The sequence below is a fragment of the Boleophthalmus pectinirostris genome, unplaced genomic scaffold, assembly GCF_026225935.1.
Source record: "Boleophthalmus pectinirostris isolate CB_2022bp ecotype Guang Dong unplaced genomic scaffold, ASM2622593v1 HiC_scaffold_18, whole genome shotgun sequence".
In the NCBI taxonomy this organism is placed as follows: Eukaryota; Metazoa; Chordata; class Actinopteri; order Gobiiformes; family Gobiidae; genus Boleophthalmus; species Boleophthalmus pectinirostris.
The window spans coordinates 14646284-14890203 of NW_026571133.1; the positions used below are offsets into that span (position 1 = coordinate 14646284).

General features: G+C 37.3%; 9 protein-coding genes across 13 annotated transcripts; 3 read left to right on the forward strand and 6 right to left on the reverse strand.

Moving 5' to 3' along the window:
• Nucleotides 1-10497: 10497 nt before the first annotated feature.
• Nucleotides 10498-79282, reverse strand: ano2b (anoctamin 2b). The gene is made up of 27 exons (XM_055153458.1): nt 78832-79282; nt 66499-66695; nt 64317-64358; nt 61894-62268; nt 47553-47651; nt 47004-47152; nt 46759-46813; nt 46610-46661; nt 44656-44711; nt 44515-44562; nt 43072-43136; nt 42781-42915; nt 39769-39929; nt 38223-38305; nt 37888-37971; nt 35944-36027; nt 29139-29213; nt 28464-28665; nt 27031-27142; nt 26887-26944; nt 26296-26396; nt 23691-23830; nt 21418-21570; nt 20663-20715; nt 19651-19829; nt 13496-13601; nt 10498-11204 (listed from the first exon to the last, which is right to left on the reverse strand). The coding sequence occupies exons 2-27, from the start codon at nt 66571-66573 to the stop codon at nt 10827-10829; spliced, it is 3120 nt and encodes a 1039-aa protein (XP_055009433.1). The 5' UTR covers nt 66574-66695; nt 78832-79282; the 3' UTR covers nt 10498-10826.
• Nucleotides 79283-80279: 997 nt separating this feature from the next.
• pik3cg (phosphatidylinositol-4,5-bisphosphate 3-kinase, catalytic subunit gamma) lies at nt 80280-94167 on the reverse strand. Of its 3 annotated transcripts, none has more exons than XM_055153609.1 (24): nt 94004-94167; nt 93044-93167; nt 92121-92292; nt 91432-91694; nt 90999-91085; nt 90829-90929; nt 90592-90761; nt 89995-90182; nt 89602-89709; nt 89444-89531; nt 88628-89066; nt 87961-88059; nt 87715-87850; nt 86984-87049; nt 86755-86898; nt 86210-86291; nt 85991-86094; nt 85424-85570; nt 84987-85077; nt 84313-84443; nt 83202-83313; nt 82963-83120; nt 82008-82089; nt 80280-81168 (listed from the first exon to the last, which is right to left on the reverse strand). In XM_055153609.1, the coding sequence occupies exons 2-24, from the start codon at nt 93158-93160 to the stop codon at nt 80969-80971; spliced, it is 3285 nt and encodes a 1094-aa protein (XP_055009584.1). In that variant the 5' UTR covers nt 93161-93167; nt 94004-94167; the 3' UTR covers nt 80280-80968. The 3 variants fall into 3 exon arrangements, with proteins under 3 accessions (XP_055009584.1, XP_055009582.1, XP_055009583.1); XM_055153607.1 differs by having other exon boundaries at nt 92948-93167; XM_055153608.1 differs by having other exon boundaries at nt 92948-93173.
• A 1809-nt stretch (nt 94168-95976) lies between these two features.
• Nucleotides 95977-144187, reverse strand: zgc:162331 (uncharacterized protein LOC793007 homolog). Its single transcript, XM_020926159.2, has 10 exons — nt 143663-144187; nt 142696-142941; nt 137871-137917; nt 131412-131545; nt 129606-129837; nt 117531-117937; nt 99400-99591; nt 97223-97376; nt 96560-96739; nt 95977-96328 (listed from the first exon to the last, which is right to left on the reverse strand). The coding sequence occupies exons 6-10, from the start codon at nt 117829-117831 to the stop codon at nt 95977-95979; spliced, it is 1179 nt and encodes a 392-aa protein (XP_020781818.2). The 5' UTR covers nt 117832-117937; nt 129606-129837; nt 131412-131545; nt 137871-137917; nt 142696-142941; nt 143663-144187.
• slc13a4 (solute carrier family 13 member 4) lies at nt 129689-148821 on the forward strand. Its single transcript, XM_055153835.1, has 16 exons — nt 129689-129811; nt 136728-136856; nt 139748-139884; nt 141012-141196; nt 141944-141998; nt 142071-142109; nt 142185-142266; nt 142719-142903; nt 144535-144654; nt 145581-145682; nt 145834-145935; nt 146026-146138; nt 146690-146805; nt 147511-147672; nt 148139-148276; nt 148566-148821. Exons 1-16 carry the CDS (start codon nt 129689-129691, stop codon nt 148701-148703), a joined length of 1926 nt encoding a protein of 641 aa, XP_055009810.1. The 3' UTR covers nt 148704-148821.
• A 1028-nt stretch (nt 148822-149849) lies between these two features.
• LOC110161879 (cytochrome c oxidase assembly factor 6 homolog) lies at nt 149850-151873 on the reverse strand. Its single transcript, XM_020926717.2, has 3 exons — nt 151700-151873; nt 151104-151297; nt 149850-150637 (listed from the first exon to the last, which is right to left on the reverse strand). The coding sequence occupies exons 2-3, from the start codon at nt 151245-151247 to the stop codon at nt 150539-150541; spliced, it is 243 nt and encodes an 80-aa protein (XP_020782376.2). The 5' UTR covers nt 151248-151297; nt 151700-151873; the 3' UTR covers nt 149850-150538.
• A 35-nt stretch (nt 151874-151908) lies between these two features.
• LOC110161424 (uncharacterized) lies at nt 151909-154168 on the forward strand. Its single transcript, XM_020926162.2, has 5 exons — nt 151909-152103; nt 152216-152400; nt 152964-153074; nt 153346-153517; nt 153689-154168. The coding sequence occupies exons 1-5, from the start codon at nt 151992-151994 to the stop codon at nt 154078-154080; spliced, it is 972 nt and encodes a 323-aa protein (XP_020781821.2). The 5' UTR covers nt 151909-151991; the 3' UTR covers nt 154081-154168.
• Nucleotides 154169-159452: 5284 nt separating this feature from the next.
• On the forward strand, nt 159453-218621 carry ptprz1b (protein tyrosine phosphatase receptor type Z1b). The gene is made up of 31 exons (XM_055153992.1): nt 159453-159519; nt 195399-195578; nt 197497-197648; nt 197738-197833; nt 198166-198232; nt 198935-199092; nt 201241-201391; nt 201825-202009; nt 202356-202482; nt 202867-202919; nt 203829-204242; nt 204845-204983; nt 206455-206580; nt 209881-210022; nt 211226-211317; nt 211800-211885; nt 212737-212757; nt 213471-213567; nt 213643-213722; nt 213860-213994; nt 214071-214199; nt 214422-214579; nt 214920-215055; nt 215174-215320; nt 215475-215568; nt 216030-216103; nt 216175-216303; nt 216608-216760; nt 216860-217002; nt 217254-217389; nt 218058-218621. The coding sequence occupies exons 1-31, from the start codon at nt 159453-159455 to the stop codon at nt 218199-218201; spliced, it is 4011 nt and encodes a 1336-aa protein (XP_055009967.1). The 3' UTR covers nt 218202-218621.
• Nucleotides 218622-219568: 947 nt separating this feature from the next.
• On the reverse strand, nt 219569-227165 carry LOC110161790 (HMG box-containing protein 1-like). 2 transcript variants are annotated; one of them, XM_020926622.2, is made up of 13 exons: nt 227038-227165; nt 225854-225936; nt 225488-225595; nt 224888-225062; nt 224282-224396; nt 224091-224202; nt 223612-223712; nt 223358-223514; nt 222826-222970; nt 222630-222748; nt 222030-222213; nt 221557-221698; nt 219569-221072 (listed from the first exon to the last, which is right to left on the reverse strand). In XM_020926622.2, the coding sequence occupies exons 2-13, from the start codon at nt 225927-225929 to the stop codon at nt 221055-221057; spliced, it is 1452 nt and encodes a 483-aa protein (XP_020782281.2). In that variant the 5' UTR covers nt 225930-225936; nt 227038-227165; the 3' UTR covers nt 219569-221054. The 2 variants fall into 2 exon arrangements, with proteins under 2 accessions (XP_020782281.2, XP_055009831.1); XM_055153856.1 differs by lacking the exon at nt 227038-227165 and adding an exon at nt 226768-227018.
• Nucleotides 227166-231746: 4581 nt separating this feature from the next.
• Nucleotides 231747-242753, reverse strand: LOC110161634 (basic helix-loop-helix ARNT-like protein 1). Of its 2 annotated transcripts, none has more exons than XM_055154050.1 (16): nt 242639-242753; nt 241414-241452; nt 241301-241342; nt 241034-241191; nt 240266-240348; nt 239972-240064; nt 239596-239713; nt 239356-239496; nt 237742-237973; nt 237018-237124; nt 236657-236807; nt 236525-236583; nt 235413-235521; nt 234616-234706; nt 234450-234531; nt 231747-233791 (listed from the first exon to the last, which is right to left on the reverse strand). In XM_055154050.1, exons 2-16 carry the CDS (start codon nt 241431-241433, stop codon nt 233637-233639), a joined length of 1641 nt encoding a protein of 546 aa, XP_055010025.1. In that variant the 5' UTR covers nt 241434-241452; nt 242639-242753; the 3' UTR covers nt 231747-233636. The 2 variants fall into 2 exon arrangements, with proteins under 2 accessions (XP_055010025.1, XP_055010024.1); XM_055154049.1 differs by having other exon boundaries at nt 234616-234709.
• Nucleotides 242754-243920: the final 1167 nt, after the last annotated feature.

The window sequence follows — 243920 nt, forward strand, 5'->3', positions numbered from 1 at the left end:
AAACTGATGCAAGCTGCAAACAATGATCTTATGAGAGCTGCTTCTACTGTATAATACAATATAACTGTACTAGCGTAAAAACAGATTTTGCTCAAATACACAGAAAAAATGGGCACAGTTTCTTTAATACTGGGGTCTTTACACAAACATATTATTCCAAACTCACTGACTCCCAGCTCACCCAAAAAATCAACAACCAATGACCACTTTTGGACAACCAGTGAACAAATCAGAGCCATGAGATATTTACACTGGCTCAAACTGTTGCCAAATGTTCTTGACCCGTTTCCAAATTGTGCCTCTCCATTTATGCTGAGTCAAATGCCCATGTCTTGCAAACTTTGTATTAATAGGGTTTTTAGTGGAATCATTAAAACTGTAAATTTTAAATGTTAGCTCTGTGGGTAGCAGGTACACAGCCCCATTACAGGCAGCAGTTAAAGCGTGGGTCCAGTGTAACGCTATTGCTTCTGTACTTAGGTGAAAGAGGAGCAGTGGAGGAGTCACGTGGCCGAGCTCACGTCCAGTCAAGAGAAAATACTGCAACAGAGACAGGACAGGATCCGAAAATTCAGGGTGAGATTTGTATATTTTCATTTTCTCTAATTTACATTTTAGACATACTGATTGCTGTGGGCACAGAACTACTTCACAAAGTTTGTAGTTTAGAAGACTTCTCAAACAAATTCTTACTGAATTCTTTGCTTGTGGCAAAACATTCAAAATCAAGTTTAAGTTTATTAACGAGCTGTGAGACAGCTGCAGAACATCCAGAACGCTGCAGCTCGGGTCCTTACTTGAACTAGGAAGTACGAGCACATAAGTCCTGTGCTCAGGTCTCTGCACTGGCTTCCTGTGCCTCAGAGAATAGACTTTAAAGCAGCTCTGCTTGTGTACAAGTCTCTCCATGGCCGAGCACCAAAGTACATCTGTGACATGTTAGTGTCATATGAACCATCTCGCACTCTGAGGACCTCAGGGACCGGCCTCCTGCTGGTGCCCAGAGTCAGGACTAAACAAGGGGAGTCAGCGTTTCAGGTTCATGCAGCTAAAACCTGGAACAGTCTTCCTGAACATGTGAGACAGACTCTTCTGTGACGCTGTTTAAATCCAGGCTCAAAACATTTCTGTTTAACTGTGCATATAACTGAAAGGTTTTCATTCCGCACTCTTCTCTCCAATTTATGTCTCTCTTTTTTAATTTTAATCTTCTTGATTATTTATGTTTTGATTTGTTTTTATTATGATTTTAATGTATTTCTTATTCTGTAAAGCACTTTGAATTACTTTGTGTATGAATTGTGCTATACAAATAAACTTGCCTTGCCTTCAGTGTTGAGTACACAGCTCACCACACTTTTGGAACCACTGGTCTACATTTAGATTAGTAACAGTAAATGTTGTTGTATAAATTCCATGTGTGGATGGATAAAGGAGTTAAATGTCCAGATATCTATACACTTTATGGCAATCAGATGACAGTTAGAATTAGAATTTTAATCTTCATGATTAATTTTAATCTTCATGATTATTTATGTTTTGATTTGTTTTTATTATGATTTTAATGTATTTCTTATTCTGTAAAGCACTTTGAATTACTTTGTGTACGAATTGTGCTATACAAATAAACTTGCCTTGCCTTGCCTAGAAAATGACAAATTCCAATAAATAATAGTTCTCAAACAGAAATTCCAGAAATAAAAGTCAAATAGATAAAATGGATAGTACAAATAAAATCATGATGAATCATATATACATGCTGTATAATCTAATGTGTTTTGCTTCTGATAATATTTGATTTTTACAGCTCAAAAATATACCTGTACATGTGAGAAAAACATTGGCGACTGTAAATATAATTATCTTTTGAGCAGGATCGCACCTGCTTAACTCCTGTCACATTAAAGCTACTGGAGATATTTCACTGTGTATCCTGATATGTGCAATCGTTTTGTAGCGTCTCCTCTTTCAAAGGCTCTGTGCTGCTCAGGACTTTGTCAAATCCACCTTCATGTGTCAGAGACTGTGGTTTTCTCCTAGAGTTACACCTCACTGACATCTGCCCATGCATAATCTGTACACTGACAGCACCAATTTAAATGAATAGGCCCTTTGAAGTCTATCTTGGTGTAATTTCACTGTTTGGCCATGCTTTCTGTACAGTTCTAGACAAGTGGGTCAATTATGTTATAGTTATGTTAAGTATTTTAATATAATTTTAGCAGTAAAGGTTGTAATTTCTCATAATTTGAAAAACTGATTGTGTGTTTCCAGGAGTTTCAGAGGAGAGCACTTTTGGATGATGCAGAGACAGAGGGCGAATCAGGACAGGACCAAGTGGACCACCTCATGAACCGGATCTGACTCAGCCTAATATGCAATATATTGTATAACAGTGTGGTGGTGCAGCAACCAGGATCTGTCTGATTGTAACCTAGTACAAGTAAAGGGCACTGAACTAAAACAAATTCATTAAGATAATAAATCAATTAGCTAAACAAATGTTTGGGTTGTTATTTTGTTGAAAATGTGTAACTTTGGCTACATACTGCTTGTTACACTATTTTCTGATCTATGTTATAATGTTCCCTGAGTCATCAGCCCATTTCACTTCATGGAAACCATCTGACCTTGCAGCATTAGGATTCGTTCACTTGACAGTAGGTGGGTACTTTTTATATAATGCGTATATAATGCAGTAGTGTCCAAGTAATTGCCAGCACAACAGCAAACAAAGCAGAGAATGAACATGTCTCTCAATGATCATTGTCATTTCTGCAGGATGAACTTGCAAATTAAAGGTGCAATAAAAAATGTGAAGTTTGTATTTGACAAAGAAAGTCCAAAGGAGGACAGTGTATGCAGTCTGTTGCAACTCAGGTTGGTTCAGCTCTTCGCTGATTGGCCATTGTGCGGTCTACAACTTGGTCTACGTGTTTTTTGTTTGTTTGTTTTTTTTGTTGTTTTTTTTTTTTTTTTCTCATTCACACATGTTTATCACGCAAATTTTGTGTTCTATGTTCATCTCTTCAACTAAAGGAAAAACATACATGTTAATTTGAAAACCACTTCACAGAACATTTTGAGCTTTTGAGAGGTAGAGAGAATAATCAAAAAGGGTTACTCAAATGTGAATTAAACAAAGCTCAACTCAAGGTAACAACTTTCTACCAGGTCTTTGCATAATAGACAACCTTTAAAGACCTTTTTTTTTTCTTTTTCTTTTTTTTGCCGTTCCGGTACATCAGTAAATCAAGCAACACGATGCTAACAAATCAATGCTGTCATCTCAGTAAGATTTCAGCTTATTGATATGTGACATTGTGAGGACTTTTTCCCACTTCAGAGATCTACTATTTTAGTTTATTTCCATGGCTACGGTGTCAGGTTTTCATCACTCTGAAATGTAATAATTACTTGTATGTGTTCTGATATACAACTCCTACTCTGCAGGTTTGTGTCTTCATAACTGCCATTCTCTATCAACTCCAGCCTGACTTTAAACAATCACATATCTGTATTAAACAAGCTCTTCTCTTCTTGGGTCCAGATGTGGTCCAGGTGTGGGCCGCTGACACGTCTCTTATGCAGAGCAGATGCAATGATACAGATTACTTCATTCAAGATTAAGACATACAATGATACCTGACAGCACAATATGACCTGACAATAAAAACTGTCTACAGCTGTCAGATTTCATGCTGTTATAAATTAAGGTTTTGTTGTTAAAAATATAGGTCATTATGTTACTGGGCTGTTGTAAAAAGTGAAGGCTTTGATGTTGTTACACTATGTTCTTTTTTCATTTGGGAACATGGTTGTGCAACAGAGTTTTTCCATTTGTTTCCTTGTACACATCATTACAATTAATTCCCATATAGTGTAGATAGACAGATAGATAAACAGACAGACAGATAGATAGATATAAAAAGGCTCTTCTTTTTGGTTAAATCCCTAAAGCAGAGAATGAGGCCAACCATTTAAGCCTGGAAAGCATTATTTATACATAAAAGTGTGTGGTTTTCTCTTTAAATATTTGATGAATACAAACTTGTCGTGACGTGCAGACTTGGAATTTCAACCCAATTTGTTGAATGTAAGCCAATAGTGCATCCACTCCAGTGCATCCGAGTCTATGTTGGCGTAGAATTCCTATGGATCGTAATAACAGCACATGCACATAACTGCATGTGTACCACGTCCTTATGGTTGGACATGTGTCTAAACAGGATTTAAGAGCTCTTGGGACCCTGAGGCCTTCTATGGTCAGCATGGGGTCAGTATGGAGCAGGGGAACAGGAACGGGGCAGTTACTCATGGAGGGTTAAACTGGCTGCTTGTAAAACATATTTAAAAGAGTGAAATGTTCCCAGGCAGCGTCCAGTGCCATTTAGGTCACACACATCAATAATGGACATGTTCAGAGGCCATAGAGCTCATGTACTATGTCTGCAGTCTGAGTAGTGCTTCATTTATTACAAAATCTAATGAGTGTTGTACATAAGAGCACTATGTAATTTTTCTGCTCCATTTTGTCTCCAAAGAGATTTACTGCTTTGCCCACAATGTTCCCTAGTATGCCATAAAACTTATCCATTCCCCTGGAGACAAACAGCTGACTCCAACAGGTTACAGGTGAATTCAAGAGCAAGTGCAGTGCCTATAGGAACCATTCTCCAGATCTTGAGCCAGTTTTTTTGTTGTTTTACAGAAACCCACCCAGATGTGGCAGGGAAAACTTTCTTGAGAATTGAACCTGCAACCTTATGGCAAACCACTGTTGTTTTCTTTATAAAGAGTTTTTTTTAGTCTGTATAGTAGGGCATAGTCTCCCTCTGTGTATCGGGTGAGTCCTCTGTTTCCACATGACTACTCTATTCAGCTCTTTCATGTGTTTTTAAAGAACAGACAAAGACACAGGGGGACCAGGGAACACGAGAGCTGCTCCAACTGGAGTTTCAGGTCCATCCCTTTGAAAAACAGGAGAAGGCCAGAGAATATGACAGAGTATATGACAGTTTGTAACCAAGTGAGAAGAGGAGGTATAAGGTATAGTACAGCCTGAGGGCACAGACACATTCAGACCAGCAGAATGAACCAGATCACATTTGCTTTTCAGTATGTTTGCTACAACCATGCAGGATGGAATTTAGGTACTGCATTTGTTAATTTAAAGTTGCACTATGTAACTTTCCAGGTGGAGTGTCTGCCTCTTGTCTCTATGGAGATATCGTTTTGTCTGGAGATTCCATGTTGTATGGTATTAAATATTTCTTGCTTTTTATCGGTTATGAGGTTTTATCAATAAAATATACCTCGAAAAACCATGTATTCTGTTAGCGAGGTCACCTATACATAGATTTAACATGCAACTTGCCCTGACAGCGCCTCCTGCTTGTCTCCTTAAAGATAGAAATGTTTAATGTCATAAAGTGCATAAAGTGAAACAATATATTTTTGGAGATAACATGACATAGACACAAGACACTCAAAGCGCTTCACATCAAGGAATCTTTCACCCATTCACACACAAACACACACACCAGTGTGCGCAGACACTGGGGGCAAGGTGGGTTAAGTGTCTTGCCCAAGGACACAACAGCAACTCAACTGGTGATGTTGAATCATCGACCTTCTACCAAGTGAGATACTTTTGCTTCTAATAATCTAATATTTTAAAAAAGGGGACAGATAATGTATATAAATCGTTTGTCTCATCAACAATCACTTGTAATGAAGTGAAATGCTTCACCAGTGCAAAGCCTTATAGGTCTGAAACCAAACTAAATGAGAATAAGTGAAATTGCAGCCATAATACTGATACAGGGGCGCTTGTTGTTTATAGTTGTGTTGCATTGATAATGAAATCGCACATAGCAACATCTCAAAATGAACTCTTGATTAATGATTAATTCATGACATGGACACCGCTTTGCCAAAGCCAAAATACACCTGAGTTTTGATTTTATTTGTTAAGAGTGACGCTGGCAGCATCTTCAGTAAATCTTGGCATTAAGTGTGAGACTTACAGTAATTTACGAGACAAATCGGGGCAGGTCAGGAATTAGCCAGAGGCACAAACTGCTCCAAACAAAACTCAAGAGCATGTGATGAACTGGAGAGGAAATTATGAATGAAAACAGAACTGAGATTTCACAGTCTGTACTCTAAAGTGTCTTCAGCATCTCTTCACCAGTGAGTGTTGTGTTGTTGACTGGGACTTTAATTTAGTCTGTTTTGAGAAAGCTTTTTTTTGCCCACATGTGTAAAATTATTGTGTTATTTCACATTATCCATAACCATATATAACTGAAAACTAAATTATTTTAAGGTTATCTCCAAGTTACTCAGATTGACTGACCAAATTATTCATATCACAAGTGATATCTCATCCAGTGGACACTACTGCAATTAAAAGTCCTATTACACAAAATTGACTCTTGTGAGCTTGAAGTCATAGTTATAATGCTGTTACCTCAAAAATAAAATACCTGAGTTGTGTTTTGTTTCATTTACACATGCTTGAGTAATCCTGGTTTATTAGTCTGTCAGCATCTCCAAAGGTTAAAATCCTCTGTTCCACATTGTGATGTCATGTAGTGGTCCTTATCAAGTTACCAAGATACATTTTACATTTTGTTCAGTAAAGATTGGCATATTCAGGGCTGAAACTATCCAAATAATTCTAATGAAGGTTTATGGAGTTTAAAAACACATTGGAGCACTTTCTATATTGAAACATTACATCACAAGGTGGAACAGAGTTTGAGATAAGAACTCAGCCTGAAATATGCAGTTTGTATCTTGAACTTGTATGTGTGTGTGTGTGTGAATGAAACAAAACACAACCCTAGATATGTTTTTGATGAAGAAACAACATAACGTAGATTAAAATAGCACCCATAAATAGTGTCTAGGTACTTAAAGACATAAAAAAAATGTTCAGTGTTAAATCTTGATTACAAAAAAATTACATTTCCACCAGTGCAATTTACCTGTCACCATCTTTTTTACACTTCACTTTGGCCGACTCTCAACTGCTTCGACTGCCAAACTTATCCAATAAATTTCATTGTGTTTTTTTTTTGTTTTTGTTTTTTTTACGTCTGAGTAGACTTTAACAGCCAATCCCATTCCATTGTCCAGAGGTATGAATGTTACATAATGCACCTTTATTTTTTGCTGTTTACACCTTTCCTATATTTTATTTGTACTTATATACATTTATATAATTATGGCTTATTTGACACCACTCTCTTCCTATTTTTGCTCATTTAGAATGCATTATTACGATTTATATTTTTGCTCTTTTTTATTTTAATATATTGTGACATGTGACCTGTGTCCAAATAATTTCCTTTGTGGATCAATAAAGTTTGTCTACTTCACAATACAGGTCTAATGCATCCAGTGTGACACTGAGACATACAGGACCTGTCTATAGAACCAAGTATCTACACTATCCTACTACTGCTATTATACGAGGCAGCCCTTTTCACTCTGAAAGCTCCAAATGGACATGTTCCAGTCATTTTCAGCTGCTGAGCCGGAGAGGCCATGAGAAGAGCTTTCCGATATCTGATATGTGAAGTTTGCTGTGCTCGCCCACTGAACCATAGAATGGCCACTAGCTGCACAAAAACAGAGGGTAAATCTCTCCTCCATGCCAATATACAGTAATCTACATCATTGTGCTTCCACTTTGTTAATGGCTACATAATGTACTCAGTCAGACCTTTGGAGCTTTGTAGTTTAGTTTATGTGGTCAAATCCAAGCAAACAGTTAGATGAAAACAGCCTGTCAAAAGCGTTTTCTGTGAGAAAGTTGCATCATATAATGTTTGTGGTGTATGATCTGTACTTGGCGATGTCCCTGAATCTGGTGCCAATGAGAGAGTTCCCAGAGCAGATGAATGCACTTCCTGTGGTTTATAAAAAGACACATCTGGCAATGTGTTTGGCTCCGAGGTTTCATAGGTCTGTCTGGGCTTCTGAACCATGGCAAGATTTTATGTCATATTCTCCCTTTCTAAAATGTGAAGCATGAATCATAATCCTCTGACTAGGTTCTCCAGATTAACTGATTAAACTAAAGCCAGATGGATATTACAGCGCTAATGTGGTTAGTAATGTCAATCCAAAATGGCACCCTTTGAAATCATTTGGGAAGAGGAGGGACACTGAGCAGAGGTTAAGACCATCATGGCAGTCAGTTCACATGCTTCTATAAACAATACAGTTTTAGCTAAACAAATGTGTAGCATCATGCTGTTAATTAAATGTTTTTGTCGAGAATTACACACTTCTTCTTCCAGCAATAGCTGTGCCAATTCGCACAGATCAGATGGAAGGAGTTCAAGATGTTCAGAGCATTTAGGCTCTATGGTTGATTGGTTTATGAAATAAATGAAAAGTTTCACAAACACATGCCCAGGCATGAAGTCTCTTTACTCTCACATGAACCTATATGTCAAAGGAATGATACAGTATTAGTCTACACAAGGAAACAATACCTGAGATTATTACAAATATAATATATGTACATCTCTGAATATATAATATTGCTGTAATGTGAACAATTGTACAAAACATTCTAGCAAGCACAGAAACCTGCCTGTGTGTTCAAGAGTCTCTAATTAATCTCAACTGTAAAAGAAGGCCAAAGATCCATAAAAACAGGAAAGGGAGAAAAGCAGCACAAACATTTACAAATGTACATACAAATGCTGTTTAAATATTCTGAACACTTGTCTCTGTAACAGTAGCCAGTAAATACATAGCTCCAGATTTATGTGACTGTCCATGCCCTAAAAAGTCTATATGAAATTTTAAGTTAACAGTCGGACACAGAGCCATATTACTGATGATACTGGACATGAGAAAGGAGCGAAATGCCTTTAAAAGAAAAAAAAAATATTTAGCAACTTAAGATGCCAATAGCAGTTAGCAGTTTATCTAACACAGTAGATTAAACAGAAGTCACTGCCTGATTTGAAGCGCTGCCCAAAATATGTCCATCATACTTTTACCTTAGACAAACAAAACCAGCTTTGTTTGAACAAGTTCTTTTAACACCCTCCAAGCCAAACAATATGATTATTTTGGACTAGTATAATGTCTTACTTACTGTGTTGCTTGTAACGATATTTTCTGTCAATTGAAACCTCAGGCTTTGTATGTTCCTATAGGTTACCTAGGTTACTGTATAATTTATTTTTTATTAGTTTGTAAACTGTATGACTTCATATGCATATTAACAGTCATATCAGAGGTCTGTGCTTGATTTGTTTGGGCAAAATTGTTGTCATAACCAAAGAGTATATAAAGAAGTGAACTAAAGAAGTGTGAGGTCATCCAATACCAGTTCAGCTCAAGTCAAATGGAGCTCATGAGGTTAGCAGTTACAGATGCAAATTTGGAGCCAGGTCCATGTTAGGAATTTATATACGTACAAAATAGCAAAATAAAACACCTGGATAAAATAGAGCGGGTTAATACAAATAATTTATGACCAAAATGATGAGGCTCACTGCTGCAGTCACACAGAGCTGGGTGACTTTTTTTTTTTTTCGATGTAAAGTCAATTGGAAACAGAGTCGAAAGAGCCGAAAGCAGATTGGCTATGTCCATTTATACATGCAGTTTTTGGTGGTAAGTGAACATTTTCGTGCTTGTTGCTCTGCTCAAAACGACAGGAAGAGCTGTGGTACAAATCAGGCAGTGACACTCATGGCTATAGCTAACCTCATTATTACGCACACATAACAGTCCAGAAGTATTCGATAGGATATGGCAGTGTATTGCAAATATTTTAGGAATGTGTGAGTTCAGTTTGGTGCGTCAGAATAAAGGAATGCCAATGAAGTTTCCAGTGAAAACCTGTATTTACAAAGTTAGACATTGTAAGAGTAAATCTACAGTCTGTAAATGTCTATGACTAGAAAATGCTCCTAAACTAAACTTGGACTGGTGTCTACAGTGGCAGTGCACCACATTGGCATATCGTCCATATATAAGTAAGCGGTTATCAGCAGCAGTAGTAACCTTACTCTGAAAATAGCATTTCAGATAAATCATTACAATATAAATAAATCTTGCCAGCTTACAGGTCTATCCAAAAATAAATAAATAAAATAAAATAAAACATGGCAGAGGATTAGGACAACTGTCAAAATTTAAGATTAATGATGAAGTATTGAAGAACTGTGAAGAACTAATTCTTATTAGGCCTATTATAATTATTATGTCATATGAAACAGCTACTAAATAACATTTTATAAGACATGTAATAATTTATAAACGCGTCTAATAATTTTTTTCATGTCATTTGTAATCGTTCCCATTAATTTAAAAAGCATTATAACCAAATTGAAAATTGAAAATAAATAAATTATTATTATTATTATTATTATTATTATTATTATTATTATTATTATTATTAATATATATAATATTATTATTAATAATAATAATAATAATAATAATAAATGTATTCCAGTTAGCCTAATCCTCTTCCATAGTATTAATAAATTATCTACGAGTAATACAAAATAACACAAAATATTTGCTACTGTCGGCTTGATAAACATTAGGTCATTACTATCACACACTTCAGGGACTTTCAGACCTCACTCTCTCTCTCTATCCGAACTGTGGCCAATTAAAAGCCATTATTGCTTGTCTACGCTATGAAGCTTATCTGCCTCACTATTTATACCAAAAAACATGTATTTGAACAGTCTTTGAGTAGAAAGCAAGTCTTTTAAGTCCATGTTCATCCTTTTTGAACATAACAAAACAAATCGTCTTTTTTCGTAAGCCACCTGTTAAACCGCGGTATGCACGGAGTTGTCATTCTCACTACTGGCTGCCTTTCTGCTGAACTGGCTGAAGCTAGCAGCCCTGCATCGTGCCCTAGGAAACCCCTCGGCATCACGGGCAGAGGCCTGGGTATTGAGGGGGGGCAGGGTGCTGTATCGACCCAGAGGAGCGAGGCCTTGTCCCGATTGGAGCATAGTGCTGCATGATTGGAGGTTGGCCCCATCTTTGTTGAATAAACTCTGGATCAGTTGGAACTTCTCCTTCTCCTCCTGTAGAAATAAATCCACCAGCAGTTTCTTCTCGCGTTTGAGCTGCTCTACGATGGTTTTGGGGACGTCAGGGATCACCCAGGCGACCACCAGGCTCAGGAACATCACCAGGTTCTGACAAGAGAAAGAAATTTGCCTTAATTTTAGAAAATACAGATGACAAAAAATCTGAAAAGTTAACCAAACATTAAGCTGTACTCACACCACAACAAAACTGGGACTAAATCAATCAATCAAACTTTATTTATAAAGCACTTTTCCAGAACCAAATCCAGAACTAAACCTGGACTACACCATGACACAGGACAAGAACAGGCCAAAACCAGGTCTACAACAGAACTAAACCAGGATCAAAGTAATAAAAGTGTGACTGCAGCCTTAGGCCGAGGAATCACACCACTATAGATAATAAGCCTAGTCTTGAAATGACAATTTATTTTATTCTCAAATATTTTTGTTGTAAAACTCTATAATACAGTGCGTTCATTTTGTGCTGGTATACAATATCTTGAGATATTTCTGGTAATACAGGATAATCTAATTTCATCAAAACTTATTAAAGTCAACCTGTAGTGTAACATACTGGGTTTACAACATCCATCTTCTGTCTATCACCATTACTGTATGTCTCATTTGTATACTTTATCCTGAAGTTGGTTGTACTGATCAGTGTTACTGCTGCCTCCTCTGCCCTGTGTTAAGGTGCAGGACCTGGCTCAAGCTCTCTGATTGGCCAGCTAGTAGCCAATCAGACTTCACTTGTTCCTAGTTTGTTTTTTTTTCTTTCTTTTTTTAGATCGCATAGACTAGGCTTTTGATTTCTTTACTTTCGTAGCGTAGGTTTTAGTATGGCCCTGTTTAGTTATACTTTCTGTTCTTTTCTATGGTAGAACTGGCATGTGCCTCCTCCCACCAACTTTAGTTTTTTGTACACCTTGGTGAATGTTTGGCCTCACAAAATACACTTGCCAAACTATTTTTTTTTATTTTTTTTTGACTCAGTCTCAGTCTCAATGATTGTTTTATAACAGTTGTGTCCCTTGTCGGATAGGGGACATAACAATCAGAATCAAAGAAATGATTATTGCCAATGTCTAAGAACAGTTTCATGTAAATGTAATAACAGGCATGCAATATAAAACAACTAAATCAAGAAAAAAATTAAATATCATTGACTCTATATATACAGTAAATGGACATTGCTGATTCACTGACGTTCCAAATAGGAAGTGTTCATGTGGACACACTTCTGGCTTCATCAACTCTTGTCACCTCTCTCTCTGTAACTGCTGCAGTGTGTTTTGTCATTTTGATCTTAAAATGTTTGTATTGGCCCGCTCTACATGACCCTGGTGTTTTAATTTCACTATTTTGTACATAAATACAAAATTTACGTACTCCAAATTTGCTCCCTTATACACTTAGTCCACTTCTTTATATAGTCTATGGGGCAAATTTACATAACAGTGCAGAACTAGCTGGGCAAATAAAAAGTAAAAGCATACAGAATTATTTGGGATTTTTTTTTTTTTTTTTTTTTACATGCTTTCATTCATGACAAAATACAGTTCATGCAAAATGGTCCCATGTGAGTCTACTGCAATGTAAATGTCTTGAGGTTCTGAAGGTTACACAAACTTTTCTGACACCAAGGTTAAGTTATAGAAATCTGTGTGTGACTGCAGTGAAGTGTGTAGATCCCATGTGCTGAAGGACGCTGGACAGATGTGAGCAATGAAACTATGCATCTGTTTATACCTCCAGCCTTTGGACATTTACTCATTTACTCGACCATCTGGGAACATTTCAGACATGATGAGTACAATCAGGCTTCTCAATGACAAATGACTGGCCCACACACATCCACCTATATTCACCCTATACGTATATACTTCAATACTCACTTTCTTTTGGTTATATAATAATGTTTAGAGGATGTAAGTAACAAAACTCCAAAAAAGTGCTTTGTTTGTGATTGCGTATAATTCATTAAAGGTGATATGTGCAACTTTCCAGGTGGAGTGTAAATCAACAGCCTCCCTCCATAAAGATGTTGCTGCTTTGCCTGGAATTTTTCACAGTACGGCATTACATACATATCTTGTATTTATTCAATTAATGGCAGTCGGAGTAACATGACAGAGGCGACAATGGCTTAGCTCCCAAAGATGAATACTGTTGTTGTGTCCTTGGGCAAGACACCCAGTGGGTGCACACTGGTGTGTGTACATGAATGGGTGAGTGGTTCCTTGATGTAGAGCGCTTTGGAAAAGCCTTATATAAAAATGTGACAAAGCAAAGCAATGGCATCTCCATAGTGACAAGCTCATGTAGTAGTATGTTTATTGTAGACTTTAGATGGGAATCCTAAACCAATCATTGACATTCCTCTTAAGTTATCTCACCTGGAAAAGAATGACGAAGGCCAGTCTGGCAGCCAGCACGCACCAGTAGTGTTTGGAGAACTGATAGGCATCTGGAGACCAGGGAGGTTCTCTGTAATCTTTATACCTGTAACACAACAACAAAGGATTCATTAGAAGTGGAGGTTACTTAAACTACGGATTTTCAACTAGCCTTTCAACTAGAGGTGTTGCCAGGTGTGTCTTGGAAAAAATCCAATTTAAATTAACAAGTTCACGAAAGGATTTAACACCTTTTACTACCCCCATGTCCTGGGAAACACAAAAGCAGCACACTGGCTTATGTTATATATATATATACAGGCTATACTGGTTATATTATACTGACTTATATTTTTTTTCTACATTACTCTCTTAAGTTTAATACGAAACATACATTTGTTCCATTAGCTTCCAAGCTGTATTATGTTTACTTCTACAGATCTGCTCTGTAGAAGTTTCATTGTATTTCATACAATGACAATAAATAAATCTAAACTTTGTGGTGGAAGGTCAATCAAATGCTTTTCTTGATGGAGATGTTATTGCTTTGTCTGGAATGTTTCACAGTATGGTACCAAACCAGACCAAGTCACAGGTCAGATCTGTGGAAAGGCAACCCTACTCACAGCCAGAATGCCAGTTTTCTAGGTATTTCTGAGCTATAAAACTGCCTGTAATTTAATAAATGAAAGTTATAGCTATTTAAAGGTCATACTGTGGAACAATCCAAGCAGAGCAATAGCATATCCATAGAACGGACCCCAACCAAAAAGTTACACAGTGCACCTTTAAAGTCTGGACTCTTACAGACCACATACTTTCACTGACGGAGTATTGACAATGTGCTTCCCAAATAAAAAAGATCTGCTGACTGTTGACAATTCAGAATTACTCAATCTCCATCTTGATTGGAATCCTATTATTTGCATAGCTTTAGCACATAGGGTTTTAATCTTAGGCTATAAAATAAGAGGCTTATGTCATTTTGTTTATAGTGATGATTAGCGGGATTCCTTTCCTTTGACATCTCTGCAGTAAACACATTTAATTGGACTCAAGAACAAACAACCAAACTAAACCACATGTGATGTCTGGCTTCAGTGGAAAGACCATTTCCAGGAAGCATTATTTTGGCAGCACACCTTAATTTACAGGTGAAAATAGCAGCATGCATGTGTCTTTTTACCAGAAATGGGGTAATTTATTTAACCTGGCCAGTTTAAATTTGAAGCCATTAACAACCACAGCATGTTTCAGCATTGCTTTTACTTCTGTATTTAGATTTATTCAACTAGTGGTGCAGCGACACAGGCAATGTTGGTTTAGTAACCATAAATTGTATATAAATGGACATAGGGCTAGCCACCATGTTCCAAATAGGAAGTTTGCATGCAGGATCTTCTGGCGCCTACTGACCCATTGACTAACATTAGAATATTGTCTCCCCTCTGTCTGTACATGCTGCTGTGAGCCTTGTTATTTTGGTCTTAAAATGTTCATATAAACCCACTCTACATAAGCCTGGTGTTTTTTATTTATTTTTATTTGTTTCCCTTATTTTGTTTGTGTTAGCATAGCAAGCTTCATTTGAGTGACACTGAATGCTGTGGGTGACGTAACACTTGCTTAGTCCACTTTTTTATACAGGCTATGGAAGTAACTGAATACAGTTACTTTTCGAAAAATCAATGAAATACATATAGGTACCTGATCAATTTAGGCTTCAAACTGCACAAAATTGAGAGATCGTTGCTCCTATAGCATGTGCATGTGTGGGTTTTCCTTCTGTAATTAGTGATAGGAAATGTATAACAAGCTGTTTTAATCCTATGTTGAGTCCTTACACTACAAGTATTCTAAGTGTTCAGAATACAGTGCTCTGATTGGACCATGTATCAGAATACGTTACAAAACACATTTTAATGCAGGTATTCATTATTCTGTAACTAAATACATTTTCAAAGTATCCTTCTCATCACTGTACATAAGCATGCCCATATATGGAACTTTAACGTCCCCACAAAAGTATTAAGTAACTTACATTAATCTCCACAAAGCCAGTGAAAGGTCTTATCTTTAGTTTTTAATCTTCATTTTCTGCTGTGGTTTTAGTGAGATTCATGATTGTTCCTATGTCTGGTCCATATACAGTAGTACACTATTTGACAGAGCACATCTGGAGTGTACACTGCTTCATTGTCAAAGTGAGGATGCTCCCTCCCACACCACTTCTGTGACTGCTGTGAGGAGAAAACCATTGGACTAACACAAAGATCGGCATTATGGTAAAGACAGAACAAGACTAGTGTTCAAATGATCCATGCATGCAAGTTGTTTAAATGGACGATGTGAAAGAGGATCATGATTTACCAGAAATTTAAATTTATTACAAAGTGAAGACAGAATTGTGCTTAAAAAGGGCATGTAATAAAATGAAAATAGACCAGGTATAAATTACACAAGTGCAAAAAATGTCACTTTGTACCCTAATCTCTCTCAAAAAACTTTCTCAACTTAAAGGTGCACTGTGCAAGTTTTCTAGTGGTGGTCCGCTACATACCATACTTTTCTCCATGGAGATGTTGTTGCTTTGCCTGGAATGTGCCATAGTATGACTTTAAACATTTCCATTTAGCATTTATTCATAGCAGGTTTTTCTTTTGCTCAAAAATACAATTCCTTCTGTGAATATCTGAACTGTAATGTAGCGTAGTGCTGAGACCTGCTTGCCCTCGGGATAGATATGTTTGATTTATATTGTGGAACATTCTAGACAAAGCAATAACATTTCCATGGAGACATCAGGTGAAATGTTATACAGTACACCTTTCATTGCACAAGTGACAGGAAGGGCATCTGACATATACACCAAATAAAAAAGAAACACGAAAAAAAAAAAAAAAAATCAATATTGTTGCGCAAGAATAGCCAATGAAAGCACGCCAGACCACAAATAGAAACGTAAACCATTTAAATCAGACCTAACATTGTGGTATTTCAGTTCTCATGTCAATCAAGATCCTTATCAAACTTTTCCATATCGAGAAAAGGGACAAATACAAGTTATGACAAGTTTCCCATCGCATCCCTGAGAGCTTTTGACCAGTCTGATTGAGCTGAGGCCTCTCTATCTTTATAAAGGAGGGCAGAGAGTTAGCACTGCTCATACTTTCTCCTTATACAGCCAGGCAGCCCTCTGGAATCTGCTTTTCACTCTTCTCTCTTTGATCTATTTATCCACATGCTAATTCAATCGCTGCAAACTGTTTTACACGAGTGGACCGCCCCGCACATCCTCTCCTCCTCCCTCCTCCACCTCGAGTCAACTGTCTCTTCACTTTTCTGGGTGGCACTGAATAAAAAAAAAAAAAAAAAAAAGAGTACAGAACATTCCTGTTTTATTAGACTCCATGTTTGGGTATGGAGAAGCATCAAGCTAAAGATCGTCCTGAATTGGACTGAGTTACTGTGGGAGAAGGTTGAGATGAGGCTGCCCCAATAGAGCTTAAAATAAATGTCAAAGTAGTCTAGACGATAAAACAAGATACCATGGAGACAGATTATCAATTCAGCCTCAAAAAAACAAATTTTAAGTGAAGCATTAGCCAAAAAGATATAAAAAAGTAAACAAAAGTCATAGAACAAATTGATGGAAGTAAATGCATTTGTTACACGATGGTGTCAGAATACTTTAGAATAAACAAGTGTATTATTTATAATCTCAATTGGAGCTCTATATACATGCAAACTCTACACACTGGACTTTTGCAGGTGAGTGTTTTAGCGACTTAGTCAACAGCCACAGCTTATGTTGATGATTTCTGAAATAAAGTTAAATGTGTAAAGTTAAATGCGTAATTATACAGTTTGGACATGTGTACAGGATGTATTATAAATATGTTGGGAGTAAAGAATGCAGCAGGGAAGGTAGAAAAAAATCAAAGTGTAGATGTACAAATATATGGGTACTTCTTGCATAACCTAGGATACTGTTATTATGTCCTAGGGCAACTTGACTATTTTAGCGCTTCCTCTTGGGTGTGTGAAAGAGAGACAATTAGAGAGCAGGGCAGAGAGGGTGATGAGCAAGAGTGAAAAGTGAGGGTGTGAGTTTGTATGTTTGTTATATTTTGATATTTGAGTCTCTTGATACATGCATTGTATTTATTGCTCTTTCATGCAATAATCCCACTGCTTTTTAGTGAATAGTTTTAAAAGGCCTTCTGGGGACTGGTGTTGTGAATTAGCCTTGGCTACTGAATTGTTATTTTATGTTTATGTCTGTCCGTATTCAAATAAACAATAAATAAATAAATAAAGTAATTAATTCAAATGGCAGAAGCACGTGTGGCTCCGGTTATCACTACAGAGGTGCATTGAACAAAGCGCTTAAGAGGTGTAAGTGCAGAGTTATCCAGGATTCTATATATCAGTCGAATTGAGGCTAGTCTTTGTATATTATCAAAGTTGAGCAGTACATTTGTATGTATGTATATTTTTGTAGGACATGGTAGTGGCGGTGTTTTTGTGGTTTCGAGTCTAGGATTTTTAGGGATTGCTTCTGAAGTGCTTCCAATGCCCTCAGGGTAGACTTGGCTGTCGTGTTAGTCTGTTATAAAAACAGGACATAATAATTATTGCATTAAAAAATTTAATTATAAGCTGTAGTTCATATTAAACTTTTTGTGCAGTATTGTGATTATCTGCTCTTCCAAATGTACAACCCCATCCCATACAGAACCAAGCATACGTTGAATATTCAGATCAGTTTACAGTTGTGAATGAGTTCCTTGAGCAGCCTTCATAGCAGACACGCCCTGCTCCTCCTCCTTCTCCTCCTCCTCTCTCACACAAACCCCACACAGAGCATCTCTTGGCTCATCTTCAGTTTGATTTCACGCCTCTCCATTTCTATGTGAGTCCGCATGTCCACGGCCTGACGCACAGGCTGCCCAGCACAGAAGCACTATTCTTTTATACTGTAACTCTGTGTTTCTTATGCAACCCAGGTCAAACTCAGCTGTACTTGACCAGCGGCGTTGGTGACCTCTCCCTCTATAGCTCTTTATGGTGGGATAATGAGGGAGATGTTTGCTACTGTCATAAGTGAAAGTACAAACACACAATGGGGCAGTGTCTCAGATGAGGACAATACAGCTGCAAAGAGATTGTGGGAATCTGCTTTCATCCCACTCTGTCTGGAGTCTATGGTAACAAGCAGGACAATATGTTTACATACACCAGCAAAGTCAATACATCAATGTCAAATATGCAGCCCGACAAACACACAGTATTAGACAGTAGACACTTGTTCATAATAACTCTATCTAAGTGTATATCAAATGACTCTCATGATGGATTTCCTGTTACACTAATTTTAATAATGATAATGCATCACATTTTTATTGCACTTCGCATGCGTGACAAGCCTCTCATAGTATTATACTGGAGTCATTATTCATTCACTTGGTGGTGGTAAGCTTCTTCAGTAACCACTGTTGCCTCGGGGTAGACTGACAGAAGCTGCCAAATTTGTCAATCTGTGCCATCAGCCCCACCACCAGTCACTCACGCACCCCATTCATGCCAGGCTACGAGGAAACACTGAGTACTCATGCAAAGTGAACATGCGAATCTGTCATCAAAATATAGTTAAAAGGGAACCAAAGTATTATGTTGCTTTGAAGTTGTGATGCAACAATTAAAAAGGGAACTGTACAGAAAAGTTTGAGATGAAAAGCTTGTTTTGTTTTTATCTAGCTTTAGTTTATATAGCATATTGATTGAAATATATTGTAATATGAAATAATATTGTTATTCAAGCTAACAACCTAATATCAATGTTCTTGACACTTAATTTAATCCCAAGCTCGATTAACTACGCAAATGTACAAACGCAGCCAGTGGTGCGCTATGACTCACACAGGACGGTCCTGGGCGGACATTAGTGCATCACAGACTGCATCACAGACTGCATACATTTAAAGATGTTCTCATCTTAAAGAGCAAGTTTTCATTTAGTTTCATTTAGTTTAGTTTTCGATGCTTGTTTTTTACTTTGGTTAGTTGAATAATCTATTAGCTATTATAATATACCATATCAGTAGAGCAGCATCGCCTGTATTGAATATTGTATGGTGTAACATATGTCTCACCTGCACACAGAGATGTCCCCATGCTCAGTGCTCTCTGGGGCTGTCCCTGATTTGAAGTTGGACACGTTGAAATAGGACAGAGTGTGGTCTATGAACCCGTGCATGGTTCCGGTGGGACTGTAGACGTACTGATAGACCAGGCGCGGGATGAAGTCTGAAGTGAACGAGATCACAAAGGCCTGCAAGATGGAGGACAACTCACGTAATACAAGTTTAATTATATTTTAATAATTTGGCTTCATTTACTTTAATGCTGTAAAATGGGTTTACAGAGATGCCGTTCCTAAAACACCAATCTACAGAAAATGTTTGGTGAGTGGAGTCCGCAGGTGGCAGTAGACACTTGGTACAGTTATACACTAGGATTAGATGTCTGTTAATATGTTAGAAAAATAAAGATGACTTTTGTCCATGTGATTTATGAATTGTTATGGTAACAGTCATTATTTTTCCATCAATCTGAAACCCAAGGCTGGAAAATTGACCTAACCCATCTAAATAGTAAATATAACGTAACTCAATTTTAGTCATTGCCATGAGAAGTTTGTTAGGCCTGTAAAGTACAAAACAAATCAGATACACTGTTATTCTTATATAAACCAACTGTATGTAGATTACTATTTCAGGGATCTTTGTTTACAATGACAGCTCGGATACTGCACTTGTGGGAATTGAATTTGGGACTCTTCCTCTGTGACCAATGTTAAGCCTATAACTCCAGCTTAATAATAAATACCTTTTTAGGAAGTCCAGCTCGATACTGCCTGGTATTAAAAGTAAACGGAAAAGGATTTGGTTGCCAGGCTCCAGACAAATCCTAAACAAAACTTTGCTCAAATCCCATGAAGACAGAATCAGCCAGGCCTTGACCTCCTCTTGTTATTAACATGTCATGTATAACAGTGGATCTATAGGACTCTGAGTAACACTAAAGCTAGCTGATCTATGCTACTTTTATGGAAGGTGGATGCTAAATTTAGAGGTGGACAGGATTTGTATAGAAAATACTTACATTAATGATAACAGAGAACTTGCCCATTCCGCTCAATATGTTGTACCAAACACCTGTAGAAAAAATAGTGTAAGTCAAAATGGAGGAAAACCATACACTGTACAAAGAAGTGGACTAAGGGAGTGTGGCATCGCTCATAGCATTCAGCTCTAGTCAAAGGAGGCTCATGATGCTAGAGGTTATAGGAACGAATTTGGAGCCGGGTCCATATTAGAAATAGGAATTTGCTTAAGTACTAAACAGTGAAATAAAAGCACCAGGATCATGTAGAGCAGGTTAATAGGAACATTTAAAACCAAAATGATGAGGTTCCTGCGGTATTTACAGAGAAAGAGGTGACAGTTTTACATTGTAAAATAAATTGTCCACTTCATTCACTTACTATTTGGAATGCATGAGGTAAGCAGGTTAGCTATGTCCATTTATATGCAATCTATAAGGAAAACATGTGAATGTTTAAACTACTGTGCCATAATTAATGCTGTGTGATATCAATAAAAACTAAACCTGGACCAAATCAGGGCAAAACAAGGACTAGAATTGGATTGGACTAGAAAGAGTCCAATGTAAGACCAAGAAAAAGCAACTCTAAACACAATCTGAGACAGCCAATTCTGTACACAGACCGAGACATAAACCAGATATAAACAAGGTCAAGACCAGAATTTAATGTTATTTATAGTCCAGGGTATCAGATTTAAGCTTTAAAGCACTAAGCAAACTAAATCACATATTTTGAACACTTGAACACTTACCAATATCCTTGGCTCTAGCTGCCACTGGGCGTCGAAGTTCAGTCACAAACTTCTTTGCGTCCAAACGAATCTCGATGACGTTATTGAGCAGAGCGAAGAGAGGAGCCAAAGGGAAGGAAGCCACAAACAGGGACACAAACCCAAACTGGATAACTAGATAAAACATGAGGATGGAGAATTATTAACAAAAATGTAAACGTTATCATAGCGAAATTCATTACAAGTTAATATTAATATGTGATAATATTACATCATATTTTTCATTTAATGAATACGATATCTTTGCTTTTTGTTTGTTTTCCATTGAAATTATAAAAACATATTGTGACATTTGACCGCCATTTGACATCTGTCTCACTGTCTCTTTCGAATAAGCCTTTATTGAGTCTGAAACTTATCCTGCTTTCTTTGCTTTACTCTTCTTTATTTTAAGAAATTAGTCTACAGTCCAAAGTTTGTTGACATTTCATTCATATGAGTACTCTGGGTCAGTGTAGGCCTACTGAGGTTAAATCCACAGAAGACAAAGATGTGTAAACTTTCTTGTTTGTGTAGATAGGGTTACTAGATTGAAAAATACATGACTTGACTTCCAGAAATATCATTGACACAGCATCGCTATTTATTTGTATTTGCTGCAGAAAGCACATCTCAAGTGATATGATTTTGGTGTGGGGGCAGTTAAAGGAAATATCAGCCAGTGTTGTCAGACTTTTAATTCATGGCAAAAAGTTGGGAGCTAAATATGAACAGTTAACATTTTACCAGGATTTTTACCAGGTCAGTGTTTCAGAAGGTGCAAGTGGCCATACTTTGACATGGTTCTATTTACAAAGTGCACAGTCTATACTTAAAGGGCCCATAATCCACTATTTTCTGATCTATATGTTGTTGTTTCCTCATCACAAACATACTTGAAGCTGTGTTTTGTTTCATTCACACACAACCCCTGCATATTTAGGAGTTCATCAAATATTCTGCTCCGATCTTGTAATGGCATGTGGTAATACAAGTGCTCCACTGTGTTTTTAAACTCTATATGCCTTCACTTGAATCATTTGGTTGATTTCAGCTCTGGAATTGCCAGTCTCTACTGAAATAAACTACTACTACATGGCATTACAAGGTGGAAACAAGGTGAGTGGACTTTGGAGATGTAGATAGACTACTCAATAGATTACTCAAATATGTGTGAATAAAAAATAAATAAACTCCAACTCCAGGTATGTTTTTGATGAGGTAACAATATTCTAACATGGTTAAAAGCGCACAAGAAATAATTTTGCATAATATAGCACCTTTAAGATAAAACACTGAATAGTTAATTGTTCATCACTAAAGTTTAAACAACAGCAGCTATTTCAATCATTAGACTTCCAAAGGATTAGCTGCTAACTGTGTACAGCGTCATTTACATTTGCACATTTTACACACTTGTTTGACTGATCGATATCGACGTATTTGAGACGGGTTATTTCCTTGAGAGTGAAACGTGAGTGTGGGGGGGTGACAGAGGAACTTTAGCCTTGTGGGAACAGGGGATTCCAGCACTCTGAGACTGACGGCTGCAGCTTCGAGCGGCTCCCACACAAAGAAACACGGGGAGAAAACAGCAGAGGACACAGGTTTGAATGCTACAGTGCAGGCCCCTCCTCCACATACTTGAATATACCTGAATATAGCTGTAACTGTGAACTACACGAGAGGTGGATGGGTTCAAAGGGGGCACATGGCTTCCTTGTGTTTCATATCTATTTAATAGAAACAATTAGCAATAACTGGGTAATATTGTTTTTTTTAGATTCAGGAATGTGATTGATTTCTTACTCACAGATGGGGGACATGCTGGTTAGCCATAGTTGGCCCAGACAGTTTCATAATGTTTGAATTTTACTTATATACACCTGTTTTGTAGTTACTTGAGAGATTAAAAAATAACTTATTCTCTTATTTTATTACTGTATTTTTGTAAAAATAATACATAAATGCTGTTTTCAAATACTTAAAGCTCTAGTATTAGAATCAGTATCAGAACTGAAAGAGCTGGATTAGTGCATCCCTAGTTTTAAATACTTATCATTTATTAGGTTTATACAGAGAGGACAAAAAGCAGTGTCTCTTAAATTCTCATGTTCTAATGTCTGAAAAGCCTATTAAGCCTGTAGTTTTAACAAACTTTTGAAAAGCATGTCATTCTTTGTCACTGTATGATCTGCATGATTTCCATTTATACACAAATGATGCAAAGACTGCAAACATGGCTGCAGACGTACTCATCTCCATGTACTCTGGGGTCAGTCCCTCAAACGGGGCGAGGGCATAGTCCAGGGTCCACTGTCGGGGATGGTCCTCCTGCTTCTGCTCCACCACAGTGCCTTTGTCCCTCAGGGTCCGAACCAGCTTCTTCAACTTACTGACAAAGGAGAGAGACAACATAGTAAACTATCAGAACAAAACACAAGTGCAGTTAATATTTCATTATTTTAAGCAGGCCAATAATGTTTTGCTATCACAACACAAAAGCACAGGTCCTATACTATGCAAAATTGACTCTTGTGAATTTTGGGTGATGTTATAGTGCTGTTACCTCACCATATTTTGTTTCATTAACATGTGTTTGAGTAATCCTTAATTATTAGTCTATTTAAATCTCCAAAGCTCAAAATGCTCTGTTCCACCTTGAAGCAGTAGTTTTCAAGTTAACAGCTGCCTTTTACTTTTTGTTCACTAGAGATTCCAGAGCTGAAATTATCCAAATGATTCTAGTGAAAGGGTATTGAGTTTAAAAACACAGGGGAGCACTTCCTGCAGTTCGATACGACATCACAAAGTGGAGTGTTTTCTGTTTGAGAGCTCAGCCTAAACCTAATACACAGAGTTTATGAGTTAAACAAGTGTGAATGAATGAGAAAGCAACATTATAGCATAAATCAGAAGTAGTATAATAGGCCTTTTAATTCAGGTACAGGTGTTACATAGGGGACCTTTAATATAAACTTGTCTGAAACATGTATGTGATTTCACAGCGTTGCGTTGCTTTGGGGCATCCTTTGGAGCATATACAAGGCTGGTATGAAGCTGGTATGAGGACATGTGTTGGAGCTCGCTGTTGCCCTGGGATAAGGCCGACGAGCTGACGAGATTCACCTCAGAGTTCAGGGTTAAATGGAGCTCAAAGCTACAGTAACAACACTGCCCCGAGTCTGACAGCTGACCTTTGACCTTTGGGATCTGAACACCAAACCGTGAATTGCAGAGAGCAGCTATGAGTGGTATGTTAAAGGGAAGACAAAAGAAAATGTGTCTGTAAAGATATATGGGTCATGTGGAATAAATGTTTCAGGACCAGGATTTTATTTAAAGGAAAATAAATAAATATAAACCATATTCCTCACATGAAACTAATTTCAGACATTCTTTCATTACATCCACCACCTCTCACAGCTCAGTCCTTCTAAACATGTGTTCATTATGCATCTACTGTACATTTACAGGATTGTACTGACCTCATCACCTTCAGGAAAAATCTCAAGACTCATCTATTTAGAATATGGGTCCGGTCAAATGGTAATGGAGGGAAACAGGGGCAGATTTTTTAAATTCAAATAGCTCTTATTCAGAAACTAGAGTGACTATTGAAATAAGTAAGGTATTAGAATGTAGGAAAGAGTTAGCACTCCAACAGGGTAAAGTTAACCCTGTGATATTCTTTCAAGTTGTTGACAAAAAATTTAAAAACTCATTTCGGTAAAGGACGGAATGAAATATGCAGCACCTTTTGGGCAATAAATACAAACAGTGATAACTACCGGTTCTCACTTACATATCCTTAACAGACTGGTTTGAATATTTGCTTCATATAGTTTTCTACCATATGGTACAAGATTAGGTTGAAAAACCTCTTACTTTTTGAGTAATGAGATTTTTTTATTAAGAAAGGTCATGGTATCGGAGGGAAAAGTAACGGAGGGAAAATTGTGCAAGCAAGTAGAAGGTGCATGATTTTGCATAATTTGTCAACTTTTTTCTTCCGAATACTTTAATATTACTTCAAAATGAAAGGACTTCAAAAGATTCTAGTGAAGGTGTATAGAGTTTAAAAACACATTGGGTACTTTATATATTACCACATGACATAAAAAGATGGAACAGAGTGTTTTCGGTTAGAGAGAGAAAAACCTAAAGGAGAGATATGCTCTTTTGTTTTAATATTTGTTCTGAGTGTCTTGAAAAACACTATATATATATAAAATGTAAGATTTTCCAGGTTGCCACTGTATATAATAATGGATTTCTACAGCTTTTATGGACACTTAAAATTCTCTACACTCAAGGGTCAATATAATCAATATAATATTATTCTGATGAGAAATTTAGAAATAAAAAGAAGTCATTTCAAATAAATCAGTTAAAGTTTACTCAAACATGTGTGAATGAATCTAAACACAATTCCAGGTATGTTTTTCAAGGAGGTAACAACATTATAACATGGCTCACAGGAGCCAATTTTGCTTAATATATTATATATATTATTTTATCATTCAGAAAGTTTGATTTGATAATAATAACAATGGTTACTTCATAGTTATTATGAAAGAAATGAGTAATCATCTTGAATAATCAAAAAACATACTCTCTCACTGTAAGAAGCACACTAACATTTGACCTTGGATAATGGTGCCAAACTGCTGACTGCACATCTGAGCCAAAATCCTCTCTGACCACCACCATCAATCTCTCACATATCACATTAAAACATAAGCAAACATGGCCAAACCTGGGACTGAACTGCCAATGGTTCAATGGAGTTGTAATAATAAACACTCACGGTATTTTAAAATTATAATTTAAAAAAAAAAAAAAAAAAAAAACACTCACGGTATTCCAATCTCAAAAATGTTGTTCTGAATAAGCTGCTTCCCCAACATGATGATACTGAGCTGGATGCATAACTCAATCAGGCAGCCTCCAGGGGCACACTGTGGAAAATTAACACAGGAATTAATGACATAATGGCATAATCTTAATAATATAAACATAATATAAAATTAGCTTGTAAGAATATACATGAATTGGCTAAAAACACAACAATACATTTTATTTTTACTTCCATATATTTATATTTTATATTTACTTGCACATATGTAATTGTATAATTATGCCTTATTTGACACCAGTCTTTTGCTATTTTTGCCACTTATTTTGAGTTTATTATAACATACAATTTTTTGCTCTTTGTTATATTATGATGTGTGAGCTACTATGTCCAAATAATTCCCCATGTGAATCAATAACGTTTGTCTAAGTCTAAATATACTGAAACCATGTCCACAGTTTTTAATCAACAAATTGATTCAGTGTGAAGTTTTAAAACTACTCACAAAATATGTATTCAGGGCAAAACATTTAATTTTACATTTGACAAAAGTAAATCAGAAGTGACTAAACTAATGGAAAAAGTCAACCCACCTCTTCCATTCGATAATCATTGAAAACATAGACATAACTTCCAGGTCGACCAGCAAACCTATAATAACCAAGAAAGCACATATAAAACATACAGTATATTCATTTTTGTCTGTGCTGTATCGAGTGTCTATAAGCAGTACTGACCTTCCCTTGAAGAAAGCCACATAGAAGATGGGGGCGTAAGCGTTCATGAACTTCAGTAAAAAGGCTTTCAGAATGAGACGCTCCTCATAGTTTGTCTCTGTTTTAGGGATTTCTGGAAATAAAAGGCATAAAAACTGACTGAATTTAAGAGGTCGGTTAAGTATAAAAACTGAATCATGAGGGGGTCTTTTTCCTATTTATTTATTTATTGCTTGAATGTTTGCTTACTGTAATGTCTATTTAAGTGTTTGTTGTTATTGTTGTTGTTGTTGTTGCTGTTGTTTTAATTTATTATAAATAGGCAGAGTATTGATACTTTGCATCTGACATCATCAATATTCCCTGGATGTGTGAAGCTAACTGGAGGCTCACCTCTGTCTAAAGCTCTGTTCAACTTTAATCTAAGCTTTGTTTAAACACAGTCTGATCAGAAAGACTTGACTTAGTTAGAATTACAACAAGTGATCACACTTAACAGTACCATGAACACCCCTGTTTAAATCCACTTTGTGTTTTCTCTTGAGTTTTCAAAGTGTCTTAAAACTTTTTGGTAGTGTTTGGCAATGTGTTCTTTGTATCGTTGTGGTAACTGCTGAACATCCACAGCGTGATTTCACTGTAAAGTATCAATAAAGTCATACATTGAGTAAATTAATTTTTTGGGGTATGTACATTTATTTGTTAAACCCACTGACAGACTAATTATATACTGTAAGAACTGAACGTGCGCATTTATTATTTTTATTCCAGATTACTCTAGATAAAATATTGTGTATATGAAACACTGGCATCTCACTGTGCAACATCTCTAAACCATGATGTGATCCCTGTGATAGAAGTAGGTTAAAGTAGAGCCTCTTCACACATGCAACATTCCAGTATTAAACATTTACAATCTGTGAACAGTCAAACACAGGCTGAGTCAGGACCAACAGTGTGGTCTAGTCTGGAGATGTGGGAGATGCTATCGTCTATGAGAATATGTGGACATTTATGTTTGGAAAATTATGCTAAATCAAATAATGTCACTAACTGAAACCAACCAGAAAGCAGCAAAACATTAGTTCAATAAAAAATTCTAATTTTTAAGATCTTGTCTTGTTCTTATCATCAGCTAAGATGCTATGAATCTATTTAAATATCAGTATAAAATGTATTTTGGCTGGTAAAAAAAAATAAATAGATGCGTTTCTGCCATTATTTAAGTTCAGTTAATATTTAATTCTTCCCTCAAATAACCAGGTCATCCTTGTAAATGAGAATTGGTTCTCAATCAACCTACCTGGATAAATAAAGGGTAAATAAATGTCAGATTTTAATATATTACTAATATAACGCTTCCAGATGTTCAGTCATGTCAACTATGATTTACACGTGTATTTTTACTTTGTGATCATTCATCTGCATTGTATAATAAATAAAATGTCTTATACCAAGTTCCGTCAGCCACACTGCCACCGCTCCGTAGATCTCGTCGAGGATGAGGATCACCACCAGGTTTATCATGACCGCTGTCGCCGTGACTGTGACGCGCACGTTGGACTTCACCTCCGGGTCTGAGCTCATGGCCATCAGAGCGGACACTGTGATTCTGTAGACAATCACGCCAAAGACTGCAGAGAAGGTCAGGCCAAACTGAAAAGAAACGCAAAAGAGAAATGAATTAGTCATCAGTGAACCACATCTGTCCGATAACATTACAGCAGTGGTCAGAGTCAGGATTAATATTTAAAGTCTGAGGGACAAGGACAGTGCTCATTTTAGCACTTAAGATTACTATAGACTAGCAACAGGAAAAAGTGTTTGGTGGAATCTAGTTGAAATATTTTGAACAAAAGGTAAAACAACTCAAACTAAAACTTAACTAAACTCAAAATCAAACAACAGACAATTGTACAGCACAGTATTAATTTGAGACTGTACTAATAAAAATCAAACAAACAAAAAAAAAGAAAAGAAAATTCCACATAATTATAATTTGTTTCTGCAGTCACTAGAATTAATATTTCATTGGTCAAATCTATCTAGGTCATTTGAGTACATTAGCTTCAGTACATTTGCACATTTGTGAAAAGACTAGTAGTAATATTTAGAGTACTTAGTCTCACCATGAAGAGGATTGATGAAACATTGATGCAGTACCCAGGGAGACGATCTTTCCAGGTCAATTTCTCCACCGCAGACTGAAAGGCAAATTCATGAAAAATTTGACATTAATCCATTAATAAAGCTAAGCAAATGCACTCAGATTACCATTCATGAGGGTATCTAAATTACGAATTAAAGTTATACCTAAAATCATAAATATTATTAATTGTGATAATGTTATGTCACAATCAAAAATCATGCACAGTTTATAGATTTGTGGAGCCCATAAGACTTCAAACTCTGAAATCATGTGCAAAACCAGGAGAACACCGCCATCTAGTGACTGTAGTAGCACAATGCAAAAGTGTCACATGCAAAAAAAATTAAAACTGAACATTCAATCATAAACATGAAGAGAAGATTTGTGTACCAACAGAATTTTTTTTAATTGTTTGAATTGTCACTAAACTATAGAAAGCATATAAAAAAATATGGTGAATATCATTATACAAATTATCTATGACCAAAAATGTAATGTATGAAGAAATGTGACTTATCTTTATTAAACATTGAAACACCTCATAGCAATTACCAAGTGACAAAATGTTCTGTGTGCTTTATTCAGCTCGTAGTAAATGTATCCTCTGTATTTTCTGTGTCACAGAAAAAAACTGTGAGTACAAAGCAAAATCCCTAAGGACCCTTCTCCAGATCTTGAACTATAAAGATTTATAGTAAACTGGCTTGAAGACCGGCCAATGAGTCATTGATGAAGACTGGTGAAGGAAACCAGGGGACCTCTTCACAGAAAGTCTGAACATGCTTCAAACCCAAAACCGTTTGGTAATGGGACAAGACAGCTGCCCTCTCTGCTCTGCTTATGTTGTTTGTTACAGTGACATTACCAGTTTCCTCTGTGTCATCCCCAGTCCCCAAGCCCAGAGTAGTGTTTTGATCCTCCTGCAGAGCATCTAATTAAGAGGACATGCAGACCTTCAGAATAAATGTGTCTGTGTCAGTACAGGCTTCTGAGAGACAGGAGGAACTGGGGCACGAGTTATATTTAAACTGATGTGTCCACGGAGAGAGCAGCCCAACTCATCATCCACTAACAATAACTCACCACTATGTATACAAGGGACTTCCACTGTCCAGATCATATGAGGTACATTCAAATGTCCTATAACAGTGTTTCTCAAACTGTGGTAATTGTACCATTGGTGTACGTGGACTGCCTCTGGTGGTATACTTGGGGTCCTCTGCAGTTGTATTATATGTTTCATTTTATAATCTATTAATATTTTGACAAGTTTACTACTAGTTTAGCACTAATTTCAGTCATAATTTAAAGATGCACTGTGTAACTTTTTGGTTGGGAGGTCCATCACCTGCTTGTTTATGTCATAGCTCTGCCTGAAATGTTCCACAGTATGACATTAAACAGCTCTACCTTACATTTTTCAACTGCAGGTGGATTTATAGCTCAAAAATATCTAGAAAAACAGGCATTGACTGTGAGTGGGTTTGCCTCTCCACAGATCTGACCTGGAATTTGGTCTGGTTTAGTCTCCATGAAGATAGAAAGGCTTAATGCCATACTGTGAAACATTCCAGACAACACAACCAATCTCTATCATGGAAAAAAACATTTGACGGACCCTCCACCAGAAAAGTTCCGTAATGCATCTTTAACCCTCATATAATCTTGTCTTTTTTTTTTTTAACGTTTACCCTTTGAAAGAAATAAATTGGATGTAAGTAGTGACTCAAATGGTGTGAAATTCATGTAAGATCCAACTGACGCACAAGAGCTGTTAAGGCTGACATTTACACTAATAGCATAAAATCAGTTTCTATTTATGTTTGGTGACGTCACATATTTGGCCTGCAGTTTTCTCCTCAAACCACAGAAACTAGTGTCGAGGTGATTTAGTGACTCTTTACCCCCAGGTGAGTGAATCTGATAGAGTATTCAGCTACAGTTTACTTGGCTCCTGCATACACTACCAGTCAATAGTTTGGACACACTGTCACACTCAATATTTCTTTTCTTTTTTCTTAGTAGTTTCTGCATTTTAGATACATACCAAAGACATCAAATATCTGAAGCAAGATGTATGGGATTATTTAGTAAAGAAAAAATGTTAAATAACTCCACCAAATATTTTTTGACAAAGCAACTACTTTGAGGATTCTGTTATAAAATATATATATTTAGTAGAGTTATTTTACTTTTATTTTCTTGGCTACATAATTCCATACACCTTACTGCATATATTTGATGTCTTTTGTATGTACATGTAAATCAAATGTAGAAAGCAGTAAGCATAAAATAAACAAAACACTGAATGAGAGGGTGAGTCCAGACTTTTGACTGGTAGTGTATGTGACATTAAGAGTAAGAGAAAAATGTAGGAATGTGCAATTAAATTAATTAAGATTTTTAATCATCTTGGGTCTTTTTAATTGAGAGGTCCACAACCAGTCCTCTGCTGAGCATCTGGTTTGGAGGAGCAGAGTTCAGACATTGTTTTGAGTCATGTTTAAAGGTGCATTGTGTAACTTTTCTTGTGGAGGGTCTGTGTTTTTATGGAGATGTTTTTGCTTTGTCTAGAACAGGCATGTCCAAACTTGATCTTGATTCTTAGCATGAATAAAGACTGATGGTTCATTCTAATGTGTTAAACATGCACATATTTCAATTATTCACTGTATTGAGCACCAGTCTACGGCCCTCGATCAGCCCTCAGCTTCATCTGTGTTTAGATTTGTGGTCCTTGTTGAAAAAAGTTTGGACACCCCTGGTCTAGAATGTATCCACTGTAGACACCAAACCTATCGATCCAAAGAGAGACAACTAGGCTACGTTACAGGTCTGATCTGTGGAGAGGCAACCCTATTCACAGACAATTATTGTATTTTTGAGAAATAGAAACAATAGATATCATACCATGGAACATTTTAGGCAAAGCAGTAACATCAAGTAGGTGACAGACCCTCCACAAGAAAAGATGCACAGTGCACCTTTAAGTAATGTTTACAATCAGAAAATGCATATTGAAACATATTATTATTTGTTTTAAATAGAAAATAACATGTAAAAAAAAGTGGTTTTATATGAGGAAAAATATTATATCTCGATTCATATTTTTGTCTTATCTCCCATCCCTTAAAAAAAACTACAAAAACTTTCAAATCAAACAAACTGTAATCACAAATTACACCAAGTACTTATAAGATCCTTCCATGCTGATATAATTACAACCTACCCCCCATTCACCTTGATAGTATATGATCAGTATAATTGTGCTGTGCCTCTGTATGGGTCCAGTCGGGCTCAGGTATCAGATCGTGGCCACATGAACAGACTGGTGTGTCTCCATAGTGACAGTCGCTAATCTGGCCCTGGCTTCCTGCCCAGCATGGCTTCCTCCTACTCACCTCCCTCCTCCAGTCTCCACTCGCAACACGCTGCCTTTTCCTCCTCAATCTATATCACATTACATTAGAATCTAGAGTTATTTATCTTGCATCAGGACTAAGATCTTCATTAGATAAAAAGGGTTGTTTTATTTATTTGTGGTTTAGTTACAGTAACTTGTGAGAATGGCTATTAACAACTCACAATTGGATGCTAGCAAAGAGTGAAAGAAATGGACTTGAACAGATGGTGCACTGTTCAACTTTTCCGCAACCTGTCTGTCTACGTGGAGATGTTTTTCCCCACAATATGGTATTAAACTAATACCACAGTCTTACATTTATTAAACTGCAGGTGTTATTTATTGCTCAAAATCCATTCTTACTGTGATTAGGGTCACAAATCTAACCTGTAATTTGTATTGCAAGTCTCCATGGCCATACTGTGGAACATTCTAGGCACATCTCCACAGAGACAAGCAGGTGACAGACCCTCTGGCAGACAAGTTACACAGTGCACCTTTAAAGCCTCACCCCGTAACTCTTTAGCCAAAAAATACAGTCAAATAAAAGCCTGTGTCTTTATTTTAATTCTACCTCGTGAACTTGGCTCTGGGCCTCCTGCTGCTGCGTTCATGGAAATTTGTTGTTTTTGTGGCTATAATATTGCACGGTAATGGTATAAAAAGTATCTCTCTCAATAGACAAGAGTACATGCCACATCTGGAATGTTACACAGTGTTGCTTTAATGTACTTTTAGCCTCTACATCTCCTCTTTTGTCTTTGTAAGAGACTAAAGCACCAAAGTTTATAACCACTGAAAAAACTAGAACATTGTCTTTAAAAACACTTGTGACAATGTGTCCAGATGCTCTGATTCTCTCTCATTTGCAGCTGTTCCCATTGGCTCAGAAACCTGCCATTACACTCCCATTAGAGCTAAATAAAAGGCAATGATCACTTAATACTAGAGAACCCCACATCCGCTCCCTGTTTTGGGCACTATATTTAAATCCACCGTTCACTATTGATTTTAGGTCACACTGTTTGTACACCACAATATCAAGCAGGAATACACAATGCCAATGCGATATATATATATATATATATATATATATATATATATATATATATATATATATATATATATATATATATATATATATATATATATATATATATATTATTATTATTATTATTATTATTTTTTTTTTTTTAGGCATGTCACAATAATTACTATATCAGCTTGCCATTCAGTATAAGAAAGCTGGAATTTTGGGGGGGGTCAGTGTTTATCGTGGGGATTTTTTCTTTGCACTACTATGACATTTATTTGTTATCGGTTTGCTTTTTAAAAAGATATAAGCCGTTCAAGGTTGAATTAATATGTTAAATGCAAACTAAGTATTAAAGTGTTTCATTCTGCTGTTTATCTATTACAGCTCGAGTTTTTTGTAACAATATTGTACATTTCAAATAGTTTTTTGGTTTAAATCTGCTCTTGGAATTTTGCATCAGTGGCATAAATTACTTTCACTATTATCGTTTATCGTCTATATTTTCTTCAGCAGAATATCAAACATCAAAATATGTTATCGTGACAGGCTTACAGGGATCTAAACCAACCAACCATTTTCAACAATTACAGTACATTAAGAACAGGGCTCAAACAACTGTTACATTTAAAGACATCGTATCTTACTTTAGGAATTGTAACACTAAAATGTTGAAAATGTTGTTGTTTGAAAATCATTAACCAAAAAGGAAAAAAAAAAAAAAAACACAGGCCACTGTAAACTGGTTTGTGATAGTCCCAAGACTGAATCAGTGCTTTTCCTCTGAGAACACAGAAGTAGGTTATCTACCTCATAATCTGATCTAATCTCTAAAATGAACCATAATTTGAATCACTGCAGGAGGCTGATTATTTAATATGGAGAGCCCTGCATATTATCTTACCACAAATATGATTGAATTTGTGATGATTAGAGCAAGTTTGTGCTGTAGTTATGAACTTTTTTCCAAGCCTAAGAACCAACTGACTTGATTCATAATATAACTCATGCTTACTCTCTATAACTCATTATTACTCTGATGTGGGAAAATACTAGCCTGATTCATCAGCCAGATTCACTTTGTGGAAACCGTCTGACGTTGCAGCATTAGGATTCGTTCGCTTGACGGTAGGCGGGTACTTTTTTTATTTAACCAATCACTGCTATTTGATCGAGACATATGTAATGTGCCGGAAAGCTCAGTGGTGTCCAAGTATTTGTCAGCTTCTATGCTGATTGGCCAGTGCGCATTCTACAACTTCCACGGTTCTTGCAAACCTCCTAGAGTATTCCGATTTCTGACCTAGAAATGAAATTGAGCGGAGGCACTAGGTGGCACCAGCCTGGCAAGGAAAGTACTAGACAAAAACCTTAAAACAGCTGGTGCTCTGTTAAACATAAATATTTTAAACTTTTTTCAATGATATGAAAGAGTTGAGAGGTTAAAGGGTCCATGTTACGCTATTTTCTGATCTAATGTTATAATGTCGCCTCCTCATCACAAAATACCTGGAGCTGTTTTTTGTTTCATTCACATGTTTAACACACAATTCCTGCATAATTTTTTTAGTTCTTCTCTCAAGCAGAAAACACACTGTTCCACTTTATGATGTTATGTGGTAAAACAGCAAGTGCCCCACTGTGTTTTTAAACCCCATACACCTTCACAAGAATCATTTGGATGATTTAAGACCTGGATTTGGATTTCTCTACTGAACAAAAAATACAAGACATCACAAGTTGGAACAGAGCATTTTGAGCTTTAAAGATGTAAACAGGGTTACTCAAACATGTGTGAATATAATAATTTTGCATAATATAGGACCTTTTAACAATATGGTCTTTGTATTCTTATTGAAGGAATAAACCTGTTGTGTTATTTGAGATTTGAGAGATCCTAAAAGATAGCTGTCTTATGTGTGTAGGTTGGAACAGTTTCTTTCTTCACTAAAATAGCCCAGTCCCAGTGTAGTACAATAATGTAAGGAGGCAGTGTATCTAGTGTAGCCATGTTCAAAAATAGTTGGCAAAAGACAAAGTACATATGTGAATTATTAAGACTTTAATCTCTCTCTCATTAATATAAAAAGAGAAAGCAGAGATAGAACCGGAAGTGTGAAAAAAAGAAGAAATTATAGAGATTTTAGCCATGCTATTGAATCTAAACTTAGGTACAGTCATCAAAGTGGGAATACCTGAGCAGTCTTGTGCAGTAGGATGGGACAGGAAGAGAAGAACGAGAGACATAGCCCGCAGCAAGGAAAGAGGAAGGATAAAGAAGGAGATAGGAAGTAGAAAGTAGGAGGTAGGAGGTAGGAGAGGAGTTAGGGCGTAGGAGGGAGGAGTTACCGGTTTGCCAGCAGACATGGCAGACAGCAGTTTCTGTCTCCACCTGTCCTTCCCTGTTACTGTCCCATCCTCCTGCTTCTCCTGCTGCAAAACATGTCCACTGATTAATAAAACATAGTGACAATGCATAAGGGTTCAAAATGGAAAAAATATAAAATAAAATAAACTACACAGGGATGAATCATTTTGGATAAATATTCAATTATGATTTTATTTTTCCGATAAACAAATCAATAATGATTTGAAATTCATATGTCTGAGTGGACAGGGATACTGGAAATAATAATGAATTTATGTTTTATTCTCTTTTCCAGACCCTGACTGGCCTCACTTTACAATTTTGTGGTGCATTATTTATTCACTCCACACTTGAGCAGTTACCATTGTACCACTGTAGCCACAGCTGCCCTGGTATAGACTGAGGGAGACAAATGGAGGCAAGGAACTGCACTTTTGGCCTCTCCAACTACTACTAATAATCACTCACTACCACTTTGATATAGGTCTGTCACGATAATTACTATATCGGCTCATTGTTAAATATATGAAAGCTGGAACAATATATTTTGGGGTTCAATATTTATCATGTGTACAATGGTGGTGAGATTTTAGTTATTTTTATGTAATAACGTAAGGTTTGAGCTGTAGAGAGTAGAATAAATAAATTCTATGGCTCATCATTTGTTGCATCTCAAACATTTTAATAATACTGTCTATTTAAAAATTGATTTACTGGGACTATCATGCTTTTTTTTTTTTCATTTTAATATTATTGTTATCGGAGTCTATCTCTGTAGAAATATACCATGCTTCAAAATGTGTTCATCACAGGCCTATTTTCATATAAGACAAGATCACAACAGTCAGAGGATGCACTAGAGCCACTGCTGCCCCATCGCGGCACCTGCTGTTCCCGGCAATCTCCCATCCAAGTACTAACCAGGCCCACCCCAGGCTTAGCTCTCGAGATCATGCAGGATTGGAAATTGTCAGGTAGTACGTCATTAACTGATAAAGTAATAAAAGAATCACATGCAATGATTTTCCATCCATCTCAATTTAGCTCAGGTAAAAAGGCTCAGAGGTAAAAGTTCTTTAGTATAAAACATTTTCACCAGAGTCATAGGTATATCAAATGTGATCATCAACATTGACACAATATCACTTTACAACCAACAGTGCATCAAATGACTCCTGCTGTCAGTCACTGGATCATTCCTAGAAATCCTAACTCTGGATCATTCCTAGAAATGATTGCATCCTGCTCAATAACCCATTACTGCAAATAAACACAGCTGGACAAATAATGACTTTTACTTTCTATTCATTTAGACAACAATTGAGATGAACTGGTATTGATAAGTGAGTATTTTTGGTAAGGCACACAATGTAACTCAGAAAAGGGTTACCTCTCCACAAATCTGAGATGTAACTGAGTTTAATCTGATTCTTTGGAACATTCTAGACAAAGCAATAACATGTTCAGACAAGTGGATAGCGAACGCTCTATACTACGTTACTGAAACTATAAGAAAATACAAAGAAATATCTGATATATTTGAATCAGGCAGAACCTATACTTCTATACTAACTTGCCCTTGTGTTGCCTTATACTCAATACTGTTCCCTCATCAGATCTATTTCAATTCTTGCCAAGGATCAGACTCCACTTTTAATTTAGAACATTTTGGATTTGTGCCATAATCCCATAATGAGATTTAGTGTTCTCTGGTCCAGTTAGTTTGGTTGGTGGTACCGAGTCTGCAGCAAAGTGTGTATAGACAGGTGACCTGATTTACAGCAATCAGCATGGAGATTATCACACTAATATCACAGGCAGTGGTGTTTTACCTGAAAAATGTTACAAATTTCTCAGGTTTAGACAATAGCAGCAGATGGGACTCCTAAATAATAGTGCTACATAAACCACAGAGTTAGTCATACCTCATTCTTCTTCTTCTTTTTCTTCTGCTGTTTCCTCTGTCGCTTTTGAAGGACAATGTTCTCATATTTTGGCCGAGGTTGTTCCTGAAGGAAACCATTACTTAAAGCAACTAGTGTAGAGTCACATGTTTGTCAAATTTTTAGGGTTTTTAGGGTTAGGGTTTCTGAATGTATGAATAGATACAATATATGGTAACTTGGTTTATCTACTCTGTAATTCAGACATTCCAAGCAAGCCACTGTCGATAAATAGTTTAAACTTCAAAGTAAAATAAATAACTAAACATCTTACATAATGTTTGTGCAATGTTTTGTGTGTGTGTGCGTGTGTTTACCTCATCGTCTTCGATCCCCGTCAGATCCCAGCTGAAGCTCAAACTGATCTGACGTCTCTTCCAGTGCTCCAGAAACAGCACAGCTACAAAAACACAATAAAATGATCTGCTATAAAAAAAACTTTGATTATCAATATTTTGTTTCTGGGTTACCTATACCATTAACCGTTTAAGATCTCAGGGCAATTTTAGTATATTTGTCCTCACCTGGATTTTTTTCTTAATTTTGCTATTAAAGCTCCCCTTTTACCCACTAATTAAATGTTATACATCATTTTTTTCAGTACAATCTGTTATTTCACAATCTGCATGCTAAAATTGTGTCATATGGCTGTAATAAAAGCTATAGAACCAGAAATACAAATGAAATAAAAGTCACACTCTTTCATACAAAACACACAGCAAACATGTATAAACAACTTTCTGGACATAAAAAAAATGCTTAATTTAGGGCCTTAGCTACAAAAGTGCAAAATATCAAGTCTGTAAATAAATTAAAAACATCCTTATTGCCCTCAAAACAAAAAAAGTGCAGTCGCCCCATGACTTTACTGTTGCAAGTCATGAAAACAGCTCGTGTCAGGCCCAGGGCACAGAGCCGCATCACATTTCCATGGTTGTATATTAGATTTGTATTTGTACATTTTGAGTGAAATTAAACTTTCATCTAAAAATAGCAAGGGCGGCACAATTACGCAGACCAAGATGCGTAATTTGCCATTTAAGAGAAATAACTGCACTTATACCAGCTTTTTCAGCTGTTACAAACATAGACACTTAGAGCAGTCGACCATTTTGACTTACTCTTTGGCAAAGTTTGGGCGAAAGAAAATGGAAACAAAAGTTCCTACTGGACACTTGTTTTCCCAATGTTATCACATGCGTGTGATGTAGAATAATGCTGAAAATATACTCAGAAAGCTACAATTCTCAGCTTTTCAAGACAAAAAAGTAAGTTTCTATCTTTTATGGTTGAAAAGTTATACGTGGTTATATAAAACATATTCCAAGGTATGATATACGATACAGTCGGTTTAGACTGGATTGAGTATTGGTTAAGAATATCACTGGTGGTTATATCCGCGTTGATATACAATACTGGTGCATCCCTAATGTCATAGCCACAGTGTTACTAGATTAACTCAATTTCAAGGAAGGTCTCTGTGCTACTATTGATTGGTCTTAGGAATCTGCAGTTATTCAATATTGGTGCCAAATCAGGACTGAAAAAGCAAAAATTCTGCTTTTTGAAGAAGAATCAGATAAGAAAATACTGAAAATTTAAAAAGTAATAATAATAACAATTATTGGGTTTGTTTTAATAAAAATGGATGACACAGTATATGGAAGTTCTGGAGAGAGCTGAGTATTTCTGAATTAACTATTTGATGGCTATAGCAAAGAAGAAATTTAATTTGTTTTTACATACTATTTGATGGCTATGTAATGTTTTCTTTTTCCTTCACAATATTCCTAAAACTAAAATCCCACATTCTCACACCTCTAATGCATTATATTGACAGACTATAGTAAAGGGCCAACTCACCCCACAGAGACATGAAGATGGCAAAGAACACAGTAGCAGGGTTATCAAACAGGTGCGAGGCTCTGGCCGTGCCACAGGCTGTGCTCAGTCTCCAATAATCACATGCCCCGTCACAGAGAGGACACATGGTGAAGTTTAGACGATCATCGCACATCTCCAAACTAAAACCAGAGACAAGAACAAGGTTTGTAAATACTAGGGTTAGGCAAAATAAAAAATATTAAAAGCATTAATCGCAGAAGTTTGAGTGTGATTAATCGCGATAAAACCTGCGTTAAAGGCGTTAAAATTATTGTCGGCGATAATTAATTAATTAGTTAATGCAAAATTAACATGCCCGGCCCTAGTAAATACATGTTGAATAATATCACTCTAGGCAGGCTCCAGTGAACAGGAGAGGAGGAAGACATTAAGGCAAAATTTTGTGTTTTCAGTAAAAGTTTAGTACTTGGAATGGGACAAGATTCTCCGCCATCCATATAATGTATAAAAAAGTGGACTAGGGAAGTGTAATGTTGCCCATAGCCAGGGGAGTCGACCGGGGGGGACAGGCACCAAGGTCTTAGGGGCTCAGAATTTGACTCTCTCCCTATTCAGGTATATTAGAGGGGTCCCATGTAAGGTGTCTTGCCCTGGGCCCTCAAATTTCTGCCGACGGGCCTGCCCATAACGTTAGGCTCCAGTTAAATGAGCTCACGAGGTTAGTACTTATAGCCAAGTTCAATATTAGGAGTAGAAATTTATTTATGTACAAAATAGCAAAAAACAAAACACCAGGATCATGCAGAGCTGGTTATTACAGACATTTTAAGACAAAAATGACGAGGCAGTTACAGAGAAAAGAGTGCCATTTTTCAAGCCGGAAGTGTCCCTCTGCTCACTTCCTGTTTGGAATGGGGTGGCTAGTGGGTTATATGCCAGTCACAAGATATTGATCAAATTGCTACAAAATGTTTTTTTCTATGTTTGGAAAAAAAGTCACAAGCTGTAGTTCCAAAAAGCAGTGCTACAGTGATCTTACGTTGTTGAAATTGTGACTCATCCTATCCCTAATTAGTACTATAATGAAGTAGAGGGCTTGGGAAAAATAACACAAATAACTATCTCCTATTTTAGTACTCTCACAATAATAATATCACTTTTTTGCAACCCATCACAACTGTGCTAAAAGGGCCTAAATACATCAAACAAAGCACACAACATTGGGCTGCAACATTACCATTAAATAAATGAACCGTAATAGTCCCTGTGTTACATTATACTCGTGTAAGTCTAATATAAGAAATACATTGATTTCTCCACCAACCACCAGCCATTCTGTATTCCTCCTACACAAACAATGCGAGATATACAGGCAAGAGTTAAGACCACAGTAGCATTCAGGCCCCTTGCATTCGCTATTAAATTATTTATCCAATCATTATTTGAAATGTTATTATCTTCATTATCAGATATTAATAGATCATGTCTGCAGGGCCAATTATTGTTCTCAATATGTAAACTGATGAGGAGAATGAATTTGTTTGCTTGCACTCAACCACCACACCCCAGCTATTTTATATGCTTATCTTATATTGACATAACCCTTTGACCATCACCAGAGCATCAAATTAATTCACATATGGCCCTTGCACTGACATTATCACACAGCTGACTTAATGTTTTCCTGGAAATGAAATAAGATCGTTTTTATTACCGATGAATAGATGTGAATGTGTAATGACAAAAGAAGTGCCTCTCTTTGACCCCATTCATGTGAAGTGTGGGCAGAAACCTTATGACTCCTGACAGAGAGCGCCCACTCACAGCTGTAATGCTAACAATACAGGAAAATCCAATGGGCCCTTCCTCTGTAGTATCTAAGGGCAATATTTCTGTATAACTTCATGACAGAGAAGTATTTTAAAGTATATACAAAGTGGTGATCAAATTGTGTACCTAGTGACTTGTGTATTTTTCAACATTAAAGGGCTTATATTATGCTATTTTTAAGCTATTCAATTTAAAAACACTCTGTTCCACCTTGTGATGTCATGTACAGGAAGTGCTCCACTGTGTTTTTAAATTCACTTGAATCATTCAGATGATTTCAGTCCTGGAACTGCCCATCTTTACTGAACTAAAGGTAAAAGGTAGCGGTTAACTTTAAAACTACCGCTTCATAAGATCACAAGATGATACAAAGTAATTTTTTTATTTTTATTGTTGTTTTTTTTGTTGTTTTTTTTTTTTTTTTTTTGCTTTGGAGATATAGCCAAACTAATAATAAAGAGTCACTCAAACACACATGAATAAAACAAAACCCAGTTCCAGGTATAGTATGTTTATAATTATTATAACATGTATTAAATTCATAAGCCAAAGAAGACAAGTCTTATTATAATTATTATAAGATCAAAACATCCACCACAATATTTATCTATGATGGAATTAAGATTGAAAGAAAAGAAAATGTTTATATAATGCACTGAGAATAGCTATGAAACACAGCACACAAATCTGCAGGCAAAACATTGCCAAAGACATTTCAAACTTCTCTTCTTGTATGTAACTGCACAGATTGAGACAACTCCTACAGATTTTGAAATATTTTGGCCAAGAGCGCACTTGTTAGACCAACATGTTGTGAGTGTGTACTTTTAAATGTCACCATTTATTGATAGCAACATGTCCAATGCATATGTAGCGCCAGTAAAATAGTGGTGGATTAATTTTATTTTTTCTAAGAATTCAATTATTCATTTATTTATTTATTTTTATTTTTTATTTTTTGCTCACTTTGGGGTATAACTTGGTCAATGTGGTGTTTCAGCTGTACAAGTCTGCTGATATGACACTGAAACTAAAGTTGATTTAATGACTTAATTTGTTCAAAAATAATTTTTTAACATTTTAATATGAATATTAATAATGTATTTCATTTAAAATGTTCTATTTATGACCGACTGGATTAGCCACCTGTCTTACAAGAACCCATCCTGCTAATAAAAGTGTAGTTTCAGTTCCTCTGACCTGGGGATATTCGTGTCAAGCGTCGCGACTCCGTATCCAAACACAATGATTCCCACTATGGACGCCGGTATCAACAGCTGAGTGTAGACACCAAGCCACGCAAAGTACAGGCCGATCTTCTCCCCAAAATACTTTCTGAAATACAAACACACATACACAGTACCATTTAAAAAACTATTTCAACACTAATCACTACTAGGTTTACTTATTTTTACCACTGTTACTTGTTTTGATCTATTTTTCCTAAAGCACAGAGCATATTCATTCATTCATGAATTGTCCGCACTTTACCTGACCAGATCGATTGGTTGGTACTTGTAGAAGGCGGAGTATCGGGCCCACTCTTCATGTAGGACCTGAGGCCAAACAGTGACAGTTAATGTGGGAGGATTTCACCAGTTTAACCTGAGCACTGGAGCTGGTCTGGAGCCCAGACTTTCATTCTTTGTCTACTGTCAGCTTGGCATTTTGTATAACTGGGCATTGCATGTTGTATTAATATAAAAGAACATAAAGTATTAGACCCATATAGTGCTTTTCCAGATCCCCAAGCTGCCCAAGACTGAAGGAAACATGGCTGCCAATCTGCGCCTATGGGCCCCACATTACCCTCACCAAACATTTACTCACACACAACATTTAGACATTGCCAGCCATAGATCTACTGCTGTTATGTCCTTACGCAAGACAAGTCATACCTACATCTTAAATTTATGGGAAGTAATTGGTGGTGGTTGAAAATCCCATAGGAAGAAAGCAACCACTTCTCAAGGCAACTCTGATTACAAAATAAGCAAAACTATTCTCGTGTCCAAATAACAATACAAAACCTTTATTTTATGCATTAATATTTTGATTTATGCTGTGTCCTTTTGCAATCCAAACATGGAACTGGCAAAAGACTTACACAAGATTCGTGCCTTTAAAGATGCAACATGTAACTTTCCTGGTTGAGGGTGACACTATGAGGCCAAGTTACAGGTCAGATCTATGGAGAGGCAACTCTGTTGACAATGAGAATGCATGTTTAAAGCTATTTTTGAGCAATAAAAGTACCTGTACTTCACTTAACGTAAGCTAGATACATTTTATGGCATACTGAGGAACATTCCAGACAAAGCAGTAACATCTCCATGGAGACAATTTGGTGGTCGACCCTCTGCCTGATTATTACGAAATTATTCCAATTCCAACTTGTTTTGCAATGTATTTTGAGAGTCAAAGCAGAGCCCCTTGTCGTAGCCCAGCCCCCTGTGTAGATGTGACAGGTCTGTGCAGTCATAATGCTGTGTATGTGATTGTGAGCGGTGACTCATGTTGTGATTACGCCCTCAGATGACAGCAAGGAGGAGGGAACGCTCACATCAAAACCATGTCCCTTTAAGAGCCACAAAACTGACAGGTCTGAGCATTGCCTTCAAAACAACTGCACACATACACTTTGGTTTGGCTTGGAAAACATATTTTTAAGAGAATACTTCTGGAGGAAAATACATAAATAAATAAAAATGTGGTTTGTTAAGCAATGAAAATTACATTTAAAAACAGAAGTGCAAAAATATGGTGGTGTTTATGTGGTGCTTTGTGTTGTGTTGTATCCCCTGTCCCAAGACAAATTTCTCCCATGGGAGACAATAAAGGATTATCTTATCTTGTCTTATGTTTAAAAGAAGTTTTCAAATTAGGGAGATGTGGCTACAGTGAAATAGGAGAAGCATTGTAAAGAAAGTGTACCTGTCTGTCGTTCCTCTCCTCGAGATGACCTATGACCTTGTAATCACCCTGGAAACAAAAGAAAAGACAAATATGAGCAGGGCATTGAACTCCATGAAGCATAGATAAAACATAAAAAATAAATAACTTTAAAAAACTTACATCATGAAGAGGGAAGGCAGCATCATACACGCCTTTAGCAATCAGAGAACTAATACCTGCAGAAATATAATACAAAGTATATAAGAAAACATAAATGCATATTATACAGTGTAGTCAATACGACAAACTATTTCAGTTCTGAAAAGAGAGGTTTTCAAACAGTGCAGTTATTGCAACACATGAATAGTACTGTCTACATTATTGCAGCAACACCACCTTGAGAATTCCTGATCTAATCACAGATGGACAGCCTCACTTTCGTCAGTCTGACCCAGCACAGTTGTGGTGAGAGAATAATATAATCTAATGCACAGGATGTGTTGAAAGGTGATAAATCTTCTCTTATTTTAAACTAATAATAATTGTTTTTTGTACTGATATGTTTTTATGTTGAATGTCTATACTATTTCCACATAGATATAGATTGAGAAAATGAACTGGTCTATTAAAACCACTTGCTCAAGGACTGTTCCCTCTGCCGCCTAGAAACAACCACAATTCCCAGAAGGCCGAGCTTCAATCTGAGGCTGACCCAAGAAGTGTGACCCACTTGTGGAGGGTCCTGGAGGATCTGCTTCAGTCCAAATGTTGAAAATAGAGGTCATGAGCTGTGCTGCTCTGTGCTCTCCCTGCAGCGATGCCAGAGCCGCGGGCAGTGCCTTCTGCCACTCACAGGAGGACAACACAGAGGGAGGACATGAAACCTTATCTGATTTAGAAAAGGGCTGCTTGTAATGTACCAACCCAACATGTCGAAATTCATCTGCTATTTTTGAACTACAATATTGGTTGAATGATTGAAAACTGAAACATGGACATGTATACACAGTTGTAAAGCATTTGTAACCCATGTTTCTTATATTCAAGTCCAAACTGTCTGAACTGTCACATTAAACCAGGTCAAAGCCAGGTTAAACAAAGAGCAGTACCCATACCCTTGAAACAGGCACTGGGGGACAAGGGTATGGAGATCATCCCCTTGGAATGAACTCAAAGTACAGCCATTGCTCCTCCACGCAGGTACATCTCACCACAAAGATGAACTACGATGGTCTATACCTCCAGGGTTGGACCTGGAAATGTCTCAGTATTCCTTGTTTTGTGGAGTGATGGGTGTCTGGGATTCTCTACATTTATCCCTGTGGCCCAGCATTAGATAAGCCGAAGAGCTATTTTGCTATTACAAAAACACAATTGCTAGGTCTCAGAAGACTTCACAACATGCCAATAATATTTAATACAGACAGGTGGCAGGTAAAGCGAATATTGTTAAAATGCAGATTTGTGTTGTAAAAGCAAGTTTCATGGAATAGACATTAATTGAAATTGTAGTAAATTATCTGTTAATTATAATTTTAGATATTTGATATGAAAACACCATGTCATTAATGGGGAAAACTGTCTCTTGTCCCCCTTCTGGGATAATGACATCATTCCATTGGTTGTTTTCTGTTTTCCGTTATTCAGTTATTGATTAACTTGAAATATCCAAAAAGTGATATTTCATCCACAGCAAGGCTATTGTCTCATCTGTATTAAATAATAATGGTCTATAGATTGTTGTGAAAGAAATTTATGGAATCTCCCTAATTCTGACTGCACTGCACTTGTCTCCACTTAGTCACCATAGAAAAAACAATGCAAATACCCAACATAATGATCTCATTTAACTGGCTGTACAGGTGTAATGAATGAGGGAGCAGTGAAGAGATGCGTCACTGTTCAGACTGGAGCACTGAAGCTGTTCCCAGAGGAGCCCCTGTTGTAGGATTTTGATGTGTTAATGAGAGGAGAGTGTTTCCAGGAACAGTCAGGCTGGACCCAGTATGTTCAAAAACACACCACCAATAGGTGAAATTAAGCTAACCTTAACCTTTACACAGCTATACACAAACACCAGTGAAGGGAAGAGATACAAAGTGGTTTATTTTTTTTTGGTAAAAATTGTGCTTACCTATGGTCTGGCAGGTTCGCACACACACTGTCCTTCTCAGGATCTCATACACCTGAAAACAGAAATAGGTAAGAAATACTAAATTAATACAAGACAGCAACAGGACAGCAAGTAGCAAAGAATGGAAAAGCTTTGTGCACAAAACTTACTATTCGGCCTCTTGTGGAATTGTCAAAAAATGTGTCTTTGGATGTGATGTTGTATCTGGGAAAAAAAATATATGTACATTTCTTGGACATATTTACACCAAAAATAAAGCTGGAGTTTAATGATGAGTGAGGCTAATCTATAATTATAATAATTTTAGCCAAATACATTACTGGTCTATCCTTCTGCTTGCTGTTAATAAAGGCCATGAGACATATAGAGCAGTAATAGTGCAGTTGATCCCTACAGGTGCAGTTTGTCCCTGGAGAAGCAGTGGGAGAGGAGTTTGATGCGGCCGTGCTCATGTGGGACTCTGGGCTGAAAGGGCTGGTTGAGTTTCCTCCACACAGTGCTCATACTGGTACTGAAGCCACTCTCCTCCTTCAGGTCATAGCTCTGAGGGAAGTAATGCAACCACATGCAAGATTTAAAAAAGCTAAAACACAATTTATCATTTATTTGAACTGTCATGGCAACACCAGCTGACAAGTAGACCAGTCTAATCAACTGAAATATGTTTTAACTTTGTTTGATATCTTTACTTATAACCCAACCATTCCAAATATCTAATACTTACTTTTTTAATAGTTCTTAACATTTAGATGTGATTGTGTCAAATTCCCCCGACCTTACTAACAATAATCCCTTATCATTAACAAATCTTAGATAACAAACATGCACAGTAGAGCTAACTCATTTCCACTTCCACTTTTTTCCCAGCTTTGGGTTCCCATCCCACCAATTGAGAAAGTCCTTTTTAAATAAAGAAGAAGATAAATCATATAAAAATTCTTACTGTTTTTGTCGGGACTTTAATTTTGAGAAACTCTGCCTCTCTGCACAGCACTGGCCATGGAGCATGGAGCCGAGTGAAGCTGGGCCCGTGAGGTTTTACCTGAAAAACACAGAATCATTTACATAAATTAATAATAATGTTATTTTCAGATACATTCATGACACGTGATGCGCATGTAACATCAGCTTACACAAGCTAAATCTTAAAGGTCTTGTTAGCTTTGAGCCATGTTATAATGCTGTTACCTCATAAAAAGCATACCTGGAGTTGTGTTTTGTTGAAACCACGTATGTTTGAGTAATCCTTTATTATTACTCTGTCTACATCTCAAAAGCTCAAAATGCTCTGTTTCACCTTGTGATGTAATGAAGCAATAGTTTTCAAGTTAACAGCTATCTTTTACGGTTGTTTAGCAGAGACTGGCAATTTCAGGCCTGAAATGATCCAAATGATTCTAGTGAAGGTGTATAGAGCTTAAAAACATTGTGGTGCACTTCCTGTACTGCCCTGTGACATCACAAGGTAGAACAAAGTGTTGAGACAAGACCACAGCCTAAATATCTAGGATCTGTGTTTACCATGTGTGAATGAAGCAAAACACAAAACCAAGTATGTTTTTTGATGAGGAAACATTATTATAACAAAGATCAGAAAACAGCGCATGGGCCCTGTAAATACTCCTCCATAAACTCAACTGTCAAATATGTAAAAAATATCTGTCCACTCTGCACTTATATAATAACAATACCATAACACATAACAGCAGTCTATAGCACTGATTTGAATGTGATTCACTGAACCATATTGCCAAACAGTTGGGCTATAAAAAATGAATGTCACTTCTGTGTATTTCCTCTAAAGCACAGCCCTGAGCATAATTATTCACTTCACAGCCTGTTCCTAATAAAACATGTGAGATCATTTTGATAGGAACATAATATATTTACTGTATCTAAGCAAGTGACTCATCAGCCTTGATTTTAATGCTATTCTTGCCCACCTTCTGATAATGATTACCATAATTTCACATTGGTGGGTTTGCAAATGGACAGTGTAGAGCTTCTCTGTGCAATTTAACAGTTCATACAAGAAATTCTAAGTGAAAAGGACAAAATGTGCTGAAATAAATTGATGAAGATATTTTAATTGTTAATTGTCATAGCAACAGTGCTGAGAGTTCATCTTTCTTTGCAGAGAACTAAGGCTCCTGGGCTCTAAAACTCCTCCCTTTAGGGTTGGACTTAGTTACTTAGAGTAGGATAAATTCCCAGTGCTTCAAGCCAACACCGTTGATTAAAAATGACTTCTGGATGGGAGTCGAAATGTCTTTATTTGCCAAAACAGATGAGTTCAAATGACCACCGATGAAATTTTTTCTACACTGAATCACTCTAGGACTAGTGAAGGGCTACACTGTCATTGACTCCTGGGAGATTGCTCAAAAACATCTCAACAGTTTCCATTTCCACAATGGCTATATATATAGTTCCTAGTGGTAGAATAGACTGAAAATGACCAATAGACTGAACAGTTTTCAAAAGAAAGACAATCTGGCAACTTCACTAGACACCAAATTCATATCGTCTAAGTTCCTCTAACTCCTCATATTGTATAGTAGAGTCAGACTTGATCCACAGAGTTGAGATGGCGCAGAGGGGGGGCGCAGACTGTAACTGTACCCCAGACCCCCCAGCCTCATACGGGACAGGTCCAGTGTAAACGCAGAAACCTGAACTGTCTCCTCTTCGCATCTGAAGCTCTGCTGATGGACACATAGAGTCACTTCACTGGCATTCACTCAGGTTCAGTTACATCACGTGCACAGAAGGGCGGGGCGAGACACAACTCCCACCAGACCAGATCAGACACCAGATTTGTTCCACAAGAATGAGACGAGAAGGTGACATTATTTATTATTACAAATTTTGGCCTCACATTCAATTTTTGTATTATATATTTTTGCTTTCATTGTAACACAGCTTTTTTGGAACTAAGGCTTCTCAGTATAATGAATATTATTATCATCATCATCAACTTATTGCACTAGATTTAGTTTGATATTAATACATTACAATTACATAATTACATATTCAATCCAACATTTGCTGGATATCGGTTTCAGGACATCAGTATTTTCTTTTATTTACATCTATATGTAACACAAATATGTGATCTAAGCTTAAGGAAAAGATGCTATTTTATTTCAATGTCAGGAGGACTGAAAAAAAGATCACTGCAGATAATTCACATTTTAGAAAAGACCAACAAATCCACAAATGTGAAATTTTTCCAATCACCATTTCAATCACATACTCTATTACCATATTCATACAGGCAAAGTGTGTTGCCCAAGGACATAACAAGTGCATGCACTTGTTGGAGCTGGGATCAAACCATCTCTTTGTATTTGCACCTCAATTATTTGTCTTTTAAAGTCCCCAAATACCCACAAGATCAATTAAACGTGATATAAATTTCAAGTTTCAAATGTCATTCCATGTGTTATGCATATATATATTTTTTTACATTTGACCTCAAGGTCTATATGAACCATTTTACCGTAGCAATCTGTAAATTCAATTGAGTAGGCTAATTCATTTAATGTTTTTTTCTCCTCTATTGTCTTTTTTGCCACCCGTTGCTCTTTGTTGCTTAGAAACCACAGCTACTTTCAAAGATCATCAATTGTAGGTAATAGCTTCCTCTCAAATGGAGTTCAAGAAAGGATTTAAGGTGAAGAAGAGACACATGACATTCATTCTTTCAGTTTCTACTTTCCATTTGGCCATATATTATGCCTATAATTTCTGTCAAAAGAGTACCCAACCTGCACCTATTGTGTATTTAAAGAAAAAAAAGAAAGAAAAACAGGACACCCAGACATGAAAAAAGATGAATGTTATAATTACTCGACACTGTATGCTAAAGCTAGTGATCACTCATATTCTTTAAAAGGCCCATATTACGCTTTTGTCTGATCTATATTATAAAATTTCCTCATCAAAAACATATCCAGAGTGTTCTCTCAGAAAGAAAACACGCATTTTGAGCTTTGGAGATGCAGACAGATTAATAAATCTGTTTAATAAATATGTTTTTGATGAGGTAACATCATTGTAACATGCCTTAAAGCTCATAAGAGTCTTTTGTATAATATAGGACCTTTAAACGGTCTAGTACACAATACAAATTGTGATCTAGGTAGGCTCCCCCTGAGTCTATACCTGTCGATGTCTATTCAACCTTTGTCACCTTTGTCACCTTTGCTTGAATAATGCTATGACACCATAGACATATAATTAGTAGATGTGGTGTTCAGTGCTCATACTATCAGCCATTTTATTTTAGATAATATGTAATGTGTAAAACTGGCATCTGAGCTTGCTTAGTTCTAGTGACCACTGAACATTTGCCTGACCAGCCAGCCCCGTCTTCATACTGTTCGAAACCAGAAGGAACTGGAACCAGGCCACAGAGCTTGAAAAAACTCCATTCAAAACGTGAGGCAATCCAACCACAGCTGCAAATTTGTAGCACATGAATCCATGCTGTTTCTCAGTCCTTTATGTTGTCTTTTTCCTCCTTTTCTACATGTAAACCACCATGTTTGTTTTTGATGCGAATGGAGCACACGTCTCTCTGATTGGTTAATTCGCCTGTCAATCATGCCCCCGAAATCGCAGAGATCAGATATAGCTCCAGATTCACCCGTCTTTGTAAAGTATTGTCAAAGTGTAAGTAAGTAAGTAAATAAATGTTTATTTATATAGCGCTTTTCACAGACATATGTCACACAGATGCTTTTACAGATCATTATTAATTTACTCCATACACAGAGGTGATAATCTACTATTTCAGCCACAGCTGCCCTGGGGCAGACTGCTGGAAGCATGGCTGTCATCGGCCCTTCTGACCACCACCATCACTCACGCACACACCACTTTCATACTAGGCAATGTGGGTGTAGTGCCTTGCCTAAGGACAAAATGACAGTTTTTGCAACTGGCACCCCACTGAAGTGTGTGGTTCTAGCTGGCCGAGCAAACTGAACATCCTCTTTTACATGATACTGCTGACAAGACTAGATAAAAGAAATATCGTGAAATAATTATTATATTTACTTTTACAACGGGTTGGTTTCAGCATTCATTTGTGTGTGCATCCATGTGAATGGAGCATTATTTCATGTTTATATTTACTTAGACAAACTTTATTGATCCACAGGGGAAGTCATTTAGACAAAGTCGCTCACACATCGAAATATGTTATAACAAGCAAAATATGAATGTTAATAACAAATTCAAAATAAAGCTATATACAAGAAGTCATAAACAGAAAATAGTTTACATTTATGAAAGTCACAATCACAAATAAAGAATAGAAAGACAAATATAACAAATTGTATCCGTATTGAACATTTGTGCCACTACTTAACTGCACCATTTGTTACTCTGATTTGAGTACTACTGTTCTGGCATACACAGTACAAACAGTGAGCAGGAGCCAAGCACTCAAGCCCCAGTCTAATCAGCGTTTGTCATCTGAATTTGCACATGCTGATATTCAAATGCACTGTGCACAGCCCCATAGAAATCATCATAAAACCATCACTAAACCTCTTCCTACACATTCTACTAAAATGCTTTGAAAATTAATTCTCTTTTTTTTCTTGCACAGTCCACCTCCACGGGCTGTCTTTCTGTGCTGCGCTGCTCCATCAAAACGCAGGGGTTATAAATACCTTCAGTCTGGAGAAGGTTAATTAGCAAAGGCATTTTCAATTAGCTCTTTATCTCTGTGGGGGGGTAAGTGGGACAGAGCCAGGGGCGTTTTTTGGGATGGGGAGGGGGCGATTGACTGTGTAATGGGACAGAGGAGGGAGAGAAGATGAGAGGGTAAAAGATAAATATCAATATAGAGCGGAGAAGTTAGGGAACATAAACAGAGGACTTCATTGAAAAGGTAAATTATACATTAGTGGTCCTTAAAGTTGTGAATAAGTTGTGAAGTTTTATCAGTTTCATAGAAGAAATATTGAGGATATGTTACATAAAAAAAAAAAAAAAAAAAAGAAAAGAAAGAAACCTAATAGATAACTGTGTCAAAACAAATGTATTATTTGATCCCAGTGAAAGTGTAATTGACTACTGATGGGGTGTTCTTTATATATCTCTGTGTGAAATGTTTAGCAGTTACCATGGAGACACAAAGCACACGTTAGCGAACATTAAGGCTATGCAATTAATTGAATTTTGATCACAATTTTGATTTGTGTGTCAATTGATCTCCAAACTCATATAATCAAGTCAAAAAAATTTAAAGCTTAACAAAGTTTATTTAGGGATATTGTTATATAAATAAGTATATTTATTTTATTTTTTAAATATAGAAATTGTAGCAGCTGGATATATAGGTTATTTTGGATATATTCATGTTTTTCTATGCCTTATTTCATGTTATATTCATTTTATGTTTCATACATTGCAAAACTGCTCTAAGGTACATATTTGTAGTTTTAGTTTTTTAGTTTAGTGCAATTTGAACCTTTTGTGTAAATTATCAATAACAAAGTGTAGTTGTTTTTTTAGGAAGAAATGCTGAACAAATGCATTGTGTAACTAAAAAAAATTATCGTTTGACTAATCGTGATTTCAATATTGACCAAATAATGGTGATAATGATTTTTTCCATAATCGAGCAGCCCTAGCAAACACCATCAAAAAAGTTTTAAGCTGGTCTGAAAACTCAAGAAAAAATACAAAATGGATTTAAACAACACATTTTCCGAAGCCTGTGACAAGCGCTCATGGTCCTGTTTAGGTGTTTGATTTTCAACAAAAAAGGTGAGAGTGACTAATTGAAAACTGTTGGCTAAAGCTTTTTATGTGTGAGATTTCTTTAACAGCACAAATCAGCTCACCGGTTGTAGTTCCAAGTAAGTCAGCTCTTTCTGGTCAGACTGTATTAAAATAAAGATTTGTTTAAAGTCTAAGAGACCTTCTGACAGAGCAGAGCCTCTAGTTAGCGTCACACCCCCAGGGAATGTTGCAGTAAAGTATCAATGGCCAAATGAAGGTGATATAGTATTAAGATATTGTTTTAATAGTTGTTTTTAAGGTATGCAAAATTGATCTCATCTTGTCATGAAGAAAGACTAAAAGCTGCAAAATGATCTGATGCAATGAAAAGAAATGAAAACCTGTAGTCTAATGTTTAAAACAAGAGTATATTGATAGTCATTTCACATTACTGCAAAACTTCAAGTAAAAACAAGACTTTCACAGGCACAGGGACTAGCAGGTGGAGCGTAAAATCACCAGTAAAAAAGTGATAGGTCAGATCGGCGGAGAGGAAAACACCATTACAGTTAGAATGCAGAGGTTTCAAGTTATTTTTGAGTAATTAAACCCTAATCCAAACATGATTAGACAAAAAGACAAATTCCAAACTGTGAAGCAATTTAGGTCATATTAGAATATCTCCATGGAGAAAAGCAGGTGATGGAAAAGTTACACAGAGCAACTTTAATTGGAAAGTTTGGGACCCATTCTCTACTTCACAACTTTAAATCAGGCAGAGGAAGTGGGTTTCTATATAAATCTTTGGTTGTACTTGTAATAAAGCGATTGGTATGTGGGTCTTAGTATTACATTTTCTCTCCCTTCTGTGTGAACACCTACAGTGAGGGTGAAGAGTTATAAAAAATGCATGAGCCATTTTGAGTGACATTTAGCTCAGTAAATATCACCCACTCTTCCACATGTGTGCATCCTTCAGCTCCTGCGTTTGTCTCATAGGGTTTTGCATCTCACATACTCTTGGGTTTAGAATAGAACTGTTAAATGAAGAATACCACTGTGGTTTAAATGCTGCATGCTACCTGTTTAAATGCAATATTTGAATCATTATTGTTATATAATATGTAGTCTTCAGTATAAATGATTGTGGACCTTGATGACTTCTTCATGTCTTCTATAAGTGGTAATCAAAAAATCTTGGCTCTATTCAAGATAATGGGAACTGCAAAACAAACTCAAACTAAAACTCTAACTAAATTCAAATCCAGAAGTTTAAGGCAAACTAATTTTACAAGGGTGATATACATCAAATAGCCAGCTAGATAGATAGTTAGACAGATACTTAAACTAATTGATCCCAAGAGAAATTCAAGCGTAGCTGCAACAACATTTATTGCATTTCTCAGTGGACTTTGTCTCAGTCAAAGGTCTCAGTGCAGTTTCACAGGAGAATGGTCAGGTAGGGTCAGCAGATCTGAATCAGGGCAGTTTGAGGAGAGGAAGAACCAAAAGTGCCCCTGCTCTGTGTCCTGCACCATGACAGAGGCTTCCAGGGGCAACCAGGTGAACACAAAAGGAAAGCCTCTTCTAAACCTCACTCTCACTCTGCTCTGTTTGTGGTGAAATGGATCATTCCCTCAAAGTGTTTCCTCTGCAAGGTCTTCTGCCACATTTGCTGACATATGGTGCAAAAAGCCTGTTGCATCTCAAAGGTCCTGAGCTAGCTCCTTGGCTAATCTCTTGCACGGTCTCCTTAGATGCATAAAAAAACAGCTCATTTCAAACAATGCAACAGTCCCTTACTTGTGTCCTTTGCTGCATTTCTTAGTTGGTTAAAATCCCATGACATGATATTAAAAACTTAAAAAAAATTTAAAAAAACTTTAAGTCTCAAAATCTACTCAGTCAGGTAGCCAAAGAGCAGCCAGCCACCTTTGCCATGAAAGAGTATACACAAATCATGATCTGAGTCCTGTGACAATGTTGAAATTTGTCATATTTGTGATTTAATAATTCTCTGTTTAAAAAATGATATTTTATGTCCACAGACCAATATACTGTTATATGAACTTGTGATATTTCATCCACGCTTAACTAGTACTTTTTTGTCTCTGATATGTACCTAATTATATGTTAGTCTGTACAGTACTTTGAATATCTCCGTCAGTAATACAGTATTGCAATTCACTTCAATAATTCTCAATTAAAGGAATCTTTATTCTCAAACACAGAAATATTTGTGATGCATTTGAACTTTTTGGAACACCATCCACTCCTAACTACAAGCACTTGTTTCTGAAATGTACATAATTAAATCTTGGACTATCTGTCCCATAATTTGATCCACAAAGGTCTTGTCTCTCTCGGCTCTACCTCCTGTTCCCTGTATTTAAGCCTCCACAGGTTGGACACACACACACCCTCTGCTCCTGAATCCACACGTAGCAGTGATTTAATTAAAAGTGTGCTTTAAGAGGATGTCCCTGTGAGAGCGAAGGTCAGCTCAATAAGCCTCAGACACAGTCAACAGGCCTGACATTTGAATTCCAGCTTAGCTTTTTTTACACCGAGCAATTAGCGCTAAATTGAACAAGCTGGACAGAGCTGAGATGAGAGCTCTCCAGATGTGGAACTGAAGACAGCTCAGAGGGCTAATATCGTCTCAAGTAACTCCAATTTAATTAACAGAACGGTGTTTTTGATGAAGTTCATTTCACTTTAGTCTGTTTAAAGGGCGTGCACCTGATTTTGAACCATGAGTGAAAAACATGTTTCACACTGAACTTTTAGACCTCTCTGCTCTCTGCTTTTCAGCCATGAGAGAAACCACTAGAATAGTCACACTCACTTGTTTCCACGTGGTTCTTGCCCAGTAAAGTGTCAGATTGGATACAGTACAATTGTTTGTCCCTGGCAACACCATTCAGTCTTTTTTTTTTTAACAATTGGCTGTTTTGATGAATGATTTTCGTGAAATTGAAGGAAAAAAAGTCAGGTACAGCCCCTTTAAAGGTGCATTGTGTAACTTTTCTGATAGAGGGTCCATCACCTGCTTGTCTCCACAGTGTGATTGTATTGCCTGGAATGTTCCACAGTATAGTATTAAACATCTATTCTTTTATTTATTCCATTACAGATACATTTATTGTTTTAATATAATGAAAAACATGCGTTCTTACAATAAACTGAGATGCCTATCCATAGATCTGACCTGTTTCTTGGACTAGTTTATTTTTTAACTTCATGGAGATAGATGCAAAGCAATAACATTTCGACGCAGCCAAGCAGTTGGAGGACCCTCCATGAGAAAAGTTGCACATTGCACCTTTCAGTTATGAAAACTGCGGTATGGTCGTAATTGTTGATTAGCCGAACATAACAGAATGGTACAATGACATATGTTATTAGGTAATTTTTTTTCAGACCAAGAGTTTGTTTTCATACCTGAAAGTTTCGAGTGCTCATTAGCGGTCTTCCTCAGAGTGGTCATGTGATGTTGCTGTGACGTATCTAGCAGCGCCATCTACAGTCTGACTTCCTCAGGAGGGTATCCCAGGTGTGAGAGTAAAAAAGCCTCCTCATCCTGGTTTGTAGTCCTATGGGCACGTTTCTGTATTTCTATTGCCTCTTTAATTAAGCGACCGTGTTTGTTTTCCTCTGTCCAAATTATGTTTGCTCCGTCCCAGTCCATAATGTGGTTCTCTGTTTTACAGTGGTTAGAAATGGCCGATTTGAGTTGTTCCTGTTCTACTTTGTGTTTTGTTGCTCATGTGCACGCTTTCACCATTTCCTTCTCGCATCCTGTCCTATGTTTCTTTTTTCATGGACTGAATGCCCTCTCTTTTTCTCTGATATGCTGGTATGTTTTATTGCAGGACATGCAGGGTATTTTGTATATGACTTTACATTTATACTCTATTTTATAGTTTTATAGTTCTATTTTGTCTTTTGGGTAGATGAGAAATTGCCTGAGTTTTCAGTATGGTTTCACTGGTGTGTTGATATTGTGTTTTCTTATTGCCTTCTACACTTTTTCTGTTAGACTATTACTCTACAGTGACATTTAGATGACAAAACTGGGCCATTTCCTATTTTTTCCTAGATTTTGTGAGACTTACTACTCCTGCGAACAGAGTCCACCGGAAGTTGTAATCACATCTTTCCAAACATCTTCCTCATTTGTGACGTGAGCGTGTATAGAGCCTATTGAAGGCATTGCTGAGATGTAATACGCACTTTAATCGAGCCCAATGAGCAGTGTTCTGTTTCTCTGTTCCACCATTCAACGCACCACGCTTTAACTGATCTTAACGTTACTCTCATGGGCATATTTAATCAGGAAAATCTAAAGTTATTACAATGCATTGTTGTCTCCATTGACTCCCTGTAGTGATTCGATCCAGTCCCATTGAATCCATGGGAGGAGATAAGGAGCTATCAGAGTCACAGCTAATCTGATCCGGGCTTAGACTTCATTGCCACACTGTCAACAATCTGATGAGAACTGCCACAGAGCACGGAGTCTGCCAGCTGGGTGCCAACCAACGCCCGCACAGACGGTCACATGGGCGCAGCTAAAGAGGGTCCTTTCACATACCTGCCTGGGTTATGTAATACAGCAGTCAGTCATAACATTTAGTACCTGTTACTGTGGGCAGGATTTAGCTCCGGAAATCAAATTCTCATTCATTTCTCCCATTGCATATTTAGAGTCTGAAGGAGGATAATGTGGTAAGCAGTAACTACAAGGCAATTTCATGGTTTATAGTGTTTCAGAATTTTCCCTTTATAATTGAATTCTATGTTTTATGTCCATGAGATACAAAATACAAAAAATATATATTAACTTTTTAGTAAAGCCTATAGGGAAAATATCTAGGTATTTTTAGGGATCCACTGATACTGATTCCGATACTATTGCTTTAAGAATCTGTAGATACCTGATATCAACAAATACCAGTGAAGAGACAGCATTTATTTCATTACATTATTTAAATGTGTTTTCTGGTATTCATTCCACAATTAATGACAAAACAACTTTGTGACTAAAAGAGACTTTCTAGGCCAACTATGACCAGTCTTATTAATTAAATCATTTTATAATTCCAAACTGGATATTGACTGAACCAATATTTGCTGATAGTCGATATCTGGTCCAGTAAATTTTTCAATATCTGCGCTAATATCTGATACCAGCAGGAATTTTACCTCCAGAATCAGAAATGCCTTGCCCACTATTAGACTGGATTAATTCACTCAGTAACCATTAACAATGGATTTTCTTCTGCTTTTCTTTCTTCTGTCTTATACCTGTTACTGCCTGAAACTGTGAAAATCAAACCAGAAATTGCCACTTTCCTGAGAATGAGAAAATCAATACAAAGTGGGTCAAAGCTGTTAAAGTCACTGCAGCCAGTGTCAGGCGCTAACAGGGGCCAGAAGGGCATCCCATTCATCAGCATCAATTTACTCTTTATAATGACAAATAAAGGGCCCAGATTACACTATTTTCTGATCTATCATAATGTTGTTTCCTCATCACAAACATGCCTGGAGTTGTGTTTTGTTTCGCTCACACGTTTAATACACAAATCTTGCATATTTAGGTTCTTCTGAGCTGAACTAAAAACACTCTTTCCCACCTTGTGATGTCATGTCCTACAGGAAGTGCCCCACTGTGTTTTAAACTCCATACAGCTTCACTAGAATCATCTCGATAAATTCAGCCCTGGAATCTCTACAAGACAAAAGGTAAAAGTAGCTGATACCTTAAAAGTATCCTTGAAAACTACAACTTTATGACATCACAAGGTGTACAGAGTATTTTGAGCTTTAGGGATGTAGACAGACTAATAATAACAAGTTATTCAATAGAGAAAAAAACACACACACACACAACTAGGTATATTTTTGAGGAGACCATTTTGAATAATATAGGACCTTTAATGTATGTATATCTTGAGATTAAACTTTGAAGTCAGACATTTTTGGGAATTCAACAAAACTTACGGAAAAGCAGATTCACACAGTAGTTTCTTGGAGCTCCCAAATTGTTATTTTAATAGCACCACAATGTGACATTTCGGGGTCAAGCCTTTCTTCAGACATGAATTTAATTAATTCAACAGAATGATTTCAACAGAACCTCTCAGCTTTGCAAGACTCCAGTCCAAACGGCTCACACTGACTCATTTGTTTGCAGTTGTCAGTTGGTCGCAGGGCTACCACACAGGCACAGACGGATGACCATTCACTCTCACATCCATTCACAGAGGAAAAGGGACAAGATCTCCAGTCACAAGATTTACTCCTGGTGAGGAACAATCTTAAAACAACCTTTTCTGAATGCCATGGTTACACTTTACTTCACATAACAGTAATATCTTTGTACAAAGTAGTAAATAGGAAAAATAGAAAGGAAACATGAACAAATTATTTATCAGCATCAGTAAAAAGGACAGAAATTGTACTAGTATTTGCTCATTTTTAGTAGAATATGAATCATGTATCAAAAATTTATTCTAGACATTGCAATTTTATGATTATTCACAATTACAGATTCATTATAGCCTAGCAACAGTGAACTCCTTTTAGCTCATCATTCCTTTGATGTGTGACCAGCTTTATAAAACTTTACTAGAAGCTGAACAATAAAAAATAGCCAGATTAAAAGTCCCTCTATACATTTTTTGTCATTTTGATTCAGTATTACAACCTCAAAAATCACAATTATCGATCAACCAACTAATCTCGACATCTCCTGTATCACAAATCACAAATGAACCGAACTGAACTGCTGTAGTCCCCATGTGACACCTTGGCAGAAACCCTAAAACTGACACCTGTTTCAGTGAGTCACCGTTCACACCCATCCAGGTCATAGTGCTAATGTAATCCATGGATTACGTTCCGCAGTAATATCACCACAATATCAAAGCATTTCCATATAGATAAAGTTACCATAATACAATCTTAAAATTGCAATATCATGTTCAAAATAGCATCTCTGGGTTGTATTGTTTTCACACGTGCCTGTTGCGACTGAGTTGGTTACGCCTCATTAACGCTGCTGTGAAATGGGAGCTCTGTCTGACTGTGGCTTACTGAACATTCGAGGAACTGGGTGTTGATCATTTTAACAAGCTGGAGGCAATGTACTAGGTCAGTTGTAACTAAAGTTAGTTGAATGTTGACTTCTCTGCAACAACTTTGCCCAAAACAAATACATAATGTCAACCTTTCAAATAGGTAGGCATGTCATGATAACAAATACTGAAATGCAATATATTGCTGAAGAAAATATAGATGATAAACAATAATACTGAAACAAAACCACAAAGCAGAATTGTCCAAAATCTATAATCTATATGAGTCATAGAAAATCTATAATCTAAAATGACTCACAATTCAAACCTCTACAGCTCAAATCTGATCATATTGCAAAAAAATACCAAAAATTACCCACTGGTACAAAGAAAAAATACGCACGATAAATAATGGTCACCAAAAATTATTGTTCCATCTATGATGCATTGAACGATAAGTCGAAATATTATTTATCGTGACAGGCTTAGACCTGTCACACATTTTTGGCAACACATTTTGAAGTGTGACGTATACTAAGGCCAATATAGATAATAAATGATAATACTGAACCAAATTCATGTCACTGACAAAACTATCAGATGAAACCATGTATCCCTATAATTAGCTTGAGAAAAAAAGTAATGATATTTCTGTATCCCAACACTATAGACAAAGGGAGTCCAACCGACAACCTAGTGGTCAAATGCTGCCCTCAGAAGAACTGGCCAAACTTCCATCAGTTATGGTTTTCATGCATTAGTATCAAAATTTCAATATAACTATCTTGTAAGACAGACTGGATTTTAAGGTTCTAACTTCTAAGTCTTAATAAAAGTATAGTGGCCCAATTAATAATAAAATATTAATAAATTATCAGTCAAATGTGTTGTACCACAGTGCAGAGCTCTGTACAAGGAGCTCTGACAGTCAAAATGAAACTGTTGGGTACTGTCTGCATCAAATTATGAAGTTTTTTATCTTCTGAGAACCAGGAAATAGTGCTGGTGCGATGTTAGCATGCTAGTTGTTGTTCAGTTGAATGATTTACTGTCTCCCTTAACCACACATCTAAGATCCTCCAGTCTGTATAGGTTTCAACATAATGAAAAACCCTTGCACATGCCTGCTTTGGTTTGCGTCCTCCATAAGAATAAGAAAACTCCAAACACCTTCACTAGAATCATTTGGATCATTTCAGCCCTGGAGTTTCCAGTTTCTACTGAATTAAAGGTAATAGGTAACTGTTAACTTCAAAACTACTGCTTCATTACATCAAAAGGTGGAAGGGCTCTGGAGATGTACACAGATGAAAGGATTACTTCAACACAACTCAATTTCAGGCATGTTTTTAATGAGGCAACACGATTCTAACAAGGCTTAAAGCTCAGAAGAGTCAATTTTGTGTAATATAGGACCTAAACTTTTTCATTTAAATGTTTAACCACAGTAGCTCTCACCTCTTTGTCCCGCTCGATCTCGAGTCCTGCCTCCATCAGACTGGCCTCAAACTCTTGTCTGATCAGTCTCATCTCTTGGTCCACAGGCTCCACATTCTCCTGGCTCTCCGCAGCTCCCAGCTCCATCAGCACCTCCCCCACACTGGCAGGAGGGCCCCCGGGCACCCCCATGCCTCTCCTCTCTGCCCCCTCTGAGGCCACAGATGAGGGGAAGTTCCCATTGGACACCACAGAGAGCTGGTCATGGGTGCTGGAGATGCGTATAGAACCGTGTCTCCTGTGGTGGAAAACTAAAACGTAGTCCACTTTACGTTGGCCATCCGAGAAGAAAAGGCCCTCACCGCTGTACCTGTGGCTCTCGGGTGAACCCACCACCTGCAGGACCGAAGAGAGTTAAGAAAGTTGAGAAAAATGTTCAGTTAGACTATGTAGATTATAAGGAGGGTTGGTTAAAATGATACACCATTAAAATGCTACGCCTTTTAAACTACAGGTTATTACTTTAGACTAGTAACTTGGTCATTGATGTTGCTTTTAACATCAATGACATTCTAAAAATATTTACATAATATTTATACTGTATTTGTTTATGATTTACTTCTCTATTTAAAACCGTGTCAGGATGTAATACAATATTGTGATGTTTTAAACACTTTAATTGTCAATTTAGGACAGCAAATTATTTTAATAATAATATAATACAGTATCACAAGTCTTGCAATAATATTTTTGTGAATATAGCATCGAGCAGAAAATGTTACATAGTATAATATATATGATTTCATATCAAATATTGCTCAATGATGTTTTATGTTTTGTTCTGTTTTGGGGTTTTTTTTGTAATCATCAGTTGTAGCTAGTCAAATGTTTAGCAGATGGTTTATAAAATATATAAGCCACAGTAGCACAGTTTTCCCTGAGCTGTAGTGAATATATAAAGTGGCATTTGGGTCTGGAAAAAACAATCTAAATCTTAGCGGCAGAGTGGGCAGCAGGTTCACCTCTGACTCTTCAGTCTTTATTTAGACAAAGGCAGAGTAGAGAGGAGACTAAACACTAGCACACTCAAATTCAATACATCCTGTGCGAGCTCTGCCATTTTCCCTATTGTAAGGTGCTGTACTGTGACATTATGTGCTAACAATGTACAGTAGCTCTTGTACAGAGAATATAATTGTGGATAATAGAAAAGTAGAAGCCACCTGTAACTCCTGTAGGCTGTAATAATGACTTACATTTGAGTCCTAAGCAGAGACTGGGATAACCATAGAAAGTGTTGCTATGGAAGCACATTCAGTAGCAACCATTTCCATTTGTCATTGTGTAACGAAGGGAATGAAAATTGTTCCAGCAATACTTTTTTTTTTTTTTATGTAGCATATGCATACACATTTGCTAACATGGACCGCATTCAAACCTTTAGAGTTTAGTCCTGGTCAGGTCCTGGTCTGCTTCTGGTTTAGTTCTAATCTAGTCCTCGTTTAGTTTCATTAAACCTATTTAAATCGCACTTTTTATTTGGTGTGTCTGCACATGTGAAAGCACCTGTCTAGACAAATGTAACAGCCTGTAGCTTATATTATGACTAATATTTTTACATGTCTAACTAAATACTGCTAGAACTATATTTGTTTTATGGACTTTTGATGTTTTATAGACCAGCAGGATTGTAAAGAAGTAGACCAATTTAAAGAATGAATATTTAAAATTAAGTTACAATTTTAAACTGTGAAATTGTCAAATCCACCACATGTATAGAAAAAATACTATGCAGGGTGTTCTTAGTAACACTTGTTGTAATCTTTTGTCTGGTAACTTTTTATTTACTGGCATCACCCAGATATTATTAATTAAGCAGCTTTAATAGTTAAATTCACATTAAAATAGGCTTGCTTAAGGGCTGCACGTCCATGTAAGATAAATTATAAGTCTTTATTTATTCTCGTCCTCATTAGGTTTAGCAGTCCACAAAATAAAATGGCTTCTGATTGAAAATTAAATAAATGTAATCACAAGCAAATAATTTCACATGCAGTCATATAATTTGCAAATGTTGAGGTCAGTAACCTGCTACTGCTGCTTCAGCAATAAACAATGGAACCATGGAATCATAGTCTCCTGACATTTTATTTTACGGACACGGAACAGAATGGAACTGGAGTTCTTAGAAAGTGCGCACCAGGGACAGCTCCCCGGAGGGTTCCCTGTGGCACTCAGACTAGCTATATGTAAGCTAAAGCCAACTAGCCCACTTGGTTTTTAGACATTTCAAAAAGTAAAATTGTTATTACATGTACATTTCACATACATTTGGGAGGTTAGAAATTTGTCTAATATGGTTCGGTATAGCTGTGTAACTTCTAAGAACTAACAACGTGACAAATGAGGAAACTCAGCTCAAATGACACTGAATGTTTACTTACAGGTATCTTGTCTTCACTCGGAGAGATCTGCATGTTGTTAGGCTTTGAAAAAGACAGAAAGACACAAAAGTGCATCAAACAGTGTGTCCTGCAAGGGGTAAAAACATCGCTTAATCTTCACCATCTCCATCACTAACATCCCACGCGTAAACACTGGCTAAGATCTCTCCTGGTAATCCATGGATTGGTACGAAGGGTGCGTAAAAAGTGAGCATGGTTTGGCTCGTAGCAGCTTCAGAGTGAGTTGGAGAGGAGCAGAGTGCTGTGCTGCCTGTACCAGAGCCGCTCTCCATCTATCCCACTGGAGACAGTGAGTGCGTCTCTGCGCGCTGTGGGCGCTAGCGCTCCACACTGTAAAACTGCGCACAGCGATCAAAGTGGGTGGACTGAAGTGAAACGAGCCCCGAACTGTGGAGGATCAGTGGACAAGAACAGGTACAGAGAAGAAGCTAAAGGTAAAGAAGATCGAGTTTCTTTTTCAAATTTTTATTTTTTTATTTTTACAAATCTGAAAATTAGTTCTGAAAAGCCTATTAAAGTAGTAATCCATGTTCTGTAGCTATAGGTTTTGGTAAACACTTTTCATAAGACTGCCCTGTTATAGTCTTTCAAATGAGATTTAGTCCTAGTTTAGAGTTAGACTAGATCCACAAGGTGGTCATTTTATGTTCAAATCTGTCCATTCACTGCTTTGCCTTTTGGTCTTTGGTCTTTAGAATAGATTGGAAACAGTTTAGGAATTATCTAGAGCTACTCTCCCACTGCCTCAAACAAATTTGAGGCTTTACTTACCTAACTTAAGCTCCCGGCGCACTGGCTCGAATGATTTTGTTATTTGCCTATGGAGATTTTTACAGTGCAGAGAGAGCGAGTGGGCAGTACTGTTGCCTCGTCAGGATGCTCATCTAGACCAAATCAAACAAGGGCTTTCCCAGTAGTATTTACAAATCTGATCTTTTTGGTTATCTTATTTCCACGAAAATGAAATAGAGATGCATGTTTGTGCATCACGTTCAGTGATTTTCAAATGCGATAGAATGGATCACATCATTAGCAGTCAGTTGTAGCTATTCATAATTTTAATGCTGGTAGCTATTCATAAATTTAATGCTAGTCTTTTTGGTTCAGTATTTATGTTAAAGTTACATTGTGTAATCTTTCTGGTGGAGGGTCTGCTGCTTACTTTTGTCCATGGAGATGTTATTGATTCACTAGGTGGAATTAAACCTTTCTGTCATCATAGAGAGTTACTAGTCAGATCTGTGAAGAAGCACAGTCAGAATACCTGTTTGTCTATATCTTTTTGAGCAATAAACCCACATGCAATTAAATAAACGCAAGGTAGATCTGTTTAATATTTTTAGAAACAAGATGGTGACGAACTGCCAATCGAAAAGTTACATACTGCATCTTTAATTTATCTGTCCAAGAGGTATTGTTCGACTTCTGTTCTGATTTACTTGTATACTGTGCTTATGTTCAGTAAACACCATCCTGCAGATTGAATGGCTGTCAGTTGACATTAGAAGTGTCTCTATTGCAAAACAATGCCCATATTACGACACTTTCTACCAGTAGTCTGAGTTATATGTTAGCGGTTTTGAAACACGATTCTCAGACAAACGTTGCTTTAAGATTGTTATTTTGACTATTAACACAGAAGAGTTGCTTCAATAAGAGTTCCCGACTTTCTGCCCAGTCATAAAAGTGATGCAATTCTTTGAAATCACAAGAAACTTTGCTCCTCATTTTTATGGGGAACAAGAAAATAATTTGGGAACACTCACCAACACTAATGAGACTAAACCCAAAAATGTATTGCTATGTCTGTTTTAGTGCACAAAAAACTAACTATGCTGCTGTGTTGGACATTGCAATAGCAGGAATTGCCTTGAAATATGTGTTTTAAAATAGAAACTTTGTTTAAAAAATGTAAACAGTGTAATGGGTAAAAAATAATATTACCAAGGCTCTAGACACATTTCTGCTTGATTAATTAATTGATGTGATTTTCTCTTTGTGTTGCCGGACTATTGGGAAAATGCAGTCAGCGCCTGTGTTATAATCTGTCTTATTTTCTGTCTTTTTTTTTAATGAATGAGAGGGTGTGTCCAAACTTTTGACTGCTAGTTATTATCTTTTGTCATGCTCGGCCACACAAATGAATAAAATATGTGATTACTTCTAGAAGTCTCTGGGTTTCCTCCAACCAGGGCTCCTCTTTGAGTGTGATGGGTTCGAGGATGTTGGAGGGCATAGGCTCCAGTCCCAGCCCAGATAGGTCCTGCGCCAAATGAAACAGGCCATCGCTGTGAATGGACGAAGACTCACTCAGAGCTGTGGCTGCTCTGATGAAGCTGGAGCCATTCGTCCGAGACTCTGCAAAAAAACGAACAGAAAAAAAAAGGCATTGCATCATTCACTGGTGGGATACAACAATGAATATTAAAGAGCCATAGACTGTATAAAGAAGTGGACTAAAGGACTGTGACGTCACCCATAGTGTTCAGCTCCAGTCAAATGAAGCGCACAGAGGGTAGCAGTGATAAGAGTGAATTTGGAGCGGACAAAATATCAAAATAAAAACACCAGTATCATGTAGAGCAGGTTAATATGAACATTTTAAGACTAAACTGAGTAGCCTGAAACTCACAGTTATCGAGAGAGGGTGACATTTTTTCAATACAAAGTGAACTGGAGCTGGAGTCTCACAATTTGGAAGGCAATGACTAGTATGTTTGGTAAGTCCATTTATATATACATATACAGCCTATAGAAAGAGCACAATCCAAAACAGGTATGAATTACCAAAGATAAAATGCTGGAAATACAGTGAAAGATTTCTTATTGGTTGCCTAGAATGTTCCACCCTAGTACTATAGTCACATAGTATATTAGTTACATAGTATAGTTATATAACACTTTTCCACCTTTGAGGCAATCAAATCTCTTTGCAACAAGGAAAAACTCACCCATTCACACACACACACACACACACATACACCAGTGTACGCAGACACTGGGGGCAAGGTGGGTTAAATGTCTTGCCCAGGTACACAACAATATCATTCATCTGTGAGAGATTACAAGTTAGATCAGTGAAAAGGAGACCTTGCTCACAGTAAGAATGTATGTTTTTCCAAAGCATTTTTGAGCAATAAAAACACCTCTAATAGAAAAGTGCCATTAAGTTTTAGCACCTAGATGTCTCCAGTTATCAAGACAGTTGAAAAGGATGATTTTGTCTTTCTTTTTTAAACAACAATGACAAATGTTTCTGCCTCAAAAATTATAAACTATTATAAAATTATCAATAAAAAGCACAGATAAAGAGCAGCAGAATTAAACCTCCAGGCCTGCTGGAAACTTTCAGTCTCTGTTACATTAATACATATTTGAAAAAGCCTTAATGGTCATTTTGATTTATGTGAAGTTATCCCATGTCCATGATGCTTAAAACCATATTCTGTTTCTGCAGTCGACTAAATCATCACTAAAAATAGACAAACTTTAGCCTCTAAAGTTATGTCTAATTGCATCATAAACTCTGCAGTTTTCTTCTTTTCTCAGTGGGTGACCACTTCATTATTCAGATTTATTCTGATGAAAATGCTTTTTACCTCAATCAGAGTCTAGACCTAGAGGGAACAACAGACACTATATTTTATCATACCACTTTTTACTATAATAATATTTAAAGATGCACTAGTAACTTTTCTAATGGATGGTCTGCCACCTACCACTTGTTCTTTCAGATGTAATTATGTTTCCATTAAATGTAGAACATAATGCATTTATGTAAGTAGTTTTATTGCTTACCACTCCACTGATCTGACTTTTATCTTGCCCTGGTGGCATCACCTGCTTGTTTCCATGGTGGTATAGATAAGTTTCATAGTATGAAATGTTCCAGACAAAGAAAGAACATCTCCATGGAGACCATGACAAAAACACTGGGCACCTTTACACAATACATTTTCTCCACATATTAAAATATTTCTTTTTACATAAACAAGGCTGAAAAATATTGTACTTTAAGTGGCTTTATATTAAAATTAGAGACATGAATTTTCTGCATTCATTCCAGTCTTCTTTTAAATGTATTTTAAATGTATTTATAAGCATGATACTTACTTTATATATTTCTTTATATTTTATTACTTGCACAAGTATTACAGATATAATATTTGAGTAGTTGGCAACAGTACACAAACTAAATGTGTTACAATGATAAAAGGGACAGTTCCTCCTCCACTCTCACATTCGGTGCTGCTTCAGTCCTAAATGAGGCAGATGGCGCTCAGCTAACGGCCTCTGTGCTAATGTGTGACTATTGTCTTAGAGTTTGTCTCATTGGAAGTGACACATTTTCACTTACTTCTGCTACTTTCCATTTGGAGACCTAAATATGCACAGAGGCCCCGCGGAGCCAAGGTTCACACTGAGCAAATTGTAACGTGTCGGTCAATCACGACTGTCACCGAGCGGTAGACTGGGAATCGCCGTAGCAACAAGAGAACAGCACACACTAATACTGGCACTGTTGGAAAAGTTTTGTGATTGTTATTGTCATGAAGAGATGGGCAATATAAATATGAAAATATAACTGTGATCCTATTATGATGTGATATTGTGGTGAAAGCTTTTCGTGAATCAGTTATTTTGTGATCAGGCTCGACCCTTCACTAGTATAGTTACATACTGCGCCTGTAATACATATTAAGGCAACAGGTGTCACAGCAAGATTCATATTGGGGCTGAACAATTTGAGCAAAATGTCATTTAGAGTTTTCTGATTTTCAATTTGAATTTTAATAATAGGATTCAGTTCAAACAAATAGACTGTATAAAGAAATGGACTGAGGGCAGAGCATTTAGCTCCGGTCAAATGTAGCTCATCAAGGCTTGGAGTTATAGGGGATAATTTGGAGCAGGGGCTATATTTGAAATTATGACCTAAAGTATCATAGCAACCAAAGAGCCAATCATGAGCAAGGATGCTGGTATGGCAGGTTGCAGATGCTTAGCAATGCTGTCAGTTAAAAGTGTTGGTAACTCTAGCAGGAGTGACCTCTGGGAAACGAGGAGAAGGAGTCAGCAGTAGTTACAGAGAGAGGAGCGACCACCGATATGTTCAAAGTTCACATATTAAATGTGTTCAGAAGAATTGACAAAAATGCAACAATCACAATTCAAAGCATGTTTATACAGATCTAAAGAGAGTTTGCCTTTTTTATGCTGAAATAAGAGGATAGTTCTGGTTTGGATCATGGTATGGTAAGTTGTGTTCCAATTGCGATTTTAATTAATTTACAAAACTTGCAACCCTAATTCACATTTTAAACTCAAGCCATTTTCACAAGTAAATATTTCTTTTTGCAGTGTGATTTGTGACTGACATTCTGCATGATATAACATTACACTGTGGCTATTTCAGACCCCTCTCTGTAGCCATAGAAACGCAGCATGCTCCTGTTTCAACACAAATCATATTCCATGTAATTTCCATATCTGCAATAACTATCATCACGTTGTATGAGGACATCTCCTTTAAGCCATCATGAGGATTTCCGAAAGCAGCCCTGTGTCCCGGAGGCTAGACCGGTGTGTGAGTGGGAGGGGTGGGGGGTGGGGAAGAGTGGATGAGTGGGGGGTGGACTGGGAGGTCGCCAACGTGCTACAGGCCAAACAGAAAATCCCTCATGCATTAATATGAAGCAGGTCACCGGCAACATGTGTTAGAGCACAATGTCAAAACATAATCCAGAATATCTGCAAACCAGTTCAGAGAAAGTACACTTTATAATCAACTGTGGAATGGGAAAAATAAAAAATACTGACATCATGGTAGATTAGTAGGAGGTACTTTTTAGACCCCTTTGAACAAATTCACCTCATTATGGAAGTTGTCATGGGAAATTTGGGTTGTATTATTTTGCACAGGGTTGCTGATTATGACAGCAAATAAGTTCAATACAGACTACAAAGCTTGGTGCATTGTTGACTTCTTAGTGCACATGAACACTGAACATTTCACAATAAATTACAGCGTAGGGCTATGACAAAAAAAAAAAAAAAAAAGTTTTATGGCAAATTATTTTGTCTCTTTTTGATATGTAGTTGAACATTTCAACATACCCAAAGTGCTTTACATTGCATTATTCACTCAGATTCAGTGGTAGATAATATAGCCACAGCTGCCCTGAGATAGACGGAGGAATCGAGGCTGCCAATCTGCACCATCAGCTCCTCTGACCACCACCAACACTCAGCTTGGTGGGTGAAGAATATACTGTATACAACTGTGCATATAACTGAAAGGTTTTCATTCCGCACTCTTCTCTCCAATTTATGTCTCTCTTTTTTAATTTTAATCTTCATGATTATTTATGTTTTGATTTGTTTTTATTATGATTTTAATGTATTTCTTATTCTGTAAAGCACTTTGAATTACTTTGTGTACGAATTGTGCTATACAAATAAACTTGCCTTGCCTTGCCTTACAACAGGACACAACAACAGGATGCAGAAAAACCCCTGCTGCCCCACTTTGTAACAGGGTATTCCTAGCAGTCTCCCATCCACGTACTAACGAGGTCCAACCCTGCTTAGCTACCACCTCAACAAGGTTGATACTAATACTATAACACTATAACTTGATTTTTTGAAGTACATGGGGTAGGTCAGCATTTTCAGTCAGGTTTATAGTTTCCTATTATTTTGTAATTTTTTTAATTATGTGAATAAGATTTACTGAATGTATTTATTTTAGTATTACATTGTAAAATTCATTAAAGATCTATATTGTGGGATTGTTTTTAATCACTGTAAAGCACTCTGTGTTACAGTTTTGTATGAAAAGCACTTTATAAATAAAGTTTGATTTGATTTGATATTACACAAAATGGATTGTTATCTTCAATCAATGTTATAATGCGGCTACCTCATTAAAACATACCTGGAGTTATGTTTTGTATCATTCACACATGTATTAGTAAATCTTTATTATTAGTCTGTCTACATCTCCAAAGCTCAAATGCTAATTTTCCATGAAGTCATGTAGTTGTAGTTACAGTTAACAGCTACCTTTGATCTTTTGTTCTTTAGAGATGGCTGCTAGGCTAAAATCATCCAAATGATTCTAGGATGGAGTTTGAAATCACAGTGGAGCACTTCCTGTATTACCACATGACATCACAAGGTGGTACAGAGTTTCCTGTTTTCTGTATGAGAGAAGAACTCAGCCTAAATATAGGGTTTGTGTGTAAAACATGTGTGAAAGAAACAAAACACAACTCCAGATATGTTTTTGATGAGGAAACAACATTATAACATAGATCAGAAAATACCGTAATATGTTGCCTGTTGTTTGCCCTTGTCAAAGCCCAATGTTTTGTGAGCTGGCATCATCTGTGATGCATCAAGATTATTAGGAACCTGGTAGGGTAATTGAGCTATTTCTTGTTCAGCAGTCCAACTTTTACCTTTATTGATTATTTTCCCTCTATAACAGCTTCAGCTCTTTGTATATGAGCCGGGCTTACATTCAAACTGAGTTGCCTTTGTATTCTTCAATCACAACCAGCCTGTATACAGTATTATGCAGTCCATACACTGTATTGTTTGTAAAATAGTCCAATCTCTTTTTCTCAGAATGGTTACATAACATCAGCTGTGGTTCCATGATTTAACATTAATTTGCAGTGACACAAAGGCCATGTTTCACACAGTGGACACTCAAAGGAGGCTTTTAGCACAGTTTGGAGCCAAAGACGCACAAAAGAATAACATGTTTTTGAAATAATTAACATTTCATAACATTCAATTGACAAAACTATGGACAAACATAATTTTTCACAACATTATTCACAGTAACAACAATTTATCAAATACTCAATAGCCACAATGGATGATTTTGTAAAGCAATTAACATGAAAAAAGGTTTCACAGAACTTCCCAGACATTTTAGCAAAACAGCTCTTTTCAGTGAAAGCTAATACACTTCAAGCAGTCACACAAAACTTGTTGTTGTTCACTCTTTTATATGTTCACTGCATAGCAGGTTGTAATAACTTCCAATGCAATACAGTTAAAAGGAGAAGCTTACCTGAGAGACCTGCAGACACAGATGTCTATTGAATCTTACCATAACAAAATAATATGGTTATTCATTCCAATGTGGACACTATGATATGGCTCACACACTGTGACACTGTGCATTGACAAACCACATTCAAATCTCTTTGTGTGACAGCTGGATGGCCATACGTCGCCTCTATATCAGCATTACATTGCCTTATGATAAATATGCGCTTCAATCTTAATCACAGCAGGATTGTCAATGGAGACTGTTTGTTTTCACTAAGCCACGGATCACATGTTGAAACACGACTTCACCTAAGTCCTCACATAACAGCAGCTGCCACATCTGTTTGGGCGACACACACATCCGACAATATGGAGTTTGGATTTGGCTGCACAAAAACAGTACAGTGGAATCATTTGGGTAAGTAAAAATAACACAAGTGAAATGAAATTGCTTTTATAATCTGCATCAGCCCAAAAATCATCAAATGAGGAAAGCAACAGCAGTGGCTCAGTGGTACAGTGTTTACTTGCAAAACTTGGAAGTGCCTGCTCTTGTATCATTTGGCAAGACACTTCTAAATTAATTATTGTTAGTCACACTCCTGTCGGCGCCAGCACAAAATATACAAACTGTTAAGCGCAGACATATTATGAGTGCAACTTCAGCTCCATTATGCCTGCCACAGATCAAGACATTTTAATATTTGTTGCTCTAAAATTGCAGATAGGTTCTATACATTTTCATATAAAATGTGTGTTTTATATTGCAAAAGAAAATTTTATTCTATCAACAGGTCAAAAGTTTATAAGAGTGAATACATTTCATCCAAGTAGCATCTTCAGTACTAATGGGTTTCTGAAAGTCACTCACTTATATCTGTCTAAAAGGAGGAGCTACATTGAATACTGTTTATGTTTGTTACTATATTTAGTAACAAACTTATAGGTTATTACCTAAAGCCACAGAACTACCCTAAGTCAGTTCAATTTAGTAAAGAACTAGGGTGTATTAGTTTCTCTGTAGTCATCTCTTCCCTTTCAACAGGTACTTAATGCAGTGACTTTCAGAACCCTGTCAGAGCTGAAGAAGCTATTACAATGAGCACCAAATCATATTCACTTTTGTCCACTTGGCAGAGTAAATTTTCTTTTGCAATGGAATATACCTTGATGACTGAAGGATTACATATCACACTTACAGCTGACAAACCTGCCCTTTCTGCCCCATAGAGCAGAATTAGCCCCTCAAATAATAGCCCCAGTCCAGAGCAATCACCCATGCAACCCTATCCCGCGCTGCAGGAAGTGTTGACGTCTGCCCCACACTGCCCTATTCAGACTCCTATGCACTGAATGGACAGGGACAATGTGCTGCTTACTCTAGGGTGGTCTTGTCTACTGTGTCTGTAACATGTGGAGAGATGGGGCACTTATAATGGGGATGCATGATATTAATAAAACATGCAATTACTATTTTGACTATTGCAATAAAGAAATACAAGGCTATGAATGGCCTGTGCGTACCAAAGTAAAGGCTGAAGCCAGGGGTGGACTGAACCCAGACAAAAACAGGACCAAACTTTTATCAAACCAGCAATGTTGGCATAACATTAATACATGCATCCCGAATCTCAGACTTGCGGTCATCACGCAATGTATACCAGGAAAGGTCCTCCAAAAAAGTGAGCATCAAACCACCACGTTTGATTTTCCAATGGGATGCGTCTATTATCAAAGCCAATATTTTCAAGTCTTTTGAACCATATCGCTTTTGTTTCTGGTTCTGATATTGTCATATTTTAGTTTTGGGATTCGGACATCGTAATTGTGTGGTTGTTGGATGTCCTAACAGCGGAAAATGGCTCAATAAATGGGCTTTGGATGTTTGCGAACTCCATAACTGCAAAAGGGAATCAGATCTGTGTGTCTGCAAACCTCCATTCAAACTGTTTTGCTTCCCAACAGAAATGAAAAATAGTGAAAGGCGAAGGTGATGGGCTGCCTAAGAAATCATCCCAAGTTTGCAGCGAACATTTTGTATGTGGAGTGCCAGCAAAACAAAATCCCGATCCCTCGCTCCACCTTGGTAATGAATGTAAAACATCAACCCCAAAGCGAAAGGCACCAGCTGTTCGCCAAAACACGCCTTCTACTGCGACCAAGACGTGATGTTCCTGTAAAGTCAGTCGAAAAAGAAAGTGCTAGCTTAGCTTCTAGCTTAGCTTAGCTTAGTCTTCTGTACCTCTCGCTTAACAAACAGGATTTTCTTTGGTGGCGCTCCACATACAAAATGTCTGCTGCAAATTCGGGATGATTTCTTAGGCAGCCAAAGGTTACCTTTTTCATCCTTCCTGTGTATCAATACTGCCCATCGCCTTCGCTTTCACTATTTTTCAATTCTGTTGGGAAGCGAAACAGTTTGAACGGAGGTTTGCAGTCACACAGATCTGATTCCCTTTAGCAGGTTTGGAGTTTGCAAACATCTAAAGCCCATTTCTCGAGCCATTTTCCTGTTAGGACATCAAACAACCACACAATTACAATGTTCAAATCCCAAAACTAAAATATGACAATATCAGAACCAGAAACAAAAGCGATATGGTTCAAAAGACTTGAAAATATCGGCTTTGACAATAGATGCATCCCACTGGGAAAACAAACATGGCGGTTTGATGCTCACTTTTTCAGAGGATTCTTCTCAGTATGCACTGAGGGGTAATGGAAATGAAATTTGTTTTAATCTGATGCCAAGTTATAAAGGGGTAGTATAATGCTATCAATGCAATACCAATATCAGTGAGGTGTGTATTAGCACAACTAGCTCATTCTATGTAAGCAGCTACTGTATTTAGTCTTATACAAACTGCTTCACTCCACAGTGCACCAGCAGATGGAGACCTTGCGCCCTCTTCTAGCATATATTTGTAGTGGACCAGATTTTATTTCTACGTAACTTTATTTATTCCAATCGATTATGCACTCTCCAGCTATACCTCTACACATCCAACTGGCAATACATTCATAGAAATAGATCCTGCCACTTCCTGTTTACACTATCTATATAGCTGGAATAAAATCCGGTACTCCATATGTGAAATGCCACTATTTGCTAACAATTTAATGATTATAGAACATACAAGACTGTAAAAGTGAAGTAAAAACAAACGACCAAAAAAATCTAATTAAAGCAATTAAAACACAACCTGTCACTTCCACATTTATAACCTTCTTGTTTACATAGCAACAACAGATTTAACTGTACTTCACACAAACCAGTAGACAAATGACAAACAAATGACTATTTTAGCACTAACCAGAGAATCCAGACGAGGGAGATCTTCTAAAAGCCATGTTTAGCACGCGTTTCTGCTCGTCTCACTGTGCCATGCTGCTCTGTCATTCAGGCAGCCATATTGGAGTGGCCAGTGGCAGGTGGAGGAGCCCCGGTACAATCCTTAGCTGTAGGAAGCTTAGCCACACCGGGATAAACCGTCTGTCCAAATGGCAGGGGGCAACATCTCTGCATCTTAGCCTATTGGGCACAGTTGCCTAATCCCAAACAGACTGGCCCATGCACTGAGGTTGGCAGTAACACAAGCACTGCCCAGACTAGATTAGGGGTTCACTAATGTGTATTAATGATTGGCCTTCAGGTGCTGGACAGGCCAGGCTGTGTGAAACTGTAGGGTTTCCTTAATACACTTGGGGATAAGCAGGAGTATTGGCAGAGAAAATGAAACTTACACAATCTTTGTCAATAAGAGGTTCATGTCAGGTAAAGGTCTTGGTTAAATTAAGATTATTAAATTAAGAAGCCAACTGGAAGCTTGTTGTGGATTTATAAATGCAAATGATCAATGGAGGATAGAAATAGAAATGGACAGATATGTCATTATTATTTTTGGCATACAACAAATTTGGTTCTGATAAGTAAAAAATCAGCCTCTATAAAAATGTTGCATTGCTTTTTAAAAAATAATTCAAATTACAGACAAAGAAAAGATCTTAACACTACAATAGTTAATCTGGGAAAGTCCATGACCTTGAGCCTTTGTAGAAATCATGGTCTAAATACCACCATCAAATTGACTAAACTTACAAACATCCATTCACAGTTTAAATCAGATTACATTTCAGATCATGCATAGGATTATAAAGTATTAGTTGACCTACTGACCCAAATTAATTCAGGTAAAACCATTAGCAGGTCATGATCCAATGGTGGAGAAGTAGCTTAGTCTAACCTGCAAAAGGCCATGACATTTATTGTTGCTATTTGAGTCAATCCTACCCTCTGGTAATGTTAAGGCGGTCTGTGTTTGTTTTATTTGATTTCAGGCAGGAATGAGTTGCAGTACAATATGTTGTCAAATTAGTCTTTTCCTTCCTCCTTAGTCATAGTCAGATTTGTCCAGTTGCCCTGGGGTAGACTGCCAGAAATGGCAGAACTTCCCCTTTACAAAACAAAGTCTAAATCTAATGGTTTAACAGAATAGTCCAGAGTATATAATGTAGTTTAATCCAGTCGTTCAGGCCCTCCTCTACCTGCCCTGTAGCCCTAGCTGCTCCTCCTGACTAATTGCCCGGGCCCAGTGTAACTGATGCTAAATACAGATAGTGTTAGGGGGGTGTCCGGTGTCATGCTGTGTTCTGTCAGGGAGACTATCTGATGTGGCAGCTCCCACTCGAGTGTCAGTCTCACGGGCACACACCGACAGCCCGCCCCTTTAAATATTTAAGGTGTAACTTTAACAAGGAGGTTTTGTAAGTGAGGAAACCGCCAAGAGGTCAAGTTTGGACCAAGGCTGGGCATTAAAAGGTCAAGGGTCAGACGACTGAACACAAGTGGTCAGGCAAGAGGAAATGTAGACTTTAATGAAAACAGAGTCAAGTGGAAGTAAAAGATATCAGAACCACAGACTCTTAAAAATATGTATTCTTATTGCTTGCAAACTAAGTTCAGTACACGCTGTGGCACTGAACCTATTTTTCTAGCTAAAAAATACCTTGAAAAAAATGTATTCTTATTGCTTGCAAACTTTCCCCTCCACAGATCTGTGCTAAAACTTGGCCTGGTGGTGCTACTATCGTCTAGCCTGATTCATCAGCCAGTGTCACTTCGTGGACACCGTCTGACCAGTATTACAATTCATTCGCTCAATGGTAGGAGGGGACTTTTTTTATTTAACCAATCGCTGCTATTTGGTCCTGACATATATAATGCACCAGTAACGGGGCTAACTAGTATATTAAGCTTTTCCCAAATCTCATAGGAAGAAGAGCAATAAAGTCTTTCCCCTTGATAAAATTCACCAAATATTGTCTTTGTTCCGGCTTTAAATCCTTGATCTCGAGAATCATTGCCAACACAGAGTGTATGGCTCTTTGCTGATTGGCTTGTGCCGGGACTCTCACTTCCAGGGTTCTTACAAACCATCTAGTGTATTCCGATTCCTGACCTATTCGCTGGAGAGAAATGAAATTGAGCAGAGCCACTAGGTGGTGCCAGCCTGGCTAACTATTGTCCATGGATAAAATAGCGACCTTAAATTTGTACTTACTTTGTTTCATTAGAAGCACACATCGAACTCAAACTCAAACTCAAGCACAGCATTTCCGCTGTGACCTCATATGCACATCCAGTGTGAGAGATAAAAATGTAAATAGGGCCATATGACCAGATGTCATCCATGCCACTGTAAATGCATTAAAACCCTTATACGGTCGTCAAGCAGCTTATACATGGAAGCAGGCAGAAATAGACAGAAGTGCATGACTCCAACTTGTCATAATCACTATCATAAACATGTACAGCACAGGCCTATAGCTTAGATCTATAGAGAGGTTATGTCATTATATATTATAGATGATTCTACTACCAATAGCCTCTTAAAGTACAAGTGATAGTATTACCCGGTAGTACAGTAAATAAAGCTGATAGATAGATCTTACAAGGGACCACCATGAGAAAGACAGATGAGGCAAGATTTCATTAGACAAAGGATTAGTCCAACCTAGTCAGTCCTGGACGAGCCCTCAAATTCCACCCTGGGCCAGCCTCCAAAATGCTGCTGATGTGAACACTTGTAAACTTTCATTCTTATTCAAAACATGTTCTTGCAGATGAATCCTTGAGCTGTTATATCAACACCATTGCTTCAGTCCTTTGCTCTGTCCATTAGCCTGTTCAAACACAACTAACTCCTTATAACAGTTTCTAATAATAAAATCATTTGCACTTGTTGTAATGTGTGAGGGCTCTTGAGCAACGCAGCGTGGAGACTTATGCAACAGCTCAATTAACCTCCAATACCAGGTCCTGAACTCAACTCCACCTCTGATTGCTGAAGACAGAATACGAGAATTCAAGTGGACTTTCTGAGAGTAAAGATGAGAGGAGCAGAGCAGTTTGAATGCATAGACTCACTTGACTGATTTCCCCTGTTGGTTGATCTGGTTCAAGTCTTCCTGGACAGAAGCTAGCGGGAATCAAAATAAATCAATGCATACAGCTCCATTTTGGGACATCCTCCTCCCCCGAGATTGCGCACACCTGTCAGAGGCGATTCTGTGAAGGAGAAATGATGATGGTTCATGTGGAAATAAATCTAAAAACATGTGACAGGAATAAATATAAAATGCAGGTAGTAAATAAACAGAGCAGAGGTAAGAATTAAAAGCAAAGGTGTTTTATATAGGTGTATTCATATAGATTTATGTAACACCTGGTTGTCTGACTGTTCTACCTTCAGTTTTGAAAGGCAAGCATGTAATTTAAAGCAACTTTCTGGAGGTGGCCTGTCACCTATATGATTACATGGAAATAGATAGTTAAAACCACACTTCGGAACATTCTTCATGTTGTTCTGTGGAATACTACACAAGCAGGACAAGGCTCTCCTCCAGGCCAAATATTAGTCAGTTTTGTGGAGACGAAAGCCCACTCAGAGTAAGGATGGATGTTTTTTTTCTACGTTTCTACAACACCGAAAAATGAAACATAGAAACATCCTTTTTTTTTTTTTTTTTGGTCAAATATTTATCCAGAAGCTTTAAATTGTAGTTTGTTTATGTCCAACACTTTGAACAATGTAATAAACAAGTGTATATTATGTTTTTGTCTTTATAGGTGAAATAATAAGAAAAGGGTCCCATCCCAGATCTCATAGGGTGGAGCATTTCTGTGCAGTTTTAATGTTTAAGAGGATGCTCGGTTTTTCTCATTAACTCAAAAACAACAGAAAGCTTTATCTTCCAGCCATGTACAGTACTCCTGACCAGGATGGTGGTACAGATCTGCTGTAATCCATTGAAAAGTGGGTCAAATGCAAATATTTTGTTTCATCCGGGAAAACTAAATGAACATGTCCTTCAAAAACATGCTCAGTGGAGTTGTCTTCCATTATAATTTATATCCCATTTAAATTTTTATAGAAAATGTAATCTGTCTTTTGTTTATATGCACAGCACTTTTGAAATCAACGACGATAAACTTACAGCTCAAGGCCATATACAGACACACAATATAGACTAATCCAGTTAGCATTAGCAATTGAAATGTATGGAGCAGTGACACATTCCCACCTCCTCACACCATTGAACAAAACAGGAACCAGAGCTGAGAATTGAGTGTGTAGCTACACAAAACAATTGTACAATATATTTGTTTTGTCACATTATGTTTCTATAATAATTAAAAGATGACATATTTGAAGATGTGAACTTTCAATATATGTATGCTCCTAAAACCCCAACAATTTCCTTTTTTTTTGTTCGTTTGTTTTTAATAAATCATTATAGAGCAGCCAAAAAGAGGATTTACATAATGAATATTCACTATGTTTATATAAGAGAAAGGCAACAAATAGCAACCTCTTGTGGTCACTTAGAGCATGTACAGTGAGTTTATTGGAATTGGATTCATACAGATGGTATATAAAATAAAAACGGTTCACAGATGCTGTTCCAGCCATGGTTGTGGTTGATAAAACTCATAATTGACAAAAATATATCAAATAATTTCAGCTATTTCAACTTGGTAATAATTAACTTGGACAAAAAGATGAGCTTTCACATAATAAAACATTTAAAAGGCGCTAAATGTTACTTCTTCCAGTGGCACGACTGTGTAAACATAAAAAGCACTGACCAGCAGGTGCTAATGTAACATGGTAAGAACATTTCAATGATATGTTTTGATAATATTTAAGTTCCAGTATTTTACTTCTTTTTCTACAGTTTAAGAACTTTCTTGGTTTTCTACATGAATAAATATTACAACAATACATTCTGGTTTGGTCAAATAGGAAATAATATTAATGTTATACTTTAAATAGAATAGAAAATTTACATGTTTTCAATTTAATCATCCTGAGTTTTAAAGAGGCAGGCCAATAATCTGTGAAAAAATCACAATGAGAACTAGTAACAGTATCTTAGCAGAATTAGCACAATTGCAATAGCATATAATTTATTTACATTATCTTTTAGCACATTGATTCATTAAGGTCAATAGTCATCCTTATTGTAACATGGACCTTGCATGCGATTTTTGACAGTGAATCCTAGGTAGATCTTTTTTCCACTCCCTGTTTTATGCCGAGCACCAAGTGAACAAACCAGTTGATCTGAACCATCCAGCCTTTTTCTCTGCATATCTCAATTTGGTCCAGCAGGTGGCGCTGTGCCTCATCATCACTGCGGCCCACGGTCAGAGCCTCCCGGATGTACTCGATGTCCTCTTTACTGGTCAGCTGGGGCATTCCTGTGAGAGGAGATTAAATATGTCAATTAATATGGAAATATTTTTCATAGAGCTCCTGGAATTAGCCAGTGAAAGGGTAAAACGACTTTATCCCACACCACTATAAGAGGGCAAATGATTTTCCAAAGCCAATGATTTCTAAACTTCTTTAGTTATTATAAGTCTGTTAACTAGTATAAGGTAGAATTCCATTTTCCTGATTTAATCATATTTTTACCACAAGTTTCCTACTGAAACATTATTGAATGTGAAGTCTTCAATCTGAACTTATTCCAATTATTCCAAGTTCCCACTGGTAAGTATTTTCATACCCCCCCGGTGCCCTTGTGCCCCTAATTGGGAAATACAACTCACAGTCTGCCGAGTGGCCAGTCTAAACACAGAAATAATTGGAAAAGATTTGGCACCATCAGAAGTATAATACTCCCTACAATGGAAGCAGACGGTACTACACTAGATTGAATATCATAATGTCTTTAGGGCTGATGTTTCCAGGTCCTGTACTGATGGTAAATAAAATTCTCCTGTGTTAGAACTCCGGCGTCATATGTCTTCTCTTCAACTCTCAGGTTACTGCAGGTTATTCTACAACAGAGCCCCAAATGCAACGCTTGGGGTTTGAGGTCAGATTTAGTCGAGATCTTAATCAGGACCACCTAGATGGAGTAATTGTACCTACTGTGCTTTTTAAGTTCATTTAAATGGGAATTGTGACAACCAGAGTAAAAGTACCATCATTGTATGATTCACATTATAGAGCTTCATTACAAGCTTTGAACAGTGAATGCAATCTCAATGAAATCTTCTTGATAGAAAATAAAAGAGAGAATTCTAAATACCAGTCATGAGCATCATGGAGAAGAGGATGATGAGGAGGTTTGTGTGGTGTCGAAGAGCGAGATATGCTTTGACGCACACATCCTGAAACAAAAAAGAAAGAGATCGGAAATATAAATATAAACAATAAAATATAAAACAATTAGGGCTGGGCACGTTAACATCTTAATTTTGCGTTAACTAATTAAGGCATTAACACCGATAATTATTTTAACGCCGTTTTTATTATTTATTTATTTAATTGTAAACGTCTGTTTCTCACTGGCTTTTATTTTGAAAAAGTCCACCGCGAGAGTTTCTTTAAGTTTGACGTCTTTTCTTTATACTTTTTTCACTTTTTTCTGACCACGTGAGATGCAACGTATCCAAGCCTCTGCAAGCCGCAGGCCCGGCTGCGTGTCCGGGCACAGGCTCTGGCTCCGGCTCTGGACATGGGTTCGGCCACTGGTTCGGCCGCGGGCTCCGGCTCTGTCCGGACCAACCGTGCGTGTCACTGATTTACCCAGATACCATTGGAAGAAAAATTGTGATTGGTCCATTTCCATTCCATTATATTAACCCTTTGTTTCCCAAGAAATATCAGTCCAAGTTTATAACATTGATCTAGAAATTATTATTAGTGTAGTGTTTATTACTCACTGCATAAAAAATATTCATAAAATATATTAGTAGTACAAAAGTCCATTCAATATTTTTTTTCTTGAGCCTTCACTGAATACCTGAGAGTTCCCCTTTGAAAGAAATGCTGTTTGCACAACAAATGTTTGGCTCTTTCATTTACATTTCCAATAAAAGTGGGCTATACTCTACTTTTTAATTCATTAATTGGTTTTGCGTATAACATACGATTAATCGTGGTTAATTTTTTTTTTTTTTTTTTTGCCCAGCCCTAAAAACAATACATTTCCATGCACATTGCACAATTCCAATGTACATTATTGCTACAGAAATGCGCACCTGGAATTTCTGGAAGTTTGGGCTGCTCTTCTTTCCTGATGTTCCCATCACGTAGAGGAAGTCAGGAGTGAGCACAAATGGTACCCACTCTTTACTGATGCCCATGAAGCTCTTGTAGTTTCCCAGGATGTGGCCAAAGTCGATGTGAAAGAGGTTTCCTGTTATCAGTAAATATCACAAGGTTAGACTCTGTGGTGTGTTTTTGTTTTATTTGAGTCCAGCAGCCCACATGTCCAGACCTGACTCGGTGATCATGATGTTGTCGTTATGGCGATCTCCAATCCCGAGGACATAAGTGGCCACACAGTATCCTCCACAAGAGAACAGGAACCTCTCTACGGCCTGCTGGAACTGAAATAAGACAGAATAAAGTGTAATCAAGTTTAATTACTTTTTGATTCAAGTTCAGAGAGACTAGGAGCATCCACAGATTTGACAGAAAAGCATTTACTGTTGTAGAAAATTAGCCAGAGTAAATTATGTAAATGCAGCATACTACATACAAAACTTAGTTAAAGCACTTGAGTTTCCCCCAGTTAATGATCACTCAAACACATTTTACTCAATCCTTATTTTATATGTTTTGCATTGCTACTACCAAAAAAATCATATAAATTCATGAACATATATTTGTATTTTCTTTGTCAGTTAAGAACTATATAAGCTATTACAATTGAAAACAGCATAATTAGTTGACATACTTTTTTTCTTATGAAGTATGCATTGCCCTTGATCATTCGTAAACAATACAAAAATAATGATAACTTAAAAATACGTTTCTATAAAAATCAGTCATCCACTTTTTAGGTGAGACCTCCATAATAAATATACAGTATGTTGTCTGCACGCAGTCAAATCCCAAATATCACACTTTGTTGACTCCCCCAGGACTAAACATGGAGTTATCTCAGTTCATCCTGACCATAAGAGACAGTCCTCTACATTGACAATGTTTAAATCCAGACTTTAGCTGTGCAGGTTTTTATTCTGCACTCTTCTCTTAATTTCTCAATTTTATGATGATTATTTATATTTCATTTGTTTTTGTGATTTTAATGTATTCCTGATCATGTAAAGCACTTTGAATTACTTTATGTACAAATTGTCCTATACAGATAAATTTGCCTTGCTTTTGACTGAGACACAAACAGTTGGCGCAGGTGTTAGAGCTAAAAGTGGAGTCAGTCAGAATAATGGCGTGGGCTGCTTCCTTCCTGTCTGTCACAATGTCATTTCCTCTGAAGGCTAAATAACACAGAGGCCTGAGACAAACACACAACTACTCAGCCCCAATCTAAAAACTATTCAAAATAAAACAAGACACACTTGGATCTGTAACTTAGATCTTACCTTGTCTTCACTGACGCACTTGTCCCGGAGCCATTGGTACAGGATCTCATCTTTAAAAGCCCCAGTGCTGCCAACCACACTCTGCTGGATGTTGGCAATCGTTGTGGCATCTTTCACAATCTCAATCATCCCTAAAGTAATGGAAGACGCTTAAAATATTTGAACATAACTGGTGTTTCTTTGTCAGTGTTATTCAGATTTCCTTACCCGTTACTAAATCGTATGTAGCATTTCCGTATATATTATTATTAGACAACCATGTGATTTAGAATTGTATATCCTGGTAGGGTTACTCCCAGTGGCTGGTTTGCTTTTATGATTTGTAAAATGATGTTATGTGTATTATGATTGATGTCTTTGTGTGTAGTCCTACTAATTAGCATTTTATACAAATGGATATTCCTGTTTCCTTACATTAAATAAGCCAAAAAAGCTAATCCTCCAGCTATGATTATCCCATGGTATGAGTAATAGTCCATTTGAAAAGCACTATAGACACACTAAAATCTAACAGTTTTTTTGTTTGTTTGTTTGAGTGAAACTGGGCATTCCTATTAATCTTTTTCATCAAAATTTGCATTCGGCACTCATGAAATCTCTTTTTAATCCACCAAACGAAAACAAAATCTCATTCACTCCTATAAGCTCCTGTTTATCCCCTGTACTGGACTGACCTATCCTGTTGCCGGTGGAGATGCAGCCGTAGGGCAACAAGCAAAGATCCAGGGACTCAGTCTCCCAGATGGACTCCATGATCAGCAGAATCTACAGGGACACACACACTCGTGTAAGTATGATATGACATGAGGGAACAGAGTAAAAAATAGTACTATATAGATATTTTTGGGGACCTGATACCATTACTGTTGTGGTCAATAACTGATACTTGTTGATACAGCTACAACAATTTTAGTAAAATTGTAGTAAAATTAAATTACATAATTTGATTGAAAATAATCAAAATATGCTCAGCCCAAAAATATGGCCTTTGAGTGCTCTGGATGCTGATAGAAACATATTTGTCAAACTTTTATACTTATGTTAAGTTATAGCAAAGTTCACATATTACACAATTAAACAAATTTTCACATGAGGTCACAGAATGTCCCACCTGCAGTATGAGCATGTCTTGTCTGAGGTCGTCCCCGTCCTTAAATATGATCCCTATGGGGTCTTTACACAGAGTGGTGGGATCCGCTCTTTTGAACTGTAACCACACCGGCTTCTTCTTAGATGCCATCACTTTACACTGCTCAATCTGCAATCAACAAATGACAGCGATAAGTGACTCATGAGTCATGACTATAATAAAAGTCTCATCCTCACTACTGTAAATAAACATGTGCAGTGACAAAAACATTTGCTGTTCACTGCTGATATCTAAAAGTCTCTGTCACATACTACAATTTTGTTTTTAGCCTTTTGTTCTATGTAGGTTACTTTGGTTTTACTCATTATTTCTCCTAAGTAACTATTTTTGTTCAGTTCTGGTGTGTTGATTATTTCTGTGTTTTCACATTGTATATACAGTCACAAAAGCATGGTTTAGTCCAAATGTAGGCATTCCACTTGGTCTTGTTTCCTTGTATTAAAACTGTATTAGAAGTTAACTGAACATTGATTATAACTGTATGTCTGGACAATTGCATTAATAACTGATGTGTACATATATTCTCACCAGTAACGCTCCGGCCCTCAGTCCTGGATCATAGGGGACTCTGAAACTTTCTGGTAACCCAGACGATTGAAGTGCCTCCAGCTTCTGACGCAGTTGAAACACCACTGACAGAAAGCACAGTCTCAGTCACTACAGTGATTCTTCACATGATTTAACAACATGTACAGAGCTTAAGGCCTGCTACAGTGTAATAATAATATTATTCTTTACAGTCTTTACCTTGAGCAGTGATGTCATATTTGTCTGCTGACATGGCCTTAACCTCACGAGTCACTTTCTGCAAAGCCTCTGTCGTTTCCACCTGAAAATTCACCGTAAAACAAAGTATGTGTTACATTCATGTGTAGAGTATTCTTTAAGATATTTTTATGCACAAATAGTCAGCAATATTTCTTTCTGATGACTTCCCCAATTAGTGGATGTTATAGGAACATTTGTTATGAATATGTTTAAAGCACTGATCTCAAAATAGGGGTATTAGTTATTTAGTTATTAGTATTTAAGACAAATAATCTTGCAATTTATTGTTAGATAATTATTACTTAATAATTAGTATATAAAAATGTGTTTTGGATTCATATGCTTGCTAAGTATTTTTAAGATAAAATATCAAAAATGTCATCTTGCATGTTGCTATTGTTTGAAAAGGGTAAAATATATATCCCAGCTTATTCAAAATACAGACTTATTTTTTATTTGTATTTTTTCTCTTTGTTTGTGCTGTTACTTCATCTTTTACGTGTGTTACTTTTACTATTTGTCACCTGTTTCCTGAAGTCAAGCAGCATGGCCTCCCCACAGCCTCTGAGATAGGCCTCCAGCAGCACAGCGTACCTCTGCTGATAGTGCATGGACTGAGCGATCTCACTACGCAGAAACCAGAATAGGAAATGCCCAATACGCTTACTCTGGATTTAGGCACAAGAGGAAATACACTGATTTCACAACAACTTTTTAACAGTGAAACTGCAGTATACAGTAATTATAGCTTACCCTCAGAGCTCTTTTCAGCAGGAACCTGACCAGGGCACTGTCATGGTAGGGCTCAAACTTCACAGCCTAAAGAAGATACAGAATAAAACTAAACTTAATGCGCACTATGTAACTATTTTGGTGGAAGGTCCACTATCTGTTTCTCTCTATCGAGTTGTTATTGCTTACATAAAATATTCCACCAGAATATGTCGCTAGTGGAGAGTTTAATGCCATACTTTGGAATATTAAAGCAAAGCAATAATATCTCCATGGAGACAAACAGGTGATGAAATCCCCATGAGAAAATCACATTATACACATTTTACAATTGTGTGTTGTAAAATGTAGAAAATTGTAGTCGTCAAAAGGTTTGTGTTGACAAAAAATAAATAAAAATGGGCAACACAGATAAGGAAGAATATGCTAATTTGTAATACCTTTTCATTTTGGGAGATGCTGTAAGAGAATTTAAGTAATTTATCTTCCACGTACATCTCAGTTTAACATTGACTCACAAAAGCTATATTTACACCACAATCTTCCCTTGGCATACCACTGGCATAACATTATCCAAATTGCGGCATTTTGCTGTCTAACTGGTGTCTACTGGCCTTCATAGTCTCACCACTTGCTTTATAAACCTCGTCCTTTGGAAGCATAGTCAAAGGGGTCTCCCTTTTAATTCCACCCTTTCTTGGACAAGCTGAAAACTTCGAGAATGGATACTAAATGTTTCTTCTGCCACAGACCTGTACAAGCTGTAGCAGATATCGGAGCACATCATCGTCTTCTAAAGTCTCCAGTTTCCTCACAGCCATCGAGCGAACCTGAGCGTCTGAGTAGTGACAGTCTAACAGCTGCATGGCCAGGCCCACATCCAGACCACTGCAAAAACAGTTCATAAGAAAATACCATAGACTATATACAGTCTATAATGTGAAAACAGAGAGATAATGGCAACATATAGAAGACAAGTACAGTGAAAGTGATGGTACCTTGTGTCCCATGCACTGCTGCGCTCCAACAGCCGGTGTGTTGCCAAAACGTCCTCTTGTTTACCCCACCGGACCGAGCCCAGCAGCTTTGGGTATGCTCTGAGAAAAAAAAAAAAACATCCACATATGACAGAGGCTGGGAAGATTTAGTAGTTAAAGGTCCTATATTAGCCATAATTGACTTTTGTGAACTATGAGCTATGTTATAATGTTACCCCCTCAAAAACATATCTGGAGCAGTTTTATTTCATTCACACATGTTTGAGTAATCCTTTCTTATTAGGCTGTCTACATCTCTAAAGTGCAACATGCTCTGCCCCTTGAGGTGTCATGAAGCAGTAGTTTTCAAATTAGGTTCAAAAGTGTTCAATTCCAGGGCTGAGATTATCCATATTATTCTACAGAAGGGGTATGGAGTTTAAAAACACAGTGGAGATCTTCCTTATTACCACATGATATCACAAGGAGTGTTTTCTGTTTGAGAGGAGAACTCAGCCTAAATAAGTAGAGTTAGTGTTAAACCTGTGTGAATGAAATATAACACAACTTTCTGATGAGGAAACCACATTATAACGATCAGGAAATTCCAAAATATGGGCCTCTTTAAGGATTCTCATCGTTTCCTATGGACAGAATTTGCAAGATTAGTTTACATTGTTACTCATACCTGGGGTGCTTCATACACTCATGTCGGAAGTGCCACAGCAGCTCCTTGTCTTCTGGGCTGAGCGGGTGCAGAGGATCCGTGCTCACTATGGCCTCAAACTGTTTCCTCAGATGATTGGGCATCTCCCTTTGCCCTCTCACCCCTCCCTCACCCTCCTCCCCTCCTCCAGCGTCACGTGGCACGTCTCTGCCCGTGTCCCGACTCTTGGGTAGCACCACGGGGTAGCAGTACTTGTCCAGCAGGATTGAGATAGCCATAGATGAAGCTTTGTCAGGGTTGGTAGCAGAGGTTAGCTTGTCTGCGTTGATGCTGCTGCTGCTCTCCTCACTTTTCTCAGGCATCTTCCACATGTGAAGGATGAACTCGCCCTGACGCAGCAGAGAGCGGTGGTCGATCAGAAGCAGGTTCACGTAGTACAGCAGGCGATTCTTGCACTTTCCTTGGAGACAAAACAGAAAAAATATATTTTATTTCAATGGTTTTCAAATGTGGGACTGCACACTTCTAAATAAGGACTAACCTAAACAATGACAGACATGCGGATTATCTCTAAATTCAGCAAATATGTGAACTGCAGAGGAATCTTGTGTACTACCAGGTGTGCTGATCCCTCACCAGATGTTACACAGTGCACCTTAAGTTTGCTTTTATCCACTTTAAGTAACCTTAAATTAACCTTAATCCAATAACCAAAAATGACTGTATCATGCTCTTGCCATTAACAAAGAGAGCATGGTAAGAAGTCATATCTCAAAAGTTTTAAAATGCAAATTCCTTTTTGAATTTGTTTTGTTTATGATTTCCACACAGGTATACCTTCACGACTAGCTGTGTCAGATGTATGATCCTGGTAGGCGGAGCCTGTCTTGGAGTTTGGGGTCTGGATTTGTTTCCCACACACAACCTAGAATAAAACATTCAGTACATAAAGAATGAAAACTGCTGCAATATAAGTATAAGAAGTATGAGGTTACCTGGAGGTTTAGACGAGCCCCTTTTGGTAAATCCTTGATTTTAATACTGAATTCCAACCAGCAATTCCACAAAACCTCTTCAGTGAATGGTTTTGAAGTGGTTCGTTCCTGAAACAAAGAACTGGTTTACAGTAGTTATAATATACAATGTTAAAACCATAAATTGTAAACTTCTCCAAGGAGATAAGATAAGTTTTATGCCATAATATGGAAGATTACATTTCCATGGAAACAGGCAGGAGGGGGTTCTCCAGGCCAAATAAGAGCCAGGTTTATAGAGTTGCAAGCCTGCTCAGAGTAAGGATGCAAGTTTTTCAGTCCTATAAAAACTACATACTTGGCTTTAAGTCCTAATTTAATTTAGATCTGGTAAAATACTAGTTAGTATGTTACCTGAGCTAGGAGCTGTTGTCCGTGAAAGATGCTGGCCTCGATGTAAACAATGAGCTCGGAGGTTTTGGGCAGAATGGGAATGTCCAGGCCCAGAATTTTCACCCTGAACTTTCTGTTACAGTCCCACATGGAGACGGTGAAGACTCGCTCGTGGTCCTTCTCATCAATCGTCAGCTGCTCATGGGTGCCTTTAAAAACATTATATTAAAATTATTCAGTTTGTTGGCCAAGGTAGGGATTCTTCAACTGGGGGTTTAGTTTTGATTTGCAAGAATCTTCACAAGATTCTTGATTTACATACTAACATGTGCAAACCACATCACTCAACTCAACATTCTAAACTAACTAAGTAAACAGTTGAAACAACTGAAAATATATATATATATATATATATATATATATATAATATATATATATATATATATATATATATATATATATATATATATATATATATATATATATATATATATATATATATATATATATATATACTGAACAATTTCATTTTAGGAAAAAAATATTTTTTTCTTTTAAGTTAAGTCAGATTTTAAAAGAGGGCAGCAGCGCTGAACTTGAAAATTACTGAAAAAACACCTGCGACTCCAGTGCAGTCATCCACTTGTGCCCAGTCCTCTTTTTGGACCACGTCAAGATCTGGATCTGGGGGTCTCTCTAAAACCAGGTGAATTTCTTCTCCATTTTTCAGACACTGTCGAATCCAGTTAAAGTTCTGCAGAGGTTTGTCTCCATACAGAAACTCCTCCCTGTAGTAAATAAAAATATAAAGTGTTTTTTTTTATGTATAATATTTAATACTGATGATGACTGTACCTTCCACAAACGCGTAACACGTAATCATCTTCACTCATGTTTTCTGGGATGCCCAACAGAGTTTTTTTGTTGGCAGTCTTGGCAAAAAAGATGGAAAGTACCTAATGCGGAGTAGATGGGGTCAGAATAATATGCACTCAAATAGAGATAGTGTTAAGTACAAATTATACCTGCTCTGGTGTGTCTTCAATAGAGACTTTAATAGTTTGGCTGATAGTTTGGATGTGAATGACCACCAGGATAAAGCCATTACTGACCTAAAAAAATATAATAAGAAAAAATCTGGTAAGATGGCTATATCGAAGGCACAAAATAATTTCATCCATTAATGACATGTATAATTTTTAAATAATGTAATATGGTTTGATTTTGTAAATTACTTCAGTTACGCCAAATCTCTAATACATTTAAGGTTCCACAATTGTTACAAGCACTTTTTGCCATTTTTTTAACACTATTAATAATTCCTTAGCTGAAGCTTCTAAAGGCGATGGTTTCTGGTTGAGGGTCTGTCGCTCATGCTTATGAAACCACTCAATTTTCCTTTATTACCCCCAGATTCATTTGCGATCGTGGTGGCTAACTTAGTCTTAACTGCTGTACCTTGCTGAGGAGGTGTAGAGGCAGTGGTTTACAGGTGACCCAGGGATCCATGGAGTAGAGGCGGGGGTCCCTGTCACTCAACTCAATCCTGCGCGGCGTCAACAGTTTCCTTCGGGTAAACTCCAGCTCATCATCATGCACGTTACTCACATCTGTGACGTCGTAGCCTATCAGGTGGTTCAGATAACGCTGGTACTGCACTGACTGCTCTGTGGGCTGTGGACGCTGCATCATCTGGATACGACCTACATCTTTCTTCAAAGCTTTCACAACACAAAAGGATTACACATACATTATCAATATTATAGTTATTTTCCACAATGAGTGTTTAAATCCAGGTTCAAAACAGTTTTGTTTAACTTTGCATATGAGTCTTGCTTGTGGTGAAAAATAAGCCTAATACCATACTCTGGAACATTCCAGGCAAAGAAATAAAATCTTCATGGGCACAAACAAGTGGTGTACCCTCCATCAAAAAGTTACAGAGTGCACCTGTAATTCTTATTTCCCCCAGACCCCCAGGTATGATCTGTAGCAAAATACAATTCTGTCAATTGGACAATAGAGTGAAAATGTTTTGGTGCTCAGCTATGATTTTGGCCCATATTAAATAAGCTCATACTGATCACTTCTAAGGGAAACTGGAAACACCCTGTTTTAGTAAACACATGGTTGAGCTTGTCCTATACCTCTCCAGTAGCGAATGCAGTCCAGTGTTTGGAAGACTTGGTGTTTATCATAGATTTCACACACGGTGCCTTTCTTCTGATACAGGAGGATGCAGTGGTCTGGAGAAAACCTCTGGTAAAACTCCGGACACAGATTTGATGTAACTGCTTTCAGCCACACCTGAGCTTTAACCTGGAGAAGCACAAATAAACAGAATACAATAGGTTAGTACAGCTTTCTTTAATCAGTACAAGACACAAATGTACTTATATTTAATTGTGAGTTATTCATTCAGGTTTTTACAGTGATGACTCAAAATAATTTCAAAACAGTGAGGGTTTGAGCAAGACAAAACTTACATATTTTAAAGCAAGTGGAGGTAAATCTCAAAATAAGCTGGACAAAGTATAGACTAGCAGTGAGATGAAACACAACTTATAACATGATTTGCATATTGCTCCTAATATAGACACTGTTTGCTAAAAGTTTGCATATGGCATAATTTCTTTGCCTTCAGTATCTATGAGGCCAGGTTAAAATATGTTGTTATAAAGAAGAAGATCATTTATTTTCACTCTGATAATTAACTTAAATTCATGTTCAGATGTTTTGTTTTGTTTTTTTTGTTTGTTTGTTTTTTTTTTTTTGTTTTGTATCATTGTTTTGTATCGATTACTATTTAGGTTAATTGTTGCTCTTAAAAATGCACTGTGTAACTTTTCTTGTGGAGGGTTTGTTCTCCATGCAACAAAGCAATATTATCTACATGGAGACACACAGGTGGCAGACTCTAAACCAGAAATGTTCCACAGTGCATCTTTACTGTGATATTATTACTATGTTGTACCTGCTCCACTGTCCAGTTGCCAGCCACCTGTATCTGCAGAGTGTCAGGACTGCTCCCTCCACGTGCTGCTGTGGGCAAGACAAACTCCACACACACCTGGTCCATGGTCGTGTGGGACAGAGGGCAGATGGCCTTCTTCCTCCTCCTGTGTCTGGGGTCACGTATCACTACAACCTCTTCGTCACTCAGTTGCACCGGCTGCTCCCGGTCCATCACCTAACTGTACCTCAGGCGTCAACAGAGAACCATTTTAACAAGAAATCACCAAGAGCAGGTCAAGTTATAGATGAGTGAGCTAAAATAATTTTCCTATCTGAGTCAGGCAGCCAAAAATTGCCTGCTTATATGAATACTCTAATTTGAACACCTTGTTATAGAGTATTTTAATATACTATAACATTGCAACAATGAAGCATGAAAAACACGTTTTTGTAATTTTTAAAACACATAATACATGGGTAATTAGATTTGATAAACTTGTCACTTAACTTCCATTTCTTAAATTATGAGGAATAAATGTTTCTCTTCATATTTTGCTTGTCAAATATATTGAATAGAAAATGTAAAAAAGTGCATTGTACTCTGTATGCAGATGTGTCCTCTTGACTTACGCTACTATTCTATAAAGACAAAGCTCATAACTATAGAAATAGGCTTTCAATAAAATGTAATTTGGGCTTCTGGGCATTAGTAAATAAGGTAAAATGATGGAAACTGGTTTATAAATACAGATGACTAGGTTACATAAAGTTAAGTGCGCGGACACAGTTTCCGTTATGCTTATTTCACATGAGCAGGGGAAGTTTCCAAAAGCAGGAAGCAAAACTAGGCAAGTTTGTAGCAATAACAACTCAACAGACTCGTGTTATTCACATATATATCACACACGGAGTTAGCTTTATAGTTGTCATTACTAATACAGCAGTGACATGATGAAAAAGTGACCGTAGAAATACCAGCTGTCAACGCGCGATGTAACGGTCCCGTGCGAAACTATTGCGGACACACTCATGACTTTATATAGGAAAATAAAAACTGTTTTCCGCTTGAACTTACCAAGGCGCCAGGACGGAGAAGGCATTGAAACAAGAGCACTGGAGCAAAGATAATGACATCAAAGCTACAAAAGTGAGATCGAAGTTGTTTACAGAAAGAGTAACAGTTATAAAAAGTCTGGAGTGAGGAGAGGGCAGGACAGGAAAAACGCCAAGTTCAGTGAACCACAGGACCATGCATACACACCCGGTTACGACCTTTCAAAATAAAACTCCATGCGCTAATAATTCAGAATGGATTATCAATATTTTAGATTAAATTTAAAATGAGATACTATCTTTTTTTTTTGGTATGACTTTTCATCCATAACGAATACCCTTTTTTCCTCGTCCTTTCCCCCCTCGTTTGCCTTCAAGCGTCTATAATTAAAGTTTACCGGATATACTAAAGAGAATTCAATCCAACTTGCATAAAAAGATTCAATAGGTTAGTAAGAGACAATTTATTACTGTAAACAAATTGTTGTTTTTCCTCTAAGATTAAAGAGCTTTTATTTTTATTTTATTTTATTTTACATTTCCTGTTGGCATCCATAAATTTAATACTTGATTAAAGTGACCTGGGGTGCTTTTCTGGGTCTATGTTATTCTTTGTAATTTCCACTAGAGGGCGGTAAATTATCACATGAGCAGACCGACTGATGGATTTCATGTTGAGTTTAAGATATAAGGAGGACAAATGGTGTTCATTTCAAGCATACAAATCCAAAATTAAATTACAGAGTGTGTAAGAACATGCAGTGTCTGTCTTGCTCAATATTTAAACCAAAAGACATGTGATATGCTGATGTTTAAATTTTTTTTTTTTTTTTCATTGTTACATGTTGGTTTTAGAGAGATTTGACATAAGAGACATTAAATAATTACAAAAATTTATCTCAAACAAAAATATTTTATTTCAATACATAGCAGTTACAGTACAGTATTAAATAGGCTTATTTTATTTATATTGTAATTCAATCATGATGAAAATAACTAAAGTGCAAGTGTTTCAATACAAACAGAAATAAGTGGTTGTGACCTGACTTCACAAGATTTTTTAATTACAACAGAAAACAAATGTGTGTACTGTATAGGGTTCTAGTCATGTGATCCAGTGTGATGTACCTCTCATAGGAAAATAAGGAAGACGTAACTATTTATGAAGTGCTGCTTTAGTAACAAATTGAATGAAACCATGTAAGTGTGCTTCACATTAATGGTTCTTTCTGCAAAATACAAGAATATATTAGCTCTTCTGTTAGATACAGGCTGGATAGGATGTGTCATACAAAAGTCCTTCATGAATAATTGTTTTGTTAAAAGGACAAAATGAAATGTTTGTCCTTCCTTTTTACCTCCTACAAGTAAACTAAATAACAAAATTAAGTTTTTAGGTTCACAAAAAGTCAGTAACCACAATGAGAACATTGCTTTCTTCATCCTTATTTTCATTGTTCCTTAATATCTTCTTCATCCACAGTTTTTTTTAAGTGTTCAAACTCCAAATGTTTCAATCTTCAGTCCACATTGCTTACCAAGCCCATTAATTTTCCAAGTGAAGTGTGTCTGGACTTTAAACCTTTTGGAGTCTAACAAATAAGCTAGCAGTAATTTTGTCTTGTTTTGCTGATGGTGGTTGTTTATTTCTTTTATAGTAATTGCATAGGTGTGGAAGTGTTTTACTGACTGTTTTCCAGTTAGGCAAAAAGTTGTATTTCTTGTCCCAGGAAATCCAAATTAAAACTTTGAGTTGATTTAAAAAAAAAAAAAAAAAAGAATATTAATAATCTTATTATACAAACAAAGCCACAAACAATTGATAGAGAACAAAGTATGGGTTCCTGTTTAGTCCAAAAAGTAAGACATGTCTGTAAAAAGCATGCACCTGCTTGTTTTCACTTACACTGTCCATTTTAAACCACAGTCCTTTGCAATAGTCCAGCTGCTAAAAAAAAAAAACAGCCAATCACTTCAAAGCACATCTAGTTGCTGTTATTGCCATGGTCTCTGTGTGGCGGGGTTAGGGTTGGGGTATATGGGAGCAGCCGAGGGGTATGTGGGTACAGTTGTGTTCGGGTTGGGGGGGTATGTTGGGGTGGGATACTGGGGCATCATGTGTGTCTGACTGCGACTGTGGCTGGTGGTATGAGCCGGAGAGGAGGCTGTGGAAGAGGAGGAGTGGGGTAAGTGTAGGTAGTGGGGGGCTGTAGGTGCAGAAGGAGCAGAGGGAGGGGCAGATGGGGCAGTTGGTGTGGGCACCCTCTGCAGGACGACGTGGGGGTACAGCTGGGAGTCTGAGCGATATAGGCCAGAGAGAGATGCCTTCAGTAGACTCTCCTGGCTCCTGCAAGAAAAAGAGAGAGATTATATGACACATACAGGGAGGTTACCACATGGTTACCAAAAGTCTGTTATTAATTTTACGATATATTTATTTATATGCAGACTGCTGTATTAATATGAACAAACATGGGGTAACATGCGGTTTTAATATTATGTCATATTATTTAGTTCCTGTGTAGTTTGTAGTTAGTCCAAAAAATTAAACAGAATGTATTTAGTGGCTGTTCTGTACCTCTGATATCCCCTGTTCTCATAGCCGCTGAGTCCTCCGGTCAGGTAAAGGGGGCTGTCGGGGGCGAGGCGTGGGTTCATTCTTTGGGACAGGTGGAATATCTTTGGTGGAGCGAAGGACTCCCATTCTCCCTCCTCTCTCTCCCACTCTGAGCGGCGGGACGAGCGCTTCTCCCTGCGTCTGGGACAACAAACATTCAAAAGATATAATATTGTATTGTATAATATCATAAACTGTTAACTGCTAATGGTTCTAGTTTTAAATAATTGCGAAACCCATGGATGGATTGATGGGGAAAAGTCTACACAGAAAGATCTCACCTGGCCCAAAAAAATGGCAGGACTCTTTCTCTGTGAGGCAGTAATGCTACCCACTTATCCACCATGCTGCCAAAACACTACATTCCTGTTTCAGTTCATTTTCGTCAAGCATAACAATATAGAATAAAATAAACTTTATTTTCCCCTGAGAGCAATTTCTCTTGGACTCAGTGTAACGTTTGCTATATGACGCTGTGAAAAAGACAAAAATCAATAGCAAAAAAAAATCTGTATAAATACATTCTTGAAAGATTTCTCATTTCATTGTTGTTTTGTTGAGGTTTTAGTTTGCTGATACAACAGTTCTCTCTGTGTCTATAGGTACAGTGCCCCTCTCCAGTACCTGAGGCGGCCCTCCTTCTTGACGCGCAGTCTGGAGGCTCTCTCCTGGAGGCAGCAGATGAGGAAGGACAGGGACATAGCCAGGATCACCACTCCACTCACCACTGAGGCCAGCACCGCCACCCGCAGACCCCTGTCCTGAGGCCTGGGGATCGCTGCAATCACAAAACACTCTTACTTTCTCAGATAAGTGTATGCATTTCACTTGTTACAAACTATTTACAAATGTACATATGTAATTAACTGCCCAAATTATTGTCATTGTTATCTGTCAACAGCACTCTCAATAATGTTTGGTTTGATACAATTTCTTATTGAATTGGATGAGAATTTGAGGGATGAAGAACCCTTTTTAAAGAAAAGCAAATTCCACATATCATATATTGTAGTCTTCACATATACTAAAAATTTTGTAATTCAAATGCACCGATTGCAAATATTACTGCACTGTATTATTGTAGGTGTAATATTCCACACTATGGCATATAATAAATCTATCTCTCAGTTGGGTGAAACTACTACGATAAGTCAGATCTGTGGAGAGGAGAACCTGCTAACAATAAGAATATATGTTTTTCAACATATTTTTTTCCAGGTATAAAATAAAACACCTCTAATTGAAAAAATGAAAAGTAGATCATACTCTAGAGCATTCCAGTCAAAGAAATAACATCTCCATGGACACAAGCAGAAAGTTACATATTGCACTGTTAATTATAAAATAATTTTAAAAATGTAAAATAAAAAAAGGTACATAGTTTGTATTTGGAAAATATTTTTCCCAAATCCTTCTCCCCAGCTGTTTCCTCCTCCTCTGGGGTCTGTAGAAGAGTTCACCTGACACATTTGCGTGTTCAGGACTGTGTGAAATGTGGTGTGGTGCTTCATTAGCGTTGCTCCACAAACTGCAGCACATTTAACGCACAACTAAACCAAAGGAACAACTGTTTTATCTGCTCACTCTAAACCAGGACATGAGCCTTACAATAGAGATACATGCACCATATTCAAAATTTATAATGTAATTTAACAAGACATCGCAGACCCGCTTACAGTCACGCTAACAGACAAATGAATCTCTGTCTCTTTCCAGCCGTTCTTGATTACTTTTTCATACCATAGCATATCTTCGCTAGCAAGAGTATGTAGTTACAATATGGGGTCTCCATTTACATACTGATATTTCTTTTTATTTAAAGGTGCACTTTGTAACGTTTCTGGTATGAGTCCAGAATTACATAATAATCTTGCTTATTATGTAATTATAGGTGTTTGTTTGTTTACAATAAAACAATACCTTGAAAAATATGCAGCCCACCTCCTCACAAACCACACTTGTAAATTGGCATGGTTCTTGTCTCCATGAAAATAGATATGTTAACTATCATACTATGAAAAATTCCAGGCAAAGCAACATCTCCATGATAACAGACTCTCCACCTGGAAAGTTACACAGTACACCTATAATTTAAAGTAAGATAATATTGCTGTAGAGATACAAATGATATGTAACAGTATTTTTGGCTCAATCTGACTGGAACAGAACTCAGTATTCCAGTAAAGCTATTTTCATATAAACTGTTCAAAATTAAAATCAACACAAGAAATATTGAACCTATTTATGTTAGACAATGGATCCTTTATTTATTTATATCACAACTACATCATAAGTTTATGTGCAAATAACTTCTATCCCAGCTAAACACCAGTGGCAGAACGTAACAAAGTAAAAGTTGTAAAGTACTGGCTTAAACATAAATCTTATAAATCTACTGTACATTTTAAAGTGGATACTTTTTACTGCACTACATTTGAGTACAGATATCTGTGCTTTTACTCCAACACATCTTTGAACAGAACTATTTTTAACATGCTAATAATTTGAGCCAACAAAATTATACAAATGAAAACAGCTAGGAAAAAAACAACCAATTCAGAGTTTCTACTAAACCAAATTCATCTTTAAAAAAAATCTGTACATTTGAAGCTTTATTAGCTTTCAAAATCTGTGCAAAATATTGTTTACTCTTTTATTACAGTTTTAAACAGGTATTTTAATACTTTTATGTGATACTTTTACTTTTACTTGAGTATTTTTTTATTCCCGGTATCTGAACTTCAACTTAAGTAACACAACTGAGTACTTTTTCCACCATAGCTGAACTCTACAGGCCGTACCTTCACACACGGGCAGGTAATTGCTCCACTGTGCTTTGCCGTTCTTCACATTACACTGGATCTTATCACTGCCCACGAGCTGGAACCCGTCCCTGCACCAGAAGGCCAGAACACTGCCTACAGAGAGACCAGTGCCCCCCTCCACGAAGAAGGACCCTCTTCTGGGGGGTAGTACTGGAATACATGAGAGACCTGGGACACAGGGAGAGAAGGGAGGAAGAGTTATGAAATATACTATAATACAATTGGATGAAACACAGAAAACTAAACTGACTCTAACTGAAGATATTACAGGCCTTTGCATGTGTATTTGCACTGATTAATAAAAAATAGATTAGAACTGAACTGTGCTTTCTATGCTTAAGCTTCTCAGAGCGCATTACTCCCATTTTAATCATGCTGGTGGTAATGCAGGGCAGACTGGCAGAGATGTGGCAGCGAAACTGTGGCAATATCCTATGTGAAATTCATCACAAACAAAAAAAACAAGGAGACAACAAGAGCAAATAGCATCTTAAATGTAATGGATTCGGAATTGAACTATCAATTATAGTTTATGCACAACCTTTTCTTTGATGGATTTGAGTTTTGGTTATGGCATTAAAATAAAATATTTTTCTTGGAAACAAAATACAATTGTCAATTTAAACATTAAAAACTAAAATGAATGTCAGTGCTGAAATGCAATAGATAGAAACAGTATCAGTGATGGTAAATAAAACAGAAAGGTATAGATGGAAAACAAAAGTCAAATTATATTCCAAATAATTGATTGTTTTATATTAGTGGTTCTAAAACTTTTCACACCACAACACCACATAGGATAATATTCAGCGTTCTGAGTACCAACAGATCTAAACCTAGACTTTACCAAGACTTTGTTAAGGCTAAGCATGTTCTAAAATGAGACAAAATCATGGATAAGGTGCAGTTCTAATTTCTAGGACAGAAAACTATATATATCAAATATATTTGCCTGTAAATAAAAAAATACTCTGCAGAGGGTCTTGTATACTGCCAAAGGGAGCTGTTCTTTCCTATATAAATAATGGTCTTCTATAACTACTAAAACAAGAACATTTCTGCTCTGTAGTCTTGTATACCATAGCCTCATATCATACTCATGCTATGTCCTCTCCTGTCAGTTTGGTCTTGCTGTGTTCCCATGTGTTTCCTCAGTAGGACATTACCATTGGCTGAACAGAAACTGCACTATTTTTATCGTCTTGCTACAGTCCATAAACACAGAGCTCTCGTGATCTGGGGAAACAGTGGAGTCTGATGCAGAGATTCAAATCACATCAGAAGTCCAGCAGCAAGTATGGCTACATTATTTTCTGCAACGTTGCACTAATTATCACACAATTCACAGAGAGGCTAATGCTAATTGTAGCTGATAGGGTATATGAGTTTATACTGTTTGTACCTAATGGGCACCCTTATATTTGTGGTAATAATATTGTGAAACCAGTGGCTTGGAAATGAAGTACCAAACAAGAAGCAGAAAGGAAAAGCTAAAATGTATTGAGTTGGCTATTAAAGTCCTATATTATGCAAAATGGATTCTTATGAGATCTAAGCGACCTTATCAAAAACACACCTAGAGTTGTGTTTTGTTTCATTCACACATGTTTGAGTAACCCTTTATTATTAGTCTAACTACATTTCCAAAGCTCAGAATGCTCTTTTCCATGTCATTTAGTGGTAGTTTCCAAGTAAACAATTACCTTTTACCTTTAGTTCAATAGAGATTGGCAGTTTCAGGGCTGAAATCATTGAAATGATTCTAATGAAGTATGGAGTTTAAAAATGGTGGACCATTTCCTTTTATTTCCACATGCAATTACAAGGTGGAGTGTTTTCAGTTTGAGAGAAGAGCTAAGCCTAAATACACAAGGTTTGTGCATTAAACATGTGTGAATGAAACAAAACACAGCTCACGGTATATTTTTAATGAGGAAATAACATTATAACAGATCAAAAAATAGAAATACCGGCCCTTTAAAATAGACAGAATGAAGCATTGTGCAACACTCTGGTGGGTGAGTCCAACAATGCTTGTCTTCATAGAGATGTTATTGCTTTGCACTTATTCTCTTTGCAGGTCTTTTTACTGCTGAAAGAATACAATGTGAGCAAGGGCGACTCTCCACAAATCTAACCTGTAACTTGGCTTTGTGGAATCTCCTGTTTGTCTCAGTGGAGATAGGTGAGTTCAAGTCCATACTGTGTAAGATTACAGGCAAAGCAATAGCAGCTCCAATGAAGAATTAGACAATTTTAGTGCAGGAGACATAAGTGTGGCAGTCATACTGTTGTCTCTTTTGTTTCTGTCAGTGTTAAAAGCTCCGTTAGAACAAACAGCCCATAGACTGTTATGCTCAGATCATGTCCTTGTATCCAGTGACTGCATCAGCACGTGTCCCTCTGTGTGCTCTGTCTGTATGTGTCATCTTTACCTCCTCCCCTCTCTCCCTTTTTCTCTATCTAATCCTTTCTTTCCTCCTCCTCACCCCTTCTCTCACTCATTCACTTTCTCTCTTCATGTCCCCCCCTCTTCCTCCTCTCTCTTCCTCCTATCCTCTTCTTTCCCTGTCTCTGTCTTCTCTTATTCTTCCCTCCTCTACTCTCCACTGTCTCTTTCCTTCGTTGTCTACTCTCTCTGTTTCCCCTAGCATCTCTCTCCCTCTTCCCCCGTCTCCGTCTCTCATCTCTCATCTCTCTCTTTCTTCCTCTTCTCCCCTCTGTCTCTCTCCTCCTCATTCACCCTCCCTCTTTCTCTTCTCTTCTCTGTATGTGTAAACCCAGTGTAGAAATCCTCCATCTGTCTCTGCTCTGGACAGCTTGCATGTTCACAGAGTCTCTAATACCACGGCTCTTCACTCAGAGATTAGTCTAAATCTGACACAGCACAGTCACTGCAGCAGACTCACGTGAACTGAACTCACTACAGATGAGAGGATTATGCACTGTGACAGGTTGGAAAAGCAACTTTGAAATGAAAGATAGTGTTTAGTTTTTGCAAGAGAAAGGGGAAGGGGGGCAATTGGACAAGAAATGGACAATGGACAAGAGAGAAGTATTAGTGTTTTCTAACTTTTAACTTGGGGCAAGGTTGCACGTTTTGAAATGTGTACTGAAGAATAGAACAGAACTCATCAAAAACACTTGGAATTGTGTTTTCTTTCATTCACACATGTTTAACACAAATATTTATAGGCTGCATAGTTAGGCTGGGTTCTTCTCAACTAAAAACACACTTTTCTACATCGTGATGTCTTGTGCTAATACAGGAAGTGCTCCACTGCTTTCTGAGTTTTGGAGATGTAGACAGACTAATAATCCAGGATTACTCAAACATGTGTAAATAAAACAAAACACTCCATGTATGTTTTAGATGAGGAAACTACATACTACAGTATCTTAAATCTCACAAGAGTCATGTTGGTTATATAGCTCCTCTAACTACACCTTAATAGGAACAGCCTTAAAAGCATGAACAAAGAATTAATCCATACTGAATAAATAATGAATAAATGGTTCAGACTTAGTATCTATAATAAATAGCCTAATACTCTAACCTTATAATCCCTTTATTAGTTACTGAGCCTGAATCTAGTGGTACCTAGAATGGAAAAGAAGCCTGACAGGGAAGGTTGGAGTAGCTGTATAGCTGGACTATGTGGGGATGGCCAGTAATAGGAAGATTTTAGGTCTGATTCCTGCTTTATCTCTGGTATTTAAAGATGCACTGTGTAACTTGTTTGGTGGAGGGTCAGTCAGCTGCTTGTCTCCAAGGAGATGTGCCTATAATTTTCCACAGCACAGCCATAAACCTATAGATCCCATAGAGACTTGTGTGCCAAATTACAGTTGTAAAAGCAGTAGTAGCAGTACAGTAGTTGTAGTAGTAGAGATAAAAGATGGCTTATAAACCATAAACCAACAGACTGATGCTTACAGTCCCCTATGCCTCACTTCCTTGTTTGTGATGTAGTGTAATTCCCCAAAGAAAACCCATATATTCACCACTAGCACCAGAGGCATCCACACGTGCTGCACTGAGAGAGACCTCACTTACATAAAGACAGATGAAATATTGAAGACATGACGTGACGCTGAAGCCTGAGGCCTGAGAGGAGATGGTTTAGGAAGCTGTTGTCAAGCAAGAAACTCCCTAAAGCCCAAGATAGTTATATCTTCATCTGTGTACAAGCAAATAGGACTATAAGTGATCAATATTTGCAGTGGTACAGCCTGAAAAATCACTGTTAATAAAAATTACTAATTTCCAATACTGAGTTACTGTGTAAAAGCCAGTGCCCACATGGTATTATAATGTAATGTAAACAATCTGAAATACTAAGTGCTTATGTGATCTATAACTTCCATTTCCTGCTATTTGCTAATGAGAGCAGATGTAGCTTTAGAAATAGTCCTAACTTTGACTTTTTAAGGCATGACATAAGATAGTGCTATAACTACAAATGTAGTTAATACGATTAACTGAGATTCAGGAGCATCACCACGCCTCAGCCGCCCTCTCCTCTCACCAGCGAACCACAACTCACCTCGATCACGCCTCTAATTTCCCAGAAGCCTATATGTAGCAGCCTTTCCCATCATCCCAGTTTGTCTCGGCTAACTCGACCCCACCCTCCCATCCCCTATTTTGTCTTTCAGTCATAAGACCCCTACAAGGGGGGTCCCGTTCCGGCTGGGCCAATTGTAGATTGAGACGGAGCCCCCACCCATAGTCTCAACCCAGCCATCTTTGCCTTGCTTCGTACATTATCAATAAACTTCTTCGCACTATGTCGTTGCTGGCGTGGTCCTAGCTAGTGAACTATATTTAAATAGATTCTTGTGAGCTTTAAGCCATGTTATAGTGTTGTTACATCATCAGAAACATACCTGGAGTTAGGTAATCCTTTATTATTAGTCTGTCTACATCTCCTGCTGCTCTGTTCCACCTTCTGATGTCATTTAGTGGTAGTTTTCAAGTTAACAGCAAACTTTTATCTTTAGTAGTAGAGATTGGCAATTCTAGGGTTGAAATCATCCAAATATTCTAGTGAAGGTGTATGGAGCACTTTCTGCTTGAGAGAGGAACTCAACCTACAAATGCAAGATTTGTGCATCACCATGTGTGAATGAAACAAAACACAACTCCTGATATGTTTGTACTGATAAAACATTATAACACAAATCAGAAAATGCATAATATAGGCCCATTAAAAAGTGTGCAGACTGATTGATGAGACAAAATAATCTCATATTGATCAATCATGATTTTCTATGACAAGATTGGGAGCTGTGGACCTCTCAATTAAGAAGACAGAACCATTATCACTGATTATTAGAAATGACTTAATCTCAATCTCAGTTAAATTTTGATTAATTGCATAGCCCTACTGTGGAGTGGACAGTCTGAACTCAACTGGTCCCACCTAAAACCCAAAGCTACACTCATAGGCTTCATGTATGTATTCCCATAAGGCAGGGTTCTCCAACCTTTTTCCTCCTATGAGCTTCTTTCTGTGAAACAAAAATCCCAGAGAGCTACTAGTTTTAGCGGTTGTCAGAAACAGAGAAAATACTATATAAGCGCCACGGTAAGCCTCAGACGGGGTACAGTTAGAGGCCTATAAAGCATAAACCATTATCCAGTTATCAGTTTATAAAATTAGGCATAAAAATTATGCATTTACAATGGAAATATGCATTTTATCAATCAAATTTTAGTTATTCAGTGCAATACATCTAATTTAAAAATCCCTGAGCTACTTGGAAGGCGGTGGAGAGCTATTGGTTGGAGGCCCCTGCCTTAAGGACACAAATAAAGCAAACACCTAACTTCCTGTTCATAGTCTCAATGCCATTCATTCCAAATCTGAGCATAAAATCTGATTCCACTAAACAAGTTGTGAGTTGTGGATAAATCTTACTTTGTACATTTCTGGACCACTGATTTGATTTGAGTTCCAGTCGCAAATAACTTACAATTACCTAAACATTTGACCTTCTTTGTTGAGTTAAATATAAGTCAATGAGAAATGGTCTTCTTGATGCAATGGTACCTCCAGGCCTCTTTCTAACTCCTCCTGTTCTTGTCAATAGCCCTGATGTGCCCTGACCTTCACCGTATGTTCTGTCCTGTAGATTCACCCACAGGGAAAAGCTATTATGAAACAGTGGGTTGCCATCACTGAGTTCAACATCCAATAGTCTGCAAATATACCTCTGGAGACTCAACATGGCAACCCTCCAAGCACCAAAAACATGCAGATCACTGTCTGTCAACTGGACTGTGGGAATGGACTGTGATTAAACAGATTTTTGTAGGTTTTGGCACTTCTGGGGCTGGCAGCATACAGATGGCATTACTGTTGGCATTATTGTTGCTTTGGCTGGTCTGTATATATATCTTTCCTATGATTGATAAGCAAAAGTGTTAGGTTCAAAATTCAAATGTGAAATAATAGGATATAGATATAGATTTGTTTTTGATATTGTTTCCTCATCACAAACATATATACCTGGAGTTGTGTCTTGCTGAGTTTTCTCAAACAGAAAACAATCTGTTCTACCTTGTGATGTCATATGGTAATATAGGAAGTGCTTCACTGTGTTTTTAAACTCCGCACACCTTGACTGGAATGATTTTGATGATTTCAGATTCAGAATTACCAATCTCTACTGAACTAAAGGTAGAAGGTAGCTGTTAACTTTAAAACTATCACTGCATGACATCACAAGGTGGAACAGATAATTTTGAGATGTGGAGATGTAGACAGACTAATAATAAAGGTTTACTCAAACATGTGTGAATGCAATCAAAACACAACTCTAGGTATGTTTTTGATAACAGCATTATAACATGACTTAAATCTCACAAGAGTAAATTTTGTGTAATATAGGGCCTTTAAATGTTCAACACTGTACAAACTAATATACAGTAATACCCTAAAGGAATGGACATAGGTAAATATATAGTGACCCTTCATCAGGTGAAAGTCCTGTTAACTCCAGCTGTGGATGTCGTGACTTCCTCAAGTCTTCTCTTCTTCTCTGGTTCTATTTCTGTAGCAGCAACTGATGCTGCTCATGGCTCATCAGCTAATCTTCTGCTCTGCTCCGGTACACTGTACAAACACTGGGACAGAACATGCAACTGCCACACACATATGCACCTATGTACCTTTAGTGGGTTGCAAAGAGGACTCGAGATTTATCATTTTTCTTTTATTTTTATGTATGTATGTATTCATCTTTATGTGTTGACAGATAGGGCCCATATTACACTATTTTCTGATGTGTGTAATAATGTTGTTTCCTCGTCAAAAACAAACCCGGAATTGTGTTTTGTTTCATTCACAAGTTTAACACACAAACCTGTATATTTAGGCTGAGTCCTTCTTTCAAACAAAAAACACTATGTCCAAATTGTGATGTCATATAGAAAGGGCTCCACTGTGTTTTTAAACTTCATGAAACTTCACTAGAATCATTTGGTTAATTTCAGCCAGTCTTTACTGAACTAAAGGTAGAAGGAGCAAAGGAGCTGTTAACTTGAAAACTACCACTACATGACATGATAAGGTAGAACAGAGAATTTTGAGCTTTGGAGATGAAGACAGACAATAAAGGATTACTCTAACATGTGTGAATGAAACAAAACACAAGTCCAGGTATGTTTTTGAGGAGGTAACAACATTATAACATGGCTTAAAGCTCACAAGAGTAAATTTTGAGAAAATTATAGTGTCCACTTCCCATTATCTAGGCGTACCTGAATAACATTTATATGAATCAGTATGTTTTTGCTATGAATAAAAACATATCATTCAACAGTACAGGGAAACTTGGCAAGAAAAAAAATATTAACTACATGTTGTGTTGCAAACACAATAAGTTAAGCAAAATTAAATCTTATACCAAGACCAAACTGGGTTAAGGGAGTATGCAATAATGAAACAGTGAATAAAATCTGTCATTTTTGTATCTACTTTCAAAAAACTTTCATTTCTTTTGGTATGGAGTACTTGTATTTTTATTTTTGTGATAAGTTGTTCAGTTGTACGCTCTCGTCAATTGCTCATCCTATCATTGGTTTTAAAATAACTACATTTTGGTGACTCATGCTACTTCATTTTGACATTACTGGTGGTTGTGTGTATTTCCATATTTCCACATGCACATAATAATATTTAGAATTTAGGGAGAAAGAGTAGAGTTCTTACTGGTTACTGTCTCACATTTTTAACTTTAAAATTGTGTTCAATTGTATAAAAAAAGTTGAATAAACTCATTCTGCCATGTTAAAAATGCAGGTTATGAAGTATGCATGGACATTTTGGGGTTAAAAGGAGCTCTATCTCCAAAGAAAACCATTCATTTTTAAACAACAGTCTGTAGGTTGGAACACACAGTAGCTTCCATTCTGGCCCATTTCAGAAGCCACCCCCATGACTTCACTTGAACAAATGCTAGTGTAAAACCATGGGAAGGCAATAATGAATTTGAGTCCATGCCAGCGGCCATATTGAAGTGACTGGGCAGACAGTGGGAGGTTTGTGGGCAGCTCCTGAACCCTGCAGGACTCAGAGGAGACAGAGACACCTCCTGCTCTGTCGTATAGAGTGAATGTCATGAGCACCAGGCTTTAAAAATGTCCTTAAATCAACCCATTCTCATTTGATCTACTGCACTATATAGGCTACATGCATACTATAAAGTGCACTGTGTACCTTTACACCATGTTGGAACATTGTTATCTCATCAAAAACATACCTGGAGTTGTGTTTTGTTTCATTCACACATGTTTGAGTAATCCTTTATTATTAGTCTGTCTACACCTGTAAACTCAAAATGCTCTGTTCTACCTTGTGATGTTATACTAGTGTAGTGGTATATTTTAAGTTAACGGCTACGCTTTTACTTTTTGTTCAGTGGAGGATGGCAATTCCAGAGCTGAAATTATCTAAATGATTCTAATGAAGCTGTATGGAATTTAAAACACACTGGAACACTTCCTGTATTACCACACGACATCACAAGGTGGAAGGTGTCTTCTGTTTGAGAGAAGAACTCAGATTGCACAGCTGAAACACAACTTCAGTATGTTTTGAAGAGGAAACAACATTGTAACATAGATCAGAAAATAACATATTAAGGGCGCTTTAAAAAGCTGAATGGACAGGAGTGATTGGTTTACTCTAATTGGCTTGTACCTCCTCTCTGTGAGTGCGTTTGTGAGCGTGTCATTAGCAGGATCGCACACTCCATAAATAGACAGGAATAGACAAAGAAAATTGGCTTTGCCTTAAGGCTAACAGGATTGAAGGAATTGAAACATTTTGCATTTACGTTTCTGCTTTGAGCTCGTGTAAAGACTCAGAGTGAAGACAAAGGTGATTATTTGTGTGATTGTTGGTTAGAAATTGTTTAAAATGTGGCATGAATCAATCAGGAACCCCATGAACTATGAGAGCCACATAATTTCATATACAATGTCTGTAAAGTGACTCCTCCCTCAGACCCAAACGAATGGTTTCAGTTATGGTTTTACTCTGGGAACTTCACTTGTTATTATCACAACCTATTTCAGTGAGGGTGGGTTAGGGTGACCAGATGTCCCAAAAAAATTTAGGCAGTCCCGCTGTCCCGAATCCCAAATCCAGCCCTAAATGTCCCAAAAAATTACACTCAAACAGAATACTGAGTACTTAGTTTCTGATAAACATTAAAAACTGTTCATACAGAGCTTGAGCCGGCTGCCCTGGCTCCATCTATTTTGTTTATTTTTTGACATTCTACAATTAGTGCTCAACTATGCACTGACAATAAGCAAATTTTCATTCATTCGACATGGGTGGTGCACTAGAACCCCAACACGCCGCTAAAAAGCAAAAGCACCAATGCAGGTCCCAGGAGGAGTGGGTGGGAAAGTACCAGTGGATTACCAAAGCTCTAAGTGATGAAATGAAAGCATTCTGTAAAGTGTGTAGAAAAGAGTTGGTCTGAAAATTCATCTTTTGTTATTGTCTGTGTATCATATATGCATTTCACCTTTAACTAATAGCAGTCTTTGGACTTTTCTAATTTTAACTATTCAAATTGTGTTTTTTATTTAATTGCGATTAATCTTGCAGCCCTGATAATAAATTAAATAATTGGGAATGAATACACAAACATTACAAAATGAGCAAACCCTCAAAATATTCTTTGTGGATACTTTTCATTACACTAGCAAGATTTTTTTTTTCTTTTTCTTCTTCTTCTTTTTTTTTTTTTGTTCTACAATGAGATTTGAGCTGTAGAGAGTTGAATTAGGAATGTATAAAAGTCATTATAGTTTCAAATGACTTTGCATTGTGCAGTTTTTCTGATGGAGAGTCCATCAAATGCTTTTCTCCACTGAAATGTCTGGAATATTTCATAGTATGGTATTAAACCTTTCTATCACCATGGAGAGCAAACCAGACCAAGTTATAGGTCAGTTCTGCGCAGAAGCCTGTAATTTAATAAATGTAAGGTAGAGCTGTTTAACATCATATTGTGGAACATTCCAGGCGGAGCAATGACATATCCATAGAAACGAGCAGGTGACAGACTCTTAATCAAAAATTTGTGCATTTATAATAAATTTGGTTTCAGTTTTATCGATTATGGTCTGTATCTAGATCAACAATAGCGGCTTAGTTCTTTACAAACACCATATTGTTTATAGGTGAGAGTGCACTGACGGATGTGTAATATAGAGCACTGTGTTTAAAGGTGGATTAACCTTGGTGTTTCGCTGGACTGTGGAGTTATGCTGGGTTAATGTCATGGAGACGAGGATTAGGCAGACCAGGATTACAGCTCCAATACTACTGTTCATATAGCCTCCAGTATTATATAGTATATCCTTTGTCTGATTTCTGGATTAAGAGTAGCCATAGTCCAAACATCCACATACAAGGACAGAGTGGTTAGTTACTGAAAATGGCTTTAATTTTCTATCTTTTTCTAATGGTAAAATTTTGTGAAACCCCATGAATATATGTTTTAATATTGGTCTGTACCATAGACTATAAAGAAGTGGACTAAAGGAGTGTGACGTCACCCATAGCATCCTGCTCCAGTCAAATGAAGCTCATGAGGCTAGCAGGTAAAGTAGCAGGTTTGGAGCTGAGTTCTATATTAGGAAAGGGGATTTATTTACAGAGAAATTAGAGAAAAAAACAAACAAATAAACAGATTTTTACCAATGAAACTGTGTTCTGCCTTCTACATCTTCTATCTGTCTTTGATTTTAATAAGAGAATATGCACTTCTCTTACTCCACATGCACAATTACTGTACTGGTGTTAAAAGGGGTAATCTGTGTCAAATGTGTATATATGTATTCCCTAGGCTCACTGTGTATATAAAACAATACATTAAACAGAGAATTACATGTAGGTTAATGGCCGAGTTTCACACAAACCATATTAAAATGATTATAAACTACTGTGAACCAGACAAGAAGATGTACAGTATAGTCTCCACTGACCTGAAACTTAAAATGGGTCACTATATTTAGACTATATAGAAAATAAAACATTTAGACACATTTAGGATTTTAGCTGGAGACAGGAGTAATTCAAGTCGGCATAAATGGGAGCACATGGGGACAGAGCTAGAGCTCAGTATCAGAACTGGGATTGAGTTACTTCAAGGAAATGAGCAGCAGCAAAATAATACAGCACAAACACTAAATATCAACCGGAATTTCTGATATTACTTCTGTATTAATATATTTATTGAGATATATATACTAATAATATTATAACAATGCATAGATATATATACTCAATGAGCAAAAACATTAGCTGCTATTTCAAAGCACTAAAATGGTAAAGTCCAAGTTTTTTCCTTCCAAGGTCACCTCAGCAAACCATCTGCCTCCTATTGTGTAGTGATTTGCATATTAATTTGGAGTTTCAACCTTCCTGACAAAACCCACTTTATTTCTCTGGGCTTTAGACTGACAAAAAAATAAATAGAATAAAATCTAAAGTTTCAATGACTGTAGCACAAAGCACAGAGATCAGCTGGTTTCTAAATGTATTTTAATGTAATACAGTTTGACTCATGCCTTTAAATAATCTGTACTCAAATTTGGAGCTTTGGCGTCAGACATTAGTATCATCTACATTAAACATTATTTAACTTTCCAGAGGAACTACGTTTTAAAATGGAACTTTCAACTGTCCTCTTGCTTTCTGAGGCATTGTTGGTTACAGTTCCTACTGAGAATAACATCTGAGATATTTTTTTTTATTTTTTATTTCTGCTTTTAGGACCTTGTAGTTTTTCAACTGTGTTTATTTTATATGAATATGAAATATAAGCAGATCTAAACTAAGGCTATAACAAAGAAGAACAAAAATGTGATTAAAAAAACAGACTAAATTAACTACACATGAACTGCTAAGAATCTCACCTACCACCAGAAAGAGACTGGGTAACACCAATAGTACACAAAACATAACAGCTTTCTGGACACTATTACTTCTTAAAGGTAAAGCTATTCTGGTGAAGCTGTTACTGTTTTTCCTTGATTATTCCACAGTATGGAAATAAATTTGGTAATTGCGATGGAAACAGGTTAATGGTCAATGGAGAAGTGTGTAAAATCCCTCAGTTATCTAGGTAGAATCCATGTCAAAGGAGAAATTCAATTTGTCAACTGGTCAAAAATTTATTTTGGTCAAAAATAAACTTTGGTCTACGGAGAAGCAAATCTGCACATGGGAAAAATTCATGTTTGAGCACCTGTAATTGAATAAATGCAATGGAGGTACTGTAGTCCACTACTTGTTTGGAGACAAACAAGTAGTGGACCCTCCACCAAATAATTTACATAGTGCGCCTTCAAATAATATAACTAAGTATACAAGTACCCCATCTCAACAGTTTTATTTGCTGTCTCTGAATCCTTTAAATCTCTGCACATGTTTTGCACTGGCACATATTAATCACATCTGCAGGATTTGGACGATTTGGACACATATCCCATAATTCTTTGTTCTAATTCCTGCATGTGTCCGAGGCATTGGAGAGATCACCTGTTTTTGGTAAATAAAGTCCTTACTTCAGCTTGACCCATGGTCCAGCCCACAGCCACACTTATGAAAGAGCAACTGTGATTAATGTGTAAACCTTTAAGAAGATTGCTTTGGTTTGAATGTGTGCGTTATTGGAGCATTATAGGCACGTGAGCGCAGCATTTTGTGTCTGCCCCGAGGGTGTGGGGTGGAGCATGTGAGAGAGAGACAGGAGAGGGGGAAAGAGAGAAGGACAGAGACAGAGAGAAAGAAGAGAGGGGAAGGCAAGGAGGAGAGAGAAAAAGAGGGGTTGAGAAGCGAGAGGGGGGGTAAGAGGCGAGAGAAACTAGAAAGACAGGAAGGTAGAGAATAAGAAATAAAAAAAAATAGAAAGAGATATAGAGACAGAGAGAGAGGTCATGGATGAACAGGCAAATATTGTGAAAATGAGATGAGATACCAAAACGGCACAGTAGAAATTGTGATGCTAATAATGCAATTTTAGATCATGACTTTAGCTGTTTGATTGCAAATTGGAAAGCATATTAAGCAGTCACTGGACAAGAGTCATAAAGACGTATTTTAATATAACAGCAAAATGACATTGTTAATAGAAAACAAATTAGTTGAATGGTCTGTACACTATGGGCCTTAGAGGAAGCACATAATGAACTATCCTCTTTTTTTTTTCTTTTTTTTTTTGTAACATTACGCAACAATTTTAGATGTTTTAAACAATGTTAAACAATATATTTACAAAAGCAGGTTGAAGTGAGGTTCAGAATCTCTTTTTGGAAGGTATTTTAGATTTGAACATTTGAATAAGAAATAAGAAGTGAGAAAATGAGGTAGGAAGTGAAAGTAGCTTTATTCTAAATGTTAACAAACTGAATTGTTATCAAAACATTTTCCTGTAGCCGGGTACTGAACAAATGTGTAGGAGTTATAAAGTGATAACAATGAGTGGGAGTAAACAGAGCAGAGAGTTTGAATCTGAAGGTGAAGTCATGCGCACTACAATGGCCAAAGCTCGGACAAAACCTTGTGTCTTTGAACATCTCACCAGCTGCCTCCTCTCACCCACATGACTCTGTTTGACTTTCAAAACTCTAAACATCAACAATACAGTTCACAGTGACCAGTGACTTTACCAAAGGCTTTCACTGAGGGAGCACAAAACAGCAAACACTAATGTCTATTCACAGTTTATTTAAACATTCCTTTTAGATTGGACAGCCCGGGTAAGTGATTCAGATATGAGTTAATTTAGTCTATGTGGCGCTAACTGAGTAAATACAGTAGTTGATTTTGTAACTGTTGCAGAAACCTGTATGCACCTGTCTGTCTGTATTGTTCTAGTTCAATAGTCAGTTTCTCTAACCTGTAAGATAAGCATTGATGTTATGTCATCATTAAAACAATCTCACAAAGAAAGACATTATTCTAAATTGTATTATACGCTGATCTAGCTCAATTCCAAAATCCTCTTTACTCAACCTAACTACAAACTAGTCTGCATACTTTCACATAGTATAAATGCACCTGCCCCATCCAACCCTATGGGAGCAAATGCAAGAAAGGCACTCTCTTGTGAACACTAAAAGCTCTCATGGTCTCATCTGTTGCCTAAACGACTCAATGAACTCTTGTAGCATTTCAGGTTTAGTGGTAGGGATGGGTTGGCCTGATTCATCAGTCGGTTTCACTTTGTGGAAACCGTCTGATTAGGATTTGTTTTTTGACAGTAGGCCGGCACTTTTCTTATTTAACCAATCGCTGCTATTTGGTTGTGACGTATGTAGTGTGCTGCTAACAGGGCTAACTGGTATATTAAGGTTTTCCCAAATCCCTTAGGAAGAAGGGCAATAACGTCTTTCTCCTTGATAAATTCACCAAACATTCTCTTTGTTCCGGCTTTAAATCCTCAATCTCGGAAATTGCAGAACACAGAATGTATGGCTCTTCGCTGATTGGCCGGTGCCCAGACTCGCACTTCCGGGGTTGAGAGAAATGAAATTGAGCAGAATTACTAGATGGTGTCAGCCTGGCTAGGGGTGGACAATATTTCAGGTCCAATATTGGAGTAAGAGGGAAAGGTTCTCATATTGAACATAAAGCAAATATTTCCCACCAACCATAGGATGAAAATATTGGTGTACACAATAGTACAACAAAGTGTTTTTTTTGTTTTTTTTTATATGGGGCATTAGTCTGGAAATAAAGAGATAAGGGTGATGATGATGATGATGTCAAATGTCCATCGTTACATTAATTACACCTCCTTCTCATCCTGGTCTCTGTGACTTGAGTCTGCTGCATGCCTCATCAATGTCTTTTTGTCATGTTAAAACTGTATTGTCACACATCACCCCAAATACCTTACTCCATTCCAACTTTCATGTATGCAGTGTGCACCAAAATTTTATCTAATTTCTTCACATATTTTGTAAACTACCTTCCCCTGACCTCACAGCCACACTTCTCTGGAGTAAAGTGGGTCTAATTAACACATATGAGATTTGGAAACAAGTGCAGAAGCAGCATATGGAGAGGTTCACTACTACTCCACTCTACACAGCTCTAATTAGAGCAGCTGCAGTGCACTAAGTATGCTCATTACCAGGAGGAGCTGTCACACCTCAACATCATAATAGGCCATGACATGCAGGAGTAGTGAAGGTTAACCTACAGAGGCCACCACTTTCACATTGCTTTGGGTTACTTACCACCAAAGAACCTATCATGGACCAAAGTCATAGGGACTAACTTAACCTTATGTACAGACTAACTTACTTTCTAAGTAGGACTCAAGCAAGACTAAACCAACAGTAAAGCAGGACTTAACCAGCACTTGACTTTTGCTAAATCAGTCATTCAACAACTTCATATATCCCAAATGAGGACAGAGTAGCAAATCTTTACAGGCCAAATAAATAGATTTAAAATGTATAATAATAAATAATAAGCCAGGGCTGAAGATAAGATGTTACACATTAAAATAGACATACATTTCAAACTACTTTTTAGTTTAAAGGGCCCATGTTGCACTATTTATATCTATGTTATAATGTTTTTTCCTCATCAAAAACATACATGGTATTGTTCATTCACATGTTTAACACATGAATATTTAGTCTGAGTTCTTCTCTCAAACTGAAAACACTCCACCTTGTTCCACCTTGTGATGTCATGCAGTAATGCAGAAAGCGCTCCATTGTGTTTTTAAACTCAATACACCTTCACTAGAATCATTTGGTTGATTTTAGTTCTGGATTCACCAATCTCTGTTGAACTAACAGTAAAAGGTAGCTGTTAACAACTAAATACTGCTTCATGACATCACATGGATGAACAGAACATTTTGAGCTCTGGAAATGTAAACAGACAGAATGAAACAAAACACAACTCTAGGTGTGTTTTTGAAGAGGTAGCAACATTATAACCTGGCTCAAAGCTCACAAGAGTCAATTGTGCGTAAAATAGGACCTTTAAAATAGAGCATACATTTTAAAGTAATTTTAAGTTCAAAAAGACACTAGTACTACCAGCAGTCTTTGTTCTAGGGCGTGAAATTGAAAACCTCTGCTCAAAGCCACCAAGCCTTACAAACTACAGTATATTTCTTAAAGTTCCAGTCAGTTCAACTTACAAAATATAAGTTTATAGTGCTTGATGCTTGGGGGTGAGTTTCATTTCTATTCAAATGCTCACACAGAAATAGCTGCCAGATGTTTGCTGGGAGAGCAGTTTACAGTGATATGCTTTTTGTCTTTTTGGAAATGCAAAGTAAGCAAAGGATAACTATGTTTTTTGGGCCGAGTTATGACTTGTAAAGTGAAAAAGCATTTCCTAAACTTCGCAAACACCTGCTAGGCACTTTATTTTGCTCTCTCACAGTATGAATATCTTTGATAAACACACTAACCTACTTGACCTTGTATGTTTTATGGACTGCGTTTCCAGTGTTACACATTTCAGCTCAAATGAATTGATACTTTGCAGCTGATCTCATCAACATTCCCTGGGGATGTGAAGCTAACTGATGCACTGCTCTGTCTGAAGCTCTTTTACTCAAGTTAGACTTCATCTTGGTTGGAACTACAACAGGAGCGCCGATCTGTGTGCTTAAACAAGTCTCTCACACATAAGTCACAAGTTGGCATTAGCAAACCGTTTTCTCTCTCTCACTCTCACCTTTTTGTTGAAAATCAACACCTAAACAGGACCATGAGTGTTCATCATATTCATGGTCCATATTCATCACAAGCTCTTGAAAACGTGTTGTTTTAACCAATTTTGTGTTATTATAAGTTTGTGTTTTGTATCTTAAAACTTTTTTGTCTTTGTTTGACAATGTGTGTATTGCGTCTCCAACAGAGATACATGTAGAACATCCTCAGCGTGATTCCACTGCAAAGTTTTCTTTTAGCTTATTACAGGTTTATTTTTTCATTACTGACAAATTTTACCATTTACACGATAGGACTAGTAGTTCCTCTCCAAAGAGTCACAAACTTGGTGAAACAAAATCAGAATATGCAAATCTCTTCAAATTAGAGGCAGAGTATTTGCATGGATTACTTCAAAAACTAAAAGCTGATAGGAATATTAAGCACTAGAACTCTACTTTCCCTGTATTATCTATCTAGGCATGTCACAATAACAAAGTTAGAATAAATATCTTGCAGAAGAAAATATAGATATATATTATATTTTAATCTTAAAGGATTAACCCCACAAAAACTATTCTAAATGTGCAATATTGTTAGAAAAACACATGTACTGCTATGATATAATAGCATAAAGCATAGAAACACATAGTAGTAGGATGTATTTGTTCATTCTGCTCTCTACAGCTCTACAAATCTTGCATAGTACAGAAAAATAGAGAAAAATAACTGAAGACACACTGGTACAGAGAAAAGTACCCGTGATAAATATTGCCCCCAAAAATTATAGCTTCATCTACCATACAGTATATTGAAAGATGTGGGCCTATCTTACAATTGAAGTCATGGGTTTCAAAATGTACAACTTTGTTAACATCATTCTTACCTGTATAGTTCTTGGGCATCCTTCCTTGAGTCACTACCTCCACTTCACTCTCCATCGGCTCCTCAGTGAACCCTTGAGTCTGACTCTCTGTCTGCATGTCCGGTAGTAGCTGCACGGTGGTCCCTGTCCAGTCCTCATTCAACAACAGGGTGGCTGCTGTCACCTTTGGGTCCTCCTGGTTCTCCTCTTGCTTCACTGTAGATGCATTCACCATCGCTAGCATCCAAAATAGAAATATGACACCCCTCCATATCCAAGCTTTGGCACTCTTTGGTTCCAGTTTGTAAGACATCTGTGCCATATTCAGAAGTTTAACCTGAAATTCAAAGCTCCATGCCTTTCAGAAGATACTGGCTATTCCTTCAATGCAGAAAAAATAGGTTTGTTTTGGTTGAGTCTTCATGATTCTGCAAAGAGAAATATCAGGATTAGTAAGTGCATGCATGAGAGGCTCAAACAGAGTGGTCCTGTTTGCAGCTTTGGTCTAGCGTTCTGCTCTCTCTCCCCTCTCTTGATCGCCCTCTCACTCGCCCCGTCTCTCTTCCCTCCTCTCGCTCTCTCTCTCTCTCCTCTCTTATCTCCAGCTGAGCTCTTGCGTAACACTGAGCTGCACTAAGTCAGTATACTCCTATTCACCTCCTCTTTCTCTCTCTGTCTCTCTCCCTCTCCCCTCTGTCTTCTCATCTCTCTGTCATTCTTTCTCTTCATCCAACCCTCTTTCTCTTCTCTCTCTCTCCTTCTCACCCCCTTCTCCCCTTCTCTCTCCCTCTCTCTGTCTCTTTCTCTCTCTTCCTCCCCCCTCACACTTTATGTCTGCTGACTTCACTGCTGGACTGGCATGTGCACGGTTGAAATAAGTTCACAGTGAAAACAATTTTCACATGTACTGTATACAGCAGAAAAAAATACATTGCATATTGCATAGTTGGTTGTACTTATGCAATTATGTATAAACTGTTTAGCTCTAATGACAATACACATAGATCATGATCAGAATTTTGGCAGAGAAGGATAACAGATTAGAGTGGCTAACAAAATATTGCATAAATCTACTTCCATATTTTAAGTAGCTTGTCAACAAGAATGATTTGAACAAATATGCATTGTTAAAAACCTTTGATTTTTAAATCTAAGTAAAAATGTGTGCTGCTTTATTATCTGTATTATTGTGAAGGTTTGTGTACCCCCAAGGCATTGCCTGGGGGTACACAAACAGAGACAGAATCAACAATATACCGTCATTATAACAATGCTATACTCTTATGTTGTGCTATGCTTACAGAGACTTTTTAAATCCAAACATTATTCACTTACTGCCCATAATTGTGATTATAAACTACAGCAGTCAGATTTTCCCAGGGGCGTTGGAAGTGTGACTGCCAGTCTGACCCTCACTATGTTCACACAAAGGCAAGGAGTGGGAAGTGCATTGTTTGGAGTACGGATTGAACCTCTAACCTTTGAGTTTGTGGATGAATGCTCAACCACGAAGTCGCTGGGTATGCTCGGTATGGCATTCCTCTACAATCTGTGGCCTGGTGTCAAAACAGTGATGAAACCAGTGCAATCAAAATGCTCTGAAGTAAATATAACAATGCAATATTGCTATTGCTTAACTCATGTAGGGGTGGGTGATATAACATTGTTTCCCAAAGACTGGGTCGCGACCCTCAGGTGGGTCGCAAGAGATTTTTTGGGGAGTCACCTTGTCACAACCTGCATGTAGGTCTGCAATATTCGGTTCTGACACATTAAATTTTCTCTGCTCACAAAAATGAAGACAAAGCACAGAAACAAACTGAACATGCAGACAGGTCCACCTCTCTCACTAGACATGCTGAAATGTTAAGACATGTTTTGTATAATTTAATTTGTAATCTTTTTGTAATTATTTTATTGCCTACTTTGTTCCAATTTTGCTGTTTCAATTGAATGTTGAAAAGAAAAAGAAACTGACTACATTTAATGTCCAAATAGGCAACTTATGGATCCTTTTATTGCTTTTTTATTAAAACTTGAGAAATATTAATTGTTCAGATAATAAAATATCCTCATTAATGTTCAATAATGGTAAAATCCACCTTTATTTTGTGATTTTCAAATAATGTCTATTGACTTGCGTCGCAAAGGTTTATGACTTCTAAAATATGGGTCCCCAGAAAAAAACTTGGGAGAGACTGATATAGAAAAATCTATCACAGTTTCTTTAAGCCATATGACTTCTTGCACTATCTATATTTCTATTGCCTTTAAGAGGTTAAAGCTGCTTCTTCTGAAAGTTCATATTTGACTGTGATTGGTTAAATCCAGCTGTCATTCACTGAAGCTGACCAACTGAAGCAGTGGTAGTGGTTTGAGCAGACAGCTAAAATGATGAAACAAGATAAGACGATATGACCAAAATAGTCATAGCAATGAGATCATGATTAGATTTTTCTCACAATATCGTCAAGCCCTAAGTTCATGTGCAGTAAAACGTGAGTGTGTTCTCTCTGGTGCTGCTCGGTGCCACAGGTGAGTGAGGTGTGATGTGGAGTCCTCCCTGCATCACTGTCCCATATGAATTATAGATGTATTTGGACCAGAAATAGAGGAAATGGAGAGAGAAGCAAAGAGGGGATAACAGACTCAGGACAACGCTGACATCATGAGCCAAGATACAGTCACAGAAATAACAAATGGATATGTAGTATACTTTCCATTATTACCTTTAAAAAAAAGCTTTGGGTAGCTTGCAAAATCTCCTTTTATTACTTTGATATGTCCTAAAAAAATTGCTAATTTAAGATCTTACATCCAACCAACTCATTTAAGTTTGGTGCCAAAGCTTCAGAGCTAAAACTGCGTAAACATTTATTTAAACTGGGCCAATGAATATTTGATGGGAGAGAATCTGCTCTTAGTGATAATGTCTCTTTGAATTAACAGCAACTTCGGTGAATATATTTAAACAAGCCAGCAGCTTTTAGTGAATAGCATACTGTAATAATGCAATACTTGTCCAAGAGCAAGTCCTCTGATTTTAAAATGTAGTGTCCCTTTAATGTGTTAAATAGCTACTTATGTAGGTGTAAACGCTGCATGACTATACTGTGCATATAATAATGTATTACCGTAGTCTTTAAAGCATTCCCAGATGTTCAAAGGTACTTTACAGTTTCATACATTATTCATTCCCTCCCCAGACTCTAGTATGCCTCAACTGTAGCCACAGCTGCCCTGGGGTAGACTGACAGAAACAAGGCAGCCAATTTGCACCAATAACCTTTTCAACCATTGCCATTCACTCTCACAGCACATCGGTAAAATTAAATAAGTAAGATATATAACATTTTTGTTGTTGTGGTTTTTGTTTTTCTCAATTACAAATAATAAAGACTTACTTCATAACTGTGCCACATACTAACAGTGCAGAGGGTCAGCTGAGTTGAGACCAGAGGTGCAGTGATGCCTGTACAGCACATGCATGTGTAATGCTGTGGAAAGTATCTTTATAAATGGCCAGTATAACTGTATGTAGCTCATGTATAAATCAGCAGCACATTAAACATATAAAGGTCTGGATATAATAGCACAAATGAGCTGCTGACTGCCCTGTACTTTAGGCCTCTCACTGTGGAGGTTTCTGTGTTTGTCACATGATTTGTCCACACATATTAATACATGACTGTAATTTACCACAGGGGAAAAACTAAAAGTGTATACTGTATGAACTTAAGTTAAAATATGCACAAAACAATATGCATAAATCAGTAAAGGGGGTTGAATTTGATGTCAGTGTTGTTAGCATGTTGCACTGTACAAAACACTTGTATATAATCTGCATTGATTATAATCCATTTGGCCTTAATAATGTCTAAGTGCTGCACTATGGCAAAGGGGTTTGATGGAAACACACATACATACCCATACAGTCATATGAGCAAAAATTCATTCTCAATTCATCTACTTACTGTTATAAACAACAAAACAGCCAGTTGCATTGACAGTACAATTTTGAGGGTTTATTTAAGGGTCCTATATTACAAAAAATCGACTCGTGAGAGTTTTAAGCGATGTTATAATGTTGTTACTTCATCAAAAACATACCTGGAGTTGTGTTTTGTTTCATTCACCCCTGAAAAAAACTTTATTATTAGTCTGTCTACATCTTCAAAGCTCAAAATGCTCTGTTCCATCTTGTGATCTTGTCAAGTTAAAAACACTCTTTACATTTAATTCGTAGAGACTGACAATTCCAGGGCTAAAATGATCAATATTATTCTAGTGAAGGTGTATGGAGTTTAAAAACACAAAGGAGCACTTCCTGTATTACCACATGACATCACAGAGTGGTACAGATCAGTTTGAGAGAAGAACTCAGCCTGAATGCAGGGGTTGTGTGTTAAACATAAAGGAAAAAAACACAACTCCAACTTTATTTGTGATGAGAAAAAAGTATAAAGCAGATCAGAAAATAGCGTAATATGGGCCCTTTAACTATATGAATGAAAGGTTCTAGTTCAGTTCTACTTCAGTTAAATAATTGGTCTTTTGTCTGTCACACGTGCAGCACTGACACAGACTGAGAGGAGCTGTTTATCTGACCCTCTCATCAGCTGTGATCTCCTCTGATGTGGAAGTGGCACATTATAACCACAGTTATATAAGACACCTCTGAGTCACTGCTCACTCACTACAGCTGTGGGTGGCTCACTGATCAATCTGTGATAGAATACAACTGTGATTTTTTTTTTTTACCACAGAGCTTGTGCAATATACAAAGAATACAACTGGACAGGCCATATGCATTATGTACTGAACATTTTGCATGTCATGATTGCAGCAGCAGGTTTTGTTGAGAGTCAATTGTGATTTTATTTGACTCTGGCCATTCAGTATTTCTGCATGTGTACACATTTTGGCCTGGCTCTCTAAAACATATCCAATGATGTGATGAAAGATTCTGTCTTGAACTGACATTATTATCCCAGACTATTTCAAGATTTAAGATTCAAACGGCAATACAAAAGTTGCATGACCCATCCAATAACCCCATAACCAACCCCAGTGTAAACATTACTATGTCTGTAAATAAACAGCAACAGTCATAGCAACAGCATGAAGAGCATCACAGAGACATACAGTCAGATATGTGGGTTTTTTTCTTATGCAATAATGCAGAGTACAGTTCAATGTTATTGTATTGGTGGGTGTGGTTATTGTCCATGGGAGGGGGACAGAGAGGGAAGAGAGGCACTGTTCAGTAGCCTCACAGTCTGAGTACACAGGCTGTTGGTTAAACCCATCTTGGTCACTTTTGGTCATTTTTGGTCATCTTTAAATCCATTATCTGACACGGCAGACTGACAGAAGCAAGGCAGCCAAATTGCATCAATAACCTTTCCAGTCATCGCCATTCACTCTCACAGCACATAAGTAAAATCAGATATGTAACATATATAACAGTTTTCTTTGTTTATTTGTTTGTTTTTTCTCAATTACAAATAATAAAGACTTACTTCATAACTGTGCCACATACTAACAGTACAGAGGGTCAGCTGAGTTGAGACCAGAGGTGCAGTGATGCCTGTACAGCAGGGGGACATGGGACATGAGTATGAGAAAGCATAATGTGTAAGTTTAGATATATGTAAGAATTGTCTTACAACTGCTACAATAAGCGTGGTGTTTAACAGAGCTATCATTAGGGCATAGCAGAAAAATAATCACAATACACAGATGAAAATTTGCAAAAACAATTTAATAAAAATGACCAAAGGCTGTTCTTTTATGATCTTAGTACTTCAGCTATTTAAGTTACAGCTTCCACTCCACATATCTTATATCTTTCACTATTTGGGTTTCTAGCTTCCACAGAGCCTCCACATTTGGTGTTTAAGCTGCTATAGAAAATTAGCTTCCATCAAATTCTAACTTTTATATCATGTCCATATCGATCTTAATACTGTATATGACCAGTGTTATGGCCCACCCTAGGTTTGACCCCAGTGCAGTGCAAAGGTTTGAGAGATTATGAGGCTGGAGTTGGGTCAGGCTCAGTAGGGTCAAGCTCAGGGCCAGATGGGTCTAATCCACACTCCACCCTCTGCTCCACCTTCACTTCCACTGTCCTTCAGGTAACAGACTCAGAGAGGTGACAGGAGACTTTTTGCAAAACTAACATTATATAAGTAGAAAGAAATGCTAAGTGTTTCTGACCACAGAAACTATAGGATTTAATATTGCACTATTTCTGCCAGAGGAACGTTACTAGAGGTGGACTGTGACAGAAATTCCACAAGTCCAAATGGTCAGCCCTCTCTGCTCCTGTTAGGCTCCTCATTTTGATCTTAAGATAAGATAAGATATGCCTTTATTAGTCCCACAGTGGGGAAATTCCAGTGTTGCAACGCACAATTTCAGAACAGCAGGAAAAGGTAACACAGATAATAAATAATAGCTTAAAATAATTTAAAAATAGACTTAAAAATAATAATTGCACATGGTTATGATTGACTGGTACATGTTCAGTGTTAGCAGTGTTTGTTGTACAATCTGACAGCAGCAGGAAGGAAAGACCTGCGAAACCTCTCCTTCACACAGCAAGGGTGAATCAGTCTGTCACTGAAGCTGCTCTCCAGAGCAGACAGAGCGTCCTGCAGGGGGTGAGACTCATGGCCCAGCATAGAGATGACCTTAGTCAGGACCCTCCTGTCCCCCACCTCCTGCACTGAGTCCAGAGGACAGCCCAGGACAGAGCTGGACTTCTTGATGACCCTGTCCAGCTTCTTCCTCTCCCTCTCTGTGATGCTGCTGCTCCAGCAGACCACACCGTACAGGATGGCTGATGCCACCACAGAGTCATAAAAGGTCTTCAGGAGTGGCCCCCTCACTCCAAAAGACCTGAGTCTCCTCAGGAGATAGAGCCTGCTCTGGCCCTTCCTGTACAGTGCATCTGTGTTGTGAATCCAGTCCAGTTTATTGTTCAGATGAACACCCAGGTACTTATATGAGTCCACTCTCTCAATGTCCCTTCCCTGGATGTTCACTGAGAGGGTAGTAGAGTGACATCTGCGGAAGTCCACCACCATCTCCTTGGTCTTCCCTGCATTGATGATGAGGTGGTTCTGCTGACACCAGTCCACAAAGTCCTGTATTAGTCCTCTGTACTCCACATCATTATCATCCTTGATGAAGCCAATGATGGCAGAGTCATCAGAGAACTTCTGCAGGACGCAGCTGTCCGTGTTGTGTCTGAAGTCTGCAGTGTAGAGGGTGAAAAGAAAGGGCGCGAGGACAGTGCCCTGGGGCGCCCCCACACTATCAGTCAGGAGGTCAGACACGCAGTTCTTGGATCTCACAAACTGGGGCCGGTTTGTGAGGTAGTCCAGAATCCAGTCTGCCAGGTCACAGTCCACACCGGCAGTCTCCAGCTTGTCCCTCAGGAGCAGTGGCTGGATGGTGTTGAAAGCACTGGAGAAATCAAAGAAAAGAATCCTCACAGTGCTGCCGGGGTTCTCCAGGTGGGACAGTGAGCGGTGCAGCAGGTAGATGACGGCGTCCTCCACTCCGATTCCAGGCCGGTACGCAAACTGCAGCGGGTCCATCGTTGAGCTCACGGTGGAGTGGAGGTGGCCAAGGACCAGTCTCTCCAGTGTCTTCATCAGATGGGATGTTAGAGCCACCGGCCTGAAGCTGCTGAGGTCTTTAGCGTGCGGCGTCTTAGGCACTGGTACCACGCAAGAGGTCTTCCAGAGTCGCGGTACCACCCTCAGCTTAAGGCTCATGTTGAAGACATGCTCCATAACACCGCACAGTTCGTCTGCACAGGACTTAAGGAGCCTGGAGCTGATGCCGTCTGGTCCTGCTGCCTTCCTGGGTCTAATTTTCTTGAGCTCCAGTCTCACCTGGGCTGCAGAAAATGACAGTGGCAGACTGGGAGGAGGTGTTATATTTCATATTAACCCGCCTCGCATGATCCAGGCGGTTTTATTTTGATTGTAAAAGAAGTTCTACTCCTAATATGGAACCAGATTTGCTGTATAACTGCTAGCCTCCATAGCCTCAGTGACTGGAGTCTAATTCCTTTAGTCCACTTTTTTATACAGCGTATGTTTACATAGTGCTTCAATGACCCCAAACAGTGGATTCAGAGTTGCAATCAACTCTACTCATGGAAAATAAAATCAGATACAACCTCTTTCCTTTACGAGACATGCAGAGAGATAGATTGGAAACAAGGATTCAGGCAGATAAATCCTGTCTGAACCAAGACCAATTGGAATCCAAACCGGGCCTGTAGGTTTTGACCCTCACAGTCTCTCCACAGGACCTGTCTCCACTGTGAGCCAAACCCAGGCAAAGTGATCAGACTTAGTTCTACCGAGGGGTCACCCAGAGGACAGGACAGGAATACAGTATGAGTCTTATAGTACGTAACAGACTCAAAATAACTGCATGCATTTTCCCTGTACAATAATCATGAAATTTCCAGGGCCAGAAATGTAAACCCTTATCTTACATGCATAGGAAAAAATATACTGTTGGAGTATTTTCAGTAATATAATAGTTATTTATATATATGTGATGCGTTTCAAATGTGTATTGGAAATTGTTTTGTATTTGTATTATTTGTAAAAAAAATAAAATAAAAAATAGTATTATTTATTTCATGCTAGGAAATTGAGCAAAACACTCAAGAATGTGACTGTATGTTTGATGGTGTTTGGTACTTGAAGCTGAAATCCAGACAAGGATAAAAAGTACCCTTAAGGATTGACTGAACTATAAATCAAATCATTTGTTTATAAATTGTGTATTTCTACAATTTTAACATTAAAATTTGAAAGTTATACCACTTTACACTTTACAGTTATATCACTTTATAAATGAAGATGCCGGTCTCACAGCCAGAGAATTGAAGCAGGAAGTGCATCTGATGTAAAGCTTGTGTTTACAATGATCTGCTTTGGAAATACGGAAGTAAAAGGGCCACACTAAAAAACATGTATCCCTTAATCATATCTTGCATGTATTTAGACCTAGAGGCTGAAGATGAAGGATCACATGTCTTATCTCATCTGAAGGAGTGTGTTTGTCTCGTGCTAGTGGCTCTTAGAAGTTGGACTTTGATATGTGAGCAGTTTTTAAAGGAAATCCTAATCTGAAGTCGTGAGGGCAGTTCAATCTGAGTTGTTTATTTTTAAGGATTAGAACTCCAATCCAGAGGTAATCTCTTAGTAGCACAGACTAGTTATTGTATTGAAAAAGTGCCCTGTGTTTCTCCAGTGGTTGCAATGGAATATTGTCATGGCCTGTCCACAAAAAGGTTTAACAGAGTTATTTTCAGTTGTGTTTTATTATATAATAATTTTCATCAATAATTTGACATGTGGCTTGCTTCTTCGGTCACAGCCCACATTATTAAATATTTGCATGGCAATAACATTGGAGACAAACTGGGGAAAATCTGTCTATTTTTACATTGACATCTTAGTCTCCACAGCCAGAAAGAGATGCAGAGATGGAGAAACTGAGAAACACATGTAGCACCATCTACTGGATCTGTCCTGTCATCACACCTTAAATAGGCTAGTGCATTAATGTACCCCCTTGAAAAGGCATCAAAATAGTCAAATCATTTCAAATGAATCAAAACTATGAAAATGATTCAGCCCTTTTAAAATTTAACACACATTTGAATTTTTTCTTAATTTATTCCATTTTGTTATGAGACAATCAATCATGTGACTATCAAGCTCCTGAGCATGTGAAAATTCAACAAATCAATCAGTGCCCAAAATCCAGATCAGTTTGTGCAGTAAACCTACAAATAAAAAATAAGACTTAATTTGCAAAATTTTAATAGTCCCTGCCTGGACTAGAGATGTAATTTTACTGATAATGGCTTCAACTTTAAAATGGGAATTGTCAAGTCACAACCAATGCTCAACTTTACTCAACTTTACCAAAAAACTTAAGCAGGATTTGAAATTCCATTTCCCTCTGAGCACAGTTTGTCACCTTTTTCAATTCAAGTAAATCTGAATGAACAGATGAAAGCTGCAGAGCGTTTTATAGTGTAGTATAATACACTTTCATTCACACCCCCACTTCCTACATTAGTAGATCTGAGTGTATATGGCTTTTGTCTGAGCCTTGTTCACTAACACTGGTTATTATTAATCCTGGTTATACAATAGAAAAGCCCTGAGTGTTTGGAGACAAGTGTGAAGTTTGATCATGTGACACAGAGCTCACAAACAGAGCTTTTATGTTCAAGCTCAGAAGTGTCGTAACCTTGGCAACCTCAGGGATCTGACCTTTGGATTTACTGCACATAAAAGGTTGAAAACAGAGAAATCAAAATACAAACTTAATTTATAGACTCTGCTTTTTAAAATGGCTAGAGCTGATAATAGCCTAATAATCAGATGACAATATATCTCCACACCAAGCCATATTCTCAGAATCTCTCATATTAAATAACTTCATGTTCTCTTCATGACTTACATATATCTCATCTTTAGTCCACCACTAGGCCTCCTGTCTGCACTCCAACCACTGCAGGTATTCAATCAGTTGCTAATCCCAGAATTAATATCCATTATCTTAAATTGGCAAGGGCGTGTTTGTTATTTTATTTTATGTATGTATGTATGTATTTATGTATTCAACATTTAAGTTGAATCTTGAATGAATGAAACAGTTCTGCTTGTGATTATTCAGCACCTTGTAAGCTTGGGCTGTTTTAAATTTGCTCTATAAATAGTTTTTATTGATTGACTGAAATTGAATTGGACATGTCACAACCATGAAAGCAAATAATAAGATAACAAATCGCATCTTAAACTTAGAGCTGGCCCCAATGATGACATAGATAGACAAAACATGACTCATTCAGTTAAAGGGCTAAAGTGCACAAACGAAATTCCACACTCACACTAAATGCTCTCATAGGATCCAAAACTGTTCTGAACTACACAAGAGCACTGATCCTTGTGACTTCAGATATAAAGGTGTCTGGCTCAATGAAAGCATCCAGGTGCATTCTTACCTGAAGTTCAAAGAGGAGGAAGAAAAACAAAAAAATTTGCTTGGCATATTTGGCTGTAATGCTGATTTCACTTTGGTTATTCTGATGGTTCAGAAACATGAGCACTCTGCATCAGTTAATGTCGTGAAGAGGTACATATTTTCATATTAACCTTAGTTGCACAATGCAAATGCAGCACAGTTTTTTTTTTTTTTTAAAAAAAGGTCCATTGTCTGCAGTGGTGATACGTAACCACCAGAGGGCAGTGTGCTACACCAGCTACATCCCTGATGCTGCCAAATTTGCTCCACTGCGCTCAGGGTGCAAAAGAACTATGCACGTGTGCAGTGTGCTCGTGTTCTTTCAATATACTGATCACCGAATGAACACTTCACTCATTCATGTGCCACACTTGTAGGTGGTGACATAATACCGGTATAGGAATAGAGTGCATGTAGTGGAGCCTTAATAACAAAATGTGCATTAAAATTGGTCTTTGTATATTTAATCAACTCATCTAATTAGCCTAGAATAAATGTCAACCTAGCTTTTTGGAAATAAACGGGAGGAACATTTGCTTTGTGTTATGTTGGTGTTTTGTAGTATTGCATATAAAATACAAATACATGTATTGTGTTACTTCTAAAATGATTCTGGACCAATTTAAATTATGAGGCTGCTTATTTAAAAAAAAAAAAAAAAAAAAAAAAAAAAAGTTCTGTGCGCCAAGAGTTAAATCCTCAATATTCAAGAACCGGCACCAGTGACCCACGCACTGACCGCGTGCAAATACCTTAGGCTCTGATTGGTCGAGGGGGTGTCAGTTTAGGTTGGGCCAAATTAACATATTTATCGGGCCATTTAAAACGCCAGAACTTCACCTGCATCCTCTCCACCGTAACATTCACTCACACCACACACACAACACACACTGACGCACAGTTACGCACAAACCAAGAAACCTCAAACTGCATGGAGCGACAATCAGATCCATTCAGCATTTAAGAAACCCAAGTCCAAACACGTCCACTCACCTCAAAACCTCTGGGTGACCTCACCTTTGGCGCTAAATCCAGGAGAAGGTACAGCGCTTCGTGTTCAGCATCATATTCGCATTTGCTGCTCCAAAGCCGGGTCACTCATGAGGTTAGAGGCCGCTGCGAGGATGGATCTGTTCCGGAAGCTGTGGACGGCCAGGAAGCTGCTCGTGGTGGTCCTCATCCCGCTCTCTCTGCTACCGCTGCCGCTCATCCATCCAACCAGCGTGAGTACCACACGAGCGCACCTGTGCTTAAAATACAATATATAAAAATTTTATACATAAACTTTTAAACGTATCAGAGCGATATAATAACCTGGCAATATAGTAACTCTAGGTAGAATTGCAAGTGTACAAATGTGTCTCAGATCAAACTAAGTGGGCCTAAGCGTTTTGCATTCAGATTGAAAAGTATTTGGATTTATTCCACAATTTACTAAAACAAAGTAGCCAATGTATGTAGTTTGGATAATGTTCTGAGTGTTACTTCATTCAAGTGAACTTTAGATACTATCTTAGCACCTGCTGGTGTTATTTGCAATGTGAAATCAATTGCTCTTCGTCATATTAGCTTTAATTTGCCAAACATAGTATTGTGGTGACATAACTACTCAGTTAGTTTAATGCATGTCTGTAGCTGGGGGGCTAGTATCGCACCCACCCACAAAAACAACATTCATTCATTAGGAAATAATTACAGAGAAGCTTTACCAACAGTTCTCTTGTTGCATTGCTCCACCTGTTGATGAAGTTTAAATGCCCCTTATTATACAGAATTTGAGCTTTTCGCCATGTTATAACATTACCTCATCAAAGACATACCTGGAGTTGTGTTTTGTATGTTTGAGTACCCCTTAATTATTATTCTGTCTACATCTTCAAAGCTCAAAATGCTCTGTTCTTACTTGTAATGTCATGGTAAGGGAGCTGTTTCAAGTCAACAGCTACCTTTTGTCTTTCGTTCAATAGAGATGGGCAATGCCAGGGCTGAAATGATCCAAATGATTCTAGTGAAGGTGTATGGAGTTTAAAAGCACAGTGGAGCACTTCCTTACCACAAGGTAGAACTGAGCGTTTTCAGTTTGAGAGAACGTAGCCTAAATATACAAGGTTTATGTGTTAAACATGTATGAATAAAACAAAATGCAACACCAGGTATGTTTTTGATGGGAAAACATAGATCAGAAAGTAGCGTAATATGGGTCTTTTAATTCCTTCCACTGACTGTTCATTGCTGTATTGACGTCATAAAGAAAAATATGCTTGTTTCAGCATTTAAGTTGATCAGTACTGTGATATTGTATTATTGATCTGTTCATTTTATCAGGCATACCACATGTTTTACTTCTTGTCTTCTAACCAAAATTTAAACACTCCTCTGTTCAACCATACATTGCATTTTCTTCAACAAATCATAACAGTCAACAAAGTGTAATTTTCTGTCAGACGATCAGTGACTTGCTTGTTTTTGTTGATACGTCATTACTCTGCCTGGAATGTTCCACAGTATGACACTAAACACATTACATTTATTCAATTACAGATGGTTTTGAAGGTTAAAAAAAAAAAAAAAAATAGAAAAACAGGCTGACTGTGAGCGGGGTTGCCTTTCCACAGATCTGACCTGTAACTTGGCCTGGTTTGGTCTCTGTGAAGATAGGAAAGTTTAATACCATACTGTGAAACATTCCAGACAAAGCAATAACAACATTTAAGAATTTAAGAAAAGCTACACAGTGTATTTTTAAAGCACTAAATTCAAAGTGACATATTATTCCTATTCAGCCTGTACAGTTAGTTCAATGAATATTCATATCATAAATACCTGGTTTCTTTTGTTGATTGCCGCTCTGTTAGGGGCTGGTGCTTGATGTCTTGATAGGATTTGAGTTGAGAGAAAAGAGCCGTGGGAGGGGCCCTCACTGGAACACTGTCCCCTCTGTCCCACTGTAGTTCTGTCTGAGTGAAGGGGAGATGTCACCACATGTTGATGAGAGGGAGATAAGAGCCGCTCCAAAACACAAAGGATGTGTTAACTACGCGTTACCAAATGATTATGCCAGTTTCTGTTGTAGTTTTAAAACTTTTGAGTTGTCAGAAAGTAGGTCAAAATACTGAAACTTGTGCATGTTAATCTGCAGTGATCCAGTCTGTACAATCAGAGCTGTACATGTCATTATTTTGTAGGCATTGCAAAGCATGACTGACTAGAGGTAGGTAGAGTAGCCTAATTATATTGCTGTAAAAGTATTATAGTGACTAATAATATGCTAATATTAATAATATGACTTGAATTAATAACACAGTAATATGAACTGAGCTGAAGTAAAAATGGTACTCAAGTAAAAGTTAAACTTTCGGAAAGAAACAACTTTTACTTTCAGAAAACCTTTTACTTTCTTGGGAATTCCTATATAAAACTTTCACTGTAAAGAAAATAAAATATATTTTGTAACCTTTGACATAGTAAATATGAGATTAAGTACTGTATTACAAAGTTACAGGGAATACAAAATCATTCAAAAATGTGTTAAAGGTCCTATATTATGCAAAATTGACACTTGAGAGCTTTAAACCATGTTATAATTCTGTAACTTCATCAAAAACATACCTGGAGTGGTGTTTTGTTTCATTCATGTTTGAGTTATCCTGTATTATTAGTCTGTCTACATATCCAAAGCTCAAAATGCTCTGTTCCACCTTGTGATGTCATGAAGTGATAGTTTTCAGGTTAACAGCTACTTTTTACCTTTTGTTTACTAGACATTGGCAATTAGCAAAATTTTAATTAACCAGATTATTCTAATGAAGTTTGAATAATCAGTTTAAAACACAGTGGAGCAATTCCTGTATTACCACGTGACATTACAAGGTGGAAGAGACTTTACTTTGTTACTATTAACCATCATTGCCACATGTAAAGTCAGTCAGTTCACAATATGTTGTGCTCTTTTATTATTGCAAAGGAATTAATGAATGCTTTTGCTTAAAACATGGCATCAATGGACCTTCTGATCCTAAGTTTTTTTAGATGCAATGAGCTAGTGCGTACAGCTATGCATACAAACATACCTGGAGTTGTGTTTTGTTTCATTCACACACATTTAAAATTTTTAGGCTGAGATTTGTCTCAAACTGAAACCAGCCTGTTCCACCTTTTCACTCTGATGTCACGTTGTAAAACAGGAAGTGCGCCACTGTGTTTTTAAACTCCATATAACTTCACTAGAATCATTTGGTTAATTTCGGACTTGAAATTGCTAGCCTCTTCTAAACAAAAATTTTTCTGAAAACTACCACTTCATGACATCACAAAGTGGTACAGAGCATTTTGAGCTTTGGAGATGTAGACAGACTGTGTGAATGAAACAAAACACAACTCCAGGTCTGTTTTCGATGAGACAATCACATTTTAACATCGCTTAAAGCTCACAAGAGTTTTTAAGGACCTTTAATAACCCACTGTCTTTCTTGTGCATGGAGTCAGGGACATTTTGGTACACCACACAGTTTGAACCCACAGGGAACAAAGGAACAACACTTGACCAAAGAGAAACAGAAAAAAAACCTGTCATTAAGTTATATAATGAGTTCACCCTGCTGGATTTGGCCCTGCATGGCAGCCTTACGACACAGTCTCCAGACGGGACAGGAATGTGATGGAGGGTGCAGGAGCGTGCGAGGAAGTTGAGGGGGTGTAGGGGTTCATACAGCTGTGTCTCTAGGACATGAGGGGGGACATGAGGGGGCACACGAGGGGGACACGAGAGGGGACATGAGAGGGACACCAGCGGGGTGCAGTCAGGACAGTTCACAGGCAGAAAGTACTGGAAAGAACTGTACCTTTTACTGTTGACATTTGGACTCACGATATCAGTCACATGAATGGAAGTAGGGCTAGGAATGTCACAATAATTACTGTATCGACTTCAATGTATGACAGCAAGAACAGTGTATTTTAGAGCTCAGGGTTTATCATAATCATAAAAGTCGCTTTACTGGGATTATTCTACTTTGTGTCAATGACTAAAGCAGATTCAATATTATTGTTTATTGCAAAATTTCTCTCAATATTGTGCTTCAAAATGTGTTATTGTGACAGGCCTAATCACGGCTGCTTCATTACTGGAGGAAAAATCTAATTATTTGGATCAATATAAAGGTCATGATTATTTTATTTATGATCTGAAAAGACAAATAAAAGTATAATTTATGATTATTAATGTTCTGATTCAATGAGGGAAAGAACATGGACCCATATTGATTCCAGACAGATTTAAGAAGTTTTGATATAGACAATTGTAGGAGTATCTAATATTGAAAAAGTTATTTACTCATGGGTTTGGTGAAGTTTTGTCAGAGATCATTGGTGCACCATTTCCTCAGCCTAACTCTGAGTTAACAAAGCTGTGATGAGACAGTCAATAGAAAACTGCTCCTTCAGCTCCTCACACCTTTATCAAACTGAGGTCAAACAGATAATGTCATGTGACACTTACTCAAATTACATCAGAGCCATTCATTGGGGAAAGGAAAAGAAGAAGGAAAGAAGCATTTTCTTTAAAGGTTCTCTATGTAACTTCCCTGGTGGAGGGAACACCACTTGATTGTCTCCATGGAGCTGTTATTGCTTTGCAATTTGTGCAATAATTTTCCAAATTATGTAGCTTGCATTTACTCAATTACATGTGGTTTTATTGCTCAAAATACTTTGAAAAACATACATTCTTATTGTGAGTGGGCTTGCTTCTCCACAGATCTACCTTTTGCATTTTTACATGTTTCTCCCTAGTCTGGGCACCAAAACATGGGCAATAGGAATAATCCTCCAGCTAAGGTAGTCCTGACCAATCTGGAGGTGGGTCTCTGGGGCATTGATTGAAGAGTGGGTCAAATGCAAAGAAAAGATATCCCTCATGAGACATCAGTAAAGTATATCTTAACTACGTCTACATGGAGATACACTGTATAGGTTTAATTTCATACTCTCTATACATTTTACAAAGGAATAACATCTCCATGAGATAAGCAAGTGACAGTCTCCTCCAAAAAAGTTGCAATGTGCACCTTTAAGTATGGCTTTAATTGGACCCACCTTGACTATTTATTTAGCAAATTGTATGTACACTATACTTTACTAGAAAAAATCATGCTAAAACAATATTTTATATACAAAAGCATATTTAACATTTTTCCACCTCACTACTGGGACGATAGTTCCCTCCCTTCCCCGCTGCAGCTGGTGAAAACATGACTGGACCTGGCTTGTCTTCTGGCACTAGAGCTTTGACCTTTGACCTTGGCAGGGAAATGTACGAAAGCCTGCTGGGACCAAACAAACTCAGTCCAGCTCACCCCAGGAGCCTGTGCGTCACTCACTTTGATACTTAACTCTTACCCAATTACAAAAAACTGTCACTTAGACCAATGTTCTTCTTCTAAGAAACACATGAGGGACAGCAGTTGGACCATTTGTCCCTGTTTGCAGAAGCAGACTGACAGCACTGACAGCACTGACAGCACTGAGATATGTAGACATGTGCTAGCTGGTAATGGGAGTTTTATTTTTTTATTTTTATCTGCAAATCTTCTGGATGTTTAAAATGTGAACTTTGGACATCCAGAGATCGTTAAGCAGTTGCAATGCTTGTTTGAAAAACAGCAATTTCCCAAATAGTGAAGCCCTAGACACAAGGCTGGTGAATTGCTCAAGAACACAAGGACAGTATGAACTAGCCTAAGCAGGGATGGAATCACTGACCTTACAGCAAGTGATTTTCCCCTCAAAGGTGCATACTGCACTATGTAACTTGGTCTGTCACCTTCATGAGCGACGTTATTGCTTTACCTGGAATGATCAATACATGTTTTTCAGGCTAGTTTGCTTGCAATAAAGACAACTTTAACTGTTTAATTTACTAAATGCAAGAAAGGTTCAGTGCCATACTGTGAAAAAATCCTGAAAAAGCAATAACTTCTCCATGGAGATACACAGATGGCAGATCACCCACCAGAATAAAAATACATAATACACCTTTAGCAGTAAAATAGTGTTGACTGTATCTTTGAAACAGGGAAAATGTAAGTGATGCATCAACGCAACATAAGAAATAATATTTACTTCAAATATACCAAATTTACTCAAGGTGCTGTGTTGTGTGATTCTTAGTTTAAGTTTTCTCTCGGACACAAAGCTTTTATCTAGTTAAGAAAATATCTTGTATTGACTTTTGCATTTGAATTTTGAATTTTGAATTTGAATTTTGCATTTAAATGTAAGTTTGTTGCATGGCCAGCATTGTTTAACTTGTATGGAGCAATAATCAATCATCAGTCAGAGATCTTTTTGTTCTCTTTTTTCACTTTTTGATTTTGTCTTTTCATACCATTAAAAGCTTTATTAAGTGAAGTCAGCAACTTACAGAAATTGCTGCAAGGTGTGAATTCAATGCATAAAAACATTTAATGTTGGGGTTTTTCTTCTTGGGTTTATCATTAATGTAACGATTTGTTCCTCATCTCAGATTTTGACATTGACATCATTGACAGACTTGACTATTCTCGATCGTATCTGATGGATGGAGGGTTTTGATTTTAATTACTTTAAAAGTCAACTTTTACACAGAATTACAAGCCTGAACACATTCAATAATTTGCCTCTGACAAGCTCTTTGCTTGTAAGGCTAGTCTACTGATTCACTTTATAAAATGTTGCATAAATAAATAAATAAGGGGAAGACTTGTACAATGTATTGAGTTGAGATATTAAATTGGATTTTTTTCATGGATGCAGCTCTTGAAATTCTAATTCTCAGTTACAGTGCTGTTAATTACCAATTATACATTCATGTGCATATACTGTATTTACCAATGTCAACACTCTTGAACCCCAAACCATTATTTTTTTGTTTTATCAATTTATTTCCAAAATTGACTACTATTGTACACAACTTTCACTTGGTCACACGTTTGGTCTTTAGTTTTTAACATTTAGATCTTAAAGCTGCTTATGGTCAAAGAGTTTGTGTTCATATTACATAACAAAAATGCTTCATCAGCCCTGTACAGCATACACTCAGACATTATATCTATATTGATATATGATTTACACATAATGGTTGAATGCATTTTCTTTTTCCAGGAGGCGAGCTGTGCGTATGTTCTGATTGTCACAGCCATTTACTGGGTGTCAGAGGCGGTTCCTTTGGGTGCTGCTGCCCTGGTCCCTGCTTTCCTCTATCCTCTGTTCGGAGTGCTCAAGTCCAGTGAGGTGAGTCAAAATACTTTCTTGTTCAGATCATCCTTCAGTCACAGTGCATTTTAGTAATCACATATATTTCTAAATCAATCATGAAAAGTATAGCATATTGCAAAATATTGCATATTTGTTTTATACTGAGTGATTTGTTCTTGAACAATGCCTTATCCTAAGCCCTGTTCTGATGTACCATTAATAAACGCTGGTGGTTAATATTTTAAAAAGTTGTAGTTCCAAAAAGTAGTGAAAATAAGACCAAAAATATTTGCCAAATGCATTTTGTCAACTGAACCACACAATTTATTTATTATAAATTATATCCAAATCTCGTGGAGCCAGTCTTGAGTTTCATCTCTTGTGGGAATTCTGTCTCATCTTGTCCCTGCTTCATACTATAACATGAGCTCATAACTGAAGTCAGTGCCTACTGACTACATCTACTGTCACTGATACACTGGTACATTGTATAGTATTTTGATAAGAAATCAATGAAAAAATAAGACACCATAAAAACTCAGATACGATATGAGGCAACACAAATAGGAGCCTTAACATGTAGTCAACTGTAGTAAGCAATATTTGCTGTAATGTTTCACATTTAAGTCCTTATTTAACCTGTGACTGCACTTTTTGTCACCCTGAGTTCTCAGTGAAAAGGCTTAAAGTTTCTGTTCAGTTCAGCTGAAACCTGGATTTGTTAATGTGGATTTAAGAAGTCGGGTTTATTATATGTAACATAATGAGATTATAACACACAAGCCCCATACAGTAAACCTGGGGTCAAACTCAGGGCACACTCTTCTTGTGCTTAACGGCACACCTCTGTCTCACAGGCTCATGTCTTATTCAGGATCGGTGTCAGAATAGGTTTTTGACAAAAGTTAAATTTTTGTTTTGTAATTCACGAAAAGAAATAAAATCCTTTCTTGCTATGAATTCACAGAATGTCACTGACTGACTTATGACATTTATTAAGTTACTTGTGACTTATTGCTAAAAACTACCTTGAAAAAATTGCATTCTTACTGTGAGTGGGGTTGCCTTTCCACAGATCTGACCGGTAACTTGTCCTGCTGAAGAAGACATAAAAGTGCAAGTTACATAGTGCATACTAGTTAAATGAGTGACAGAAAAACTAACTTGACTTTTGTTTTGGCTCCTTATATACAAAGCATTACCACACCTGGGCTATGTGTTGTCAAAGTACTATTAGGCTAGTACACCATTCATTTATTCAGGCAAGTTGGCTAGAACTGAACTGGCAATCTTCTGGTTATAAGACTGTACTACCAACAACACCCTGAATGAATACTTGGCAATTAACTAAAGCGGCACATTTGGTCAGATAATCTCACTCTCTCTTTTCAATCTTTGTTACATAAAAGTGAGCCAAGTTTCCTGTGACATAATCGTGGTGACAAACAGTGACAAATCTGCAGTTAACACCAATGTAAGCCTCTTGTTCCATAAATATACCAGCAACAAGATTTATGCAACATTTTCACTTTATTATGGCGCTCTCGGGGTGGTCCAGACACATGGTCATTTACAGTTATGAATTCATTGTGTTTTCACCTATGGATAGACTGTATAAAGAAGATTAGCAGATTATTGGAGCGAACAGGAATAGGAATTTATTTACAGACAAAATTGCGAAATAAAAACACCAGGATCATGTAGAGCGGGTTAATACAAACATTTTAAGACCAAATGATGAGGCTCACAACAGCAGTCACAGAGATAGTATTGACAATTTTTCAAAGTCATTTGGAAACAGAGTTGATGGAGCCAGAAATGGACCCATGCACACTTCCTGTATGGAACACAGTGGTTAGCTCTGTCCATTCATATATACAGTTTAGACCGGCAGAGACTGATACATCCAATGAATGGTTTACGCTACTGAATGAATTAACTTTGTCACTTAGACCTTAGGAGGTTTGTGATATAAAAAGAAGAGGAGGAGGAGAGGAGGAGGTGACAATAGCTGCTGCAGTGGAGTTAGAGTGTAGGGATGTGTGATGAAACCTCAGCGTAGCAAAGTTTACTTGCGTTCAGTTTAGATAGGATTTTCCTGTGTCAGTGAAAACAGACTGATATTGACACTCATTTAGGATTGATTGTTGTTCATAAAAAAGTAAAAGAATATGTTCTAGGTGAGAGGTGAGATACGTAGTCTTATACAACAACATACAGCAATGAACCCAGCAGAGGAAAGTGGAGCAGATTAATAGAAATCCAAACATGAAGCTGAACAGGGGAAATGGGTGAGACACAAGTAAACATGGGCCTGTTTACAAAATGTATTTCACGCTGGTTTGTCAAAGCCTATAACCAGTAGTTTTGCGCTATAACGCTTTAATTAATTCAGTTTTAGATCTCTTTTAAATTAGGTAGTTATCATTGCCATAAGTATTTACGTAGAGTTAAGGGATATAATTTCCAAATATTATAACATATTTTAGATGTATATTATATGATCCCAGATAAAGGTGAGGCAAGTTTAAATATATTATTATAAATAAGCATAATCTGAAAAAAATTTAATATTAATAATTGATCATGTCAAGGAAATTAACTGAAAGCTTCAACTCTCAATTCTGTTTTAAACACAGTAATGCTAAGCAGCTAGTTAATATATTGAGCGATAATTAATAGAGCTCTGCCGATATTTTTGGACCGGTATGTAAGGCCGATTTTAATCATTTTCACCAAATATCTTAAGTCCCCTTGTATAACAAAACTATGAGAGCGGGGTGCAGTCACCTTTTGTGCAACTACCTCTGTTTTCTCTGTTTTAAAATATTAATATAAAACTTTGTGTGTATTTTTAGGCAGCAGATTCCAAAAAACATCTTATCTCTACTCATTTTAACTGTCTTTTTGTTGTTGTGATTGTGCAGGTGGCAGCAGAGTATTGTAAAGACACCACTCTGCTGCTCATGGGAGTCATCTGTCTCGCGGCGTCCATCGAGAAGTGGAACCTGCACAAACGCATCGCTCTGAGGATGGTGATGGTCGCAGGGGCCAAACCGGGAATGTAAGAAAACATTATTCCTGGCTTTCAGATGCCAGTACAACATTCTATAGGCCAATAATATTAATGTTATAATGTTGTTTCCTCTTCGCATATACACCTGGAGTTTTATTTCATTCACACATGTTTAACACACAAATACAGAAAACACTCTGGTCCACCTTGTGATATCATGTGGTAATACCTGAAGTGTTTTATAGTACACCTTCATGAGAATCATTTGAATGATTTCAGCCCTGGAATTGCCTATCTTTACTGAATTAAAGGTAAAAGGTAGGTGTTATCAGGTGCAACTTTGTGCTTTTACCTTTTGGATATTTCACGGTAAAGTTCAATGTAATCCATAGGAAAATCTGTTTTTGCTCCCCATCAGCACTGAATGGCTCTATTTATTCCACTTTTCTGTATATATGCAACAAAATGCCTTCACCTTTTGGCATATTGTTCTTGGAGTTGGTACCAGAAAATCCAGGGCACGTTAAAATGCTTAATCTAACAAGCCTTATGCATATGTAATCCAAGGCATATGGTGTGTACTGGGCAAATATACAGTATTCGAGTTCAAAAAGCTTTGCAGGGGATCAGAATGCAGACAGATATAGGGAACAAGGTGAAAGTAGTATATGTACAGTATTTCATAGCACAAACACACTATCTAAATCTGTGTTTTGACAATGAAAACTGAATTTACTACATAAAAAGAATTTATTTATAGGGCCCATATTAGGCTATTTTCTGATCTAGATTTAACATATAAACCCTGCATATTTAGGCTGAATTCTTAGCTCTCAGCTGTGTTTTTAAACTCTGTACACCTTCACTGGAATAATTTGGATAAAGTAAAAGGTAGCTCTTAATTACCATGTGTGAATGAAACAAAACACAACTCCTGTTTTTGATGAAGTAACAACATTTTAACATAGTTTAAACTCACAAGAGACAATTTTGTGTAATATAGGACTTTTAAGCATTGCAAAAATAATGTTATGCTGTTATTTACAATACTAGTAATACTTTCTCTGTCTCGTCTCTTTCTCTCTCATTATCTCTCACTCTCCTGACTCCCTGACTCTTTTCCCTCTCTGCCACTCTCTGTCTCCCTCCTTCTCACTCTCTCTCTCCCCCCTCAGGTTGGTGCTGGGGTTCATGTGCTGTACAGTCTTTTTGTCTATGTGGTTGAGTAACACCTCGACCACTGCTATGGTGATGCCCATCGCGGAGGCCGTGCTGCAGCAGCTCATCTGCACTGGACTCGCCGACAGCCTGGAGAACCCCGACAGCACCGACGGGACAGAGGACAGTCACGACAACATGGGTATGTGGCCCTGGTACTAATAAGGGAATATTTGGGGAGGTTTGGGCTGTAGCATGTTCTATTTTCTAGACTACAAGACTCTTTTCTTTTTTTTTTGTAATTTTCTTTTTTATTATTTCTTAAGGTGACCAAGTGTATATAAAAATTACAAATAAACTTATACAACCTTATAAAAATAAACCATACATGTTTTCATAGTGCTACCACATGTCCTTATATATAGTTCTATGTATAGTTCTTTCTTAAAATATTTTATTTTATCTATAATTTCTTATTATAGACACAATTTAACTACTTAAGTGTTGCATTATGTTATTTATTTTTGGCAGTTCAAATGTTCTAACAATTTTGTACATTTTGAATACTTTTTGGGGTATAATTTTGCTTCATGGTTTGATTTCGTCTATACCTACTGCAATATATCATATTTCAAAATGTGTTATCGTGACAGGCCTGTGGATATGGGAAATCTGACATGCTTTTAGAAAATAGCCTGTTATTTTTCTGCAGTTTATTTAACTGCAGTACTAATGCGAGATGGGTAGAGTAGCCAAAAAAATTACTCAAGAAGGTTTATATATATATATATATATATATATATATATATATATATATATATATATATATATATATATATATATATATATATATATATATATATATATATATATATATAAATATTGTAAAAAGCAAGTATTTTTATTTGCTGAAATGTCTGAATTCCTTCTGTATGTTACTGTGTTTCAGAAAAAGAACAAAATTTAGAGAAAAACCAACTGGAGCTGCTCTATCGAGAGGACAGGTACAATTACTGTAGCATTGTGTTATAATTGAGTCCACTGTAGAATTAATCCAAGTTGCCTTCTTTTCACAGCAATAACTGTAGTAAACAAGAGCTCTCTACAGTCACTGAGGTGAGCATCAATCATGGACCAGTATTTGATTTAAAACAGCCACAGATTGTAAATAATGTCTGGATGTTTTGTGTGTTACAGAGTGGAGAGCTGAACGGTTTAGGGCTGTGTCCAAACTCACGCATCATGAATAACACAAATGGACATCTACCACAGGTCAGTACATCTTAAAAAGGGTGGGGCACATCCAATATCTGTGATTTTGGAAAGTCTTGAATTACTCAGTTGCCAATCTCACACACAGGAGAGAGAGAGAGACAACCAGAAATTCTCTCCGCCTTATTATTGAAAGCCTAAGAAGCAAATATTTTAGGTTTGGAGGAGACAAGTAAACATTGTAATTCATTATTACAGTTTCAGATTGAAAAACACAATAAGATCCACATCACATTCATTCATTAAGGGGCATTTGGATTTTCCTGTTCACTTGTTGTGCATGTACAGTATGAATTCCGTATGGGAATCACTACAGGATCCAACTGTTGTGAAAATATTGTAAATTTTTGGAGAAATTAACCAACTAACAAATAAAATTACCTGATCATGGGACTCAGTTACAGTAGTTAGAGATGTGAAGTGATGTACCTTATTTTGTTTCGTTCCTGTAGGTGGCAGTGGAGATCCCCAATGTGAAGCGAGTAAAGATGAGGAGGGACTCGCAGTACCCGACCAAGAGGGACCACATGATCTGTAAATGTCTGACTCTGAGCATCACGTACGCCGCCACCATCGGAGGGCTCATGACCATCACCGGTACCTCCACCAACCTCATCTTCGCCGAGCAGTTTAACACGTGAGTTCATACAGATCCGGGGAACATGTGGCAGACTGCTGTGAACCACTGAGAGGTCATTGAGAGCAAGAACAAGGCTTAAGAGCTGCAAAGTCAGATGAATGAATGAAAATGCATGACCAAAGTTTGATAATTTTGATAAATGGCATTCAGTTAACAGAACATACAGTAAATGGTGGCACGGTGCACTCATGCTTCACAAAGGGGACTACAGAGTGTGCTTTATATTACCTTAAACAATATGTACTTTAATAATTGCCATTTAACGCAAAAAGAGTAAAATTTGTTACTTCAAGCCTGAACTCTGCTCCAAACCACTTGTTTTTACTGACAGAGGATTGGATTAAAAATCTCCAAACTGACAATTGCACAGTCAATTCTTCATAGGGTCTTTTTGAGAACATTTATACTTTTATTTTGAGTAGAACAAGTCTTTTTTTTTTTCCTTGGTTACTGATCCGGGCAAACCCCCTACTTCCACTTCCACTGCTTTAAGCTTCTCAAAATCTGCTCCAAAGGTCGGAGTTTGACTAAGAATGAGCTTTTGTGAGCTGTTATACTGAACCACAACAAACTATACAGCACTGGACAACAATATAAGAGAAATGTATAAGGCTTGTGCTTAGTCATTCATTTGTTTCATTCAGCGTTCACTCATTCAAGTTTTTGACCGACCTGATATTTCTGGTCCAAGTTTTCCAAATTGGATGCAAATAGGTTGTTCCCAAGACTTGTTTTATGCCATTGACAATAACTTACCCGGTTTAAAAGGGACACAAGCTGGCCACCTTGTCTGAGGTCCAGGTGGGTTAAAGACACATTCAGAGAGTTTTCAAGCTTTCCTAATTTATATTCACACCAGCGAAAGAACAGAAAACGGTCAAAGAAACAAATCTGAAAAACAAGTGATGAGAGAAATTTAAAAAGTGTTTGTGGACAATCTTATAAGACACAAAAATTACGTAAGACAGTAATCTTTCACCTGATTACAAAAGTGCAAGTATTGACAGGCAAATCTTATCACTAACTAGACAAAAAAGCACTGACTGCAGATTATTGAAGGCTGACAAGAGATGGGGCTAAAGAGAGTTCACTTAGCTCCATTTTTATCTACAGTGTAATTAAAGGGCATATATTATCCATGGTTATAATTCTGTTTCGTTATTCAGAAACATACCTGGAGTTGTGTTTTGTTTCAGTCACACATTTAACACACAAACCCTGCAACATTTAGGCTTCGTTCTTTTCTCAAAGTGAAAACACAGTTCCACCTTGTGATGTCATGTGGTTATACAGGAAGTGCTTCACTGCGTCTTTAACTCCACACTTCTTCACTTGAATCATTTGGATGATTTCAGACCTGGAATTGCTAATCTCTTCTGAACTAAAGGTAGAAGGAGCTATTATCTTGGAAACTTCCGCTTCATGACATCACAAGGTGGAACAGAGCATTGTGAGCTTTGGAGATGTAGATAGACTAACAATAAAGGGTTACTCAAACGTATGAATGAAACAAAACACAACTCCGAGTATATTTTTGAGGAGATCACAACATTCTAACACAGCTTAAAGAGTAAATTTTACATAACAGAGGACCTTTAAAGCTAATGCATTCTTTCATTGTTTTTCAGGCGTTATCCAGATGCTAAAGTCATAAACTTTGGCACTTGGTTCATCTTTTCGTTCCCCATCGCCATCATCATGTTGGTGCTCACCTGGCTGTGGCTGCACTTCCTCTTTCTGGGCTGCAAGTAAGTCTGTCTTATGTGTAGTGATTAAACACATTTGCTTAATATAAGAAAGGTTAGCAGTTTACATTGCATTCTGACATTCCTCTTGGGCAAGACACATCATCAGTTTTGTGGTAGAGGACACACCTTTGGACAAAATGGCAGTGGTGGAAGAAGTACTCTATTCTGTTACTTAAGTAAAAGTACAGATGCAAAAAAAAAAAAAAACTAAACTAAAAACAGTAAAGTACAAGTAAAAGAATCACACTATTAAAGTACCTGTATACAAATTTACTGAAAATTTACCCTTCAGCCTTTTCAGCAGGTCTCAAACTATAATAAAAAAACAAAAACATTTTTTTCAGTCCTGTTAAAACATGCAGTGCTGTAGAAAGTACAGATACCTGCTCTCAAATGTAGTGAAGACTTAAAATGCACTTAAGTAAAGTACAGATACTTACATTTTTTACTTATGTACAGTATTTTACTACTTTTACTATATGAAGACTTTAGATATTTGAGACTTTATCAACACCAAAGTGATGAATGCCTTTTGCTCTATGTTCAAAATGTCATTATTGTTCATATTTTAATAATGTTTTGGTCCTTCTTAGTTACCCTATTGCCCTATGAAGAGCCTTGATTGTGCATTTAATATTTTAATTAACTATGAGGAAAAGGATTTCACACTCACAACCACATTCACTGTTGAGTGTCATAGGTCTTTTCATTTGTCCTGCGCATCTGTGTGTAATTACATCTGTGTGGGCCTCTATTTGTCATCAGTGTGGACAGAGCAGTACAATAGCCCCTGTCTGTGGCTTTCTGACCTTAAGAAATATTCTTTACTTTGTGGTCACAAACTGGACCCAGGTTGACCCTAAATGTGTGGTCTAAACACTGTTATTACTGTGAGGTGAAGGTAATGGTGTTTATTCTGTGCTTAGTTTCAGAGAGACGTGTTCTCTGAGTAAGAAACGCAAAACCAGACGAGAGATGCTGTCGGAGCAAAGGATCCACGAGGAGTATGAAAAACTGGGGCCAATCAGGTCAGTACTGTATACTGCATTGTAACAATAAAGTGTCCGTTATACGCCTTTAATAAACTGTCACTTCACTCTTTGGTGATTTGGTCACCAATCTAGAGCAGTTGTCAATACATGGTCACATTATGAAAGTTGTTGGTTTGTTTGCGTGCAGTTACCCAGAGGTGGTGACTGGAGTGTTCTTCGTCCTGATGACTCTGCTGTGGTTCACCAGAGAGCCGGGCTTTGTCCCAGGATGGACCTCCCTGTTTGAGAAGTAAGTGCAAATATTGTTTATAAAGCACACAAATGAGTGTATAAACCAATACACAATAACACAGTGTTCTGCGTGTGTTTCTTTCTACAGAAAAGGCTACAGGACTGATGCCACCGTGTCCGTGCTGTTGGGTTTCCTCCTTTTTCTCATTCCTGCAAAAAGGCCCTTCTCCTCATCCTGTGCATCTGGATGTAAAGACATAGGTGAAAGATCTTTAATTTATGTAACTTTATTTTACCAACATATATTCTCTAAAGAGTCAGTGGTCTGCTTCATAGCTAAAATTATACATTTATTTTATAAATCTTTATGGATTTTGTTTGAATTAGCATGACATTTCATCGACTAAAATTAGACTACAGCTCAAAAGAATTATATGACCAACTCTTGACTAAAACTAAAAATGTTTTTGTCAAAAGACTGAAATACTGAAGTAAGGGTTCATACAGCATCCACCTATATGTTAAGTTACACGACTGTTTGTCTGATCTGGGTCGAGATTTATTGTAGCTGTTGAGTTCAGTGGGTCAGACAAATAACAGCATAAACATGTTCCACATTAGACGTGGGTCAGTTATATGTGCTCATGTGGCTAATCTGGAACATAAACATTCACTTACAATGCAGTTACAGACATTAAAGATATGTTCTACTTTAGTACCATTAACCCCACAGTAGAAAAAATAACTCATCTATTAGCAGTTGTAGTTCCTAACAAAGTATTTTAACATCTCGATACTTTTCTGTTGTTTAGACTCGGAGGAGGACTCTCTGACCCCTATGATCACCTGGAAGGATTTTCAAAGACTGATGCCGTGGGAGATCGTGATCCTTGTGGGAGGAGGCTATGCCCTGGCGGCCGGCTGTAAGGTAATATGTTGTGTCTATGGATGTAGTTGTTACTGATTACAGAATTGGAATAGAAACGGTATGGGACTGAATAATAGAAGACATTGTTGCTTTTTGTGCTTTGTGTATTTCTGTACAGTTCTTAGTACATGTTAATAAGGTCCTAAAACTCAAAAATACAATAAACCTCGATGTATGAATGAAAGAATGGAGCACTTCCAGCTCTGCTGAGTACTGACTCCAAGTTGACTCCAGTTTGCATTTGAAACATACATTGAAAAACCTCTCTTTGTAACTGCTGCACTGAGTCCTGGGGGTTTTACTTTCCTGTTTTTTCTGTTAATAAATCCTGTTTTTTAATATGGAACTTCGCAAATTCATCCCTGTGACCGCTGGCATCATGAGCTTCCTTAGACTGGAGCCAAACACTATGGGTGACGTCACACTTCCTTTGTCCACTTCTTTATACAGCCTCTGGTATGAAGCTCTAATAATTCAACTTAAGAAATAGCTAATAAATAAAATGAAAAAGCGTTTTGGAGTTGGTAGTGCGAATGACAATAGAGAAACCTCTGAGCATTTACTGGTACATACACAATACATGTACACGATTTTTTCACATCAACCAGAGTCTACAGGTGGAAATTACTAGTTTTGCTTTAATCCAGTGATCCAGCCAATGTTCTTATTAGATATTTCTTAACCGAAGGTTGTTGTTTGCTTCAGGTGTCTGGTCTATCGGTGTGGATCGGTCGGCAGCTGGAGCCCATGAGTGGCCTGCCCCCGTGGGCTGTGACCCTGCTGGCCTGTCTGCTCGTGTCCGCGGTCACAGAGTTCGCCTCCAACCCGGCAACTCTCACTGTGTTTCTGCCCATACTCTGTGCACTGGTACTGTCATAACTTTTTACTCTGTATTTATTATGTTTGATTATTGATTATTTGTATGTCCTCACTTATTTTTGTCTTTTAGCCATCAAGTAGGCTTTTTGAAAGTCTTCCAGGGTGTTTTTTATAAGCTATTTGATTAATCACCCAAACAAGTAACTTTGACCAACTGTTTTCTAAATAATTATCAAGAATTTAGCAAAATACAGATTAGCCACTTAAAATGCATGACTTAGTCATAGTAAACTGTAAGCATAGTTTGCATTTTAGCATTATAGAGTAATTGCATGAAGCACTGAGACAGATTGAGGACAATGCTGCCCCCTATCTACAAATACCAAAGACTCACACCAGTCTATATGTACATTTAATTAAAAGACTGCTTTATGGTCAACTGTTTTTAATGTATGATATATAAAAATATATCTAAGATGTCCAAAATAGTTTAAACTTTTTTTTTTTTCCACAGTCGGAGACCTTGCAGATTAACCCTCTCCACACCCTGATCCCAGCCACCATGTGCGTCTCATTCGGGGTCATGCTTCCAGTGGGAAACCCTCCAAATGCCATCGTCTTCAGTTATGGGCATGTGCAGATCAGAGATATGGTAAGACAAATGAAAACAAAAACCACCACCAAGAATTACTTAAAAATTAACTTGCAAGTCTATACATTTTAAAATTTGAGAACACAGTATATATTTATTAAATAAGTTTGCATATTTACACTGTCTTTTGATAGTAATCTTGCATATTTTATTTTGGCCATAGCAGCATAGTTAACGTAAAAAGTAGTATCAATACTTATAGGTTTTTCTAACAGAAAAATTATAACATAATAGAAGATAATAATTATATTAACTGAAAGTGTATTTATTCTATTTTCTCTCTGCACAGGTTAAAGCTGGATTTGGAGTTAACCTGATAGGAGTGGCTGTTGTCATGTTGGCCATCACCACATGGGGTGTCCCCCTGTTTAACCTCACAGAGTTCCCAGTCTGGGCCATGGGCAGAAACGTCACAGTGGGCCTATAACACCACTGAGTCAGGACTAAAGGGGGAATATACCAGAGACAGTCAACATACAGCTACAAGATGGCTGCTGCTTTCAAAGGCTTAGACCTTCCACAAACTGGCCACACAGAGAGATTCATAAATTACATTACTGGAAGCCTTCACCAAAGCTACCACCAAGGGAGACATGTCAGTGTATTGTACCACAATTTTACAAAATCAAAATATTGGTCAGGAAATGGCCGGGATTGAGCTTGTTATACATTTTTTCACTGACCTTAGAAGATGGTGATTGACATTTTAACTACAGCAAAAAAACATTTCCAGCAGACAAATTGGATAAAACTATGTTAGTACATGAATGCTAAAATATTATGATTATTCAAATGTTCAGATAAATTGTGTAAACAACATTGTGTACATGTGTGAGTATTGACCAGGAGAGAGAAAATGTATCTTGAAGGAAATGAACACTATAATCACTACTGAATTTGTCCAAGCTCATGAACTTAATTAGCTGACTATCTTAAACAAAAAGTGTGCCTTTCCCATGACTATATAGCACTACTACCCGATGTCATATTAAGACTAATAATGGCAAGTGTAATGTATAAAATAACTGGGATGCTGGCTGGCAAACATTTTTGATACTTGTCCAATTCAGTATATTGCACAATATAGGTTGAGCAATTCAGGTACCAAGCATCAATAGCCGCACAAACATATAAATAATATGTAAACAGGTGATTTTAATGCAATTTTTGTGAGAAGAATCAAGTCAAACATAATTTTGACTAGCATTATTTTAGTCGGATCAAGTCTTACAATTAAGTATTTGTACATGACATTCACATGATACTGTATTTGCAGTAGAAGATAGACATTATGTGTTTCAATGTAATTTGTGACTTTTTTTTACAGTATATTACAAGATCAGCTTTGGGCTGGACAGCAGCAGAATAATATAAAGTTAAGGAGTTTGTGTTAAGTTATTTAGTGCCAAAGGTTACACACATGGGTGGACTTACCATTTTCTTTGTAAATATGCAAAAATGTAAAATATAAAGTGCCTATTTTCAAATGAGCTGTCACTGTTAAAATCAGAGTAGCCTATTTGTATAGTACAAAGAATATACGTGACAATGACAATAAAAATATGCTCAAATGCTGTATTTATTCATTTTTTATTTCTTAAACTAAGGTATCTTTCGGTAAACCAACTGTATATTAATAAGGCTCACAACATAAAAGATGTTTTTGTTATGGAGAAGTATTTTGTAGCAACAACTGGAGAGTCAAAAATGTCGATGTACTCTAGACTAGGTTATTAAATTAGTAAATTTAGTTAGTTCAGCATAGTCACAAGATTTTATGGTAAATTAATGTATTTGTCAGTGCTTAATTAAAAGAAATGATCAATAAACAGTAATGAAAACACATGAATAGTAAAGAATATAGACACATTTTTTGAAATACTATTCACATATCTGACGTATAAAAAATCCTTTACCAATTTAGCTCTATTTAGGTATTATATATTTTTTTTTTAATTTAAATAAAAAAAAGGCTTATATTGTCAGCATGTCATTTGACACAACCATTAGTGATTTTCTGAAAGGTTAACTGGAGCAGCTGTTTAAATCCTTATTGTATTGTTTTAGAACAACACTTTCAGTATTAAAATTGTACTTTGTGAGCATGTGAGGGGTGTGAGGAGTATTGCTTGACAGTGATTTCAGGGCCATAATAAAATACCATATACAGTTTGTCATTACAATTCCTTCACCTCTGTACAAATAAATAACACCAATATACATTCTCAAATTACATTAGTGCAGCCCTCTCTGGTCCAGTGGTTATGAAGCCTGTTTTGGCCCCTCAGCTGGAGTGAATCCTTCCGTCTGCATTTTCGCTTTGTATTTTAGAAAGTCCCTCCTTTTTGTGAAATACTTGACCTATAATGAAAAGAGAGTTACTGTTTAAATGGTTAGTTAGGCTATTTCTAATGATTTGGTCTCAAGACTGGGTTGTTTTTGGCTTGACATAAACGAATCAAACTCATGACAAAACACAGTTTGGGCAGAGAAAACTAATCACATTGCTAAGACATTTATATACTTTAAACCCAGATTTGACCAGATATTGATTTTCTTCTTTTCATGTTTATACATTGCATTGATTGCAAATTAAATTTTAAACTTATTTTATACAGTTGAGTCTAATCTAACCTCTAGATGTAAAAGCAAGCCAATATGAGGTTTCTCACTTTCTACCTGTACTAAGCATAAATATATTTTCCACAAGTAGACATGTTTTTTTCTGTGGCAATCAAAAGATCAACAAAAAGATACATGTAACACTGGAGATAGATAAAATAATATGAAACCAGCTGGTGGTTACAACATATAAAAACATATTTACCCATTGAGCGGGACACTTGTCTTCAAATTCTATCTGAAAACGTTGACATGATGCAACATTATCATTGTTCTCGTCCATGCATTTCCACAGCAGGTCCCTCGCATCCCAGCAGGCTCTTCTCTCAGATGAGTTTGGGGCTGCCATCACTGTTCGACTTAAGGCCTCCCACTCAGGTATTAAGGCTAAGGCAGGTACTGTTAAGCAGAAAATATGTTACACAGGCTGGCATAGTTCAATACACATTCAGCCAATAAACGATGGTGAGATGCAGTGGAAATGGCATGTAGAGGGCCGATATTGAGGGGAAACATCTTCCAAAAAAAGAATGAGTGTACAAAATGAATGAATGAACAAGCTCTCTCTTAGAAATAATCACAGAAAGTTTGTAATCATTGGTCTTTCAATTACAGGTGTAAAATTATGTTATATTTCTTGAGCCCCATGTTTGTTCAGATTTGAATAATTTACACAAGCATTATCTTCCATTGTTGTGGGTGACGTTATAGAGTCACTCCTGTTAAATAACTTGTTTACGATCATTCCTTTAACACCATGCAGCACTTCGGCGGGTTATATCAGGACAGTTCATCTCTTACCACTCTGAATTCTCTCCCAGAGGATCTCCGGTAACACACCGTCACTCCATAAATGAACAGCGTCACTCCATAAATGAATCCGACAGCTTGTAGTAGTAAAATAAGTATTCTGTAACGCGTGAAGTTACTACGCAAGTGATTTGAAGGGCGCTTGTACTTCCGAGTCGCTTGGTGATGACGTAGTATAAATTCTTGGTTGTGATTGGCCACTACAAACTGATGACGTTTTATTTATCGGCCGCGACAATCAACGAAGAAACGCGATGAGAAAAGTGGCGAGGAATAATACAAAATGCAAATAGTTACCACTCAAACCGAGATAGACTCTTTTATTAAACGAGCGGAAGACGAGTCACATTCAAAATATGTCTGTATATCCGTGGATCGGGGCTTCACCAACAAAGGTACCTGCGTTATAACAAAAGCTTACTAGTTTCTTGTGACCAAACATGCTAATAAAGGAATAAAGGAAACCACGAAAATGTATGCCCTAGCTTAATAATTGTGTTTTTGTAGACTGGCAGCCTTTGCCCAAGAGAAGAGTGTACTGGCAGTGGTCAGGTGGAGAAGGCTCGCCATCTATTGACTTCACCGGGATTCCTTTTATGTTTGTCGGGGGGAAAAGACTTGGTTGCCATCGAGGTAAAGACCGTGCTGTTGCGCAGAAGAAGAAGTATAAAGAAGAGAAAGCAAAAAAGATGGTGAGTTAAATTGCAGGACAGAATAAGAGTCTGTCGTGCTCTAGCAAGTGTAGCAGAAATCTTCCAGCGCTTCATTTGAAACCTCCAGAATTCATGCTCAAATAAAATTAGGATTTGCTGCAACTGCTGAACGTTTTGGGTTGGGTATTCACATCAGCAAGAGCCCTTGGTTCATTCCCTAATGCTTTTAGACAGAAGTCTGGCAATCCTAAGTGTGGAGCTAATTCTGCTTTTTTATAGGACACTCAGTTTTTGAAATCAAATACAACATGTATCAGAAGATAACACCATAATGTTGAAGATGTACTAATAATACATTAGTCTTATATAAAGATTTTCCTGACAATCAAAGTCACTTTTACAATTCAGCGCAATATTCATTCACTGCGTACTCGCTGGTGGTAAGATACTACTGTAGCCGCAGCTGCCATGGGGTAGCACCAGTGGCCCCTCCAACGCACATACCTCATTCATACAAGATTTGCTTAAAACTTAAAATGTGTGATACTGGGTAATAATCATAAGAGCAAGGTTAAATTGAATTTATCTTTCCCATTAAACAGCTGGAGGACTACAGCACACTGAGTCAGACATCTCCTTCACCACACACTAAAAAAGTTGGATGTCCAGCTAATATATGCATAAGCAAGATTGCAATGTTCCCTAAATTCAAGGTAAGTCAGTTACATTTAATATTACATTGTAAACTATTTTAATTTTATGAATAAAATTATGCTTGAAGATGGACAACACCTCTAACATGGTATTTATTGTGATAGATAATAAAATAGTGCAATATTAATACACAGTGTTGATTGATTTTACATTTTTAGGTTATTGTTGGGGAAGCATTCGATCGACTTATACTTTCTCTGAACACCTAAACAACTAGGTCAGACAGCAGTTGTATTGTTTTGTTTATTTATTTGCATTTTTTCATTGTAGCTCAGTGATAACAAAGAAAGGATCCGTAAGAGAACCTCAAAAGCGCTCAGACTGGCTTTACAACAGGACCCTGTGGTGTGGGAGACATGCTTTGTCATCACACACCACAGTGAGCACAGCGGACATGAGGTGGATGAACTCGGTGGAAAGAAGAAAAGAAGGAAAAGACTGAGTAAGTGAAGTTCTAAGTTCTGTGCATATTCTGTTGAAATGTCTCATGAGATCTCTTATTGGAGAAGAAGAATATGTAGGTTGTTGTAATAAAAAGAGCATAAAAATATGATATTGGAGGATTTCTTTGTATAGCATTGTGAGCATGTATGGCCTTCATCTGTTTTTGCAGAGGATAATGAAACCGCAGAAGGTGAATCCCCAGCTCAAAAACGTGCCAGAAAAACACGCCTAAAGAATAAGTGCATCAAACTCACCAAAGAACTGCTGGATAAACTGTATTTCATTGAGGACCTAAACAAACTTGAGGAGACTTCTGGAAAATTAAGCAACTTGTTGGAAGACCTGTCACCATTTAGCCACAGTGAAAATGAGAGGCCTCTGCAAATAGAGGCAAAAAGGGCAAGAAGTTTACCATCTTTTACATCAACACTGACTCAAAAGACCATTCAAAGACCATCCAAATATACTGAAAGATGTGGTGCAACAGTGTGCCGGAAGTCAATGACCCAAGTCACGCTATGGCCTGTGCATTCTGTGGCTAATACATTGGAAATAGAATAGATGCATTGCACAATAATCAGTTTGTTTGAATTTGTTTGCTCTGTAAATGTTATGAGAGATGGCATATGTATTAAAGTGTCTTTACATATTGGTGTTTGGCATTATTAGATTACATGATTCACTATTCAGGCATCGAAAACAACCATTACTACCGTTCCGTTCATTTTATTTTAGAATTTACTGTATTATATTAAATAATGCTGTTTTATTTGTTCATTCTCGCGTTGTTTAGGTTTTCGATCTAAAAAAAAAAAAAAAAATCCAACGTACACTCTCTGACATTAGGTGTAGTATTCACACAGTCTGCCACCTGATGGCGCACTTAGCTCAATAACGGAAGATCTTAAAAAAAAAAAAAATTTAATATATGAAAAAGTAAAGCAAATATTTATGTAAACTTACGTGTACAATTCCTCGACTGTTATTGTTACTATTTTTATAACATAGGTATGTTTAGACTACTTTGCTTTTTGGTTTTATTTGATTTTACACCGATTTATGATTAAAATTTAACCTTTTAATGTTTAGACGATCTAAGCAACCACCTTTGATTCACTGTTTGTCGGTGCTCCAAATGCTGCTGCCAATTGTTTGTCTGAAAAAGATTAGCTCAGCAAATCTAATAGAACTACATTTACAAAACATTAACCTACGCCATTAAAGATGTCTGTGTTGCTGTTACACCATTAAAGGGTCGAAATGGTTCGAGTTAGGTCATGTTTTATGTTTTCTCTTTGGCACCGAGATAAAATGCACGTTGTTGATTAACTCTCTGTTTTCTACAGTGAATCTGAATAGCTGAGCAGGTTTCCATGGAGCTGGGCAGAAATCCCCCTCTCCCATGTGCCTGAAAGTGTCTGAATGAAAAGCACCGCTCTCTTGGTTCCACCCACTTCTCCCTCTTCTGTGAAGTAAGTGTTTGTTTCTCAGAGTTTTCAGCGGGCCCCGATCACTGTCAATGTCCTGCTCCATTTTACTCTCTGCACTCCAAATCTGTGTGGTTCACCCTCAACAAGTGTCCTCTTCTTACCGTTTTCAACTTGGGGTACTCCGCTTCTTTACAGGCCTCCTCTTTGGACTGGGCATTCCTCGTGTAGGTGACTATAAGGATCAAGTGGTGTAGTATAGACAAGTAAGGACAATAAATGTGTGCAAAACATTCAAAGATCTATGGGTACAATTCATTTAAGATGGTGTTACTGTTGCCAGTGAACGGTAGACTGAAATACTGTTACCAATAATTAAGAAAAGTAAGTTAAAAGTGCATAATTTACCACTTGAATAAAAACACAAGACACAATATAACCAACATAAAATACAAGACATACATAAGATTATACTTCAAAAATAAGCATGTATATTACCTGGGACTGCAGTCAAGTTGTGTCAACTAATTTCCCAATCCAAATCCACTTTATTTATATTGCACATTTTATAAATACAAGAAGTGCTGCATATATAAAGATAAAATTAGAACAAAATGTATACAGAGTGTATAAATGCTCAATTTAACCTTGCCTGTCCTTAAAAATGATAACCAATTAAGTCAAATAAAAGTAAAAACATAAAATAGCAATAATTTTAAATGTATCTGGATATTTTATTCTGCTGTTTAGTATAATTTCACTTTACCATATTTAATTGAAATATACTTCATACACTTTCATACAGTCCCATGCCCATACCACCCCTATTTTGAGAACCCCTGATTTACAGCATATGCCATAGATCCACACTTTGTCACTGGAGTCCTCACGGTGTGCAGAGCTGTCAGCAGCAGGATCCTGTTCCCTCTCACCGTGACTCTGATGAGTGACAGCCATGACATCAGCTCACTTTAGGAAGCCCTACTGTTTACTGCTGGATTCCTCACATGTTTTTCTGTGGAGACTTGATATTGTTTACAGTAGCTACTTTTATTCTATAACAGTTTCATTCACACTCTGAAGGTCAAAAGTTGAAGTCATACACTTTCAAAATGTGGCATGGGTTTGTGGATGGTACGAAGACTTTTAGAGTTCTTTTTTCTCAAGATTTATTTATAGGTATTTCCATCTTCTGAAGTGCTTTTTGTGATTTTTTTCCCCTACACAATGATATATTTTATTTGACCGTACTTTCTCCTCGTGTTGAACTGCTGGATGTCATGGGTAGCACACAGAGACATCGACCCCAGCTTCAGTTCACATTGATCTGTGTGAATCTGCTCTGGACCAGTCATTGACCTCCAGCTGCCTCCATGGAAGTCAATACCACCACTAACTGTGAACTGCATTCACTGTACGTCATAAGAGGGGTCAGGCGTGGGCAAAGACTATTAGGTGTACATTAGCAACATGAAGGAAATTTTTTTTGACATTGCAGTTCCCAAGTCAATTGTGAAATCAAGATACAGTATTAAATTTAAAGGTGCACTATGTAAATTTTCTGGTGGAGAGTCTGCCACCTGCTTATCTTCATGGATCTTGTCTTCATACTGTCATACCTTCCTATTGGGATATTGTCCCAGATGCCCTTCCTGCTGTCTTTTCCACATTAATGCACATATATGATGGAGAACTCAAAATATTGTTTGAGATTTGAACTAAAAATCCCTCTTAATGCATCTCTGTTGGCCTTTACAAGATGAGAGTGTTCAAACATTTGGAAAGAAATGGCAGAAATATAGGAAGCTGTAGAACCGTTGACCTTTACAGTGGAGCAGAAAATCCATGTATGTGAATTTTCTCATCGGCAGAGATGAGGCCGAGCAGTGGAGAGGGACTTGGACCAAAATGATTTCCTGATTTGTGACTGACCCCTTTTTCTCGCAGAATAATCAGAGTTTAAGGGAAAACACGTAATCCATAATCCATAGATCCGCTGCTCTGTGCTACAAATGCATCCACAGAAACAGGAGGGAAGCTCAGCAGAAGGTCAACATAGGTTCAGCATATTGTCGTTTTATATTAATCCTTAAAGGGACACCACCATTTTTTTCCTGTATTTGCAGTTATTCAATCAGATATCAGATCTTCCATCTTGTCAGTGTTAATAGACTTTAGTTAATAGATGTTTTAGTGTTTAGATTTTGAATTATTTTACCTGTTTATACATTGGTCACTCGGTTAGTATATCAGATAAGACAGCTCAAATTAGATGTTTTAAAGAAGTAAAATGTATCTAGTATAGCATTGTTTGTAAATGTATTGCAGAGGAATAGTTAGTATTGTCTGCAAAAAACTACATCCTAATTACAAAATTTAGCTACAAAATTATATAGGAAATAAAACTATCAGCTATGCATGTGTGTTTTTGACACATTTTCAGATCATCTAAAATGTTTACTGGCCCTATAATATGCACTTTGGGTGAGCTTTTAGCCAGGTCATCAAAAACTTAGCTGGAGTGTTTTGTTTCATTCACAAGTTTGAGTACCCCTGCAATATTAGTCTGTCTACATCTCCAAAGCTTCAAAATGCTCAGTTCCACCTTGTGATGTCATGAAGCGGTAGTTTTAAAGTTAGCAGCTGCTTTCACCTTTAGTTCAGTAGATTGGATACTCCAGCTGAAATCATAATTTGGAAATCATCCAAATGATTCTAGTGAAGGTGTATGGAATTTAAAAACACAGTGGCGCACTTCCTGTATTATCACATGACATCACAAGGTGGAACAGAGTGTTTGAGAGAAGAGCATAGCCTAAATATGCAGATTGTGTGTTAAACATGTGTGAATGAAACAAAACAACTGCAAATGTCTTTTAATAAGGAATCAACATTATATCATAGATCAGAAAATAGCGTCATACAGGCCCTTTAATCTTCTTACACCTCTCTTCTGTCCGGAAATCCTGGCTCTAAAGATATTCTATCAGGAGTCCAAAAAAAGTTGGTGCAACATTGACACACTGATCCTAAAGAGGATTATGCTTTTAATGTATGATAATGAATGCACACAGGAACAAGAGCAGAGTGTCTGACTGAAGTCTGTCTCACAAACTCTGCTAACAAACAGCTAACCCTCATTCACTCCACACAGCACCGAGCCATTGTGGGAGCCATGGGAATACTGCTGTTTTAATCATGGCATTAGGTAACATTTAAGAGTTTTTTTTTTGTGTGTGTTTTTAGTTAACAGACCTTATCACTGGAAATACAAAAAGAGCCCATATTATGCTATTTTCTGATGTTATAATGTTGTTTTCTCATCACAAACATACCTAGAGTTGTGTTTTGTTTTATTCACACATGTTTAACACACTAACTCTGCATATTTAGGCTGAGTTATTCTCTCAAAACTTAAAACACTCTGTTCTGCCCTGTGATGTCTTGTGGTAATACAGGAAACATAGCCCTCGAATTGCCAATCTTTACTGATCAAAAGGTAAAATGTAGCTGTTGACTTGAAAACTACCACTGCATGACATCACAAGATAGAACAGATCGTTTTGAGCTTTGGCGATGTAGACAGCCTAATAATAAAGGATTACTCAAACATGTGTGAATAAAACAAAACGCCACTCCAGCAACAGAATTATTAAACGCTCGTAAGCATCAATTTTGCCTAGTATAGGACCTCTAAATTTGAAGACACTTTTTTTCTACAATGATTCCCTTATAACTATTAAAGTATGCGCTTGTTTAATGTGATTTAATTTATTATCCTTGGACATTCATTATATTTTCATCAACTGTCCCCAGGGTACACCGCCAGCTTTGAGAAGATAAAGTAACAGTTATGGTTTGCTCATGGCTGCTTCATCAGGATGTTCAAAATGTTCTACAATTACTTTGTTTGACAGTGGCTGAGCTTGTGAAGCTGTCATCTAACTGGAAGGTTTGTAGTTCGAATCGTGAACTAGTAGTTTATACCTCTATTGTGTTCTTGGGCAAGACACTCCCCAACTTGTGTGCATGTGCTGTTTCTTTTTCTGGCAGTGCAGGGCAGCTTTGGTTATAGAACATTGGTAATCTATACTGCGTCCTCTCAACCCCTACTGAATAGCTGTCCCTTTTTAAAGACATTTTGATGTGATGAACAGTGTGTCAACTGTATTTACACTATAGCCAAAGCAAGTATTACACGCTCCTATCCACACACCCCAGCCTTCGCCCCTGTGAGAGCCCGCTATAGGAATACTAAAGCAGTGGTTTTCATTCAGGGCAGTGGGCGGTGCGCGTAAAGACTACTACACCGCACTCCGCGCCAATCTGCGACCAAAATCTCAGCCTACAGTTCAGTCCATCCAGCGCGCTCCCTCTTCCTCCTCCACCTCCTCCTCCTCCCTCCACACGAGCGCAGCCAGCGGAGGAGCGATGAGCTGCGAGTAGGGCATCTTTTTCTTCAGTCATAATTAAGGCTCTTTTACGTTTAATTTCGCTGTCAACGCCATGGATAAGACCGCGCGCCGGGTGATGATGTTGGACTCCCGGCTGCTCCTGCTGTGGCACATAGCGGGTAAGAAGAGCGTGATTGAGCGGTCTGTTGCAAATGACACGAGATGCTGGTTTCTGGCTTCGTAGTGTACCCAAAAACTGCCACTTTGGAATGCGTAATGTAATGCCCAGTGACTGACAAGATACTCAGACAATTTATTCGACTGTCCTTGCGGTAAATTGGTGCTAAATGGATTTAAGGCATACCGTTTTCACACGTGTTGGAGAGATGGACCCATTGCGCTGACTTGTGCACGGTGCGCGCCTAAAAGATGAATTTTCACTGAATTTCCTTCGTATTTTCACCCCAGTGGTTTGTTTCAGCGTTGTCAATTAAAAATGACTAATTGTGTGTCTGGTTGTAATTAATCAAGTCCTCAAATGCACACAGGTTCACCTATAGGATATTCTATGTGCTCGGATTTGCATAATTTGATAATTGGTTGTACAAGTAGGCTATAGTAAAATGGTGGTCCCTCGTCTAGACTGTCATGAGTTGTCATTACAGTCTTCCAATGAATCTTCCCAGGGGTGCGACTGACAAATCGGATTAAGCTAATTTCTTTTATAAAGTATTTTCCTGTAATGAATAGACCCATATGATTTGCACCTGTTTTGCAGTTTTTGGTTATTTAAATTAACACGTTGTTTTTTATTTAACCCTGTGTTCATGTCATTTGTTATCAAGCTGTTATAGGGCTATGAAGGCTCTGTGCCTTTGATTAAAATTGTACCTTGCATTGTTTTGATTGCACTGTTCTCATTGTGGTTCGCCTCTCTGTTGAACATTGCCAGTTTTAGATTGTTTTTATTTTCTTCACAGCAGCTCAGCGTTCCCCTTACAGAAGAGTAGTCTGTGTTTGGTTCAGACCTGTTGCATTTGGCCATCTGAATTGTGAAATTAGTCAGAGTGTGTTTTTTTGTTGCACAATTGGACTTAGAATGGTATTTTTGGTTATTGTCAGATTAAAGTTTGTTATTGAGGCAGTTTTGAACCAAGGAGATTTCAAAATAATCAAACTTTGATTTAAGAGTAATACAATTAAAGCCAGTTTGAACTGTAAATAGGCCCATTCATGTCGGGATAGGTTTGTGTTCAAGTCTAACTGTAAACTTAAACTGTCGTGTGATTACACCCTCTTCATTTCCCTTCTGACATAGCTTGAGACACATATTATTTATTTTATTTTGATTGTATATATATTTTTTCCTATTAAGCCTTTACTGGCTGTAAATGTCTTGCAAAGCTTGCACTATACAATAAATTTAATACAATACAGTCCAAAATTACCCCTAAACTGTTTTCTTCCATCCTTCCAGTATCTGACACAAACGTTTGCATTCGAAACTTAACATGGTCATGCCCTTAACTTTCTGTGTCACTGTTACATGTCCTAATGAAACTATATTGCTTATTTCTCATTAATTATACAAAAGAATTACCTCACATTAACTCATTATAGCTCATCGCTGCATATATTATTGATTCTTCAGTGTATTCCCACAGAGCTGCTCATTTCTGGAGAACATCCCAGTGCCATCTGTGCCACAATATGTTGGGACACCAGTCTTTAGCTCCTTGGCTCCCCTCCTTCACAAACTAAGACTAACACTACAGCAGTATCTCCATGGAGTATACCGCCAGTGTGGTCGGTGGAGTGTGGCCATGCTTACACCACAGGCTTGTACTGGGACATATGCCTCTCCCCAGACGCTTCCTCCTGAACAGCAGAAAAAACAGACTTCAGCCCTGCTCACATCCCACCTGCTGATCACTCTAAAGGGACTTCTTCCGAAAAGACAGAAGGCATCAAGCATAAAGTAGTACATTATATAGCAGTATAGCAATTAAGATCCTATTTTAGATCTGATAGAATAATAAGACCTAGAATTTTTTTTTTTTAGATCTAAATTTTGAGAACTACTTGTGTCAAGGGAAGTTGTGAATTTAAAAGTGAAATGTTGGTTTTGTCTCATTGCTTGGCTGATGTCCAAGAAATACTCAAACTTGCTTTTTTTCACGTTACGAACAAGTTATATAGGAATAAATAAACTAGTAAAATAGTAGGCATAAATAGTAGGGATGATGATTGATGTTGATACTGAAAATTTAGCTGGATCGCATATCGGCTTCCAAATATCGGTTCAACTGACTGGGCATGTAACTCGATGTCATACGACAATTTATTGGTCATAGTTGTCCCAGAAAGTCTCATAATGTTTGAACTTTAATTTATGCAAAGCTCTTCTGTAATTACTAGAGAGATAAATAGCAACTACATAACACAGTTTTCTTTGTCCTATTTTATTTTTGTTTAAAGGAAATACATTCTGTTTTCAGTCTCTGCTCTGGTTGATATCAGTTACTGGCAGATACTTAAAGTTATAGTATCGGAATCAGTATTGGAACTGAAAAATATGGATTGGTGCATAGTAGTGCATAGTAAAATTGTAGTAGTAGTCTTATTGTGCATTGCATTTCACTGCCATCCACTCAACACTTTATTGATCACAGCAGTTTTATCGAGTCTCAGGGGTTTGCTATTGCCAACAACTTTCATTACCAACATATTACAATAAAAGTCTACACAAAAATGCAATGAAAATATAGAAAAATAAAGTAAAGTATGAGTTTAAAAGTAAAATCAGAGGTGGAGGTCTTGTTATATATGTGGAAGCCTTTGAGGAAACCTTGGCTGGTCTAATTTAGTGGAGAATAAATATAGCAGTGTTGGCCAACTGAGATCAGATGTTCATAGGAGATACCATCTGCACTCACATACTGTGTACAGTAGTGTTAAAATAGCTGGTGACCATCCATAGTAATTATTACCTGCACAACCCACCAACTGTATGTTTAAGCTGTTTGGTGAATGCTGCACACACATTTTGATATATATATATATATTTTTGTGATTTAGATGTAACTATTTTTGCACTCGTGGATTCAATCTGATTTGCAAATAAAGTAAGAAATAAATGAAAAAAGCAGGGATGCACCGATTGAGCTTTTTCTGTTCTGATACCGATGTCGATACTTTGCCTTTAAGTATCTGCCAATACCTGATATTAACTGATACTAGGTCTGAAAACGGAAGATATTATCTATTTCCTTTAAACACAAACGGCGTATGGTAAAAATGAATTAAATGTGTTTCTAAATGTGTGATTAATCTGTTATTTGTCATCTTAAGTAACTATAGAACAGATATTACAATGTATTTTGAGCTAACGTTGTCCGGTAAATCGTCTTCTTACACCAATTTATAGACCAAAATCGGATATCGCCTGAACAATATCCAGTCCAAAACCTGTCAATAATATCTGCACTGATATCTGATATGTATCTATGCATCCCTATACAAAAATAAATTGGGTTATCTAGTATAAGGCACTAAAATTTGCAAATATACAGTCTATATCATTTTGGAAACCACACAATATACACATAAACTGAAGTGTACAGTTTGTTTTTATTTATTTATTTATTTCAAATTGAGTGTAGACTTTTGAAGGGCTTCTGGGAAATCTGTGTAACTAGATTTATTCCCTGAGAGGAGATTTCTGTGCAGACCAATAAGTCTGTGTGAGTGTGTGGAATTCACTGCTCATATAATCTCTTATTATGACAGAGTAAATCAAAAATCCCAGTGACATGTTTGAACTTTAAAACTTGTAGAAACCAGTAGAAAGGGAAAGTTGATAACATGAAACTTGACCATTTGCTAAATACTGTTGGCTTAATCCACCTGGACTGACAAAGCCTGAAGGCAGTCTTCTGTGGCAGTGTGCTAAGTACTAATAATCTCATCTCACAGCAATTAGATCACAGGTTTGGTCTATAGGCTTTTTGTGTCTTCTATCTCGTCTCATTCATTACTCTGTTCTAAGACAATTGAATCCTCCATCTAGACAATTCCAAGCATGACATTTCAGAACAAGTTTGAGAGATATAAAATGTTTGTGATTTTTGTGAATCTTTGTGATTTTGATTAGACCAAGAGCATGCCTCAAGTCTGGAGAAGGTTCCAGGCTGCTGCTGTTGTCCCTCTTGCGCTGCGTTGTCCCTGGAGCTTTGAAGATTGGGTCATGTGCAGAGAACACTTTCCCTCTGTGGACCATAAGCATTAACCTCAATAAACATTCAAATTCAATTGTAGTGTTTTCATCAATTTAGAGAATAACATTAATATCATCAAACACATATTTTTGTGTCCAGTACTGCAATTTGGGGAATTTGTACATATTTTATTACACATTCTTTTGATAATTTTGTTTGAACATTCTTCTAGTGTATTACAATACTTGTACTCCTCTGTTCTTTGGCCTGTGCAGGCAGCAGACCCAGATGTGATATTGAATAATTGATCTTCTGTTCGCTCAGTGGTATTTAGCCTTTCCTTGGTGGTGAACTTCTCAGGCCTTTTTCATTCAGTCTAGATCTGAGTCGCTTCACTCATAAGTGCTCCTCTTTTCTGCCTAATCCACTTAGCTGTGCTCTGCTCTTCCTTTAGCGGCGCTGGCTATTTTAGAACGGCCACCAGGACGCCTCTTTGGCTTTGATGCTGAGAGCTTTGGACACAAAATGGATTCTGGGTATAGTTTAAAGGTCTGCTGTGAGTTATGTGGTCAGACCATTATGTAAGGTAGTGAGAGCGCAAAAGTTATTAGTTTTTATTTATAGCTTTTAAGCTCGATGGTTAGGGCATTAGGTATTAGTTTTCTAAAAGTGCATGGTTCTGTGCGATGTCATCATGTCATGTTCAAAATGGCCCAAACACCAAAAAAAGGCCCAAATGCGGGGTATAGCCAGACCCGTAGGAGACCTCGCTGTAATAGCCAGTGCAGGCATTAGATCCATGACCAGGCTTAAGCCAATAAACCTAAGCGTTCACCTGCTCTGGTGTTTTGTTTTGTTTGTTTTTTTTGCTTGTTTGATTCTTTTCAAGATCATTCTAAAGCTATTCAGGAAAGGTTCATTTCTGTTCTGTGATTGTGACTTTTTCAGTATTAGACACCTGCCCAACTGAGTTTCTATACCAGTTTTAGTATCACACAATACCAGATCTTTGATATGTTTCACAACCCTACTGTATAATTTATCTTTTCATTAAGAATGTTTCACTATAAAGTATCTTATGATTCAATGTCAAAGATACTCTCAAGCCTTTCTATCTCTTATAATGGTCCCTGTTGAGCCTTATACTCGATGAGAAATACTAGACAAGATAATGTGCTTCAAATAGAGGTGATGTGAGGACAGAGCCGTTTCAGGTTTTTTAAAAAGTGCAGATCATGGAGGGCATTATGTGAACGAGATCGGAAGAGAGAGTCTAAATACCAGCGCAGCGCCTGTCCAGACCCCGGTCCTGTCTGAAGTTACAGCACTGGACAATAGACGTCTGTTTGTGCCGATGCCCACAAACAAAAGATACCATTTTCAAGGATTAAGGAACTCTGCTGCTGGCCAGGGACAAACTGAACTTTATACAACAATTTATTCAAGGATTAGACTTTCACTAATGGACTCAAATCACCAAGTCACGTCCAAGGATAGTCATTCTAAGGTCTTCATACAGTCTATAGTAAAGTATTCCAGACTGTACAACTTCCACTGTCAGTGCTGTTTGTCACTCACTGGGGACATGGATAGTGGCGTAGGACTATGTTAAAATAGCTAATTAGTCTCTGTCCATAATTGGTAGGATCAGTACGTCTTTTTTTTAAGACGTGGACAAGTCTCTCTCTCTCTCTCTCTCTCTCTCTCTCTCTCTCTCTCTCTCTCTCTCTATATATATATATATATATATATATATATATATATATATATAATTTTTTTTTTTTGTTTTTTTTCTTGTGGCATAAGAAGACGCCTTGTGTCAGACTTTTTTCTTTGCAAGCACCATATTCCAAGGGAGACTTAAATCCTTCAAATTTTAGATGTATTACCCAGCTCCCCAGTTTCATGGGCTGTGGATCTGATTTCATTTGAAGGCTGATAAAGTGAGATGGTTCTCCATAGAGCTATAAGAATGACAATTTTCACCATTAACAGTTATACCCATCTTAAAATCTTCTTTCAGTATTCACCAACATCTTTTGGGTTTTCTTTTTGTCTTTTGTCCGTTCTTTATTTTGTTAAATATTAAAATTTTTTTTTTTTAAAGAAAAAAATAATCACCATTTATATGGACAATAGCAGTAACGAAAAGACAACAAAAGCATGGAGTTAGCTGGAGTTTAACTGGACAGTTTAATCTGTGATTTCACAGATGCTATTCACTAATACTTTTCTGTACACAAAGCTGTTTTTGCAGATCCTGAGCTTTTGTCTGTGTCCTCTTTTAGTATATTTTTTGCATATTTTTCTGACTATAGTTTAGCTCAGAACTGAAGTAGCTCTATTTATTTTGTCAGTGGGACATTTCTCATTCACCACACACAGTTTCCCACTTAATCATCCACAGCAGAGACTAAAGAGCGCAGATTCTCCTCTGAGGGTCCGCTAATGTGGTGTAAACTCATTGATGGAAGTTGATGGAGGCTTGTCTATTGCTCTGTCAGGCGAATCATTCAGAGGAAGTGAGCTGAATCGGACCTGGGACCAACTTTATATTGGTAACAGAAAACTTGATTAGGAGGCCGTGACTGTGACCAATGGGTTTCTTACATAGTTTGACCTGCCTCCCACACCTCAGCGGTCAATCAGCCACACAGTTTGGGTCTCTGCTGGGCAAAGAGAATGGGATTTAATTGAGTTTGTTTTAGAATGAGAGAATGACAGCTCTTATTATTATTGGGCCGATGGGAATTTACGTCACTGTTTACTAAAAGGTGCATTATGTAACTTTTCTGGGAGATGGTCAATCACCTACCTGTCTCCATAAATGTTAGTAATTTTCTTGGAAATATAAGTAAACTTATCTGGCATTCATTAATTCAAGTACAGGCAATTGTTATAGCTCAAAATTACTTGAAAAACAGGCATTGATACTGTGAGCTGGGTTGCCTCTCCATAGATTTGAACTGTAACTTGGCCTGATGGCATCACCCTCACTAATCTCACAATAACTTGCTTAAACTGCTGCTTTTCCTCTCCTTAGACACAAACTACATATCGAATTGTGTTAGTTCCAGATAAAACTCTGAAAAGTTGTGTTGTGTTGGCCTTTACACCTAAAACTGGAGAAGGCTTAGGCATCATAACATCGCTCCAGACCCATGTTTAAGCAGCCTCACCTCGCCTTGAGTAAAATTACATACACTGTACTCTTAAAAGATCGGTAACGTCCAGAGACATTGTTATCGAGTATCCTGAAGTCAACTCACTGTTCTGTCTGATACAAAACAGTTTGTGGTCAATTTAAGTCTGACAAAGGCTGAATAATTCAACAACTGCTGCACAAACCAATCCCAAAAATTCCACTGTATATAACACAAATGCACATCTGTAGCCTTCAAACAGGATCTGAACTGCAATAGTTTAGCCATATATAATTCAATAATACCTCAAACATTAATGCTCCCAGATCAGATTTAAATTGTGTACTATTAGCTTTTCAATATATGCAATTATCCAGTTAAATACATTTCAGTCTATTTTTTCCCATCTCTGTCCAATGTCTGGCTGCACGTTCTTATTGTCACTATTTTTGATGCTGTTGACCCTATAGTTTCTGACACAGAGCGGAGGGAGCAGAGGGGTGGTGAAGTCTCCACAGTGATGGAGGAGTCGGAGCAGGAAGCCGACACAAAGTGAAAGAGCGTCTGAAAGCGCTGCACACGCCATCGCTGCTCTCTCTGTTGTCATGACGCCCCGAACCGCGGTCATGGTAACGCCACCGAGTGGATTTTATCAATGGGCGCTGTCATTCACAAGACTAAAGCTACGTATATCTGCAGTGTAGTAAACATGTAATCTGCTGGCAGGGCAAATAGTGTGTAATAATATATACATAAAAAGATAACAGTGATTTTGAGCACTTAACAGGCTATACCTGATAATGAAAATAGGGAAAGTGCATTTAAAACTGTTTCACTACTTGCAGAGGCCAGAATGATCTTGAAGCACCCTAGACAACACACAGTGGTCTTATTGTGACCCTAAGAACTTCTTTTAATTATAATGCATTTGATTATATGAGACCCAAAGTGCTTTTCCATTGCAGTAGTCATTCACTCCACCTTCAGTCACTGTAATCTACCATTGTAGCCACAGCTGCCCTGTTTCATACTTTTTGGGTAAGGTGTTTTGCCCAAGGACACAACAATATGCACTAGAGCAGTGCCCCAGTGCAGCACCTTCCTAGCCATATTAAACTGGGTGGGCCTTGTGTAGTTTCTGAGATCTGACCAAATTGGGCATTCTCAAGGTGGTATGACCAATTTATCTGTTTTTTGGGGTTTTTTTAGCAATGAAAGCATTCAGATACTTTAAATTTTTTTTATTGCAAGCATTTATTGTCATGTATAAACAAAAATATGACATTTGAAAGTGTTCCCACTATAAATAGGACTGCAGTGATAACTGCAGATCTTTTCACAGTCGTTGTTTGCCTGCACTAATCTGCACTTCCTCATAAAGCAATGAGCCTCAGCATTTCCATCTGCTCCTCCCTCTGCTCTTCAGCCCATAGAAACGCCTGTGATTCTAATGTAGAGCAGATCAGTGGAGCGACCACACGAGCTCTAGAGCTGCCTCAGGGAAACATCTGAAGATCTAACCCAGAGACTGTCAGATCTGCGCTGCTCCCAGTCTAAAGAGCATAAAGACACCAGGCGGATGGAGGGATTCACACATGATAAAAGTCACAGCTCTTTTGAAAAACCTCTGAAACACTTTCTCAATGCGTGAGTGGAGTCAGGACGAGACATGAAAGAAATAAGTGATAAGCCTCTATCCGAATGAGAGCAGTATCAGACAGACTATATCCTGCGATTGAATCAGTGCAACAAACACATGCAAGGTTTTATGACAATACGTGCTAGTGATCCAGATTTTTTGCATGCAAGTGACATGTACACAGAGAATAAACTCCAGGTATGTTTGTGATGAGTAAACAACATTATAATATAGATCAGAAAATAGTGTAATATAGACCTAACCTTAGACTATAGACCTTTGTAATTTCTCAGTATTTTCAATATTTTATCTAAAGTATCTATACATTCAGAGGTTTATCTGACACAATTATTAATCACTTTGACCTTTTATTTTATTACAAACAAATAAAAATGTTTATCAATATTGATTTCCCTAGCATAAGCGAGACCAAATAATCATCCTCCAAACCACGTGCCTTTACTGATTCGAGGATTGGCGTGACCTCTTGATTAAAAAGACCCCAGCATATTGCATTGATGATCAGAGATGACTGAATCTCAATCTCGATTAATTAAAAGATTTTTCATTTTAGATTAGGCTACAGATTCAACACAAATATACTCATATTTATTCCTCCAAAAACTGAACTCTGCCTCAAACCAAAAGTTTTACAGTACTGGCTGAATACCTTTCCTTCAAGAAGTCCCAAGCTGATCACTGACAATTTGAAAGTATTAACACAATTATTTAAAGATGCATTGTGTAACTTTTTGGTGGAGGATCAGTCAAATGCTTTTCTCCCTGGAGATGTTATTGCTTTTGTCTAGATTGTTTCATAGTGTTGTATTGAATGTTTCTATCTTCATGGAGACCAAACCAGACCAAGTTACAGGTTAGAACTGTGGAGAGGCAACCCCAATCACAGTCAGAATGCCTCGTTTTTTGTTTTGTTTTGTTTTTTGCTATAAAACCACTTGTAATTTATAAATTTAACCTAGAGCTGTTTAATGTCATACAGTCGATCATTCAAAGCAGGTGATGGACCCCCAGCCAAAAAGTTACATAGTGCACCTTTAATGAGGCTTCCAAGTCCACTTTGGGCGTGTAAAATGTCTTGACTGCATTTTTGCTTTTTGTAGTTTATTACACTATATATAGTAGATCCTCCTACTGTACTCATGCAGCACCGGCAGTCTCCAGTGTTTTTTTTTTTTTTTTGCCCTACATTTCACAACCCAGTTTATGGCTGACACATGCATCCTGGTCTAATTCCTTCTGCTGCTTATGTCTAGTTAATGTACCCCCTCTCTCCCTATAGACCTGTCATATAGTAATTAACATGTAAGCATATGTATGTGTCATTTATTCATGGTGTCCTGGGTTTTTTCTCTTTTGTTTCTGGTGTGGTTTTGTGCCTGGAGCAGAGATATTGAAGCCAGATCACTAAAGGCAATCCACCAATGCTCTGTTCTATCCCCCATATAGCACCTGCCTCTGTACCTTCCAGCGGTAATCACATCAGATATGCTATGGTGGATACGCTACAATAATTTTGTGGTAGAAAAAGGAAATGCTTGTTGAAAAAAAAAATGAATTCATGTTAATGCAATATATACTTTGCACTGACATCATGCTGGGGGTGCTTCTAAATGTAGGCCTATTGGCAGAATGTTCATCATTTACCATAGTAAAAATAGACAGAATGCACACATTATCAAACACAGTCAAAACAGTTTTTAGATATTCTGAAAACTCAAGAAAAAATACAAAATGGATTTAAACTGCACATTTTCAGGACCTTGTGATCTATACGAACGTTTATGGTCCTGTGTAGATGTTTGATTTTCAACAAAACTGGTGAAAAAGCTAGCCTATAATTTTATGAGTCTTATTAACAGTAAAAATCAACTCACCAATTCAGTTCGCAGATGGGTTAAAACAAAGCTCAGATTAAAGCCTAACTTGAGTAACAGAGCTTCAGGAAGAGCAGTGCCTACAGTTAGCATCACACCCCCAGGGAATGTTGATGAAATCAGCTGCAAAGTATCAATAGATTTGATTTGCTGCTACCCGATGTGCAAATATGCCAATAAGGACATTTATGTAGCAGTGGGAAACTGCATGATGTTAATGTTGTGGCACAAATTAGTGGCTGTTGGTTCATTGTGCATCAGGTCACTTCTATGTTGATTTAGTGGAGCGTGATGAGAAATACAGCTGCTCACATGTGTGATTTAATTACATTGCAGTTTTCCCATAGGACTTTGACTGAAATAGCAGAAGATTTGGACAGTACTAAGGATGCACTGATACAATATTGGTATCGGTTATCAGCATCGATATTGAACATTTTAATAGATCAGATATCAGTTCAAAGATTCAGGTTCAGGTCATATTCCACTCAGGTCTTTAAACTGGAGTAATAAGATAATTTCAGTGAACAATGTTGGCACAAAACACCTTCTAATAGTTTTCACACATTTGAATCTTTTTTTTTTTTTTTTAACCGTACTCCATTTGTGTTTAAAGGAAAGAAATAATATTTCCAGTCTTTGCCCTGGTATCACTTGATATCAGCACCTGGAATTTACACCAGGAGTATCAGCAACACGTAACATGGGAAGATCTGCATACACGTGCACTTTTAAAAGCGTCACTTTACACCAGACACCAGCCTCTGTGTATTCTCATGTTTAAATACTAAACTTTTTACATTGCTTATGTATTCATTGTTGATTGGATGAATTATGTTTTAAATCACAAAACAAAAGTTGACAACAAGAGAGACGATGCTTTGCAGGGATAATGAGCTGTATGTGTGGTGCTCGCATTAATTAAGCTACTCACCATTTAACTTTGGTTGTCTGCACCACGCACCTTTTCCTTCAGAAGCTGTTCTTGTAAAGTTGCTGTCTGATGTCGTGAGGTGTTTTATATTTATCCTCCATGGCTGTAAATTTTCCATAGTCCATCACGAATCATTCCCCAAGCTCTTGGAAGCAGCACACAATGTTGAACATGATGTAGTGGTTTTAGAGAAGTTTATTTTGAAACCACGTTCTTCTACTACTTTCCTGTTTTGCCCCTGTTAAAAAGCCTGGAGACGCTCCATTGATGCTGCACCCCAAAAATCATGAGCTTTGGTTGCGGTTTAATTTTGTCCAGATCCCCAGGCCTTTAGTCCGTAAGAGGTAATGAATGGGAGAGAAGAGAGAAGAACACAGCCTAAATATACAGGTATTGTGTGTTAAACATGTGAACGGAACAAAACAGTCCAGTCCAGGTATGTTTGTGATGAGGAAACAACATTATAATATAGATCAGAAAATAGCTTAATATTAAGACGTTTTCTGATTATTATAATTATTATATTATTCTGATTATTATTCTGATTATTAAGACACTTTCTGATCTGGACAAAGCAGAGAAAGTAAAGAACATAGCAGGACCTCACAGCTTTGTGAGTCACAGCAACCAACACATGTTCTCACAATGTAACCAGATTTTATTGCAAATTTTCATGGTTTAGTATTGTATATTTTACACCACCATAATATTATCATATCTGAGACACTTGATCCTCGAGACTAATCAACACATTAGACCCACAGAAGTAAAGGTGCACACACATTTATCGCCTGTTACATTCAATAGTTGTCCAATGTGGAGCCAGTGTGTTGCTGAATTTTATGCGATATCCATCTCTCTGGTGTTATCTGACACGCTGCATGTAAATGAATGTGTCTGAATTAGCCCTAACCCTCCAGCTGTTCCTCTGTATTACCACCTCCAGCACAGGGCCCCATTTTCTCACGATCTGCCCCCGGCCCACAGCACAACAACTGGGCACAGGGTTAGATTGCACCCCGGTGTGTCTGCGGAACTTTTTTTTCAAATTTCGTTTTATATTGTCAGTAAAGACTTGAGATATCAAAAGTAAAACATCATCTAGACAAGAACATGTTTAGTCATAATACTCAAACACAATGCACTTTTAATTTACTGTTAAAATTAAAGGTGCATTGTGTAACTTTTTTGGTGGTGGTGGGGGGGGGGGGGTCAGATCAATGGCAAGGAAACTCTGCTCACAATCAGAATGTCTGTTTTTCTATGTATTTTTGAACTATAAATCGATCTATAATTGAAAAACTTTAAATGAGTGAAATATGTTGGCAATTATAGCCTTGTCTGTAATTGCTCTCTTACATATTTTATCTGTTTATTTCTTTCATCTCGTTTATGTTTTATTGTTATTGAATGTGATTTTCTTTCAGCACCTTCTTGTGTCTTTGTGCAGGGAAGGAGCAATAGAAATCATTTCTGAAATCTTACATCAGTTTTTGAATGTTTACACGTATGTAATATTTTGAAAATCTTGCACAGTGTACAGTATTATTGTATAGTAGCTTTTGGCCACCTCGCTTTCTCATTTAAGGCTTCTTTGGGCTTAAGAACGGCTGGTATCGTGTGGTGTTATATTGCGCCTCTAATGCAGTGAATCCAGTGGGACAATAGCTGGTTTGTGTCTCGTATGTGCTTTAATATGGGCCTAATCAGATTGAGTTGTAACCTGTGGAGCAGACAGTGAGATGAGAGCAGTGTCATGGTGCATTACAGCAGACAAACAATGATGTCTTTATCAACTGCACATCAATACAGAGAGTTTACTTAAGTGTGGTTTTGAAGTAACATTTTATCATGTGGCAGAGTTCAGAGAGAAAATAGTTCAGTTGTTGTAGAGTATCTGATTGATTATCTGGTGAAGCGTTGGATACCTGTTGCATTGTACGTTACCTTTACAATTTTAAGTTGGTTGTTTTTACATTCTTCAGTTTGGACAGTGTGAAGAAGAGTTGTCTGGTAATTTGTAGTCTTCTTCTTGACCCAGCCTTCATTGCAAGTAAACTGTGATGGGCAGTGGGTGACCAGTCTCCAGATTTTGACACTGTAGGTGTTGTTTTGGAGACACCCTGCAATGACTCCCCTCTGATACAGTAGCTTATAGTTTGTGATGATGGTGCCTCGTAGCCAAAACCTTCTGGGTTTGACTCTTGAGGCCTTAACAGAGAGATAATTATTTTAAGGGTTGAAAGAAATTTAGTAAATATGAGATCCACAGCCTTAGATGAACAGTTAGGAGCTTATAAAACACAAACCATTACCTGCTTATTATTGCACAAAGGTAGGCACCAAAAATAAGTCATCACAATTTAAATGCTCAGCACAATACGTATAATTCAGAAATCTCTTGGGAAGCTAAATGGAAGGGGTGGAGCTACTGGTATTTCCGAGCTACAGGTTGGAGACTTCTGCTTTGTAGAACTCTAAATAATAATGTTTCAACATGACTTTAAAACCCTTGCCAACGTATCCTGTTCTCTCTGTTGTCAGTAAAGGTCAGGCTCAGCGGAGACAGTCAGGCATGAGGTCATGTGATGTGTGGTCATGTGATCGAGGTATAGGGTGAAATCTAAAGGAAGTGAGTCCTGATCAGAGCAGCTGACACAGCCACAGCTGAGGGCTATATCAGTGAGAGGACAGAGGGGGGCATGTTTGACTGTAACACATATGACTCTGGTGTTAGAGCAGTTGTCATCCGGGTTTCACCAAACGGAAACAAAACCTGCCTCACTTTAATTGTTGTGGTCTCAGGAATGCTATGTGCTAATGAGTTTGGATCAAGAAGGTCAAGGTCAAGATATTGTTATTAAAGGTGCACTGTGTAACCTTTGTTGGAGAGTCAGCACCTTATCTTCATTAGGGCTGCATGATATTGGAAAATGTTTGTATATGCGATATGGCTGTTAGGAACTGTGATATTAATATTATTGCAATATTTTAATATCCAAAAAAATTACATGCTTTAATTTCTTAACAGAGACAAAAAACAGGACTAAATCAAGGCTATTTTTTTCCATTCCATTTTCTATTCTCCTTAAAGTTACTTAATTAATTAGTTATATTTTTCGTAAATTTTATTATTTCTCATTTCGATTTTGTTCAAGTCTGGTATAAAATAGTGTGTAGTATATGTAAACATTGGAACTTTAAATAGCTGCATTTTCAGTACTGTTTTGTCAATGTTTGTACTGATTCCATTGCATTATTTTCTGTGTTTTTACATTATTATTCTACATTATTATAGTCTGTTATCCACAAAAGAAAAGCAAGTGCATAGCTGCATTAGTGTAGCTGTTTTGTTCTCAATCTCGTGCATTTTCCCTGCAGCTTTCAAAACTGCTCTAACATATTTGAGAGACTGCTTTCTTGTTTACGCCCCCACATCTGCATACATTTACATTATTACACCCCTTTCCTCCCATGTCCTCAAGTCAATCAGAGGATAAAACTATATTTTTAGTATTGTAACAAGCGTAAGCATATATTTCATTATTAAAACTATTGTTGTTTGATGCAGGCAAAGCTTTATCCCTTGACACAAAGGATTTAAATTAATGCAGCTCCTGGAGAGGGGTAATTTAATCCAATACTGTTCATTAGTGATCATTGGTCACCTGGGCCTCACTGAGGCAACATCAATTACATGATTTTATCACATTAGATTTGATAGCAGCGTAATCTTATCGTTGTGGAGGTGTAATTGTTTAAAGGGCCCATATTACACTATTTTCTTATACATGTTAATCATCACAAACATACCTGGAGTCATGTTTTGCTTCATTCACACATATTTAACTCACAAACCATGCATATTTACAGGAAGTGCTGTGTTTTTAAACTCCATAGACCCTCACTAGAATCAGCTGGATAACTGTCCTGGAATTGCCAATCTCTAATGAACTAAAAGTGGTAAAACGTAGCTGAAAACTAAAGCTTCATGACATCACAAGGTGGAACTGGGTATTCTGAGCTTTGGAGATATAGACAGAGTAATATTAAAGGTTTACTCAAACATGTGTGAATATAACAAAACACAAGTCTAGGTATTTTTTGATGAGGTAACAACATTATGACACAACTTGAAGCTCACAGAAGTCAAAATTGAGTATATAGTAACATAGGAATATAGGACCTTTAACAAAAGATATGTTTGGAGGTATAGTAGTAGTAGTAGTAGTACTAGTAGTAGTAGTAGTAGTAGTAGTACTAGTACTACTACTAGTAGTAGTAGTAGTAGTAGTAGTAGTAGTAGTAGTAGTAGTAGTAGTAGTAGTAGCAGTTTCAGCAGCAGCCAGTAGTCAGGAGGGACAAGGCAGCCTTTGGGCATTTTTCCAATTAATATTTAAGGGGGGCCCATATGATGCATCTTGCCTCGGATCGCTATATATTTGTCTTTGGGCTTGGATAGTAGTAGTGATAAATTATATAGTTCTCATTTAGTATCTATAATAAGCTTTAGTAGTACTCGTAGTAGTCTTATCAGTACTTAAAACAGAGAAGTTGCCTACACATGAATTTGATTGAAAGCAGTCTGTTTTTGTCTGTTAGGAGGTCATACAGTGATCTAAGAGAGACAATGTAACATATATGCCCAAAGGGTGAGGGGGAGACTCTCCAAAACAGTACATTTATGACTTGATCTTAAATAAACTGTGGAGTGACAGACTGTTGACTGAGGATCTGTTGACAGAATAAATTGGTAATAAGTATTTGGTTTAGAATTTGAACTCAAGGCAAATCCACAAAAGGACCAAAGACACAAAGATCTGTGAAATCATTCTTGAAAAAATGCAATAGTCTGTTGGGGAAGATCCGATGGGGAATTTTCTGTAGCCAGTCACACACTACAGGATATTTCAGTCTTAAACCATTTTTAAACATGAGAGAAAAAGAGCAGACCACAGACATGAGGAGAACTGGATGAGATTAAAATTTTAAATATATTGGGTTTTATTCAATATTGGATTGATATCAATATCGATTGCTTTACATTAGCTGTTGAATCAATGCAATAGCTGTATACATGCATGGATCTGCTCAGCTCTCTGCTATGGTGAGGTCAGTCTGAGGACACAGTCATAAAACGGATCCATGGACGGAGATGTACTTTTAAAAATAAACACTGTTGTGATTATTTTCTGCTTTTAACATCTTCTGCTGATATCTTTTTTCTAAGTAAGATTCACTAATAAACAGGGAAGTTATGTATGTGTCTTCAGTGTTTGAGTTGTGCTTTGGGGCTTATATTGACCTATATTACACAAAATTGACTCTTGTTAGTAAGTCATGTTATAATGTTCGTTTCTGGAGTTGTGTTTTGTTTCATTCACACATGTTTGAGAAATCCTTCATTATTAGTCTGTTTACATCTCCAAAGCTCAAAATACTCTGTTCCACCTTCTGACGTCACGTAGTGGTAACACCTCCTGTATTGCCACATGACATCATCAGGTGGAACAGAATGTTTTCTGTGTTTGAGAGAAGAACTCAGCCTAAATATACAGGGTTTATGTTTTAAACATGTGTGAACGAAACAAAACACAGCTCCGGGTGTGTTTTTGATCAGGGAAAATCATTCCAGCATAGATTTTAATTATTTTTTTAAATTGTACTATAGGTCCTTTAATATCAGAGTTTGGCTCGGGGTATACGCAGAGGTGAGTAACACTTACACTGGTACCATTACAACCTTTGGTACTTACTTCATCATTTCAACTGTCATCTCAGATTGATTTTTCTGAGGCCTGTGCAATAGTGAGTGAAGCATTCTGTTTTCACTCGCTCAAATGGAACAGAGATTGTACATTTCCTGAAGTGTCCACAGAGCCGCCAGTGAGCAGCTAAATGGTGAAGTCATGTGTTGTGGCATTAAATCAATAGAGTGCTTGGTCTGAGCGACCTGATCAGAGCAGAATGATCACAGTGTTCTGTGGCACATGGCTGACAGTGACACAGGTTTGAAAGGTTTTATTCTATTATTTATTGAACTCATCTTCAGCATGTCTACAGGTCTAATGTTGTATATGGTGTCATCATATCATTTTATACAACAACCTGTCTTTAAAGAACACATCTTGTGCTTTAGCCTGCTGTATAGTTATAATCTATTATATCTGTGAGTCATTATGTTATAGTTTGCACATTGTAATCTCAATATTCATCTGAAACAACTTAATAAAAGAAACAAGTCTGCTGATTTGTTGTTGTGAAGTTGTCAGCACCTCCTATAGATAGCCACCAGAAAAAGTTACATTGTGCACCTTTATAAATATTGATTACCACTCTACTTTTTCTAGCTGCCATAACTTCCTGTACCTGGAGAATAAAGATCAAATGTAGTGTTGCATTTATTTATAACAAACATTACAACATTTCATCTAGCTCCATAGAAAAGAATAGTTTAAACTCATGTTCATCACTCACAGCTGAGCAGACAGCTGCATCACTGTTATGCGTCTGTCCCCTGTGGCTCCTCTGTACCAGGCTGTTGAATAGTCACCCAAGCATAAGATTAAGATTAGATTTAGTTTGTTGTGTGTCTGAAGTTTTGTGTCTTAATCTTAGAAATACTGCAGTGTTACTCAGCAGCTTATGTCTGAAAATGCATGTTATTTTAAGACATTGGGCTTGATGTGATGTGATCTGCTCACTTCACCATAGACTCATGTTGGAAACGCCACAGGGACTGAATTAATGTGGTGCAAAGGGAAATCTAAATGACCCACATGTGAGTCAGCAGCCAGACTCTTAGTGGCTAAAATGGGGATGTGTATGTTTGAGAACAAAACGATAAAAGAGCATGTTGTTCCTCTTGTTTAATAAGGCCACAATTAAACATACACTATTTATAAAGAAAATAGGACATACAGACAGTGACTGCAGAGGTCAAAAATATTTAAATGTCCTATATGACGCAAAATTGACTTGTGAGCTTTAGACAGTGTTAGAATGTTGCTACCTCATCAAAAATATCCTTGGAGTTGTGCTTTGTTTAATTTATGTGTGAGTAATCCTTTATTATTCGTCTACATCTCCAAAACTCAAAATGCTCTACCTTGTGATATCATAAAGTGGTAATTTTCAAGTTAACCGGTACCTTTTACCTTTTGCTTAGTAGTGACTGGCAATTGCAGGGCTGAAATTATCCGAATGATTCTAGTGACGGAGTTAAAATGCGGTGAGGCACTTCCTGTATTTCCACATGACATCTCAAGATGGAACTGTTTTATGTTTGAGAAAAGAACTCAGCCTAAATATGCATATGTGGGAATTAAACAAAACACAACTGCAGGTATGTTTTTGATCATACCTCACATACCTTTTAATACTCACAATCATTTTTGACATTGTTATAAAACTGATCTTAAGCCATTACTCCCTATCTGTTTGCAGAATATGTTCATTATCAGGTTGACTGTATGAAGCAGTGCTACAACACAAAATGAGTTTTCAGTGTAAATCCATTAACATGCACAGACTCTTGGTATTAGCCCCATAAATCACAATATCCTCCTATAGAAGACGTCACACTGTATTAGACATGCAGCGCGGACTGGTACATTTATCTGGACTACAGTATAATTACTGCACATTAACAGTGGCTGAGCCAGCCCGGCTTAGAATAATGAGTATGGGCAGAGCAGTGTGTGTAGAATTGACTACTAATCCAATATCTGCAGGAATAGAGCTTGAAATATTGTGGTATTAAGATGGTCTTGGATGTAACAGGTATCTGATTTATCTTATCCTATTTTTTGATCAATGTTATAATGTTGTTTCTTCATCACAAACATATCTCAGCTAAATAATCTGGTTGAATTCAGACCTGGAATTGCCATTCTCTACTGAACAAAAGGTAAAAGGTAGCTGTTAACTTGAAAACTAACACTTCATGACAGCACAAGGCGGAACAGAGCATTTTGAGCTCTGGAAATGTAGACAGGTTAATAATAAAGGATTACTCAAACATGTGCGTGTGAAACAAAACACAACTCCAGGTATGTTTTTGAAGTGATAACAACATTGTAATATGACTTAAAGCTCACACAAGTCCATTTTGCATAATATGGGCCCTTTGAATTTAGTCTATTTTATACCAAGCTTCCATCATGCGGATAATGCTTTAGAGGGGTTGTTATGTGCAGATTCCCACCCTCTAAAATATGCGTAAATATGGGTCTCTACCCCCTGTGGGTCTAGGGCTCCTTTGTAAATGCAGTCCTCAAAAACATACCCAGCATTGTGTTTTGTTTCATTCACACATGTTTCAGTAATTCTTTATTATAAGTCTGTCTACATCTCATAATAATATCATAATATGGGCCCTTTAATGCGTACTTTTTCAGTTCATGTTTTCAGTATTCTTTCCACCACTACCACTATATCAGCTCATTATAAAAGATCAGAAGAAGTCGAAGTTTGTCAGTCATTACTTGGGACCCCTGCTGGCCCTCTCTCACCCCTGCCTCTGCCTTGTTTTACCTGTATATTGGTGAGAGAGTGGCCATACTGTTGGTGTTATACAGAGGTGTGAGTGTATGTAAGTGGTGTGATGTTGAAATTGTCTTCTTCTTATGTCTTGTTGCAGCGGTGGCAGCAGCCGAGCCTCTGGTCCAGGGTTTAAGACGACGCCCAGATGAGGTCACATGGTCATATACAGGTTGGTGCTGTTTTTTGGTTAGTGTTGTTTTTTTGTTTTTTTGTTTTTTGTTTTTGTTTTTTTGTTTTTTGTTTTTTTACATTGAAGATGGAGCATTAAACATCTTTTCATTGTCACTCTGGTGTCATAATGTCACAATATTTCTGATAAATTTCTGATGAGAAGAAACCTCATGATAGCTACTGTGCCCAAATAATTTCCCTCATGGATCAATAAAGTTTGTCTAAGTCTAACGATTTAGCGATTATTTATGATTTCTGAGATCCATAATTTAGTTTCATTACCGGTGTCCAAATATATGACTTGCTTTATAAAAACCAAACATTTCTGAATGATGAAGTTAATGTGTCATGAAAAAGCACTGTACGTTGAAAAGAGCATGTCTGTTTTTGTTTTACAGTTGTGTTTTGACTTGAATAATAAGGATTATTAAACCAAATAAGCTCTTAACCTATAAAAGAAAAAATCACTTACAAATGTGAACAAAACATGATTTCATTTATGAAGGAACAACTTTGTAGCTAAAATTTGGTTAATATGATCCCTTTAAGCATAAACATGCCAATATATTTTATCAGTTATGTTTCCCTATGTACCTAAACATAATGCAAAACAACAAATAGATCAATAGATAGATAGATATTGATCCCAAAGGAAATTGTAAAAAAAAAAAAGTTGAGATTCTGAGTTGTGGTGTTCATCAGCTTACAACCCCCAATGTTTTGTTTAAACCAAAAGCAGCCTCATTGCATCAATCATCCATTACTCTGCCACCAGTCAGTCTAGTGACAGTAATTGGGCTTTCAGACTTCAAGCTGGTATTGTCAGAATGTGAGTTTAGCAGTTAGCAGCAACTGTCTGATGGACGCTATGTGTGTACTCACAACGTGTGCATTGCTTTTGTTTGTTGTATTATCTTTGATGTTTTTCAAAATAAATGAAACAAACACCGCAATCAAAAATAAAACATAACCAAAATCATTTTATGTGGGTTAATACATTTGCTGTGGACACTATTGAAAGGGATTTTTTCATCAAATTACACTGCATACGATTTATTTCTAATTACTCCACATAATGTATAATGGTGCTGTGTATGCCTGTCACAGTAATTACCACATTGACTTATTCAATATATGACAGATACAACAATCATTCTGGGGACTGAATGAGATTGAGCTGTTGATTAATAACTTCTATGGCTCATTACAGATGCAAACTAAGAATTTGTGTTTCATTCTGCTGTTTATTTTTTGCGTCTTATGATTTTGTAATAATATTGTACATTTAGAATAATTTTTTGTGGTTTCTCTTGTGATGCCAGTGGCATAAATTAATATCAGTATTGTTGTTTACCATCTATATTTATTTCAGTAATATATCATACTTCAAAATGTGTTACAGCGACAGGCCTTGATAATGTGTTACTGTAGGAAGTGTCGTGGTGTGGAGCAGATGGTTAAACTCAGAGCTGCTTCAGCACAGACGTCCCACTGGGAGACCTCAAACACAGACTACAGTCAGAGTCTGGAGCAGGACTCAGAGATCAGGATAAACTCAGGGCCATTACACTGATTAAGCTGCAGGTTCATACAGAATGTGCTGTCCCTATCAGTGGAGGCTTGAAAAAGATGCTACTTTACACAGCAAGTCCTCACTTTAAAATTTCATAGACATACTGTAGTTCAGTCATGCTTTGGTGACACATCATGAAAACCTTAACCAATTAATCTCCTTTCATACCTTATACACCTGATTTTTTATGCTCACTTACATTTAATCAAGGACTTTGCACCCCAAAATGTTTCTATGTATTTCAGTGCAATGTCCTTTCAAATAAAACATATCATTCCCACATAGACCAAAGGAAAAACAAATACTCACATTTTGTGCCAATTGGTGCTATCTGCTAGATCTGCTATCCCACTGAGCTCACTGTCTGACATTTTATTCTAAGATTTACTATTGCCCAGTGTATCTTTAGCATGTTGATAAACTGGCCTGCAAGTAAGTAATGTAAGTAATGTAAGTCATTTGCTTGTTTTCCTATCTCCTCTTGTGTCTGTCAGATGTCTTTTAACGTCCAATGAATCGTCCGATGATTCTGTGCACGTTTGCATGCTAGTTGCCGTTAGTTTTATAGTCACAGCACAATTCCACTGTGGTCTTCGAGCTGCGAAAACTGCTTATAAAATTATTGTGGTGAATAACTAGGATGTTTGAAAATGCTTAAGTTATGTGTGAATGAAATAAATCACAACTCCAGGTATGTTTTTGATGAGGAAACAGCATTAACATAGATCAGAAAATAGCATAATATGGGCCCTTTAATATAAATGTATCCATTTATTCACACAGGATTGCGATACTCTTCATACTTGTATCTTTGCTTTATCCTCATGTGACCTCTGCCCCACATCTCTTCTCCTCCCCGTTGGGGCCTGTTACTTTGAAACCGAACAATGATTCTGCTCTAAGTGAATCCCTGGTGTTGACTGTTATATCCAGTATTTCTCGCGCTCCGCTCCACTGCTCCTCTTGGATTTAAACCTCCATACTACTGCCTATAGACTGTTTTTCGTATGTGGTCTTTTCTCCTCTTTCTGCCTGTGTGTGGTGCGCTGAGCCGAGAGTAACTGCATTAACATGTGAAAGAGGAGGACTTCATTGTGAGACGCGATGCACAGTTTGAGTGGGGTCAGGAGGAGAGGAGGTGGAGGAGAGACACAGGAGTAATAGAAACTAAACACTGGAGGTGAATGGACTCAATAGAAAAATAGGCACAGTTTAAATGCCCTGTATGGGAGACTCACACATGTGTAGCAGAGACCAGACTGTTCTCATTAAGCCAAGACTTAAAATGAACCATTGCCATAGTTCACTGCAGAGGGTCCACTTCTTTTAGGAGATACCTTTTTTCAACATTTATCTGCAACTTAAAATAATGAAAATATCTCTGAAAGTCCTCAGGCTTAGTAGGAATCTCTATGCAAAATGCAGAGGGTAAGAGGACCATATTGGTTTCCTGGCCAGCCAGAACCACACGCTTTGCCAAAACTTCACAAACACAAGTGGATCTGGAGCTGTGTCCTGTCTCCCTTATTTCAGAGGGCGTGATTGACAGGCGGATTAACCAGTTAGAGAGACTCATGGTCCGTTCGCATTACAAACAAACATGGCTGCTTACATGTTAAAAAAAGTTTGGACAGAGGTTTTTCACCCTCTGTTGTCCAGTTTCAGTCCCTTCTGGATTCCAACAGAATGTAGAAGCTGGTGAGGGAATCATATTGAAAGACATAAACTGAAAAGTTTACAGTGAGACAATTAAGATGGAGATGTAGACCTTAAAAACAAATGTAATTTTCTAACATTACATACACTAGTGAAGTGGAGAGGGGGGAGTGTTAACGTTAATATTGTAGATTATGTTGTTTCTGATGGGCCTGATTGACAAGACAATAAACCAATCAGACAGCAAAACTAACATGGAAATTTACATGAGAAAAGTTTGAAATGGCACAAGTAAAAGAACACTATACACAGTTAAAGATTTAATTTTGAATGAGTTTTATATTTCTTACACATTTAAAAGACATATAAACTTTTGTTTGGCATTAAACAATTGGGAGAACAGGGTGCCTTATGCTCCTGCTATTGAACAGAAATTATGTCAATGTCACCAGTCTAGGATTACAATGGGGAGAGATAGGACACTTGTATGAATGTGATGAGAGTTTGAGTTTGAGTAACAATACTCTGAGTTTATCCTATGCAGAGGTGGGGACTTGCAAGTCATGACATGGACTCATGTCAGACTTGAGTCACTGTTTATAGGACTTGAAACTTGACTTAAGAAAATGAGGTAAGACTTGTTCCTCGACTTGAACTTGAAGGTCAGTGACTTGAGACTTGATTCGGACTTGAGGCCTGTTTCTTGAGAAGACACGATGCTTCTCCTAAAAAATATATATGTTTTTAGAAAATACTTTACAATTGATACATGCAGTGATTCATTTTATAGGAACAAACTGGAACATGTCCCTCCCACTTATGTGTGTTACTTTGGATGTAACTGAAGTTTTGTTATTTGGTATCCTCAAATGTACTACAGTAATATACAGTACAATACAGTACAATACAGTAAAACAGAGGGAACTATAGAGAACTACATGTTCTATGTACAATGCTACAATGCTCTCTATATACAACAACATGTACATGTACAATGATTCACACTAAGATTTTGTCAAGACATTTAAAAAAGAAAAAAAAATCATATAAAATGCAAAAATCTAAGCTGTGTTTGGTACTTTGGTTTAAAGACCTGAAATGACTTGAAGCTCAAAGCAGACAGCTTGGACTTGACTTGGATTTATGGGCCAGTGACTTGAGACTCAACTTGGACTTGCCTGTATTTGACTTGGGACTTGACTCGGACTTGAGGTCAAAGACTTAAGACTTAATTGAGACTTGCAAAACGACTTGATCCCACCTCTGATCCCATGTTTAAAATGCTGATTAGTTTTGATCTCTTCTTTCCACTATTCACAATCTTCAGATAGTCCTGTGTCTCAGTTACATAACAATACTGGTGTCTTCAATAAAAGTAGGATTCCGGCTTGTTCAATATAAACTGCAATTCTTTTATTATCAGCAAATCTCCCCTCGGTGTGTCTGGGTATAGTGTGTTTGTCTGTAAATTTTTTACATCTTCATTGTTTTATTCTGGTCCTCACAATGCCCAAGGCCACACTGCTCCAGTGTTTGGTCTGACAGACTCCGCACAGACAGAGGTAGACTTTCAATGAGGAGCCAGCACAAAAATGAGCAAAACATCATCCAAAAAAAAAGCAAACCATTTCAACATCTTCTACAATCAGATTAATACACACTTTTAAAAGTAATTATAATATGTCACCAAATTGTTGTATTTAGAAGAATGTTTATGCTGTAACCTATTTCTCCCACATTATAGCTGTTATAAGTGGTTTTGCCTTTCTGTTCAATGCTTCCTCAATATCTCAAATTTTGTAGCGCTCGGATTTTAAAATCGGATCACGCTTCTTTAAAATGTCGCTTTAGAGGTTTCTTAGAAAACATTAAAGCCGAGGCCCATCTTCAGACAGCAGCTGGTAATGAGCTAATGCAGAAATCTAATGGAGGCTGTGAGAGCTACTGACCTGGAGTGACTGTATAAATTGTCCCCTCTCTCTCTGTGCCCAATGCTGCCTCAAAATGTGTTTAGAAATGCATTTGTGTGTTGGGATCCTTCTATGAAACAAGCAGTTTTGTTGGTCTTTTTTGTGGACCAAGTCACAAATGATTTCGGCACGTCTACATATGGCCTCAAAATGGATGTAAGAAAGCTGAAACTCATGAATACCTCAACCATAATTGCTGTTTCTGCCATGTCTTTTATCCCTTAGTCATTAAAAGAACATTTTAATTATATTTTTTGCACACAAAGACATTTCGCAGCTCATCCAAAGCAGCTTCTACAGTTCTAGTCAAATTGCCGGTGAACTGCGATTCCAGCTCCCACAGATGAATACTGTTGTTGTGTCCCTGGGCAAAACACTTAACCCACCTTGCCCCTAGTGTCTCTGATCACTGTTCACTATATGAATGTGTGTGTGAATGGGTGTGCGAATGGGTGTGTGAATGGGTGTGCGGTTTCTTGGTGTAAAGTACTTTGAGTGCCATGAAGGTGGAAAAGTGCTATATAAAATGTGACCATTTACCATTTAAACTCTTTATCATCTTTCTGATATTTTAAAGTTTGAGAATCACCGCTTTTGCCTAATGGATCCAAAATTCACTGTCACTAGATATTCTGTATGAAGATTTAACCAACCAACATCTTTGGGGTCAGAAATGCTTGTTGGTGTAGATTTTGTGTCCAGACAAGCACAAAACTCCTCAGACATGTTGCTCCTCTTCTGTCTGCTGTTTTGTGTTGCGTTCATTGCCCCTCCACTCCTCTGACTCACCAGACTGTAGGTCTGTTCAGTTCTGCTCCACTTGGTCCTGCCCCTGTGGCCTCTGGAGAGATGAGGCGTTCAAATTCACAAAAACAGCACAGTCACTGACTTTTGCTGTTCACTGATTCTCTGCTGCTACAGACTGCAATCAACTCAGATTTATGGGGCTAGGGGCTGTGAATATGGTAATTTTATCAAAGCAGGGTATTTGGGGTAGACATGTCATATCACCTACTGTATATTTATTTATGCCATAGACTCCACTGAAATGACTATATATGAAACCTTTATGGGAACAATTACTTTTGCAAATACCACAATGTCTAAGCAGGATCAAACTGGGACTAAAGCCAAACTTAATTGAGCCTTGAATACTTTGCCTTGAAGACTTAGACTTAGACTTAGATGAAACTTTATTGATCCACAAGGGAAATTATTTGGGCACATTAGCTCACACATCACAATAAATATTATAACAAAGAGCAAATATATACATATATATATATATATATATACCCTTGAAGCCAAGGGAAGCCACTTGCACATGTGTCCATCAAATGTGGCATATACCAAGGAGACTCACTGTCCCCACTACTGTTCTGCATAGGCCTGAACCCTCTCAGCCAAATAATCGACCGCACTGGCTATGGATACCCACTCAGAAACGGGCCACCATCAGTCACCTCCTCTACATGGATGACATCAAGCTGTACGCTAAGAGTGAGCGAGACATCGACTCACTGATCCACACCACAAGGATCTACAGTACAGACATTGGGATGTCATTCGGGCTTGAGAAATGTAGCAGGATGGTGACAAAGAGAGGGAAGGTAGTCCACACAGAGGGGTGTCACTCCCAGAGGGAACAATAGCAGACGTTGAGGACAGTTACAAGTACCTTGGTATCCCACAAGCAAGTGGCAACCTCGAAGAGGCAACAAGGAAAGCGGCTACGGCCAAATACCTGCAAAGAGTGAGGCAAGTCCTTAGAAGCCAGCTCAATGGCAAGAACAAGGTGCAGGCAATCAACAGCTACGCCCTGCCAGTGATCAGATACCCTGCAGGGATTGTAAGCTGGCCAAAGGAGGAGATACAGACCACAGATGTTAAGACACGAAAGCTCCTGACCATGCATGGAGGGTTCCATCCCAAATCCAGCACCCTGAGACTGTACGCAGGCCGGAAGGAAGGGGGCCGAGGACTAGTGAGTGTGGGAACCACTGTCCAGGATGAAACATCCAAGCTCCTTGAGTACATCAAGGACAAGGCCCCGGCAGATGAGGTGCTCAGAGAATGTCTCAGACAGTGGGGCCCAGAGGAAGAGGTGCTGGAGGGACCATCATGGCAGGACAAACCCCTACATGGGGCGTACCACCGGAACATAACTGAAGTGGCTGATATCAAGAAATCCTACCAATGGCTTGAGAGGGCTGGTCTGAAGGACAGCACAGAGGCACTGATCCTGGCTGCTCAGGAGCAGGCCCTGGGCACTCGAGCAATAGAGGCCCAGATCTACCACACCAGACAAGACCCACGGTGTAGACTGTGCAAAGAGGCTCCTGAGACAGTCCAGCACATAACTGCGGGGTGTAAGATGCTGGCAGGGAAAGCATACATGGAGCGACATAACCAAGTGGCGGGCATAGTGTACAGAAACATCTGTGCAGAGTACGGGCTGGAAACCCCAGGATCAAGGTGGGAAACACCTCCAAAGGTTGTGGAGAATGACCGAGCCAAGATCCTGTGGGACTTCCAGATACAGACTGACAGAATGGTGATGGCGAACCAACCAGACATAGTGGTGGTGGATAAGAAACAGAGCAGAGCCGTGGTGGTTGACATCGCAATACCAAGCGATGGTAATATCAGGAAAAAGGAACACGAGAAGCTAGAGAAATACCAGGGGCTCAAGGAAGAGCTGGAGAGAGCCTGGAAAGTAAAGCATCAGTGGTGCCTGTGGTATGGAGCACTCGGGCTGTAACCCCCAAACTGGAAGAGTGGCTACAACAGATACCGGGAAAAACAACGGACATCTCAGTCCAGAAAAGTGCAGTACTGGGAACAGCAAAGATACTGCGCAGAACTCTCAAGCTCCCAGGCCTCTGGTAGAGGACCCGAGCTCAATGAGGGTGAGAGAGACCTACCACCGTGGAAGGTGAGAAACACATTTTTTATATATATATATATATATATATATAAATATTATAAAGTATATAAAAATTAACAACAAAGATAGCAAGAGGCAGGTGTCAAATAAGACATACTTATATAAGTGTAAATGTACAGTAAAAATAAAATAGAAAGATAAGTAATCAAATATAAAATCACAGCTTTATACAAGAGGTCATAGGAAGAAAGTGCAACAGTGATATGATTATTGACAGGACAAAGGGTTATCTGTCACATAAGGGCGACTTGTTGTACTGTTGTAGGGAGTATTATCTGTTACATAAGTGTGAGTCGTACAGTTGTAGGGAGTATTATCTGTTACATAAGGATGAGTTGTTGTACAGTTGTATGAATGTTCCACAGTATGGCATTAAACATATCTGTCTTCATGGAGACTGACCCAGTTACAGGTGAGGTCTCTATGGAGAGGTTTATTGCCATATACTTTGCAGCTGATGTCATCGATGTTCTCTGGGGGTGTAATGCTAACTGTAAGCATTGCTCTGTCTGAAGCTTTGTTACTCAAATTAGACTTAATATGAGCTTTAATTTAAATCCCAACAGGTGAGTTGATTTGTGCTGTTAAACAAGCCAGACATCAAATTCTAGTCATAAGTTTACTAGCATCAGTCAACAGTTTTTCTGTTGGTCACTTTCACCTTTTTGTTGAAAATCAAACACCTAAACAAGACCATGAACACCCGTACTGATCACAGCCTCCTGAAAATATGTTGTTTAAATCCATATTGGTATTTTTCCTTGAATTTTCAATCTTTAAACTCATCAATAGTCTCACAATAATACCGTGGTACCGCCATCACAGTATGTCGAATTACAAGTCTGTTTGCTTAAATTCTTGTTTTGGTGCAGCAATAGCTAAAAAAAAATGGAGTGAACTACATATACCATGATCCTTTGCTCCATTACAGTGCATTTAAATCTTAATTCTTGGGTTTATGGTAGAACAAAAGTCTTGTCAAGGCATTCTAAAAGGAAAAAGTTGCATTTTCATTTAGTTAGAGTCTACAAAATATTGCAATAAATACCGTACCATGGGATGTATATCGTGAAAATACTGTATCGAGAGATCTGATTATCGTTACATCTCTAGTCTTTGCTAATGTGTGCATTGTGTCACCATGGTAATTGGAGAAACATTCTGCCACACATGTGGAACACCCCCAGCTTGAAATCACTGCAAAGTATCAATACACCAATCCAGGCTGAACTAATATAAATGTATATACATGCCCAATACTTATTCTATAGCATATGAATGGTATAATTCCCTTGGCTCCTTTTTTTGTCCAACAGCAGTGGCTCTGGGCAGTTCCATCTCTGCAGTCTGAAGCCTCTAACTTCCAATAAATAGTAAATCAGTTCAGAACTCTATAGCCACAGACAGTAAATATTTTATGAAGAAACTCAAATTCTGCCTTCTCCCATCTTTCCTGTTTGTACATTTAGATTAAACTGTGATCAAAGTACCAGCACATGCAGACTGCTATTGTAAGGTACAGAAGCCCTTTAAGCGTATTTTCCCGTAGAGTATACACACTCCTTCTGTCATTCATAATACATTGTCTCAGATCATGTCAGCTCTGGTCTTTCTTTATGTCTGCGCGCCTCATGCATTCATTCATAAACCAGGTCTTTCTGAATACAAAGATTAAGTTTTCAGACAAAGCAACAGTTCTGTCTCCAGAGTAGCTTTATGAAGAGAGCGGATTTGATTTGTGCCAATGTGAAGTATTGTAATAATAATGTTAATATATGATACTAATACAGTTGCATGCATATTGGGTTTTTACATCATCATAATTAGCCCGAAGGATGTTGGAGAGATTTGACAGTTAGCACATTAGCGGTCATATTAAAAGCCTGATGCAATGGTCTAGTAATCTGTGAAAGAAAAATGTTTCTTATATCTGTGTTCATTTTAGCTCAAAGTTTATTTAATTTCTGTCTGTGGGTAGGTATTTATCACACTGTGGGGAGGAAAATCTGTATACATCCTGGTAACCTCCCTCCCTTATGGGCACAGAAATCAGGTCCCTGTCACAAGAATCCTTTCATTTTAGATCAACAGATAAACATAATTAGAACATGTTAAAACAGATTAAGATAAAATAAGATAATCCTTTATTGTATCCCATGGCAGAACTACAACAGGCGGTGTGATTCTAGCTCCCACCAATGAATGCTATAGGGCAAGACACTTAACCACCTCGTCCCTAGTGGCTGCGTACACTGGTGTATGAATGTGTGTGTGAATGGGTGAGTGGTTCCTTGTTGTAAAGTGCTTTGAGTGCCTTGAAGGTGGAAAAGTGCTATATAATAATGTGACCATTTTCCAAAAGACACTACAGCAACATAAGCCTAAACTACAGCAACATAAGCCTAAACTACAGCAACATAAGCCTAAACAAGCAAGTAGTATAACTCAGGCGTCCCCAGACCAGACCATCTGGTACTGTCAACTTTATAAAAAATAAAAAAAAGTCTACCACATTTACTTATGTATAGTGAATATTAACCTGAACAGCCAACATTATTTTCAAAGTATGAGAGAGCATTTTGTGCTGTTATTATTAGCCCCACCCCATAACACCATTCCCTGAAAAAATTATGCTTGTCTGTGTGCAGGTAGATAGTGGAACATTCCAGATTAAACAATCACATCTCTATGGATTTGAAAAATACTCATTTTTTTTTTTTTTTTTTTTTTTTTTTTTTTTAAGGAAACTTAGGACACTTACTTACTTGAACAGTTTGGAGCTTGCATTCGTTTTAGCAGCTTTCAGTCTCTCTAAATGACTCATCAATTAAAAATGCATCAACTCTGAGTCCATCTTGAACTGTGGTGGCCCTGTTTTATTATTGATTGTGGAACTGTTGGTGAGATGCAAGAGGCGAGAAGTTGAAATATTTAGCGGTAACACAGAGATAATGTAGATCTGAATACTGCTTCATGTGTTAAACTGAGCCCACGGGCTTTTGACATTTTAATATTTGATTTATATTCAGCTATTTCTGCAGCAGAGACACAAACAGGAGCAGACAGGCACCAAAAACTGAACAGCTACATTATTCAGTGAAATAGTGTGGTTTGTTTTTAGCTGAGAAAGATGACAAGAAGAGATTGGGGAGTGTCTGATAAAGCTTGATTTGGAACTATACAATCAGAGCCATAAGCTGCTTTCCACAAGAGGCGGAACAACCTAAAAATGCATAAATACTATTCAACGTGGTATTTAGACATTTCAAAAGAGACTGTTAGCTCTGTCTTCCTAATTATGCAAGTGTAGCTGTCAAAAATTGCATTGAAGGTTCTTCATATTCTAATATACACAGTGTATTCTGCTTTACATTGACAAGTACATTGAGTCAGCTGGAGCTACTACTGTATATCACTATGTATATCAGTGACTGACTGTATTAACACTTTGCATCTGATGTAATCAACTTTCCCTGGCAGGTGTGAAGATAATTGAAAGCACTTCCCTGTTAGAAGTTCTGAAAATCAAATACCTAAACAGGACCAGGAACACTCGTCTTGATAACAGGCTCCTAAAAGTGTGTTGTTTAAATCCATTTTGCTTTTTTTTTTCTTGAAGTTTCTTTTTTTGACAGTGTTGTGTTGTGTCCCCAATGGTACCTGCTGAACATTCCTCCAATAGAGATACATGTAAAACACCCCCAGCATGATGTCACTGTGAAGTCAAAGTCAGTACTTGGTGTTGTTTTGTAGCAGTTCTCATGGTCGTGTTGATGCTATCTTCTTACAACACAAAAAAAATGTGATCATAGATATTCCCGTGTTCATTAATGTATTGATTTACTATTTGAAAAAAATATACAAATTGAATGGGTAGTACTAGTGTCAATAGTAGTAATACATTTTTTCCTTCAAAGTAGCAGCACTGGTACAAGACTGTCATTTGCAGAGACATTTCTTTTACATCTGTGTAAAAACAAACTGGTCTTTTTGTTCTGTCATTCATATCACATTGTCGTTTTCCTCCTCATTATATCCATGTGTCATTCCCTCATCTCCTGCACGTGTAGCTTTGCACAGTATGTATTCCCAATGCAAATGTCTGGTTTAACTGTCAATCATCTCCTGGTTCACCTCCATGTAAAGCACCTTGTTTCAGTCCCAGCCGCTGTGTTCTTTATCTCCTCTCATCCCTCTGTCATGTCAGCTTTCTCCTCCCACTCAAAGTCTTATTTCTGCAACAACCAAGGACAATATGCTTTAGCTATTTTATTATTGTTAACCAAAAGCAGGGGAAAAAAAATTACATTATTTGATCGTAGGATAGCTGTACTAAAAAATTATATAAGCAGTTATTCATAAGAAATTAAGACTAATAGCCTACTCTCAATGAAATTAAGCAATATGCATTGTTCTTTCACTGTGTCTGGTTCTTGTGTTGCTATACACCACCTGCTTGTCTGTATGTTTCTGAGTGTTGTCACAATACTAAAATTTCAAACTTGATTTTGATACTAAGGACACAATACTTGATATCAATACCACACTGATGATTAAAAACACGTATCAGTAATCCTTCAGTCATCCAGATTGGTTCCATAGTGGTCCGTAAGCGTACTCTGTGTGGTCTTATACTTGTTCTGATACAGCTCAAGTTCATTCTAAAGCTCTTCAGGAAAGGTTCATTTCTGTCCTGTGAATGTGATTTTTCTAGTATCGATACCTGCTCAAATGAGTACTGTACATAGTTTCGATACTTGTATTAGTATTGATTAGTATCAGTTTTTTATACTTTCAATAACCTATGGTTTTTCCTGAAATGTTCCACAGTATGACATTTAAATTTATGAACCTTGGGTTTCACTTTGTGGAAACCGTCTGACCTCTCAGCATTAGGGTACTTTTTTATTTAACCAATCGCTGCTATTTGGTCATGACGTATGTAATGTGCCACTAACGGAGCTAACTGGTATATTAAACTTTTCCCAAATCCCATAGGAAGAAGGCAATAACGTCTTTCCTCTTGATAAAAACATTCTTTTTGTTCCCACTTTAAATCCTTGATATCGGGAATCATTGCTAGCACAGAATGTATGGCTTTTCGCTGACTGGCTGGTGCCCAGACTCGCACTTCGGGGGTTCTTGCAAACCATCTAGTGTATTCTAATTCCAGACCTAGTCACTGGAGAGAAATTAAATTCAGTGGAGGTACTAGGTGGTGCCAGCAGTGGCTGTTGATGTCTTAAAAATGCACCTGCTTGTTTCCACATATATAGATGAGTTTAATGCCATACTGTGGAATGTTGTATGAAAAGCAAAAATATCTCCATGTAAACAAGTAGGTGGCATACCCTCCTTCAGAGAAATCACATAGCGCACCTTTAACTTTGTCTCATAAATATATAAATACTAGTTGTAATTTATCTGATCAATGAAAATACAATAATCACAAATGTCATATAAGAGATACAGTAGACAGTTGTTGTGGATTGTTGTGCAATGTCTGGTGACTGGTTGTGTGTCTATTGGGTTAAATGAGGTCAGATTAAGTGGTATTGTCCATCACCGTGACCTCATGTATGGAAACTCCAATAGACACCAATACTGTCCATTCATGTGTGATATCTGACAGTTACAGCAGCTGCTCTAATCTCATTATAAAGACACAAAAAGCACCTCACACATGCACTCACAGAATAAAGACATGCCCTGGTTTCTGTAATCTCGTCTTCACTATTGTCAACGAGTAGATGTGCAAATACTGTGTGTGTTAGATTATATAAACAGGAATTATTTAGTCAGGAGTGTACGTACATGCCTTCTAAGGATTATTTTATGATCGCCAAATACATATTATTTCCTCTTATGTTAATCATTAATCAAAATGCAATAGAAATTTCCACTCAGATTATTGGTATATAATAATAATCCTAAAATCTGCAGTACACTAATCATAAATCTAAGAACCAGATTATTTTATTCTTGTAAAACTTAATCTAATAATTTTGTCTGTACATATATATAACTGTGTGGATGGATGGTGTATATATAATGATTTATCCATCTAATGCGTCCAAATGATACTTTACATCCAATGTCATAACATTTGCTGTGGATGTGATTCTAACTGTAGGCATTGCTCTGTCTGACACTTGGTTAGACGTTTATCTGAGATTTTAGTTAACAAAGTCTGCCCAGAAAGAAATTAAACAACAACAGTTGATCTGATTTGTCTTGTTAAATAAGTTCCTCTCAAATAACATTACAGCCACAACCTAGACAGCATTAGCCAACTGTTTAGTCTTAGTCACTCACACCTTTAAACCAGACCGTGAAGGCTTACATGTGTAAAACCCCCAGCATGATGTCACTGCAAAGCATCAATAGAATTAATCAAGTTCAACATTTGTGCATTTACCTTTGGATATTTCATAGCAAAGTACAATACAATCAATGGGAAATACCATCTCTTGCCCCCAATATCATTACATTACTGGATTCAAAACCACCAGTCGAATGTAGTATCTCTTTGCCATGAGCAGGCCTGTCACAATAACAAATTTTGAAGTGCAATTTACTGCTAAAATAAATATAGATGTTAAACAAATAAATACTGAAACAAACCATAAAGCAGAATTATTATTATTATATGTAAGTATTTTAATGCACTGTATTGTAAAAAAAAAAAAAAAAAAAAGAGCTAGTAGTTAGTTAGTTTATGTCTATAATGAATTATAATCAGATTTATAATTCAACCTTGTTCATCTTAAATCTAATCATAGTACAGAAAAATAATCACATTTTTTATCTATATTGATTTATTTGAAGTCGAGATAGTAATTACCGTGACAGGCCTAGATGTCATTATGACTATGTCATTATGCTCCACCATGTTGCCTGTTAAAATTGTGCAAAAGAAGAAAGTGATCTGCACTGCAGCTCTTCAAAGCTCCCAAAATTTTATTTCAATAACACCACAATGTGACTTTCGGGTCAAGCCCTTCCTCAGACATGAACAGTTAAGGTCACCTGGTGACCAGGTCACCTGACCCACCAGGTGATCAGTCCCAATAAAAGAACATTTTTTGATTACAATTGTTGAATGGAATCTTTAGTACAAAACAGGTGTTCACTCTGTTTTAAAGCGGTGTATTGGTTTACCACAGCCAAAGTATTTACACTATTTACAATTTATATACAAAGAAAAAAGATCAATTAAAAAACACAGAAGACCAGGATATCTGCATCAGCACTGCAGACATGGAAGTATCATTGTAGGCACACACACAGCCACAGACTGGAGTGATGATGTCAACATTTTGAGGCACAAAATTGATCTTAGGTCATAAGACTCCTTTTCTATCTATAGGAACATTAAACCAGAAGATATGGGGGCAGCGGTACCCGACATGTAACAGCGCTCGTCAGTCTCCGGTCGATGTGGATGAGACCTTCACACAGGTCCGACTGCAATACCAGAACCTGCAGCTAGAGGGCTGGGAGCGCCGAATATCTGAGAGCAGCACTGTACGCAACAACGGGACAACAGGTATGAGACTATAGTATACTTACAACTGTGTAAATTAATGATACCATTGAAGATAAAACATAAAAATGTGTTGAAAGATTGCCAAAATGTTTTTAATAAAAATATGTGTTCATAAATGTGGGCTACAGCTGAAATTGACCTGTTTACCCTCTCAAGTGCACCCTGCTGTAGTGCTCATGGGCCAGAATGGCAACACTCTCTGATGATAGACATTTTCTGTAGCCACTGGGGATGCACCGATACAATACCGATACTATATTGCCATCGATATTGAACATTTTGGTGGGTAGGATATTGGTTCAGCCTTTTATTCCATTTTAGGCTATAAACTATATAAGACATTTAATACTGGACTTTTTGGATTGTTTACTTTTTTATATTTTCTAAGCTATAAAGGATAAATAATAGTTACAAAACACATTCACCACATTCTCACAAGTACTCACGAACTCACACATCACATTCCTTTAGCCCTATGGCATTTATACATTATGTAATAGTTTGAAGCTGCAGTATTTTTCATCATGCTCTATGATTGCTGTAATCCGTATGATTTTCTGGATTTTTCTTGTATTGTTTGTTTTGGCTTTCTTATATAAAAGGGGATATTACAGATTGAAGATATGAAATTGTAGCGTAACATAATCCCCCCTCGAGGAGACCCTTATCTTCAGAAAAAGCTGTGAATCTGGGCTAAAGGTGAGACACACAGGGTTTAAAATTGGGACAAAGCAGAAGAAAAGAACATAAAAGAACAATTACAGTTGAGATTGGAGAGGAAATAAAGGAATAAGTCACAGAGGAGCAGGACCAGTAGACAGACAGTGATGTCAGATATGGCTGGTGTTTAGAGGCAAAACTGTTTGCTCATATTACACTATTTTCTGATTTGTTATAATGTTGTTTCCTCGTCAGAAACTTACCTGGAGTTTTTGTTTCATTCACAAATGTTTAACACGCATGCATATTTAGTCTTCGTTCTCTGTTCCACCTTGTGATGTCATGTGTTAATACAAGAAGTGCTCCATTGTGTTTTTAAAGTCCATACACCTTCACTACAATCATTTGGAAAATTTCATCTCTGCAATTGTCAAGCTTTACTAAACAAAAGGCTAACTGTAACTGCTAACTTGAAAACTACCACTACATGAGGTGGAACAGAGCATTTTGATCTTTGGAGAGGTAGACAATAATAAAGCCTTACGCAAACGTGTGAATGAAACAAAACACAACTCCAAGTGTGTTTTGACCTAGACTGTATAAAAAAGTCGATTGAGTGTGATGTCACCCATAAGAGACCAAAATTACGAGGCTTACAGCAGCAGTTACAGAGAGAGGGATGGCAATATTCCGATGTAAGTCCATGGGAGCCAGGATCAGTAGGAGCTGGAAGAGCCCGCATGCGAACTTCCTATTTGGCTAGTGTGTTAGCTATGTCCATTCATATATACAGTCTATGGTTTTTAATGAGGAAACAACTTTCCAAAATGGCTAAAAGCTCACAGGAGTCAATTTTCTGTAACATGACACCTTTAATGTGTCATACTGAGGGACAGAAATGGAAAAAAACTGTAATAATAGTAGTAGGGGCACTATATTTTTAACATTTCTCCATGGAATACCCGGGTGTTTATCTTTGATCCATAGTATGTCATTAAACTTACCTAAACTTATCTTTATTCATTTACAGGTGTTTTAGTTGCAAGAAAACACATGACCTGTAACTTGGCATCACCTGCTTGTCTTCAGTGAGATTGATCCGTTTAGTGACATACGTTAGAACAGAGCAGTACAATTTCCATGGAGACAAGCAGGTGGCGAATCCTGCACCAGTAAAGTTACATAATGCACTATTAAGAAAGAAGTGTATCATTAATACTTTGAAAACGATTGACTGAAGTATCTCTGTCTGTTTCAGTGGTGATTGATGTTGGAGGGGAGTTCTTCGTCAGCGGAGGAGGTCTAACTGACCGTTTCAAAGTTGGGCGCATCTCCTTCCACTGGGGGCGCTGTAATGCAACATCAGAGGGTTCAGAGCACAGCCTTAATGGGATGAAGTACCCTCTGGAGGTATATTTAATAGTGTTTTACTTAGTGTTTAATGCACATGTCAAAAAAATTGCATTGTATTGATTTCTCCCTGTGCTTCTCTTGTTCAGATGCAGATTTACTGTTACGATGCTGAAACTTTTGAAAACTTAGATGAAGCCATTAACGCAGAGGGGAGAATTGCTGCTTTGGCTGTGCTCTTTGAGGTCAGTGTTTTATTGCAACTTTTATCTAGCCATAGCATCTAGCCATCTCTGTCAAGTCAGTCTGCTTTAATCTACACTTAGCACACAGTGTGCAAAAAAAGAAGTGGAAACAACTAGAACATGGTTAAAAGCTCTGAAAAGTAAATTTTGCATAATAGGTCTGCTTTAAGGTCATTGTTTTTGTCTTACCTAAACAGTACTTGCCTGTAATTGTATTCTAAAGTAAAGTGTATGTATTTTAATAAAATATTTTACTGTCTAGGGAACACTGATTTAATGATTTCAAGGCCAAGTTTTTAGGTTGTCTTGAGTGTAAAATCTTGTGTTCACAGATGAGTCTGGATGAAAATGAGAATCTGACAGCTGTGATAGATGCAGTGAACACCGTCACTCGGTTTGGTATGTCCTCAAAATTAGCACTAACATTTGGGCACAAAATGTTTTTTGGGGGATCTTTTAGGTCATAATGTTCTTCCTGTAGACTGTATTGATAAATGGACATAGCTAACCCACTAGCTGCCATGTTTCAAATAGGAAGTGATCACGGGTACGGTTCCAGCTCCACTGACATCGGCTCCAATTCACTTTGTATTGATAAAACGCCTTCCCTCTTTCTGTAACTGCTGCAGTGAGCCTCGTTATTTTTACCTTAAAATGTTCGTATTAACTCTCTCATGATCCTGGTCTTTTTAATATGCTCTTTTGTCAGCAAATCAATTCCTATATCTAATATTGCTTCCTGCTCCAAATTCACCGCTATAACTGCAAGCCTTGGTGAACTTCATTTGACTGGAGCAGTACTCTATCTGTGGTGTCACACTCCTTTAGTCCACTTTTTTATACAGTCTATGGTTGCCTCATCAAACACATACTTACAGTTGTATTTTGCTTAATTCATGATTTCATTAATCTTTACGATGTCCTCTGAGCGCTCAGAAAATACACTTGTGTGAAATCCAGATGAGGGAGCGTAGACTGATAGAAAGTAATGTGTACTTTCACATGCTGCTTATAAGAACCATGCACATTTGTCTAATCAGATTTGTTTTTTCCCATCATTTAGCACTATTGTTATTATTTTTTATTTATTTGTTTTTTCAGGTAAGACAGAGCCCATTGTGCCCTTTGTCCTGCAGTCTCTCCTGCCCAACAGCATAGATAAATACTACATCTATAATGGGTCCCTCACAGCTCCGCCCTGCTCTGAGACTGTGGAGTGGGTCATATTCAAGCACACTGTCCCCATCTCAGAGACACAGGTGAGTCCAGATAAACAGACTCAGCAAATGTGTGATTTTAACTGACCAAATTATATTAAGGAAATAAGTAAGTAGTTATTTTTATTTTGAAGCTGCTACAAGTATAGAATAGAGAAGACTTGTCCACAGTGGTTTGTCTGTTTCATTGTGGAAATATAAACATTTGTATGTGCAAAGACTAGAACTGAGGCGTGCATAGCATTTTGTGAAGGTTTTACTTGAAGTGATGATTCCGTGGAAATAGAAAGTTCAGTTCATGCTTCAATCCATGAAACATATAGACTGATAACATTTTTGCAATACTGTGGAATATTATAGCCACAGGAACAACATTTCCATGGAAACGAGCAGGAGGCGGCCCTCCTCCAGACCACAAAAGAGTCTGTTTTGTGGTGATGCAAGACACTCACAATATGACACAAGTTTTTATGTTTGACAAAAAGCTTTTATTTTAAAAGAAAAGAACATTTTTATCTAGCATTTTTCCACCTTCAAGATTTTACTTCAAGGAACCATTCACCCAGTCACACACCAGTGCACATAGACCTAGAGGCAAGGTGGTTTAAGTGTCTTGCCCAAGGACAAAGTGACAGCATTCATCTGGGGGGTTGGAATCGCATCACCAACTGGGTAGCATGTAGTGGGTACCAAGTTGCCTAGTGTATAAACGATACCCACTACATCTTATAGAAGAAGAAAAGAGGAAGATGTCTCACTTTTTTCCTGAGGGAAGGAGTGTGTTTGCTCAGACACATGAAAATTACACACAAAATTAGGAGGAACATTGAACATAATAGCATACAAATTAAAATTTTTACTTCAAATGAACTTTTTGAAACCAGAGTGGAGTTTTGTCATTATAGAAACTTCCTGATTATTCAGACAAAAACTCATTATAATTAGACACACAGCAGAAGTATTTTAACCCCAAGTGCTGCTTATACAATATATTTATACTGGGGCAGGACAAATGTTGCTCAGATACATGGGAAAAAATGGGTACTTCAAAGTATTCATTTCTTCTCAAATCCAGTCTCTAATGGTGGCTCCCTCACTCTGGGGTCCTGTCCTCAGATCATTATTCAGATTGCATCAGTAGAGGTTACAATGACTGAAGGTTTCCCAGGGCTTTTGCGCTTTCAACTCACGTTTGTCCATTGAAGTTTATAAAGACAAAACTGTTTAAACAAGACATATAGTACAAGAACAGCAGTGATAAGCAGCAGTCTGTCATTCAATATTAATGTACTAGAAGATAACACAAATGTAATAAACAATGTAGTAATTGTCCAAGCATATCAGTTATGATCAGGCATAATGACTGTTGACTAACTACATACATCTGTGACATTTGACCATTTAAAGTCATGTAAATTAGAGCCAGATGATCTGAAAAAACAAAAACAAATTTTCTCCCTACTTTTGCAAAGACAATAAGCTTATTAGCGAACTTATGAACTCAGTAAGGTCTGCCAAAAACTTACCCCTACCCCAACCACTTATGCTGTTGATGTTAGCGTTAATGTATGTGCTTTTGTGTCCTTGTAAATTCTTTGTAATGTGTCTAGGAATAAAAGAAACAAAAGAACAAGCTGCGACTAAACAGAACACTACATTACATACATACTTACATTAAGACCAAACTCACTATGCTCAAATCAGGATAAAACTAGGGCCAAATATCAAACCAACATTCACTTTCCATCCTCTAGACAAACAGTTCTTCAAGTTAGAACTGTAGTTACAGGACTACGTTCATACCATACTCGCCCTTATTTAACAGATAACCCTATGTCCTGTCAATCACTATTTCATCTTTGCACTGCTTATGTAACTGTGATATACTGTATTTATATTACTATATTTATATTTATATTTATATTACTTGTACATATACATTTCTATAATTATGCCTCATTTCTCACCAGTCTCTTGCTATTTTTGCTACTTATTTCAAAAGTATTATTACAATTTATATTTTTGATCCTTGTTGTTATATTATATTGTGATCTGTGAGCTGCTGTGTCCACATAATTTCCCTTGTGGATCAATAAAGTTTGTCTTAGTCTAAGTCTAGTTACAAATTTGACTTGGCTTATTTCATTAGTTGTCCCTTTGTTTATTTTTTCTTGTGTCTTGTTCTCACAGTTGGAGGTGTTTTGTGAGGTGCTAACGTTGGAGCAGTCTGGATACGTCATTCTCACTGACTACCTCCAGAATAACTTCAGAGCGCAGCAGCAGCAGTTTATGGGACAAGTGTTTGCCTCCTACACCGGGGTCGAAGAGGTCCTCACTCCAAGTATGACAACACATGATTTAATACAGATATATATAATGACTATATGACTATCTGCAGACTAAATCATGGTTTAAACTTAGTAAGACCTTACTTAATCATCATAACTATTTACAGAGAGGCTTTTTTTTTTTAAAAAGATGCATTGAGTAACTTTTCCTGTGGCTGGTCCATCAATAGCAATATACTCAAACGTAGTACTCTAGTGCTTTGGGAATCAGTAGTGAGACAAAGAAAGTTTTTAATTGTGATATTTGAAGAGGATAGTCTTCTATTATGAATTGATTGACTTCACAGTTTGCTTATTGCAACCATCTAAATGCCTCTCCTTGTTTGAACATAATTATTACCTGGGTATTTTATCTTGATTGTAACCTCTAACTTGGATAACCCCTAAATTGACATTACTAACATCCTCCTCTCCTTCCTTTTGCAGCGTGCAGCTCTGAGCCTCAGAATGTGCAGGCTGACGCTCAGAATGATACAACAGTGGTGGTGATGTGGGAGAGGCCCCGCGTGGTCTACGACACCTCCATCGATTGGTACCTGGTGACGTACCAGAGGCTACAGGGGCCCCAGCAGAGCCCACAGGAGTACAGGACCGACGGGGACCAGGACGTGGTGAGGGGAAGAGTTTACAACATGTTATTTTAGTTTTTTTATGTTTTTGTGTGTATAAAACCTACATCTATAGGTTTCAGAGAGATGAGAAAGTAGCACCATTGTCATGAAAATTAATGGAATGGTACAAAGAAACTGTAAAAAGCAACTGTTTGGTTAGACATAAAATGTGCCAAACCACGCATTTAAGCATATTTGTTGTATTTATGCATTTTTAGTCTTGTGTGTGTATATTTGTGTTAGCATTTAGAAAAGGGCTACCACCCAACATTAAATATTTTCTTTTTGTTAACAGTGTCAAATAAAGTTGTCTCTAAAATGTGTACACCTGTATTGTATTTGCCAGGGCGCCATCATCTCCAGCCTTCTGTCCAACAGCAGTTATGTTGTGCAAGTGGTGTCTGTCTGCACCAACGGGCTCAGAGGGAAGTGGAGTGACCAGATCATCGTAGACATGCCCCAGGAGGACCCAGGTACTTCAGTATAATCATATCTACTGCAGTACTGAGCAGAGGTGGGTGATACATTTGACTCTGTTGCAAGATAACATCAAATTTGTTGTTGAAAAGTGAAGTAGGCTATATTGCCTATATTAAGGAAACTTAAAACATTTTATTAAAAAAAGAAAAGACACTAACCTGAAGGTTGGCTTTTGAGATATAGGAGTGACATTGTGTCCTTGGGCATAATGCTTCCCCTTATATTTATTCAAATTTAAAGTGTCAAATTCTACAAACACAGGTGTGTGTGGTTGAATGGTTTACTGAGGTAAAGTGTTTGAGTGACTAAAAAGTACTATATTACTGTTTATTGACCATCATTGCAATTTTGTTTGATATTTTTTCTGTTCTCTTTAGAGACTGATTCAGATTCTGACACTGTCTCACCAGACACAGTCTTTAACAAAGAGGTACAATTATTCATCTTCTTTCATTTATTGTATTTGATTTATCATTTTCTGCATCTTTTAATGCTTTAAATGTTCTGTAAGTCTGGTAAAAAGGACACAATTGACACAAATAAATAAAAAAGAAAACGTTTCTAAAATCATACCTTTGATTATGTAAAGCATTTAAATGGCATGACTAAGTCAGACCTGTTGCACGAGGAAAGGATGCTCTGTTCATGTGCCTTTTATTTTCTCACAAAAGCTGCAGAGAGAAGTAATTTTACCAAAGACGAGATGCAAATTATAGGTGATAATTGAACCTGTCTGTCACAGTGCTCTGAATGAAAGGGTTTTAAAAAGGAAAATTTTACTAAAAGCAGAAATGTCATTATATTTGTCCGTGAATATAATTTCCTCCTCCCGTGCCTTGTTATTATTAACACAGGGAGGTTGAAAGACAAACAAAAATCTGTTAAAATATTTCATGATTAAATGTAAAGAGATTGGGTTACGACACAATATCTGTTGCGTTAATAAAACTCAGAATATTTACTACATATAAGAATTACATGATGACTGCTGCTACTACATAAAATTATTATGTTCAGCAATAATATAGTAATAATAATACTAGGTCTAACACCACTGGTATTCCACTATTACGTGCATAAAATACACTATTTTCTACTACTACTTCTACTACTACTACTACTACTACTACTACTAGTACTACTTACAGACTTTAAGCAATGTTGGTTTGAGCTACTGTTACTATAACCACTATACTCCCCTTAATTCAGTACTACTAATGCTCCCAGTTATAGTTAGTTATATATGTTAAATAAATGTTTTAAAAATACGAGTATATAGTTGTATGTATTATATTAAATACATTGGAACACAATAAGTAACGTGTGTGTTGTTGCCTAGGCCTCCTCCAAACCGAACTGGGAGAAGCCAAAGACACAAAACCAGCTGAATGTGTTTCCAGATGACCACAGTCCAGTGGAGGAGATCCCACTGGAGCAGACCAAGGTCTATCAAAACCTGCCCAGACCTGGTCCAGCCGGGGTCCCAAAGTCCAGACTGAACCAGAGCATGAAGAAAGCCAAACCTAATAAATCTAAGTCCAGAGACCAGGGGCTGAACTCTATAGAGGAGCCGCAGAGGGTCCCAGCGGGGTTTGGTCCAGGTTTAGACTCGGGATTTGGTGGGAATGGGGCCATATGGATCCAGGAGCCCACAGAGCAGCCTGGGTTTCTGTTTCCTGTGGCCAGAACAACCACCCAGACCCTGACCAACAGAAGACAGATCACAGAGGAGGCCTCACTGGCTGTGTCACAGGTATTATCTTCATTAAAGACACAGAGAGAACCTCTGGACAGATCAAAGCACTAGCACAAAACAATAGCATTAGAAGAGCCGACATAAGCCTGCACATGAAACTGAACTGCAGATGTGGAAGTGCCCCAGAACAGGAGTGTACACCACAGTTGGCAAAAAAGTTTAGACCATTTATGAATTTTCATTTTATACAAAAATTATTTTAAAAAATTCATTTCATACAAAAACATACAGTAATTGGTAATTGAGCTTTAAATATTAGTGGATATTATATATATGTGTGTATATATATATATATATATATATATATATATATATATATATATATATATAATATTTATATATATATATATATATATATTATATTATATTATATTATATTATATTTATGGACCACTTTGAGGAATTTGATGACATTCTACACATCTGTGATTGTGGGAGACTAAATACAATATCTAACAGAAGATAAAAAATGGATTAACAAAGCTATAACTAAATTAAATCAAATTCTGTAACAGTGATCCATTTGTGAGTACATTTATCCCTGTATGTGTATTTATTGTCTAAATACAAGATTTTTATGTTGTCTTTCTTATCTGCAGTCGCTGGACAGGAACTCTGCAGGTGAGGACCTGTTCACTCCGCTTTCAGAGGACACTCACGTCACAGATGTGTTTTATGAAGACACTTTACATTTCCCCAAACCAGAGACCACCTCTGCTCCTGTCACCTCTACACCAGGTCAGATGTTTTTTGTGGCAGATTTTCAAGATATTTCAAACTCAATTCATAACTTTTTACAGCCATAGTTTGCTTTCCATTGGCAGCTGCCTTATTTTTTTAAGTTGTCGTAACATCTTGCTTACCTTCTGCTATGAATCAAATAAACAAGTACCATTTAACCACTTTGCTGCTATAAAAGGATTGATTTAACTTAATTGGAGGATACTTTCAATCTAATTTGCCAAAGCAATTATAACTAATGCAACACAATACTTTTTGTAATGAAAAAAATAATATTAAATAATAATAATTGATTAAATGCAAGTGGGCTGGCCAAAATTAGCATTCATAAACTACAATGATTCCCTACTAATTTGGTTTAAGATTATTGGCCAAGTGCAAACCTGTCAGTTTATATATCTTTACTTGTGACTGGCCGAAATGGTAGACTGCATTGTTAAGTTTTATGGAGAATATTACAGTTTACATTTGCATATAGTGTGTATTTATGTTTATCTCCTATGTATTAATTCCCTTGAGGCCAGTTAGTTTTGATGGTGACAAATCAGTCTGTCATCTGCCATAGGCCTGTCTGGACTCTGTGTGTCAGAATGTCACTTTATATTATCCTCAGTCAATTAAGCTTTTAAATTAATTTTATTTAATTTTAGGTATCAGGACAAATTAGACTTTTAACCATCACAGCAGTTCTCTGTCTAAATACAACAAATATTTTGTGTGTGACATTTGTGCTGTCAAACTAACTCAAAATGACTGCTGTCGTCACAATACAATGTGTCGTTTGACAGTAGTTGGTTCAAATCCCTCCCTCCCCTTGAGGCTTGTGGTTCTCTTGGGCAAGATGCTTCACCCGCTTTCATCACCTGTCCATGGGTTTAGAATGTTGAGAAATTTGGACCATAGTGATTAGCAATTTAAAGTTCTTATTTTACACAAATTTGACTCTTGCGCACTTTAAGGCATGTTATAATGCTGTTACCTCCTCAAAAACATACCCAGCGTTCTGTTTTGTTTCATTCAGACACGTCACATCATTCACAACACTTTATTATTAGTCTGTCTACATCTCCAAAGCTCAAAATGATCTGTTCCACCTGATGTCATGAAGCAGTTTTTATGTTAACTATGACCTTTTACCGCTTGTTCAGTAGAAATGGGCAATGTCAGCTCTGAAATCATCCAAATGAGTCTAGTGAAGGTGTATGGAGTCTAAAAACACAGTGGAGCACTTCCTGTATTACCTCTTGACATCACAAGGGGGAATAAATATGCAAGGTTTGTGTGTTTAACATGTGCAAATAAAACAAAACACAACTCCGGGTATGTTTTTGATGAGGAAACAACATTATAACAGAGACCAGAAAGGTACGTAATATAGGGCCTTTAAACCTGTTCAGATTTCATCTTGTTCTGATCTGATGGTTCATCTTGATGTGAAATGTCTTAATTCTTGTCTTGTGTTGTACAGATTCTGAGTGGGTCCCTGACAGAGAGACCACAGTCAGCCACTCTTTGGTCCATTCTGTTTACAAACCTCTGACTTCCTCATCTCTGCTGCGAGTCCTCATGTACACCACACAGTCCATGTTTACAGGTAAGTCACTGTTACACCAGAGCTGTGCTATTTAATCAGTTTTTTTTACACTGGTGGAGGGTCGCGCTTTCAGAAAGGGCTCCTACACAGTGTTTGGGTCAGTACTGAACAATTTGTCAATTCAGAAACTCACTCTTGAATGTAATGAATAATATAACCCAATATAACAATATTAGTACATATAAAGTACACATAAACAAATAAAATATATTCTGTAGTTTCAAAAATATGTATCAAGAGTTCTTTAATTGTAATATCTTTCACGTTTAACTTGTGAGAAAGAAATTGTTAAAAATAAATTCAGGCACAATATGAATAATTATTTGACTTACTGAAATAATAATTTGAGCTCAGTCAGAGATATGGCAGATTTAAATAGCATCTGCCATTTTCTCAGAGACAGCTCCAACTGTGCTGCCCATTTCAGCCCAGTCGATCACTGAAGAAAATGTCCAACATTACATATTTCTCTCTATTTATTGACTTTTTATAACAATACTCTTTAGTTGGATTTTATAATTGATTTTCTTAAATTTGCAGTATAAACTGCAAACCAAGCAGGATTTTATCACTACTATACTATAGTATTCAAATGCCAAGTACCCATCCAAAATCAGTTAAACTGTCTCTGTTACTGAGACAGCCAATAGTGTGAATGTGCACTGTGTATGAGCCCTTTATAAACCCTTTTCTGTGTCTGCATGTGGAGTTTAAACAGCAGGACATGATTGTGGTCTGCTCTCTCCTCTGATGCCTAATCATGTCTGCTGTAGTGGCTCTGGAGGCTCTGGTCTTTGGGTTTTTAATGGGAGACTCTTGTATTTCTGTGATAAAAGAAACACGTCAGCTCGTCTCCTCCTTCTCGACGTGGGCTCATTCCTCTGAGGCACTGCAGGGTCCACTTAAAGCTACACTGGGGGTTATTTTTCTCTTCATTTGTCTTTGAGGGTTTTCTCTGTCTGTGGAGCGCCCTCTGGTGGTGGCTGTGTCTGGTCTTTTTGACAGGATTCCCACAAGTGATGGAGTACAGTGGTGTGTAATTGCTTCAAGGATTGCTATTCATGGATTTGAGAGAGATTACAAATTGGGACAGTGGCCATTACAGTTACTAATTCTAAACAAAATATTATATATATTGAATCCATTTGAATTGTTTAGTGTTCTTAACATGGTGCCTGTAACACAAAGACGGTGTGCAGAAGTAGTCTAAGGCAGTGTGACCTCACCCAGAGCGTTCCACTCAAATGAAGCTCATGAGGCTGGCAGTTATAGCAGAATATTTGGAGCCAGTTCCATATTAGGAAATAGCAAAATAAAAACACCAGGATAAAGTGAGTCAGTACCAATATTTTAAGACTAAAATGACAGCAGTTACAGAGAGAGGGGTGACATTTTTTCAGTGTAAACTCAGCTGGAGTCAGTGGATTCAGAAGTGCCCCCATGCACACTTTTGCACACTGCATGTTGATTCCAATATACAGTAATATGTCTATATAATCCTCTTGTAATTATAACTTTGCCAATAGTGTTTATTATTTAGACAGTGGGAACCTTGTTATACTTACCAAGAATCAACTTTATTTTATTGTATTCATCCAAATTCTTCCTTAGATGAATACAATCGCCTCTTTGTATTTAAATATTGGCATCAAGAATTTGCTTTAAACTTTTGACTTGTTTTGCAGTCGATACAGCTACATCCATGACCACGTTCAAAAAACAGACTTCTGGTTTTTCATCGGTATCAGTCCAAACTCAAAATCTGGAAACTCTGGCACAAGAAAATGCAGAAACTGATGTTAATTCTTCTTTAAATGATATTGGCAGTGGTTTCCTCTTTTCATCTGGCTTTGATGAGGTCAATGAGAGTTCAAATATATCCAACGCTATCTCAAAAGACAATGTATTAAATGCTGTCCTTCCCATATCGTCAACATCTACACAAGCAACAACCACTATGGATTATGCAGAAGGAAGTGCTTTTCTAAACGGACTTGCAAGTTTGGGCCACAAAGAAAAGCAAAGAGAAGACCATGAGTTGAATCCACTGAAATCACTGATAGATTTTAGACAATTTTATGATAATTTTCAAGAACTTGGCTCAGCTATGCAAGGCAGTGGATCTGGAGTTCTTACAAGTCAAGATCTGAATGACACGACAACAGCTAGCACAACAGGAGAAGCTATATTGAATTTAAATGCAACTAAAGTGTCTAATAATGATGATATTGAAGGTTCTGGAAGTGGGATTATAAACTGGTCTGAAGATGCTAGCGGCTCAGGAGATTTGAAAGATGTTATCGAAAGCCAGAATATTACGACTGAAATTCAAGAAGCAAGCAGTGATATAATTATTCATAGGGAAGATCCAGAGAATGCAGAAGAAGTAGCAATGAATGGTAAAAATGGTAGTTTGACCGGGGACTTTGAGATACAGGTGCAGGTGGTAGAAGAGGTAGTATTTGAGGTGTATTCTGGTGGTGTGGTACAGTCGGACCCTGGTTTGGACTCAAAGTTGTTGGAGAGACTTGTGCCTTTGCTCAAACTCACAGAGGCCTCAGAGGAGAGAGCAGCCACAGGTAAAGGTACGATCATGATACTGTAGAGTTCTGTTTTTTTAGTTGAATTATTTCTTGTTGTTTATTTGCTGAACACAAGGGCTTCTTTAGGCCATAACCCACACCAAAAACAAGAAAAAAAAACAGTAGTCTCATTGTGTCCCTTAATTCATAGAAAATCATATGAGTTAAGTTAAGATTTTGTCTGAAAATCTGTAAATTATGTGAGTCTGGTCAGCAGTGAGTCTCCCCGTTTTGAAATGGGCATGATTAACAGGTGGATTAGCCAATCAGAGACACACTTGGTCCATTCATATCAGAAAAAGAGGAAATAAATACCACTGGGAACTCACGGATTACTGCAGAATCAATGAGCAAAGCACTGAGGTGAAATAAATTTGAATTTATTTATAAATTAGTTTTGTAAATCACATTTGGTCAGGCTGATTCTGGTTTTAGACAATTTTTGGATTGTACTTGCTGTAGAATACTAGAAATCATTTAAAAATACCTATATATTATTTCACAGCAAAAATATGAAAACCATTTGCATTAGCATTTAGAAGTCCCTTGCATGTGATCTGTTAAACACACCTAAAAAGCAAACAGAACATAATTAAGTACACTGATATTGCAAACTGCCTCTTGAAAATCTCGCATGTCATGTTATGTTCTGTACATTCATCAAAACCATCACACCATTGCAGTGTTGGCCACATCCTTACCTGTGTCTCTCCATCAGAGGGCAGTAACAGCAGCCATGAGTCTCGAGTGGGTTTAGTGGCAGTGGACGCAGAGAAGAGGACAGTGGTCCCTTTAGCGGTGGTCTCCACTCTGACCATCCTGTGTCTGTTGGTCCTGCTTGGGATACTCATCTACTGGAGGTATGAACATAGACACATGATGACAGATTATATGAAACCCACTCTCCCCATATGTAAACTGTACTTCAGCAAAAATAGAGTTATATGTAGGGAGCACTGATACAGCTAAGATAGTAGCTTTTTCAGTTTTGATACCAATATTGAAACTTTAGCTTTAAGTAATTGAATCCACCGATACAGAGACTGACTTATTTTCTTAAAATACAGTTAACTTATTACAAAAAATATACTTGTATCCTTCAAATCACTACTGAACAGGCTTGTACGAATGAAGCAGAGGTAGGACCAAGTTGTTGTTTTGCAAGCCTAAAGTAAGTCTCAAGTCTTTGACCTCAAGTCCGAGTCAAGTCCCAAGTCAAATACAGGCAAGTCCAAGTTGAGTCTCTAGTCACTGACCCATAAGTCCAAGTCAAGTCCAATTTGTCTGCTTTGAGCTTCAAGTCATTTCAAGTCTTTAAACCTAAGTACCAAATATAGCTTAGAGTTTTGCAGTTTATATCAATTTTAAACTAAATTGTACTTCATCATAGTATATTTATATATAAGTCTTTATAGAGTATATAAGAGTTGTAGAAATGTAAATTTTTCCTTTTTAAATGTTTTGACAAGATCTTAGTGTGAATCATTATGGTCAGAATAGAAAGAATTCAGATTTAAAAGTGCTTCTCAAGTCACTGGCCTCAAGTCCTAGACAAGCCCCAAATCACTGAGTCCATGTCAAGTCTCCAATTTATCAAGTCAAGTCTCAAATCCTAAAAATAGTGACTTAAGTCTGACTCGACTCCAAGTCACGACTTGTAAGTCTACACCTCTGGAATTAAGAGATGTTCTGGACCAAAATCAGCCTATTAATAGTCTTATTACATCCAGTTAAAGGCCCAGTTACAATATCAGCTTAACCAATATCATTTAACCGATACCCAATCCTGCAAATTTTTCACCAGTATCAGTGCATCCCAAGTTATATGTGTCTTTTTTTTCTTCTTTTGACTTTTCACAGATAAAAATCACAGTGCTTTATATGAAAGTCTAATACTTATCAATATTTAAGCATACAGCAAAAGTGCAAACAATCTTTTTGTAGAATACCTTTTATACCCTAACTTGAGTAATTATTTAGGGCACTGCATTTTACAGTTCTCTTAGGTACACTTTTGTCCACTCTCTGCTCCTCTCTGACCTCCTGATGTCTTAACTTCATAGAAACTGTTTCCAGACGGCAGACTTCTACCCAGACGACAGCGCATCTCCTAAAGTTGTGTCTGCTCCTTCCACTCCTCTGCTGCTGGCCACAGGTAACACAAAACAGCTATATTATTATAAACATGCCTGATAATAAGCAGTATTACAATTCTATTACTGAGTTATGGCATTACATAGACATTATGGAGACTCATTTACAAAATACTTACTGGTAGATTTGAGCAATTTTGGAAAATATGTCAAATTACCATATTTTTCACAGGCATTGCACTTACAATTCAATGCATGATTTATGTTTTAAATTAGTTCTTTGCAAAGGAAATTAGGTCAATTTGCTATTGTAGTTCCAGCTAAGTAAGTTCTTTATGGTGACATTATATTAAAACAAGTCTCAGATTGATTGTCTAACTTGAGTAACAGAGCTTTAGACAGAGCAGAGTCCCCAGTTAGCGTTACACCCCCAGGGAACATTGAACATCAGTTGACATCAGCTGCAAAGTATCAATGCACATACCACAATATAAATAGTTATATAGAAAAATACTTGCATAGTAACTCACACTCTCCGTCGTAGATGGACATGAGCCGCTGACAGTGAAACAGTTTGTGAAGCACGTCTTGGAGCTCCACGCCTCAAATACTTTCTCCAAAGAGTTTGAGGTGAGACATTTAAGTCAACCATGTTTTCTTCAATCAATAGTTCATATTGATTGATTAGAGTTGTTCGTTCACATAAACCATCATGACATACTGTATTTCCACTAACCTTTATGTCTGGTAGTGGCATATTATATTGTATAACAGAACACAGGCTAAGCTCTCCAGAAAGTAAGAAAGATCAATATAAAAAGGATTGTCACTTTATATAATATATATAATATATAATATAATAAATATCACTTAAAGGTCCTATTTTCTCTCTATTTCTTAAAAGCTCAAAATTCTCTGTTCCACCTTGTGATGTCTAGAAGCAGTAGTTTTTAAGTTAACCTCTACCTTTTTACTTTAGTTAAGCATAGTTTGACAAAATGAATTATCCAAATTAATCAAGTAAAGGTGAATGCAGCATGGAAAACACAGAGGAGAACTTTCTGTATTATCGAATGAGATCACAAGGTGGAACAGAGTGTTTTCTGTTTGAGATAAAAGCATTTTGAGCTGTGTAGATGTAGACAGACTAATAATAAAGAGTTATTCAAACATGTGTGAATGAAGTAAAACACAACTCTGGGTGTGTTTTTGATGAGGTAACAGCATTCTAATATGACTCAAAATTCAGAAGGGTCAAGTTTGCATAATCTAGTACCTTTAAGTACAAGTGAAATATGATACCTATACTATGAATATACCACTGTAGGGTAGTGTGATCATATTGTCCGTGTTCAGCCTATGTGTTTTTGTGGAGCCCATTTTCTTTCCTGAAGTACTGACCTGTGTTTGTGTGTCGCCTCCGGCCTTCCTCTCCCCTGCCACCTCCTCCTCATCGTCTGCATCTCACCTCCCTCCATTAGATTCTCACTGAGTTTTCTGAGGTAAGAGCCCCCAGACCATTTATATGAGATCAGTGTTTTGTACATTTAACTTGCATTGTCTAAAAAATGTGTCATCTTCTCAAACTTGTGCACTATGTAACTTTTTCTGGACCCATCTCCTCTTCTCCATGGCAAATATTTACTTTGTCTGGAATATTCCACAATATAGCTGTCAATTTTTTTATATCCATGGAGATAAGCAGCCACCACCATCAGGCTAAGATGCAGGTCAGATCTGTGTAGCTCTAGGCAAACCTACCCACTTAAAGAATACTTTTTTTTCAATGTATTTTTTGAGCAATAGAAACAACAAATAGTAAAATAGTAGAAAATAGTCAAAAAAAATTCAAAATATACAGACTAAATGCCATACTCTGGAATATTTCAGGCAATGTAATAGCATATGTTATAGCAAAGCATACATTTTTGGTCATGTTTGTCATTTTCATACACATACATTGTTATTATTATGACATTTTATTTTTGGAAACATTACAAATAAAATAAAGAAACTTTGGACCAAACTATGACTAATCAGTGCCTAAACTAGAACTAAACCAGGACTAAATTAGGATTAAACCAGATTTAACAGGAGGTTTAAACTAGGTCTTATTCAGGGGTAGAATAACTAGATAGTGAGATGTCTACAGTGTTGATAATGCATACAAATATTTGATAGCACTGAAAACTAATTGTAAGTCTTGTGATTTCAGGAGGTGCAGGCGTGTACTGTGGACATGGGCATCACGTCAGACAGTTCCAATCACCCGGACAACAAGAGCAAGAACCGCTACATCAACATCCTGGCCTGTACGTTACACGATAAAGATGTATCTTTATAAGGCTAATGTGTTTGTGTTGAAAAGTAGTATTTTCTTCTTTCAGATGACCATAGCCGAGTGAAGCTCTCCAACAGTCTGGACAGAGAAGGCTGCGGAGACTACATCAATGCTAACTTTGTTGATGTAAGACTGACAAGCTCCTACATATCTCATATAAATATTTTTGTTGAAATTAGTCCAAAACTTACTCTTTAATGCTGCATGTTCTCCCTGTGTCTGGGTGGGTCTTGGCTCTCACTATAATGTCTTTGTGTGTGCAGGGCTATGAAAGGAGCAGGGCTTACATTGCTGCACAGGGTCCTCTCAGAGCCAGCCGGGAAGATTTCTGGAGAATGATCTGGCAACAAAATGTGGGGGTCATAATAATGATCACCAACCTGAAAGAGAAAGGAAGAGTACGTTTCCACTTTACATGAGAAGAACAGTGTCTATAAAAAATAATGTAATACTTATAAACGTGTGTATGTTCAGACCAAATGTGACCAGTACTGGCCTGAGGACTCAGAGGAGGACTATGGGCCGTACCAGGTTTCTCTAAAAAGCACCAAGACTCTGGCCTACTACACTCTGAGGACCCTCTCTGTCAGAGACACGTCAAAGGTACAATATACACTATCTCAAAAATACAAAATCAACTGAGTACTGCAGTAGCTGAAGGCAAAACTGTAGGGTGTTGAAGTCACTTTTAAATGATATGATCATTAAAATAATGCTGAAGTGCTTACAGTATGACAGGGTTTGTGTTAAAAATGATTCCTGTTTTGTAAATGGAAGATTAAGTCGGTGGGTTTCTTAGCTCAGTACTGACTCTCCTCCCTTCAGTCATCCCAGAGGAGCGAAGACCACACGGTGCTGCATTTCCACTACACTCAGTGGCCAGACATGGGGGTCCCAGAGTACACGCTCCCTGTGTTGTCCTTCATCAGGACCTCCTCTCAGGCCCGGACCCAGGACATGGGCCCTGTCCTAGTCCACTGCAGGTAAAAAAGTGCTATCAAACTTTCCAATAGCTCCACCAACCCACAGAAAGGTAAGAGCAGTGTCTTGCTTAAGGACACAATGGCATTATGAACTGGCCAGAGTAAAATTAGAACCAACAACCTTCAAGTTGTGGGATGGCTGACCTACCACTAGACTTTGTCGACCTTTGTCGGCTTGTTACTATGATTACTATGAAGACTGTAATCATGTAATCATGAAGATTTCTATGAACATATTTGTGAGAAAAGGTGGTTGCTGATCATGGCCTGATAAATATCTGTTGTAATCCAAAAATAACTGTATTATAACATATATGTACATATTGTTGTCCTGCCTCAGTGCTGGAGTGGGCCGGACGGGGACCTACATAGTGATTGACAGTATGCTGCAGCAGATCCAAGACCAGGGCTCAGTCAATGTCCTGGGCTTCCTCAAACATGTGCGCACTCAGAGGAACTTCCTGGTCCAAACTGAGGTCAGGAGAGCAACATTATAACATGCATATGCAGAGATTTGCCTCTGTTTTGAAACACTGTATCAAATACAGAATCTCACCAGCCCCTGATTACTTTGTGTTCACTCCTGTCTTGTAGGAGCAGTACGTGTTCATCCACGATGCTCTAGTGGAGGCCATTTTGAGCCGAGAGACGTCTGTGACCTCTGACCTCCTGCATAGTTATGTGTCTGAGCTGCTGACCCCAGGGCTTTCAGGACGCACACGCATGGACAAACAGTTCAAGGTAAAACTACTATCTATGAATGTTGAACTATTCAATATTTGCTATTAAAAAAATACATTTAGAATATTTTTCATATGTATTTTTGCTGATTTACATTTAGTTTTTATTCAATATATTGTTTTTGAAATCAATGAAATATTTATTTGTTTTTCAGCTGATCAGTCAGCGACAGGCCAAACATGCAGACTACAGCACGGCTCTGAAAGAAGGGAACGCAGAGAGGAACAGAGCCAAAGCACTCATGCCTGGTGAGAAGGGCTCGAAACAGATGATTCACTTAATGTAGTTTGCGAACATTTTACAGACTTATAACTTTAATTGTAACTGCTAGACTGAGGTTCACACTCAGACTTAAGTCCTAGTTTTAGCGCAGTTTACTGGGACACTGATGTAGACTTGGTTTGGTTGTAGTCCTGGTTTAGTCCCAATGCAGTCCAGGTTTTGTCAAGTTTAATTTTAATTTTAATATAATGTGTGTACAACTGTGAATGCAACCTATCAGCACAAGAAACACAAACATTTGTTGATAGAGTTATAACTTTAACTCAAAGGTTGCTGATACAATCCTCACTGATGGCATATTGTTCCTTGTCCTTGTGCAAAACACTTCACACACCTTATAGTACAAGGGCATTGTTGGTCACCTTTTGATGTTGTATTGTATGTGCAGATAGAGTTATAAAACCTGAATCTGTATAATTTGTTTCAGTGGAAAGATCCCGAGTTTGTCTCACAGCCTCAGACTCAAACTCTACGGGCTACATAAACGCCTCTTATGTCATGGTAACGCCTTTTTCACTCTACAATTTGTCTGTTTTATTACATTATTATAACTGTATTTTGTCTTAAACCAGGGCCACCACCACTGCAGAGAGTTCATAGTGACCCAGACTCCGCTCAGCTCCACAGTGGAGGATTTCTGGAGGATGGTTTTAGAAAACAACATTCACACCGTGGTCTGTCTCACTGATGCACACTCTCAGGTAAGATCAGATTCATCTTAACCAGGGTTAGTTACTTCTTTATCTTGTAATTTCACTCTGATGAAGGGGTGAGCAAAATTTGAATTTTTGTGCCTGTGTTTGAACATGTATTAATTAAAGGTCTAGTCATTAATGTTATCAGGTTCAACATTTATGCATTTATCTTCGGATATATAAAATACAGTGCTATCAATAGGAAAAACTGCCCCTTGCCCTATAAATGTAGTATGACATTATTGCATTCTGTAATCTGAATTTGAGGTCTCAGGATTAATTTGAATGCATTCCCTTTTGTCTTTCTTAGTCTGAAGAGGACTTGTGTGTGGTATACTGTCCAAGCAGAGATCAACCAATCAGCTTCAAGGATTTCACTGTCTCATTTTCATCAGAGGAACCTGTTTGTTTGTCCGGAGATGAGAAATTTTTAGTACAAGACTTTAAACTACACTGTCCACAGGTAAAACAATACACAGTGTATCCTCAGCTCTCGCTCTTCTATCTCTGTCTATCGCTCTTCTATCACTCTTATGTGTTTTATTTGATTGGTTCCTTGTAGAGTAATTATGAGGTGATGGTGCGACAGTATAGCGCCATTTGTTGGCCCAACCCTGACAGTCCCATCAGGAACAGCTTTGACTTGATAAACACAGTCAGAGAGCACAGTATCATCTCAGAAGGACCAACGCTAGTGCACGACCTGTGAGTATATTAAAAAAAGACATATTTCCTTTTTTCCTATTTATCCTGTATTTTTATATGAACTCCTATTCTACAGCTGTTAAAACAGCTACGGTGATCAGTTGAGAACAAATGAGTCAAGTCAGAAAACCACTCAGTACTAACAAATATCATAAAAGTTGGAAGTAACTTATATATTACCATAAAATTAAATTAAGTTATAATTACTGCTAACTATACTTGCTTACATTTTATTTATTGTCTTTTCCCAGAATGGGCGGACCAGTGTCAGGCCTGTTCTGTGCTCTCACCACGCTGTACAGTCAGCTACAGGAAGAGGGCGCTGTGGACGTGTATCTCGTGGCTCGAATGACCAACCTCATGAGGCCAGGAGTCTTCAATGATGTGGTCAGTATCTGTCAGCTCTGCTACCTGCCTTTCTGCTATTGAACAATCAAATCTCATATATTTAATGTCATCAGAATGTTTTTATAACTGCACAAACTGAACAATGAAATTGTCTATCCAGTTTCATTTAGAATGGCTTAACAGTGGCATGGTTAGCTCTCCAGCCTCACATAAAGTCAATCCTAACCCTAACAGTTTAAGTTTAAAATATAGATTCATACTCAGTATTCCAAAAATTCCCTTTCTGAAAGTTCCTTGTGAGGATTAAGGGTAGCTTTATTAGCTAAATAGTTCTTACATTTAACCATGTAAAATGTATACTTAATAAATAATTAAAGAAGCTAGCTCTCCAGTCTCACAGCAGAAGAAGATCCTCTTGTGGTGTTTCTCTGTATGTTTACTCTGGGAGCTCTGGTTTCTTTTATCAACCCAAAACATGCACCAGAGGCATAAACCTCCAGCTAGGGTAGACCTGACCAAGCCGAGTTCAACATCTGGAGAAGGGCCCCTGAGCAGCTGGCCAACCACTCACTGCTCCTGCCAGGTTGTCCCAGTGACATTAAAAGATGGATCAAAAGCAAAGAATTAATTTCCCTGTTGGGGAGATGAATAAAGTATACCTGTACCCTTAGATACTTATTAGTATTATGTGTCTTCTGCCTTTTTAGGAGCAGTTCCAGTTCCTGTACCGGTCAGTGCTGAGTCTGGTGAGCAGTCAGGAGGATCAGCAGGTTCTTCAGAGTCCAGAGACCAATGGGACTGTCGCACTGGGCCACAGCAGCACCGCAGAGAGCCTGGAGTCTCTCATGTAAACTCTGACTACATTTACACTGTCGACTGAAGAGGAAAACCTCCTCATTTTTCTCAATAATCAAATAAACTACAAACTAATGCTGTGAAATATAGTGAACCAAAACCACTTCAAAAATAGTTCAGTTCAGTTATAGTTCAGTTCAGTTATTATTCCACACAAATATAACACCTGTATGGTAGTGACTGCCAACATCTTAAGCCTAAAACCACGTATAGCGCCACCAGGCTGATTTCTGAGTTACATGTTGTTGAAAGATATACAGTATATGTATATGTTGTGAACTGCCAGCCCAACAACACACTTCCTAAATGAGATTATTGATTTCAAATGTTGTTTTAACAATTCTATTTTAAAATTTTATATTCTGATTTTAGACTTTTAAATTTAGCTATTGTCCAATTTCTATTTGAATATTAACTCCTATTACTACTATGTGCCTTCTGTGCTCTGTATTGCCATTCCTGTTTTTGGTAAAATGACTGTGACTAAAGCCAAAATCATATTTTTACTCTGATAATAGTATAACAAATTCTCATAGTATTTGATAGTATTTGAAATATATATATATATTCATCCAATGTAATGTATTATCAATGGTGAAGGGACTGTTACAAAGAAAACTGTTATATAGGTAGATTGTAAAGAGCTCATTAGGCTTGTATGGAGAGAATATAGTCCAAAATCTAAATTTACTTCCAGAAATCAACAGGAAAATTGTCTTCTATATTTGACCCATCCTTCAATGCCACTGTGGTTATTTATAGATAGATACTTCTGAAGGACATTCAACAAATTAAAAACATGTCACCCAGCTGGAGAGTGACCTATTTTTTTTAAATAAGTTATATTGTGGGAATATCCACTATGAAGCACCATCTGAAATAGACCTTAAATCTGTTGAACAGAATTTTTAAATAGTTTAGTTGCTAATTTGGAAAATCCAAATTTAGGCTGGTAGGTTTTCAGTTTTATTAAAAACCATAAAAGATTGTCTATATTCTCTTCATATCAAATGCTCACCACTTTTCATAATATTTTCAGCCAGTCACATTAAAGAACCAAGTCACATGACACTGACTCATCCCACACTTATTTGTTCTGCATGTATTTTTTATGTAAATATAACAAATTAACACTAAGGCCAAACTACTGTCAACTGTTTATATTGTACCTTTGAATATTTCTATTTTACTATGCGACAATTTTGTAGAAATTTACACAAAATATATAACTTTGAATCTCTATTTGGTAATTTAGATGTTTATAATTCAAAGGCCCATTATTTCCTGGTCTGATTTAGCACATTGTGTACAGAAAAGAATAAATGCTTGTTTCAAAATAAAAGTATTTGGAGAATGAAGCAAGTGGGTGGATCATGCTTTTATTCTGAAGTCATACATTATATTGCATTACATTGTCCCATATTTGACCTGTACATCGAATATTGGCAAGAAAACCAAAAATATATTTAATTATCAGTATGTCTTCAAGAAAAATTTTCAAAAATATATCTTATATCTTTGTCATATTACATGTGTCAATAATATACTGCAACATCCCAGTAGATAAAGTGAATACAGTGCATTAGAATAAATAGCTACACACATTTTAAGAATTTCAAAGCCCTTACATTGAATAGAACTAAAACAGAATAATTAGTATTGTGATTATTACTATAAAGATAACTGAAAAAGTCACACAATTAAAACACAAGGTTATGTCCACACTCAAAGAAAAAAGTAGTCAATATTTTGTAAAAAATTGCATATTGACCATTACAAATATTCATTTTGGTAAAGGGGATATTAATATTTGCATAGTATAATATGTTTTCTATATGTATATGAATGATTATTTTTCATTGTAATGTGAACATAGCCTTTGAACCACATACCATATTACAAATAACTAATGTATTTAGTCTGTAATAATGTTTTTTGTATGTTTAATTGGCAATATTCACACAATAGGCACAAATGGGGTTCTATGTGGTAATTATATAAGCACTTTTGTATAAGTCAAGTCTTAACTGCAGACACTAATGAAGGAATGTTGACGTGGCTTTGTAGATTCTGATGCTTCATCCAGGGTTTTGATATCAACTTTTTGCTCACTGTTTGCTATAGAAACATTTTCAAACAGCACTAGGCAATTACATCACTCCATTGCAATATCTGAAATGTGATCTTAATATGGGTTTTACTGTATGTTTACAATGTTATGTGTCAAAGCATTTTAGCTACATTTAAGGATAATGAAGTGCAGGTAGTTGCCCATTAACATTTCAACTGATAAATATTTTTAAATACAAAACTTAACTACATAAATGAACTATGATATGAAATATAACTGAAAATTATGTTGCTTTTTAAAATAAAAGATATTAAATATAGCAAATTTTGTCTATTTTGGCATTACTTTAGTAGGGCCATACTGTATATTGGAAGACAGTGATTTGGCTAAATATCTACTTTCTTGTACACAAAGTCATAAAATGTATGCATAACAGATGTTCAAGTAAATAAAAGAAAAAAAAATTGAAATTATCTGGAAGAATGAACAAATGTGAAGAAAACAAATGTAGCATTGGCTACTCTATGCAATAAAAAAAAAAAGTAATGTTAGTACACACAAACTGAGCCAAAATACTGGTAGAATCTTCCCCCTTTTAAATTTTATAAAATCAAGTTGTTTGAAAGGCTATAGCACCAATCTTTACAAAAAGATGTCCCTGATTGAAGCAAAAACACCATTACAAAATAAGGAAGAATTACTAATTTGTAGAAAAATCTGGAGGAGACTGTAGGACTGGCTGCAGGTTGCTGTGTTAAATTCACCTCTTTATGGTGGTTCAGTTTGCCTGTGAACCCTGTTGAATAAAGAGAAAAAAATATTTTTACCGCTATAGCCCAAATCATTTTTACATTGAGTTGATGTATTCCCCAGACACTTGGTAAAATTATAAGATGTCATAGACAAGGCGGGTGAAGAAATACAAATAGACATAGACTAAATTTTCCATACACACATTTAAGTATTTTACAAAGATCCAATTCTGGACAATACTGCAACTAATTTAAAGGTGCACTATGTAACTTTTCTGCAAATTACCTTGCAAAACATGAATTCTTACTGTGATCAGGGTCACCTCACCACAGATCTAACTTATAACTTGGCCTCATCTGCATGTGTCCATGGAGTTAAATAAATTTAATGCCATGCTGTGTAACTTTACGGGAAAAGCAATATCTCCATGGAGACAAGCAGGTTGTGGGCCTGCTTGTCTACAAGTTACATAGTGCCCCTATTTTTCATTATCATAATTATTTAAATCTCAATTCCTTTGCACTCACGGAGTTGGTACGTTTGCGTTTCCAGCAGTCGGGGTTGATCCTCTTCTGCTCGTCGGCTAAAGCTTTGGCCTGAACCGTGAAGACTCTGCGCTCCTCACTGCGCAGCTTCTTCCACCGCTCCCCCAACAGCACACTGATGGCTCTGCAACAATTAAACAACAGAAATATTTGAACACTTTTAGAAATGATATAAGAAATTGTTGCAGTTTTCTTTCTTTTTTTGACCATTGTACACTTTTTGGTAGAAAATATTTGGCTGTACTCCACCTATTCAAATATGGTGGTCTATGTAGCAAATTTTCTCCTTGACTCTATGTGATAAAAGTGATTTTTTCCCTGTCTATTTTGGATCAGAAGTTTACTCTGGACATTAAATTAGGGCCTTAATTTTGAAGGCACTCCTAGCAATACCTAAAAGAACACTTTTCTACCTCTACATTATATAATATAGTATAATAGAAGTCAGTGCGCACCTGTTGTCTTTGCCTGGGTACATCTGCGTGTACTGAACCCGGTACTTTTTAGCAAACAGCATGAAGGCGTTCATGGGTCGTTTACTCTTTGAGGATGTGGCAACGTTACTTCCTGGTGATTCTTTGTTCTGGCTTCTGATTGGTTTGTGATGAGGAGAGTGGGAGGGGCCTGGTCTGTGTGAACCTGTAGGACCACATACATGTTATAATAAAAAATGCTTACTCTTGTTGTGTCCTTGGGCAAGACAATTCATTCACTGTCTATGAATGTATTCATACAATAACTCAGAAGTGTATTAAGAATTCACTGAAGATGCACTATGTAACTTTTTTGGTGGTCGGTCTGTATTTTGTCTCCATGGGACTATGCCAAGTTACAGATCAAATATGGAGAGAGCTGACCTCATGGTGCTCACTGTAATAATAAATATTTTAAGGTATTTTTGACCAATAAAAACACATGTAATTGAATAAATGTTAAACTTAAAAGATTACTTCCATACTGTGGGACATTCCAAGCAAACCAATAACAGACATGCAAGCATTAGATCCCCACCATAAAAGTTGTTTCAGTTGTAGAAAAATATAAGAGTTAATTACTATGTGCAATGTTTCTGTCTGGAGATACAGTGTCAGAGCTGGACTGAGACTCCCTCCTCCGCCGGGCCATACTGCTGAGCACATACACTGCAGACGAGTCCAGAGGGGTGAACGAGTAACTAGAAAATAAAATATAACATCAAAACAGCAATAAACCACTTCATATCAGTGCACAAAGTCTCCCCGTGTTCTTTACCTCCTGAAAGTGTCCAGCACAGGGGAGTCATCTGAGTGTTTGGCATCTCTGTGTCCTGGAGGCAAACACACGTCTCCCACCTCCATCTCATAACACGGTATCCCATAATGCATCACGGTCAGGCTCGGGTGGAACGAAGACCAGCCTGAGAAAACAGTGGTTATGTTTACATACACACCAATATCTGATTTTATCTGATTATCTGATTTTGAGGAAAAATATGCAAAAAATTGCAAACGAAAATGGCAAAAATTCATGACAAAATCTTAAAGATTGAAAGAATGTCTTTCACATTCATTGTACCCTGTCTTCCAAAACAGTTACTCTATAAATATATTGATTACTTGTTCCGTTTATCAGATTTTTACTGGCCATGTAAATGTACCCCATCATATAACCTCAAAATAATACTGAAGGCTCAAGTACTTATGTACAAGTAGTAGTAAAAGAACTCAACTACTACTACTACTACTACTACAACTATTGTTGCTTTCTACCATCAATGAGAGAAAATCATGTAGTTAGCTTTAACCTTTGTTTTTGACGTAGAACGGGTGGTCAAGTTGGCATCGCGCTGTCAAGAAACTGTGCCCAAACGGTCCAGGGTTAAACGTCAACTCGAGTACAGGCTGGTCACATGACATGGTCTCAGAATGTTCCATCAGCTGTAGTCCCTCTGAGCCATAACTCTGGACAGAAAATTACAAGGAAATAGATTTTGTTTGTTTTTCCATCCAGGTACATATAAATTTGAGAATGTTGTAAATGTGCCCTATAGTAACTTACCTTGAATATTTGTTCTTCTTCTTCAGAAAGTTCATCACTCTTCAGGTCCTCAATGTCCTGCCAATTACTTTTACTGTTGCTGATGAAACGTAACTGAGTGCCTATGGAGGAACAGATTTGATTACTGACTATTGAAAACAAGTTCTGCGTGGTTAGACACAGTGGTAATACAGCATACACACTATATGGGTTAACAAGATGTATTAGACTGGGTCAATTGCATTTATTATTTATGTATTTATTTCATTGTTTTAAATAATAGAACAATATTGTATTATACAGTATTAATTACCAATAATTGCAGCTTTTTTAAATTCATATTTGTGACCAGGGCCAACTCTAGATATAGACATACATAACCCTTTATATTTGACATCTAAATTCAAGAAGCCAGCACGAGGCTTGACTGTGACCAATAATAATAGGAATTTCCATTTGTCTGTGAAGGGAAGATACAAAAATCAAATGAAAAACAGTACCTCTGATGAAACAGTGCCACACAGTGGAGGGCCAGGAGAAGTTCCAGCCCATGTCTTCATCGTCAGAAAGAGAGGAGCGGGTCGATACTGCAGAGCCACACTCACTGCTCGTCTGTGGGAGAAGACACATATCTCAGTACAATTATGATAACAGAATCATATAATAAAGAATTACTAAAGCTAAAAAGTACCCTGCTGTGTCTGCGCTCCCTGCCACAGCCTCTAGAGGGAGACAAACTGCAGTGAGGCTCAGGCGGAGGCCTAGCATATGAATGAAGATCTCTACTGCAGCTGAACGATGATGAGCTAAAAAACAAACAATAAAATCGAGAAAGATATTGAAGACTTAAAGGTGTATTATGTAACTTTTTGTTTGGGGGTCCATCACCTGCTTGTTTCTATGGATATGTCATTGCTCTGCCTGGAATGTTCCACAGTAATTAAACAGCTCTACCTTACATTTATTCAAGTACAGGTGGTTTTATAGCTCAAAAATACCTAGAGAAACAGGCATTCTGACAGTGAGCAGGGTTGCCTCTCCACAGCTCTGACCTGTCAGTTGGCCCGGTTTGGTCTCCATGAAGACAGAAAGGCTTAAATACCATACTGTGAAACATTCCAGACAAAGAAATAACATTTTCCTAGAGAAAAGCATATGACTGACCCTCCACCAAAAAGTTATACAGTGCATCTTTAGGTAATATGCACAATATAATATAATTACTTGTGAAATTGGCTGAAGAACAACCTAGTACTATGCAAAGCAGACCAGATAATATTTGAAGATATCCTTTTACCTGCTGTGTGTATCCTCCTGCAGCAGGGGACTCTGTGGTCCAGTGGCAATCAGAGCGAGCTGGGTCAGTCTCTGTGTGTCGGGGTCAGAGGTCAGCTCTTGGTGGGACACTCCAGCTTCCATCTGAAACACTAGGGGGGTCTCTTCTGGGACCTGCTGTAGCTCAGGCAGGTCATCTGGAATGGGGTCAGGGTTAAAATGAGTATTATACATAAACAAAGTTCTTATACATTTATTTAAAGTTTTTGGACAGTATTAAGCATAAAATTGGGATAAAGAGTGGGAGACACCAGCAGCAGAGTCAGGAATCACACTTATGATACTGCCACAGACCCTACTTCATATGTGCTGATTTGTAAAGAGTTATAGAAGTGCCACTTAAAGAGGAAGCAAGGAAGATTGAAACATTTTTGGTTGGAGTCAGTTTGCTGTTAGCTGTGATGATGAATCAGCATTAATAGAAACATTATCTGTTCTTCTGTACAGTACAGAACAATTTCATTGCTAATAAGAGGGGTTGAGAGTGATCTTTCGGACACTATGATTTGCCCAACCAAAATCTAGCTTGAAAAAAAAATTAAGAACATTGTTTAAATGTTACCATATTCTATGTAGCTGTCACTGGTTGGTATTGTTGGAGAGGAAGAAAAGTGATCCTCGCAGTGAAGCAGATCTCTTGACTGGGCATCATCATCAACAGCCATCATCTCTGAACCAGGAAATAAGAGCAAAATTAGGATTTGTTGACAAGTTTGTTTCTCAAAGCAATTAGCAACGTTTATTTAATTAATAATAAAAAATCAGGTCCTAACCCACTTTTTCAAATTTCAGAGCTGGACTCATTCAGTGTTTTAAGTAATTTTAAGTAATTATTATTATTGTGTTCCCTGTGAGCCCCTGAGATGTAATGCTCTGATGATGTCACAATGCTGCAGTTTGTGGTTTATAATAGGTTAGTCAGATTTACCTGTTTGTTCAGTGTGTGAGTCACTTGTGGTGTGTTTAATCACACTGGACGTCGGAGTCACCACCTCCCACACCATGGTATCACTGAAACACAGTCATTCATTTTGTTAACCTGAATCACTCCAAATGAGCTAGTCACCTGTTGGTTGGTTTCTAAACATTTGGTCCAGGATTTTTTAGTTTTAGACATAATATTGACATACATATTTGTGAATCACTGGGTTTATTTTATATTAGAGTGAGTTACAGTTCAGTTATTAAAAACATGTTTTGTTAACATTTGTCCAACGATTGACCACGTAAAAATTATTAGTATTACAATGTACTTCTATGACTATTATGAGATGTGCTTTCCACTCTGAACCTCCCACAAGGCCAGGGAAACCCAACGCTCTCCAGTCCAATGTATAGAGGCTATAAATGGCTTTAGGGTGAGCCGAGGAGACCCTGTTACATCACATTCATATAGGACGGTTAAGCTACATGTTTCTAACTAAACGACACATTTCTTTTGACCAATTTCTCATTATATAATAGCCTAAAACTGAAACTAAAGCATAACTTCAGCTTCATCTGTTTCGCAATCTTATCATCATGTGACACGCTTGTTTATAAACTTTCTGTGAGTCCGCGCATGCGCACGAAGGGCCCATTCATTCAACGATAAGACAGTTCAGTCAATATTGAAGCTGTTCAATTCGACAAAAATGTTCCAACAAATCAAAAAACGGACGATATTTATTTTTAGTTGTATTATATTTGCATACTACATGTTTCTGTTGCATTGTGTGGCTAAAACGTCGAATTAAAGAGACATTTTTTTACGGAAACGAGCGCTTCATCGATAAATATACATATATAGCTAATTTACCTCAAAGAAAAACAATGGGGCCCAAAAACATATGAAAAGCTTACCAGATCGCGGTAGTAAGTAGCTCTTTAACTAGTTTTAAGTAGTTATGACGCTTGCGTAAAGGCTCTCTCAACAAAACATGTAACGTCAACAAAGCTTCTCTGAGCGACGAGACAAACGGGCTTTTTAATAACGACAAAAACACGATGTCAGTTCCATAATTTGACAAATCTTGATACATCTACTAATAACACGTCGAATGGTTTGCTTAATTTTAGGGTTAAATGTTTAAAAAGGCAATAAATTGATTCAATGAACTTTCTTTTACTCACCAAAACAGACGCCTTGCACAAGAGGGGGGGCTGGTGTAAACAGATCAGACTCTGGAATTCTATTGGATAATCCTCACGTCAGTCAAGAATTTCAGTTACGCTGATTGGTTAAAACAATAATAGGGTATTTAAGCCATTGTAACATTTATAAGTTCAACGAGTGTGTATTTTGTCTTCGTTTCGCTTTTTTGTTTCTCATCTCTATTAGGCCTGTATCTTATAATAGGCTAATGTATACGTAATATTCTTTTGATTGTGTTGAACAGCAGTGGTCTGTTATATTTAAACCCCTAATACTGTAACCATAGACTGTACACTATCTTCTATCTTAACCTGACAATTGTTCACACAGGCTATTTTATATTTAGGCCTATTTTATTTGAAACCCAGATCACGTGCAGTGATCTGTTTTGTGACGTAGCCTAGGTTACACATAGCCTAAATAAATTGCCTACTGCCCATTCACTACAACCAAACAAGACTACTTGAACCATTAGAACTACTTCATCACATCAGAAGTGTTATTTAGCCTTCTTAATATAATTATGCTATATTAAATATAATTCTGCTAAAACCTCAGTAGATGTTCAGAAAGCACCTTAAAACTTAGGGGACAGGACTTCACATGCTTGTTTAGGCAGAACAGGTCTTTCCAGGAAAATAACCCCTAACAGGAGTTTCCCTCAGAACAAGTTTTAAAAAGTAAAAATGAAAGTAAGCAATAGGATCTGGTTTTGTAGAATGCCATATGAACTGTATTGTTCACTTCCTTCATTATTGTTGTTGATTGTTATTGTTGTTGACTCTCATCTCAATTAGGCTGTATCTAGTAATTCTGCTCTTTGTCCATCTGGAAGCCATATCATTTATAAATTGTGAAACAAATGTAAATGTTGTGTTCTGGCAAAACAAACAGGTTACTTTTATTATAGACAGTATTTTGCATCAAAGGCTGGCAAATCTAACCCAAAACCTCCTTATTTGAGTTGAGTGTGTCACATTCAGAGTTCAGACTAGACTAAACCTGGACTAGTCGGATCTCCAGGTAAGAGCTTCAAAGAATTTGCTTCACATATCATATTTTTTCCATGAAAAGTTCTCTAATTTAATTTATATATATTTTAAACATTATTTTAATATGTTATATTTGTTAACATTTTGGATTCACAAGGTAAACACAAAGGACAAATTGAGGGATTAGAATACCACAACCAATAGTTTGCATAGGAAGTACTGGAAATGCAGTTTTTAGTTTAAAGGTGAACTATGCAACACATGATTTTATGACTTTATATGGAGACAAGCAAATGATGCCACCAAGCCAAGTTATAGCCAGGTCAGATCTGTAGAGAGGCAAACCTGTGGAAAATTCTTGCAAATATCTCCATGAAGCTGGTGGGGAATTTCCCACTAAAAAGCTATATGGTGCATCTTTAATATAGAATAAACATAGGCCAGATGTAATAATATACTTTACTATGGTTTGGGACGATGGCAACTAATCAGTCAGTTAATCAATTAAATAAACTGGTTATGACCATATCTAATATCTTGCCATTTCTGATTATATCTAGGCTTCACTGCAGCCTTAAAGCAAGATAACATTTTACTTTTCTGATCTACTGCATTGTTAAACCTTTTAAATAAAAGGTTGTTATATTATTTTACAGGATGGAGAGAGGTATATCTGATTCAGTGGACGTGATGGAGGGCATGCATGACTCTTGTTACACTGCCCGGTGGGGTCCGGTCTGGTTTGTGGTTGATAACATAATACTGGTAACAGGAGTTTTGGCCAATGTTGCTCTGCTCATGCTGTTTCTAAGGGAGAGGAAAACACTGTCCGCTTCACAGGTACATGATTATTACATGTTGTATTGACTAGATATATACCATTTGATTGAGATGTCAAATTGCTTGTGTTTTTCAGGTTTTGGGGGTGAATGTGGTTATTATGAATCTGATATATCTGACCATTATTCCTGTGGATCTGATGTTGACTCATATTGACACATTCAACACAACAAGAGCAAGACCTGGTCAGATATTGTATCAGATATTGTAATATTTTTTGTTTCATATCAGAACAGATCAGTTATATGTCTTGCTATGACTTGCATGAACAACATATAAGAATTGAGATTAAACTGGGACTAAACCTGGTACTCAACCAACCTAGATTTGACCAGCACTAAACCAGAACTAAATGAAGACCATGATGAGCATGACTTTGAATACAGAATTAGATATTAGTAATGTACCTTGTTTTACGTTTTCCTGCAGATGTATCAGTCATTATTAGTGGAAATCAAACCGAAACAAGGTTAACTCCAGAATCTCATGGCCTCAGAAGGATTTTTGACACATTCATTTTGATTGGGACTCCTCTGCTGCTCACCTGCATGTGTATAGAGCGTCACCTAGCTGTGAATCGACCCGTGCTATACATGAAGATACGGGAGAAGAAGTACCGCGTGATGGTGTGTGTGGTGGTTTGGGTCATTACTGTGGGCGTCTCTGTCACATCATGTAAGTGATTTTTTTTTATTCTTAAAGATCCTATAGTAGATCCTAATATAGATCCTATATTACACAAATCTTGTGAGCTTTAAGCCATGTTATAATGCTGTTACCTCATCAAAAACATACCAGGAGTTGTGTTTTGTTTCATTCATACATTTTTGAGTAACTCTTTATTATTATCATCACCCTTTATCACCCTTTATCCTGTATTATTGTTAACATCTCCAAAATGTTCAAAATGTCAAAGAACAAAAAGGTTTTAAGTATGTTTTTGATGAAGAAACATAATAAAATAGATCAGTGCACTTTGGAATATATGCCACCTGCTTGTCTCCATGGAGATGTTGTTGCGTTGCCTAGAAAGATCCAAAATATGGCATTAAATGGTCATGCCACCAGGCCAAGTTATAGGTCAGATCTTAAGAATGCCTTTTGTCTATTGTAAATCTTTGTTAATATCTTGATTTTGATTCCCTGTTGTTTTTGACCATTGTGTTGCAACATTGTAATTCCCCGATTAGACAAATAAAGGTTTATCTTATCTTGTATGTACTAAACCAGATAAAACCTTTTTTTAATTTCCTCTCAGGGTTTATAGGCGGCATCCAGCTCATACTTCCAGTCTCTGTCATTATCTCCTTCCTATTTGTTGTAAAGTTGCTGTGTTTTGGGACATTGGTGCGGTTTCTGGGGCAAATGTCTCCAGCCCATCACGACTCTCTTCGTCACAACAATCGCTCTAATTCACCTCAGAAACGTAAGGCAGTCCAGCGTCTGCTCTTTGTGGTAGTGTCATCCGTCTTGGTGTACTGTCCTGTGCTAGCCCTGATCCCTTTCATCCTGTACATCCACAACAACAGAAGGTCCTCCGTGTCCCCAGAGGTTGTGTGTAATGTGTTTCAGTGCTCGGTGCTGTTCCCCTGTTTTGGAGTCCTAGTCGGGCCTCTGTTCTTCCTCTCTAAAGCAAAGCAAATGTTCAGATTTAAGAAAAATAACAATTCTGGGTGATTTCTGTTGTTCAGAGGGCTCATTGAAGACCCATATTACACAAACCTTATTCTTGGGAGCTTTAATCCATATTATTACAATGAAGCTGTGTTTTTTTTCATTCACACATTTGAGTGATCCTTTATTATTAGCCTATCTACATCTCCAAAGCTCAAACTGTTCTGTACCACCTTGTGATGTCATGTGGTGGTAGTTTTCAAACTCCCCTTTACCGTTAGTTCAGCAGAGATTGGCAATTCCAGGCCTGAAATCATCCAAATGATTGTTGTAAATGTGTATGGTGTTTAAAATCACAGTGGAGCGCTTCCAGTAATTCCACATGACATCACAAGGAGGAACTGAGTTTTTTCTGAGAGAACTCAGCCTAAATATGCAGGGTTTGTGTGTTAAACATGTTTGAATGAATCAGAACAAAACTCCAGGAAGGTTTTTGATGAGGAAACAAAACCATAACACAGATCACCTCTTTAACCTGTAGCTCAGAAACTATCGCCCCTGTCAAGTTATCCAAATGGTTAAGTTTACATTCACAGTTCTGAATGAAATGAATTTCTCTATGCTATTTATTTATCATCTCTCTAGTGTTATGTTGCTGTTCTGCTCTAAAGCCTTTCCAAACATACTTCATTTTCACTTTCTGTCAACAGGAGGCGACCAACCCCTATATAAAGCAGCGTGCCTTCAAATATTATTACCGCACATTACGTATTACAAGTAATGCATGATATTAAGATTTTTACATGGTACAAACGAACTTAAGTACACAGCTTTAAAACAAATGAAAACAATTACATTCATGATAGTGTACATTAATATTAGGCTACAATAAGATATTATACTTACCTCTTTTTCTCCACCAGCAAGCTCTAAACTAAATCCATTGTTTGCAGGATGGTTTTCGGTTTATGGTTTTCATTCAAATGAATAAATAATTAAAGGTGTGCAGTGTGTATTGGCTTTTATACAGTATATTATGTGTCATTTCTTGTTGTTGAGTATCTTATTGTTTTCTCTGTTTTATTGTGTTTGTATTGTGTTTTGTTTTGTACTGTGATTGTCCTTGTCTGTTCTGTTTTTGTGTACAGCACTTTGGCCAGCTATAAAGTTTTTAAAGTGCTTTACAAATAAAGTTGGTATGATATGGTATTTATCATATTTAATAAATAGAAACATTGCAATCTCTTTCTTCGCTTCTTTACTTCCAGAAATACTTGTTCCTCCACAGCAGATCCACTTACACATAAATACATTATGTTTGTTTCAGTGTCCATTTTAAACGGCACCTATAATCCACATCAGCATTGCTTTTAAAGCCACATCTGTTTGATAAAAAGTAGAAAAACGCAGGTCCAAGGCAACTATATGTCACATTATGAATCAACAATAGGTCAATAGTTCACACTGATGTAATACAATCCACGTGTTAGACATTCAGCTAAAAATACAGTACATTTGGGAAAAGACCTCAATTGATGTAATTCCACTACTCTCCAATAGAGATTCTGGTTTGAAGATGTCAGTGAAAATTACATTTAAAAAGCTACTGCAGTGGCCCTCAAGCTCTGGTATGATTATATATGTTAATACAGATAAAATTTAACCAAGTTTGATCCAGCATTGTTTGTTTACAAAGTTCATAGCAAACAGAAGTCCCAGTATTAGTTATGTCATTGTTAATTACTACTATTTGCTGGTTTAGACCTTGTTTAGACCTTGTTGAGACCTGGGTCAACCCTGTTTACCACTTGTGTTACACCAGGTAGCATGTGTGAAGATTAATTTAGGATACATTCACACATAAAGTTTATGTATGGTTTGAGCCCAATTTAGTTCTGAGAGAGAGTTTGTTTGGTACTGTTATAGTCCTGGTTTAGTCACAGTTTTAATGTAGTGTGTGCAAGTGAGAATGTAGCCTTAAAATGTGCAAAGCCAAATGTTTGATGAGGTATTTTGTGTGAAAATCACTGAATTAAAAACACAGTGATATTTCTAATGAGTACAGAATGGAACCTTGACTCATCATTATTATTGCAGTCCTTCCTATGTCACTTGAACACAAAAAACAACTTGTCTGAAATACTGTATGTGCAAATAAAAAAAAATAAAAAAAATAATAATAATAAAATAAGAGACCAGAAGTCACACAGTTTGGCCAAAATTAATCTGAAATGTGACAATCTTCTCATCTGAAATTAAATATTCAAGTTATTTCTACAAATCAATCTCAAATTCAAGTTTTGGTGGTAGGTTTGTTGGCTTTTTCACAGCTATGTGCTAAAACTGTCAGTAGCTTGGTGAACATTGTTAGCTTTATAAGTAATTTAAATATTTTAAATCTGGGACTGGTTTCAAAATGTTACTATGCATGACTCAGTTTGCAAATGGAATTAGTTAAAAGGTGCACTATGTAACTTATAAGGTGGAGGGTCCACTACTTACTTGTCTCCATGGAGATGTTATTTGTTTGCATGGAATGTTCCACAGTATGACATTAAACATATCTGCCTTACATTTCTTCAATTGCATGTGTTTTATAGCTCAAAATACCTTGAAAAACATTCATTCTTACTATGTGCAAGCTTGCTTCTCCATAGATCTGACCATTAAATTGTCTCCATTGTGATAACCAAGTTTATTTCAATACTGTGAAATAATCTTGGCAAAGCAGTAACATCTCCAAGAAAACAAGCAGGCCTTCACCAGAAAAGTTACACAGTGCACCTTTAAAATCACTTAAATTCCAAAGACTACCTATAGACATCTTATTAAAAAGTTCACATAGTATGAAAGCTTTCGTATATTGAATTCCTCTTAGCAGCGATGCACAAAGCACTTCCTCTCCTCTCTTCTGGTCACTCATTTTCAGAGTTTGTCAGTGTCTGGGCCTGGGGACAGTTTGGGCAAAGGTTTCCCAAGGAAGACACTTCTGAGAGCAATTTTGTCTCTTTAATAAAAAAAAAAAAAAGAAAAAAAAAGAAAAAAAAAAAGAGTCACATATTCTATTGTCTTTTATGGCTCCCCCTTGTGGCTTTAGTTCATAGCACAGTTCGGAGGGAGGAGCAGAAGTTTTAAAAAGGCCAGTGTAGATCCTCAAACTCTCCGCTCTGTCCCATGTTTGCGTCTGTCTCAAGCAGACTCATGATGACTGCCATCGCTGCCTCATCGCTGCTGAAAGAGCTCAGACCTGGGACCACCACGTTGTCCAGGTCCAATGACGATTCACCTGCAACTCGATAATATCAAAGTAGTAGATATTTATATATTTTGTGGTTTTTGTTTTTTTTTTGGGGGGGGGGGGATAAGGCAGGTTAAAGAAGACATGTTATGTTTTTTTTAGTTTTTTTTTTTAGGTATTTTATATTAATGGTTGTATATTATGCAAAATTTATACTTGCAAGCTTTAAGCCATGTTAGAACACTGTTACCTTACCAAAATCATACCCACAGTTGTGTTTTGTCTCATTCACACATGTGATCATAATCGTATATTATTAGTCTGTCTACATCTCCAAATCTCCAAATCCTCTGATCCACTTTGTGATGCCATGAAGCGTAGTTTTTAAGTTAATAAAAACTACGCCTACTCAATCTCTACTTAATTTTAGTGAAGTAGAAATTATCTGTTCCAGAGCTGAAATTCTCCAAATGATTCTAGTGAAGGTGTATGAAGTTTAAAAACACAGTGGAGCACTTCCTGTATTACCACATGACATCACAAGGTGGATGGTGGAGTGTTTTCTGAAGAACCTAAATATGCAGGGTTTGTGTGTTAAACATGTGTGAATGAAACAAAACACAACTCCAGGTGTGTTTGTGATGAGGAAACAACATTATAACAGATCATAAAATAGTGTAATATTGGCCCTTTAAATTGTAATTACCTGTGCTCTCCGACGACCCACTGCTGGTTCCTGCTGTAGCTTTAGACTCAGAGCTGCCTCCTGCCTCTTCTCGACTCGACCCCTGACATAGAAAAAGATAAAATAAACAATGACCATTTTAAATCATTTGACAGTATCTTAATTGTGTAGTACTACAGCCACTCACACTCTTGCTGGTGTGAGGAGAGGCAAGCACAAGTTTTTCTTGAATTAGACCAAACGGACTGGAAGCTCCACTCGACGGAGAAGAGTTTATTCTGCTAAAAAAAAACAAACCAGACCATAGATTACATTTAGAATGTTTACACAACTCACAGATACGCAATTTTACTGTTGAGATTATTGAGAAAAAATGTCACTGTTACTGAAATCATGACTGGGTAACCGTAACATCCTTCATTCATATCATATACACTCGTCCCCTCTCATACTACTCTTTTTAACGTACCAGCACGTTGCTTTCAAATTAATATTTTAGTATATTGAATTTAATTTAGATTTAGACAAGTCTAGGCTACTATAATTCTCACAATTATATTTATTTAAAACTGTTTTACCAGTTAATTTGTCCCCACCCAGTAATAACTGTAGAATTAGTATCTATAGCCTCAAACTGAACATATGAATTTATATTATGACCACAGACTGTATATGATTACAATTAAAGAAATAACAAAACACTGAACACATATTTATAAAAATAAATTGATTCAAATATGTTTTCATTGTTGGGTGTAACCCTCACTGTAACCCTTTACGACCAACTGGTATATATGTCCTGGGGAAGATATTTTGAATAACAAATAAATCATAGCGCATATATCCAATACCAGAATTTGTCTATTGAAAAAACTGATCAAGGCACCTTACGCTCTTTCTATTTTGTTCTGGTCTCCCATAAATGAGGAGTAATGTCAGATAAATACTACTGGTCACAATGTTAAACACAGAATGCAAACTCACCTATAAGAGTCTGTGAGCTCATTGGCGATTTGTGTCCCGCTGCCGGCGTAAATCATGGTTCCCACTCCAGATGACAGGCCAGGAATTATGGGTAATTCCTTAGACACTTCTGACAAACAACAATACAAAGACAAATTCAATTCTAACTCAATATATCAACTCCTCGGCTGTCAGTCATGTCTCCTGAGATGAGCCAATTGATACTTTGGAGTGACATCACGCTGGGGGTATTCTGCATGTATCTCTATGAAGGAATGTTCATCAATTACCATGGAGCACACAATGCATGCATTAGAAAACACTGTCAAAAAAAGTTTTAAAATCATCTGAAAATTCAAAAAAAAAAGACAAAATGGATTTCAAAAAAGATTTGCAACAAAAAGGTTAGTGTGACTAACTAAATTAAACTTCACTAAACTGTTGACTAATGCTGACTAGTTTGTTGTGACTGTAATTTTATGTGTGAGACTTGTTTAATAGCACAAATCACCTCACCTGTTGTAGCACTAATTAATTCCATTATTTCCTGGTCAAACTGTGTTAAAATAAAGCTCAGATTAAAGTTTAATAAAGCTTCAAACAGAGTAGTGCCTTTAGTTGGCATCACAACCCCAGGGAATGTTAACGACATCAGATGCAAAGTATCAATATGAAATAACTTGACCCCTTCCTCCTCAGTGAACATGTCTGAAAGCTAAGGAAACAAGGAATCAAGAAGGGAAGGAAACGCATTTGAGACGCAGCCAAAGGGATGTACAAGAGTCCCGACCGCCAAAGCCTGCTGACGTTCCTAAAGGAAATTTCCTATTTATTTTTTCCATAGACTTTTAAAATAATTTAAACATTAAAAGTTTTAAGGCACAACTGAACATAACCAGCTATTTTGCCTAATACACATGATGCTATTATTTTAGTCCCTCTAACTTAGCTGTTTATAAAGTTTCAGAAATATAAATGACCACATGACTTCCGAAACCAAGTTTTGACGTGGACAGTCAGTGTGTAGCTCCATAGTAAATAACATTACTCTCTCCTTGGTGAGATTCAAAGTTGATAAGGCCAGTGAAAAGAAATGGGACACAGTTAAAAATTACATCTTCGCCTCTTCTCACCTGGAGGTGCTTTAGAGCTGCCTGCCTCCTCTTCGTCTGTACTGCCTTTGCTCCCCCTCCTGGTCAAAAAACAAAACTAATCAGCTTGTGATAAACTATGAACATAAAAAAAAAAATTAAATTAGGACTTACGTGACAACTCTATTTAAAGAAACTATAAACTCTATTTCTTTGGTCCAAGGATTTGTGAAACTAAACCACTGACTTTGGAGGTTCACATAGGAGCCATATTTTGTCTTGAACTTGTAACATTGTGTTTCAATCTTCTCTTTGCTTCGGAGCACTGTAGAAAAATCCAGCAAGACATGGTAAATAGGACATAAAAATCCCCAAAATTTCCCTTTTCCTGTTGATTTGCAGCATTGTTTCACTATTTTGGATGTGTGCAATTACTATATGTTTTTACTACTACTTGACAGAAAGCACTGTTTAATTTGTAGTCTACTGATATTAAGTCCATATTTTTTATAGAGCTTGTATTGAATGAACTCACCCTCTCTGTGTTTCTCTGCAAGGTGATGCAAGTCATCATGATGGAAATATTCATAACAGGAAGTACCCAGGACTTCTTGAGGCAGATACCCAGTGATGGTGGTAGCTCTGAAAGAAAGACAGGGAGAATTAATATTTAAAGTACAAAGTACAATGAATGCTAATACAACAACTTTTGTTTTTGTTGATGCCTGTACACCTTTGATAAGTTGGGTTCACATCACACCATTCTAAACTACCCAGTTTTTAAACTGAGTTGGAGGATAGGGCATAATTCTGGTAGAATTTGGTTTAACTTTGAAATTGCAGATGTTTTTTTTCCTGGATTATAGTTAATATCTCTGTAATTACCAGACCTATCCAAATGAAACAAAAACTGCCACAATGTTCAATGTCTTCTCAAACTTGGTTGTGTGTGTGTGTATTTCAAAATAGTTTTAAATATGTGTGGCTTTACTCACTCAACACAGATATGTGATTCTTTCCACTGGAAGGAGTTCAGTTTATTATGGCAAGTTTGTGGAGACAAATCCTTCCATATAATGAAAAGGTCATGGTCAGGCCATTTGTGGATTTTCAGTCTGGATAATTCTTTTGCAATTTGGTCTAGATTCATTTGCCATTTCCTCTCAAAATAAGCACATCTTAATGTACATGCATTGTACATTAAGACATCAAAGATAATACTGAACAAACCGATGAAAAAACTGTCCATTGAAACTCACTGTTGGTCAACGAAGATGAATTTTCCGTCAATGGAGCAGCGCGTGATGAACTTGGTGGGTTTGGTGTTGACCTGGTCTTTGGTGGTCTGACTGGAGCTGTGTGGGTGAAGTCTACAGACAGTCACTAAACAGCAGAGAGGGGAAGGCTCCAAATCCGGTTCCGAGTCCAGGTCTGAGCTCGGCCAGCTGCCCATATACCCGGTGCAGTGCAGGGTGCAGTATTTGTATGAGTCTATGAGGGAAAAGGACAGGGCATAAATACAAATATTAAAATAGAATTTAAAACTGCAGAACTCCTCTTTTTTTTAAAGACTTTTTACTTTTTAACATCCTATGAAAACTGATTTTTATCAAGTTAAAGCATCTCTCTAGCACACCATAAGATCAATGTCATTTTGAGTGTCACACAGAATTTAATCTAATTTTATGTAAAAATAGTTAGAAGTAAAAAATAAATTCCAATATAACCTATTGTGACACTGATGGGCTCTTCTGCCCTCTGTTTGAATTTAAATTCAATTTACTGAACTCACTGTATGTTGACTGTACTGTCACTAGGTGGCACCTGTCCCCTTTGTTTACAGTGACTTACAGTGGGACCGTCCCACTTCAGAGGGCTTATACAACTCTAACACTGACCCATTTCCTCCTGTTTGACCTGTGCCATCAAAACAGAGAAACCTTGAGGAAACTGTGGTATTGTGATTTTTGTAGCTATTAACCTTTCTCTACAGCAATGACACCAGAAAAGACCACATGGGTCAATTTAATTATTTAATTTTGGTGTTAGAATAAAAAGGTGCACTTTGATTCTTATTTGGAATTAGCTTTTGTACTTTTGATATCTATTTTAATTTAATTTACCACTACTACATACAACCGGTACCATTACCATGGCTGCTGTTAAACAAACAGATTTCTGAAAAATGTTCTGCATCATCTCCAGAACTTTTAAGGCAGAGATATGAGCTGACCCAGTGGCCTCGGGCAGATTACAGAGGGTCAAAATGTTCTTATTTTCTGGGCTAAAATACTAAATCATTTGAGTCTAACTGGAGCTGCTGATAAGAGAAACCAACAACCTTCATTATAAAATGTGGTAGGACGTGATGGTCTCAGTATTTTCATCTGTTTGCCATGTGATAGTAAAAGGATTTACAAAGGACAGGACAATATGACCTAATCTTTAAAAGGCCACATTCAAATTTGCGCACACACACACACACACACACCTTTTATTGTTCCGTTCTTCTACTCTGTATTGCAATACTAGAATTTACCCAGGACAAATAGGGGTTATAAAAATATATATAAATATACATAAATTGGGGCTAAACTTGGAACTACATCTGGAAAAGGCCAAGACTAAACCAAGACAGCAGCTTGGTAACTCTTCTTCCAAATACTATCACAGCATCCTTCTTTACAAACTGCAGCTATAGCTGACTATAAAAGGCAGGGCTCTTTAGCAAACAAATTATTAAACTGTCAAAATCTAGCATGTGTTCTGAGACCAAAAAAGTCCACAGTGCAACACTACCATCTTTTAATATATAACCTTTTCAGTCATGGCCTTGGTATTATCACCGTGTTATTTATGGTATGCGATGTCACCTTTCTTCTTGGAGCTGGTGGGCAGGCCTTTGTCGTCCTGTTTGATACGGCTGTGCTTCATGCGGCAAAAGAAGGACCTGCGCGCGCCCGTGGACATGTGAGACGCACTAGGACGAGCTTCTGGCTGAGGCGGGACGGGGGCTGTGAAGAGACACCCGGACAACATTCAAACAGGAGTTATATCCACGCACAGACGCGGCACTGGGGTAACAGAGATGAAGCACATGGAGAAAGATTTACTTGCAGCATCTACGAGGCTTTGGCGAGGGAAGGAGTCGGGGGAGGCCAACTGCTCCTTCACTTTATGGATGTCTTTGTGGTGGATGAAGTCGAACAGACTCTGCCCCATAAACTCCAACTGTAACATACTAAATTAATCATTTGTATTCTGAAATACAATATTGCCAAGTATTGTATTGTGCTGCCAAGGTTAGTGAACAGAATTCACAATATAATGCTGTAGTTATTAGCCTATAATAATGAACAACCAAAAAAAGAAAAAATCCTATTGATAATGATAACGATATGTAATGGACAAATATTGTTATAGTTAGACATTTAGGTATAGGACTGCTAATGATTTAGCGCTCCATATTGGACTGTGTACTGAATTTACCCGGCTGAAGTTGAGGACTTGAGAGACAGACTCTGAGATGAAGAGGATTTTAGCTCGATCACACGTCACCACCAACAAAAACCCATCTGCAGCCTGGAGAGACAATGTGAAATGTTAATGTCCATAAAGGGGAATGCAGCGGTAATGGAACAAAATATATTTAGCTTTCTAATCGTGTTTTAAGAGAAAGTAGCACAGCTTTGTTTATAATGCATGTTCAAGGCCTAACAGAGTAAACTGTGAAATCATGACAGTAGGCATCGCATTGCTGACAAGAGCATATGGTAGTGTTACCCTGAGCAGGAGGTGTCTGAGGTCTTCATGAGGCAGGATGGAAGGCTTTGTGGTGCTCTCTGAGAAGGCGCTGCTCGATCCAGCTACAAACATAAGTACTGATATGAATCAGCCAGTTTGAAATCTAACTAACAAAGAGCTATTCTGTGCCATGATCCATCATTTCTCTTATGGAGTTTAAGTTTGTCAAAGTACCATATACTGCTTCTTAGTATTGTGCATGATTTAGGTTGAAGGGGCCCATCTGAGATAGAAAAGCAATATATGTACCAGGAACCTTCTTGCTGTGCGACTAGAGTTTGCTTTTGCTTTTTCTCATTCCAGCAGATGAGACCGCTATATGTAAGTCAGGTAAAATAATGTTATGTAGGCCAATGTAATGTAAAGTAATGTTAGGTAAACTAATAAAATGTTAGGTAAAGTAAGATCATGTTAAAGGTGCACTGTGTAACTTTCGTGGTGTAGGTTGCCAGCTTGTCTCCAGGGAGATGTTATTTGTTTGCCTGGTATATTCCACAATATGACATTAAACATATCTATTTCCACAGTAACAGGCAAGTAACGCCACTAGGTCAAGTTACTGGTCAGATCTGTGGAGACATTAACCTGCTTACTGCATGTTTTTCATCAAACTTCTTTTTTGTCAATAAAAACACCTGTAAGTGTATTAAATTGAAGAAATAAGTTTAATGTCATATTATGGAACCCTCCACCACAAAGTTTACACAGTGTTCCAGTAAATAATGTAATGTAATGTGTTTCATCTACCTCTGAGTGCTTTAAGGTGCTGCACAGCCTTTCTGAGCACAGTGAGTTTGTCTAGTTTTCTGGGCTGGGGCTGACACGAGGGGATCATGGCCGACAGTTCATCAATCAGGTTGTTCATTTTATCCCTCCGCCGCTTCTCAATCTGACGGTGAGGCTCCCTGTGTGCAAAAAAAAAAAAGAGTTTTAATTTAAATTTCATTCAAGTTTGTTAATAGAATATTCTACATCTCATGAGGTGTGAAAATTGGATATAAAAATAGGGCAAACCTGAAACATTTCATCTTCACTTGCTGGTCTTCTCCCTCCGATCTGAGAATTAAAAACAGGTGAAGACAAGTTATTTCCGTTTCATCCATTTCAACCAGAACAAATATTCTTACCTGCTGAGCTCCTCATCCATAAGGAAGTCATCACTGTCTCTAAGGGTAAAAATACACAGAGCTCACATTTGACATTTTTATGCAATACATTAAAGGTGCATTGCGTAACTTTCATGGGGAGAGTCCGCCACCTGCTTGTCTCTTTGATGACGCTACTGCTTTGTTTGGCGTATCCAACAATACACAATTAAATGTATCCATCTTGCATTAATTTAATTAAAGTTGTTTCATTGCTCAAAAATCTTGACAAACATGCATTTTTACTTTGAGTGTGGTCACCTCTCCATAGATATGGCCTGTAACTTAGCTTGGTGGCGTCACATGCTTATTACCTCCACCAAGGAGGTTATGTTTTTGCCGCCGTTTGTCTGTTTGTTTGTTTGTTTTTGAGTTATGTTGCTAACACACAAACAAACAAAGTTATGAACCGATTTTGATGAAATTTTCAGAATTTGTTGGAAATCTGAAAAGGAAGAACTGATTTCATTTTGGGGGTGATCCGGAAGAAATCCTGGATTCTGGATCACTTTGAAATTTTTGTTAACATTGTGGTAAATGGGGCCATGTTTCTCAATATCTCGGTTAATTATTGACCAAACCCCATGAAATTTGACTCAGGGATGGACAATGGGATCATCTTTCATATTCCAAAGGCTGATCCGGATCTGATCCAGAAGACTGATTTTATCGCAATTTATATAAAAAATGGGGGTAGTCCTTGGCGGAGGTCTGTACTCTCTGAGTGCTTTTCTAGTTTTTAATGGAAATAGACAAGTCTAATACCATATTGTGGCACATTCCATTCAAAGGAATAACATCCCCATGGAGACAAGGAATGAGTGGAGTCTCAACCAGAAAAGTTACACAATGAATCTTTAAATTTTACAACACTAGTCTTTATAGTCTTTTTAGTTTCTTTTATCATGAGGTTGACTATAACACTGGAAATTACTGACCTTTAATGCAACATAACATGCTTCTATATTGTCTAATTTTAGGCCTGAATGTCCAGGTACATACAATTCACTAACAATTTTATTCAAATAAAGTCTAGTATCTTCTGATTGGTGGACCTTTCAGAGGACCTAAGTCCGCTGTTTCCTGACTCCTGTATTCAACGTAACATTACAAAAGCTGACATTGTTTTACACTAAAGACAAGGCCAAACCCTTTTCCTAACATTAACCAGCCAGACTCCTTTGACGTCCTCGTCCAAATGTCTCACCGTGGCTCAGATCTCAGATCCACATCTCCCTTCCTCTTCCGGGGCAGTTCTACAGACGCAGACGCCACAGAGGCACTTTGGCTTGAGCCCTCCTCCTCTGGGTTATCACCCCCAGCATCTGAAAGGCAACAATTCACTGATTAACACCATTTACAATAAAATGCAAGTACCCACATCATCCATATGAATGAGAGGCTCTGCAAGGCCAAATAAAGTCTTACTGCAAGTGTGAAAATGAATAGATGTGTGAGTTGAATAGACTGAGTTGAATGCAATGTGAAGGACACAGAAGAAAGAGGTAGAAAGTAAAGTAATACAAATAAATACCTTTGAAGTATCACAAAAGGGAGCTACAAGTAAAAGACACACTGACCTTGCTATTCACACATTTTCCATATTTTAAACTCATTTTCACTTTTTAGATTTTGGATGTGGATGTCTTGTCAGTACAGTATTACTAAATTTATGAAAAGACTTTCAACTATGAAGAATCAAAAATGTAATTGTTTTATATCAACTGAGCAGCATTGTGATGATTACACCTCTGAATGCTTTACGTGCTGAAGAAAAAGCCAATGGATGTCATAAGGCCATAGTACCTTGGTTTGATAATTGGTTGTCTTCTTAATTAGCTATTTAATTTGGTCTAAATGAATCTGAAATTAAGCTTGATTAATTGATCAACTTTAGGTTACAGGTGTGTCCACACTTTTTTCATTAAGGGCCACATGTTGAAACAAAGACAAAGCGCAGGGCTGATCGAGGGCCATAGACTCGTCATCAATACAGTTAATAATTAAAATGGGTGTTTTTATCAGAGGTTAGACTGATCCAGAGGTTAGACCTTAATTTAGGTTTAGAATCTCAATGGGATACACTAAAATGTTTGATAAAATTGGTTTTATGAAAGGTAGAATTTTAAAACTTGTTGTAAAATGCACTACTTGACTGTTGGCCATCAGTCTTCCTGGAGACTTAGCCCTAAGAAAAATTGGTCTGAGGGCTGCATTTGGTGCCCAGGCCATAGTTGCCTGGATTACAGGGTCTAAAGGTTCACAACAGCTTTGGTCAGTCTAAGCGAGCTACAGGGATAATAAAGAGTCACTCCAGTGAGATTTGCATAACTATGCAGTCTATGGTTATAGCAGATGTTTGTGGGCAATGGAAACTAGTGATGTGACACCGGCTCTTTTGACCAGTTCCTTAATGAATGGTTGGAATCTGATCAAATTTTTTTTAGAAGAACCAGATTTTCTTTCTAGTCACTGATTAACACTGAACC

Coding starts and splice junctions, on each gene's coding strand:
- ano2b (XM_055153458.1), bottom strand. CDS start 66,573: ATGCCCTCCAACATCCTCGAACCCATCACACTCAAAGAGGAGCCCTGG. Junction 47,153..47,552: donor TTAAAGTCCCGACAAAAACA/GTAAGAATTTTT, acceptor TACTTCCCTCAG/AGCTATGACCTGAAGGAGGA. Junction 29,214..35,943: donor CCATGTCTGCTGGCAAACCG/GTAACTCCTCCC, acceptor TTTGCCTTTCAG/TCTGCGGTGGAGAAATTGAC.
- pik3cg (XM_055153607.1), bottom strand. CDS start 93,160: ATGGACCGGGAGCAGCCGGTGCAACTGAGTGACGAAGAGGTTGTAGTG. Junction 90,183..90,591: donor TGACTGCACTGGAGTCGCAG/GTGTTTTTTCAG, acceptor ATGTTTTTAAAG/GCACCCATGAGCAGCTGACG. Junction 86,292..86,754: donor TGCTTGACTTCAGGAAACAG/GTGACAAATAGT, acceptor GTGAATTTTCAG/GTGGAAACGACAGAGGCTTT.
- zgc:162331 (XM_020926159.2), bottom strand. CDS start 117,831: ATGGCACAGATGTCTTACAAACTGGAACCAAAGAGTGCCAAAGCTTGG. Junction 97,377..99,399: donor TTACCTGCCCGTGTGTGAAG/GTACGGCCTGTA, acceptor TTGTGATTGCAG/CGATCCCCAGGCCTCAGGAC. Junction 96,740..97,222: donor AAGAAGGAGGGCCGCCTCAG/GTACTGGAGAGG, acceptor TTGTTGTCCCAG/ACGCAGGGAGAAGCGCTCGT.
- slc13a4 (XM_055153835.1), top strand. CDS start 129,689: ATGAGGTTAGAGGCCGCTGCGAGGATGGATCTGTTCCGGAAGCTGTGG. Junction 141,197..141,943: donor GGACAGTCACGACAACATGG/GTATGTGGCCCT, acceptor ACTGTGTTTCAG/AAAAAGAACAAAATTTAGAG. Junction 144,655..145,580: donor TTCCTCTTTCTGGGCTGCAA/GTAAGTCTGTCT, acceptor TTCTGTGCTTAG/TTTCAGAGAGACGTGTTCTC.
- LOC110161879 (XM_020926717.2), bottom strand. CDS start 151,247: ATGGCAGCCCCAAACTCATCTGAGAGAAGAGCCTGCTGGGATGCGAGG. Junction 150,638..151,103: donor ACAAGTGTCCCGCTCAATGG/GTAAATATGTTT, acceptor TTTTCATTATAG/GTCAAGTATTTCACAAAAAG.
- LOC110161424 (XM_020926162.2), top strand. CDS start 151,992: ATGCAAATAGTTACCACTCAAACCGAGATAGACTCTTTTATTAAACGA. Junction 152,401..152,963: donor AAGAGAAAGCAAAAAAGATG/GTGAGTTAAATT, acceptor CCCATTAAACAG/CTGGAGGACTACAGCACACT. Junction 153,075..153,345: donor CAATGTTCCCTAAATTCAAG/GTAAGTCAGTTA, acceptor TTTTCATTGTAG/CTCAGTGATAACAAAGAAAG.
- ptprz1b (XM_055153992.1), top strand. CDS start 159,453: ATGGATAAGACCGCGCGCCGGGTGATGATGTTGGACTCCCGGCTGCTC. Junction 202,920..203,828: donor ACACAGTCTTTAACAAAGAG/GTACAATTATTC, acceptor GTTGTTGCCTAG/GCCTCCTCCAAACCGAACTG. Junction 204,243..204,844: donor CCTCACTGGCTGTGTCACAG/GTATTATCTTCA, acceptor TCTTATCTGCAG/TCGCTGGACAGGAACTCTGC.
- LOC110161790 (XM_055153856.1), bottom strand. CDS start 226,946: ATGTATCAAGATTTGTCAAATTATGGAACTGACATCGTGTTTTTGTCG. Junction 224,397..224,887: donor CAGGAGGATACACACAGCAG/GTAAAAGGATAT, acceptor TTTGTTTTTTAG/CTCATCATCGTTCAGCTGCA. Junction 223,713..224,090: donor GTGGCACTGTTTCATCAGAG/GTACTGTTTTTC, acceptor GTTCCTCCATAG/GCACTCAGTTACGTTTCATC.
- LOC110161634 (XM_055154049.1), bottom strand. CDS start 241,433: ATGGATGAGGAGCTCAGCAG. Junction 240,349..241,033: donor GCACCTTAAAGCACTCAGAG/GTAGATGAAACA, acceptor TTATGTTTGTAG/CTGGATCGAGCAGCGCCTTC. Junction 236,808..237,017: donor TGCAGAGAAACACAGAGAGG/GTGAGTTCATTC, acceptor ATTTTTCTACAG/TGCTCCGAAGCAAAGAGAAG.